The sequence below is a fragment of the Somniosus microcephalus genome, chromosome 2 (assembly GCF_052327205.1).
Source record: "Somniosus microcephalus isolate GS21.2 chromosome 2, FLI_Smic_1.0, whole genome shotgun sequence".
Taxonomy (NCBI): Eukaryota; Metazoa; Chordata; class Chondrichthyes; order Squaliformes; family Somniosidae; genus Somniosus; species Somniosus microcephalus.
In genome coordinates this window covers 19325003-19561829 of record NC_140988.1, presented here as the reverse complement: position 1 = coordinate 19561829, position 236827 = coordinate 19325003, and the positions used below count along the sequence as shown (strand labels likewise).

Here is a 236827-nt window from a genome sequence, read left to right as displayed (position 1 = left end):
TACCAGGATTGGTAATATCTGCTGAACATTGTGAAACGCGACATGGAGAATTTGAAGCCACCAGAGGGTTTGAAACTCACAGGGAATGTCAACTGCAATTGGCGGACTTTCAAACAACAATTCAAACTATATATTGCTGCCATCAGATTTGGTACGATGCCAGATGCAAGGAAAATAGCGTTAATGCTCATGGTTGCAGGCCTGCAGGCGATAGAGGTATTTAATATGTTTGTATATGATCAAGAGGAGGACAGAGGAAAAATGGACGATGTGCTAAAGAAGTTTGATAGACATTGTTCTCCCAAAAAGAACGAGACCTATGAGAGGTACGTGTTCCGTTCACGGACACAGCAGCAAAATGAGACTTTTGATAGCTTTGTGACCGATCTGAAACTGAAAGCACAGACATGTAATTTCTCTGAACTGAAATCATCCATGATTCGTGACCAGATTGTGTTTGGTATTCATGATAAAAAAAGTCAGGGAACGTTTGTTGAGAGAAACCGAACTAACATTGGAGGATGCTGTGAAAATATGCCATGCCAGTGAGCTAGCTCAACAGCACGCAAAGACTTTCAGTGAAATTAATAATAATGCGACTGTAGTGAGTGACTGTGCTGCTGTCGGTGCTGTGTCCTACAAGGCGAAGAAACATGGGCAGAACAGAAATGCAAAGCAATAGGAGGATGGAATTTTTAATTGCAAACGCTATGGTTACCAGCACCAGTCAAGACAATGCCCAGCGTTTGGCAAAATGTGCACAAAATGTAATGGAAAGAATCACTTTGCCAAACAATGCTTTTCAAAAGTAAAAACAAAGAAAGGGCAACAAGTCAATGTGATTGAGGACACTGATTTAAGTGAGACATTTTTTGTAGGAATGGTGTCATGTGACAATATCGAAAAGAATACAGAAAATGTGCAGCCCTCAGGAATGGACAATGCTGAACATAAAGTTAATGCAATAAAAGAGGACAAATGGATAATGCCACTGCAGGTAAATGGAGCATTACTTACATTGAAACTAGACACTGGAGCAAAAGCAAACTTAATCAGTATGAGTGACATTAAAAATATGAAAGAAAAGCCCAAAATACAGAAAAAGTCAGTACTACTGAAGAACTATAATGGACAGAAAATAGATAGCTGAGGTGTATGCAGACTTAAAGTGACAGTCAAAGGCAAAGTGCATCATCTCATGTTTTCTGTTGTGGCTGAAGGACTTGATTCACTACTAGGTGACAAAGCTTGTGAGGACTTAGAACTGGTCAAGAGAGTCTACCGTATAAACTGTGCCATAAGCAGACCAGATGACTCGGTGGATTCTGTAGTGAGTAATTTCCAGGATGTGTTCAAAGGATTTGAAGTTCTACCATTCACTTACAAGATCCAGCTAAAGGAGGATGCTCAGCCAGTGGTACATGCTCCACGGAGAGTTCCAGCACCCGTGCATGACCAGCTCAAGAAAGAACTGAACAGAATGACCACACCAGGAGTCATCAGGAAAGTCAAAGAGCCAACAGACTGGGTTAACTCCATGGTATGTGTAAAGAAAAAGAACAATGATCTAAGAGTATGCATGGATCCAAAGGACTTAAATGCAAACATAAAACATGAACACTACCAGATTCCCAAGCGAGAAGACATCACCAGTGAAATGTCAGGTGCCAGATACTTCACAAAGTTCAATGCCTCACAAGGATTTTGGCAACTAAAACTGGATGAAGAGAGCACCAAATACTGTACCTTCAACACACCATTTGGCAGGTATTGTTTCCTCAGAATGCCTTTCGGGATAATATCTGCATCTGAAATCTTTCATAGAGCGATGGAACACATAATTGAAGGTCTGGAAGGAGTTCAGGTCTATGCTGATGACATCATCATCTGGGGCTCCACACTGAAAGAACACAATGAGAGACTGACTAAAGTGCTACAGAGCATACGCCGGAATGGACTGAAGCTCAACAAAGCCAAGTGTCAGTTTGGCATCCAGGAAGTCGCTTTCCTAGGAGATAATCTGTCTGGTAAAGGAATAGAGCCAGATATGGAAAAAGTAAACGCCATACTCAACATGCCCCGACCCACTGACAAAAAAGGCATGCTACGCATCATGGGGATGATAAACTTCATTGGAAAGTTCATTCCTAACTTGTCAGCCAAGACAGCCTGTCTGCAATAAAACAAATGAGTTCGCATGGACAGAAAGACATGAACAAGAGTGGATGAACCTCAAAACAGTGCTGACAACCACACCTGTACTCACCTTCTTTGACCCAACAAAGAGAATCAAAGTGTCAACGGATGCATCAAAAGATGGCCTAGGCGCGGTCTTGCTACAAGCAGAGGGTGAAGATTGGAAGCCTGTTGCCTATGCCTCCAGGTCTATGACTGACTCTGAATGTCGATACGCCCAGATTGAAAAGGAATGTCTAGGCTTGGTAGTTGGACTAGAAAAGTTCCATGGCTACATATATGGACTTCCCACCTTCACAGTTGAGACAGACCACTGCCCACTGGTTGCCATCATAAAAAAAATCTGAATGAGATGTCTCCAAGGATTCAACGACTCATGATGAAGCTGCAAAGATATGACTTTGAACTGATCTACACACCAGGCAAATACATAGTGTTAGCAGATGCACTATCCCGAGCACCCACAACGAGTCATGTGAGCTCTACCGAGGAAGACGTGGATGTTCATGTGAGTATGGTCACTGCTGCGCTGCCCGTGTCAGACACAAAATCAAAGCAAATAGCAGAAGAAACAGTAAAAGATACAGTGTTACAAACAGTAATAGAGAACATTCATCATGGTTGGCCAAAAGGTTCCTGTCCAAAGTACTATCACATCAGGTCAGAGTTAAGTGTCGCAAGTGGACTATTACTAAAACAGAACAGAATAGTCATTCCACAGGTTCTACGTCAAGACATGCTCAAAAGGATTCATGAGAGACACCTCGGAATTGAAAAATGCAAAAGGAGAGCAGGAGACACTGTTTATTGGCCTGGCATAAATAAGGACATTGAGAACATGATAGGCAAATGTGAGACATGTCAGAAACACCAAAACAAACAAGCAAAGGAACCAACGATAGTAGCTGACTTACCAACAGCACCATGGCAAAAGGTTGGTATGGACCTCTTTCATTTGAATGGTAAAGACTATCTAATAGTGATTGACTACTATTCTAACTATTCTGAGATGGCGCTGCTCTCAAGCACATCAGCAAGCAGTGTCATAATGCATGTTAAATCCATCTTCGCCAGACATGGAATTCCCAGGATTGCCGTTAGCGACAATGGTCCATGCTTCAACTGTAAGGAGTGGCAACAGTTTGCAGCACACTATGACTTTCAACACATCACATCCAGTCCTCTGTATGCTCAGTCGAATGGTAAGGCAGAGAAAGGTGTTCAAGTTCTCAAACAGCTACTGAAGAAAGCAACAGAAAACAAGTCTGATCCTTATCTCGCCCTGCTGAGCTACCGAGCCTCCCCTTTAGACTGTGGTTCTTCACCTGCTGAACTCCTAATGGGTCGCAAGTTGTGCACCACACTACCCTGCTGTGCAAAAGAAAAGCAGAGTAAGGAACTAAGACAGAGACTTCAACTGGTAAAGCTGAAACAGAAATCACACTTTGACAAGTCATCCAAAACTCTGAAACCATTGACAAGGGATGATGTTGTCAGGATTGAGGATCCAAATGCATGGAACAGGAAAGCTACAGTTCTTGAGGAAGTAGGACCAAGGTCATACACTGTTAGAACTGAGGAAGGACAGATTCTCAGGAGGAACCGCCGTTCCCTCCTGAAAACACAAGAAACTAGCCAAGAGCAAATCGATGACAATGCCGCAACTGAATCTTGTCACTCACCACCAGAACAATCTAACACAAACGCACATACAGGCTCTCATGAAAACACATCAGGCTTACCTGTGCTGAGAAGATCTGTAAGGGGTTTTCGATCAACGAGGTCTCTCTCTCTCTCTAGAGGCCTCTCTCTCTTGCACAGTAATTTACCGAGTGGTTCGACCCACTCACCCCTTAGGTTCTATACACTGGACTTTGAGGCAGGAACCACAATGCAGAGAATACTCTATAGACCAAGTTTAATGAAACGAAATGAAATTTTATTGCATGAAGGAAAAATTGAATGTAAGCCAAAATAAGGTACATGGGAGGGAAAAACAAATCATAATATAGTACTAACCAACATATCTACAGGCATATTACACTTTACAAGGTTCATCATGAAATAGGGAAGCACACGGAACATCGAGGGACAACAACTCATTGTTAATTATCCCCTAAAATGCCCACCCCCTAAACCTAGCTAGATTAGATTATGAGGGGCCAGAAACATGCTCACCAATCCCAGTTAGAAAAATAGAGGTTCTGAAGTCTGCGTTTTGGTCCTCTCAGGCGTCCTGTCTCCACGTGGTCAGTGGAATGCAGCGGGCTGCGACACACTCTTCTCTCCCTCGAGGTGATGGACTCGGACAGGCTGGATGTTAGCAGGCCTGGACGTCGGCGTGGCGAGAGACCGACTGTTTGACCATTTTCATATAGGTTTCTTCTTGTCTCGTCAACGTCCCGGGGTTGGTCGATGATCTCCCGACAGTTACCCCGGGGCTGGATGCTGACTTGATCTCCCCTCTCGAACCCTCTCTCCCTCTTGAGCTTCTCTCTGAACTCGAATCTCGATCCTCCAAACCCGATCCTCTCCTCGGTCGTCTCCACTCGAACTCGGCACCAATGAAGCTGATGCTCCTCAATGGCTACCGAAAACCCGATGGTCTCCGATCCCAATTTTCTTTTAACGCTACCCCAGGACTCCAGTTATACTTTTCATGGAGGCCCTTATCTCCCGCCAAATCAAGGTTAGTCTTTGTTTAACTTTTGGCGGGCTTGTAGCACAGCGGGGTAGTCTTTGTTTTTAAAGTATCTTCGGGATGGCTGGTAACTGCCATCTCTGGTCTGGAATGACCTTGTATTGTCTTTAATGTCCCTCTTTGAACTTGAATCTGTTCCCCTTTGTCTGGGTAATCATGTAGATGGCCTTTATCTACAGGCTGATCTGATCAGATCTGCATCCAATCTGTATGTATGGGGCTCTGTCTGGTTTCGTTTTCTCCGAAACTGCCTTCCAGAACTTACTGTGGGCTGAATCCACAAAAGCTGCCTGGGGACTGCAGGAACCATTTTAAAATGTCCCAAAAAGCTGGTCACGGGGTATGGCGGCCATTTTGTCTGTCCCTTTTTCTGGGCTTCTTTTAAAAACAGTCTTTTAAAATTAAGGCTTTTTCTGCCAATAGACCCTTATAGGACAATTCAATTTTGCGAATTCTACAGATCCACATGTGAAGTAAAAAAGCCTGATAGACTTAATCTTTGAGTACAAAGAAAAAACTATAATAAAAGAATGAAAAGCTTAGAGTTCATAAACATAAGAACATAAGAACATAAGAAATAGGAGCAGGAGTAGGCCAATCGGCCCCTCGAGCCTGCTCCGCCATTCAATAAGATCATGGCTGATCTGATCCTAACCGCCAATCCACTATCACAGAACCATCTCCTGAATCTAACAGAATTAGACACACGAAATAGGAGCAGGATCAGGCTACACGGCCCCTGGGCCCGCTCCGCTACCCACAGGGCCATGACCGATCCGAACCTAGACTCATGTCCAAATTCCTGCCCGCTCCCCGTAACCCTTAATTCCCTTTACTTCTAGGAAACTGTCTATTTCTGTTTTAAATTTATGTAATGATGTAGCTTCTACAGCTTTTTGGGGCAGCATATTCCATGGACCTACCACCCTCTGAGTGAAGTAATTCCTCCTCATCTCAGTTTTGAAAGAGCAGCCCCTTATTCTAAGACTATGCCCCCTAGTTCTAGTTTCACCCATCATCGGGAACATCTTCCCCGCATCCACCCGATCCAACCCCTTCACAATCTTATATGTTTCAATAAGATCGCCTCTCATTCTTCTGAACTCCAATGAGTAGAGTCCCAATCTACTCAACCTCTCCTCATATGTCCATCCCCTCATCCCCGGGATTAACTGAGTGAACCTTCTTTGTACTGACTCGAGAGCAAGTATGTCCTTTCTTAAGTATGGACACCAAAACTGTACGCAGTATTCCAGGTGCAGCCTCACCAATACCTTGTACAACTGAAGCAATACCTCCCTATTTTTATATTCTATCCCCCTAGCAATGAAAGCCAACATTCCATTGGCCTTCTTAATCACTTGCTGCACCTGCACACTAACCTTTTGAGCTTTGTGCAGCAGGACCCCCAGATCCCTTTGTACTTCAGTACTTTCCAGTTTCTTGCCATTAAGATAATAACTTGTTCTACGATTTTTCCTGCCAAAGTGCATAACCTCACACTTTCCAGTATTGTATTCCATCTGCCAAATCTCTGCCCACTTACTTAGCCTCTCGATGTCCCCTTGCAGGTTTTTTATGTCCTCCTCACTCACTACTTTCCCTCCCATCTTAGTATCATCTGCAAACTTTGATATGTTACACTCGGTCCCCTCCTCCAAATCGTTAATATAGATTGTAAAGAGTTGGGGACCCAGCACTGACCCCTGCAGAACACCACTAGTTACTGATTGCCAGTCTGAGAATGAACCATTTATCCCAACTCTCTGCCTTCTGTTAGATAGCCAATCCTCTATCCATGCCAGAATATTACCCCCAATCCCGTGATTTTTTATCTTAAGCAATAATCTTTTGTGTGGCACCTTGTCAAATGCCTTTTGGAAGTCTAAATACACTACGTCCACTGGTTCACCTTTATCCACCCTATACGTTACTTCCTCAAAGAACTCCAGCAAATTTGTCAAACATGACTTCCCCTTCATAAAACCATGCTGACTTTGTCCTATTAAATTATGATTATCCAAATGTCCTGTTACTGTCTCCTTAATAATGGACTCCAAAATTTTACCTACCACAGATGTTAGGCTAACCGGTCTATAGTTTCCAGCCTTCTGTCTACTGCCCTTTTTAAATAAGGGTGTTACATTAGCAGTTTTCCAGTCTGCCGGGACCTTTGCCGAGTCCAGGGAGTTTTGGAAAATTATTACCAATGCATCCACAATCCCTACCGCCACTTCCCTCAAGACCCTAGGATGTAAGCCATCAGGTCCAGGTGATTTATCCGCCTTGAGTCCCATTATTTTACCGAGTACCACTTCCTTAGTGATTTTGATCGTGCTTAGCTCCTCCCCCCCTTTAGCCCCCTGTTTGTCCACTGTTGGGATATTCTTAGTGTCTTCTACTGTAAAGACTGATGTTAAATATTCATTCAGTGTTTTTGCCATCTCCATATTTCCCACCATTAATTTCCCGGTCTCATCCTCTAAGGGACCAACATTTACTTTAGCCACCCTTTTTCTTTTTATATAACTATAAAAACTCTTACTATCTGTTTTTATATTTTTTGCTAATTTACTTTCATAATCTATCTTCCCTTTCTTAATCAATCTTTTTGTTATTTTTTGCTGTCTTTTAAAGTTTTCCCAATCCTCCATCCTCCCATTAGATTTGGCTACCTTATATGCCCTTGTTTTTAGTCGAATACTATCCTTAATTTCTTTACTTAGCCACGGATGGCTGTCTTTTCTTTTACACCCTTTTCTTCTCAGTGGAATATATATTTTTTGGAAGTTGTAAAATAACTCCTTGAATGTACACCACTGATCATGTATCGTCTTACCCTTTAATCTATTTTCCCAATCCACTCAATTCCGCTCTCATACCTTCATAGTCTCCTTTATTCAAGCTTAGCATGCTTGTTTGAGGTCCAACCTTCTCACCCTCTAATTGAATATGGAATTCAACCATGTTATGGTCACTCATTCCAAGGGGATCCTTTACTAGGACATTTTTAATTAATCCCGTCTCGTTACACAGGACCAGATCTAAGGTTGCTTGCCCCCTGGTCGGTTCAGTTACATACTGCTCAAGAAACCCATCCCTAATACACTCAATGAACTCATCCTCAAGGCTGCTCTGCCCAATTTGATTTGTCCAATTAATATGATAGTTGAAATCCCCCATAATTATAGATGTTCCCTTATTACAAGCCTCAACTATTTCCTGATTGATACTCCGTCCAACAGAGTTGCCACTGTTCGGAGGCCTATAGACTACGCCCACTAGTGTTTTTTTCCCCTTATTATTCCTTACCTCCACCCAAACTGTTTCATTATCCTGATCTTTTGACCCAATATCATTTCTCTGTATTACAGTGATTCCTTCCTTTATTAACATAGCCACCCCACCTCCCCTTCCTTCCTGCCTGTCCTTCCTGATCATTAAATAACCTGGTATGTTTACTTCCCAGGCATTGTCACCCTGCAGCCATGTTTCTGTAATGGCCACAAGATCATACCCATATGTAGTTATTTGTGCCATTAACTCATCTATTTTGTTACGAATGCTACGTGCATTCAGATAGAGAACTTTCAAAGATGTTTTGTGACACTTAGTTCCTGCTTTTGCCCTTTTTATTACTTTACCTTTTACTCCATACCTTCTGCCCCTTCCTGACACGCTCTGGTTTTTAATTTCCCCCCTGCTACCTAAATCTATTACCTTCTCTGTTGTCATTTTTATTATTTGCTCTCTAGGAACCTCCCCCCCCACTAGTTAGTTTAAAGCCCTCTCTACAGCCCTAGTTATATGATCCGCCAGGACTCTAGTCCCAGCACTGGCCAAGTGAAGCCCATCCCAACGGAACAGCTCCCTCCTGCCCCAGTACTGGTGCCAGTGTCCCAGGAAGCAAAACCCATTTCTCCCACACCAGTCTTTGAGCCACGCATTTAACTCTCTAATTTTATTTGTCCTAGCCAAATTCGCTCGTGGCTCAGGTAATAATCCAGAGATTATTACCCTTGTGGTTCTGCTTTTTAATTTGGCCCCTAGCTGCTCAAACTCCCTCAGCAGAACCTCCTTCCTTGTCCTATCTATGTCGTTGGTACCAACATGGACCACGACAACTGGATCCTCCCCCTCCCACTCCAAGTTTCTCTCCAGTCCAGAGGAGATGTCCTTAACCCTGGCACCGGGCAGGCAACACAGCCTTCGGGACTCTCGCTCTCGGCTGCACAGAACTCTATCTATCCCCCTAACGATACTATCCCCTACCACTACAACATTTCTTTTAACTCCCCCCACTTGAATGGCCCCCTGCTCCACGGTGCTGTGGCCAGGTTGCTCATCCTCCCTGCAGTCCCTGCTCCTGTCCCCACAGGGAGTAAGAGCCTCGAACCTGTTGGGCAAGTGCAAGGGCTGCGGCTCCTCCAACACTACCTCCTGGATCCCCGTACCTGCCTCACTTCTAGTCACACCATCCTGACCCTGGCCATGGACTACATCTGAATTAATTAATCTAATTGGTGTGACTACCTTGTGATACACAGAGTCCAGGTGACTCTCCCCCTCCCTGATGTGTCTCAGTGTTTGAAGCTCGGTCTCCAGCTCTTCAACACGGAGCCGGAGTTCCTCGAGCAGCCAACACTTACTGCAAATGTGATCACCGTGAGCATCAATGGTGTTCACCAGCTCCCACATATTGCAGCAGCAACACATCGCCTGATCTCCCATTCTATATAATTAATTAAATTTATTAATATTATTCTTAAATATCCTCTGCCCCGATTCTAGATGGTGTATATCACACCTTAGAAACTATAAACCAAAGAGATTTAAGCTTAAAAGGGAGAAATACTCACCAACCAATCACTTACCCGCTTTCTGGTGACGTCACACTTGGATTACTTTTTACCTCTCTCCTTCCCTCCGAGTTCAGAGACTGGAGATTGGTAAACCTTACCTGGTCTCTGGGGACTTTTATACCCCGTTCTGCCGCTCAGGTTTCCCGCCGACGCTGTGAGGCCTTACCTGGTCTCTGGGACTTTTATACCCCGCTCTGCCGCTCAGGTTTCCCGCCGACGCTGTGAGGCCTTACCTGGTCTCTGGGACTTTTATACCCCGCTCTGCCGCTCAGGTTTCCCACCGACGCTGTGAGGCCTTACCTGGTCTCTGGGGACTTTTATACCCCGCTCTGCCGCTCAGGTTTCCCACCGACGCTGTGAGGCCTTACCTGGTCTCTGGGGACTTTTATACCCCGCTCTGCCGCTCAGGTTTCCCGCCGATGCTGGGAGGCCTTACCTGGTCTCTGGGGACTTTTATACCCCGCTCTGCCGCTCAGGTTTCCCGCTGATGCTGTGAGGCCTTACCTGGTCTCTGGGGACTTTTATACCCCGCTCTGCTGCTCAGGTTTCCCACCGACGCTGTGAGGCCTTACCTGGTCTCTGGGGACTTTTATACCCCGCTCTGCCGCTCAGGTTTCCCGCCGACGCTGTGAGGCCTTACCTGGTCTCTGGGGACTTTTATACCCCGCTCTGCCGCTCAGGTTTCCCGCCGACGCTGTGAGGCCTTACCTGGTCTCTGGGGACTTTTATACCCCGCTCTGCCGCTCAGGTTTCCCGCCGACGCTGTGAGGCCTTACCTGGTCTCTGGGGACTTTTATACCCCGCTCTGCCGCTCAGGTTTTCCGCTGATGCTGTGAGGCCTTACCTGGTCTCTGGGGACTTTTATACCCCGCTCTGCCGCTCAGGTTTCCCGCCGACGCTGTGAGGCCTTACCTGGTCTCTGGGGACTTTTATACCCCGCTCTGCCGCTCAGGTTTCCCGCCGACACTGTGAGGCCTTACCTGGTCTCTGGGGACTTTTATACCCCGCTCTGCCGCTCAGGTTTCCCGCCGACGCTGTGAGGCCTTACCTGGTCTCTGGGGACTTTTATACCCCGCTCTGCCGCTCAGGTTTCCCGCCGACGCTGTGAGGCCTTACCTGGTCTCTGGGGACTTTTATACCCCGCTCTGCCGCTCAGGTTTCCCGCCGACACTGTGAGGCCTTACCTGGTCTCTGGGGACTTTTATAGCCCCGCTCTGCCGCTCAGGATTCCCGCCGACGCTGTGAGGCCTTACCTGGTCTCTGGGGACTTTTATACCCCGCTCTGCCGCTCAGGTTTCCCGCCGATGCTGTGAGGCCTTACCTGGTCTCTGGGGACTTTTATACCCCGCTCTGCCGCTCAGGTTTCCCACCGATGCTGTGAGGCCTTACCTGGTCTCTGGGGACTTTTATACCCCGCTCTGCCGCTCAGGTTTCCCGCCGACGCTGTGAGGCCTTACCTGGGCTCTGGGGCCTTTTATAGCCCCGCTCTGCCGCTCGAGATTCCCGCCAACGCTGTGAGACCTTACCTGGTCTCTGGGGACTTTTATACCCCGCTCTGCCGCTCAGGTTTCCCGCCGACACTGTGAGGCCTTACCTGGTCTCTGGGGACTTTTATACCCCGCTCTGCCGCTCAGGTTTCCCGCCGACGCTGTGAGGCCTTACCTGGTCTCTGGGGACTTTTATACCCCGCTCTGCCGCTCAGGTTTCCCGCCGACACTGTGAGGCCTTACCTGGTCTCTGGGGACTTTTATACCCCGCTCTGACACTCAGGTTTCCCGCCGACACTGTGAGGCCTTACCTGGTCTCTGGGGACTTTTATACCCCGCTCTGCCGCTCAGGTTTCCCGCCGACACTGTGAGGCCTTACCTGGTCTCTGGGGACTTTTATACCCCGCTCTGCCGCTCAGGTTTCCCGCCGACACTGTGAGGCCTTACCTGGTCTCTGGGGACTTTTATACCCCGCTCTGCTGCTCAGGTTTCCCGCCGACGCTGTGAGGCCTTACCTGGTCTCTGGGGACTTTTATACCCCGCTCTGCCGCTCAGGTTTCCCGCCGACGCTGTGAGGCCTTACCTGGTCTCTGGGGACTTTTATACCCCGCTCTGCCACTCAGGTTTCCCGCCGACGCTTTGAAAATGTGTTGACTGTTGTGAAGATGTTTATGTCGTTATGATTGATTGATATTGATTTTGTTTAACCTCTAAGGAAGGGGGATGTAATGATCAGTAACATGTCATTCTAGAATGGTACACTAGGTGGAGCTGTATGTTTAGTAGCGGGGCTACCCATAAAGCAGTAGTCAAGATGGATGCCTGTACACTAGTCCACATGGCTGAATAAATGACTAGCTCAAGCTAGCTGTTCATAATGAAAACGTCTATTTATTTATGAATAACAATTGTCACATTGCTATTTGTGGGGCCTTGCTGTGTGCAAATTGGCTGCTGCATTTCCTACATTACAACAGTGACTACGCTTCAAAAGTACTTAACTGGCTGTAAAGCACTTTGGGACATCCTGAGGTTGTGAAAGGCGCTATATAAATGCAAGTTTTTTCCTTCTTGCCTGATATGTGCAATAATGGAGCTCTCCGCCAACGAAAGTTAAGGGACGACTGATGTTTATGTGGCCTCACCATGTAAGTGCTTCCTGGGACTAGTGATGGAGCAGTGCAAAAAATGGCCATGGAGAAGGCTAGAGCCTGGATCACCTTGCCCTCCAGTGAGAGGTGCTGTAATGACAAGAACCTGAGGCCTCATGGCTCAATAGTGAGAGCAACAACAACAAAATCAGGCATCAAACTTATTTGAGAACTTTACATCAGTTGAAAGAAAGGATTTTGACCAGACAATGAGAAAGATGACAGGGCATTCTGGAGGGGGAGGGTGAACAGCCAGTTGTGGTGGTGCATATAGGTACCAACGATATAGGTAAAAAATAGGGATGAGGTCCTAAAAGCTGAATATAGGGAGTTAGGAGGCAAATAAAAAAATAGGACCTCAAAAGGTAGTAATCTCAGGATTGCTACCAGTGCCACATGCTAGTCAGAGTAGAAATAGAAGGATATTTCAGATGAATATGTGGCTAGAGGAATGGTGCAAGGGGGAGGGATTCAAATTCCTGGGACATTGGAACTGGTTCTGGGGGAGGTGGGACCAGTACAAACTGGACGGTTTGCACCTGAGCGGGACCGGAACCGATGTCCTAGGGGGAGTGTTTGCTAATGCTGTTGGGGAGGGTTTAAACGAAAATGGCAGGGGGTTGGGAACCTGTGCAGGGAGACAGAGGAAAGGGAAGCAAGGATAGAAACAAAAGACAGGAAGGAGAAAAGCAAAAGTGGAAGGCAGAGAAATCAAGGGTGTAAATCAAACAGGGCCACAGTATATAAGAATTCTAAAAGGACTAAGAGTGTTAAAAAATCAAGCCTGAAGGCTTTAGGGGAAAAATTCAGTTGGTTGCGCCACCTGTTAGTGCCTTAAGAGGGCGCTAAGTGAGGTGCAAACCAACTAGCGCCCGGACGCGGCACAGCCCACGCCTCTCGCCAAATTCAGCGGGAGGTTAGTGGTGGCACTAACCGTTAGCGCTGCGCCGCTGGCGATGATGTCATCGGTGTGCGCAGTGCCCCGGTCACGCCCCGGCCGCGATCTTCAGGAGCGCCCCCTGATTTACCACCAGACGCTATGTCCGACAGGGTCAGGGTGGCGTACCTGCAGCCGGGGAGGTGCAAATTAAAGGCGAGGTGCGGGGCAGCCATTTTTGTTGTTGGCCGCCTGCCAGCAGCTGCCTGCGCTCCCGTCCCCGGCCTCCGGAACACCCCCCCCCTGCAGAGTGCCAGATGCACTCCAAGAGCCCGGCACTTCTCTTGGGTGCCGGGCTCTTTTGCCTGCACTCCCGATGCCCAGGGGCCCAGCTGGGCCCGAGATCGCGCTACACAAGGCACCTCCCCTTTAAGAAGGGGAGGAAGGCCTGCAATACCGCAGCACGACGTGCTGCAGCGTGTGGCGCTGCGGCACATAGCGCCACAATTTTCACTCGCAGTGCCCCAAGAGGGAGGCGGGGTGTCTCCAGTAGCGCCCCACTTCCCTTTGGGGCGCAACTGACCAAATTCCGGCGCAGGGACGCTAATTTTTCCAGGGCACTACTTTTAGTGCCCCGACGAAGTTAGCGCCCCAAACGGGGCTATACTGAATTTCTCCCCCTTTGTGTCTTAATGCAAGGAGCATTCATAATAAGGTGGATGAATTAGCTGCGCCAATAGACGTAAACGGATATGGTATAATTGGGATTACGGAGACATGGCTCCAGGGTGACCAAGACTGGGAATTCAACATCCAGGGGTATTCAATATTCAGAAAAGACAGGCAAAAATGAAAAGGAGGTGGGGTAGCATTGCTGGTTAAAGAGGAGATTAACACAATAGTAAGGAAGGATATTGATGTGAGAGCTGAGAAATACCAAGGGGCAGAAAACGTTAGTGGGAGTTGTATACAGACCCCCAAACAGTAATGCTGAGGTTGGGGATGGCATTAAACGGGAAATTAGAGATGCGTGCAATAAGGGCACAGCAGTTGTCATGGGTGACTTTAATCTACATATAGATTGGGCTAACCAAATTAGTAACAATACTGTGGAGGAGGAATTCCTACAGTGTATCCGGGATGGTTTCCTGGACCAATATGTCGAGGAGCCAACTAGAGATCAGGCCATCTTAGACTGGGTACTATGTAATGAGAAAGGATTAGTTAGCAATCTTGTTGTGCGAGGCCCCTTGGGGCGGAGCGATCATAATATGATAGAATTCTTCATTAAAATGGAGAGTGAAGTAGTTGACTCAGAGACTAGGGTCCTGGATTTAAATAAAGGAAACTATGATGGTATGAGGCACGAGTTGGCTAGGATGGATTGGGGAACGTTACTTAAAGGGTTGACGGTGGATAGGCAATGGCAAACATTTAAAGATCGCATGGATGAACTACAGAATTTGTTCATCCCTGTTTGGCATAAAAATAAAACAAAAAAGGTGACTCAACCGTGGCTAACAAGGGAAATTAGGGATAGCATAAGATCCAAGGAGAGGACATATAATTTGGCCAGAAAAAGCAGCAAACCTGAGGATTGAGAGCAGTTTAGGATTCAGCAAACGAGGACAAAGGGATTAATTAAGAGGGGGGAAATAGATTATGAGAGTAAGCTTTCAGGGAACATAAAAACTGACTGTAAAAGCTTCTATAGATATGTGAAGAGAAAAAGATTGGTGAAGTCAAGCATAGGTCCCTTGCAGTCAGAATCAGGGGAATTTATAATGGGGAACAAAGAAATGGCAGACCAATTAAATACATACTTTGGTTCTGTCTTCATAAAGGAGGACACAAATAACCTCCCAGAGATGTCAGGGAACATAGGGTCTAATGAGAGGGAGGAATTGAATGAAATCAGTATTTGTAGGGAAATGGTGTTAGGGAAATTGACGGGATTGAAGGCCGATAAATCCCCAGGGCCTGATAATCTACATCCTAGGGTGCTTAAGGAAGTGGCCCTAGAAGTAGTAGATGCATTGCTGGTCATCATCCAAAATTCTATAGACTCTGGAACAGTTCCCATGGATTGGAGGATAGCTAATGTAACCCCACTATTTAAAAAGGGTGGTAGAGAGAAAACACGGAATTATAGACCAGTAAGCCTGCCATCGGAAGTGGGGAAAATGCTAAAGTCCATTATAAAAGATGTAATAGCAGAGCACTTGGAAAACAGTGACAGGATCGGACAAAGTCAACATGGATTTACAAAAGGTAAATCATGCTTGACTAACCTACTGGAATTTTTTGAGGATGTAACTGGTAGAATAGATAAGGGAGAACCCGTGGATGTGGTGTATTTGGACTTTCAGAAGGCTTTCGATAAAGTCCTGCATAAGAGATCAGCGTGTAAAGTTAAAGCACATGGGATTGGGGGTAAGGCACTGTCTTGGATAGGGAACTGGTTGGCAGACAGGAAGCAAAGAGTTGGCATAAATGGGTCTTTTTCCAAGTGGCAGGCAATGACTAGTGGGGTATCGCAGGGATCGGTGCTAGGACCCCAGCTATTCACAATATATATAAATGATCTAGACGAGGGAACTAGATGTAATATCTCCAAGTTTGCAGATGACACAAAGTTGGGTGGGCGTGTGTGCTGTGAGGAGGATGCAGAGAAACTCCAGTACGATTTGGACAGGTTGGATGATTGGGCAGATGCATGGCAAATGCAGTGTAATGTGGATAAATGCGAGGTTATCCACTTCGGTGGCAAAAACAGGAAGACAGGTTATTATCTGAACGGCAATAGATTGGGAAAAGGGGAAGTGCAACAAGACCTGGGTGTCCTTGTGCACCAGTCGCTGAAGGTAAGGATGCAGGTGCAGCAGGCGGTTAAGAAGGCAAATGGTATGTTGGCCTTCATAGCGAGAGGATTTGAGTATAGGAGCAAGGATGTCTTGCTGCAGTTGTACAGGGCCTTGGTGAGACCACACCTTGAGTAGTGTGTGCAGTTTTGGTCGCCTTATCTGAGGAAGGATGTTCTTGTTATGGAGGGAGTGCAGCGAAGATTCACCAGACTGATGCCTGGGATGGCAGGAATGACATATGAGGAGAGAGTGGGTCGAGTAGGCTTATATTCGCTAGAGTTTAGAAGAATGAGAGGGGATCTCATTGAAACTTATAAAATTCTAACAGGATTAGACAGACTATATGCAGGATGTTCCCGATGGCAGGGGAGTCCAGAACCAGGGGTCACAGTCTAAGGATAAGGGGTAAGCCATTTAGGACTGAGATGTGGAGGAATTTCTTCACCCAGAGAGTGGTCAACCTGTGGAATTCTCTGCCACACAGGGCAGTTGAGGCCAATTCATTAAATATATTCAAGAAGGAGTTGGATATATTTCTTAAGGCTAAAGGGATCAAGAGATATGGGGAGAAAGCAGGGACAGGGTACTGAATTTGGATGATCAGCCATGATCTCATTAAATGGCGGTGCGGGCTCGAGGGGCCGAATGGCCTACTCCTGCGCCTATTTTCTATGTTAAGTGGAGCAGTGATTCTAGCTTTAGGGCGAAATTACAGTAAAGAAAGATGGAGCAAAATTTATACTAGTATGAAAGATCATTTAAAATGTTAAATAACTCAAAGGAAAGATAACAGAGATTTTAAACTATGAAATTGAAGGTGAAAAAAAATTAATATTGTACTGCAACCAAGAGCAACTTATGTAGAATCTAAGAAAAATGCCTCAATATTCCATTGGTTTGGAGGAAAAATGATTGAAGTAATGGCCAGCCTTCAGTCAGATGGTTTATATCAATTGTCAGAAGGTTTTACAAAAATAAATGGAAGCTACAAAGCCTCCAAATTCCAAGTGAGGTTTTGTTTATTGTTTTCCACCTCTTCTATCCTTCCCATTCCCGTCCTCCCTCTATCCTTTCCCCTCCCATTCCCCCTTCCCCCTCTCTCTCGTCTATCCTTTCCCCTTCCCTCTCAGTTCCCCTCTCCCTCCTCTATCTTACCCCTCCCTTCTCATTCACCATTTCCCGCCCCCTCCAGCTCCCCCTTCTCCCTCTATCATTCCCATTCACTTCCTCCCTCTAGCCTTTCACCTCCCTTCCCCACACATTCCCTCTCCTCTCTCTTTCTCTCTCCTATCTTCCCCCTCCCTTCTCCTTCCCCATTCCTCTCCACCTCCCCTTCCCCTCCCCCCTTCCATGATTGTTATCCATAGATCATTCTCCGTTAATGAACACTCCTTTTTGGCATCCATATTGAAATGCAATAGAGATGCTAGCTTGACAAACTGCTCTTGTTCTGTGAAGTAAATCATGCTGAAGGAATAGTTATTTTATGTGCTGGGAGTCTCTTGCAGAAGTGCATCGTTTAAAACATTCACATCAATCAAATTTAAATAGAGCATTAAAGTAGTTACAAATGTAATGTGGGTGCCAAAAAAGTCAGCCTGTAGTGGCACTTGGACAGCAGCCATCACATCAATTTCTCCTCCTTTTTTATTCTTCATTACTTTGTTTTACAGATGATGCACAATATAAATCAGAGAAGTAAACAGAGAGAGAAGCTGGTAATAATCCCAATTTTAACAGTGCAAACAATTAGGAGCTGGTTCTCAAAACATTTGCAGTCTCTTAGTTTCAACGTGTCCTGTGTTTTTGGCAACCAATCCTATCAGTGCCGTCTTTTGTGACATTCCGGAAGTTCTGTTTGGTGCAAATCTCGTCAGCTTGCAGGACTACTAGTTGCGTTCATGTCCTGAACTAACTTTAGATCAAGGGGTGTGAGGGCTTATGATGTCTCCTATTCACAGCCTACTCAAGTTTTCCTTCTGTCCAGTTTGTGATGTCTTACAAGTACCATGTGAAAGAATGAACAAGTGTAAACACGTCTCCCTTTCTCCCCTCCTCAGTGAGGAATCCAACTTTTGGATACATTTTGGTTGTGATAAGCTAAATTGTAGTTACCAACAAGTCAAAATACATGACCCCCCCCACAAAAAAATTGGAAAAATTGTAAGGGTTTTTTAGATCGCAGAGGTTTCTCTCTCTAGAGGCCTCTCTCTCTTGTACAGTAAAACCTTGAGTGGTTCGACCCACTCGCCCCTTAGGTTCTATACACTGGACTTTGAGGCAGGAACTACAATGCAGAGAATACTCTATAGACCAAGTTTAATGAAAACGAAATGAAATTTTATTGCATAAAGGAACAATATTGAATGTAAGCCAATAAGGTACATGGGAGGGAAAAACAAATCATAATACAGGACTAACCAACATATATACAGGCATGTTATATTTTACAAAAGTCATCTCGAAATGGGGAAACACACGGAACATCGAGGGACAACAACTCATAATTAATTATACCCAAAATGCCCACCCCCTAAGCCGAGCTAGATCAGATTATGAGGGGCCAGAAACATGCTCACCAATCCAATGAGAAAGTATAAGATTTTGAAAGGTCTGCGTTTTGATCCTCTCAGGCGTCCTGTCTCCACGTGGTCAGTGCTGCGGGCTGCGACTCTCTCTCTTCTTCGAGGTGAAGGTCATGGACAGGCTGGATGCTGGCGGGCCTGGACGGCGGCGTGGACGGAGACCACCTATTTGATCATGGTCAAATAGGTTTCTTCGCAGAGCCCAGCTGGTTTACCATTTTCAGATAGGTTTCTTCTGAAGGGCTGCTGTCCTTTGTCTCGTCAACGGCCCGGGGTTTGTCGATGATCTCCCGATGGTTACCCCGGGGCGGGACGCAGACTCGAATCACCTTCTTGGCTGGTCTCCGGATCGACGTTCCTCCACGGCTCTCAAAAAAAAAAACAAGCTAGCTCAAAAGCTACCAGCTACAGGCTCTAGGCTGCAGAAGCTACCGATAGCTACCCCGGGACTCCAGTTATACTTTTCCGTGGAGGCCCTTATCTCCCGCCAAATCAAGGTTAGTCTTTGTTTAACTTTTGGCGGGCTTGTAGCACAGCGGGGTAGTCTTTGTTTTTTAAAATATCTTCGAATGGCCGGTAACGGCCATCTCTGGTCTGGAACAACCCGGTATTGTCTTTAATGTCCTTCTGATGTCTTAAACGGTTCTTGATGTTCCCCCTATGAATATGAAACTGTTTCCCTTTGTCTGGGTAAACATATAGATGGCCTTTATCTACAGGCTGATCTGATCGGATCTGCATCCAATCTATATGTATGGGGCTCTGTCTGGTTTCGTTTTCCCTGAAACTGCCTTCCAGAACCTACTGTGGGCTGAATCCACAAAAGCTGTCTGGGGACTGCAGGAACCATTTTAAAGTGTCCCAAAAGCTGGTCACGGGGTCTGGTGGCCATTTTGTGTGTCCCTTTTTCTGGGCTTCTTTTAAAACAGTCTTTAAAAGTTAAGGCCTTTTCTGCCAATAGACCCTTATAGGACAATGTTCAATTTTGCGAATTCTACAAAGTTCTACAAGGGAAGGGGAACGGCCAGAAGTCGTGGTTCATATGGGAGCCAATGACATAGGAAGGAAAGGGGTTGAGGTTCCTGCAGTCAGAGTTTCAGGAGCGAGGGGAGGAAGTTAAAAAGTAGGACCTCAAAAGGTAGTAATCACTGGATTACTCCCAGTGCCACATGCTAGTGAGTATAGGAATAGGCTAATGTGTGGCTGGAGAAATGGTGCAGGAGGGAGGGCCTCAGGTTCATGGGGCTTTAGGACCAGCTGCGGGCAGGAGGGATCTGCTCAAGATGAACTGGTTGTATCTCAACAGGACTGGGACCAATGTCCTCACGGGGAGGATAACTAGTCCTCTGGCACCACCCTCATATCTAAGTAGGATTAAAAGATTGTGGCCAGAGCCTCTGCCATTTCCGCCCTTACTTCCCTCAGGTAGCTCAGATGCATCCCATCCGGATATGGGTGAGTTTTTTACTTTGAGTACTGCCAAACTTACAATTACCTCATCTTTATCGATTTTATCCTTTCCTTTATCACTACTACCTCCTGCTTTACTGCTACATTGGCATCATCTTTTTCTTTAGTGAAGTACAAAGTATTCATTTAGTACCTCAGCCATGTCCTCTGCCTCCACAAGATCACCTTTTTGGTCCCTAACCGGCCCACCCTTCCTTTGACTACTCTTTTACTATTTGCTATATAGACCGGTTGAGTGATTGGGCAAAAAGCTGGCAGATGGAATATAATGTGGGAAAATGTGAAGTTGTCCACTTTGGTAGGAAGAATAGAAAAGCAGAGTATTTTTTAAATGGTGAGAGATTGGGAAATGTTGGTGTTCAGAGGGACCTGGGTGTCCTTGTACATGAATCACTGAAAGTTAACATGCAGATACAGCAAGCAATTAGGAAAACAAGTGATATGTTGGCCTTTGTTACAAAAGGATTGGAATATAAGAGTAAAAAAGTCATATTGCAATTCTATAGGGCCTTTGTGAAACCACACCTGTGCACAGTCTTGGTCTCCTTACCTAAGGAAGGATATACTTGTCCTAGGGGGAGTGCAATGAAGGTTCACCAGACTGATTCCTGGGACAGGGGGATTGTCCTATGAGGAGAGATTGAGGAGATTGAGGAGCCTCGGCCTAAATTCCCTAGAATTTAGAAGAATGCGAGGTGATCTCATTAAAACATTAAAAAATTCTTACAGGGCTTGACAGGGCAGATGCTGGGAGGATGTTTCCCCTGGCTGGGGAGTCTAGAACCAGGGGTCACAGTCTCTGAATAAGGGGTCGGCCATTCAGGACTGAGGTGAGAAGAAAATTCTTCACTCAGAGGGTTGTGAATCTTTGGAATTCTCTACCCCAGAGGGCTGTGAATGATCAGTCGTTGAGTATATTCAAGATGGAGATCGATAGATTTTTGGATATTAAGAGAATCAAGGGATATGGGGATAGTGCAGGATGGTGGAGTTGAGGTAGAAGATCAGCCATGATCTTATTGAATGGCCTACTCCTGCTCCTATTTCTTATGTTCTTAAAGTATACGGGATCCTGGGCTTTATAAATAGAGGCATAGAGTACAAAAGCCAGGAAGTTATGCTAAACCGATATAAAACACTAGTTCTGCCCCATCTGGAGTATTGTGTCCAATTCTGGGTACCACACTTTAGAAAGGACGTGAAGGCTTTGGAGAGGGTACAGAAGTGATTTACTAGAATGGTTCCAGGGATGATGGATTACAGTTACTTGGATAGATTGGAGAAGCTGGGGTTCTTCTCCTTCGAGCAGAGAAGGCTAAGAGGAGATATGACAGAGGTTTTTAAAATCATGACGCGTTTAGATAGAGTAAATAAAGAGAAACCGTTTCCAATGGCTGAAGGATCGATAACCAGAGGGCACAGATTTAAGGTGATTGGCAAAAGAACCAGAGGCGACATGAGGAAATGCGTTTTTAATGCAACGAGTGGTTAGGATTTGGAATGCACTGCCTGATAGGGTGGTGGATACAGATTCAATAGTAGCCTTCAAAAGGGAATTGGATAAATACTTGAAGGAGAAAAAATTGCAGGGAATATGGGGAAAGAGCGGGAGAGTGCGACTAACTGGATTGCTCTTCGAAAGAGACTTGATGGGCTGAATGGCCTCCCTCTGTGCTGTACTATTCTATGATTCTATGATTGAGTTCTTTGATGAAATAACGGAAAGGATTGATGCGTGTAGTGCGGTTGATATGTATATGGACTTTCAAAAGGCGTTTGATAAAGTACAACTTATTTGCAAAATTAAAGCCCAGGGGATTAAAGGGGCAGTGGCAGCATGGACACGAAATTGGTTAAGGGACAGATAGCAGAGAGTAGTGGTGAACGGTTGTTTTTCAGACTGGAGGGAAGTATACAGTGGTGTTCCCCAGGGAGTGGTATTAGGACTGCTGCTCTTTTTGATATATATTAATGACCCGGACTTGGGTATACAGGCCATAATTTCAAACTTTCCCTGGACAGCGCCACCAGCAGGCCGCCCAGTATATTTCATGAGTCATTTCTACATAAATGGCACGATTTATGTCAGTGGGTATGGTATTGGACGAGTAATCTAAAGACCATATGGGGCTAGAAATTCGGCTGCTTTGCGCCTCCCGTTAGCACCTGCGGGGGGCGGTAACGGGGCGCTAAGGGGTTACCGACCGGGCGCGGCGAAATTAGCGACGCCCACGAACTTCTCTGGTGGTTTTGCATTGGCACTAACACTTACCGCCTCAGTCTCTAGCACCCCGTAGATCATGACATCATCAAGTGCGCAACATCCCATGACCGCCCCGGATGTGAAATTGAATTTCGCCCCCTGCATTATCGCCTCACACTGACAACGCCAGCAAGAGGAGGCGATCAGAAGTCGGATGGCTGCTTCGAGAGCAGTAATTAAAGGGCATGCTTTTCAGATTGCTGAACCGTTCTTATTTGCACCAGTCTGGTGCCTGCGCAAAGGTTTCACTCTTTCATTGTTGCAGGATGTCCAAGCCCTCCACTTGGTGACAGTGTTTGGGGCTGTATTGGCAGTCACCTTGCAAGTTTGCAGATGGCACGAAACGCGGAAATGTAGTAAACAATGTGGAGGATAGTAACAGGCTTCAAGAGGACATAGACAGGCTGGTAAAATGGGCAGACACATGGCAGATGAAATTTAAGGCAGAGAAGTGTGAAGTGATACATTTTGGTTGGAATAATGAGGAGAGACCAAATGGTACAATTTTAAAGGGGGTGCAAGAACACGGAGACCTGGGGGTGTATGTACAGAAATGTTTGAAGGTGGCAGGACAAGTTGAGAAGGCTGTTAAAAAGACATATGGGATCCTTGGCTTTATTAATAGAGGCATAGAGTACAAAAACAAGGAAGTTATGCTAAATCTTTATAAAACACTGGTTAGGCCTCAGCTGGGGTATTGTGTTCAATTCTGGGCACCACACTTTAGGAAGGATGTCAAGGTCTTGGAGAGGGTGCAGAAGAGATTTACTAGAATGGCACCAGGGATGAGGGACTTCAGATGTGGAGAAACTGGAGAAGCTGGGGTGGTTCTCCTTAGAGCAGAGAAGGAGATTTGATGCAAGAGTTCCAAAATGTGAATGGTTTTGATAGAGTGGCAGTGGCAGAAGGATCGCTAACCAGAGGACACAGATTTAAAGTGATTGGCAAAAGAACTAAAGGCGACATGAGGAAAATAAAATTCATGCAGCGAGCGGTTATGACCTGGAATGCGCTGCCTGCAAGGGTGGTGGAAGCAGGCACAATAGTAACTTTCAAAAGGGAATTGGATAAATACTTGAAGGGAAAAAATGTACAGGGCTATGGGGAAGGATCAGGGGAGTGGGACTAATTGGATAGCGCTACCAAAGAGGCCAGATGGGCCGAATGGCCTCCTTTTGTGCTGTATCATCATATGATTCTACGAGGACTAAGCCAAACGAGAAGCAATTCTTAAAAAATACAAGCATCCAACTGGAGAATGATCACTACAGGAGAACTAATTTATGAAGATATAAGTAATGGAACTCACCTTTAAGAATGCACTCACCAAATGGTTGGCCTAGCTTTCTCTTCAGCAGCCAATTTGAATGGCCACTGAGAAACTTCAACACACTCATGGTGAAAAACCTGGGTAATGGTAATGGGTATACTGGGTACTTTGCATCCACTCGCAGGATTTTTGAGACTTTGGTGAGGGCATTGCATGAAATAATTGCACACAATCAGGACTCGGCCTTGTAGTCTATGATTTCAGCATTCATGACTTGCCAGTATATGACCTCTCTGTCTTTGTGCAGACATCTTTAAATCCCAATATAACCGCAGTAGATTTTATGCATTATCTCTGCCCTCTTGTCTCGAGGGATGATCGCTCTGCTTTCTTAGAATGAAGGTCTCTTCTTTAACAGACGTCTCATCTTGGAAATGTTATTGCTTTTTAGTCTCAAGAGGAACATCATTTTGGCCATCTGCTCAGAATGATCTGTTTCAACGTTTGTAGGGTGTGATTTTTCTGCTGGATTTCAGCTATAAGTCATTGTACAACAGGCCGATGTTCCAGTACGCTGGTTTTCTCGATCTTTCCAATTAACTCATCCTTGATCAGGAGTGCTTCATCGTCTCTGCCTTTTGTTGGCATCATCGGTCTGGACAAGTCAGATCTACTCATAGTATCACCATTGAAAATAACCAATTGTTGTGCATACTTTGCCTTCAAAGTGCGTTTCCGCAAATGTAACCACATTCTTTGCAAGTGTTTGAGGTAGGAGAGGTTTCTTGATAATACGCTTACGGTCTGACTCAATCGGAACTCTTCTTCCGTACCCATGTTGTCCAAATCACTCAAACAGTGCTTGGGGCTGTATTGGCAGTCGCCTTGCAAGGCTGCAGTGCCGACAAATAGTGGTAAACATTTAACCACTGTACAATACAGCTCAATCAGTTTCTTGAATTGAAAACATATCTTTTCTCTTCCACTTTGGTTGGCAAAAATCCTTTAAAAATATATACTTTTATCACATACTGTATTCCATGTAAACAGATTCAGCACAGCAACAGTTTCATCACTAGTCACAGTGAGGCATACTCTGCCCTTTAATTTGCTATGGTAGTTTAGTGGGCGACGTAAGAAAACTACTAGGCACTTGGTCAGAGTATTAAACAAGGCTTTAATCGACTGTTTCACAACAAGGAAGTCTAGTTATCCTTCACTAGTTCCTGTTTACAAAATGTCCCTGAGCAAGCTGGGCCCGTGCCCGAGTATTTATACTTTCCCTGGACAGCGCCACCAGCAGGCCGCCCAGTATATTTCATAAGTCATTTCTACATAAATGGCACGATTTATGTCAGTGGGTATGGTATTGGACGAGTAATCTAAAGACCATATGGGGCTAGAAATTCGGCTGCTTTGCGCCTCCCGTTAGCACCTGCGGGGGGCGGTAACGGGGCGCTAAGGGGTTACCGACCGGGCACGGCGAAATTAGCGACGCCCACGAACTTCTCTGGCGGTTTTGCATTGGCACTAACACTTACCGCCTCAGTCTCTAGCAGCCCGTAGATCATGACATCATCAAGTGCACAACATCCCATGACCGCCCCGGATGTGAAATTGAATTTCACCCCCTGCATTATCGCCTCACGCTGACAACACCAGCAAGAGGAGGCGATCAGAAGTCGGATGGCTGCTTCGAGAGCAGTAATTAAAGGGAATGCTTTTCAGATCGCTGAACCGTTCTTATTTGCACCAGTCTGGTGCCTGCGCAAAGGTTTCACTCTTTCATTGTTGCAGGATGTCCAAGCCCTCCACTTGGTGACAGTGTTTGGGGCTGTATCGGCAGTCGCCTTGCAAGACTGCAGTGCCGACAAATAGCTTCTGGTGCAGTATTGTCCCTTCCCTTTAAGCAAGGGAAGTAGCCTCGGTGATTGTCTGGAACGTGCTGCCAATTGTCTCGCACTCTGCCGGTACCGCCACGCTCTCCGACTTTAGCGTCCTAAGAGAAGTGGCTAGCACTTGATTTAGCGCTCCACTTCCCTCTTGGAGCGCTACAACTGAATTTCGCAGGAGCCTATCATCATTAGCGCCTGGCGCTAATTTTTCAGCTTTCGAAGGTTTAGCGCCCCAAACGGGGCTATATTGAATTTCTCCCCCCGTAAGTTTACATGGAAACTTATTCAACTAAATTCATTAAATCTATAATTTGTTGGCTAGGATTAGAGAACAGTGACCATGACAGCTATTGATTGTCAACAATACAAACACTCAACTGGTTCATTACTGTCCTTCAGAGAGGGAGGCTGCCATACTAACACGCAACTCCAGCCCCTCAATATGTGTTCGACTCTTAATGCCCTCTGAAATTGTAACAGCAATCATGAAGAAAGTAGGGATTTGCAATAAACGTGGCCTTGCCAGTATCATAAAAACATAAGAAATAGGAGGAGTCGGCCATACAGCCCTTCGAACTTATTCCACCATTCAATAAGATCGTGGCTGATCTTTGACCTCAACTCCACTTTCCCGCCCGATCTCCATATCCCTTGATTCCCCTAGAGTCCAAAAATCTATCAATCTCAGTCTTGAATATACTCAACTATTCAGCATCCACAGCCCTGTGGGGCAGAGAATTCCAAAGATTCACCACCCTCTGAGTGAAGAAATTCCTCCTCATCTCAGTCTTAAATGGCTGACCCCTTATCCTGAGACTATGCCCCCTAGTTCTAGACTCTCCAGCCAGGGGAAACAATCTCTCAGCAGCTACCCTGTCAATTCCCCTCAGAATCTTACATGTTTCAATTAGATCACCTCTTTCATCTAAACGCAAGAGTATAGGCCCAATCTACCCAATCTAGGACAACCCTCTCATCCCAGGAATCAATGGAGTAGACAAAGGGGATTTTCAGAAGGCCTTCGATAAGGTCCCACACAAGAGGTTGGTAAACAAAATTAGGGCACATGGAATTGGGGGTAATATACTAGCATGGATTGAGAATTGGTTAACAAACAGAAAACAAAGAGTAGGGATAAACGGGTCTTTTTCAGGATGGCAGGATGTGACTAGTGGGGTACCGCAAGGATCGGTGCTTGGGCCCCAGCTATTCACAATCTATATCAAGGATTTGGATGAGGGGACTAAATGTAACATTTCCAAATTTGCTGATGATACAAAGCTAGGTGGCAGCGTCAGATGTGAAGAGGCTTCAAGGGGATCTCGGCAGGCTCAGTGAGTGGGCGAGAACATGGCAGATGGAATGTAATGTGGATAAATGTGAAGTTATCCATTTGGTAGAAAAAACAGAAAGGCAGAGTACTTCCTAAATGCTGAAAGATTGGGGAATGCAGATGCTCAAAGGGACCTGGGTGTCCTTGTACATGCGTCACAAAGTGAATGTGCAGGTGCAGAAAGCCATTAGGAAGGCTGGTATGCTGGCCTTCATTACAAGAGGATTTGAGTACAGGAGTAAAGAAGCCTTACTCCAATTATATAGGGCCTTGGTGAGACCACACCTGGAGTAGTGTGTACAATTTTGGTCTCCTTACCTAAGGAAGGGTATACTTGCCATAGAGGGTGACGTAAGAAAACTACTAGGCACTTGGTCTAAGCGTTAAACAAAGCTTTAATCAACTCTTTTACATGGAGGTCTAGTTGTGTCCTTCACTAGTTCCTGTTAAGACTGTCTTGCGCAAGCTGGGCCCGTGCCCGAGTATTTATACTCTCCCTGGACAGCGCCACCCGTAGGCCACTCAGTATTATTTCATAAGTCTTTCTTTCATGAATGACTGATTCATGTCAGAGGGAGTGCAACGAAGGTTCATGAGATTGATTTCTGGGATGGTGGGACTGTCGTATGAGAAGAGATTGAGTAAACTAGGCCTGTATTTTCTTGAATTCAGAAGAATGAGAGGGGATCTCATTGAAGCAAACACAATTATTACAGGGCTTGATAGGGTGGATGCTGGGAGAATGTTTCCCTTGGCTGGGGAGTCTAGAACCAAGGGCCACATCCTCAGGACAAAGGGTAGGCCATTCAGGACTGAGATGAGAAGAAACTTCTTTATACAGAGGTGGTGAATCTTTGGAATTCTCTACCCCAGAGGGCTGTGGAGGTTCAGTCATTGGGTATATTCAAAACAGAAGTTGATAGATTTCTGACTAGTAAGGGCATCAAGGGATATGGCGAATGGAGTTGAGGTAGAAGATCAGCCATGATCTCATTGAATGGCGGAGCAGGCTCGAAGGGCCGAATGGCCTACTCCTGCTCCTATTCCTTATGTTCTTATAATCTAGTGGACCTTCGTTGCACCGCCTCTAAGGCAAGTATATCCTTCCTCAGATAAGGAGACCAAAACTGTGCACAGTGCTCCAGGTGTGGTTTCACCAAAGCCTGTACAAATTTAACAAGACTTCCTCACTCTTTTACTCCATCCCCCTTGCAATAAAGGCCAACATGCCAGTTGCCTTCCTAATTGCTTGCTGTATCTGCATGCTAACACTTTGTGGGCTAGATTTTCAGTCGCTTGCGCCAGCAGTTAGCGCCTTAAGAGAAGTGATTTTCGGGCGCTATGCGTGTAGCGCCCGGGCGCAGCGCAGTTTGCGCCCCACCCCAAATTAAGTTGCCCGTTAGCGCCGGCGCAAAGTTTAGCGCCCGCCCGGATGCGCGCGCAGAAAATGACGTCACATCCTCGTGCAACGCCCTTTGTGCGCCCCGATTCCAAAATTCAGTCGGACCGCCCCATTGTGCGGCTGGCGGCCGGAGCGTTTGGAAAAAGGAACGCAACACAACCAGCGCGGGCCCCGGGGGGCGCAAATTAAAGGGGACGTACTCTCCAGTATAAAGGCCAGCCTTTTTTCAGAAAACACTCTTGTGCAACGCATTTCTGGAGACACAACAAGGAGGATAGCTAACTGGTTTCAAGCAGCAAGAGCCAGGTATTTTTGGACTCAGGCCAGAGCGCTGCAAGTGGCCTTTTGGAAATTAGCGTGTTTGCCAGGATTTGATGGGGGTTGCATGGGGTGCCAACGCGGAGCTGCAGCTCCATGTCCGTAGGGCTCGCAGACGCATTGTGAGAGGGGCAGCCCTGGCTAGAGGCAGAGGGGGCTACAGGTGTCGGCCACGTAGGCCTTACCCAGTCAGGCTATACCGCCAGCAGCGCTCCTACCTAAACATGAGTGCCGCGCGATGTGTTAGAAGGCTCCGATTCCGAAAGGAGGTGATTGCAGAGATCTGCCACCTGCTTCGCCGAGATCTGCGGCCAAAGCTCAGGTGCAGGACGTCTCTGTCGGTGGAAGTGAAGGTGACGGTGGCATTGAACTTTTATGCCACCGGCTCCTTCCAATACGCTGCTGGGGACATAGCAAACATCTCCCAGTACGGCGCGCATCGCTGCATCCGCCAGGTGACCGAAGCACTGTTCAGAAGGAGAAGCCAATTCATCTCCTTCCCCATGGCCCTGGAGAGCCAGCATCAGCGCGCATTGGGATTTTCCAGACTCGGGGAATTCCCCTTGGTGCAGGGCACCATTGACTGTATGCATGTGGCTTTGCGGGCCCCTCTGGAGCATGGCGAGCAGTATCGCAACAGGAAGGGCTACCATTCTCTGAATGTGCAGCTGGTCTGTGACCACAAGCAGCGCATCATGGCAGTCAATGCCAGCTTCCCAGGCAGCAGCCACGATGCCTTTATCCTGCGGCAGAGTACTGTGCATGACATGTTCCAGGCACAGCCTCCCCCAAGAGGATGGCTACTCGGGGACAAAGGCTATCCTTTGTGCACCTGGCTCATGACCCCGCTCCGCGCGCCCAGGACCGCTACTGAAGAGGCCTACAACGAGAGCCATCAAACCACCCGCAACATCATCGAGCTAACTATTGGGGTCCTCAAGCAGCGGTTCCGCTGCCTTGATCGCTCCGGAGGAGCTCTCCAGTATTCGCCGGACCGGGTCTCCCAATTTGTGGTGGTTTGCTGCATGCTACACAACCTGGCTATCCGCAGGACTCAGGCACTGCCACCTGACGTTGGACCAGCACCTCAGGAGGAGGAGCAGGAGGAGCATGAGGAGGAGGAGGAGGAGGAGCAGGAGTACGTTCCCAGGAGGGAGCGACCAGGGCCAAGGGCCGCACGACGCCACCTTATTACACGGTACTTCTAAGCCCCCTGTCAGGGAATGGCCAGGGGCCATGAGGGAAGATGAATGCAGCCGCTCCGCAAGCCCTCAGCCGGCGAAGCCAACAAACACTAAGAAGAACAACCATGGAGACTGCATGAATAAAGATAATTTTTTATTACACAAAAATGAAAAGCCCTTCCCACATGAATCCCCAAAAACAATAAACGGGCCCCACAAAAAGCCCAACAAACGACTCACTCCCACAAACTGGGGAGGAGTCACTCCACCTTTCTTCAAACCGGGCCTCAACGTCGGCCTAACGCAAAAAATAAGCCCTCCAACAACACAACCATGGGCAAAATAAAGATGGCCACCGCCATATAAAAGGAAAGCTGCCCACACCCTCTACTGAGTGGCCTGCGAGGGCGAGACCTTGCCCAGCCTTTTGCCTCCCCTGCCCGGCCTGCTGCTCCTTCGCAAGCTCTGCCCAGTGGCTGCTGCGAGGCTGGGGGAAGGCGCCTGAGGCTCAGATGCCCTTCCGCCAGATGCCGCTGGAGGGCGGCCTACACGGCGTTTGGGCCTCGAGGGGCCGTCTGCTGAGTGGCGCACCTGAGCCTGGCCACCATCAGCTGCAACCGCTTGCCCTTGACGCCCCAGTGGGGAAATGGCGGCGACGGATGGCGCAATGTGGGCCAGCTGGCGTCTGGGATGCGCTGGCTGGTGCTGTGGCGCGGTGGCACTCGGCCGGGCCCGCACTGCAGGATCCGCAACAATCAGCCGAGGGGCGGCTTGCTGGGATGGTCCAGCGTGGCGGCTGCCCTGGCGATGCCTGCCTGAGACAGCGCGTGTGGCAGCAGTGAGTGCCCCTGTGGTCCTGCTGTGCGCGCGCATCACAGTCGCCAGGGTCTTGACGGCATCAGTCAGCATGCGGCCACTCGCGGCAGTTGCTGCCCTGAACTCGCGCACACTGGTCGCCAGCGACTCGATGGCCTCAGGCATGCGCCCCACCACGCTCATGAGCTCCGTGTGGCGCCGGTCCGAATCCTCGGCCATCTTATCCAGCTTCCGCACCTCCTCCGAGGTGAAGGTGTCCGGACTGGAGTCGCGACTCTCCCGCTGGGGAGGAGGGGGCCGAACTAGGGGACCCTTGCCGCGTTGGTGGCGGCGAGTGTGCCGAACAGCAGCACTCCCCTCTGATCCTTCCCCCCTTTGGGGGGAAGGCCGCGGGCCACGCGCACGGCTCCTGGGTGGCTGGACGCCACTGGTCCCAGAAGCTGCATTGCCCTGCGACAGTTCCTCCAGGCACTCGTCCAGTGAGGAGGTGTCAAGCATTTCCTCCTCTCCTGCGGGACGTGACTGTTCCCCCGAAGGTCCGGCTTGCTCCTCCTCCTCCTCCTGGTCGGAGGTGCTGTCACTGGCAGCTTCAGGGTCCTGGTCGTCACCAGCTGAAAGCAGGAATGCACAAGAGTAGCTTCAGAGTGAGGAGACGGCGTCAGCGAGGGAGTTAGGACTGGTGGCATTCAGCGCATTGGTGGGACAGTGGCAAAGGAGGTAGCTCGGATGGGCCAGTGCGACGCGAGAGGGCCAAAAGGCGAGGTCCTTACCATTGCCGGGCAGTGGAGGGTCGGATACTCCGCACGCTGTGGGGACAATCACACGGGCTCCCATGAGCACACACACGCGCTCCTCCAGCCGAGTGAGCTTCTGCAGCTTGGCGCGGCCACCCCTGGCACGCGCCTGGCGATTAAACGCTACTTTAGCCTGCAAGAGAAAGGACGGGCTGTAAGTGCGCAGTGAAGCCCTGATGTGGTGTGCACTGCCTCCCATGGTGGAATAGCATGGACAGAGTGAAGCCCTGATGTAGTGTGCACTGCCTCCCATGGTGGAATAGCGTGGACAGAGTGAAGCCCTGATGTAGTGTGCACTGCCTCCCATGGTGGAATAGCGTGGACAGAGTGAAGCCCTGATGTAGTGTGCACTGCCTCCCATGGTGGAATAGCGTGGACAGAGTGAAGCCCTGATGTAGTGTGCACTGCCTCCCACGGTGGAATAGCGTGGACAGAGTGAAGCCCTGTTGTAGTGTGCACTGCCTCCCATGGTGGAATAGCTTGGACAAAGTGTAGAGTGCCGAATGGCCATGTGATGCTCATGACTGTCCCAATGCTGCTGGCTGAGGGCTGGCCAATAGGACTTTCAGCTCCCTTTGCCCATCATGTCAGGTGTACATGCAAGAATGAGGAGGAGACTGGAAAGGCTACTCACCTTCACAATCCTGGTCAGATCGTTGTATTTTTTACGACATTGTTTGTGGGTCCTGGGGGCATCGCCGGTGAACGTCACCCTCTGGGCGATCTGCTTCCAGGCTTTGGTGTAGTCGTGGTGGGTTGGCTTCCTCCCACTCTCTGGGAACAAGATCTTGCGCCTCACCTCCAGAGCTGTGACCATTATGTCCAGATCACCCTCTGAGAAGCGCAGGGCACGCTGACGGGCCTTCTCTGGCGTTGCCATGACTCCCTGGGGCTGAGCAGCAGTGTTGAGGCCTCTTTGCAAGGCTGCAGTGTGCAGGGCGTGGCAGCAGACCAATTCGTCCCTTCCCCCTTTAAGAGCTGGTCGGCGCCACGGGGTCTGCTGTCAGTCCAAAAATGACCGCACCCACGCTGCGCCCCGCCTGGGCGCTATCCCTCTGGACCGCCGGCTTAGCGCCTAAAGATAGGAGTGGAACGCCTCTTTTAGCGCTCCACCAATCTCTTAGGGCGAAGCCACTGAATTTCCAGCAACGGGGCGCTACTTTGGGGCGGGCGCTAACTTCGGGCGGGTGCTAAGGTTAGCGCCCCAAAACTGGCTATACTGAAAATCTAGCCCTGTATTTCCTGTACGATGACACCTAAATCTCTCTGAACATCAGCATTTAATACTTATTCAACATTTTAAAATATTCTGTTTTTCTATTCTTCCTACCATTACACTCCATCTGTCACCTTATTGTCCACTCACTTAACCTGTCTATATCCCTTTGCAGGCTCTTTGCGTCCTCCTCACAGCTTATTTTCCCACCTAGCTTTGTGTCATCAGCAAACTTGGATATATTACACTCAGGCCTAGAAATTCACTATGGCCCCGCCAGCTGCCTAGCGCCCAAAAGTTAGCGCTGGGCGGGAAAGCCTATAGCGATCGTCAGATATTCATTGTTAGCGCCCCAATTCGGAAGCGGGCGCTATACCAGGGTGTGCCCGCCTCCGCTTGGTGCGCTGACACTGAATATCAGCGCTCTTGGCGCCGCTGCGCTAGCCGCCGCGGAGCGGCAGGCTGCGGTACTGCAGGCCTCCCCCTTCTCTTAAGGGGGAGCTGCCTGCAACGGGGAGTTCGCCGCTGGATAGTGCCGGCAAATGAGCCCGGCACCATGGAGAAGTGCCGGGCTCGCGGAAAGCAGCCGGCAATGCCGCGGGGGGGGGGGGGTGGAGGAGGCCGGGGAAGGAGGTGCGGGCAGGCGGCCGCCCCTTCCGCTTTAAAGCGCCCCACTAAGGCAGCAGGACGGCCCGGTTTTCTGGTCGCTGTTTGCGGCCGCTTCGGAGGAGGCGGCCGCAACTAAATATGGGGATTGGCGCGGTTTCGGGGCGGAACCGGGGCACTGCGCACACCGATGACGTCATCGGTGCCGGCGCAGCGCTAATGGCTACCGCCGCCAATACCGCTGCGCTGAATATCTGCGCAAACTCATTTTTGGCACAAATCACCCTTTAGGCGTTAACTGGGCGCAAAGCTGGCAGCGCCTTAATGAATTTCTAGGCCTCAGTCCCTTCATCTAAGTCATTAATATAGATTGTAAATAGCTGAGGCCCAAGCACTGATCCTTGCAGCACCCCACTAGTTACAGTCTGCCATCAGAAAATGACCAGTTTATCCCTACTCTCGGTTTTCTGTCTGTTAACCAATCCTCCATACATGCTAATAAAAGACCCCCAACCCCATGAGCCGTTATCTTGTGTAGCAAACTTTTATGTGGCACCTTATCAAATGACTTTTGGAAATCCAAATATACTACATCCACTGGTTCTCCTTTATCTACCCTGCTAGATACAAACTCTAATCAATTTGTTAAACGTGATTTCCGTTTCATGAAACCATGTTGACTCCGCCTAGTAATATTATGATTTTCTAAGTGCCCTGTTACTACTTCCTTAATAATGGATTCCAGCATTTTCCCAATGCCTGATATCAGGCTAACTGGCCTGTGTTCCCCGTTTTCTCTCTCCTTCCTTTCTTGAATAGTGGGGTTACATTGGCTACCTTCCAATCCGCTGGGACCGTTGTAGAATCGAGGGAATTTTGGAAGATTGCCACCAATGGATCCATTATATTTGCAGCCACCTCTTTTAGAACTCTAGGATGTAGGTCATCAGATCCAGGGGATTTGTCGACTTTTAATCCCATTAGTTTCTCAAGTACATTTTCTCTACTGATATCAATTACTTTAAGTTCCTCACTCTCATTAACACATTGGTTCCCCATTATAGTTGCTATACTTTTTGAGTCTTCTATTGTGAAGACAGATACAAAATATTTGTTTAACGTCTCAGCCATTTCCTTATTCCCCATTATAATTTCTTCTGCCTCAGCCTCTAAGGGACCAACACTTACTTTTGCTATTCGCTTCCTTTTTACATACTTGTAGAAGCTCTTACAATCTGTTTTTATTTTTTTTAGTTTATTCTCATATTCTATTTTCTCCCTTTTTATCAATGTTTTGGTCATCCTTTGCTGGTTTCTAAAGCTCTCCCAATCTTCAGGCTTACTACTATTCTTCGCAACATTATAAGCCTTTTCTTTTAATCTAATCCTATCCTCAACTTTTCCTTTTCACTATGGACATCCAATCCCGCTACACCTCCATCCCCCACCAGGACGGCCTGAGGGCGCTCCGCTTCTTCCTTGAACAGAGGCCCAAGCAGTCCCCTTCCACCACCACCCCCCTCCACCTGGCTGAACTTGTTCTCACATTGAACAACTTCTCCTTTTACTCCACTCACTTCTTCCAAATTAAAGGTGTTGCTATGGGAACCCACATGGGCCCTACCTTTACCTGCCTTTTTGTGGGATATGTGAAACATTCTTTGTTCCAGTCCTACTCAGGTCCCCTCCCTCACCTCTTTTTCTGGTACATTGATGAGTGTATTGGTGCCATTTCCTGCTCTCGCCCTGAACTAGAAAATTTCATTCACTTTGCTTCCAATTTCCACCCTTCCCTCACCTTCATATGGTCCATCTCTGACTCTTCCCTTCCCTTCCTCGACTTCTCTGTCTCCATCTCTGGGGATAGGCTATCGACAAACATCCACTATAAGCCAACTGACTCCCACAACTACCTGGACTATATTTCCTCCCACCCCGCTTCCTGTAAGGACTCTATTCTATTCACCCAGTTTCTCCGTCTTTGCTGCATCTGTTCTGACGATGCCACCTTCCACACCAGTGCTTCTGACATGTCTTCCTTTTTCCTAAACCGAGGATTCCCGTCTACTGTGGTTGACACGGCCCTTGACCGTGTCCATTCCATTTCCTGCACTTCTGCTCTCACCCCTTCCCCTCCCTCCCAGAACCACTATAAGGTTCCCCTTGTCCTCACCTTTCACCCCACCAGCCTCCACATTCAACTGATCATCCTGCACCATTTCCGCCACCTCCAGCGTGATCCCACCACCAAACACATCTTCCCCTCACCTCCCCTTTCAGCATTTTGAAGTGACTGCTCCCTCCACAACACTCTGGTCCACTCCTCAATCACTCCCAACAGCCCCTCCCCTTCCCACGGCACCTTCCCATGCAAGTGCAGGAGCTGCAACACCTGCCCTTATACCTCCCCCCTTCCCACTGTCCAGGGCCCCAAACACCCCTTCCAGGTGAAACAACGATTTACTTGTACTTCTTGCAATTTAGTATACTGTATTCGCTGCTCACGATGCGGTCTCCTCTACAATGGGGAGACCAAATGCAGATTGGGTGATCACTTTGTGGAACACCTCCGTTCAATCCGTAAGAGTGACCCCGAGCCTCCGGTCACCTGTCACTTTAATTCTCCGCTCCACTCCCACTCTGATCTCTCTGTCCTCGGTCTCTTACACTTTTCCAATGAAGCTCAACGTAAGCTCGAGGAACAGCACCTCATCTTTCGATTAGGCACTTTACAGCCTTCTGGACTCAACATTGAGTTGAACAATTTCAGACTCTAACCCCTGCCCCTATTTTTTCAGGCGGCAGCTGTTGATGATTCTGCCATCCCTATTTGCAACATTTAACTACTCCTGCCTTCCACCCCATCACAGACCCTCCCTTTTGTTTGTTCCTCCCCTCCCCCCTTTCCCTGCCTCTGCACCTGCTTAAAACTTGTTACATCTCTAACTTTTTGCAGTCCTGACGAAGGGTCATCGCGACCTGAAATGTTAACTCGGTTTCATTCTCCACAGATGCTGCCTGACTTGCTGAGTGTTTCCAGCATTTTCTGTTGATTATTTCAGATTTCTAGCATCCACAGTATTTTACTATCCTATCCTTTGCTTCTTTAGTTAGCCATGGATTTTCCCATGGAGTTTTTATTTCTCAGTGGTATATATATTCGTTGAGTTAGAATATTTCTTTAAATGTTTGCCATTGATTATCTACCATCATAACTTTTAATCTAATTTCCCAATCTACCTTAGCCAACTTGCCCCTCATACCTATGAAATTGGCTTTATTTAAGTTTAAGACTCTCATTTCAGACTTAAGTATTTCACTCTCAAACTAAATGTGAAATTCTATCATATTATGATCACTCTTCCCCAGAGGGTCCCTTACTATGAGATCACTAATTAACCCTGTCTCATTACACAATACAAGATCTAAAATAGCCTGTTCACTGGTTGGTTCCACGACGTATTGTTCTAGGTAACTGTCTCGAATGCATTCCATAAACTCGTCTTTCAGACTACCTTTGCCAATTTGATTTGCCCAGTCTATATGAAGATTAAAGCATCCCAAGATTATTGCATTACCTTTGTTACAAGCTCCTATTATTTGTCGATTAATACTCTCTCCAATGGTATAGCTACTTTTAGGGGACCTATAAACTACTCCCACCAGTGTTGTCTGCCCCTTGTTATTCTTATCTCCACCCATACCAATTCTACACGGTGGCATAGTGGTTAGCACTGTTGCCTCACAGCGCCAGGGACCCGAGTTCGAATCCGGCCTCGGGTGACTGTCTGTGTGGAGTTTGCACATTCTCCCCGTGTTTGCGTGGGTTTTCTCCGGGTGCTCCGGTTTCCTCCCAAAGTCCAAAGATGTGCGGGTTAGGTTGATTGGCTATGATAAATTGACCCTTAGTGTTAGGGGGATTAAATACGTGGGGTAGGGTGGGATATGTGTTGGTGAAGCGGTTACGGGGATCGGGTGGGATATGTGTCGGTGCAGGCTCGATGGGCCGAAATGGCCTCTATCTGCACTGTGGGGTTTCTGCAAAAAAAAAAAAATTCTGCAATTCTGCAATACTTCCTGATCTTCCAATCCAAGATCCTTTCTCACTACTGTCCTTACTTCATCTTTTATTATCAGGGCTACCCTCCACTGACCCACCCCCCACCCATTCCTTTTCCATTCTGCCCGGATTTTCAAAGCATCAAGTACCCTGGAATATTTAATTTTCAACCTTGGTCACCTTTCAAGCATGTCCCTGTAATGGCTATTAGATCAAAGCCATTTAGCTCTATTTGTGCCACTACTTCATCTATCTTAAGAACATAAGAACATAAGAAATAGGAGCAGGAGTAGGCAATTCGGCCCCTTGAGCCTGCTCCGCCATTCAGTAAGTTCATGGCTGATCTGATCTTGGCCTCAACTCCACTTTCCTACCCACTCCCCATAACCCTTGACTCCCCTGTTTTTCAAAAATCTGTCTATCTCCGCCTTGAATATATTAAATGGCTCCGCCTCCACAGCTCTCTGGGGTAGAGAATTCCAAAGATTCACAACCTTCTGAGAGAAGAAATTCCTCCTCATCTCCGTTTTAAATGGGCGACTCCTTATTCTGAAACTATGCCCCCTAGTTCTAGGTTCCCCCACGAGGGGAAACATCCTCCCTGCATCTACCCTGTCGAGTCCCCTCAGAATCTTATATGTTTCAATAAGATCCCCTCTCATTCTTCTAAACTCCAGTGAGTATAGGCCCAACCTGCTCAACCTTTCCTCATAAGACAACCCCCTCATCTCAGGAATTAACCTAGTGAACCATCTCTAAACTTTCTCCAATGCAAGTATATCATACCTTAAATAAGGAGACCAAAACTGTATGCAGTACTTCACATGTGGTCCCACCAACACCCTGTACAGTTGCAGCAAAACTTCCCTACTTTTATACTCCATCCCCCTTGCAATAGAGGCCAATATTCCATTTGCCTTCCTAATTACTTGCTGTACCTGCATGCTAATTTTTGTGTTTCATGTTCATAGAATCGTAGAAAGTTACAGCACGGAAGGAGGCCATTTCAGCCCATCGCGTCCGCGCCGGCCAACAAAGAGCTATCCAGCCTAATCCCACTTCCCAGCTCTTGGTCCGTAGCCCTGCAGGTTAGAACATCCCAAGTGCACATCCAAGTAATTTTTAAATGTGGTTAGGGTTCCTGCCTCTACCACCCTTTCAGGCAGTGAGTTCCAGACCCCCACAACCCTCTGGGTGAAGAACTTTCCCTTCAAATCCCCTCTAAACCTTCCACCAATTACTTTAAATCTGTGCCCCCTGGTTTTTGACCCCTCTGCTAAGGGAAATAGGTCACAGAAACATAGAAGATAGGAGCAGGAGTAGGCCATTCGGCCCCTCGAGCCTGTTCCGCCATTTAATGAGATCCTGGCTGATCATCCAAATTCAGTACCCTGTCCCTGCTTTCTCCCCATATCCCTTGATCCCTTTAGCCTTAAGAAATATATCTAACTCCTTCTTGAATATATTTAATGAATTGGCCTCAACTGCCTTCTGTGGTAGAGAATTCCACAGGTTCACCACTCTCTGGGTGAAGAAATTCCTCCTCATCTCAGTTCTAAATGGTTTACCCCTTATCCTTAGACTGTGACCCCTGGTTCTGGACTCCCCTGCCATCGGGAACATCCTTCCTGCATCTAGTCTGTCTAGTCCTGTTAGAATTTTATAAGTTTCAATGAGATCCCCTCTCATTCTTCTAAACTCTAGTGAATATAAGCCTAATCGACCCAATCTCTCCTCATACATCATTCCTGCCATCCCAGGTATCAGTCTGGTGAATCTTCGCTGCACTCTCTCCATGGCAAGAACATCCTTCCTCAGTTAAGGTGACCAAACTGCACACAATACTCAAGGTGTGGTCTCACCAAGGCCCTGTACAACTGCAGCAAGACATCCTTGCTCCTGTACTCGAATGCTCTCGCTATGAAGGCCAACATACCATTTGCCTTCTTAACCGCCTGCTGCACCTGCATGCTTACCTTCAGCGACTGGTGCACAATAACACCCAGGTCTCTTTGCACTTCCCCTTCTCACAATCTATTGCCATTCAAATAATAATCTGCCTTCCTGTTTTTGCCACCGAAGTGGATAACCTCGCATTTATCCACATTATATTGCATTTTCCATGCATCTGCCCAATCACCCAACCTGTCCAAATCGTACTGGAGTTTCTCTGCATCCTCCTCACAGCACACATGCCCACCCAGCTTTGTGTTGACTGCAAACTTGGAGATATTACATCCAGTTCCCTCGTCTAGATCATTTATATATATTGTGAATAACGGGGGTCCTAGCACCGATCCCTGCGGTACCCCACGAGTCACTGCCTTCCACTCGGAAAAAGACCTGTTTATTCCAACTCTTTGCTTCCTGTCTGCCAACCAGTTCTCTATGCAAGACAGTACCTTACCCCCAATCCCGTGTGCTTTAACTTTGCACGCTAATCTCTTATGCGAGACCTTATCGAAAGCCTTTCTATCCACTTTATCTATGCCCCTCATAATTTTATACACCTCAATAAGGTCTCCCCTCAGCCTCCTCTGTTCCAAGGAAAACAGACCCAGCCTATCCAGTCTTTCCTCATAGCTAAGATTCTCTACTCCCAGCAACATCCTTGTAAATCTCCTCTGTACCCTCTCTAATGCAATCACATCTTTCCTGTAATGTGGTGACCAGAACTGCACGCAGTACTCTAGCTGAGGCCTAACTAGTGTTTTATACAGTTGAAGCATAACCCCCTGCTCTTGTATTCTATGCCACGGATAATAAAGGCAAGCATTCCGTATGCCTTCTTAACCACCTTATCTACCTAGCCTGCTACCTTCAGGGACCTGTGGACATGCACTCCAAGGTCCCTTTGTTCCTCTGCACTACTCAGTGCCCCACCATTTAATGTGTATTCCCTTTCCTTGTTAGCCCTCCCCAAATGCATTACCTCACATATCTCTGGATTGAATTCCATTTGCCACTGTTCTGCCCACCTGACCAATTTATTGATATCTTCCTGCAGTCTACAGCTTCCTTCTTCAGTATCAACCACACAGCCGATTTTAGTATCATCTGCAAACTTCTTAATCATACCCCCTATATTCAAGTCTAGATCATCATTGATATATACCACAAAAAGCAAGGGAACTAGTACTGAGCCCTGCGGAACCCCACTGGAAACAGCCTTCCAGTCACAAAAACACCCATCAACCATTACCCTCTGCTTCCTGTCTCCGAGCCAATTTTGAATCCAACTTGACACTTTCCCCGGGATCCCATGGGCTTTTAACTTCGCAATCAGTCTGCCATGTGGAACCTTATCAAAAGCCTTGCTAAAGTCCATATACACTACATCAAACACACTACCTTCATCTACCCTCCTTGTTACCTCCTCAAAAAATTCAATCAAGTTTATCAGACACGACCTTCCCTTAACAAATCCATGTTAACTATCCTTGATTAATCTGTGTCTTTCTAAATGAAGATTTATCCTGTCCTTCAGAATTATGTCCAATAATTTTCCCACCACCGAGGTTAGGCTGACTGGCTGTAATTACTCGGTCTATCCTTTTCTCCCTTTTTAAACAAGGGTACCACATTAGCAGTCCTCCAGTCCTCCGGCACCACACCTGAAGCCAGAGAGGATTGAAAAGTGATGGTCAGGGCCTCTGCTATTTCCTCTTTTGCTTCGCTTTACAGCCTCGGATACATTTCATCCGGGCCTGGGGATTTATCCACTTTTAAAGCTGTTAAACCCCTTAATACTTCCTCTCTCACTATGTTTATTTCATCTAATATTTCATACTCCTCCCCACTATTACAGAGACGTGGCTGAAAGAGGGGCAGGTGTGGCAGCTCAACAATCCTGGTTACAGGATTTTCAGACGGGATAGAGAGGGAGGTAAAAAGGGAGGGGGGTCTGGTATTGATTAAAGAAACTATTACAGCTGCGAGGAGGGATGATATGTTAGAGGGATCATCAAACGAGGCCATATGGGTCGAATTGAAAACAAAAAAGGGGCGATCACACTACCGACGTCTCCCGCCTCCACACACAGATTACCCTCATGATCTCTCATAGGCCCTACACTTTTCTTTAGTTATCCTCTTACTCTTAATATATTTATAAAACATCTTTGGGTTTTCCTTGATTTTACTTGCCAACATTTTTCATGCTCTCTCGTTGCTTTCCTAATATCCTTTTTAATTGCACCCCTGCACTTTCTGTACTCCTCTAAAGATTCTGGCGTATTTAGCCCTCGGTATCTGTCATACGCCTCCCTTTTTTTCTTTATCCTACCCTGTATGTCCCGAGACATCCAGGGGGGTCTAGACTTGTTAGTCCCACCTTTTTTCTTCAAGGGCACATACTTGCTCTGAACCCTCCGGATCTCCTCCTTGAATGCCTCCCACTGCTCTGACACTGATTTACCTTCAAGTAGCTGTTTCCAGTCCACTATGGCTAAATCCCCCCTGAGCTTAGCAAAATTTGCTTTTCCCCAATTTAGAATTTTTATTCCTGGTCTATCCTTGTCCTTTTCCATAACTACCTTAAATCTAACAGAATTATGGTCACTAGCACCAAAATGCTAGTGATACGATATTTGTATACGATACACTGATACGCCTTCTACCTGCCCAGCTTCATTCCCTAAAACTAAGTCCAGAACCGCCCCCTCCCTTGTTGGGCTTGCTACATACTGGCTAAAACGTTCTCCTGGATGCATTTTAGGAATTCCGTGCCCTCTATACCCTTCACGTTAATTTTATCCCAGTTAATATTGGGGTAGTTGAAATCCCCTACTATTACTGCCCTATAGCTTTTGCACTTCTCAGAAATTTGTCTGCATATTTGTTCTTCTATCTCCCTCTCACTGTTTGGGGGTCTATAGTACACTCCCAGCAGTGTGATCGCCCCTTTTTTGTTTTCAATTCGACCCATATGGCCTTGTTTGACGATCCCTCTAACATATCATCCGTCCTCACAGCTGTAACAGTTTCTTTAATCAATACCGTGACCCCCCTCTCCCTTTTTACCTCCCTCTCTATCCTGTCTGAAAATCCTGTAACCAGGAACGTTGAGCTGCCATACCTGCCCCTCTTTCAGCCACGTCTCTGTAATAGCTATAATATCATAGCCCCAAATATCTACCTGTGCCCTCAGCTCATCTGCCTTGTTCGCTATACTCCTTGCATTGAAGTATATACCATTTAGTACAGGCAAACCTCCTTGTTGACTACTATCTGGCCCTTGATTCCTCTGTCCTTCCAATTTACTTTCTATGTTTTTGTTTTCCAATTCCAGTTTTTCATCCCTCCCTATTGATTCTATACTTAGGTTCCTATCCCCCTGCCAAGCTAGTTTAAACCCTCCCGCGAGGATATTGGTCCCGTTCCCGTTGAGGTGCAACCCATCTGGCTTGTAGAGGTCCCACCTCCCCCAGAAACGATTCAAATTCCTCAGGAATCTAAACCCCCACCTCCTGCACCATCTCTCCAGCCATGCATTCATCTGCTCTATCTTCCTATTTCTGTACTCACTAGCACATGGCACTGGTAGTAATCCGGAGATTACTACCTTTGAGGTCCTGCTTTCCTAGCTCCCTAAACTCTGCCTGCAGGACCTCATCCCTCTTCCTACCTATGTCGTTGGTACCTATATGGACCACAACCTCTGGCTGTTCACCCTCCCCCCTCAGAATGCCCTGCAGCCATTCAGTGACATCCTTGACCCTGGAAGCAGGGAACCAGGGAGGCAACATACCATCCTGGAGTCACATCTGTGGCCGCATAAATGCCTGTCTGCTCCCCTAACTATTGAATCCCCTATCACTATTGCTCTCCCTCTCTTCTTCACCCCCATCTGTGCAGCTGGGCCTTCCATGGCGTTGTGGACTTGGCTCTGGCTGCACTCCCCAGAGGAACCATTGCCCTCACCAGTACTCAGCACCGAATACTGGTTGGTGAGCAAGTTGGGCTCAGGGGACTCCTGCACTGCCTGCCTGGTCCTCCTCTTCTGTCTGACAGTCACCCATTCCCTCTCTGCCTGCACACTCTTAAGCTGCGGGGTGACCACCACATGTTCCGAATACTTTGTGCATTCAGATAAAAGAGCCTTTAATTTTAACTTTTTACCATTATTCCCTGCTTTCACCTTATTCTCTGATGCACTATTACCATTAAACACTCTGGTCTAAAAATTCAGGGGCTTTACACCATCCATTACCGTCAAAAAAATGGCGAAAGAGCAGTGACTGCCACTCTTTCTCCAGCTGATGGCAGGTCTTGCAGCATCCTCTATTTTGGTCCTTCCCATAGCGCCGTCGGTAAGTATTAACGCCCTGCAAAAAAAATGGTGGACTGGTGACGTCTGTCGGCGTGCAATGCCGACTTAACGTCACCATGGCCAACTTTGACCCTAGTGCTGAGTTCAGTACTGGGTCATAACCACGCCAGGGAAACCCAGCATGTAAAGAGACTGAATGAGGCACGGTCAGCACCTCTTAATGGGACACACACATTTTTCAGGTAAGTTTGCATTTAAGCTTTTGGACTGGGTTTTTATTTTATTTTATTGAAGTAGTGGCTTGCTGCAATAGATGTTAAAAGTTTTTTAAGTGTGTAGGGAGTGCTGCTGGGTGCTTTCAAGGCCTCGGATGATAAAGGAAGGCCTCTGACAAAACAGAAAATGCTGCAAATACGCAACAAGTCAGGCAATATCTGTGGAGAGAGAAAAACAGAGTTCATGGCTCAGGCCGAGATGCTGCCTGAGGTGCTGAGTATTTCCAGCATTTTATGCTTGCATTCCAGATTCACAACATCCGCTCGCAGAGGAAAGAGGAAGAAACAGAAGAGGAGGAAGCCAAAGAGGAGGAAGCAAATGGAAGGATGCATCCCAGACAGCCCTGTTGTGGCCGGGATGTCTGGGATGGAATCATCCACCTGCATCCCAGTGACCCCAACTCCAATTCCCCTTTCAACATTAGGCCCACACCTTCCCTTCACTCTGTACTGACCATCACAGCGTCCTCTTGGTCACAATGCTGAAATAAAAGCCACCACAAAGCAAACTTTCCAATCCAACTTTATACACCTATCCATCCAATATGACATCAAGAAATCAACTCATCAACCTTATGCATTCTCTTAGTGACTGTCTTGTGTGTGCCTTTGCCTATCCTACTGATGTCACGCAGTGCTACCCCAGTGGCTGCAACATGGCTGGTGGAAGGCTGCTGACTTTCAGTAGGGGACACTGCAGATGGCCTTCCTGGTCGACTTTGAGGAGCTGGTGGCTGGGAGTGTCAAATCAATCTTTTTCTTCTTCTTCTTCTTCACTCTCCTCTCCCTCTTCTTGGTCACCCACTGGCTGAGCAGGCTGCATTTCTGGGTATGTGAAATGAGGAAGGGATTGGTACATATTATTGGTAGGAGAATGATGGTGGGGGGTGGGGGGGGAAGAGTCATGCATTGAGCAGTGTGTGAGGCTAGTGGTGCTGTTGGTAGGAGACAGCTTTTGAAGAAGCATTCACTGATCTTGACCAGTGGTCTGAGGTCATGAAGCTTCTTTGGGCACTGGAGCCAGGTAGTGGGGATGACACTGCTGAAAAATGCATTTTTTCACTTGATTTAAATTTTTATTAGTTTTGAATGCATAGCCCCTTTAATTGCCCACAATGCCTTGTGAAGTCCACAGCCGCGCTGCCAGAGGCTGTAAGAAGCTGCAACGCTGACTGTGGATGGGAACTTCGGGTTGGAGGCTTCCATTAACGCCACCAGGAAAGTTAGCGCTGCACTCCACATCGCCAACCCCCGAGCCAATTTTTCAATGGTAGCGCTGCGGCCATTTTCAGCGGCCGTTAACTCAAGTTGCCGGCGATACCGGCAATTCTCATGGCGCACACAAATTTTTCCCCCTCTGTCCCTTCCTGTCCATAATCTGCTTGCCTTTACCCAAAGCACTACACTGCTAAATTGCCTTGACTTTTCTCTTTAGATTCTAAATTTCCCCTCATCCCCTTTTAGTTTAAAGCCCGATCTATAGCCCTAGTTATTCGATTCGCCACGACACTGTTCCCAGCCCGGTTTAAGTGGAGCCTGTCCCAACGGAACAGCTCCCTCTTTTCCCAGTACTGGTGCGAGTGCTCCATGAATCGAAGCCCCTTCCTCCCACACCACTCTTTGAGGCACACATTTAACTCTCTGATCTGCTTGTCTCTAGGCCAATTTGCACGTAGCTCAGGTAATATTACTGTTGAGCTTCTGTATATTAATTTGGACCATAACTGCACAAACTCTCTCAGCAGAACTTCATTCCTAGTTCTACCTATGTCATTGGTTCCTACGTGGACCACGACAACTGGATCCTCCCCCTCCCACAAGGAGATATCCTTAACCCTGGCACTGGGCAGGCAACACAGCCTTTGGAACTCCCGGTCGCACCTGCAGTGAACAGTATCTATCCCCCCGTCTATACTGTCCCCAACCACTACAACATTATTTTTCACTCCCCCCACTTGAATGGCCTCCTGTACCATGGTCAGTTTGCTCATCCACCCTGCAGACTTTGCCCTCATCCACACAGGCAGCAAGAACCTCATACCTGTTGGATAAGGGCAAAGGCTGAGGCTCCTCCAGCACTGCACCTGGGGTCCCCTTACCTGCCTGAGATGCAGTCACACCCTCCTGTCCCTGACCACTAACCAGACCTGTACCACTACCTAACCTAAGGACTGCCTCCTGGATCAAAGTGCCCAGGTAACTCTCCCCCTCCCTGATGCCCCGCAATGTCTGCACCTCGGACTCCAGCTCAACAACTCTCAGCTGAAGTTCCTCAAGATGTAGGCACTTACTGCAGACGTGGTCGTCTGGGATCGCGATGCTCTCCACAAAATCTCACATGCTGCAGTTGTGGCACACTACCTGCACTGCCATCCCTATATAACCTTGTTTCATTTAATAATTAATTAAAGTTTATGCATTTAATTAACTTGGCTTATAGTTTAGTTTTTAACTAATTACTAGTTCTAGTTTAAGTTATAGGTAGATGAAATGAAATATTTACCTGTAACACAAAGTACTACAAGTATTGGAGGCAAAAAGCACCACCTCCTTCCCCCTCTGCTCCGAATTCCCACTCTCTCTCCAAAATCCCAATTTTAACACTCAGTTTAGAAGCACTCCATTTAAGACCACACTGTGCAGACCACTCAGACCAATCATCCCATACCCAGTACAAAGTTTCTTTAAGGCTGGGTTGAATAAGGGTAGAGCTCCCCTTAGTGTCAGTCCAGAGGGTAGTGCAGCAGTGGTTAGAGTAGGTTTGATTCATGTGTCTGCCAAACTGTGGGAGTTTGATACAGATCTAACAGATTACATCTGGTATAATGGCTGGTTAAAAGGTCAATTCGAAAGAAAGAACTTGCATTTATATGGAGCCTTTCACATCCTCAGGACGTCTCAAAGTGCTTCTCAGCCAATGAAGTACTTCTGAAGTGTAGTCACTATTGTTATGTAGGCAGATGCAGCAGCCAATTTGTTCACAACAAGCTCCCACAAACAGCAGTAAAATAAATGACCAGATCATTTGTTTTTAAGTAATGCTGTTTGAGGGATAAATATTGGCCAGGACACCGGGAGAACTCCCCATCTCTTCTTTGAAGAGCGCCCTGGAATCCTTCACATCCACCGGAACAGGCGGACAAAGAGTCAGTCAAATGACAGCACCTCTGACAGTGCAGCATTCCCTCAGTACTGTAGTGTCAGCCTAGGTTATACGCCGAAACGTCTGGACTAGAACTTGAACAAATGACAATCTGACTCAGAGATGAGTGTGATACCACTGACGCTATATAATAGTGGGAGGATAGAAAGAACACTTGAATAAGATTTAAATCAAGCACAACCCGTATGAGACTAATCAAATGTCTCATAAGGCAAATATTTTAATTGCCATTAAAGACATCAGGACTAACAATAGGGGGACATTTATGCAGCAAAATTTGTGTCTCCTACACTTTCCTTTCTCTTTCAATTTGAGAGCCTAATATATTAGTGTTTTGGCAAGTGGAGATGAGAGTTCGGAATACTGGGTTGAGATCCAGTGGGGTACTTGCATCCAATGAGAGGGGAGTGGTGACGAAAGGTCTTCGACCTGAAACGTTAACTCTGTTTCTCTCTCCACGGATGCTGCCCGGCCTGCTGAGTTTTTCCAGCATTTTCTGTTGTTATTTCACATAATAAGGGTCTTCATTACAGGAACAACCCAGAGAACGAACTGCTGGATGTAAAGCAGTGGAAGAAAAAGGTTACCTCGTGTGCTAATAGGCATGGAAGAGAAGAAGAGGAAGACTATATTAGAGCTTATTGGCCTCCATGCTAAATACCCAGGCCTACCTATTCCTAGGGTCTGACCAGTGCTGTTTGGCAACTGCGGCAGGTCAGTGTAAATAAACATCTGTACCTACCAGCGATGATCTGAACGACAAATACCAGCAATTCACCCATTATATTCAGTTCAACTCATTTCTGTCATATTCGGACCCAGAGATTCATAGATTCCAAATACTTTCAAAGCTGTTAAGTAAGTCTTTAGTTCTGAGAGACACTCTGTCATTTTTTGATTAAGTCCACAGCCAGGCCAGTGCTTTACATCTAGATATTTTGCTAATGTCTTCTGATACCATCAGTTTGGCTTTAGCCTAACACAAGTAACCTTTGATGGTCAATGGGTTAAAAAAAGACAACGCACTATTTCAGCTGTTCAAATAACTTGAGCCTGCAGTGTAGTTACTGATTCTTGTATTACCTTGTCTCCATAATCTCAAAGGTTTTGGCACCAGCACAGGACATGAATCAACATATCCTTTACCAATTTACACTTCCGATACTTTGAGAATTCTGACAGACCCACCTTAGACAACCTCCACTGTAATATCTACATAAATTCACCTCTATATACTCCCCTTCACCATTGTGGCGTAACTCTAATTATGAATCCCTCTTGTACTGATCTCAGTCTTTGATGGAAATCTAGGGTGTAGTTCATAAGAACATGAACGGCACATAACCAAGGTGCAACGTGGTTTTCAACTAAATCCAGGCTCCAACTTAATGAGGGACTGGCAGCTGAATACAGTTTTTTATTTTACTGGTCTTAACCGGGTTTTGTAGGGTGTTAATGAAAGGGGGATAGATTGTTGAAGCATTTCTTTTGGCAGATCAATTAAAGAATGCCAAAGATTGCATTCAAGTCTGCTTTGTTTACTGACCATAGAGGATTATACACGTGATGGCCTGCCTTGGAATGGAGTGGGAAAAAGAACCGTAGATGTTGGAGAGTTAAATCTTTTCTCTTACAAGTATTTAATTATTTTACTTTCCTTCCTTCTGCCACACAATATAATGGCCAAGAGGCTGAGCAACCGTCTGCTCTCAGTGCCACTCTTGGCAGCTGGGAGGTCCACGAGAAATGTTCCAAGGTGACTCGCCGCCCCGTGTTCTCCTCTTCCCTGTGGGAAAGTGGCCAACCTCCACCATTTAATCCCCCCCTCCCCCCAGGACAGCTCAGTCAGGTTTGATAACCATTTACTTGGGGGAAGTGGGGGGGGGATCCCAGATACCAGCCCCAAGTCTTCACACTTGGTGGTACAGCATGTTGAGCACCAGCGTAATAAACAATGCCTATATCGTGAGAACCACGTTGTACTTGGTAAAGAAAGAAAGATTTGCATTTATATAGCACCTTTCACATCCTCAGTACGTCCCAAAGCTCTTCACAGCCAATCATTTCCTTTTGAAGTTTAGTCACTTTTGTAATGTAGGCAAACACGGCAACCAATTTGCACACAGCGAGCTCCCACAAACAGCAAATGAGGCAAATGATCAGATAATCTGTTTTAGGTGCTGATTGTGGGATAAATATTGGCCAAGGCACCAGGGAGAACTCCCCTGCTGCTCTTCAAATTGTGCCATGGGATTTTTTTACGTTCACCTAAACAGGGCCTCCGATTAATTTATCATCAGAAAGAGTAGATTATTATTTAATGACTTCATCAGAATTTAGAGGGGAAAAAATTAAGTGAATTTATCTTCGGTACAATCTACACAGATACACAACAGAAAAAAAATCTCTGTAAAATAAATAGTGAGAGCCAGCACAGCTCTACGTCTGGCAATCTAATTGGTCATTTTCATTAATGTATACGTATTGCAAAACCTGTTCTTTAAAATGCCCAGTGTGTTACTGAACCAATAGCAGCACCTAGTGGTAGAAGGAAAGCTGTGATTCTGAGCTTGTCAAAGAATGATATGTATTTAGCAATGATTTAAAAACTTAGCTCTGGTACAATATCGGATTCTATTTTCTTCGAGTAATGCTGTGTTCAAGAGGCAAAAGGCACTGAGGGGAATAGGGCAAGGAAACATTGGGCAGAGACTCCGATACCGAGACAGGCTGTCGGGAATTGGGCAGAGTCTCCTACACCGAGACCGCCTGTCGGGAATTGGGCAGAGACTCCTACACCGAGACCGCCTGTCAGGAATTGGGCAGAGACTCCTACACTGAGACAGGCTGTCGGGAATTGGGCAGAGACTCCTACACCGAGACCGCCTGTCGGGAATTGGGCAGAGTCTCCTACACCGAGACAGGCTGTCGGGAATTGGGCAGAGACTCCTACACCGAGACCGCCTGTCAGGAATTGGGCAGAGACTCCTACACTGAGACTGCCTGTCAGGAATTGGGCAGAGACTCCTACACCGAGACAGGCTGTCGGGAATTGGGCAGAGACTCCTACATTGGGACCGCCTGTCGGGAATTGGGCAGAGACTCCTACATTGGGGCCGCCTGTCGGGAATTGGGCAGAGACTCTTACATTGGGACCGCCTGTCGGGAATTGGGCAGAGACTCCTACATTGGGGCCGCCTGTCGGGAATTGGGCAGAGACTCCTACATTGGGGCCGCCTGTCGGGAATTGGGCAGAGACTCTTACATTGGGACCGCCTGTTGGGAATTGGGCAGAGACTCCTACATTGGGGCCGCCTGTCGGGAATTGGGCAGAGACTCCTACATTGGGACCGCCTGTCGGGAATTGGGCAGAGACTCTTACATTGGGACCGCCTGTCGGGAATTGGGCAGAGACTCCTACACCAAGACCGCCTGTCGGGAATTGGGCAGAGACTCCTACATTGGGGCCGCCTGTCGGGAATTGGGCAGAGACTCCTACACCGAGACCGCCTGTCGGGAATTGGGCAGAGACTCCTACACCGAGACCGCCTGTCGGGAATTGGGCAGAGACTCCTACATTGGGACCTCCTGTCGGGAATTGGGCAGAGACTCCTACACCGAGACCGCCTGTCGGGAATTGGGCAGAGACTCCTACACCGAGACCGCCTGTCGGGAATTGGGCAGAGACTCCTACACCGAGACCACCTGTCGGGAATTGGGCAGAGACTCCTACACCGAGACCGCCTGTCGGGAATTGGGCAGAGACTCCTACATTGGGGCCGCCTGTCGGGAATTGGGCAGAGACTCCTACATTGGGACTGCCTGTCGGGAATTGGGCAGAGACTCCTACACCAAGATCGCCTGTCGGGAATTGGGCAGAGGATCCTACATTGGGACCACCTGTCGGGAATTGGGCAGAGACTCCTACATTGGGACCGCCTGTCGGGAATTGGGCAGAGACTCCTACATTGGGACCGCCTGTCGGGAATTGGGCAGAGACTCCTACACCGAGACAGCCCGTCGGGAATTGGGCAGAGACTCCTACATTGGGACCTCCTGTCGGGAATTGGGCAGAGACTCCTACATTGGGACTGCCTGTCGGGAATTGGGCAGAGACTCCTACACCGAGACAGCCCGTCAGGAATTGGGCAGAGACTCCTACATTGGGACCGCCTGTCGGGAATTGGGCAGAGACTCCTACATTGGGACCGCCTGTCGGGAATTGAGCAGAGACTCCTACATTGGGACTGCCTGTCGGGAATTGGGCAGAGACTCCTACATTGGGACTGCCTGTCGGGAATTGGGCAGAGACTCCTACATTGGGACCTCCTGTCGGGAATTGGGCAGAGACTCCTACATTGGGACCTCCTGTCGGGAATTGGGCAGAGACTCCTACATTGGGACTGCCTGTCGGGAATTGGGCAGAGACTCCTACACCGAGACAGCCCGTCAGGAATTGGGCAGAGACTCCTACATTGGGACCGCCTGTCGGGAATTGAGCAGAGACTCCTACATTGGGACAGCCCGTCGGGAATTGGGCAGAGACTCCTACATTGGGACTGCCTGTCGGGAATTGGGCAGAGACTCCTACATTGGGACCGCCTGTCGGGAATTGGGCAGAGACTCCTACATTGGGACCACCTGTTGGGAATTGGGCAGAGACTCCTACATTGGGACCGCCTGTCGGGAATTGGGCAGAGACTCCTACACTGAGACCACCTGTCGGGAATTGGGCAGAGACTCCTACACTGAGACCACCTGTCGGGAATTGGGCAGAGACTCCTACACCGAGACCACCTGTCGGGAATTGAGCAGAGACTCCTACATTGGGACCGCCTGTCGGGAATTGGGCAGAGACTCCTACACTGAGACCACCTGTCGGGAATTGGGCAGAGACTCCTACATTGGGACCACCTGTTGGGAATTGGGCAGAGACTCCTACATTGGGACCGCCTGTCGGGAATTGGGCAGAGACTCCTACACTGAGACCACCTGTCGGGAATTGGGCAGAGACTCCTACATTGGGACCGCCTGTCGGGAATTGGGCAGAGACTCCTACACTGAGACCACCTGTCGGGAATTGGGCAGAGACTCCTACACCGAGACCACCTGTCGGGAATTGGGCAGAGACTCCTACACCGAGACCGCCTGTCGGGAATTGGGCAGAGACTCCTACACCGAGACCGCCTGTTGGGAATTGGGCAGAGACTCCGACACTGAGACAGCCTGTCGGGAATTGGGCAGAGACTCCTACACCGAGACCGCCTGTCGGGAATTGAACAGCTTCTCTTATATTCAGACAATCTGTTGGGAATTGAGCAGAGTCTCTTACATCGGGGATCACCTGTCGGGAATTGAGCAGAGCTTTCTGCTGAGACCCTGGAATCCTCATGCCGAGGAAATAATTGTTCAAGGACGTAGAATGTAGCAGGTTGGCTGCAGCCCCAATTAATTGACTGTTATGTAGTTGTTCTCTGATTCAATTCTCTTCTGTCAGCCTGCCTATCTGACATTAAGTCATGGTTGAGTCAGATTTTTCTCCAATTCAAGATTGAGGCAGCTGATGTCACTCTGCTCAGCCAAATATTCCGTACCCTTGTCCCTGACTCTGACCCTCCCTGGCTGCTAAGTCAGACTGAACCAAACAATGCGCAACCCGTTCAACCCCGAATTTCAAACCCCGTCTCCATTCTATCCCCGACGCTGCTTAATTCCACCTCCACATCACTCACCTCCACCCCAACCTCCGCACTGTTGGTAGGAGCCATCTTTCAGATGAGATGTTAAACTGAGGCCTCATCTGCCCTCTCGGGTGGATGTAAAAGATCCCATGTCACTGTATAAATAATAGGGGAGTTCTCTCGGTGTCCTGGCCAATATTTATCCTTCAACCAATATCACTAAAACAGATGATCTGGTCATTTATTTCATTGCTTGTCGTGGGACCTTGCTGTGTGCAAATTGGCTGCCACTTTCAGGCCTTTCAGGTGTGAAATCAGGAAGCACTTTCTCACACAAAGGGTAACAGAAATCTGGAACTCTTGCGTCCAAATGGCTGTGGATGCTAGATCAGTTGAAATTTTCAAGACTGGGATCAATAGATTGTTGCTAGATAAGGGTATATGGGGATATGGGGAAAAGGCAGGTAAATGGAGTGGAAGTAGCTATGATCTAATAGAATGGTGGAACAGGCTCGAGGGGACGAATGGCCTACTCCTGTTCCTATCTGCCATCTTTCAGATGTGACATTAAACCAAGTCCCTGTCTGTCTGATTAGGTGGAACTAAAAGATTCCATATAACTATTTGAAGAAAATCAAAACCACCAAAACAGATTATGTGGTCATTTTTCACATTGCTCTTTGCGCGATCTTGCTGTTTTCAAATTGGCTGTCATGTTCGCCTACTTAACAACAGTGCCTGCACTTCAAAAGTAATTAATTGGCTGTAAAGCGCTTTGGGACCTCCTGAGGATGTGAAAGGTGCTATATAAATGCGAGTTCTTTCTTTCTTCTGAGTGAAAGAAATGGGGCTATTTTTATGAAAAGTATCCAGGGCTCTATATTGTTTGAGGTAATTAAGAGCCAATGAGCTTATTCGGACTCATTCACTTTACATTTATACTAACAAGAATCATCTTATATGATAACTGATCTGACATTTGTGATACTTAACTTAAACATGTAATTCTTGCTTTCATAACTTAGTTTGACAATAAATAAAACTTAAAAAGTCTTTCTAAATGAATATTGATATTTGCAGTCCTTCCAATTGTTCAAAGTCATGACCTGCAGCCCACAACATAAAATTACTCAAAGATAAACTTGTTTTCTGTTCCATTTGATGACACATTCAGGAATAATCCCTTGTTTAACTCTCCATAGTGTCTAATAACATTCCATGCATGCAGAATAGGTTTTAACATGCTAAGGAATTCTTGGAACAGATTCTCATGGGAAGGGCCAGGCAAGTCCCACAAAACGTATGCGTTATCCTGTACGGGTGTGCGAATCCCACAAAAGCACCATTGGTGGGAAGCTGAGTCACTGCTGCACCCTCTAGGTGTGTGTAGGAGGTCAGCGGGTCCATGCAGAGGCTGGCCTTCACCAAACATATCAAAAGGAATTTAATTAGCTAATCGCGAGTGAATCAATGAGCATGATGAATAATCCGTGAATGGAGCGTGCGGTTTTGACTTAAGTGGAGGTGTGTTCTTGAGAAAGTGAATGAAATGGACTGTGATTCCAGTCCTTTAGTTACTGAGTCTGGAATTGGCAATCTGAAGTAGTCCGATTTTTTAAGTATCTGCAGCATTTGCTATTAGTTCTTAAAGTGCACTTTTACACTTCTGCTCCCCCACCCCCATTGACAGGCACAGTTTCCCAGTCGGTAGGACCACTCGGTAACTGCTTTCCAGATCACTGCTACTTTTACTCTGTAAAAGAAAGAACTTGCATTTCTATAACGCCTCTCATGGCCTCAGAATATCCCAAAGCACTTTACAGCCAATGAAGTTTAGTCGCTGTTGCAATGTAGGAAATGCGGCAGTCAATTTGCGCACAGCAAGCTCCCACAAACAGCAAAGAGGTAATGACTGCATCATCTGTTTTTCCAGTGATATTGGTTGAGGGATAAATATTGGCCAGAGCATTAGGAGAACATGCCTCCCTGCTCTTCTTCAAAAAATGCCATAGGATCTTTTATGTCCGCCTGAGAGAGCAGACGGGGCCTCGGCTTAATGTCTAATTTCAAGGGCAACACCTCCTAACACTGCAGTGTTAGCCTAGATTATGTGCTCAAAGAAAACAAATAATAGATTCATCGAAACTTACAGCACAGAAGGAGGCCATTCGGCCCGTTGTGCCTGTGCTGGCTCTTTGAAAGAGCAGTCGTGCTCAGTCCCACGCCCCCGCTTTTTGTCCGTAACCCTGTACGTTCCTCATCCTCAAGAACCTGTCCAATTTGTTGAATCCGTGATTCTTAAAGTATGGTGTTTTCCAATAACTAGACGGAGGCTGTGAATTAACAATCAACAGGTGTTTACTGGAGGAGGGTAGTCTAAAGACTAACAGAACAGATGCCTGCTCAAGGCTTATATACAGGTGTGGTCACTGCCGGTACTACAGTATACAGGAGCTGTAAAAGTAGATCTCTCGTAAAGGTACATACACTACAATTCCTCCCCTTTTAGATTAGCAGTACCCATAACATTCAAATAACAGTTAACACTTTAACATGCACATTTAACTGAAATAGTCCATTTATAGATTCAGTCTTTGGGGCGGCTTCCTGATCCTTTCTGGATAGCGCCTTTCCTGAGTGTCTTGTTCTTGGTGCGGAGGCGATTCTGACCACCTTTCGTCGGTTAGTTCATCAGTTTCCGCTGCTACTGTTTCTGGGGTAGATGCTACCGGTATGTCGGGTTCATCCCCAGGTACGCGAGACATTGGGTTGACTCGTTCCTGTAACACTAGGATCTGGTTGACGTGGCGTCTCACAATGTTCTCCCCGACATCCACTGTGTACATTAGTGGCCCCTGCCATGTGCATATCGTTCCGGGTTGCCATTTCTCTGTTCGGTAGTCGCGGGCCAAGACTGGTTGTCCTACACTGAAGCTCCTTGTCGGCTTCTCATTGATGTGCTGGAATTGCTTATCCTCAACATTTCTTCGCACTTTCGGTCTGAGCAAATCCAGACGAGATCTCAACCTTCGGTTAAAGAACATCATGGCCGGGGTCTGGTTGGTAACTGCATGTGTCGCATTTCTGTAGGCTAACAGGAAGTTGTCCACCTTATGCTGTAGTGGAATGTCATAATCGCACATGGCCCTTATCGCCTTCTTAAAGGTTTGTACGAACCTCTCAGCCAATCCATTTGTGGCTGGATGATACGGGGCGGATGTGTAATGCCTTACCCCATTCCTTCTCATAAATTTCCGAAACTCTTCGGACACAAACTGTGGTCCGTTATCAGAGCAAATCTGCTCTGGCAAGCCGTTCCTGGCAAATATGGTCCGTAGGACTGCAATCGTTTTCTCTGTAGTGGTGGAGGACATTTTGATCACCTCAGGCCATTTCGAGTGCGCATCCACTGCTATTAGGCCTTAAAAAAACTTTGGGCTTGCATTTTCCTCTATTTTAATCATCGCTGTTATGCCTTTTAGTGTTCCGAGTCCCTCCTGGAACACTTCTTGTGCGTCAGTTAGCATTTTTGACAGTCATCCAGGTGTGACGTCGTCATCCTTTTTGGTTTCAACCTTCAGTGCCTGTTTGGAATGCCAATCTAATTGTATCTTCCGGATCCATTCACGTCCTAGTAGTGGTGGTCCTCCATCTGGCAATACATATAGGTCAATTTTTGGTATTTCCTGGCCTTTGTATATCACGTTCACCCTTATTTTTCCTTTGGGGTAGACTTTTTGCCCCGTGTACGTCTTCAAGACAATCTCTGTAGCTTTCAAGGGTATATGTGAGAATAGCCGCTTGTAGTCCCTTTTGTTTATGACTGTTAGGGCTGATCCTGTGTCCAATTCCATTTTCACTTGGACTCCATCTATCTTGAGCGTGACCCAGATAGTCTGGTGATCCTCCATTTTGATTACCTTATGTAGTTTCAGACAACCCAGCTCCTTGCTTCCAGAGTCTGTATCACTTTTCTGTTTGTCTGAACTACTGTCCATCACCTTATGTACGTTTTTGTACTTCTCCTGTGGAGATTTCTTGCTGCTGGTTTTCTTCCCTGACCTGCAGACTCTTGCTATGTGTCCTGTTTTTCCACACTGTCTGCACACTTGGTCCTTGAACCAACAATCCTTCTGGTCGTGTGTTGTTCTGCCGCAGCAATAACACTTCCCTGCTCCATATGACATTTCATTGGTGCCATATTCTTGCGGTCTCCGTTGTATCTCTGCAGCGCCCCGTGCAGCTGCTTCGTGTGATACTGCCATGCTGAAAGCCTTGTCCAGCGTAAGATCCTTTTCTGATAGAAGCCGTTTCTGGGTTCCTTCACTTTGAAGCCCACACACAAACTTGTCCCTTAACGTATCTGCTAGTCCCATTCCAAACTGGCAGTGTTTCGATAGCTTGCGCAGTTCCGTTAAATACTCAGCATTACTTTCGCCTTTATGCTGGTTCCTTTTGTGGAACTTAAATCTTTCTGCTATCAGCAGTGGTGTGGGGTTTAAGTGGTCCTGTAAGATTTCCACTATGCTTTTGAAATCCTTATCCACTGGCTTCTCTGGGGTTATTAGGTTTCGCAGTAACTCATAAGTTTTTGCACCCATGGAATTCAACAAAACCAGTGCTTTCCTAGCATCTGGCACTTCATTCGCCTTGCAGTACACCTCAATGCGTTCCACATATGTCGCCCAATCTTCGACTTCATTGTCGAATGCAGTGACACTGCCACTCTTCGGCATCCCTGGGTGTGGTTAAACTGTCTAAAATGGCGTCTCCCGCGCTCTCCCTTCTTCTCCGCTGGCTCAGAATGGCGTCTCCCACGCTTTCCTTTCTTCCCGCGCTCGCCCTTCTTCTCCGCTGCGGCTTCTAAAATGGCGTCTCCCGCGCTCTCCCTTCTTCTCCGCGGCTCAAATGGCGTCTCCCGCACTTCCTTTCTTCCCCCGCGGACGCTGCTCAGCTCTTGAGCCCTGGCTGCGCTCTGCGCGTTCTCCTGTGCGCCTCTCTCGTTGCCGTCGCTTGGTCCTGAACCTCGGCTGTGCTTTACCCTCTCTCTCTGTTTGTTTTCCGTCGACGCCACTCGGTCTTCAACCACCGGCTGCGCCCTGTGCGCTTTACCCTCTCTCTTACCCCGTCGACGCTGCTCGGCCTTTTCTGTGCCGTCAGTCGGCTCCAGCCGCCGCTGTCCGGGAAGGGTCTGCGCTGTACCTGTTGCTGGATCGTCGTGGCTGGAGAACCAAGCCCCGCTCTCAACAGCCTCCCCTGCGATGTTCACTCTCTGCCGGATGACTGGGCGGTTGCTCGTGGTCAACGCCCGTGCTTCTGGCCTCGACTTTCTTCCACCGTCCTCCCGGAGCGAATCCTTGAAAGGAAATGCAGAGTTGCAGGTAGATTCGAATCGACCTCGTCGCCACTGTTGAATCTGTGATTCTTAAAGTATGGTGTTTTCCAATAACTAGACGGAGGCTGTGAATTAACAATCAACAGGTGTTTACTGGAGGAGGGTGCTCTAAAGACTAAGGCCTAGAAATTCAGTTGCGTTCGCCAGCTGTTAACGCCATAAGAGGGGTATATTTCCAACGCTAGGCACTTAGCGCCCGGGCGCAGGCTGATCTGCGCCTACGCCCAAATTCAGTAGACATTTAGCGCCGGCGCAAAGTGTTTGCGCCCGCTCAGCTGCGCGCGCAGCTTATGACGTCATTTCGTCGTGCAACGCTGTTTGTGCGCCCCAAACCGGAAATTCAGTGGCGCCCGCCCAATGTGGGCGTGGCGCTGTTAAGAACTGTGAAGTGGAACGCAACAGAGGCCCTGTGGGCCTCGGGGAGCGCTAATTAAAGGGCACTTACACTGACCTATAAAGCCCAGCCATTTTGCTGCAATGACTTTACTGCTTTGGATTTCTGGACAGAGACCAAGGAACAGAGCTTACTGATTTGGGACAACATAGGAGAGGTATTTTTGGCTTCTGGCCAGAGCTTTGACATTTGAATCATTGTGATTTCACTGTTTGCAAGTTTATTATGGGGGCTGTATAGGGTTCCAACCCTCAGTTGCAGCATTATGTGCGAAGGGCTCGCAGACGCTGTGTGAGAGGGCCAGCCATGCCTAGACGCAGAGCGGCCATCAGGCGTCGGCAACGTAGGCCTTACCCACTCAGGCAATACCGGCAGCAGGTGTCCTATCTCACCATGACTGCGGCGCATTGTGTTAAGAGGCTGCGCTTCAGAAGGGAGGTGGTTGCAGAGATCTGCCAGCTGCTTCACAGAGATCTGCGTCCACAGCTGATGTGCAGGACGTCTCTCTCAGTGGAAGTGAAGGTCACGGTGACTCTGAACTTTTATGCAAGCGGCTCCTTCCAAGCCGCTGCTGGGGACATAGCGAACATCTCCCAGTTCGCCGCGCATCGCTGCATCCGGCAGGTCACCGATGCACTTTTCGCGAGGAGACACCAATTCATCTCCTTCCCCATGACCCTAGAGAGGCAGGAGCAGCGTGCAGTCGGATTTGGCAGGATCGCGGACTTCCCCATGGTGCAGGGCGCCATTGACTGCACGCATGTGGCTATGCGGGCACCTATCGACAATGCCGAGGATTACCGCAACCGGAAGGGCTACCATTCCCTCAATGTACAGCTGGTGTGTGACCACAGGCAGCGCACCCTAGCTGTCAATGCCCGCTTTCCAGGAAGCAGCCACGATGCATTTATCCTGCGCCAGACTACTGTGGCTGACATGTTCGAGGCACAGCCTCCACCAAGGGGATGGCTTATTGGGGACAAGGGCTACCCTTTGTGTACATGGCTCATGACCCCGCTCCGCGCGCCCAGGACCCCAGCGGAGGAGGCATACAACGAAAGCCATCAAGCCACAAGGAACATCATAGAGCAAACGATTGGCGTCCTCAAGCAACGGTTCCGCTGCCTGGATCGTTCCGGCGGATCTCTACAGTATTCGCCGGATAGAGTCTCCCAGTTCGTCGTCGTGTGCTGCATGCTGCACAACCTGGCTATCCGCAGGACTCAGGCACTGCCACCTGACGTTGCACCACCACCTCAGGAGGACGAGCAGGAGGACCATGAGGAGGAGGAGGAGGAGGAGGAGGAGTACCAGCCCAGGAGGGAGCCACAAGGTCCAAGGGCCGTCCGCCGGCGGCTTATTGAATGACACTTCTAGGCCCCCTGTCAGGGAATGGCCTGTGGCAATGAACGCACCTGAATGCAGCCGCTCCGCAAGCCCTCAGCCGGTTAATGCAACAACCACTTGAAACATGACACCTGGACATGCTGAATAAATAAAAAGCTTTATTTTACAAACTCAGGGCCCTTCCCACATGAAACAGAAAAACAGACGAGACCCCCAAAAAACAGTCAAAAACATCTGTCACTCCCACAACCTGGGGAGGAATAACAAAACTTGCCCATCCAATTGGCCTTCATCATCGGCCTTACAAAAATAAGCCCCCCCCTCCACAACACAAACACCCCCATAAAAACAAAAAATGCCTTCATCTTCGGCCTTACCAAAATAAGCCCCCCCCAGAACACAAATACCCCCATATAAAAAAAACCGCTATCACCACACTCTACTGGGTGTGCCGAGAGGGCGAGTCCTTATGCAGGCTTCTCCGGCCCCTGCCCGACCTGCTGCTCCACCTCAACCTGGGCCCTGTGGGTGTGGCAAGGCTGGGGGAAGGCTCATGAGGGCCACAATGCGTGACGGCAGATGCCCTTGGGGGTCGGCCTAGACGAGGCCCAGCCTGGGAGGGGCCGGCTGCTGACTGCTGCAGCTGTGGCTGGCCAGCATCAGTCTCAGCAGCAGCTCGTCGCACCTTGGCTGAGGGAGTGGCAGTGTCGGCTGCACCAATGGGGGCAAGCTGGCTGATGCTAGGCGCGCGCTGTTCGCCAGAGACACTGGCACTCGGCCGGGCTGGCAGTGCAGCAAGCGCAGCAATCTGGTGGAGGCCAGACCACTGTGCTGCAGCAGGGCGGCGGGTGCCCTGGTGATGCCTCCGCGCCACAGCGAGTGTGGCAGAAGTGAGTGCCCGAACTGCCCTGGTATGTGCCCGCATCAGATCTGCCAGTGTCTGGACGGCACCACTCATGGACTCGCGACTCGCGTCCTGCGCTGCCGCGAGTTGCTGGACACCCCTGTCCTGCGCTGCCGCGAGTTGCTGGACACCCCTGCCCTGCGCTGCCGCGAGTTGCTGGACACCCCTGTCCTGCGCTGCCGCGAGTTGCTGGACACCCCTGTCCTGCGCTGCCGCGAGTTGCTGGACACCCCTGTCGTGTGCTGCCGCGAGTTGCTGGACACCCCTGTCCTGCGCTGCCGCGAGTTGCTGGACACCCCTGTCCTGCGCTGCCGTGAGTTGCTGGACACCCCTGTCGTGTGCTGCCGCGAGTTGCTCGACCCCCCTGGCCTGTGATTCCCCGAAAGCGACCACACTATGAGCCAGGGACTCAATGGCCTGAGGCAACTGTCCCACAACCCCCATGAACTCCTTGTGGCGCCGCTCCGATGCCGCGGACATCTCATCAAGGAGGCGCACCTCCTGGGCGAGGACCGTCTCCGGACTGGAGGGTGGACTCTCCCTCTGGGGAGAAGGCCGCCGAGCTGCCCGACCCTTCCCGCGTGCCTCGACCCCACTGGGCCCAGGAACTGCCCTCCCCTGCAACACTTCCCCCCCTCTGGGGAGAAGGCCGCCGTGCTGCCCGACCCTTCCCGCGTGCCTCGACCCCACTGGGCCCAGGAGCTACACCCCCCTGCAACACTTCCCCCTGCCTCTCCTCCAGGCCAGACGTCTCCCCTCCATTGCCATCCCCTGGCGCGGATGAGGGTTCCCCCGATGTGTCGCCTTCCTCCTGGTCCTCGTCGTCCTCCTCCTCCAAGGGCCTGGCACTCTGAGCTTCAGGGACCACCTCCTCCTCACCAGCTGAAAGCAGGAAGGCACAAGAGTAGCTTTAGAGTGAGGACAGGGCGTCAGCGAGGGAGGCATGAGTGGTGGCATTATGCGCATTGGTCGGACAGTGGGAAAGGATGTAGATCTGAAGCGCAAGGGCAACGAGAGAGGTCCAACCGGTCATGTCCTTACCAGTGGGTCCCAGTACAGGGTCCGCATCTCCAATGGCAACAGGGCCAGTCACCCGGCCACGCATGAGTCGAGCCACGCTCTCCTCCAGCTCACTGAGCGCCTGGTACTGGGGACGGCCTCCCCCGGTGGCAGACTGGCTCCTCAAATTCCGCGCCAGCTTGGCCTGCAAGAGAAAGGACGGCCTCTAAGTACAGTGTGGTGCCCTGTTGCTGTGTGCACTGCCTCCCATGGTCGAATAGCTTGGCCAGTGTGGTGCCCTGTTGCTGTGTGCACTGCCTCCCATGGTCGAATAGCTTGGCCAGTGTGGTGCCCTGTTGCTGTGTGCACTGCCTCCCATGGTCAAATAGCTTGGCCAGTGTGTTAAGTGCAGAAAGTGCTATTGATGATCATGCCAGTGCCATAGCTGCGGGAGGAGGGCTGGCCATTAGGCCTTTGAGGTCCCTTTGCCCATAATGTGAGGTGCACATGCAAGGATGAGGAGGACACTGGAAAGGGTACTCACCTTCACCATCCGAGTGAGGTCGTTGTACTTCTTGCGGCATTGGTCCGCACTCCTGGGGACATCGCTGGTGGATGACACCCTGTGGACGATTTTCTTCCAGGCTCTCCTGTACTGCCTCCTGGGAGCCTTCTTGCCACTGTCCGGGCACAAGATCTCTCTTTTCTTTTCCACACCATTAACCAGCACCCTCAAAGCATGCTCTGAGAAGCGCTGCGCTCGTTCACGGGCCTTCTCCATGGCTTCAGGCGCTATTTGGGTCCACCAGCAGTGTTGAGGCCTAGCTGCAGGGCTCCACTATGCAGGGCGTGGCAGCAGTCAAAGTCGACCCTTCCCCCTTTAAGAGCTGGCCGGCGTCAGGGTGTCTGCTGTCAATCAAAACATGACCGCACCTGCGCTGCGCCCGGCCTCGGCGTTATCAGTCCGCATCGCCGGCTTAGCGCCTGAAGATAGCAGTGCAACGCCAGTTTCAGCGCTCGCCCAAACTCTTGGCCAAATCTACTGAATTTCGGCGAAGTGGCCTACGCTTTCCGGCGGGCGCTAACTTTAGCGACCGCCCGACTTTACCGCCCCAAAAGTGGCCAGACTGAATTTCTAGGCCTAACAGTACAGATCACTACTCAGGGTTTATATACAGGTGTGGTCACTGCCGGTACTACAGAATACAGGAGCTGTAAAAGTAGTTCTCTCTTAAAGGTACATACACTACACAATTCCCTTTTCAAATTATTTATGGAATCAGCTTCCACCACCTTTTCAGGTAGAGCGTTCCAGATCCTGACAGCTCTTTGAGTAAAAACATTTCTCCTCATCTCCCCTCTAGATCTTTTGCCAATGATTTTAAATCTATGACCTCTGGTTAGTGACCCACTCACCAGAGGGAATAGTTTTTCTCTCTTTACTTTATCAAAACCTCTCATCGTCTTGAAAAACTCCATTAGGTCACTTCTTAACCTTCTCTGTTCCAAGGAGAACAGTCCGAACATTTCCAACCTCTCCTCATAACTGTCCCTCATCCCTGGTAACATCCTGGTAAACCTCCTCTGTACCCTTACTAAGGCCTTTACATCTTTTCTTAAGTGTGGTGCCACGAATTGCCCACAATACTCCAACTGAGGCCCAACCAGTGATTTATAAAGTTCTAACATGATCTCTTTGCTTTATATTCTATTCCTTCATTTATAAATCCAAGTAACCTATATGCTTTTTTAATCACCTTGTCAACTTGCCCTGCCACCTTTAAGGATTTGTGTATCTGGACACCAAGGTCTCTCTGCTCATCTACACTTTTCAAAATCGTGCCATTTATAGTACACTGTCTTTCTATATTAGTCCTCCCAAAGTACATCACTTCACACTTCACCGCATTGAACGCCATCTGCCATGCTTCTGTCCATTTCACCATCCTGTCAATATCATCCTGAAGCTTACAACTATCCTCATTACTATCTACTACTTTGCCAAGTTTCGTATCATATGAAAACTTTATAATGCTGCTTCCTACACCCGAGTCTAGGTCATTTGTAAAAATTGAAAAGAGTAATGGACCCAAAACTGACCCTTGGGGACACCACTGCAAACCATCTTCCAGTCTGAAAAACATTAATCGTTCACTAGCCTTTGCTTCCTGTCACTGAGCCAATTTTGTATCCATACCGCCACTCTCCCCTTAATTCCATGGCCTTCCATCTTCTTAACAAGCCTCCTGTAATCTGCTGTATTACCTTGATCAACCTTCCCTGTTACTCCATCAAAGAATTCAATCAAGTTAATCAGACGAGATTTGCCTTTAATTAATCCATGCTGGCTGTCCCTGATTAACTCATGCCTTTCTAAATGATAATTTATTTTGTCCTTGATAATGGACACTAACTTCCCCACCATCGATGTTAGGCTGACTGGCCTGTAGTTTCCTGGTTTATCACTCTCCCCTTTCCTGAATAGCGATATAACATTAGCAACCTTCCAGTCCTCCGGCACTACTCCTGTATCCAATGAGGATTGAAAGATTGTGACCAGTGACTTAAGATAGAAACATAGAAGATAGGAGTAGGCCATTCGGCCCTTCGAGCCTGCTCCGCCATTTAATGAGATCATGGCTGATCATCCAAATTCAGTACCCTGTCCCTGCCTTCTCCCCATATCCCTTGATCCCTTTAGCCTTAAGAAATATATCCAACTCTTTCTTGAATATATTTCATGAACTGGCCTCCACCGCCCTCTGTGGCAGAGAATTCCACAGGTTCACCACTCTCTGGGTGAAGAAATTCCTCCTCATTTCAGTCCTAAATGTCCTACCCCTTATCCTTAGACTGTGACCCCTGGTTCTGGACTCCCTGACCATCGGGAACATCCTTCCAGCATCTAGTCTGTCCAGGCCTGACAGAATTTTATAGGTTTCGATGAGATCCCCTCTCAATCTTCTAAACTCCAGTGAGTATAAGCCCAATCGACACAATCTCTCCTCATACGTCATTCCTGCCATCCCTGGTATCAGCCTGGTGAATCTTCGCTGCACTCCTTCCATGGCAAGAACGTCCTTCCTCAGGTAAGGCGACCAAAACTGCACACAATACTCAAGGTGCGGTCTCACCAAGGCCCTGTACAACTGTAGCAAGACATCCTTGTTCCTGTACTCGAACCCTCTTGCTACGAAGGCCAACATACCATTTGCCTTCTTAACCGCCTGCTGCACCTGCATGCTTACCTTCAGCGACTGGTGCACAAGAACACCCAGGTCTCTTTGCACTTCCCCTTCTCCCAATCTATTGCCGTTCAAATAATAATCTGTGCCATTCAAATAATATCTGGACCAGGTGACTTACCAACTTGCAGTAATGCTAACCTTTTTAGTACGCCTTCTCTATCTATTAACATCCTGTCCATAACTTCCCTCTCCTAAAATTAATAGTGTTTTTCACTGTATGAGATTCATACAACCAATGTTTACAGCACACAAGGAGGCCTTACAACCCATTGTGTCTGTGCTGGCTCTTTGGTAGAAGAATCAAAAACGAATCCCACTGCCCTGCTCTCTGCCCATAGTCCTATATTGTCCTCGGTTTCAAATATTTAACCAATTTCCCTTAAAAGATGCAATGGTGCGTGCCTCAACCACTCCCTGTGGCAAAGCATTCTGTGAGCCAACAACCCTCGGCACGAAGCTCCTTACCCTCTCAGCGACAATTTTAAATGAAATATATTTATATGTCTCCAGCCTATAGCCCGCAAACCATTAATGCATAAACAAAGGAATGACACAATTCAACGTAGCTATGGCCTGTTTAGCAACACCAGCCCAACCATATTGTTGAGTATTATCTTGTTGCCAGAAGAGTGCTTTTTAATCAGCAGTGGTAGAAGACACTCCCTTAAGGTAAAGATAAATTGCAGTCCTTTGGTCTGTGACTCAGCCATGTAATATGACAAGTGAAAAACAGCTTTTGATATAATTTATCGCTTTGGTATGAAAAACGCCTCCAGCTTTATTACCCGTCACATTTGGGGTTAGTTTGGTTTTGTCAGATGGTTCTCACTGCCAAGAAAATGAATTCCCTCCTCAGTTTCAACAAAGCAAGAACTTCATGTCAAAGACATTTTATACATACGTTACTTCAGATTACATATTTTATATAACATGTTTATATAACATGTTAAAAATAGTTGTCAGTCTCATCATTAATGCAGATTTTTTTCTCTCATTGTATTTTAATGCAAATACAGGTTCTAATTTGACATATAATGAAGAACTTACTAGGGAATCTGAACATGCCTTTTACAGGGACACTGGTAGCTCTGAATTCCCTTGGGTTTCTAGAGGACGCTGCCACAACAAGAAGTGGAACGCGTCGGAAAACAGTAGGGACCCCATTGTGTCAGGGCTTCGCCGATTCCAGGATTTCCAGGTTGGGCTTGGAAGAGGCAGGAACCTTCATCCAGTCCTTACAAGACCAGCGACGTTGGGAGCAGACCCAGGGTAGAGGGGCACTCGTTACCAGATTTCCTGCTTCGCCAGTTCATGCGGGACCTGGCATGTTACTGGAGGCAAAGGTTCTTGATGTGATTGGCAGGTCAAGTTGCAATGAATAATGGGGGTTATTGTTGAAGCACCCCAAATACCGTACTTCATAATAACAGCAGAAAATGCTGGAAAAACTCAGCAAGCCAGGCAACATCCGTAGAGAGAAAATAGAGTCAACGTTTCGGGTCAAACCCTTTGTCAAGACTGGAAAAGCACAGGAAATGAAATAGATTAAAAGGCCAAGCTGGGAGAGAACAAAAGAGAAGTGAAGTCTTTTGTCTCCACTAGTCCTATCACCATCTCGTCTCGTTTTGAATACCTCATAATGTCTCTTCACTTCTCATTTGTTCTCTCCCAGCCTGGCCTTTTAATCTGTTTCATTTCCTGTGCTTTTTCAGTCTTGTTTGACCCGAAACATTGACTCTATTTTCTCTCCACGGATGTTGCCTGGCCTGCTGAGTTTTTCCAGCATTTTCTGTTGTTATTTCGGATTTCCAGCATCTGCAGTATTTTGCTATCATACCGTACTTCATAGTTGAAGTGGTACAAGATGAAAGAAGGCATGCCAAGGAGATCAGCCGGCACCAGAACTGGACTGTCTGCAACCACTATTATGCAACCAACGATATCTGCTGGCCCTGGAACACCTACTGGACAGTGATCATGATGAACTGGCTTTTCAGGCTCCACGTTAGCACAGAGCCAGTTGAAAATCTGTGGCAATAGCTGTAAGGACATCTACAGTCAACCTGTCCCATAGGGTCAGCTCTGCAAGTAGCAGTCACGACCACTGCTTTCCTCAACCATTTTTCTTCTGCCTTTACCAGTCTAGAATATCAACTGCAGGCTTAACCAATGTGCTGCCCCACACACGCTTCAAACAGTGGACTGGTACATAGGTCAACGTGGACAGCTCTTCCATCTCCATTCCTCACTGAGTAGCAACAGCAGCATGACACAGCTGCCCATTTCCCAATGTGGTGGGGTTTTTAATGGCAGCCATCTGGCCCTCCTGCAGCCATTTATTCACCACTAGCTGGAGTGCCCGGTGGTGCCGAGGGTTTTTTGAGGGCATGTTGTTATGAAAAAAGTAGAAATAATTTTTATATATATAAATGAGTTTGTCTGTCTGTCTGTCTGTGTGGGAAGGAGAGAGAGAGGGAGAAAGAGAGAGAGAGAGAGGGAAAGAGAGAGGGGGAGAGAGAGAGAGAGGGGAAGGAGAGAGAGAGAGAGAGACTGGGGGGGAGAGAGAGACTGGGGGGGAGAGAGAGAGACAGGGGGAAGGATATATATAAATGAGTTTGTCTGTCTGTCTGTCTGTGTGGGAAGGAGAGAGAGAGAGAGGGAAAGAGAGAGGGGAAGGAGAGAGAGAGAGAGAGAAAGGGGGAAGGAGAGAGAGAGAGGGAAGGAGAGAGAGACAGAGAGAGAGAGGGAAGGAGAGAGAGAGAGGGAAGGAGAGAGAGAGAGGGGGAATGAGAGAGAGAGGGGGAAGGAAAGAGAGAGAGAGAGGGGGAAGGAGAGTGGGAGAGAGAGGGGGGAAGGAGAGAGGGAGAGAGAAGGGGGAAGGAGAGAGAGAGAGTGGGAAGGAGAGAGAGAGAGAGAGAGGACAGGAGAGAGAGAGAGAGAGAGGGAAGGAGAGAGAGAGGGAGAGAGGGAAGGAGAGAGAGAGAGAAAGAGAGGGAAGGAGAGAGAGAGACAGAGAGAGGGAAGGAGAGAGAGAACGAAGGAGAGAGGGACAGAGAGAGAGAGGGAAGGGGAGAGAGAGAGAGCGAGAGAGGGAAGGAGAGAGAGACAGAGAGGCCTTGGTGACCTGGAGCCCCCGTGCGCCGCCACTCACCTGCTCGCTTCCCTCTCCCCTGGGCTCTCGGGCCGCGCGGTTGATACCACGGGGAAGGGGTAGGCAGTTTATCTTGCGCTCACCTGCTCCCTTCCCTCTCCCCCGGGATCTCGGGTGTTTGATGGGACAGTAGAGGGAGCTTTACTCGGTATCTAACCCATGCTGTCGCTGCCCTGGGAGTGTTTGATGGGGCAATGCAGAGGGAGCTTTACTCTGTATCTAACCCAGGCCCCACCCACACACGCCATGAAACGCCCCCCGTGACGCACCGCGCTTCCCCCGTAGGATTGGTCAACCATCACGTCACTCAACGCTAATGAGCGGTAGGATTGGTCAACCGCTAATGAGCGGATTTAGTCCATTTTTTGAACGTTTTTTAAAAGTAAATACACCTATGACACTCCCCTGATTGGTCAACCGCTAATGAGGTTGGCAATTCACCTCACTGTTTCTCTCAACAACAACAAAACCCCCCCTACCACTCTTACCAGTCATCTGAGATGCCAATGTTTGTGTCAAAGGCTACCAGATTTGGAAATTGAACAAATGTGGATGAAACTTCAAATGAAAGGGGGGGAAAAAAACACCCTGGGCTTGTTTCAGACACTACTTCAGATTTTTGAAGGAGAAAGCCATTAAAAAAAAAGTGCATTATTATTGCTGGAGAAGAAAAGTGACAGTTAATTCCAAAAATAAAAATGCAAAGCGGAGAGAGCTTCAATGAGCTGCCACAGGAAAGATGGCGGTGGTTTGCCAACGGCCGGCCATTGGGGCGGGAAAAAGCAAGAGCACGAGTGGGCGGCGCGCGAGAAACAGGGAGCGAGAAACAGGGAACGCGCCAGAGTTTGAAATCAAACAAAACCGTTGGAGAAAGCATGTGATCGCTTTCGCTCGCCCGCTCCCTCCCTCCCCGGGCTGGGACACTGAGAGCGGACCGAGTAGGGTGAACCCCATGGGCGGGGTGTCACGTGATTCTCGGAGCCGGGTTTGCCAGACTCCCTCCGGCAGTTGCTGGGCTGGGACACTGAGGGCGGACCGAGTAGGGTGAACCCCATGGGCGGGGTGTCACGTGGTTCTCGGAGCCGGGTTTGCCAGACTCCCTCCGGCAGTTGCTGGGCTGGGACACTGAGGGCGGACCGAGTAGGGTGAACCCCATGGGCGGGGTGTCACGTGGTTCTCGGAGCCGGGTTTGCCAGACTCCCTCCGGCAGTTGCTGGGCTGGGACACTGAGGGCGGACCGAGTAGGGTGAACCCCATGGGCGGGGTGTCACGTGGTTCTCGGAGCCGGGTTTGCCAGACTCCCTCCGGCAGTTGCTGGGCTGGGACACTGAGGGCGGGCCGAGTAGGGTGAACCCCGTGGGTGGGGTGGGGTGTCACGTGGTTCTCGGCGCTGGGACACTGAGAGCAGACCGAGTAGGGTGATACCCGGGCGGGGGTGTCACGTGGTTATCGGTGCTGGGACACTGAGCTGAGCCCCGGGACCAGGCCGAGGGGGGGAAAGGCCGAGTCCCCGGCCCCCGGCCGCAAACGGAGCCGAGCCCCGGGACCGGGCCGAGGGGGGGAAAGCCCAAGTCCCCGGCCCGCGGCCGCAAACAGAGCCGAGGACCGGGCTGAGGGGGGGAAAGCCCGAGTCCCCGGCTGGGGCCTCCAGCTCCACAAGGTGGGGAGACCTTCCCTGGAAGACAACTGAGTTCCTTCATACTTGAAATGGATCACTTCATTTCTAACTGTTCCTAAATACTATTTAAAACTGAATTAATTTGTTCTTTTCCTTAGTTCCCTGTATTAAAGTTCAGGTTTTTAAGCACCCCATAGCTAAGAAGACAACTGCACTACATGATCTGGCATTAAGCCATATAGAACAGGAAGGTGGCAGCTGTTAAAATGTGAATAAAACTAAAAGCTGAGGTAAAGATGGCCGAATTAACGGCAGTTTGAAAGATTAGGCCCCACCCACACACGCCATGAAAGGACCCCCGTGATGCAGCGCGCTCCCCCCGTAGAATTGGTCAACCTTCACATCACTCAACGCTAATGAGCGGTAGGATTGGTCAACCGCTAATGAGCGGAATTTTGCCGTTTTTTAAAAGTTTTTTGTATACTGTCCGAACAATTTTTGTCTGACCAAAAAGTAAATATGCCTATAACGCTCCCCTAATCATAAGCTTTCTTTTGATATAACATATGTGTAGGTACGCTCTATAACTTTTGAGTGATGCCCGGACATACACACAGACAGACAGGTCAATCCTTTTATATATATAGATAGAAGAAGATAGATAGATGCATCATACAGGCAGGTTGTATTACAACGTTTTTCATGTGTAAAGCCCTTGGAAGATGCCAGACTGGTTCCTGGGATGGGGGGGTTGTCCTATGAGGAGAGATTCAGTAGGCTAAGCCTATATTCTCTAGAGTTTAGAAGAATGAGAGGTGATCTCATTGAAACATGCAAAATTCTTACAGGGCTTGACAGGGTAGATGCAGGGAGGATGTTTCCCCTGGCTGGGGAGTCTAGAACCAGGGATCACATCTCAGAATAAGGGGTCAGCCATTTAGGACTGAGCTGGGGAGACATTTCTTCACTCAAAGGGTAGTGAATCTTTGGAATTCTCTACCCCAGAGGGCTGTGGAGGCTCAATTGTTGAGTATATTCAAGACAGAGTTCGATCGATTTTTGAATATTAAGGGAATCAAGGGATATGGGTATAGTTCAGGAAGGTGGAGATGAGGTAGAAGATCAGCCATGATCTTATTGAATGGTGGAGCAGGCTCGAGGGGCCAAATGGCCGACTCCAGCTCCTATTTCTTATGTTCTTACGTTAAGTCTCCCAAGGGTGTTAGTTGTAAGTTGCAGTTTGAATACATGCCTTGCGGGAGTATAATAAACAACCAAAGAGCTATATGATTGTGTGAGGGCTTGGCATGGGCTAGAATTAAAGTGAAACAAGTTGACAGGCAACACTTTGTAGCATGCGTGTTCAAGGTGCCTACCTGATAAATAGCACTGTTGGGGGGATCTTACCTCAGCAGCTTCCTTTAGGTGTTGAATCCTCTTCCATATTGTTCCCAGTTAATGCAGCACTGACCCTGGCTGCCATCTTCTGACCGACATGCTGCTGTGCCGTTGTCAGCAGAGATACTCTGGAGTGTCGGCCCTTGAACTCTGCTAGCCATTTCTTTTGCCTTCATACATCCTGTGGTGAGGCTGAAAAATACCGTTAAAATATTTGTTTGTCATTGGAAATGGTAAATGCAGCCCCCTGTCCAGTGACTTACCTTTAAGTGGGTGTGTCCCTTTAAGCTCTGGGTGGAGCCGTTTAAAGCAGTGGTTCGCTAACTTTTTTGGTTGAAGGACCCTTTACAAATCGATTAGTAACCTTGGACCCACCATCTAAATTATAAAACTATATAATACTCATAATATGAAAGTACTGCATGTAAAGAGTGTTTTAATAATGCTTTTAAGAAAACAGGTATTTACTTACAGATGTTAGTGAGCTGGGTGTGCCTGCTGCTCACCCCAATTCTAGGCACTCCGCAGCAACAGACGGCCAATATTGGCCACTTAGTGCGGGACAATGTTTAAAGCCGTCAGCAGGCTGGCCAAGGTGAGTGAGGGCACGAGCGCTCCTGCACACCTGCTGGGATGCTGCTGGAAGCCTGACTCACCGCCACACTGCCCCGCCAGCACGTCCTGTAAAAGCTGCACTGTGTGGGATTGTACGGGTTTGCGTGAACACTTTGTCGCGTGTCGGGAGGCCGGCGCTGGGTCGCGGGGCGGCGCCAGGGAGAGGAATCGGCTCGGCCGGCAGGGATCGCTCGTTGTTGCAAAGCGGTTGAGAGGTGTGGGCCTCTGTGAGGAGGCGGGCCCAGCCGTTGTGAATAATTCGCAAGAACTGAATCAGCGTCGGTTCTATAAAGAGGAGCGGGCTTGAAATGACCTCCGGCCGCGGACCCCCTGCAAAGTCTCTATGGACCCCCAGGGATCCGTGGACCCCAGTTTGAGAAACAGTGGTTTAAAGGACTGATGACTGCAGCTTTTTTCCCTTCCAGCACCGTGCCTAATATGGGTCGGGAATTCACTATGGATAGGTAAAACGGACCAATCTCAGGACATCCCATTGGGATATCAGTGCAGGGCCTGGAAAATATATCCTCTGATCCTCTTTTTGCTCAGGCAGTCCCTGGAGGGAGATGCTGTAAATAGGAACATGCTGAGGTCATTTTGAGGTTAATTGTTGCAACTCAGGGAAATTGGTTTGTGAAAGTCTGATTTTTTTTTTAAGATGCTAATTGCCCAGTGATCGGTTCCTACCTATTTTCTTATGTTTTATGAATATAATATTTGAAGCACAGGAGCAAGTTAATTTAGAAGTTTTGATTCAATAACAGAGCTCAGCATTAATATTTACTATCAACATTTAATGTGTACAAGCTCTGCTATTCCCTTATTATATTTATAATGAAATCTCTACAGCCGGTTGAAGTCACTGGAAATAAAAATGGGGAGAGATGTAAAACAGGCTGCTGACTCGTTATCGCACAAAGTCAAGATCTACTCCATTCAGTAAGACAACGTTGTATGGTACAGTGACAGAAAACCCTAGGAGAAAATAACTTACAAAATGGGAAAGATGTTTTGAAAAAATATGTACCATGTAAAAAAAAGACTATTGCGGTTGTCTACTTTCAGTTTGATTTAGAGTCAGCCATGGCTCAGTGGTAGCACTCTTGACTCCAAATCAGACGATGATGGGTTCATGCCCCACTTCAGAGGCTTGAGCACATAATCTCGGCCAAGTGCCGTCCAATGTACATCAGTCACTAGTCACATGTGGGAATCCAGATGTGGCTAATTGCAGGTCTGATTGTAAATTAAAAAATTGAGTAATAGACGCCATTGTTGGGCATGTGCGCTCAATGCTCGTATTCACACAACGTATGCATGTGTAGTTATACCCTTATTGTGCATTTGTTCGTAAAATGGTGAGACAAAAAACAGAGTGTGCAAGTGTTTTTTTGATCGTTTTGTGAGTGCTTCACTTCCTTGGCTACTGACTGGTGGTAGATGTTTGTTAAAAAAATATACACACGTGAAGTACAATTACCGGTATTGTGTGAGTATACGTAAGGGTTTTTTTTTTAACTAAAATTAGTGCGCGTGGCTAAAACAGTGTCACTGTATCCACACTTGTGGATAGTCAGCAATTTCTATTGGACGACACTGATCTAGGCTCACACTTCAGTGCAGTACTGAGGGAGTCCTGCATTGTCGAAGGTACAGACAAGACGTTAAACTGAGATGTTGTCTGCTCTCTCAGGTGGATGCTAAAGATCCCATAGCGTTATTTTAAAAAGGGCAGAGAGTTTCCCCAGTGTCTTGGCCAACATCTATCTCTCAACCAACAATAGTAAAACAGATTATCTGGCCATTTCTCTCATTGCTGTTGGGACCTTGCTTTATGCAAATTGGCTGCTGACTTTCTCTACATTATAATAGTAACTGCACTTTAAAAGTACTTCATTGGCAAAGAAATACAGTGAAAGGTATGATATAAATGCAAGTTCTTTCTTCCTTGTCCTTTGAGAACAATAAGCATATTTTTGCCATTCAAACCACCAACAGACTGGGAACATATGGGGTATCTGGTTTCTGATACCCATTCTATAATTGCAGTAGCAACTTATTGGAGAACCAGCTGCACACTCGAAAACAAATCCATTAACAAAATAGCTGTTGTGTGAAGTCAAAGCAGAATTAAATCAAACGCTCACATGAATGCAACACCCCTTTGGGTGCTTCTTTGAAGATAACAACAGATAAAGATATCTTTAACCAGATACCAGGAAAAAAAGCTGCTTTAAAAAGACTTGGCAATTTGATTCCCTCATTAATTGCATTAGCACTGAGATGATGACTGCGTGACTGCTACTAAAAAAAAAACTCCCTAAAATCCATCAAACTACACCCACATTTACACAACGGCCTCTTTAGGTTACATGCTCTCAGTCAATCTCTTCCGTTTAATGCTTGTTCCCACTGCATTGCTAGAACACCTGTGCGAAACATTATAGTTACTGGTACAGATTATTACTTCCATTCAAGGCCGCACTTCATGGGTGTTAGGGTTAAGCGACCCACATACAAAAGGAAAGAGCAAAAAAAAAAAATCGACAGCTGCATTCTTGGTTAAAGCTCGCTGAATCAGAGGATCGAGTTTGTGGATGGCTGCCATAAGGGTTAGTCTAAGTCTTGCGCAGGCATATGTGGTAGAATACATATAAAATAAAAAAAAATTTAATTGAGAGATTATTGGCCAAGATGGAGTTTTGAAATGGCAGGGTCTTGGCCCCCCCCATCTCTGTAACTTTCTCTAGCCCTACAGCCCACCCACTGAACTCTAGATCCCGCTATCTGTAGTTCGCGCTGTAAACCCAATGGTAGCATAGTGGTAATGTTACCGGACTCGTAATCTGGTGACAAAATTTCAAATCCCACCATGGCAGCTGGGGAATTTATAATTCAGTTAATTGAATAAATCTGGAATAAAAAGCTAGTGTCAGTAATGGTGACCATGAAACACTACCAGATTGTTGTAAAAACCCATCTGGTTCACTAATTGTCCTTTAGGGAAGGAAATCTGCTGTCCTTACCCGGGCTGGCCTAATGTGACTCATGGTTGACTCTTAACTGCCCTCTGAAATGGCCTAGCAAACCACACAGGGCAATTAGGGATGGGCAATAAATGCTCGCCTTGCCAGTGACGCCCACATCCCAAGAACAAATAATTAAAAAAGAAACACTCAGCCTCTCCCTACCCTCTTTCAAATCTCACCACTTCGACCAAGGTTTTGATCATCCCTCCTAATCTCACATTTTTGAAGAGCATGGGGAGGTTTCTGCATCACAGGTGCTACATAAATCGTCAGATTACCTGCGATGGGTATGGTTTTTTTTCTCATTCTTTTAAAGAGGTTTAACCTCCATGTACGAATAGGAAATAAAAACAGAAAATGTTGGAAATTCACAGTAGGCCCATCAGCATTCAGGAGATAAAGGATAAAAGAACTTGTATTGATACGGCAAATTTCAAGACCTCAGGATGTCCCGAAACAGTTCACAGCTAATGAATTACTTTTTGAAGTGCAGTCACTGCTGTAATGTAGGGAAATGTGGCAGCCAATTTGCACAGCAAGGTCCCACCAATAGCAATGCAATTAAAAGACCAAAAAATGTTTGTGATGTTGGTTGAGGGATAAATGTTGGACATGACATTGCAAGAACTCCCCTGCTCTTCTTTGAAATAGTGCCATTGGAATCTTTTATGTCCACCTGAGAGGGCAGGTAGGGCCTCGCTTAAACGTTTCATCTGAAAGACGTCACCTCCGACAGTGCAACACTCCTCTGGTACTGCACTGAAATGTCAGCCTAGATTGTCTGCTCATATTTCTGAACTGGGGCTTGAACGAATGACCTTTTGACTCGAGGGGAAATTTCAAGAAATCTCCATTCTACCTGATCAAGACTAATAACTGTAAGGAACGGATAAACAGCGTTAAACTTCTCCTGGTGAGAGATGCAACAAAGTGACTTGCTAACAGGAAAAACGATGACAAAAGGGAACTGCCCAGAATGAGCCTTTAAAGACAGCAGAGTGGGAAAAGATCACCTGAATGCATAGCCTGCTATCCTATTAAAAGTACACTTTCCCTGGTATTTTTAGCCTGTGGGTTGTGGCAACACCCTCGTGGTATGTGGAGGTTGAACAAATGAGGATGAGGTGACTTTCTAATACAAGTACACAGTTCCTTTGTATCGCAAGTACTGACATTTAGTGAATGTTACAAAACATTAACCAAAGAGTTAAATTATGAGAACAGATTGCACAGATTAAGTTTGTATTCCCTTGATTATAGAAGATTAAGGGCTGATCTAATTGAGGCGGTTAAGATGATCATAGGATAGATAGAGAGAAACTATTTCCTCTGGCGGAGGTGTCCAGAACAAAGGGGACATGGCCTTTAAATTAGAGCTGGGCCATTCAGGGGTGAAGTCAGGAAGCACTTCTTCACACAAAGGGTAGTGGAAATCTGGAACTCTCTCCCTCAAAAAGCTATGGAGGCTGGGGGTCAATTAAAAATTTCAAAACGGAGATTGATAGGTTTTTGTTAGTATTAGGGTATTAATGTAAGAAGTCACACAACACCAGGTTATAGTCCAACAGTTTTATTTGAAATCACAAGCTTTCGGAGCGCTGCTCCTTCGTCAGGTGAAGTGGAGAGATGCATAAAGACACAACTTATATAGTCAGAGAATAATGCCAGATGTTTACAGGTAATCTTTCTAACTGCCATTTATCACACCTCGGCAGAGAGATAATCACAGCGATCAAAGGTGTGAATGGTGTCCAAACAGGTTAGTCAGGAAAACATTACATCGAAGAACAATGAGGTGGAGTCACAAGGGGTCAAATGTTGCAGATGCTGGGGTCTGTATGAAAAACAGACCGAAAAACATTTTTTTTTTTTTGCTGGACATCACAGCAGGTCCGGCCGCATCTGTGTAGAGAGAACAAGCCAATGACGACTCGAGTCTGGGTGACCCTATGTCAGGTGGGGTTACATGTAGCGTGACATGAAGCCAAGATCGCGGTTGAGGCCATCCTCATGAGTGCGGAACTTGGCTATCAGTTTCTGCTCGACAATTTTGCGTTGTCGTGTGTCTCGAAGGCTGCCTTGGAGAATGCTTACCCGAAGATCGGAGGCTGAATGTCCTTGACTGCTGAAGTGTTCCCCGACAACCCCGCAAGCCCACGGACAACCTCAGGATGCTCCACTTCTCCAGCTTCCGCCCTAATAACGTTAAAGAAGCCATCCCCTATGGACAAGCCCTGCGAATACACAGGATCTGCTCAGACGAGGAGGAACGCGATGGACACCTACAGACGCTGAAAGACGCCCTCGTAAGAACGGGATATGACGCTCGACTCGTCGATCGACAGTTCAGACGGGCCACAGCAAAAAATCGCATAGACCTCCTCAGAAGACAAACACGGGACACAACCAAGAGAGTACCCTTCGTCGTCCAGTACTTCCCCGGAGCGGAGAAACTACGCCATGTTCTTCGCAGCCTTCAACATGTCATCGACGACGACGAACACCTTGCTAAGGCCATCCCCACGCGTCCACTACTCACCTTCAAACAGCTGCCTAACCTCAAACAGACCATCGTTCGCAGCAAATTACCCAGCTTTCAGGAGAACAGCGACCACGACACCACACAACCCTGCCACGGCAACCTCTGCAAGACATGCCAGATCATCAACACAGATACCATCATCACACGTGAGGACACCACCCACCAGGTACATGGTACATACTCATGTGACTCGGCCAATGTTGTCTACCTCATACGTTGCAGGAAAGGATGCCCCGGAGCATGGTACATCGGCGAGACCATGCAGACACTGCGACAACGGATGAACGGACGCCGCGCAACAATCACCAGGCAGGAGTGTTCCCTCCCAGTCGGGGAACACTTCAGCAGTCAAGGACATTCAGCCTCCGATCTTTGGGTAAGCATTCTCCAAGGCGGCCTTCGAGACACACGACAACGCAAAATCATCGAGCAGAAACTGATAGCCAAGTTCCGCACTCATGAGGATGGCCTCAACCGCGATCTTGGGTTCATGTCACGCTACATGTAACCCCACCTGACATAGGGTCACCCAGACTCGAGTCGTCATTAGCTTGTTCACTCTACACAGATGCGGCCGGACCTGCTGTGATTTCCAGCAAAAAAAAAAATGTTTTTCGGTCTGTTTTTTGTTTTTCATACAGACCCCAGCATCTGCAACATTTGACCCCTTGTGACCCCACCTCATTGTTCTTCGATGTAATGTTTTCCTGACTAAACTGTTTGGACACCATTCACACCTTTGATTGCTGTGATTATCTCTCTGCCGAGGTGCGACAAATGGCAGTTAGAAAGATTACCTGTAATCATCTGGCATTATTCTCTGACTATATAAGCTGTGTCTTTATGCATCTCTCCACTTCACCTGCCGAAGGAGCAGCGCTCCGAAAGCTTGTGATTTCAAATAAAACTGTTGGACTATAACCTGGTGTTGTGTGACTTCTTACATTTGTCCACCCCAGTCCAACTCCGGCATCTCCACACTTAGGGTATTAAGGGTTACTAATCGGACCTAATCGGCGGCAGCAGTAAGGAGGCGACAGCACTTAAAGCGAACAGGAGGCTGAGACCAGTGCAGACCTGAGCAGCGGCAGCAGCGGAGGAGGAGGCAACACTTAAACTAAACGGGAGGCCGAGACCAGTGCGGACCTGAGCATCGGCAGCAGCGGAGGAGGAGGCAACACTTAAACTGAACGGGAGGTTGACACCAGTGCGGACCTGAGCAGCGGAGGAGGAGGCAACACTTAAACTGAACGGGAGGCTGAGACCAGTGTGGACCAGAGCAGCGGCGGCAGCAGCGGCGGAGGCGGCAGCTCCGAAGACTTCAACAACAAAAACCAAGGAGTGACGTCACAGGACAGCAGGTAGGCGATTGGCGGGCGAGTATGAACGTATTTTCTCTCTAACCTAGGACAGTGGTTTAAACTAGGAGCGGGAAACTATTAACGTACTTTATTACATTTATAACTTAACTAGTTAAGCTAATTAATATAACTATAAATAGTCATTGAATAAAGAATTTAACTAATTAAAATTAAACAGCGAGAGGAGCTATAGGCCAGTTAGCCTGACATCAGTAGTAGGCAAAATGCTAGAATCTATTATTAGGGATGTGGTAGCAGGGCACTTAGAAAATAATAATATGATTAGGCAGAGTCAATATGGTTTTATGAAAGGGAAATCGTGTTTGACAAACCTGTTCGTTTTTTAAAGATGTAACTGGATAAGGGGGAACCAGTGGATGTGGTGTATTTGAATTTTCTAAAAGCATTTGATAAGGTGCCACACAAGAGGTTATTACACAAAATTAGGACTCATGGTATTGGGGGCAATATATTAGCATGGATTGAGGACTGGTTAATGGACAGAAAACAAAGAGTAGGAATAAACGGGACTTTTTCAGGTTGGTAGGCTGTAACTAGTGGGGTCCTGCAAGGATCAGTGCTTGGGCCTCAGCTATTTACAATCTATATTAATGACTTAGATGAAGGGACTGAGTGTAACATATCCAATTTTGGTGATGATACAAAGTTAGGTGGGAAAGTAAGCTGTAAGGAGGAGGCAAAGAGGCTGCAGAGAGATATAGGCAGGTTGACTGAATGGGCAAGAACATGACAAATGGAATATAATGTGGGGAAGTGTGAAGTTATCCACTTTGGTAGGAAAAACAAAAAAGCAGAATATTTTTTGAATGGTGAGACTGGGAAATGTTTGCATTCAGAAGGACCTGGGTGTCCTTGTACATGAATCACAGAAAGTTAACATGCAGGTACAGCAAGCAATTAGGAAAGCAAATGGTATGTTAGCTTTTGTTACAAAGGGATTAGAGTATAAGAGTAAAGACATCTTACTACAATTATACAGGGCATTGGTGAGGCCACACCTGGAGTACTGTGTACAGTTCTGGTCTCCTTACCCAAGACATACTTGCCTTAGAGGGAGGGCAGCAAAGTTTCACGAGACTGGATCCTGGGATGAGGGGATTGCCCTATGAGGAGAGATTAAGTAGACTAGACCTATATTCCTTAAAGTTTAGAAGAATGAGAGATGATCTAATTGAAACACATAAAGTTCTTAAGCGGCTTGACAGGGTTAATGCTGGGAAAATGTTTCCCCTGGCTGGGGAATCTAGAATACGAGGTCACAGTCACAGAATAAGGGGTCGGCCATTTAGGACTGAGATTAGGAGACATTTTTTGCACTCAAAGGGTTGTGAATCTTTGGAATTCTCTACCCGAGAGAGCTGTGGATGCTCAGTTGTTGATTATATTCCAGACAGAGGTTGATACATTTTTGGGAATTAAGGAATATGGGGATAGTGCAGGAAGGTGGAGTTGAGGTAGAAGATCAGCCATGATCCAGTTGAATGGCGGAGCAGGCTCGAAGGGCCAAATGGCCGACTCCTGCTCCTGCTTCTTAGGTTCTTGTGTTACGGTATCAACGCTGGCAGATGGAGTTAAGATACAGATCAGCCGTAATCCAATTGAATGGCGGAATGGTTGTTATCCTTAGAGCAGAGAAGGTTAAGGAGAGATTTAGTAGAGGCGTTCAAAAATCATGAAGGGTTGTGATAAGAGTAAATAAGGAGAAACTATTTCCAGTGGCAGAAGGGTCGGTAACCAGAGGACACCGATTTAAGGTAATTGGCAGAAGAACCAGAGGCGAGATGAGGAGAAATCTTTTAACGCAGCGAGTTATAATGATTTGGAATGCACTTGCTGAAATGGTGGTGGAAGCAGATTCAATAATAACTTTCAAAAAGGAATTGGATAAGTACTTGGAAAGGGAAAAAATTTGCAGGGCTATGGGGAAAGGGTAAAGAAATGGGACTAATTGGATTGCTCTTTCAAAGAGCCGGCACAAGCAGGATTTAACTCTTTCTGTGCTGTATCATTCTACGACTCTAACAAGTCCGAGAGGCTGAATGGCCGTCTCCTGTTCCTAACATCTTACTTACAAAGCGATTGTAAAATTCATTTCCCCCCCCAATTGCTAACATATTAAATAAGGGTGAGGGGGGGGGGTAGAATCCTTGCAGTGCTGGGTGATTAGGTGTGATGCTCATCCAACGTCCTCCTTAGAAGAGGACGCGAGATTTGAGTCTGCAGAGTATCCACTTCCCATTATCTTAAAGGGGCTCCAATACAAAAGTGAGGAAGTGCCGCTTCAGTTGTATAGAGCCTTGGACTGGAGCAGTGCGTTCAGTTTTGGGCACCGCACCTCAGGAAGGATATACTGACTTTGGAGGGGGTACAGCACAAATTCACCAGAATGATACCGGGACTTAAAGGATTAAATTATGAGGACAGGCTGTATAACCTTGGCTTGGATTCCCCCCGAGTGTAGAAGGATGAGGGGTGATGTAATTGAAGTGCTTTAAAATGCTAAAGAGATTCAACAGGGTAGATACAGAAAACCTATTTGCTCTGGTAGGGGACCCCACCCCCCACCATATCTGAGGGATTGCAGGCAGCATTTACACAGACTGAAAGTCTCCACATATTTAAATGAGTGGACTCCAAAACTGACAGCGTGGGTCAGTGTCTGAAGGTAGGTGGAAGTTCTAACAGCGCCATTGGAATTCCAGGCCGTCTTATGATCAAGCATCGGAACTTCCAAAATTGATTTGGACCCAACAGCAAGAGTCAAACCTTGTAGCACCAGAGATAGGTAGAAACTTATTTATTGCCAATTAACATTGTTCTGACAAGGCACTGACTTTACTTGTTCCAAAATATACAAACAGAACAGAGTATGATACGGTCTGCCACCGTGCAGACCTACTGAAGTGGTGACAATTACCTCATGTTGCGTTTCATCTTCCTACCTGTAAAATTTGAAAGTGACTTTTTTTTTTAAATGGTAGTCATTTTGCTCAACACATATTTTAATAAAGGCAGTAAACACAGCATAAGTCTCTGGAGATATTTCTCCAATACTGTTTAGCTACATCCTGTAGAAAATAAGAGAGTGGAAACTGTGCCCCTTTAATATAGTTCAATTATACGTGGACTTAAAACTATCACTATTTAGAAGCAGTCTTCTTTTCCAATCAACATCTCTCCGTATGCCTCATGGGGACATTCAAATACCTCAGTTCAAAAAAGTGGGCAGATGCCCTGTTCGAAGATGTCTGAAAAAAGTCGCAGCTGAGGACTACTTCCAGATTTTCCCCTCATGTGGGGAAGTGCCTGAGTACTGCTCGACATGGTCCTTGATTGCATGACTGAGTCTGGGAAACTCTCCACACTGGAAAGCAAAGATGAAAATGCACACATTCCAACAGCTTGTGGCACAGTGCGTCACTGCTCCAAAACATGATGCCACTTTCGTAAACTTACAAAAATTAAGTTCGGAAATCCAAAGAAACATTGTGTCATAAACAGAATAGCTAACATCTTCATCTTCCGATTCCTACAGTCATAAGAGATCAACTAGCAATCAACTGTGGAATTTAATAAAAATCACAAAAAATATATTTTGCATGAAGATATCACGCATCTTCTGGCACCAGTTAATGTGTAGTATTCCTTTTTAATTTATCTAGAAGAGTTAACAGCACCATCCTCAATACATGTTGTACAAGGGTGCAGTTCCGATAGACTTTCTACCAGTGCGAGTCCTTCCAGGATTGCAAAGCGACAATGGCCATCAGGTAGCACAAGGATATGTTCTCACAACTTTTGTTGCAACAGAATATCTTACTGTATAATACAGGCAGACAGTTTCAAAACAAATGAGAAACGAGCCATCGTCAAAACGTCCCATTTGTTGCTCACGTTACTGCAGAAATGATCCCACTTACACTGCATTTCCAAAAACACAAACCATGGAGAATAGTCTTCTGTTGCAGGATTTAGCATTATACAGGAAACTTTCTGATATCCGGCACTGACTGGACCGAGCTGGTGCCGTACCATCAAAAGTGCCGGACTTACCAGCGTTAATGTGGAGAGATGCAGAACTGAAAAGCTCCGTGTGAATCAACAAACCCTGTTGCTTAGCAACAGCTTCAAAATAGTCGGCTGCAGCTGCAAGCATCTCTAGCTGAAGCTGTTGCTACAGCTACAGACCTTGCAGTGCCTGACTGGGGGGAAAAAAAGCAACGAGAACTAAAAAAACTTATAGAAAACGGCTCCTGATTTTTGCTGTTAGATCGAGTATTCCGGACATATAACCTCCGGATAAGCCAAAGTCTCCTGTATGTTAACAGCAAGAAATTTTCACATTGCATAAAGAATGTCATTAAAAACTTAACAGTGAATTCTGATACATTCAAGATTTTGTTTTAAAAATACAAGGACTTTAGTACAACAAAATTATCATCTTGCCATCTTCTGCTGCTTTCCTCCTGCCTAGCCGAATGTTCCTCTCCAGGGTGTCTCTGGCAGAATTAGGGCGTGTGCAATACAATCGGAGCCCTGGGCCTGGCCTGAATGGCTCGCTTTTAGTCACCAGGAGTTCTGTAGTGGTGTGGAGAGGTTTGTCTGAAAACCAATGGTAGCGGAATAGGTTCAATTGAAGAGTCCTTTCTCCTTTTTCACTTTCTTCTTGGTCGCACAGGAGCTTTTCTGTGGGTTTGAAGAGCCAAACCACTCTGGGAGCTTCCTTTTTATCGACTGACTGCAGCCCTGGAAGACAATAAAAACATGCAGTCAGCGTGTAGTGTTAAATCCCAATGGCACAGTTTTGATGTCCCACAAGGGCCCAGTCTGAATTACAGTCATACCTGTTCTACAGTCACCTGCATAACAAAGCCACTCATCCATAGTACCCAAACATCTTGGTCCCAGCCAAAATCTGCTACATTTCAATCCAATTATCCTCTGTACACTCCATTCACCTTTATATTCTTTATCACAGGCACTGAATCCAGCCAATTCATGGATTTTCTTTAGTAATTCCATCTGCAAATAACAGTCAACCATCAAGGGCTTCCATGATTCGGGGACTCCAGTTCAAGTCAAGGTCAACAGTGCCCTCACTGTAGCAGATGACAATCAGGAATTGTCAAAATTAGTGAGCAAAACTGCCAGTGTTATCAGTTAGTGAACCTTTGTCAGCAGATTTGTATACTAGTGACTGGATACATATATTGTTAAATACTTCTGTGCACAGAATTGATACTGGTACATTAATATGGAAAAAATAATACACAGGATTTGCAATATGATTCATATTTCTCTCAAACTGCCTGGGAGGCACATCTCCAGAGCCCTTTAGTGACTGGACTTCTCCCTTCTGAACCTATGCTACCAGAAATACACAAGTCTCACAGGTTTAAGAGTTACACACAATCCCTCATTAATTGTCATAATCAGCCTGCATTTCCACTCAATGATTTAATTTGCAGGTAAGGCAGCATTGATAGATATAGCTCACTTCTCATGAAGAGGTGCATCTCAAAGAGCGTGGCCTACCAATGCAAAGTGAAGAGCTAATATCTGAAACATTCTTAAGCACATTATTATCCCAAAGGTGACGTGACCTACAAGCATAAACCCATCACCCGGTAATGCTTAATAACAGCAAGGAATGAGAGTGCCTTGTTAGCCAACACATCAAAACATAGCATCAAGGTTCTTCTAAGTAATGTCCTCAGTGAATTAGTTATTCACAACAGTCTGGCAATTTTTTTAAAACTTTAAATACCGTTTCAATACATTAGTGTCTTATGCTTTCTTTTGGAGGTGATGAGATTAACAAAGAAACACTGAATTTTGAGAGGCAGTATTTATTTTAACTAGTACTTCTATCACTAACTTATTTGCCTCTGCTGTTCAGTTGTATGTCAGATGTGTATTGCACGTGCAAGTTAATGAGCCCCTTGTTTTTAAAGAGTATGTTATTCAAATAATCATTTGCTTCTGAAGGTTATGGAAGGAATCGGAGAGGAATTTTCCATGATTTTTTCCCTCCTAATTGACCGTGGATTTTAAAAAAAAATTTCAGCTCTCCCAGAAGATTACATTTCTCCTGGTGGGTAGGGAGTGTCTTAATTGTGATGCCCAAGGCATCACAACTATATGGGACAGGCAAGGTGGCCCTTTCTGGGTCAGCCGTGGCTCACTGGTAGCCTAAGTCAGAAGGCTGTGGGTTCAAGTTCAGCCACAGAGACTGGAGCACAAAAACTAGGCTGAAATTTGGGTGTGGCACTCTCAGAGGAGCCCATCTTTTGGGTGAAACAATAAACCATGTTTGCCCTCTCAGATGGATGTAAACGATCCCATAGCACTAAGGGGAGTTCTCCCAGTGTCCTGGCCAATCTTCTCTTCTCTCTTAGGCAGTCCCTCGGAACCGAGGATGACTTGCTTCCACATTAAAAATTAGTTCTCAGGTGACTGATGAGTTCAATGCGGGACCTACAGTCTCTGTCACAGGTGGGGCAGACGGTGGTTGAAGGGGCGGGTGGGGTGCTTGGGTTGACGTGCGCTCCTTCCGCTGTTTGCGCTTGGCTTCCGCTTGCTCCCGGCGAAGAGACTCGAGGTGTTCGGCACCTTCCCGGATGCTTCTCCTCCACTTTGAGCGGTCTTGGGCCAGGGATTCCCAGGTGTCGATGGGGATGTTGCACTTTTTCAAGGAGGTTTTGAGGGTGTCCTTGAAGAGTTAGAGTTTCCTCTGCCTACCTGGGGCTCTCTTGCCGTGTCGGAGCTCCGAGTAGAGCGCTTGTTTTGGGAGTCTCGTATAGGGCATGCGGACGATGTGACCCGTCCATCGGAGCTGATCGAGCGTGGTCAAAGCTTTGATGCTGGGGATGTTGGCCTGAGTGGTGCGTCTATCCTGCCAATGGATTTGCAGGATCTTGCGGTATTTTGCAATATTTGTCTCTCAACCAACAACTAAAATAAAAGATCTGTGCTGTGCACAAGTTAGCTGCCACTATTTCCCTACACAACAGTGACTACACTTCATTGGCTGCAAAGCGCTTTGGGAAGTCTTGAAGTTGTGAAAGATGCGATATAAATGCAAGTTCTTTCTTTTAAATAATTGTAGCCCAGGCTACTAATTTCTAAATTCAAGTAGAAAAATGCAATTATCCTTAACCAGCATAGACGGCTGGTAGGTGTATCTCTATCCCTTCTGCCTCTTCCTCACATATTTTTCCTTTCTCTTTCAGCGTGCAGAAGTGCATAATTGCATCAAAAGATTACAGATATGAACATGGAAGAAAAGTGTAGAAGGATTACTTTTCTGTTAAAAGTTCTTCCCCAATTGTACATTGAAAAGTCAAAAATATTGGATTAACTTTTTTTAAATATCAAACTCTTTATCCCAGTGTGGTGTGCATATTTTGTCTTCCTGCCTCTACACTTTTCTAATGATGTCAGTGGTGGGGAAGAGCTCCACCAAAGACATCATTAGCGAAGTGTAGAGGCAAGGTATGTTAGCTTGGCTCATGAGGTAGTACTCTTGCTACATTGTCAGAGAAGCGGTCTTTCAGATAAGATGTTAAAACGAGCACTAAAACCTGGCACTGAAGAGGAGCGGGGAGTTCTGCCGGTGTCCCAGCCAACATTTATTCCTCAAACAACACCACCAAAACAGATTATATCTGGTCAATTATTTCATTGCTATTCGTGGGACCTTGCTTTGTGCAAATTGGCTGCTACGTTAGCCTACATATCTACAGTGCCTACACTTAAAGGGCGATTCATTGGATGTGATATGTTTTGGGATATCCTGACATGAAAGGCAATATATATGCAAATTCATTCTTCCTTTCATGCATCCTGGTGTAGCTCCACTGATTGCAATGGGGGCATGACTTTGACTGGCCTGCGTGCTGACTTCAACTGTCTTGTCCTTGGAAGCATCGTTCTGGGTATGCAGGGTATTCAGGCGGTAGAGCATTTTCTCAGGGGTAAACAACCCAAAATTGGCTCTGAGGCTAATTCAAAGCCACGGCTCCCTCTGCAATCAATGCAGCTGCAATGCCTCCCAGTCAGTGATGGCACTGGACTGTCATGGGAGCAAGTAGACCTGGCATGGTGGGTTAAAGAAGGCAATGCTTTTTTTTTTTAAATCAGAATTTTGATGCAAACATTTTTGTTTTCAATATGCAAAAAAAGCATGCTAGACTTTCCTGCGAAGCTTCTAAAGCAGTGGTACAGATGAAAAGAAATCTCAGTTGCTGCTTGAGCGGTGGTGACAATTTCTGCGACGTTGATTAGCAAAATGCACATCTCCCGTGGCACTACTCATAGTAAGTGAGATGCATTGCTTATGGCAAGTCAAATAGTACACTGCTTTATTACAACAGGAGGGTTGCCCCTTGCAACATGAAATGTTATTGTGCTACCAACGCAGAGTTGTGTTTAATTTCGCCCGTCCTTTTAAGGATTATGGTCATGGTCAATCTGTAAGTGCCGAGGTCGACTGGGGGTTAATTGCTGTTGGTGAAGGAAGCTTGCAGATTTTAATTGTCTGCTAGGAGGACTGAAGGGGAAGTTTAGTTGATCTTCAGGTTGCAAACAGGAGGAAATACCAGTTTTTTTTCCCCACCTAAAAAAATTGCTAGTTATTTTTTTTAAGTCCGTCTACAGACATTCCGATTCCTGTGTTACTAACGCATTTTCTGCTTTTTGGGGAGGAGCTGGTTTCTCTATATATTTTAAATTACGGCCTTAAAAAAAAAGATAGTTTGTAAGAAATTTGCAAGAAATGTGCTTAGAATCCCTTCAAAAAAATGTATTCGTTCCTGGGATGTGGGCGTCCGCTGGCAAGGCCAGCATTTATTGCCCATCCCCAATTGCCCTCGAGAAGGTGGTGGTGAGCCGCCTTCTTGAACCGCTGCAGTCCGTGCGGTGAAGGTGCTCCCACAGTGCTGTTAGGGAGGGCGTTCCAGGATTTTGGCCCAGCGACGATGAAGGAACGGTGATATACTTCCATGTCAGGATGTTGTGCGACTTGGAGGGGAACTTGGAGGTGGTGTTGCTCCCATGCGCCTGCTGCCCTTGTCCTTCTAGGTGGCAGAGGTCGTGGGTTTGGGAGGTGCTACCAAAGAAGCCTTGGCGAGTTGCTGCAGTGCATCTTGTAGATGGTACACATTGCAGCCACGGTACGCCGGTGGTGGAGGGAGTGACTGTTTAAAGTGGTGGGTGGGGTGGCAATCAAGCGGGCTGCTTTGTCTTGGATGGTGTCGAGCTTCTTGAGTGTTGTTGGAGCTGCACTCATCCAGGCAAGTGGAGAGTATTTCATCACACTACTTACTTGTGCCTTGTAGATGGTGAAAAGGCTTTGGGGAATCAGGAGGTGAGACACTTGCTGCAGAATACCCAGCCTCTGACCTGCTCTTGTTGCCACAGTATTTATGTGACTGGTCCAGTTAAGTTTCTGGTCAATGATGAGCCCCAGGATGATGTTGGTTGGTGGGGGATTCGGCGATGGTAATGCCGTTGAATGTCACGGGGTAGTGGTTAGACTCTCACTTGTTGGAGATAGTCATTGCCTGGCACTTGTGTGGCGCGAATGTTACCTGCTCAAGCCTGAATGTCATCCAGGTCTTGTTGCATGCGGGCATGGACTGCTTCATTATCTGAGGAGTTGTGAATGGCACTGAACACTGTGCAGTCATCAGCGAACATCCTCATTTCTGACCTTATGATGGAGGGAAGATCTTTGATGAAGCAGCTGAAGATGGTTGGGTCGAGGACACTGCCCTGAGGAACACCTGCAGCGATGTCCTGGGGCTGTGATGCTTGACCTCCAACCACCACAACCATCTTCCTTTGTGCTAGGTATGACTCCAGCCAGTGGAGAGTTTTCCCCCAGATTCCCTGATTTTACTAGGGTTCCTTGATGCCACACTCGGTCAAATGCTGCCTTGATGTCAAAGGCAGTCCCTCTCACCTCACCTCTGGAATTCAGTTCCTTTATCCATGTTTGGGCCAAGGCTGTAATGAGGTCTGGAGCCAAGTGGTCCTGGCAGAACCCAAACTGGGTATCAGTTTATTGGTGAATAAGTGCCTCTTAATAGCACTGTCGACAACACCTTTCATCACTTTGCTGATGATTGAGAGTAGACCGATGGGGCAGTAATTGGCCAGATTGGATTTGTTCTGCTTTTTGTGGACAGGACATACCTGGGCAGTTTTTCACATTGTCGGATAGATGCCAGTGTTGTAGCTGTACTGGAACAGCTTGGTTAGAGGCGCGACTAATTCTGGAGCACAAGTCTTCAGCACAACAGCTGGGATGTTGTCGGGGCCCACAGCCTTTGCTGTATTCAGTGCGCTCAGCCGTTTCTTGATATCACGTGGAGTGAATCGAATTGGCTGAAGACTGGCTTCTGTGATGTGGGGACCCCAGGAGGAGGCCAATATGGATCATCCACTCGGCACTTCTGGCTGAAGATGGTTACAAACGCTTCAGCCTTGTCTTTTGCACTCATGTGCTGGGCTCCACCATCATTGAGGATGGGGATATTCATGGAGCCTCCTCCTCCCGTTAGTTGTTTAATGGTCCACCACCATTCACGACTGGATGTGGCAGGACTGCAGAGCTTTGATCTGATCCGTTGATTGTGGGATCTCTTCGCCCTGTCTATAGCATGCTGCTTCTGCTTTTTAGCATGCATGTAGTCCTGTATTGCAGCTTCTCCAGGTTGGCACCTCATTTTTAGGTACGCCTGGTGTTGCTCCTGGCATGCTCTTCTGCACTCCTTATTGAACCAGGTTGGCCCCTGGCTTGATGGTAATGGTAGCGTGAGGGATATGCCAGACCATGAGGTTATAGATTGTGGTGGAATACAATTCTGCTGCTGATGATGGCCCACAGTGCCTCATGGATGCCCAATTTTGAGCTGCTAGATATGTTCTGAATCTATCCCATTTAGCACGGTGGTAGTGCCACACAACACGATGGAGGGTGTCCTCAGTGTGAAGACAGGACTTTGTCTCCACAATGACTGTGCGGTGGTCACTGCTACCAATGCTGTCATGGACAGATGCATCTGCCACAGGTAGACTGGCGAGGACGAGGTCAAGTAGGTTTTTCCCTCATGTTGGTTCTCTCACCACCTGCCGTAGACCCAGACTGGCAGCTATGTCCTTCAGGACTTGGCCAGCTCGGTCAGTAGTGGTGCTACCGAGCCACTGTTGGGGATGGACATTGAAGTCCCCCACCCAGAGTACATTGTGCCCTTGCTACTCTCAGTGCTTCTCCCAAGTGGTGTTCAACATGGAGGAGTACCGATTCATCAGCTGAGGGAGGGTGGTAGGTGGTAATCAGCAGATATCTTGCCCATGAGACTTCTTGGGGTCCAGAGTCAATGTTGAGGAGTCCCAGGGCCACTCCTTCCCGACTGTATGCCATTGCGCCGCAACCCCTGATGGGTCTGTCCTGCTGGTGGGACAGGACATACCCAGGGATGGCGATGGAGGAGTTTGGGACATTGGCTGAAAGGTATGATTCTGTGAGTATGACTGTCAGGCTGTTGCTTGACTAGTCTGTGGGACAGCTCTCCAAATTTTGGCACAAGTCCCCAGATGTTGGCGAGGAGGACTTTGCAGGGTTGACTGGGCTGCCATTGTCATGTCTGGAGCCGGTGCAGAAGTCGATGCCGGGTGGTCCATCCGGTTTTATTATTGTTTTTCATAGCGGTTTGTTACAACCGAGTGGCTTGCTGGGCCATTTCAGAGGACAATTAAGAGTCAACCACATTGTTCTGGGTCTGGAGTCACATATAGGCCAGACCGGGTAAGGACGGCAGATTTCCGTCCCTAAAAGACATTAGTGAACCAGATGGGTTTTTACGACAATCAGATAGTTTTATGGTCACCATTACCAGATTTATTTAATTAACTGAGTTTAAATTCTCCAGTTGCCGTGGTAGGTTTTGAACTCGCGTCTCTGGATTACTAGTCCAGTAACATAACCACTATGCTACCGTTCCTGGCCCAGTAAACTAGGCCCAGTGGTATAACAATTTAAAATGGTTTTGGTTACTGCTTGCTGAAAGGGGTTCAGTCAGTCGTCATGTGTGGGTGGGGGCTTAATCTGGTTTGAGACTTCGGGAAACAGTGATTTTCTCTTTGGCAACATTAATTTCCGAGGGGAGAATACACAAGCATCAGTCTGGAGTCTGACTCCAATTAAACCAAATCTTGTTTGACCTGATTACACTCCTTGACTCACTTTTGGTCTCTTGTCTTTCTTTACGCTACCGTGAACATCAAAGCATATTGGGATATGTAACAAGGTGGTGCCCCACATTCTTTAGCTTCTGACCTCTGTGCTACTATGAGTCAGGATTAATGAGGTTTATTACTCATGTAAAGTTTTTCTTCATGGCCTCGTGTTCAAAAGCTACTGAAGAAACCGGCTAAGACTTCAGAACATTTGTTTTGGATCAGATGAAGTAAAGCCAAGTACAATGTTTGTTGTATTTATCTGCCAATTTACTTTTGCTTCTGTATAACTTTACCTTTCAAATAACACGATTTGTAGTTTTAGCCTGAGCTGTATGATCTGCCAGCATAATGTTTTCTGTGGCTGGGTGCAATCTGGAGTACACAATGAGTAGGTTGTATTATTTCTGATGCATACAATGCAACAGTCCAGCTCTGTGGCACCACTCCTATTTGCTTCCACTCTCAACTGTTGCAACAGTCAGCAGGTCTACTACAATGATTTCTTCTTCCGTCTCTGCACGCTCACCTCTGGAGTGATCTGAAGTTCTATCCTTGGTCCTCTTCCACATGATGCCTTTCAGTGAAATCATCTGTAGGCATGAGGTCAGCTGCTACACACATGACAACATCCAGCTCAACTCTCCAAACCAACCGAGACTCCATAGTCACCACAGTGCTGTCTGACTGCTTGTGCAACATCAAGTCATCAATGAGCAAGAACCTTCTTCAACTTATCAGCAAGATGACATTACTCTCAGAAGCCATATGAAAATAGTACCAAATTAGGAGGGTGCCCCCAATCCTTGCTGCCAAAACAGCCCCAACAAAAATATTGCCTCAGGTGTAGACCAAATTTCGACAGTAAATCCTGGTAAAAGTATGAGGGTACTCCACTTAGCTATCTTACAGACATTGTCAATGGAAACCTAAGGGTAGAGTAGAATAGGCCTCTGGGATGACTAAATGGTACAGGGGAGCATATACTGGCTAACCAATTTACCACTAAGTCACCCAAGGTCTTTTTTTTCCACTTGGCATAAATAACTGCTGGGGCTTCCGAAAGCCCGAGTCTGGTGAACACAATCTGCACAGCAGCGCCTATGATACTCATCTGATTGTTGTACCCTCGTTAGCTACCTCCCCAAACAAACTCCTGACCCAAATTAAACTGAGAGCGCACCTTGGGAAGAAACTCAATGATTCCAAGCACCTTCATGCCAAATAATGCTGAACTACAGCCTGTAGCGCATGAACTCAAGAGGGCTGAAACCAACATTAACTAAGCTATCTTCCAAGTCAGAAACTTGAAACAGTTTCAAATGGCACATTCACCAGCTTATTCAAGACTACATCACAATCCCAGTTAGGAACTAGGGGAAGAACTACCTGGATGCAACGTCCCTACAGCTCACATAAAGCAAGGCAAGAAGGGATGAGAAACTACAGAGTAACATGACTGGCCCGGATAGCAGCCACATATACTCAACTGGAAAGGCCTCAAGCAGATATTGTAGAATATAATGAACCTTATGTGTGTAAGGAGGATAGACCTAACTGCACACCATTCTACAAATTCCATCGCTGGACATTATAAGCCTGCTTAGTGAAAGTTTTCCGTGAACTTATCAGTGTCTCAACCACAGACAAGAGAAGAACTTGGATTAGAAATCAATGGCATTCAATAAACATGCCATCAGTTGAAAATATTTCAGCTCTGGGTGGTAAATCTGATTCCCCTTTTGTGGCAGCAGAGCCCATCTGTGAGGTAGAAGAATGCTGGCTTGGCTTACTGCCAAGGCCACTAGGAACCGTATCGAACGGGGCCGGTACAGGATGATCACAGTGAGTTGCACCTAGTCCACGCGGACCTTCTGCAGCAAGCCCTGGAGCAGTGGAAAAAGAGGAAACGTGTGCAGCAACTGCACCATAATCCTCCTGATGACTCACGCATGGTGTAGGCCATTCAGTGCCTCGAGCCATGAACTGATAAGTACTTTAGAAGGCATTAAAAACTCCCCATCTACAGTAAGAAAAAAATCAGTTTTGTCCCCTCTCTATGTTTTTCTCTCTCTTATGGTAAATTTTATTCACCCTTCAAAACCACACAGATTAACCTAACTAAAAATGACAGGCGTGAATTGGAGAACGTTGAGGGATGAATGGTGGCCAGGACACTGGGAGAACTCCTTCCATTTTGGGGGGAAAATCTCATTAACAAGTTTTGAATCTCACGTTGCACCTTTATGAACTTCCAACCCAGCTGAATCAAGTGACATTGGGTTTGAAAAAATCAATCACAAAAACTCATGAAATGCTGCTTTTTGCAGCTTTCCCTACCTGTGCCAATCAGGAGGATGACAATCTTCACCCTGTTCAAGAATTAATTTTTTTTCCCCCAGAGGATGCTATGATTTTCTACACATTCATCCCATAATTTATCAAGATTATAATTGCACAATATTATAGAAGATGTACCTCAATTTCAGTTCGGTATAGTTCATTGCAGAAACACAGCAATGATAAAATATACTTGCCCATTACAAAGTGCAAGAAATCTGAATACATGGATGATTTCATGAGACCCCAGTAACTATGCTATATGCACTAACCTTGGACTGACATCTCAAGAGCTGGCCCTTTTGTCATTGTGACTGACTGCTCTGTGCCTCTTCCAATCACTCAGTGTCACAGCTGTTGGCTTTGGCTGGTGACTGAATGTTGATTAATGTTACCAGCTCCGTTGTAGCTGTCACCGGGGCCTGCTCAATTTTGAGATTCTTGAAACAGTAAATTGATGAGCAATGCATGGAGGATGTAGTGATAACTTATTCTGAAAAATTACTAAACTGGTTTTCTCAATCTTTTGCATGAATTCAATGCAAAAAAAACTGACAGTGGGCTACATTAATCTTCAGTACTTCATACTAAATTGCTCTGTAGCTTTGGATCATTTCCTGATGGAAATTGATGGAGTTAATATTCATTTTGCTTTTCCTTCATTCATTTCATTTGGTAATATCAAGAGCAACCGCATCTCCATCGTTGCAGTGGCATGCGCATTTAAATAGTGCCACTAACTAACAAAGAATAAGCCCAATTTAATGGAAGGCAAAACCCTGGGGATTATAAAATATTCCACAGTGGTTATGTTACTGACCAGCAACCCAGAGGTCATGTGTTCACATCTCACTGTGGCGAGTTGTGACTCTGAATGCAATAAATCTGGTCATTTACGAGCTGGCACCAGGAAAAGATGACTATGAAAGATGGCGGACTGTGGTTATAAGCAATTTTCCCTTTAATTTTATTTTTGGGTGCGCTCCCTGTTCAAAATACGGCGCACACACGGTTTTTCCTGTTTAAAAGCCGGTGAAGCTGGCTGCGCGGCCGCTTAAAGGGAGCACGGTTTATAAGCCCAACTGGTTCACGAGTGTCATTCAGGGAAAGGGACCTGCCAGCACTACCCGGTCAATCCACACTATTTAACTTAAACAATTAAAGTTAAATAGCTTTTTTTTTTAAAGGATATAAGCCAATATGAAGCTGATTGACATGAATCAGTCATTCATGAAAGAAAGACTTATGAAATAATACTGAGTGGCCTGCGGGTGGCGCTGTCCAGGGAGAGTATAAATACTCGGACACGGGCCCAGCTTGCGCAGGACATTCTTAACAGGAACTGGTGAAGGACACAACTCGACCTCCATGTTGTAAAACAGTTGATTAAAGCTTTGTTTAACGCTTAGACCAAGTGCCTAGTAGTTTTCTTAAGTCACTGATATTGCTGTTATTGCACTTGGGTGTACTGGATATCGTGGACACCATTTTCTTGTATATAGAATCTAAGAAATGTGGGCACACTTAAAAAAAAAATGAAAGAATTGCACGGGGCTGAATCACTCAGCATAGGTTAGCTTTACTGACAAAGTGTCACATAAATGGTCATCAAATGAACTGTCTCACCTCTGTCTGTGAATCATCAAATAAATCTTCTACAGAAGCATCAATCAACGGCTGGTTCCATGATGCTAAACTAATAGAGGATACACTTCTCTGAACGCTATGACTGCTACCAGCAGCCTGACTGGAAGATATCACTGCAGGTTTTTCTGCGCCTACATGTTTCCCCTAGAGAGAGCAAAATGCAAATTTTTAGTTGGAGTAATTTCTGAATCAGGAGCAAGCTCGCTAGACAGCTACTAATGCTTGCACGTATACAGCACCTTTGATGTGGAAAAACATCCCAAGTGTTTCACAGGGGCATAATCAAAACACTGGATGCCAAGCCAAAAGAGGAGATATGAGGAGAGGTGACCACAAGCTTGGTCAGAGGTGGAAATTAAGGAGGATCTTAAAGGAGGAGAGGGAGATGGAGAGGCAGAGAGATTTAGGAAGGAAATTACAGAGTGTGGGTCCTAGGTGGCTGAAGGCACAGCCATCAATGGTGGAGCCAAGAATATCTACCCAAAGCATCCTTTTAATTTTGCGCACTACTACAATTAAAAAAAGTAATTATTTGAGATTCTAACTGTATTTTGTAAAAGTCAGTATTATTTTATATTTGATCAACCAAGCCTTGTTTTGCCATGGTTCACATCTGTGCAATGGTAAGAAACAGGTTACTGAGCACAGATGTAGTGGCGATGTACAATGGAAGCTTTCATCAATGTGATAGAAGCACATTAGAAGCACCCGTCACTTTAGCATCAAAGTGTGTGCTTCCAACATGTGATTGGCACCTTCACTGTAACCCAATGAAGAGTCGAGGACAATCAAACCAATTTACTGATTAAACAACAAGGGCAATGGTAGCCCATGGGCACAAAGCACTGTTGTTCCAATATATTGCACCACAAAATCATAAGATGCAGATTCATGCCAATAATTCCTCCCTACAGCAACTGCCTAATCTTAGCCAAGCTGTCAGATCAACGCGCTTCACTCCAGGAAGGCAGAGAAAAATCAGAAGACGGGTCAACTCAGACTGTTCTTAGAAACCTCGTTGGTTACACAGAAACACCAGCAGAAGTCTCAGAGATCACCTGGCCACTCTCTTGAGGATTGATGCACATCACAGGGAAGCTACGAGACGACAAACAAAACAAAACGTGTGCATACATGCAGTGAGAAGAGAATGAATGAAAAACAAAAACATGATATACTGCATCACAGTAAAATATAATGTAGAGGCATACGTAAACATACTCAACAGAAACAGAGAACTGACAAACACAGACACAAAATGAGAGAGAGAGAGAGAGAGAGAGAGAGAGGGAGAAAGAGGGGGGAAAGTGAGGGGAGGGAAAGAAAGAGGGAGGGGAAGAGAAAGAGAGAAAGGGGAGAGAGAGTGAGAGAAAGGGGAGAGAGAGTGAGAGAAAGAGAGAGGGGGAGAGAAAAGGAGAGGGAGAAAGAGAAAAGAATGAGGGAGAAAGCGTGCAAAGGAGAGAGTGAGCGCAAGAGAGAGAGAGAAAGAGAGGAAAGGAGAAAGAGAGAGGGAGAAGACGAGGGAGAAAGAGAAGGGAGAAAGAGCAGGAGAGAGAGAGAGAGAGAGAGAGAGAGAGAGAGAGAGAGAGAGAGAGAGAGAGAGAGAGTCCTGACAGATTATACAGGTAAATTCTAAATACTCCAAATAAATTATTAGTAAGGAAGAAAAGTAGTAAAATTGCATTTGGAGAATAAACACTTTTAACAAGCTAGGCAGGCCATGCCAAAGGTACACAGCCCAGGACATGCTTGATGTTTACACTATACAAGATATCCTGCATTCATGCCTAAAGGCTTACAGCTCACTCATGGATCAAACCCAAACTACAATGCAAATGCACCCTAAATCAAGGTCAAGTCCTGAATGAAACCAACAAGCAGAGGGTTGAGTTTTCAAACCGCTTTTTTTTGATAAGAGGACGGGTTTAACACGGTCAAGTCATAAAATTCCACCGTGGTGTCAGAATCTAACACCCCCCCCACCATCCAAGGGCCCCCCCCACCCACCCCCACGACACCAGGCAGGAGGGGGTCGGGGGTAAATTGTCAAATTCGCAAAACCTAACCCCAACCAGCTGTGCACGCGACAGTTTCTGTTTTAACCGCAGTGAATAGCAGGGCGTCCAAGTAACCTGCCCTGGAGAGGCGGTTCCGTAATTATAGTATTTAAATGAGGCTGCCATAGTGCAGTTGGGAGCCCGATTTAAATTCAACGGCTACGGGTTGGGTTTTCCAGGGCTCGGGAAACACGGCAACTAAAGGGAGGCGGAGCAGTCTAAGCAAATCTTCTGTTGTGATCGGCCAACCCCCACTTGTGTCCCACGATCACTCCCGGTCTCCCCTCCCTCCCGATTGCCTGTTCAACCCCTTCCTTCTGCCCTACAATCTCTTACGCCCCCCGAACCCCACCCCCCCCAACAACCCCGATTGTTGGTCTGACCAACCGCCCACCCTCCTGCCCCCACCAACCCCCCGATCTTTACCGGTTGCCGGGGACAGCCCCCAACGGTCCCTGGCTGCAGCCTTCTACCACTGGCTTTTCCACATGGCAGCCGGCCAGCCTGTCAATCCGGTCAGCTGCCAGGCAGCAAACGCGAGTCAAAAAAAAGTGTTAAGGAGATCCTGCTGTTAAATTCGTCAGGACCTCCACGTTCCTGGAATTTCCGGGTTTCCCCCATGCAACTGCTATCCCCGCTCCCTCCCCACCTCGTCGTAAATATCGGGGCCCATGAATCCATTCAGATGTGATATGAATTTGAGACTGAATCACTTGATACAAATTCATTTCTGAATTTTCCAAAAGTCCAATGCTGGCTCGAAGGAGTTGAAGTGGACATAACGTTGGTCTACGGCCCTTGTTTGCTTCCTCGACATCCTTAACATGCTTTGTAAATATGTATTTGCCAAAATCTGCTGGATACATTTAATTACAGATCATCAAGACTGCAAGAACATTGATTTTTATGACAGACTGTCCAATCTGTGTACCTCTCATTGTTTCTACAGTATGTTGTTGTTTCTATGTTGTTCAACTAGACTGTCAACGGTCCACTGGACATTCAGTTACAACCATAACTTGCATTAATAGAGTGTCTTCAATGTAGCAGAACATCCCAGAAGTGTAATCAGAAATAAATGGATGCAGAGACAAAAGGAGGGAATATTAGATGGGGTGGCCAAAAACTTGGTCAAAAAGGTGGGTTTTAAGGGGGGGGGGGTGGGGGGGTGGTCGGAAAAGATGCCGAGTTTGCGAACAGTTGAATTCAGCCTGAGACAATTGCCGAGGAGGGAGATGGAATCGGTGGCAAAGGTGGAGAGTTTGTGGCAGGGGCCGAAGACAATGGCTTCAGTCTTACTATTGTTTAACTGGAGGAAATTGTGGCTCATCCAAGACTGGACGCCAGACAAGCAGCGGAGGGGGCCAAGAGAGGAGCTGGAGCTGGGTGACAGATTGATCCAACAGTCACACAGATTCACTCTGGAGTCCATATGGAATCACTCTAACATAAATTGTGCCGTTTAAATTATTAAAAAAATAAGTATGCAATTTAGGGATGTTGGCTATGATAACTTACCAAAAAGCATAAAAAAGCCCCAATAGTTTCCACCTCCTAAAAATCTTTCTTTAACCATTTTAAACAAACGAAAATTTCAGTTAGACATTATATCCATTTTTGCTGTACAGTAAGTATTTGCGTACTTGCTGTATATAGTGTCTAAGAAACACGCGAGTATGTGGTCACGCTTCAAAAGATTATACAAGCACGAAAGAATTGTGCATGAGGCCGAATCAATTAGCAGAGGCTCATTTCTCCCAAACAATATCGTAAGCGGTGATCAATGGAACCGACAGCTGTCGGTGAATCATCAAACAAATCTTTTGTGCTGGCAGCAGGCTGTCTCCAGTGGTAAACTAACAAGAGGATGTGCTGGTCTGAACTTCTTGACAGTTGCCTGTGCGCTTCCCTTGAAGGGCAAAACCTGAATTTATTCCAAATAAAAATGAGCATGAATCACGAAGAGGCGCTTTCTACAAAAGAGCAAATTTCCCTGACAAGGCATTTAAGAGGAGCAGCTTGTATTTGCATAATGTGTTTCATGTCCATCCCAAAGTGCAACACAAGAAAGGAATTACTTTTGAAATGTAGTTACTGTTGCAATGTAGGCAAACGTGGCAGCAAGATTTCACAAACAGCAATGTGATAATTGCCCAGTTAACCTGTTTTTGGTGGTGTTGATGGAGAGCATCTTTTCCATATTATAAGTCATAAAATTAGTTAATCAGAACATTTATTTGCTGGATCTGAAGCTTCAGACAACTCTCATATATACTGAACAATCAAAACATAAGGTATAAAATATATATCAGAACCAAGCAGACGGCCGGAGTTACCCAGAGATATAAATAATTATACCTAAAATGACATTAATCCAGAGTATAATAACTTGGCTAATTCTAAGCACTACTTTGCATTTGTATTTCTTTTCATAGTTTTGTCATTTTTAAATAAACTTTGTACATTAATTCTCAAAAACCTTTTCATCGTTAATACCCAAAAACTATCATTTCCCTTCCGGATCCTTGGGTGAATCTAGCTCAGACCAATAGAATGATAGACTTTTCCCTCTACCGATTACTGAAGTCCAATATGTGGTAGAATGAGCGCACTCGGTGCCTGATGAACTTAGGCACAGAACGCAAATCCGGATTAAATTGGAAGTCTCACCATAAAGCTGGCAGGAGTGCAAAGTGGAAAAATGAACACTGGTGCATGTTGGGGGTGTTCTTTGGAGATTGGAGATCAGGCATGCTGTAGGGGCACAGGTAGAGGAACCGTCAGCTTGCAGATACCCATGCTATACCTGGCCTGCAACAGTTTACTGCTGACTCAAGGGGCCCCAGTTGGAAAAAGAAACTGTTCCATTGCCCTAGTCTGATATTGATCACCTTGATGAGCACGAGAACAAGTCTGAAAAGTAGATGTCACTTGTCTAATATGACAGATTGACCTAAAATTATCTGCATGTTTTAGAAAACATACAAGTTACAGGAAACTTTCGATTAACCGGCCCCTAAATAACCGGAATGCTCTATCCACCGGCAAAATTCAGGAGTCGGTTCAGGTAACTTTTTTTACTTTTAGTTACTTTTTTTAATTGATTTGTTGCTGTGCAAGGGTGTAGCTGAAGCTGTTGCTAAGCTACAAAGACGCTTGCAACTTGTGCCGATTGTTTTGAAGCTGAAGCAACAGGGTTTGTTGCTTTTTACGGAGCTCTGAGCTCCGTATCTTTTACTATAGTGTTCGGTTATCCGGAATTGATGATGAACCGGCACCACGTCGGTCCTGTCCGTGCCGGATACCAGAAAGTTTCCTGTATAGCAAATGCTTGTTTCTCCTCCATCCCCATTATGGAACACATTTTTTTGGTCACTTATTAAAATGCAAGAAAACAAATAATCTTAGTAATCCATGTCGCACAGCAAATTACACGTATAAATAAGGAGCAGGAGGAGGATGTCAAAGTAAAACAACTGTGGGATTCTACTGCCACCTACCGGTACAATATCCCGAACAAATATTTAACTCAATACAAGAATCTCAAACAGGAAAAAGCTAAAATGGAGTCACGTCATGAACACGCATGCAAAGAACAACTGCATTTCATACTGCTACGAAGCAATTCTTATTTCATGTCAGTTACTTCTGGCTTAATATAGCTGCTGCGATTGGATACGTTTCTCTGGCTATTAAGGTGCTGATCTCCCCCGGCAATTACAGGAGTGACCTGGCGTTTACAATGATTACTCAACCTTTAAAGGTTTAGTTTAATTTGGATTTATACATTATATCTCAATGTCGCACTGAGAAAATCAGATTGCAACTTGTCGTTATCGCTAAGTTAAGTAAAGAGTCTTCAGATTACCTTATGTTTTCTATCAATTAGCCCTTAATTTTGATTTTGTCAAAAATACAGACACATGATCACGTCAATACGACAGCTGAGGGGTTTCGTTCATTTTTAGGAAAAAGAAAAACCAGTGTCTTAAATAAAATACTCACTGCTGTTTCAATCCAGGTTAGTTCTTCCTCTTTGATACAAGGTGTGGCAGTTCTGGATGGTGGAGACTTTTCTTGGGGAGATTTTATTTCAACACAAGAACTTTGTGGCTGTTCTATGTGCTCGCCACCATGCTGTCTCTCCACAGATGCCAAATGGTTGAAGTCTACAGACACAATAAGAGACCAGGGTTCATTTAGAAGTATACAATGATTCAGGGACAACATTAGTAAAGAAAAGCATGTGACTTGTTTGTTTTCTTCCCCTTTCTCTAGATCTTTTCTAGTCCAGAGAGTAGATAGTTGCCTTGCTCTCAAGCCTTTGACGATGCCCTACTTGTTGCCACGAGGTGGTGTATAGGATTAACCCTGCCCACCTGTCCTTCGGAAAGCACTTAACCTCCACTCTGCCACTCCGTGAGCATCACAGCCGAGATCAGGAATTTGGGGAAATGTGGTCACAAACTCTTCACCTACCGTTGCAGTAGCTTGGGAGCACCGATACAACTTTACACTGCTCCATTCTGCATGAGAGTTTAAATTTCTGCTTTCTCAAATTTAGAACTACATTTGCATTAGGGGATTTACATTAATCTGTTAGGAAAGAGTGGTTTAAAAAGGTTACATGCCATTAAACAGTCACCTGTATGGTGTGGTATGGCTCCACAAGAAACTGTGACTGGACAACTCATGAGCAACAAAGTCATATTGCCTGTCTACGTAGATATTTAGAAGTTCGTGCTGTTGGCCCTGGGTCTTTTCTAACACTGTTATATGATTTCAACAACAACAGCCTTTTAAAGCCCAGCAAAGCATATACGGACAATCTTAGAGACACAGAGAGCGAACAAATATATTGTGATTGTTACTGCACTATTAATCCAGAGGCCTGGCCTAATAATCCCGAGAACGCAAGTTTAAATGTCACCATGGCAGATTGAGAATTTGAATTCAGTTATAAAAATATATGGAAATAAAAAGTTGGTATCAGTAAAAGTGACTATGAAGCTGACCGACTGTCGTAAAAACCCATCTGGTTCACTAATGTCATTTCTGGATGGAAACGCACCCTCCTTACCTGGTCTGGCCTATATGTGACTCCAATCCCACGTTAACTGCCCTCTGAAGTGTCCTTGTATCAAAATTTGGGGCAATTAGGGATGTGCAACAAATGCTGGTCTTGCCAGTGACACTCACACCCCACAAATTAATTTTTTTTACATGCACGCTGAAAAACCAAGGCACAGATATGTACCCAAGCAAGACGCGTGGCAGATGAAATTTAATGCAGAAAAGTGCGAAGTAATACATTTTGGTAGGAAGAACGAGGAGAGGCAATATAAACTAAAGGGTACAATTCTAAAGGGGGGTGCATGAACAGAGAGACCTGAGGGTATATGTGCACAAATCGTTGAAAGTGGCAGGACAGGTTGAGAAAGTGGTTAAAAAAGCATATGGGATTCTGGGCTTCATAAATACAGGCATAGAGTACAAAAGCAAGGAAGTTATGATGAACCTTTATAAAACACTGGTTCGGCCTCAACTGGAGTACTATGTCCAATTCTGGGCACCACAATTTAGGAAGGATGTGAAGGCCTTCAAGAGGATGCAGAAAAGATTTATGAGAATGGTTCCAGGGATGAGGGACTTCAGTTATGTGGATAGACTGGAGAAGCTGGGTTTGTTCTCCTCGGATCAGAGAAGGTTGAGAGGAGATTTGATAGAGGTGTTCAAAATCATGATGGGTCTAGACAGAGAGAAACTGTTCCCGTTGACGGAAGGGTTGAGAACCAGAGGACACAGATTTAAGGCGATTGGCAAAAGAACCAAAGGCGGCATGAGGAAAAACCTTTTTACGCAGCGAGTGGTTAGGATCTGGAATGCACTGCCTGAAAGGGTGGTGGAGGCAGATTCAATTGTAGCTTTCAAAAGGGAATTGGATAAGTACCTGAAGGAAAAAAATTTGCAGGGGTATGGGGAAAGGGCGGGGGAGTGGGACTAGCTGAAGTGACCTTGCAGAGCCGGCACGGGCTCGACGGGCCGAATGGCCTCCTTCTGTGCTGTAACCATTCTATGATTCTAAATAGAGTCACAAGAACTAGATACACAAAGAGTAAAGAAAGAAAGAAAAAGCCAGCTTGACATATACCCAAATGTCATCGGGGAAGACAGATCCCCATCAGAGAGGAAAAATATAGAACACAACAAAAGACTCCTACACTGACTTATTTATAAGTTATGATTTTCATGCCTGCAACTGTAGCCCAGCTATGCTGCAACATGCTTTATGGATATGCATTGGGTTCAGAAATATTTGTTTTTGTTGAAGGCATTTACTCGCTTCAATGATGTGTGTGCATTGCGATTCTGCCTGGTCCCTTGCTTCTGATTCTGAGATGACAGACGGGCAGTTGGCTTCTAGACATTTGCCAGCTGCTTCTTTGACCAGCAGCTGGGATACCGGCGACAATGACTAGTGACCCAGCAACAGCAGTCCCATCCAAAATCTCTAGTCTCTGCAGGGCGATACCATGGTCAATGGAGAGAACATTTCTATTTTCCCCAATATTTTATTTCCCTTGGCTTTTTGCCACCTACGAGAATGCACCACTTCCCAATCCTCATTTAAGCAAATTCAACAACCAGGTCCAAGTGTGCAAGAGCAGCTCAGTGTGACTTGCCCATCAATTTGCTCTCTGCCTATGACGAACTGCCTGGCCTCCCTTACATACCATCTCATCCCAACCTGGTTGAGATTAAGAGCTCACAGGCGCAAATCTATAATCTACCAATGTGGCACTGTGTAGAGAATTTTTCCTTCAATTTTGTATGCTTACAAAAGTAAGTTGCTCTCCAGTAACTTAACCAAATGATCTTCCTTCCTGTGTGTCCCTGGACAATATGTATGTGGACAATTTGACAACTAGACTGATCATGTTATATATATACATCAGGCATGACTGGATAGTGATGGGAACTTGGAATTGGCTGATATTTTTTCTTCCCTAGCCTATGGACTCAATACCAAGTGCAGTGTCCCCAATGCCACACAAGATGAGATGGCAAGGATCAACTACTGAAGCTGGCACTTTTCTGGTCTCGGTACCAAACCACACATTTATCGATTGAAGAACACTTTCAATTACTAAGATCTATATAATTTTATTTCTAAATTTCAAACTAGATCCGACCTACTTATTTAGCTTATTTTGTAGATTGGGTAAAAATAGATATATAATATCTCTTAGGAATGTTGGAATAATTGAACAAAAAGACTAAATTCTTTTCACCTGAGTTAACCAGAGGATTCTGAATGGTGCTGACGCTCAGTTCCTGATCTGGATGACCAAGTCCAGCTTGATTAACATCCATATAGCAACCAGATTTCAGTGCATTAGGTAAATGGTGACCAACTACAGGAATAGCCATGTTGCTTGAATCTCTGATCCTCATCTGAAACTAAAAAGTTAGCATATAAAATCACCAGAATGTAGCATACAAAATGGCCAGAATGATTTCCAGAATTAAGTCCATGGTACCTCATCAGTGATTTCTCAACAACGTGTGTGTGTGTGTGTGTGTATGTGTGTGTGTGTGTGTGTGTGTATACACACCACACACACACAATAAATATACAGTATATGTATTTTTTATATCTTTATATATTTACTGGCGAGTGCTTCTCGTGCTCCTTTCACCTCAAGTATACAGTTAACCTTTCATTATTCAAGAATAATATAGCATCATACGTCACGGTTAGCCAACTTTTAAACTCAGGTGACAATGGTGGAGTACCAATACGTGAATCTATATACAGGTAGATCAGTCTCACTCTTAAGAATCTGATCTAAGGTGTGCTACTGATGGGGAATAATGATCAGAAGCCAAGCAACTCCTACAAGGGAGCCAAAGAAAATCAGTCAGCGAGGCTCTCACAGTTGGTTCTGTGCTCCTACTTGCAGCAGATCAACAGAGGCTTGGAAGCCAGTATCCCCCCCACTCTATTAATACAGGTGATGCATGGCAGTAGGACCAGCAAAAAGATTGAGGGCTCAGATCTTAGCAAAGTAAAAACTCTTAAAATTAAAAAAAAACTTAAGACAAGCGTTTTGCCTCCTTGGAAGTAAGATTTGGACGGTCAATTTAACAGCAACAACTTGCATTTATATGGTGCCTTTAACGTAGAAAAACACCCCAAGGCGCTTCATGGAGGTGTATTCAAGAATAAAATGGACACAGCCAAATCAGGAGATACTGGGAAAAGGAGAGATTTAAGGAGGGTCTTAAAGGAGGTGGAGAGGCAGAGGAGTTTTGGGAGGGAGTTTAAGAGCATGAGGCCAAGGCAGCTAAAAGCACGGCCGCCAATAGTGGGCCAAAGAGGGGGTGGTTGCACAAGAAACAAGAGTTAGAGGAATGGAGACTTCACTGAAGGGGACGGAGGGCGGGGGAGGTTTCTAGGGCTGGAGGTGGTTACAAAGATTGGGAGGGGCGAGACCGTGAAAGGCTTTAACCACGAAGAGGAGAATTTTAAATTGGAGGCGTTGGGGGAGCGGGAGACAATGTAGGTCAATAAGGGCAGGGGTGATGGGTGGAACAGGGTTTCAAACAGTCTGGTTCAGCTTGAGACAATGGTTGGGGAGGGAAATGGAATTGGTAGCAGGGGCGGAAGACCCCATGTCGGTGGATAATCTCACTGCGGGGCAGCGTGTAGAGGAGGAAGAGGTGGGAGTCAAGGGTAGATCCTTGGAGGACTCCAGAGATAATGGTGCGAATGCACAAAGAGAAGCCATTGCTGGAAATGATGAGGCCACACCTGGAGTACTGTGTGCAGTTTTGGTCTCCTTACCTAAGAAAGGATATACTTGCCGTAGAGGGAGTGCAGCGAAGGTTCACCAGACTGATTCCTGGGATAGCAGGACTGTCGTATGAGGAGAGATTGGGTCGACTAGGCCTGTATTCACTAGAGTTTAGAAGAATGAGAGGGGATCTCATTGAAACGTATAAAATTCTGACAGGGCTAGACAGACTGGATGCAGGGAGGATGTTTTCCCTGGCTGGGGGGGTCTAGAACGAGGGGTCACATTCTCAGGATACGGGATAGGACATTTAGGACTGAGATGAGGAGAAATTTCTTCACTCAGAGGGCGGTGAACCTGTGGAATTCTCCACCACAGAAGGCTGTGGAGGCCAAGTCACAAATGTATTTAAGGCGGCGATAAATAGATTTAGAGTCATAGAGTTATACAGCACAGAAAGAGGCCCTTCGGCCCATCGTGTCTGCGCCGACCATCAATCCCTGTCCAGTCTAATCCCATTTTCCAGCATTTGGTCCATAGCCTTGTATGCAATGGCATTTCAAGTGCTCATCCAAATGCTTCTTGAATGTTGTGAGGGTTTCTTCCTCTACCACCCTTTCAGGCAGTGAGTTCCAGATTCCAACCACCCTCTGGGTGAAAAAGTTCCTCCTCAAATCCCCTCCAAACCTCCTGCCCCTTACCTTGAATCTATGCCCCCTTGTTATTGACCCCCCTACTAAGGGGAAAAGTTCCTCTTTATCTACCCTATCTATGCCCCTCATCATTTTGTACACCTCAATCAGGTCCCCCCTCAGCCTTCTTTGCTCCAAGGAAAACAACCCCAGCCTGTTTAGTCTTTCTTCATAGCTGAGGCGCTCCAGCCCAGGTAACATCCTGGTGAATCTTCTCTGCACCCTCTCCAAAGCAATCACATCCTTTCCAGACACAAAAGGCATCAAGGGGTATGGGGAGAGAGTGGGAATATGGTATTGAGATAGAGGATCAGCAATGATCTTATTGAACGGCGGAGCAGGCTCGAAGGGCCGAATGGCCTACTCCTGCTCCTATTTTTCTATGTTTCTATGAAATGCTCTGGCTATGATCAGAGAGTTAAAAGTGGAACCAAGCGAGGGCAGTCCCTCTAAACTAGACAACTGAGCAGAGGAGTTGGAGGAGGAGCGTATGGTCAACCATGTCAAACACTGCAGAGAAGTCGAGGAGGGGTAATGCAACACAGGCACAGGGAATATCATTTGTGACTCTGGTTTGGACAGATTAGGTGCTGTGGCAGGGGTGGAAACCTGATTGGAGAGATACAAACATGGAGTTGCAGGAAAGATGGGCACAGGTTTGGGAAGTGGCAACCAGTGTTCCCTATAAGGTGCGCAGCTGCGCACTGCTCCAGGGAACCCGTGCAGCCGGCTTGCCGGATTTTCAAAGTAAAAACCGCGTATGCGCGATAATTTGAATGGCCCATGCAGCCCCTTACAGGGGCCGCGCAGGGCCAAAAAATATTACAGGGAACATAGGTGGCAACATGTTCAAGGACTGTGGGGAGAGAGAAAAGAGAGATTGGAGATGTGGCGGTAGTTTGAAAGGGCAGAATGGACGAGAGTGGGGTCCATAATGGCAGTATCTGAGAAGCGGGAACCATTTATAATGTCAGCTAGCATGGAGACCAAGAAGAGATGTTGGATGGTCAGCAATTTAGTGGGAATGGGATCAAGAAAGCAGGAGGTGGGTCTCATGGATATCATGAGCTTGAAGGTGGCGTGTTGGGAGAGAGGAGAGAAACTAGAGAAAGGCACAGATTTGGGGTTTAGGGCAGGGAGTGCCCATGGGGAAGGTTTGGCTTGATGGGGAAGGGGAGGGGGGAGGGAATGTAACAGAGGAATCTAAATGGATGGTCTTAATCTTAGCAACAAAGAATTTCATGAGCTTCTCATACTTGTTTTGGAGGTGGTGGAGGGGGAAAGGGAGTGGAATTTGTTGGTAGTGGAGAAAAGAAGCCGATATATCTTTGCTCTAAATATTAAACCAAGGGTTTTGGCAGAGGAGAGTGAGGCCCGAAAACACGTGGCGTTCAAATCTGCACCTCTTATCGTAAGAGAGCAAAGATGGGAGCCATGGGGGGCGTGGGGGGAACAAGCAGGTTGGGAGAGAGTTAAGATATTGCTATGGACTAAGAAGGGCTTCAATGGGGGAGGAGTGAAAATGATTAATCAACAGTTGCAGAAGTATTGTGGTGAATGTAAGACCAAAGACAAGACAGTTTAAAAAAAACTAAATACGTGAAGGCTATGCATAGAACACCTCAGAATTTAAGAGCAGCAGCGATCATTGTTAGTACGTTACATTTACTAAATGGTCAAATACTGGGCCTTATACAAACTGATCAGTTTGCAGGATAAATATGTTAACAATGCAAAAGAGATGGGTAAAATGAGAGTTCTTTCGAATGATTTCTTACCAATGTTGAATGTGCGACATCTGACAGGGGGCCAAAGGCAGAGCTCGGTTGGACTACTGGCTTTTGCTCTACATCGCGAGTCAAAACAGAAAACTTGTCCATCTGGTGAAAAAATATAGCATATGTTTAATACAGCTCTGAATTTGGCACAAACCTGCTTTAAAAGTGAATAGAATGAATCGAATTTCCCAAAATTGGTTAGTAAATGAATTCTGAAATAAGTCCGATGAAATTAGATCCGATAAGCATCAGAACTTATTTTTGGTCAGTTAATAATATTAGATGAAGTAACAACAGAAAATGCTGGAAAAACTCAGCAAGCCAGGCAACATCCGTGGAGAGAAATTAGAGTCGACGTTTCGGGTCGAACCCTTTTTCAAAACTGGAAAGGAAATAAAATAGATCGAAGGCAAGACTGCGATAGAACAAAAGAGACATTAAGAGGTATTCAAAACCAGACGAGATGGCAATGGGACAAGTGGAGACAAAAGACGGCTCGGATTAGGTGTGAAGTGTACTGGCAGGATGAGAGACACTGGCCTGTGGGAGAGAGAAAAAAAAAGGAAAGGGGGGGGTGGGGGGGAAAAAGAGAAAACCCAAAACAAAGGGGTGGAAAAAATATATAAGTAAAAATGTAATAGGGGCTGAGGTTATGATCTGAAATTGTTGAACTCGATATCGAGTCCGGAAGGCTGCAAAGTGCCTAATCGGAAGATGAGGTGCTGTTCCTCGAGTTTACGTTGAGCTTCCGTGGAACAATGCAAGAGGCCAAGGACGATGAGGTCCGAGTAGGAATGGAGACCTTGTTTTAATTAACGAGACGGTTTTTTTATATCTCAGCCTGAAAGAAATTAACTTCTCATGAACTTAACTTATTTACTGCAAAGACCAGAAAGGTATTTTATGGTGAAAAAGATAGTGGAATTTTTTTTTAAACTGAAAAGGCAGCTTTAAATAGTCACCAGCTTATGTTGGTCTATCTACATAACTCTGCAATTAACTGTGATTAGTTGAAAGAAACAACACGCTCTCTTACCTCTGTAGTACCGTTAACAAAACCTGAAAATGCTAAACGTGGATGAAATACAGCAACACTTGCCAGCTCTTCTTCAAAAAGTATCATGTGATCTTATGTCCACCTGAGGGGGCAGATGGGGCCTCGGTGTAACATCTCATCCAAAGGATGGCACCTCCAATGGTGCAGCAGTCCCTCAGTAGTGCACTGAAGTGTAAGCACTAAATGGTTCTTTTTCAGTTTCATCCCTGGTGCTGGAACCGCAGTATTTGATGTGTTCCAATTTATCCTTACTGGAATATACTTCATTCCATCTCCAGGTTAAATATTCTCCATTGCTGATCTATGGTTCTATTTGCCAATTTCTCCTATTTACACTGAGCAAGGTCCCTTGTCCTTGACTTTTCATTTTCTGTTCTTTTACTTAATCTAATTGTGTTACGGTCGCTGCTTCCCAAATGATTCTCTACTGTTGGATCACCTCGCCGCTCAGAACCAGAACAAGCCGAGATATTGGAGCGCCTCGTCAGCCTCCCTGAAATTTGGTTTTAATGCACATGTGCTGCTGCTGCTAATTCTCTGACAGAAGTTTGATGCCACTCGCCAGCTATCCAATCTGGTGGCGAGACTTCTTGATTTACAAACTTGCATGTTTTGGATTGCTTATTTCCAATTGTGCGCGGTTAACTGGCAATGAATATACCTGTTCCAGACATTTGACAGACAAGACGTTCCATGTACACTTAGGGGAAGTGCCTCAGCAATGGCGCTATCTGATGCCTGGTGTCTAACTAAGAGCAGTCAAATGCTTAATCCTGGGAGATTAGGATCTAACAGCACAGAGTTTATACATCAAAGAGATCTGGAGTGATTCAAAGTGGATAGGGATGGAGGTGGAGACAGGGAAAACAACAAGGAGACAGAAGCAGAAAACAAGAATGCAAAGTCATACCACAATTCTTCTCTCCCTCTCCCAATCGGAGGCACTGGGTCTAAGTGCACCTCAGTGTTAGCTTCCCTGCCCCCAATGTTTTGTACAAGTCTGTGTCTATGCCTCCTACACTTAAGAGTAGATGAGGGAGCAAAAAAAGTGTCTTTTTGCAACATACCTCCAATTCATTGGCGTGACAAAACTCCTTGATAGTATTCAGGAGGGGAGCCAACACAGCAGATTTAGCTTCAGATACACCATCAATTCTTTTCAGGTTCTCAGCAGTTGTTGGCCTGTGGTTAGAAAAAGGGAAAATAATCCAGATAGGTATTTGTATTTTAATATACAACTCGTGTGAAGTCTGATCAACAAAGGTGGATGTGGCAGCAACAGTTGTAGGCATCCAGCCAAAAGTTACAGTGCTAAGCTTGATGCAGGCAATCCAACACGTTTGACCACTTAATTCCTGCAAAACCAGGACCCAGCTTAAATCACTTACACACGAGCCACAAGGCCACTATTTCACATAGTGCTAATTAGAGTAAAACTTGTCAACTGGCTGAAATCAGTTTATAAAAAGGTAAATCAAACTGACAAGTACAGGACAATACTACATCAGTGTACCCTTCCAATTTAGGAGTAGAATTAATTAAAAATTTTAAATGAAAAGGTTAAAACCAGCAAAGTTCAAGAAACGAAAACACCTAGAAACATCATAATACTGGCAAAGTACACATCCCATAGTTATCATAAGGCTCGCTACTTTAGCACTGTCAGTCATAGAATGGAACATTGCTCCCAATCTTTTAATGTTCCATCTTTACTGTTGTAGATACAGGAAACTCTCTTTTATCCGGCACCGACAGGACCGGCGTGGTGCCGGTTGATCAAAAAGTCCGGATTACAGAGAGGTATACTTACCAAGGTACGAGAGACCCGTACACGGCCACAGGTGCAGGAGCCCCGGTTACACGGCCACAGATCCAGGAGTCCCTGTTGCACGGCCACAGATCCAGGAGCCCCGGTTACACTGCACTTGTGCAGGAGTCCCGGTTACACGGCCACAGATCCAGGAGTCCCTGTTGCACGGCCACAGGTGCAGGAGCCCCGGTTACACGGCATTTGTGCAGGAGTCCCGGTTACACGGTCACAGATCCAGGAACCCCGGTTACACGGTCACAGATCCAGGAACCCCGGTTACACGGCCACTAATATATAGTAAAACTTACCTGAACCTACTCCTGAATTTTGCCGGTTAAGAGAGAGTTCCGGTTATTTAGGTGCCGGTTAAAAGAGAGCTTCCTGTACCTTATATGTGCAAAATGACTGGTTCCCAAATTCAATAATGTAGAATGTGTGCCATTAACAAAACATGGGAGCGAGAAGCTGATGATTTGAATACTTTGTGTGAAATTATTAACAATGGGCTTGAGCATTCGAGCTCGGAGCGCTGTCAGGAGCAGGTATGGCATTCCCTGTGGGCACTTATTCTTGTGCTTCTTTTAGGTACCACCTGCGGGCTGGGAAAGCAGCAGCTGTTTTTCTGCTCATGCTCTGCAGATGGCTCATGTCACTGAAGTGGCCCACGTCTCAGGTCAGCTCACTCCTTGGCAGCTTGGTGTCACCTCATTGATGTAGAGCTACGAGGGGGGGTGGCTGGAGGTCTGGCACGTGCTGCTGTCCTGAGAGTCAGCAGTTTCAGACAGCTGCGACGCCTGGGTATCTTGGTCCTCATCGTTCTCTTCACCTTCATCATCTTCTTCCTCCTCCTGTGCCGCTTGCTGCTATGGTAGATTTGGAGTAAGCGAGGGTAGGAGCCAAGACTGAGCGAGCATCATCTCCTTGAGGTTAAGGAGACAGTAAAGAGAGTGGAAGGTGTGGTGTTTCACAGGGTTATCAGGGTGACAGTGTAGATGCTCAGTCAGTAACCTGGGGTGAGGGGTTTAAGGGTGGGGATGCCTCACCAGTGGCCTGTCTTTGGCAGGCATTGTGTGCCAATCTGTCCTGCAAGTAGAGCGAATGAGGATAAGGCTAGCAGTTGACGATTGCATGCGCCAAATGGCATAGGAGAGGTGAAGTTAAGAGATTGAAACATAAAAGGCTCTGAGGGGGATTGACAGGATAAATGCTGAGAGGTTGTTTCCCCTGGCTGGAGAGTCTAGAACTAGGGGGCATAGTCTCAGGATAAAAGGTCGGCCTTTTAAGACTGAGATGAGGAGGAATTTCTTCACTCGAGGGTGGAGAATGTTTGGAATTCTCTACCCCAGAGGGCTGTAGATTCAAGGCTGAGATTGATAGATTTTTGGACTCTAGAGGAATCAAGGGATATGGAGATAGGGCAGGAAAGTGGAATTGAGGTCAAAGATCAGCCATGATCTTATTGAATGGCGGAGCAGGCTCGAGGAGCCGTATTGCCTACTCCTGCTCCTAATTCTTATGTTCTTAGATGTGGGGGTAGGAGGCTGTTAAAGTGGAGCAAGGGGTTTTAAGGTTGTGCATGCAAGGATTGGCAGTGAAGGGTGCTGGGTAGTCATAGCGCAAGATGTCAAGTTGGAGCCCCGTTTAACCAGAGATCATTGTGAAGGGTTAGTAAAGCAAGTGTTGCTTTAAGAGTGAAGATTGTGTGGGTGCCCGGGGCGGGCAAGGAAGAAATGTGCAGTTTTGTTATCTTGCCTGCCCTGCTGAGGATGTGGAACTTTTTACGACACTGTTCCGCAGTCCTGGAGTGAAAGATCTGACATTCAGAGCCAGTGCCACCCCCCCCCACCCCCCCAAGGTGGCATGGGTGATAATTCCAGGTGACTTGATGGCACCCATACCCAGGAGTCTGTTCGCCATGTCTCCAATGGTCCAACAGAAGGGCTTGGAGATGTGAGTGAGTGAAGCTGTGCGCTCTTTTCTGGCTTGGTGCCATGCCTCACTGGGCACAGATGTTGCTCAAATGTTCACTGCTCTGTACAAGTGCCATAGAAATGCTGCTAAGACATGCAAGAAAGTTATTAGTGTGAAGTGAAAGGGTGTGAAGTGTTTGTCCCCCGTTCTGCTGAAGAATGCAGGTCAAACGCTTTTTAAAGGCTGCACAGGAGTTTCCAGGTAGTTCAGCTGCTTGCACTGGTTTTACATCAATGGAAATGCAAATGAGCAGACCCAGGAAACTCATGTACAATCTTCCTCTAGAGGCTACAGGTAGATACAACACTTCAAAAAAAAAATGTGCAACAGCAGTGCAAGTCATTTTGAGGAAATTCTAGGTCTAAGATTCTGCACAGAGTGAAGCAACAGAGACATTTAGGGGTACAAGTACATAGACCTTTAAAGATGAAAAAGCATATAGAATCCTAGGTTTTATACATGGGGCATTGGATATAAAAGCAAAGGAGTGATTGGCCCAGAAATTCGGGTCGGGGGCTTCCCGCGGGTGCAAGCCCCCGACCTGCACTTACCTTGCGCGCCGGCAGTTGAGCTCTGGCCTCCCGTGGAATTCCGCTCCGGGGCCTGCTCCAACTCCCGGCGCGCTGTGCTTGCGTGTCCCAGGGGCGTAGTTAGTGCGATGCGTCCCCTGGGATCACGTGAGCCATGGGCAGCCAATCAGAGGAGGGAAAAGCCCATTCATAAGATTGACAGGAAGACCTGTCTAAACTTATGAATATACGGGCCCCAAAATAACAGTAAACCTTTAAATTTATTTGAAAAAAAAAAATCACACTTTTTAAATAAACTATAAATTACATGAAATAACTATTTTAAACAATAATTTTAATTTTTGAAAAAAATAATTTTATTAAAAAACGGGGCTAAAAATAAACTTACCTTGCTTTAAAGTATTAAAAAATAATAAACCTGTGGAAAAAATGTTTTAATTTTAATTAATTGACCACTTACCTTTTAAAATGCAGGCCTTACGCCTGGTTTTTACATTTCTAAAATCTAAAGACTTACGCTCACGGAAAAACCTGTAAAAAAAAACGTAAGTTCAAAGCGCACGGGCAGACTCCCGCGCGCACGCGTTCGACCTCTGAACCCCTTCGTTCAGAGGAACGGAAGTGCCGGTTTCCCGCGCATGCGCAGTGCATGCAGGAAACTGGCACTTCCATCGGGTCCACGCGTGAGTTCCCCGTGCGTACTCACGCGTTGGGACCCGAGTTTCTGGTTAGGCCCCACTGTGTGCAGTTCTGGGCATCCCATTGTAGGAAGCCATGGAAACTAAGAAAAAAATATATATAAACAATGCGAATGTATATTTATACACTGTATGAATAGAACTGCGTTTATGTGCTAAACCATAAATGTATTTTGATGCTTTGGCAACATAAGATGTAACTTATCATGCCAATAAAGCGATTTGAATTGTGAATTGTGAAAGGATACAGCAAAGCTTCACTGTAATACCAACAGAAACGAAAGGCTGTAAGTTATGAAAAAAGCTTTGAAATATTGTTTTTGTTTCCCTACAGTGCAAAGAAGGTTAAGGAGGATTTAAAGAGTTGTTCAAAATTATGAGAGATTTTGAGAGGGTGAATAGTGAATGACTGTTTCCACTGGTTAGCCAATCGGTGACAGGGGAACATACACTCTGAACTATCACTGGCAGAGCAAAGGAGGAAATTAGAACAAATCTTTCCACAAAAGGGGTTATTAGAACAAGAAAATGCTTTACAACAAAGGGATATTGAGGCAGAGAGTATATAATTTAAAAGGCAAAATATAAAAGACAGGGAAATGAGATTAGAATAGATAGCTTCAGTTGATCAGTGAGCACTGCCACAGGCATGGTGTTCTGAATGGCCTCCTTCTGTGCTGTACTTTATTTGATTCTATGAAGCAAATAATTTCCTTAATTGCAGATTTGGTCCGAGACATTTTCTAGTTCCAGCGGCTGCCTACAAGACAATCTCCAGCTGTGCCAATGAAAAGTGTTAACTTTATTTTGATGCAGTGTTTCTTTAAGAGTGCGTACATCCCTGACATAGTACCAATTTATCCAGGCAGAATCCAACTCAATGCCCCCACAACTTTGATCATGTTTAAAATAGTGGGCCCGATTTTGTGGATTGTGTGGGAAATGGTCGGATTCCCCGAATGTGGGGTTCTGACACACAAAAAAATGGGTCAGCCAGCTGCACGCAATTTTCCCTCAAGTGGCCAATTAATTTCCAGCGTGTGGGCAGCCTTGCTAATTGTCCATTTCCAGTCAGGAAGCCCCACAGTATGACGTCATAATTCGTGGTGCTTTCAAGGTCCACAGCCAGCATTGCTTCCTCTGTTGGCTTCCAAACGAACCATACAGGATGGCAGAAGAGCCTGCAGCAGCTGTGGCCAGTGCCAGACCCCGAGCTGCCTTCAAATTCGACGAAACTTCACTGCAGGCATTATTGGATGGGGTTAGGGCCCACAGGGAGGTCCTCTTCCCTAGGTCAGGCAGGAAGAGGCCTCCCACTGAGACCAAGGCTGCATGGATGCAGGTGTCAGCAGATGTCAACTCGAATGTGCATGTAACCTTGGCATCACATCTCTAACTCCTTCCTCTACTCCCCCACAGTACCATCCAAAGCCCCCGTCCCCACTGTGGAGGAGGAAGAGGCTGTGCAGCCAGACTCCTCAGAGGAAGCTCCAACCTCTGAGGGCGCAGCGTCAGCAGAAGTAAGCGCACCCAGCACCAGCGCAGATACTCACACTTCAGGGGGACCTTCGGGACATAGAGTAGTGTTGTCACCTGGTGTTTCACAGCTCACAAGTGAGCCTCAGCAGATTCTGGAGACAGGGACAGCAGTGGAGAGTCCTCATCGACCCTCTGCCTCTGGGTCCATCCGCAAGAGAAGAGGTGATGGATCTCCATGCACAGATGCAGGAGTCTCTGGCAGGTTTTGTCTCCAGGGTCGCTGCGAGTGTGGAGCGAATGGAGGAGTCCATAGCGACCATGAGCAAAGCCTTTGTGGAGTCTTGGCGCAGGAACGCATCACCATGGAAAGGTTGGCAACCTCCATGGAGGAGATAAGTCGCCAGGGTAGGGAAAACATGGTGAGTGCTCATAAGAGAATGACATCTCTTGAGGAGCGTTGGCCATCTATTGAACAGAGAAACCAGACCTTCATGGAAGTCCTTCTGAGTAGGACTGCCAGTGCAGATACGGGTCCCCATGGCCCCCTAAAGCACAGCAAGGTGCTCTCAAGCCACTTCCAAGCGCTGGCCCCTTCTGGCCTGTGCAGCTTCAGGTGAGTGAGCAGCAGCCTGGTGCTCCTGTTGCTGATCCTGCTGTTCCTGGTTCTGCTGCTGCCGCCTCTGCTGCTGGAGATCCTTTAATGGCATGAAGGGAAGGAAAAAAAGGCGTCCCATGCTTCTGGTAGATGCCTCTGCTGAGGAAGCGCTGAGTGAGGATGGCAAGAGGGGCTTCCCAGGAGATCACATTGGAGAAGTGTGTGAGGCTCCAACCTTCCACAGCTGTGCCTAAGCCTTGAAGAAGTAGCCCCAAGCCTGCAACAAGGTCCTTCAACATACAAATGCTCTCCGATTAAATCGCAGCTTTCCCGAATGACCTGCAGCTGAGAGCAAGCAAGCCTCACACCAGGTTTCATCAGCGGGGTTCCCCGCAGGCGTGTTTAGTGTGGGGAACCCTTGAAAATAGCAAGGGCCCCTTAAAATGGCATTAAACATGCCAATAATTGGTGATTAGGGTCCCGACGGCCAGCGGGACTGAATCGGCTCGCGGAGAAACGGCGGTCCGAAAGTCGGACGGGGCGGGGTATCAGGCGGGGTGGGGGGGGGGGGGGTGGTCACGACCCCTTATTTTGGCGATTTTCGGCCCCCGCCCGCCTGAAAACCCGCCCGACGGCTGGCAGAAAATCGGGGCCAGTGTGCTTAGAGAGTTCTGAAACAGGAAGGAGAAGTTGCTGAGGAGCTTGGGAGAAGGAACTTATCTCGGGTAAATGTCTACATGTCAAAGATCTGTTACCTATTCAGCCAAACTTCTAATCTATCATACCGCAAGTAACAGTCACGCCACACAAGTGCCAGGCAATGACGATCTCCAATAAGAGAGTGTCTAACCACTCCCCACAAGACATTCAACGGCATTACCATCGCCGAATCCGCCACCATCAACATCCTGGGGGTCACCATTGACCAGAAACTTAACTGGACCAGCCACATAAATACTGTGGCAACAAGAGCAGGTCAGAGGCTGGGTATTCTGCGGCGAGTGTCTCACCTCCTGACTCCCCAAAGCCTTTCCACCATCTACAAGGCACAAGTAAGGAGTGTGATGGAATACTCTCCACTTGCCTGGATGAGTGCAGCTCCAAGAACACTCAAGAAGCTCGACACCATTCAGGATAAAGCAGCCCGCTTGATTAGCACCCCATCCACCACCTTAAACCCCATCCACCACCTTAAACCTTCACTCCCTCCACCACCGGCATACCGTGGCTGCAGTGTGTACTATCTACAACATGCACTGCAGCAACTCGCCAAGGCTTCTTTGACAGCACCTTCCAAATCTGCAACCTCTACCACCTAGAAGGACAAGGGCAGCAGGCGCATGGGAACACCATCACCTCCAAGTTCCCCTCCAAGTCACACACCATCCTGACTTGGAAATATAGCGCCATTCCTTAACTGTCACTGGGTCAAAATCCTGGAATTCCCTCCATAACAGTACTGTGGGAGTACCTTCACCAGACGGGCTGCAGCGGTTCAAGGCGGTAGCTCACCACCACCTTCTCAAGAGCAATTACGGATGGGCAATAAATGCTGGCCTTGCCAGCGACGCCCACATCCCATGAACAAATAAAAGAAAAATTAAAAACAGTGAGTGGGCTCAAGGCGCTCAAAGTACTGAACTTGTAGATGGAGCCATAACATGTTATGTGAAGCCACCAAACGAACACACAGGAATCAGAACTATCGGCCTCTAATTTGAAATTCCACCCCCCTACTAAGCAAGTTTTTGAAGTTGAGCCCCTTCCCCCGATTCCATTTTCCATCCACAGCACCCTTGTTCCAACAGGCTGTATTTCTCCTACCCCAACAGTGGACTGTTACATACCCAAATCCCCATATCCCTGCTGATGTGTATTTCCTTTCCTTCCTTCTTCTCCACCTCCCCTCAACCCTTCTCCCCTCCCACTGTCTTCCACTTCTCTTCCCCCTCCACTCCGTTTCCTCTCCTTTCCCCCCTCCCTCACAATGGTTCATTATCCCATACACGCTGCACCTGTACGACCTAAAAGATTCAAACTGGTTTTGACTACCCACATGCAACACAATGGGAGATCGACTGGCTCAATTGAATTATTCAATTATACACAATCGACAGAGCTGTCTTACTCCTGTGGCACTGTTGCCTCGTGTCAGAATTTTTAATGCGGTATCACAGATCTTCTTTCTTTCCACTTGTCAAACCCATAAATGCTGTTATCAAGCTCTTGAAGCCTACAGATCCCAAGACACCTTAATAAGTGATTTCAAATGGGAGTAGGATTATAAAATACCAACTAAAAAAACAAACCGACCTATAAGCATCTATCACGTTTACCAATTTAGACAGAGAAAGTTTCAAATATGCATCACTTTTTTTTAAAGTCAGTAAACTGAAAAAAAGTTTACTGACTTTAAAAAAATGATACATATGTGAAACTTTGTCTAAATTAGTAAATGTGATAGATGCTTATAGGTCGGTTTGTTTTTTTAGTTGGTATTTGATGATTGATCAGTTGTATTAGGTGAGTTGCACTCAGTTCTCCAGACCAGATTCAAATGTGCGTTTTATATACCTTATCTTGGCAAACTCTAGTAGTATCTTGTTTGTAGCCAAAATAGCTGGAGGAACATCCTTCTCGTTGGCAATTTTCTGCCTTGCTGCCAACAATTTGCCATATAATTTCCCCTGTTGACAAAACGAGACAATGTAAGAACGTAATATGATGCAAAGAAAACAAACTATAATCGGAGTGCTTAATATTTTTGTTAAACTCTTCATAAAACAAAGAATCTTTTATTCACAAAAGGATTAAGAAACCACAATGATCAATCAAGATGCAAATCCTGAATAAAAGTGTGGGGGGGAATTAACAGCTAAATCTTGAGGTAAACAATACTGATACAACATACATTTATACAGTGCATTCAAACATCCCAAGGCTCTTCGCAGAGGCGCAAGGAATTTAAAAAACAGATGCTGAGGCAAGAGAGATATCAGGAGGGGTGACCAAAAGCTTGATCAAAGTGGTAGGTTGGAAAGAGGGTGTCAAAGGAGGAGAGGGAGGTGGAGAGACAGGGGGGTTTAAGTAGGGCCTAGGTGGCTGAAGGCACGGCCACCAATAGTGGGGTGGAGGGGGAGGAGAAGGTGCCAGAGACAGAGGAATGTAGAGTTCGTAGAAGAGGAAGGTTACAGAGAAAAGGAGAAGTGAGGCAGCAGAGGGATTAAACAGAAGGATGGAAATTTTAAATCTGAGGCAGTGGGAGGCCGGGAGCCAATGTTGGTCAGTGAAGACGGGGTGATGGGAAAGTGGGGCTTGATGCAGGAAAGGGTACAGGCAGTAGTGGTTTGGATGAGCTGAAGTTTACAGAGGGTGAAGGACACGAAGTCAGATAGGAGAGTATTGGAGTAATCGAGAATGAAACATATAACAGATGCTAGTATAAGCTCAAGTAAGCTACACTGCCTAGCATGAAAATGTATTTCGGCCACAATAGTTTTTTTCCACAACACCTGTCATGTTAAACATTAATGCAGTAAGCGTTGTTAAGCTTTTTTAAAAACACATTTGTTTGTACTATGAGTTCATGATATTGTCGGGACTTTCCCCTCTCCCCAACAAACAGACTTGGAACAAACGACTAACTTATTTGCATAAAGTCTTGTTGCTTGTCCAAAAACATATTTGACAATTCAATTACTGAACTGATGCTGCGGTCATATAATGTTACTTTCATAGTCCCAGCATGTTAGCTTTTCACAAGCTAAAATGATACACACTGCACATGTGAAAATATAAGCTACCAGACAAAGTGTCCCAGTGACAATGGATCAGCACAGCTTCGCACCATATTGTCCACAAGAACCAGAGACTGGCCATCTCCTTTAGTAAAAATTTAGTGTTTTGAAAATATTAGCTTCTTTATGAACATCCATAGTGTAGAATATTATATACAAGTGATGCATTACATAGGTTCAAGATCTTGAAATTCAATTGCACCTGGACTGCTCATCTCGCATGTAAAATCATTACCAGTGTACTGTTGGTATTCCATGTAGATTTACCTTCTATTCAAACCATAGGACAGCTGGAAACTTATAAAACACATATTGATGATGTGCAGGTTACTGTCTGCAGATGTTCAGTAGCCTCTGTGATACATCTACACCCAGGAATGCTCTCTGATGATGCTTGGAGCATCACAACGTTAAGATCCCAAGTAGGAATCATGTTTCTTTTTGTAGTGAAGAGGGTTTTTTGCCCATTTCATGAATCTGGAAATTCATGAATATATTCCTAAATTATAGAGTGGAAATATTTTTTGTATGCACGCGAATGAAAATCAGTTCAAGATCTGATTGCCAAACTTGATACAACAGCTAAAAGGAATAAAACAGTTAAGTGAATAAATTTACTTGGCAAAATCATTATTCATTGAACAGTTTTCCTCTGTCTTGGCTAAGCAATAATGATTGGCAAAGACACTGGGAGAACTCCCTGCTCTGCTTTGACGCACACTATTGGAGCTTTTACATCCACCTCCACCCAAGCAGACAGATGGGATCTCAGTTTAAAGCCTCACTGAAAGAAGGCACATCCAACAATACAGCACCCCTCAGGAACACACCGAAGTATCAGCCTAGATTATGTGCTTAAATCCTGGAGTTGGAATGAACTCGTCTTCTGACACAGATGGGAGAGTGCAACCACTGAGCCAAGCTGACGCACGATATCAGCTAATTCCGCAGAAACTGAGAATCTAGCCTCCTACAGAATTGGCTTAATAGTACACCTGGCTATACTTTTCCCTACTGAGACACAGAAGGAGCTTCTTGGAAATAGTCTAGTTTCCTAATACAGGATAGCGTTTAAAGTCTCTATTGATCCAGAGTTAGTGATTGAACCAAAGATCACGTCAACATTTAAGAATAATGTGGTTAATGGAAAGGGGCATAGATATGGGAACAGGGCAGGCACATGGGATTAGGGTTACTGCTTATGTGGAGGATAAATACCTACACGGATTGGATATAATTTCTATGTCATTCTGTGTAGAAAGCAACAAGAGATAAATGTGCACTTCTTGTGACCTCAAGACAGATTCTCAGAGACATAAGAATGAAAGAGCTATCTCAACTCTAAAAGCACATCACAAGAACAAAAGCACTGGCAAAATGTTACTTAGGGTCCCATGCGCTGAATTTCAGATATGCCTCTTCAAAATAAAGCCAGTCTCTCGGACGCAGGCGCTTGTGTTACATTTTTCTAAGTGGAGGAGAATGCCTGGGCCCGCTTGTTATTATCCATAGAGCTTCAACATCGATCTGATGATACGTCAGATTGTGTTGCTGGTCAACTATCATGTTGAGGAAGAGGAGATTGTTGGGACTGGCTTTGTACACCGATCACCAATTTAAAAAATATCTTTCTCTTGCTTAATTTTCTGTTCTATCCTTCTTTTGCCTCCTAAAGTCGCGGACTCCAGGCTAGGCTGCCCTGGCTGAGATGATCTAATTCAGCACAAACCAGGAATCAAACGTTGGGCCTTCTTGTCTATATAGTTTAGCTAAATCACACGATAAACTCACTGATCCATGAAGGAGCTGCCCATTAAACCATTTCAAATGCTACTCAAAATGAGTAATTTGAACACTTTGGCCAAAAAAGATGTAATTTAAGTTTGACCAAGATGTAGTATTATTGACCACAATAGTTGAAGATAAAGAACTAAGCAGATCCACCTGAAGGAGCACTTTTATAATGCAGGAAGAGGAAACAGTTTGACTAACAGGGCTGCTCTATTGGTGGAGCCAATGAGCCATTTAAAGAGAAAAACCCACAAGTCTGACTCTGATTCTTTCAGTGACTTTATCTCTATCTTTTTCTCTTCAACCTGAAAACCAGCGCAAAGTTTACACTTAGTGGGATTCCGTTCAAGAAGTAAAGTGGTTGGCTGTTGCAAAAGGGGAAGGGGGGGGGGGGGGGCAGGGTGGAATTTCATATTGGGGGGCGGGGGTCAATTATAGAAAGCCAACAATTTCAAAGAGTACACCGATTGAACAACTGAGCATTAAGGCAGGGGCAGTTTAGCAATTAGTAACATCAGCAGAACAGAAACAACTGGACAAGTCCACCTGGGAACCCTTGGATGGGGTTAAATTCACAAAGAATCGGGCAATCAACAGAATGATGTGGTAGACTTAGAGGCCCACCGTGATGTGTGTTCTATGCAAATGAAGAAATAAAGGTGTTAAAACATTGTTGGCACACTGAACACATCGCACCAACATGCTCTGCCACAAGCAAGTTGAGTTACCTTAGATTCTCCAAAAGGTGCATTCAAGCTCTTCACTGAGCTGTCAAGGAAGAATCAACTGAAGACTGGATGGTCCCCCACACCACAAATAAAAAGGCAAGTAAATCGGAAGGGAAGTTATTCCAGTTCTCTGGTACTCCTAACATCCGTTAAAGAGGCACTGGGTGAAACCTTGGAATGGGTAGTAAGCCAGCACTCTTGTCAAGGATATACTGCGCAGTGTGTGAGGATTGTGAGAGAGAGTATTATTTGGTGTACCCTACGGTTACTCTGTTGATGGTGTGAAAGTAAATAAATAAAAAATAAACGTCTTGGGGGTTTTCCCCGTATGCCTACAGAAATGTCATTACTGAAAAGCACACAGTAATTTGAGACGATGAACCAACAAAACCAACATTCTGCAAAGCTAAAATGCTTACCTGCAGCTCCAGTACCCTGGGTGATATGACTGGTTCGGAGGGAATGGGTTTTATCGAAGAGCCAGATGAAGGTGGAACAAAGAAGTGACTAAGGAGAAGAACATAAAGATGTTAATATTTTGCATTCAGTAAGATGCACAATATCCCATTCATAATATTTATTTCACATGGATCAAAATACTGCGCTTTTTATAAATCTAAGATAATCACAGCTGGACTGAAACTTGATTTGTTGGCCAGTGGAACTGCTCAATGATATCATTAAATAGATGGCAGGGCCATGTAGCACACTGCCAAAATGGAACACCATGGAGTTGAATGGTTGAGAAAACAGAATGGATTTACTGGAATATATGAGAGGAAGAACACACAAGTGAACGTGGGAGAGAGGCAGGTGAGAGTGAGAGCACGCTGCGCGCAAATGAGTATGGCTTGAATCAATGTATGACGGAGCAAGTGAGCCAAATTAGAGAACATATATCACAAGAAATTAGGGATGAGTTATCAGGTCACATTGTGGATGGGTCAAAATCTAAAATATAGTTCTCCGTAATGGTTGCAGAATGTAAATACATCAAATACGTTTGTGGTACACAAAGTTAGAAAAAGACGTTTTCACTCGGTGCCCTGTATTCTGGCCTCCCCGAGACCCCCATCTGTGTTTCAAAGAGCTGGGAGCCAACCAGATGCCAGCCCTCTGACAATACAGCCCTGAAGTTAGCCTGTGAGAGATGCACGGTTTGGGAGGGACTCTCCCACCCACCGTGGGGAAGCACGCAGTCTTATGTTCTGCAATGCTCTCCAGCGGCAGTCAAGAACGTGTGGGCTTAAACCCATGTTCCGTTACTGTATTGTCGTATCAGTGCAAGTTATTGGCAAGAAGAGATTGCGTTCACAGATAAAACCAAAGAGCAACACCACAACATTAAAAAGAAAATAATATTCTTGGTTTTTGCACTGGTGCAGAAATGATCCTGTAGCATAGTTAAATAATGATACATCATTAAAATCACCATAATCGCTGTAAGTTTATGTTTGCCCACGCAGGATACAACACCATGTGTCATGATTTAAAGAAACATAAACAACGCCTAGTCACCGCTAATGTGCTATTTAACTGAGGATTCCTTTTATGGTTTTAAGCTTGCAGAAGAGCAGCCCTCATGGACCCGACTCATCACTCTGCAGTGTGGTTTTAAACCTCTCACTGTTGTGTACTATCACATTACTGCTCGGTGATATTACCATTCACAGCCATAGAAACCTTAAACATCTTGCCATCATTTTTAGGATTTATTAATATCCCACATCCAACTGGAACAGGTGTCTCTTAATAATCTACAAACAAAAATGCAAACAGCCTAAAGCATAAAGGGCACATCAACATCTTCTGGCATGTATAAAGTTTGAAAAGATATACATGCAAAGTTATGGGGTACTGCTGTTACGGCTGAAATATTAATGAATGGAGTCGGTGAAAGAGGCCTTTTTTCAGACATGATTCACTGAATCGTCAGTTTATTAAACATGAAATTAAAATCGCTCGCTATGGATCCCACTTCCCAGAAGCAGACAGTTGCTGTTTCTCTAGCTTTAGTTAGGAGTTCGTCTTGTTGAGCAATGCCCGAATTTTTCAGAAGCTACTAATTCTGTAATTTGTCAGTGTATGAATTATGGTGGCAAAAGGGAGTCTCGTCATAGCTTCCAGGTCATACTGATTCAGTCTTTCCACCAGCAGAAACATCAGCTGCTCATCTCAGCCTGCTAGCTAAAGCAGCAGGAGCCAGCCCTTCCACCAACTATAATTGGGCAGAATATCTAGCCTCACATGCCAACATCACGCACCCATCAGAAATACCACAAGCATTTATACCTTTTAACTACGGAGGCGGCAAACAGCTGTTCATTCTCTTTTCCCTTCTCTCGTCCAAACCGGTCACGCAATGACTTTTTCTGAAAAAAAAGTTGAAAAATAGTAGAATTGGTTTAGCGAGCAAAAAAGTTATGAATTAAGGAAGTCAACAACACTGAACATTTTTCAAATCGACCGCCAGTGTAGTTATCCAAAATACAAAGAGATAAAAGAGGAATGGGGTGGGAAGAACCAAGCTGAATGAGGAAATGAATCCCATTGTCTAAACCGGGCTGACTGAGGCGTGAATCCGGCAAAAAGTGATTAAATCCTGACCACGTGTCTGTCATTCCCCATCACGAAAACCATCGTCCCAAATTCCGATTCAACATTTGGTGACTTCTTGACTCCTTCCTGCCACCGCTCCTGTGTTCAGCTACCCAACTCTGCTGCACGCTCTAGGGATAAATTTCTAATCTCATTCTGTTTTTTTACAGAATGAGTAATTCACGTACACAGAGCGAACGCTGACTCGCAGCCCCCAAGTAAAGCAGAAGTGGCAGGAAGGAGCTGGTAAGAGTCGCGGGTGTGGTGAACTGTGGGGGGGGGGGGAGGAAGGAATGCCTCCATGAGCGGTGGCGAGGGGTGAAAGAAGAGCGATTCTGTTAACTGGGTGGGTGATAAGTTGGCAGGGAGGAGAATGGGCCTCCGTGAATTGGCAGGAGGGAGAAAAGCGAGGAAGGCGGGATTCACTAAGCGAGTAGGGAGGCACCCGGGAACGGCTGGGAAAGAACGTTCTTTCCATTGTGCAAAGCACTTACCCTTCGGGCAAGTTGTAGTTCAAAGTAAATTAGTAACTAATTATAGCAAACCAACATTATTTATTGCTTTCAATCTCCTGAGCCTTGTAAAACTTCAGCGCTGCTTGGCTCTGACATTTGAAATCGTGCTATTCAATGTTACTAACAAACTGTTTAACGCATTATTGCTAATACTGCCCAGCGCCATTTTAACCCACTTGTATTTATTTAAGAACTCTGGGCCCCCAAAGATCATTATTATTCTTGGTCAGTGGACATCCCATAAAACTAATTGAGTACCCCGATCGATACAATGTGCTAAAAAGAAAGTCACCATTTTCATATTGTTAAAAAGGCTTTTGTTGCTAAAAATTAAAGAGGAATTTTTGCTGTAAGAACCTCTTTTAAAATAAAGTTATTAAAGATCATCTTTAAAGGGTTTTCGTTTGCATTGTCTTATTTGCTATTTGGATTTTTTAAAATCTGAGTAACATTTCTTGCCCAGATTTTCCTTGCATAAAACACAAATGGATTTATCGTACAAATAGGATCAGCCCACAATTATTGTACCATAAGTATTAGTGAATCACAATGCAAACCTGCTGACGCAACTTTTTTTTAATTCATTCACGGGACGTGGGCATCGCTGGCATTTATTGCCCATCCCTAATTGCCCTTGAGAAGGTGGTAGTGAGCCGCCTTCTTAAACCGCTGCAGTCCGTGTGGTGAAGGTGCTCCCACAGTGTTGTTAGGGAGGGAGTTCCAGGATTTTGACCCAGCGACGATGAAGGAACGGCTGATATATTTCCAAGTCAGAATGGTGTGTGACTTGGAAGGGAACTTGGATTTGGTGGTGTTCCCTTGCACCTGCTGCCCTTGTCCTTCTAGGTGGTAGAGGCTGCAGGTTTGGGAGGTGCTGTCGAAGAAGCCTTGGCAAGTTGCTGCAATGCATCTTGTAGGTGGTACACACTGCAGCCACGGTACGCCGGTGGTGGAGGGAGTGGATGTTTAAGGTGGTGGATGGGGTGCCAATCAAGCGAGTTGTTTTGTTCTGGATTTTATCGAGCTTCTTGAGTGTTGCTGGAGCTGCACTCATCTAGGCAAGTGGAGAGTGTTCCATCACACTCCAGAACTGTGCCTTGTAGATGGCAGAAAGGCTTTTTCTATTTATTCGGTGGGCTTTACTGTCTTACCAAAGATTATTAAAAGAATAAGTAACTAAATAGCACAGTAGATCAAATCACCATCCGGGTGCACATTCAACCCAAACCAATGGGATGAAAATCTGTCGCTCACATCTGTAAGGGTCCCAAATTAAATTTGTTTGGGCAGTCAACACCGTTACTAGTGAGGCTAGAGGACACAGCACAAAACTGAAAGTAGCACATATTGGTACTAAATTTTTATTCTCACTTAAGAGAGCAATTAGAATAGAATAATACATTGACGCAGTAGGTGGCGCTCATCTGTGGTTGAGATTAAGGTGCGTTGCTGAGTTTAGGCCTCTTATCTCAGTCACTTAATTCAAATTATCTGACGAGTCAATCAAATTCCGAATGTGCTGGGTTGCTTGTGTTGCCCAGTTCAAATTATAGGAAAGATCTCATTTAAAAAAAATAAATAGTGCAAAAAAGTCGGAGCAAACTGTAAAAGAAGCTTTCACGCTGCATCTGGTTCCTCCTACATCTAATTTAGGAGTGCTCGGTGCTGACACTTGGTGTCCAAGGGTAAATGTTTCAATCCCCAGCATGGATGTCTTTCACTCTGATGAGCACAAGTGTAGCAAACTTTGAATTACTGGTTTCATTTACTTACAGATCAAAATGGTTTTGTTTCCTTGATGTAAGTAGAAGCCTTGTTCCTTTCATCCAAATTAACTAGGCTTGTTCTATTTTATAATTTTGTATGATCAATACAGCCATGCAAAGTGATCACATCTCCCAGGATATGCACCACTATCTTTGTTTTTTAATTGTTCGGGTGTTTGAATTTATATCGCTATTTAATTGTAAATAAAGCCATCAGTTATTTAAGTTTGTAACCCGCTGGTCTGTCTGGTAATTGTTAACTTTTCGGGCATGCAACGCTGAGGACAAGAGTATAAAAAGGAAATAACTTGGCGATTCTCGGAGATAAGATTTGTTCTCAAAAGGCAGCGTTAAACCACTGCTCGAGAAGACAAGTCTAAATCAAATAAGAAAATATTTAAATGAACAAAAATCAGAATTTTTTTTAAAGTTTAAACTTGGACAAATTTCTTTGTTGGAATATACTTGCAATGGCGTGTCCAATAAATAACGCAATGCCTGAATTTATTGTCTGTCAATTATCCTCAGTATCACTGTGGAAGGCTATATACTCAAGTGATCATTATTCATATTTTCACAAGTGTCTAATACCCACTGGTATGAAACAAGCTCTACGGGACTGGAAAAATTAGAACGAGAGCTACAGAATATAGATTTGTACCACAGGTGCAATAATATAAAAAGTAAAAATTCTGTCAACAATGTTCAATTAAGATCTGGGAACTTATTAATTACATCTCAGGCATGCAAATTCTACAACAGGAGATCAGACAGAGATAATTTATGTTGATTACTTTCCAAGAAGCAAATTAAATAAAATGTGAATAATAAAGACCTGAAGCTCCGACTGGCTGGCCAATGAAGAAGACTGTTGAGAGGATATTGAAGATGAGGTTGGAGAGTGAACCTGACTGTAAAGAAATAAAGTACATGTGAAATCATCAAGGACATTGGTGCAGCTTTAAAATGAAGTAGGTACTCGGGGAGGTACCATTAAATGCAATGGAACAGGTACACAATACATACGCTTTCGGTGGAACATGTGGACACAGCTCTTCAGTGGCCTGAAGCAAAAGAGTACGGCAGGACGCATTAGCGGCCTTATTCAGCCAAGTTCTTCCCTGGGAAAATGAAAATTTTCATGGGATAATTTAATATGGTATGCAGATTTCGGCTACTGTTTGTGGGAACTCACACATTTGCATGCATACTGTTTAATACATTGTGCAAAAACTTTTCAGCAACTTTGTACACAATAATTTTCCATATTTCATACCAAATGATTCTTCTACTGACCTAGCGTGGGCCAGAACTTCGGGTCCCCACGGGTGAGTACGCGCTGGGTACTCACGCGTAGGCCCAACGAAAGTGCCGGTTTCGTGCATGCACTGCGCATGCGTGGGAAACCGGAACTTCCGTTCCCTTAAAGGAAGGGGTTCACAGGTCGAACGTGTGCGCCGGAGAGGCAGCGCGTACGCCTGGAACTTCCGGGTTTTTTTGCAGGTTTCTCCGGGAGGGTAAGTCTCCAGGAGCTACGCTTGTAAAAAGCAGTCGCAAGGCCTGCTTTTAACAAGGTAAGTGGTGAATTAAGTTAAATTAAAACATTTTTTCCACAGGTTTATTATTTTTAAATACTTTAAAGAAAGGTAAGTTTATTTTTAGCCCCGTTAGAAACTGTAATTAATTTTTTCAAAAATTTAAATTAGTTTAAAATAGTTATTTTATGTAATTTATAGTTATTTTAAAAATGTGATTTAAAAAAAATTTTTATTTGAAGTTTTAGTGATGTTTTGGGGCTGAATTGTATTCATAGATTTGACAGGTCTTCATGTCAAATCTATGAATAGAGATTCCCTGCTACCATTGGCTCTCCATGGCCCACGTGATCCCAGGGGACGCATCGAACTAACTGCGCCCCTGGGATACGCAAGCACTGCGCGCCGGCAGTTGGAGGAGGCCCAGGATCGGAATCCCACGCAGGCCCACAGCACAACGGCCGGCGCGCTAGGTAAGTGCAGGTCGGGGGTTTGCACCCGCGGGAAACCTCCGACCCGAATTTCTGGGCCTATTTATCTCTTAGGCATATAGGTTATCATTCATTCCAATTTAACTTCCATCATTATATTTGAAATACATTTAAAAAAAGACAATAGAACTGTACTCAAGGGATTTGTAATTAAGAAAATACATTGCGACTGCGGAGTTTTAATGGCAAATTTTACTTACGTGCATTATTGGCAGGGAGTCTCACCCACCAGTCCTGCATGTTGGGAAATCACGAGCACTGTCCGCGATTAATAGACGGTATGCACAGGCAGCAGGGGAGGCTCCTCACCTGGAGCACGTATTGATCAAATCGGCCTTTTCATTTTTTGGGAGCCCATCACAGTGACAGCCGATGGTCAACACTTTTCCAAGTTGTCACCCAGTGTCAGCATCAAGCCCTCCAATGTAAGGCAGCAGGGGCCAGAAGTAGAATCCACTTCCCTCTACTTTGTACCAACAGCATTAACCCCAGTGTCATAACTATAAAACTAAAAATCCGCACGACACTTACCATCACCAATTGTGAATGAGGGTTAATTCGCCAAATACGATACTTTCTTTGCATTGCTAGAGTAGGTCAGGTTTTATAGGCACAGCATTGGGGGGGGGGTGGGGGGAAACTACAGGAAACTCTCTTTACCGGCACCTAAATAACCGGAAATCTCTCTACCGGCAAAATTCAGGAGTAGGTTCAGCTAAGTTTTATTTCATATTAGTGGCCGTGTAACCGGGTTTCCTGGATCTGTGGCTGTGTAACCGGGGTTCCTGCACCTGTTGCCATGCAACAGGGACGCCTGGATCTGTGGCCGTGTACGGGCTCTCGTACCTTAGTAAGTATACCTCTCTGTAATCTGGACTTTTTGATCAACCGGCACCAAGCCGGTGCCGGATAAAAAAAAAAAGAGTTTCCTGTATTTTGAACATAGGAACAGGAATAGGCCATTCAGCCCCTTAAGCCTGTTACGCCATTTTTGAGATCATGGCTGATCTGTATCCTAAATCCATCCACCCGCCTTGGCTCCAGATCCCTCGATACTCTTGGCAAGCAAAAATCTAGCCATCTCTGCTTTAAAGTTATTAGCCCGTATTTTCCGATTGCAGGCCTCCCGCGGGCGGAGGCCTGCAACCTGGAAAAATCTGCGCCCTTACCGGAGGGTTCCCGGGACGCACACGTTTCCGCTCCTGGGCCTCACCAAACTTGGAGTGTGCAGGGCCCACGTATCCCAGGGGCGCAGGTGGTTCGCAGCGTCCCTGGTATCACGTGGGCCGTGGGGAGCCAATCACAGAAGGGAATCTCCCTTCATACACTTGACAGGAAGACCTGTCAAATATATGAATGGAGATCAATGAAAAAACATAGTAAACCTTTAAATACATTTTTTTTTTTTTAAATCACATTTTTAAAATGACTTGAAATTACAATAAATTAAGTATTTTAAACAAAAATTGAATTTTTTGAAAAAAAATTAAAGTTTTTTACGGGACTAAAAATAAACGTACTTTTTTAAAAGTATTTTTAAATGATAAATCAGTGAAAAAAAGTTTTTTTTTTTTTTTACTTTTTTTCAACTTTTCCTTACGCTTTTACCAGGTGTAAGAATTGTAAGTGTTTTCTGCGAGCGGAGGGTCTCCAAAAAGCGGAACTCTCTGCCCGCAGAGGCCCTTCTCCAGAGCAGCCGGAGGATCAGTCAAGACCATTCTTGACAAATCGGAAATGCCGGTTTTCAGCGCATGAGCTGTGCATGCCTGACACCGGCAATTCCGATGTCCCTACGGGTGTGTACACAGCGTGTACTCACCCGTGGGGATCGGAATATCTGGGCCACTAATTGAGCTAGCTCTACTGCATTTTGTGGAAGAAAGTTCCACACTTCTATCACCCTTTGTGTGAAGGAGTGTTTCATAACTTCTCTCCTGAATGACCTGGCTCTGATTTTAAGGTTATGTCCCCTTGTCCTAGATCCCCCCCACCCCGCCCACCAGCGGAAAAAGTTTCTATCTACCCTATCAATTCATTTTAAAATCTTAAAAACCTCAATCAAATCACCCCCATAACCGTCTATATTCCAGAAGATACAAGCCTACTTTAAGTAATCTCTCCTGATAATTTAACCCTTGGAGTCCTGGTAACCTGCGCCTGTTGAGGAAGTTTTTGATGCGAGTTTACCAAGTGACAGCCGTGGCTCACTGGTAGCACTCTCACCCGAGTCAAAAGGTTGTGGGTTCAAGTCCCGCTCCAGAGACTTGAGCACAAAATATAGGCTGACACTCCAGTGTAGTGCTGCACTGTCGGAGGTGTCGTCCTTCGGATGAGACGTTACAATCTGAGGCCCTTTCGGGTGGATGGAAAAGATCCCGCGGCACTATTTTGAAGTGGTGCAGTGGAGTTCTCCCCGGTGTCCTGGGGCCAATATTTATCCCTCAATCAACATCACTAAAACAGATTATCTGGTCATTATCACGTTGTGCTTATGGGATATGGATAGGTGAAAATTGATTGCTGAGTTTCCTACATTACAACAGTGACTACACTTCAAAAGTACTTCATTGGTTGTAAAGGGCTTTGGGACGTCTCGAGGTCGTGCAATGCGCTATAGAAATATAAGTCTTTCTTTCTTTCTTTTTGTACTTTGCTCAGCGAAATTTGACACTTAAGCTTCAATGAAATTATTCTTTTGGGAGTGTACTTTTGGTATAAACCAGAAGTTATTGAGTGCAGAAGGAAAGAGCAGTAATAGTCATATGAAGAATAGCAGAAAGCTGATTTCAGCAACAAACAAAAATGTTACTGATATTTCAAGTTAAATGTTTCCATTGGGAGAGATATGGGACAGTTCTCTTTGGAAAAAGAGAGATGGTCCCCTTACATCATCTACTTGTAATGGAGCAAAGAGGGAGAGGGTTTAACAAAATCTAAAGGAAAAGGAATCCAAGAACTCTTTTTGGAAAAAAAAAGCAACTTTTTGATAGGGATTGAGAACTGAAGTACAAATCCCAGTTGCCAGGAAACTAAATACAAAATACTTACAAATACAGACGTTGGTTTATCTCTGTAGAATGGGCATAGTTAATCAATTTGGCTTCAGCATATGCGGTCACATCCATTTCTTCCATAAACACTAGCTTTGTGAAATTTACATAACCCCATTCTAAAAGTATTGCATTTCTCTTTTTCACCACCAGATTGAACACAGAATCTCTAGCGCTTGCACACTGAATGTATTTGAAGAATTTATAACCACCCAGTTTGCTTTGCAGTACCCCAGTACAAACACAAAATAAACTAAGCTGACCTTCACAGTCAAAGTGGTCTTGACGGCAAATCTGCTGAAGCTGGAATTTTCCTGCAGGAAGCCCTCAGTGATGAGCTGTCGGCCCAAGGCCTTCCACCAATTTTCAGGATGGTTCTTTCCACTGCCAAACAGATGGTGATTACAATGCCATTCTGGCAAACGCTGAGAGTGCTGCGAACATAAGGAAAATATGTTCAACATTCAAAGAAGCCAAGCACTCAGTATCCCAATTACTCCTACATGCATGGCATATTTAGTTATCTCATTATCAGGATCCTTGGCTTTCTAAATAGAGACAGAGTGCAAAAGCAAGGGAGTTATGCTAAACCTTTATAAATCCTTGGTTAGGCCTCAGCTGGAGTATTGCGTCCAATTCTGGGCATCACACTTTAGGAAGGATGTCAAGGCCTTGGAGAGGCTGCAGAGGAGACTTACTAGAATGGTACCAGGGATGAGGTGACTTCAGTTATGTGGAGAGATGGGGGTTGTTCTCCTGAATGCAGAAAAGGTTAAGGGGAGATTTAATAGAGGTGTTTAAAATTATGAAGGGTTTTGATAGATTAAATAGGGAGAGAAACTGTTTCCACTGGCAGGAAGGTCGGTAACCAGAGGAGACCGATTTAAGATAACTGGCAAAAGAACCAGAGGGGATATGAGGAGATTTTTTTTCTACACAATGAATTGTGATGATCTGGAATGCACTGCCAGAAAGGGTGGTGGAAGCAGATTCAATAGTAACTTTCAAAATGGAATTGGAAATATACTTGAAAAGAAAACATTTGCAGAGCTCTAGGGAAAGAGCAGAGGACTGGGACTAATTGGATAGCTCTTTCAAAGAGCCGGCACAGGCACGATGGGCCTCCTTCTGTGCTGTACGATATTATGATTCTATGTCCAGTCGCAAGACAGCTAAAAATGTATACAACAACACTGGTGAAAAATACATTTTGAGAATGTTTTACTTGAATTCAATTTGAAACAGTAGATACATTCATATAAAGTGTTCCTATAGATAACATGGAATCTCACTTCCAAAGTACAGGATTTTCCACTCATGCTCTAATAACTTACGCTTATGTTGCTGGAGTTAAGGTTATTTTCAATTATTGAGGGTCAGTCCAAAAAGATACCTCCTCTTAGTAGCAACATACTGTAATAGGTCAAAGTAACTGCACCTATCTATATGTATTCTAAATTATTAAAGTTTTGGCTGTGTAGTGCCACAAAAAATTAGGACACTGCCAAATTGTGTCACAGCAATCAGAGATGCAAGTTCACCCACATCTTTGTGCTTCCATGTCATGTAATGCTGCTGAGGGAACGCATCCAATAGGGAAAGGAAGTAAAATTAGAAAGAAGATAGCGATCCCTGGGTTTTCATCACACACTTGTAGCTGCCATTACTGAAGGCTTGGGAGCAAGCCATCCATCTGCCATCCTGCCCACAAGTTGTACATGACCCAGAAACAGCAGAGGAACTGTGGAGGAAACAGAAGATGGTCGTGAACGGAAAACCTGCGTAAAGTTAAAATATGCAGCACGGAGCTACGGTCCTGTAACAATGGACCTGTACCTGCAATCCCTGTCTCACAATGAGAGGAGTATCACTGGTACATACAGCTGCTAACTAGTATAAATGATGTACAGAATCTAAGAAAAGAAATTCTAACACCTGTGCCAAAGTTGGGAGTGATTTCTAGCTGCAGTAAAATCCTTTATTTTTCTTCTTTCCCAGTAACGTTACATGACATATACATATTAAAAATTTGACACCTGCACACACTTCTCTGTCAATTTTCCTCATACGAAATTCCTATATTGACATTTATAATAGAATATGCCCATGTAAACTTGTCACGCTGTAATTATACTCCCCTGCCATTGGAGGCGCTGCACAAGTAGGAGGGTGTAGTTACAGCATGACAAGTTCACTTAGGTAGTTTCCATCATAAATATGACATAGGAATTTATAATGGAAAACTAAAAATAAGGACAAAATGTATGACCGGGGACTGAATTACAACTGTGCGCCCTGGTCCAGTTATACCCTCTCCTCTAACCTCGCTTCAACTGACTTGGTCTTGACTCCCGAAGTGCAATGCTACAGGAAATCAAGGTGTAGAAATAACCAGTGGTGCTCTGGATCTGATGCAACAGTAGCTAGTCATAGGTTGGGAAACGAGTTAATTGGAGCCAAATACTAAAACTCACCCCCAAATTTGACAGAGACCAAATTTCTTTTGCATATTTGATTTTAACAGCAATAGACTTACAGATCCTCGCAAGAACAAAACAGGGACTCCAAGACCAAATTTTTCTCCTAAGACACAGACTGCAGACAGCAGCTGATGCGCATCTTTTCCAAAATCTTGCATCTCATTTTCTGGGCCATCTGCAGAACTGCAGCTATCAACTCTACAGCAGGAAACAGGAAGAAAAATAAACTATTTAACTCCTCTAGAAGGTAAAGTAAACCAAAAAAATCACAAATGCAATCTTTCTTGCACCTCCGCATTGGGTAGGGGTTGTTTGACCCCCCCAACTGCTCTTATACTTATGAATTCCCTTTGCAAAAAAGAACAAACTTATATTTACATCGCACCTATCATGTTCTTGAGACATCCTAAAATGCTCCGAGCTAATTAATCACTTTTGATGTGCAGTCACAGTTATTTCGGCAGATGCAGGAGCCAATCTGTGGTAAGCTGGATCTGGCAAGCAGCAAGTAAGATGAATGGCTAGTTAATCTGTTTTTGGTGGTATGGGTTGGGGGGGGGGGGGGGGGGGGGGATGAATAATGGCCAAGACACCAGGAGAAGTCCTCGTTCTTCTTTGACTAGTGACACGGAATCTTTTACACTCACCTGAACCACTGTCACTTACATAAATAAGGGAGGCCTAGACCTAAGCATCCATCATGACCTCTAGAACTGGATCGCTGCCTAAAATTCAGACAAGCCATCCAACTATATGAAGTTAGAATTTTAGATCACTGAGTTTTTAAAAAAAATATCCTTAATGTTGCGTTTTCTGTGTTTACAGCATTGATGGCATAAGGTTCCAGCAGTGTCTCGAATGTAGAAACAAAGAAAAATAGGAGCAGGAGTAGGCCATTCGGCCCTTCGAGTCTGCTCCGCCATTCAATATGATCATGGCTGATCCTCTATCTCAATACCATATTCCCGCTCTCTCCCCGTATCCCTTGATGCCTTTTGTACCTAGAAATCTATCTATCTCCTTCTTAAATATATCCAGTGACTTGGCCTCCACAGCCTTCTGTGGTAGAGAATTCCACAGGTTCACCACCCTCTGAGTGAAGACGTTTCATCTCAGTCCTGAATGTCCTACCCCGTATCCTGAGACTGTGACCCCTCATTCTAGACTCCCCAGCCAGGGGAAACATCCTCCCTGCATCCAGTCTGTCCAGCCCTGTCAGAAAGTTTATGCATTTCAATGAGATGCCCTATCATTCTTCTAAGCTCTAGTGAATACAGGCCCAGTCGACCCAATCTCTCCCCATCCCAGGAATCAGTCTGGTGAACCTTCGCTGCACTCCCCAGTAATGTAAAAGTGTAGCAGCTGCTGTAGGACCTTATAAAATAGATTTATTTTGGGTGGTGAATTGCACAAGATTGTACTGCGTTGTATATTATAGCTTAGTTCTTCTCTTCTCTTCTCTCCCATTTAAATATTTCAAAACATTGTGCAAATTGTACATTTTCCTTATATTTTCAGTTAAACAATTTAATATAAATGGTCGCAGCAGTCATATAACACATTGTTGAGTATCTTCTTGTTAAAGTTACAATAATAAAGGGAATTATTTTTTAAAAATGCTTGTTCTGTGTTTTATTATGTATACATAGAATTTCACAAACCATTTATCTGTACAAGACACTCAACAGGATGAATTATAAAGCACGACTACAATGAGAAATACATTTTTGATCTCCAGGAAGCCTGCACAGCTCACAAGTCATCTTTATTCCCCAAACGACACCTCGATCATTAATCTTCTAACTATGTCTGTGATTCCCAGATAGATCACTTACCTTAATCTACAATTGTCACAGCATCTATCGGTTCCAATGATCCCAAGGGTGGCCTTCCTGAGCTGTTCATCTTCAAAATGGGACAAGATAATACTGTAGGAATGGAAAAAATGTAATCACTTACACAGCATCAGATGAACTTATTTAGATTGAAGCTCTGTAACCTAACCGTTCAGCTGTCAAATATTTTTCAGTTCAACATTGCAGATGAGGTAAGATAGGGAAGAAACTGGCTGTGAGGTAGCATATGAAAGGGGAAAGAATGAAACAATGAGCAAACGGTAGCATTTATATAACGCCTTTCAATTACTCAGCAGGTAGCCAACGAGTTACTTTTTTTTTTGAAGTGTAGTCATGTGATGCAGGGAGGATGTTTCCCCTGGCTGGGGAGTCTAGAACCAGGGGTCACAGTCTCAGAATAAGGGGTCGACCATTTAGGACTGAGATGAGGAGAAATTTCTTCACTCAGAGGGCGGTGAATCTTTGGAATTCTCTACCCCAGAGGGCTGTGGAGGCTCAGTCGTTGAGTATATGGATCAGCCATGATCTCATTAAATGGCAGATCAGGCTTGAGGGGCCGAATGGCCTGCTCCTGCTCCTATTTCTTATGTTCTTATATTCAAGACAGAGGGCGATAGATTTTTGGATATTAAGGGAATCAAGGGATTTGGGGATAGTGCAGGAAAGTGGAGATGAGGTAGATCAGCCATGATCCTATTGAATGGTGGAGCAGGCTCGAAGGGCCAAATGGCCTACTCCTGCTCCTAGTTTTTAAGTTCTTATGATGTGGGTAAACAATGTGTGCACAGCAAGGTCCCACAAACCACTACAATTTGCATTTATATAGTGCCTTTAACGTAGGAAAATGTCTCAAGGTGTTTCACAGGAGCATAATCCGACAACAATTGACACTGAGCCAAAGAAGGAGATATTAGGATGGGTGACTAAAAGCTTGCCCAAAGAGGTAGGTTTTAAGGAGCACCTTAAAGGAGGAAAGGTGGAGATGTGGAGAGGTTTAGGGAGGGAAATCCAGAGCTTAAGGCCGAGATGGCTGAAGGCACGGCCGCCAATGGTGGGCGAAGGAAGTGGTGATGCACAAGAGGGCAGAGTTGGAGGAACCAAGAGTTCTTGGAGGGTAATGGGGCTGAAGGAGGTTACAGAGATAGGGAGCGGTGAAGCCATGGAGGGATCTGAGCACAAGGATGATAACTTAAAAGAGGCATTGGTGGACCGGGAACCAACAAGCACAAGGGTGATGGATGAGCAGAACTTGGTGCAGGTTAAGGTACAGGCAGCAGGGTTTCGGATTAGCTCAGATTTATGGAGTGTTAAAAAATGAGAGAGCATTGGAATAGTCAAGTCTAGAGGTAACAAAAGCAGGAATGAGGGTTTCAGCAGCAGATAAGCTGAGGCAGGCAGAGACTGGCAATGTTTCGGAGGTGGAAATAGGCAATCTTTGCGATGGAGCGGATACGAGGTAGGAAGCTCAGCTCAGGATCAAATAGGATTCCGAGGTTGTGAACAGTCTAGTTCAGCCTGAGACAGTGGCCAGGGAGGGGAATGGAATCAGTGGTGAGGGAACAGAGTTTGTGGCAGGGACCGAAGACAATGGCTTCGGTCTCATCAATGTTTAATTGGAGGAAATTTCGGCTCATCTAGGACTGGATTTCGGACAAGCAATCTGACAACAAAGGCAGCAGTGGTCGAGAGGGGTGGTAGTGAGGTAGAAGCTGGGTGTTGTCAGCGTAGACGTGGAAGCTTACGTCACGTCTTCGGATGATGTCAGCTAGGGGCAACATGTAGGAGGGGCCCCAAGGATCGATCCTTGGGGAACTTGAACGAACTGTTACGGGGGCGGGTCCACTGAGCTGGACAATGGAGGAGAGGTGTTGAAGGAGGATGGTGTGGTTGACCGTGACAAAGGCTACAGAGAGGTTGAGAAGGATGAGGAGGGCTAGTGTACCACGGAAACAGTGGATGTAATTTCTGATTTTGATTAGGGTCGTTTCAGTGTCGTGGTAGGGGCAGAAACCAGATTGGAGAGGTTCAAACATGGAATTGTGGGAAAGATGGGCAAGGACAGATGGGCACAAGCAGCAATGAGATAAGTGACTGGTTAGTTGGGGGTGTTGGTTGAAGAATAAATGTTGTCCAGACCACCAGGAGAGCTCCCTGCTCTTCTTCTAATAGTTCCATGGGGTCTTTTATGCCCATTTAAGCAGGCAGACTGGGCCTCAGCTCAATGCTGCGTTTGAAAGACCGCATTTCCAACAATACAGCCCCTCCCCCTCAGTACTACACTGAAATTTCAGCCTTGATTATGCGCTCAAGTCCTGACATGGAGCTTGAACACATGACACTCTGACTCAGAGAGACGAGAGTGCTGTCAACTGAGCCAAGCTGGCACTGACTGCCATAGAAAATGGATAAAACAGTGTGTAATTATAACAAAACGCTTACTTTCTTCTGCACTTGGATGACGTGAGGTATTTCTTTATTTTTTCCATCATCTTAATTTTGTAGTCACGGAACTTTGGACTTTTAATCTCACTCAGCAGCCGCCTGCAGAAGAACACTGACTGCATCAATTACAACATAAACACTTGTTGCGTTCTCAACAGACATGCATGTTTTCGTTCATATTCTTATAAACTATTTCACGCCCTGCCTTCAACCCACTTCGATCTTCCCTGGGCTGCACACCATTCCCTGAGAGTGAGCCTGCCATGCCAGTACGCTAGTGATGTCACTCTTGAGCTAACCGTTAGAAGGTGTACAACAGTACACTTAGCATGACTTGCTTTCTGAATTTGTCTCCCTCCTTATATAGGTAAGCACTTGGCCTTTGGCTTGGTCAATTCATCCCAACAGTGCAGTTAAGAATGGAAACTTATAGTCACAACCCATTGCTTCCAAGCAGTGTGTGCTGGGCTCCATTGTGTTATGCCACCTCGTGCCCACACACCGGTAAGCTTCTGCTAGGACTTGCAGCGTTTTTCTATTCTCTTGGAAAAACTGCTTCATATACAATATACACTTGTACAGGTTTCCAGTGCATGATATTTTTCGTATGTCCACGCTAGTTTTGCATCACGATATATATTAACTTTAATATCTAAAAATCCCTCGTGGGATGTAATACTAAGCCAGAAAGTCCCAAGCTTACTAATCTTTGTTATGTTTGCTGATCTTAGCCATTGTATCAGTGGGGCACACGTGTTTAGCAGGTTTCTGGGATGGGGAGGGAGGGAAATAATCACCCAGGGTTCCTAATCCTGATTCCACACAATCACCCTACTGGAAAGGGTATGTGGATGGACATTGAGGCAGGATTGAGCTCAGCTGTGATGTCTTCCAATAACCTGGCAACACTCCCTGTCTAAGTTCACTGAAGAAGAATGGTCAGTTTGCGTGGTACCAGAAGGCTGCTGGTGCCTGTGGAGCCACACACGGAACAAGAGTCAGTGCCTTCCGAAATTACGTAAATCCTACAGTAAAACATCAAAATATGGACAGTGTTTATGATTTAAGTAATAAATTTAAGAATTACTTCACTTGTCCTTTTGTATAGACAAGTACGCCAGCTAGTCTTCGACTGTGGCTTTAGAGATTACACCTTGAACTAAAGTCTATGTTACAAAATCGCACTAACCAGTTTAGAGAGATTATAAGTTAGGACACCATTCTGAGGCTGGAGTTAGAAATGTATTGACACAGCAACATGTGTGGAGAAGGTGGGGAGTGGAGGAGAGGATAATTGATTAGAATTCCATACTGTCACTAAATCTTACCATTTTTGACCAAGAAAGTCAAAGCCGAGTGCTTGAGAGCAGAAACTATTTAATTTCACTGGAATGCCAGTCCTCAATAACTGTGCCTATCCCATTGGAAAAGTGAGAAAAATACTAAGTTCTTTATGTCATTAATAATTGCCTCATTAAGCAAAAATGCAGCTATAGTAAAGGCATTCCCTCCTACTATGTACAGAGCAGATCCCATTCTGCCAATAAACAAACACCCCCCCCATTCATCCGAATGAATGCAGAGGGACGGTAGACTTCTGTACCTGTTTAACATCATGTCAGCAGGAGACCACAAGACATGACAAGCACTGGGCAAACCATCTCGCCCAGCCCTCCCAATTTCTTGATAGTACGATTCCATTTCTTTAGGTGCTCCATAGTGAATGACTTTACGAATATCAGGCTTGTTAATCCCCATGCCAAAAGCGACGGTAGCTACCACACACTGGCAGAAAAAGAGGTCTGGTTGAAAATGTGAACCACTAAATTAGAGCTAAATGTGACCTATATAAATAATTGTACCGATTTACTAGAACAGAAAGACACGTCTTATAACAATAATGGCCCATAAGTTGCTGTCAAAATAACGGTGAGGATAATAGCGCTCGCCGCTATTTATGCTCAAATGCTACAGCAACATCAGGCGAGGGCAGATGCGAGATTAAACGCGGAAATTGAAAAGTTGCTGTCTGAGATGTGTCGCAGTCTAGCTCACCACTGAAATGCATTGAACGGCGTGAAGTTGCTGTATTTGCTCAGTAGATACAAACTAAACTTGCCACAGAAAGTTGAGTCTTGCCCATTTCAGTCTAAGTACCCTTTTAATGACATATAAGTGTTAATTACAGCCAGTCAACCGCTCCGGCACTGAAAATTAACTATTACAAGTATGGAGTCTCATTCATGCAGGTTTTAATTTTTTGGGGGAGATTTTAAAAATGTTAAATTTAACATTTAATTTTTTTTTTAACTTTTCCTTTCTGCCTCTCTTTTCTCTCTCTCTCTCAATCCAATGTTTCTTTCCCTCTCTATTTCTCTTTCTGTACCTGATTTGACATTGAATTCACCCACTCTTACACTTCCTTCTCAGTCCTTGCTCTATTAATTTCACAATCCTTCAATCTGTTTAAGGAGATACACAGTTGCTTGCCCTGTTCCCCTCGCTTTGGCGTTATCAGCTCGCACTTTCAGCAACTGGCCACGCCAAAAATTTAAAAACCTATACTTGCGGACGCGTTTAGATGCCCTGCCACAGCAAATTATGGCCCATTATAGCAGTTTCTACAGTAGGAACAAAAAATAATTCAATTGTGAACACTTCAAATTTGTGAAGTTGAAGGTAAATGGGTGGTACATTGGGTCAAGAGTAATCTTCTCCCGTCTTTGGCACCTTTCTCATGCAGTCATGTAGCTACTTGCAGCAGTACTTTTGGAGCAGACACAGACACACTGGGGGTTAAAAATAAATAAAACGGGAAACGTGGCCCCAACCTGCCCACTTCCGGTTTTAACCGAGGCAGGTCGAGGGGCGAGCAACTAGTCCGCTCTCAGGAAGCAGATCGGTCACAAATATTTTAAGGAGGCTGCGTACCTCCACTTTAACAAATGTTTTATTTTTGACTGCTGCAGGTTGCCTTTCCTGGGATTCAGGAAACCCGGCAGATGAAAGGAAGCGAGATGGGCCAGATCCATGCGGTAGGTGCCTTTATTGCACTGCTTGTGGGCCAGGAGGAGCAGGAGAGCTTCCTCCCCCCACTACCAACCCCCAGCCCACCGAGCTTACCGTTTAAACCTCCCTCTCAATGTCGGCCGACCCCCATCAACCACCCCCTCCCCCCGATGTTCCATTCCGCCTCCCACCCTACCCCACTCCCCTGTGAATCTGGCTGGCTGTTGGGCAGGAATTCTGTCGAGATAATTTAAAAAACAGATTGTGCCGTTAAATTCGGCAGGACCTACAGGAAACCCTTACTTCCAGGATTCCCATCTGCAAATTCTGTCCCCCCCCCCCCCCCTCCCCGACTCCGAGTTATTATTGGGCCCACTGAAGCAGTAAAGGACAAAGGAAATCCCTCGCAGCGCATCAGCTGCAAAGCATTGGGGTCAATATTTACAGCATCTTTAAAGACTAACCGTTAGTGGCAAAGAAAAGAAGCCCCCATGAACTTGTGATTATTGTCTCTCCTGGCTTTGATGTCCATGCCTGCATGTGGGTCCACTGTTGGGCATGTCTGCAATAGCCCCCAAAAAAGACATGCAGCAGCCCTGTAAATGGAGCTTCTTCAAATAATAATGACAATAATTAGGGAGGCGCTGTATGAATAAAGAATAACCAATCATAGTGGTTCTCCAGAGTCATACCGATCAGAAAGACACTCAGGATTAATTGCTGGTCTGCATTGCGTTAGCTGATCTCAGATAAGATGCGGGGACGGCTTTACAACCGTTTGCTGCCTCGTATTGCTTTTGAAGGGGGGAAAAAGGTGGAACAGCTGAGAAACACCACCCTGGATACTCATTTTTTCCCCCCCTTCTTCCGTCTTTCGGATGAGATGCTAAACCGAGGCCCCGTCTGCTCTTTCAGGTGGCACTACTTCGAAGAGGAGCAGGGGCGTTCTCCCCAGTGTCCTGGCCAATATTTATTCCTCAATCAACATCACTAAAACAGATTACCTGGTTGGCTGTTGCGTTTCCCACATTACCACAGTGACTACACTTCAAAATTACTTAATTGGCTGTAAAGCACTTTGAGACGTCCGGTGGTTGTGAAAGGCGCTCTATAAATGCAAGTCTTTCTTTCTCTGAATTTGTTTTTCTTTTGCTGATATTTTTAGCATTCAAGGTGTAGATAGCTGCTGGGCAACACTTCCATTTTGGGAACTCGGTGTAAGCATCAAATACGGCCAGAGAGTAAAGCTCTCCCTACTCTGCAGCTCAGCCAAGAGTAAAGCAGTCCCTACTCTGCAGTCCAGCCAAGGGCAGAGCTCCCTCTACTCGACAACAACGTGCCTTAACCTGATCCTCGGCAGAGCACCATTCCCTACACCAACCCATTATTTTTAGCAATCTCACTCAGGTCTTTTGTTTATTTAACGCTAGCGCTTAAAACTCCAGTAATTTATATAATAAATTATAAAATAACCAATACAGATAAACTGAAAATACAGTATTGACCGATATTCAGCAGTAATGCAGTGCAGCACGAGCACCTGGTAATTTGTACAAAAAGTGATGAAACTGTTTCAGACCTGAATTTCATCCCTCATGAACATGTGATGCACGTCTCTCCTGGCTTTGATGCCCATGCCTGCATGGTATGTGCCACAAACAACATTCATCCGTGACAACTCTGCAGCCACCAGTTCTGTGGCTTTCCTGGAGGGGCAGTAAACTATAGTAGGACCTTCAAACTCAAAGGTGAACCTACCATTCAAGACAAAACATATGTTCAGAAAGTTATAAACCGTATTGTTCGATGTGTGTGTGTGTGTGTAATTTTCTACAATCTGACCAACTTAAGTCAATACATACTTGTCCCTTTTAATTAAGAATGGCTTTAAATCTCGTTGAATGTCTGTAGATTTACAGCCAACTTCTAAATACAAGTTTGGTCGATCAAAAGTAGTGCAGACAACCCGAGGATTCTTCAGCTTCAGACTCTCTATGATGTCACATCTGATTGAAGGGCTGGCAGTGGCAGTCAAGGCAACAAATGGAATCTAGTACCATAAATGATCACGTTAACAAAGTAAAACAGTCCCATTTAAATACTAACATTTATTTTTCATTCTTAGGATGTGGGTGACACAGTCAAAGCAGCATTTATTGTTAATTCCTAGTGGCCCCGAGTGCATTAAAAGGCAACCATATAGTGTGGGGCTGAGCCACATGTAGGCCAGACCGGGTAGGGGTGACGGGCCCCTCTCCTGAAGGACATTAGTGAATTAGTTGTATTTTGCCGATAATCTGACAGCTTGCTTGGTCATTTTTTATGCTGCCAGCCCACGGTTTTACAACTTGCCATGGTAGAATTTGAACTCAACTGCTTGGCCACTGGTATAGTCCCATGACCATGAGCCTAGTGTATCCAATAATTATAACAAAGTCAAAGTCCAATTGTAGAGTGTAAAATGATTTTTTTTTAAACTGAAATGAAGAAATTATGTGCTACTGAAGTTTCCAAATTATTAAATAAACATCAACCTAAACGTTCCTTCAATGAACCCCAAAGATCTAATCCACTCTTCCTGGGACTGACAACTCATTGGCAAACGGTGAACACTATAAACTTGAAATGCAAAACTGTAATAATTAAGCACATTTTAAGACTCTATTCTTTCTCCCATTAATGCCACTTTGATGTGCACTGTACAAGATGAAAATTGGGGAACAAAGTTTTAATCAGTAAAGAACATTGAGCCCTAATCAGCGAACGCTGCAATGTCTTCCTCCACATAGCCTCTGTAAATCTCACATACACACTCATACTCCCATGTCCTTCTAGCCCTAAATGTGTAACTGGAAGTGACACAAATTGCTTACTTTATGCGATTGTGTCATAAGCATTTCCAAACCTAGTGCACTAATCTATCATTCCAGCTCGGACATGAATGGCCGTTCAGCGCACAATATAGTGTGTTAAATTACATTTTAAAAAACAGTTGTACTATATATCTAACCAATAGCTTGTGTTACTATTGACTCACTATTATCATTTATTTTCTTAAGGGAAAAAAAGCTTTGAAAACTTTTTTTTGGCAAAGACGCTCATCAGTTCACCTGCGGCAGAAAACTTTTTAAAGCTCCAAGCTTTCTGTATGAATTTCTGAAATCATGCCCCCATTCGGAGATACAGTGAGCCTCATCCACAGCAACAAGGGTGATACCTGGCAGCAAATCAAAAAGACAAAAAAAGTGTATTGAACTGCTTGCGCGTGTGCAACATTTAGTTAATAACTTTCACCACAGAGCAACTCTGCAAATTAGTTACTGGTCAAAAAGACAGATTGCCTCTGTTCCCACACCATGGGGGAAAAATTCAGTTGGTTGTGCCACCCTTAAGAGGGCGCTAAGTGGGGCGCAAACCAACTAGCGCCCGGGCGCGGCCCTGCCCATGCCTCCCGCCAAATTCAGAGAGAGGTTAGTGGTGGCGCTAACCATAAGCGCCACCGGCGATGACGTCATCGGTGAGCGCAGCATCCCACTCACGCCCCGGCTGCGATCTTCGGGAGCGCCCCCCTGATTTACCGCCGGACGCTATGTCCGACAGGGTCAGGGTGGCGTACCTGCGGCCGGGGAGGCGCCAATTAAAGGCGAGGTGCGGGGCGGCCATTTTTGTTGTTGGCCGCCTGCCAGCACCTGCCTGTGCTCCCGTCCCTGGCCTCCGGAACCCCCCCCGCGGAGTGCCGGCTGTGCTCCAAGAGCCCGGCACTTCTCTTGGGTGCCGGGCTCTTTTGCCTGCACTCTCGATCCCCGGGGGCCCAGCTGGGCCCCAGATCGCGCTGCAAAAGGCCCCTCCCCTTTAAGAAGGGGTAGGAAGGCCTGCAATACCGCAGCGCGACGTGCTGCAGCGTGTGGTGCTGCGGCATGTCACGCCACGATATTCACTCGCAGCGCCCCAAGAGGGAGGCGGGGCGCCTCCAGTAGCGCCCCGCTTCCCTTTGGGGCGCAACCGACCAATTTCCGGCACGGGGGCGCTAATTTTTCCGGGGCGCTAAAGAAGTTAGCGCCCCAAACGGGGCTATACTGAATTTCTCCCCCCATGTGCCTTCCCTGGATGAGAGGACAGGTGGAGAAATGCTCCCAGTCCTTTAGCAATTCCACCCTTTTGAAAGCCAACAGGAAGTTCACAAAATTGGGTTGGGATGGCTGATCCTTTAATTAACCCTCTTCCCATCCCCATGGGAGAGCTGCTCAATGGCTCTCTATGGTAATACTGTTAAAGATCAGAATTCATCACATGGGAAACATTGCATGTCCTAGTGTTCTGTAGACCTCCTAACGTTGTGCACCAATGCACCACACTGGGATGCCACTAATCCTCATCGCTCTGACCTTACAGGAAAAAAATACTCACCGCCATTTATTTATGTTAACTGAATCTTGGGAATCTAAAATTGTGTTGGCTTTTCCAACATTGGCCCTTCTCACTCAGTACCTACTAATGCAGCATACCATTCTGGAGTATATGCACTGGAAACATTCAGTGCACTAAAAAAGCAGCAGCACTGAAAAGGTGTATTTTAGATCACCGGGCAGCGGACACTGAAGTCATTCTCATACCAGTTCCAATAGAGAGTCAAAGATGTTATTGGGAAGAAACATACATTCTTACTCTCAGTAATGTTATCCCTTTAGGTTGGTCAAGAGATGAGCATTTCCTAGCATAGTGTGTTAACAAGTGCTGTTACATCAGAGCTGTAAGAAATAAAACTGATCGATCCAGGGAAGGGTCAGTCAGACCATGATTACTACAGACTAATATCTCTACTGGTGACTGCATTAAACTTCGTGAAAATTATTGTGAAAAGAATCTAATGCAAAATCTTGATCACAACAGCCTGTTTGTCAATTTAGCACAAGTACAACCCAATCCATTTTTGATGCCCTCAATTGCGTGGTCTAGTAATGAAGTGGTTATGTTGATCCATAGCACAATCAGAAGAGTAGCCTTTGACATTTCTAGGGTCAATTGGGTATAGACATCCCAAGCTCAATAAGAATCTGGCACCTCACATTGAAGCTGATGAGCTGTTGAAGTGGGTCATGATAATGTGGCATCCATCCAAGGATATATAGTTTGAAAAGGAACATTTTGCAGGGCTATGGAGAAAGAGCAGAGGAGTGAGACTAACTGGATACCCCTTTCAAAGAGCTGGCACAGACACTATGGGGTAAATGGCCTCCTTCTATGATGTATGATTCCATGATCTTATTTAACACCTTCACTGGGTTCTTCATTACACTTGGGTGCAACACATAGTTTTTCACCACTGACTACAGTCAGGGGCTATAGAACTATCAATAATACATGAAAAATCTTACATCTTTTCAAGTTTTCAAGATATTAAGGGGAACAAATAGGGTAGAGAGAGAGAAACTATTTCCGCGGGTTGAGGAGTCTAGGTCGAGGGGGCATAGTCTAAAAATTAGAGCCAGACCTTTCAGGAGTGAAATTAGGAAACACTTCTACACACACAAAGGGTGGTAGAAGTTTGGAACTCTCTTCCGCAAACGGCAATTGATGCTAGATCAATTGTTAATTTTAAATCTGAGATTGATAGATTTTTGTTAACTAAAGGTATTAAGGGATATGAAATTAGGTCACAGATCAGCCATGATCTCTCTGAATGGTGGAACAGGCGCAAGGGGCTAAATGGCCCACTCCTGTTCCCATGTTCCTATCTGCATGCACTTCCTGTTGCCATGTTCCTGTCATGCTTTGTCCATTAATTTCTTTGTTCCCATTTCCAGAAACTGCCAACATAAACATGACACAATGTAATTACACCCTCTTGTTATCGGTGGCGTTGTAGTGATGCATGTTTGAGTCCCTCATCGCTCAGCCTGTACTGCAGAAAAACTCCTATGATCCAACTAACGCTACCTCCCTGCTTCCCAAACTGCCATAATCTTTTCTATTTAACTACAAATAATAATATAATATCAAAGTACATAAAAATAAGGACCGAATGTATGACTTTAAAATGGGAAGCAAATTATGTCTGGGCGACTTGGTATGATTATCCTCCATCCTCCCAACCTACATCACTTGAAGTCAACACTTGGTCTTGACTCCCCACTTACAGCAGAAGATTGACTGATATTTATTATAATACTACCCAAGGGAGTGTGATGTCAGGTGCTACTCTTACAGGCTAGCAATGCTAACTTAGTTCTGAACTGCTTCTGGAAGCAATTGTCATGAAAAGCCCATCAGAAAACACACAGTGCTCTCAGCTTAGCACATCCTGACTGCACGCCACAGCTCAATGTCGTTGAGTTTATGACCTTTATCCTGTTACAAGTAAGAAATAGGGAAAAACGTGCCAACACAGATGCCTAAAATCAAAATTCTAGCTTTAATCCATGCTTGATGTGGAGGGGGGCATCAGTCACTCCTGACAACAGTCGGCAATAGGAACATCTGAAGCCGAGTCACAACATACCTTTACTGAATATGATTAAAGTTTCCGAACTACAGTACGTGCAATGAAACAACCATCAGATCCCAAAAATTAGATTTTTCTGTTTTTGTTGTGTACTTTGAAAACTCATTAAAGGAATTATGTTGTACGTACCAACGCTGTCATCGAGTTTCTTGAGTAACGAAATAGATCCTGAACAGAATTCAGGAGTCATGTAAACAACTTTGAAATGACCCCTGAAGATTAAAACAGAATATAAAGTCATTTAAAAACAAACTTTCCCCACAATATGCTTTGCCCCAAAATAGTTACTATTCACATCAAGTCCATTTCAATCAACCTATAAACCCTTTCTGTAATTTCTACTGGTGTTTCTTAATTTGGTAACAAACTGAGCATGTTTCAGCATGATGCAGTGCTCTTCCACCTTATTCTTATTTTATATAATGATGTGGTCCATTTGGTCCTAGAATGTTTATAGTGTTACGAGTGTACAGCGTTTCCTTTTTGTCTTGTTTTGGTTTATCATTCCTTCTTGCTCTCTTTTTTTTTTATTATTTCACTGTAGTGTTAACATAATACTAAAAATAAAGCACTCAGAATATCTTGCCATTTTCTTTTCTATCTGGCAGAAGAACCAGGAGAGAGATGAGAACATTTTTTTTTAAAACGCAGAGAGTTATGATGATCTGGAATGCACTGCCTGAAAGGGTAGTGAAAGCAGATTCAATAGTAACTTTCAAAAGTTGAAAAGGAAAAAAAATTCAGGGCTATAGGGAAAGAGCAGGGGAGTGGGCCGAATTGGACAGCTCTTTCAAAGAGCACGATGGAACGAATAGCCTCCATCTGTGATGTAAGATTCAATGTTTCTACAAAAGGAAAGAGGCTAATCTTTCTTGCAAATGTTGTACAAAGCTCAGCTCACACTGATCAGTGCAAAACAATGGAAATGACAACCGAGAAATGCATACATCATACATGCCAGAGAGGCCTTGGTTATTGCTTAATTAAAATCACAGCTGTAAGTGGTTTTGTTTCCTCACTACAGTAAGGCAGCCACCTTATATGGATCCCAAGCATGTACTGACACTAGTACTACAAGTTGACTGAGTGCTGGTCAAAGTAGGAAATTCAAAATGTGTGGCTTCCTAGAACAAGTGCGGCAAGTGTTGATGTCGTTTAAAAAAAAATGGAACATGGTTATTTGATTCTTTTTCTCAAGTTAAATTACGAGGAGTTGATGCAGAACTAATTTTAAAGCAACAAGTAACATGCACCTAACTGCAGATGTTTTTCAAAGACAAAACCAGCCACGGCAACATCGCATTTCAAACATGAAAAAAAGCCAAAAAATGTACATTGCGGTGACTTCCTGCATCAGCTCACCATTCCTTTGATATTGCTATTATCTGCACAAATATCGTAACATACACAAATTTACATATAGAGATAGGAGCCATTTTTAAACATTTTAATATCTTCAAAAGATAGATGCCAATTTACCAATAAACAATTAGACTTGCCAATAATTTTAGTTTTTCATCAATGTAGAATTCTCGTACAAAATTTAATTTTTCCAAAAACAAAGGGCTGAACAACTTTTGAGTTTTTTTAAAACTTTGTTCCAATCTCTACATATCCTCCAAGGATTAAAGAAAAAGTAACTGGTGTTGTTTTCTCTTCAGCTTAACTTCACAAGGAGAGTGTATAAGAATTCACTGGCAGCATACTTACTTTGTCAGTTCATGGGAAAGATTTTTCGACTGGGAAGAGCCAAGGAAACAAGCTGTTATGTTGGACATGCTACAAAAGATCAGATACGGGGATAGTGAGCCATTTTGTTGCATTAATTCAGTTTATTTAATTAGCTACATCGTCAAGCAGAAGCAATGACTGTGGATGACAAATGCTGACAACTGGTGTCGCTAATGCCTCCATTATACTGCAGCGTTGCCTCTGATGGCTTAAACCATTAGCACGCCCTTTAAAAAGGAATAACAGCTCTCATTCTAGACATGGTTTCTCTATTCAGTCCTCCATCCTCAACTTCAGAGTCCCCCCAAAGATCCAACTGTAGCCCCCTCCTCTTACCCATCAATATGCTGTCCTTTGGCAACATTATCTGCAGGCATAAGATCGGCTTCCATAGGTATGCTGACACACATACAGCCCTACCTCTGTGCAACCTCTCTTGGACCCATGACTACCTTCGTGCTGCCTGTCTGACATCAAGTCATGGCCCACTCTCAACTTCCTCCTGATTACCAATTAAAATGAAGCCATGGTTTTTCGGCCCCTGGTATGAACTCTGCTCCCTTGCCACGGACTGCAGGCCCCTCCCCATCTACTCACTCAGGCTGTGTGAAACCTGCAGCTCTGTTCAACCCAGAGTGGAGATTCAAACCCCTCAGTCTATCCATCACCAAGACCAACTTATTTTATCCTATAGCGTTGCCTCCTACCTCAGTCCCTCTGCCACTGAAATCTTTCACCATGCTTCTGTCACCCCTCGACTTAATTCTTCTCATTGGCAGTCTCCTATCCTCCACAAAACTCCATCTTTCAAAACTCTGCTGCCCATGTCCTGACCCCACACCAGTCCCCTAATCCTTGCTAACTTGTACTGGCTCCCTGTCCCCAAACTTCCTAAATATAAAGTCCTTGTCCTCATCTTCAAATCTCTCCATTACCTCACCCATCCTACCTCTGTAACCTCCCCAAACTTACAATCTCACTCCCCACTCCTCGGATTCTAACCTTTTCTGCACTCCCCTCCCTTTGCCTCACCATTGTAATTATACTCAAGAATAATTATACTCTGAATGGAAATCGGCTCGGTACCGTGAAAGAGCCACAGGACATTAAAGGCAGCACCTCACTTTGATAAGGCCATTAAAAAAAGTCAGAGGAATTTTGGTTTTATCACAAGAAGTAAAGAATATGAAAGCAAGTAAGTAACAACGAGCCTGTATAAAACCTTAACAAGACCTCAGTTGCAGCACTGCGTGCGGTATTGGACTCCAAACAATAGGAAGGATATTGAAGCTTTAGAGAGGATTCACTAGGTTCACGTAGATTCACTAGGATGCTGCCTGGTTTGAAGAAATACAAATACAAAGCCAGATTTCAAAAATTGGGGCTTCTCTTTAGAACAATGCAGATTATGAGGTGATGTCTTTAAAATTATGAAAAGTTGGAACATGGTGGATGGAAGCAGACCTTTTCCAGTTGTCGAGAGGTCTAGAATCAGGGGCCATAAATACAAGATTAAATGTAAGAGATTTAGAATAGAGGGCAGGAGAAACCTCTTTACAGAGCTGTGAGGCTGTGGAATTCACTTCCAGGGTTAGTGGTTGAGGTAGAAACTAGGTCAACAACCAAGATGAAATTGGATAGTTGGATGAAGGAAAAGGGGATAAAGGGATATGGGAACGGGGTGGATAAATGTGATCAGTCCTAATTGCTTGCGTGGATGGTAAACGCCGACATAGTCTGTTAGAAGTTACAACATGGAAACAGGCCTAAGTATTTCTATGTGCCCGAGTTTCTGGGGCAGAACTTCAACCCACAATCACCTGGCTCAGAGGCGAGAGTGCTACCACTGAACCAAAACTGACACTTACAGTGGTGTGTTGGTAGCATGTGTTTTCCTGCTTTGCAATTGATTTCAATCATATCCCACAAAATAAATGACCAATCACATTGTCAAAAAACACACTTTTCGTTCTGAATTACTGACCATATTCTACAGAAGAAAAGTGAGAAACCACATTCTGCAAAATCAAGACTGACTGAGTAGCTGAGTCCTGCAGACTGTCATTATACAAATCACTTGTTAGACTGCATCGAGACAACTGCTTCCAGTTCTGGTCCCCTCACATGGTGGGTGGCCTTAGAAAGGGTTCAGAGGAGAGCTGCGAGAATGATTCCTAGCTTAAAGAGCCTTAGTTAGTCAGATAGGCTTAAGGCACTGGGTTTATTCACTTTAGAGCAACGTAAACTTAGAGGCGACCTGATAGAGGCTTATAAAATAATGAAAGGGCTGGATACCATTCCGACTGATCGAGATTGGGGAGGACCAGGGAACACGCGTTTAAACAATGCAAAAATAGGAATAGACTGGCTGTTCTTTTCCCAGAGCAGTGAGCCTTTGGAATATGTTTCCAGCTGGTGCAGTATGTGCTGACTCTGCCTGCCTTCAAAAGGGAGCTGGACCGGTTCTTGACTAGGACAGAGATCGCATCATATTTATAGATAATACATGGTCCATGTAATCTCCTGGACTGGTTTCGAACATCTGAGGGGGGGGGGGGTCAGAGAGGAATTTTCCAGAGTATCTCTTCCCTTAATGTCCCTGGGATTTTCTGTTTTTTTGCCTCTCCCGGGAGATTACATGGCTGCGAAGTGTAGGAAGTGTCTAGCCATGTTGCTCTTGCCATTAGGAGTGTGGGGCAGGCTTGATGGACCAGCTGGTCTTTTCCTGCCTGTCATTTTCATATGTTTGTATGTTGTAAAGTCCTCTGTTCGACCACTAGTCTGTATTGTTAGCTGATGTGTACTGGGGCAGAAGTAGCAGCACTACAATGGGAGTCAGTACCCTGGATTTGGGAGGGGAATAATTGGCCAGGGTTCCTACTGATCATTATCAGCAACCCTGGAAGTGCATGTATGCGGACATCGGGCGAACACAGGCTTGGCTGTGATGTACCTTGTAGTCAAATAATCTACTAATATTTGCTGTCTGGTCTCAGACATGAAGAATTGGCCAGAGAGCAACTGCAGATATGGAATTTCACCCCAGCAAGAAGTCCTTCAGCAGAGGAGAAAGGGAAAAGAAAGAAATAAACAAGGAGGGAACAAAGTTAAATAAACTTACTTCAGTTGCAATACTTGGTCCTCCATCAAAGAGATGAGAGGCGAAATCACGACTGCAACACCTCCTGTGTAAACAGCTGGGAACTGGTAACATAAGCTCTTACCATAACCTGTTCAGTTAAAAAAAAAGAGAAAGTAATGGGTTTCTCAAACCACACCACAGAAGACAGGTTGTAAGCGATCTGTACAGTGCATTGGCATTGTGATGCATTCTTTCTTCCCCTTTTCTCCTTCAGGTGTTAACTTATGCTGAGGTAGAGTTCTACGGGCAGCGGGAGACGTCTGGCGCCTTTCACAATTGCTCTTTATTCATGAGTGAGCCAGAACTGTGCATGTCAGGAGCCCATTGGGGACATTCATAGAAACACAGAAAAATACAGGAGTAGGCCATTCGGCCCTTCGAGCCTGCTCCGCCATTCAATATGATCATGGCTGATCCTCTATCTCAATACCATATTCCTGCTCTCTCCCCATACCCCTTGACGCCTTTTGTGTCTAGAAATCTATCTATCTCCTTAAATATATTCAGTGACTTGGCCTCCACAGCCTTCTGTGGTAGAGAATTCCACAGGTTCACCACCCTCTGAGTGAAGAAATTTCTCCTCATCTCAGTCCTAAATGTCCTACCCTGTATCCTGAGACCCCTCGATCTAGACCCCCCCAGCCAGGGGAAACATCCTCCCTGCATCCAGTCTGTCTAGCCCTGTCAGGATTTTATACATTTCAATGAGATCCCCTCTCATTCTTCTAAACGCTAGTGAATACAGGCCCAGTCGACCCAATCTCTCCTCATGCGACATTCAAGCGGGGAGGGGAGCTGGTGGAAATCACAGATGAAATTAAAATTAAAATAAGTAAACAGTCACTTTCCCACCCCACTGTTAGATTTCAGTATTGCATGCACTGCTGTCAAGTGAGGGGAGATGGAGGAGGAAAAAAACAAGAAAAAAATGAAAAGAAAGCTCTAATTCTACTCTTAACTGTCATAGCTCCCAGCCAGCTACACGAGATGGTATCTTTGGAGGATTCTGTCACTGTATCACTCAAAAGAGGTCATCCAGCAAACCATTCCTGCAGTGGAGAAGTGCAGTTACTGTCTGCTATTGTATATAACTGCATTCTTTGTACACCAAAAGATTTGAAACTAGCATATTGTAGTTAAACTGCCTCTCTTCCATACACTCAGTATGGAGCAGGTCAGAGGCTGGGTATTGTGCGGCGAGTGGCTCATCTTCTGACTCCCGTGAGCCTCTCCACCAACTACAAGGCACAAATCAGGAGTGTGCTGGAATACTTTACACCTGCCTGCAATGGGTGCAGCTGCAACAACACTCAAAGAAGCTCAACACCTTCCAGGACAAAGCAGTCCGCTTGATTGGCACCCCATTCACTGGCTTAAGCATCCGCTCCCTCCACCACCGGCTGTACCGTGGCTGCAGTGTGTGCTATCTACAGAGTGCACTACATCACGTCACCAAGGCTTGTTCTGCAGCACCTCTCAAACCCCAACCTTCACAATCTAGAAGGACAAGGGAAGCAGGTGCATGGGAACACCAAGTTATCCTCCAAGTCACATACCATCATATATTGCCGTTCCTTCATTGTTGCTGAGTAAAAAAACTTGGAACTCCCTACCGATGAGCACTGTGGGAGCACCTTCACCACACGGACTGCAGTGGTTCAAAAAGGCCCACCACCACCTACTCAAGGGCAACTACGGATGGACAATAAATACTGGCCTTGCTAGCGACGCACACATCCCGAAGAATTAAAAAAATTCTCTGTATTGCAGCACTCTTATTCTTCCAATACTCACCAGTTGCCATAACAACTAGATTATCTCTTCTCTCCTGAAGTACTGAATAGATAACCTTCCACTGAACCCTATAATTAAAGAACAGAAAAATCAGTTCAATTGACATTGCAAAAAGTAATTTAGAACCTCACAGTTGATGCACTAACAAGTTTCACCTTTTCAAATACTACAACAGCTTGCAGTTATATAGGATCAATGTACAAAATGTCCCAAGGCACTTCACAGAGGCGTAAGCAAAAGAAAATGAACGTTAAGCCAAAGAAGGAGCTATTAGGAGGCTCAGTCAAAGTACTGTAATGAGTTTTAAGGAGGGTCTTAAAGGAGGAGAGGAAAGTGAAGAGGCTGAGGTGTTTATGGAGGTAATTTCAGGGCACAGAGCCTAGGTGGCTCAAAGCACACGCCGCCAATGGAAGGCAAAAAGGGGGGGTGGGGGGAGGAGATGCACAAAAGGCCAACATCAGAGAAACGGAGAGTTTGTGGCTGGAGTTATAGGGCTGGAAGAGGCTACAGACATAGGGAGGGACAAAGCCATGAAGAGATTTAAACATAAGGATGAGATTTTTTAACTCTGAGGAGTTTGAGGACCAGAAGCCAGTCCAGGTCAGCAAGGACCAGGTCGATAGGTGAGCAGGATCTGATAGGAGCAGAGCTTTGCGTGAGAAGATGGGAGGCCGGCCAGGAGAGCCCTGGAATAAGGCAGTCTGGAGTGACGGAGGGTTTCAGAGGTAGAGGAGTTGAGGTAGAACAGAGGCGGGTGATGTTACAGAAGTGAATGGAGGCAGTCTTTATGAAGGAGAGGATATGGGAAAAGAATCAATGACAACGGCATGGGGTTTGGGGCAGGAATTGAAAGCAATGGCTTCGGCCTTCCTAGGGTTTAACTGAAGAAAATTGCGGTTCATCCAAGACTGGATGTCAGACAACACAATAGCATTGGAAAAGTCAAAAGTGGTGGCGGAGAGGTAGAGCTAGGTGTAGTATGTGGAAGCTGACCCCATGTCTGCGGATGATATCGCTAAGGGGCAACATGAAGGTGAGGAAGAGGAGGAGGCCAAGAGTAGATCCTTGGGGGACTCTGGAAGTAATGCTGTGGGGGCCTTTGCTGGAGATCTTCTGGAGGTCAGATAGGTAAGAGTGGAACCAAGTGAGGGCAGTCTCAGCAAGCTGGACAATAGAGGAAAGGCATTGGATGAGAATGATGTGGTTAACCGTGTCAAAGCCTGCAGAGACGTGCAGGAGGGGGAGGAAGGATAGGAGGACGGAAACCCAATTGGAGTGATTCAAACATGGAGTTGCGGGGAAAATGAGCACACATTTGAGTGGCAACTATATGTTCAAAGAGTTGAGAGGAAAGGGAGGTTGGAGATGGAATGATAGTTTGCAAGGACAATGGGGTCGAGGGTGATTTTTGAGGAGGATGATGTTGACAAATTTAAAATGGAAGAGGGCACTGCTTGAGGAGAGGGAACCATTTACAATGTCGGCTAGCATGAGGGCCGAGAAGGAAAGTGGGGTGATCAGCAGTTTAGTGGGAATAGGGTCAAGGGAGGAGGTGGTAGGGCTCATGGGTAAAATAAGCTTAGCAACAGCAGGAGGGGAGACAGGAGAGAAAGTAGAAAAATACACAAGTTCAGGGCAAGGGTAGGGAAGCAGCAGGGGCAGCTGAACAGATGGTATCACTCTCAATCTTAATGACAAAGAAGTCCATGAGCTCCTTTCACTTTTGTTGGGAGGCGAGGATGGAGGGGGGAAAAGCGAAGGGTATTAAGAGACGGTTGTTTTTTTTTATTAATTGATGGGATGTGGGCGTCGCTGGCTAGGCCTGCATTTAGTGCCCATCCCTAATTGCCCTCGAGAAAATGGTGGTGAGCCGCCTTCTTGAACCGCTGCAGTCCATATGGTGTAGGTACACCCACAATGCTGTTAGGAAGGGAGTTCCAGGATTTTGGCCCAGCGACAGTGAAGGAACGGCGATACAGGTCCAAGTCAGGATGGTGTGTGGCTTGGAGGGGAACTTGTAGGTGGTGATGTTCCCATGCGTCTGCTACCCTTGTCCTTCTAAGTGGTAGAGGTCGCGGGTTTGGAAGGTGCTGTTGAAGGAGCTTTGGCGAGTTGCTGCAGTGCATCTTGTAGATGGTACACACTGCAGCCACAGTGCGCCGGTGGTGGAGTGAGTGAATGTTGAAGGTGGTGGATGGAGTGCCAATCAAGCGGGCTGCTTTATCCTGAATGGTGTCGAGCTTCTTGAGTGTTGTTGGAGCTGTACTCATCCAGGCAAGTGGAGAGTATTCCATCACACTCCTGACTTGTGCCTTGTAGATGGTGGAAAGGCTTTGGGGAGTCAGGAGGTGAGACACTCGCCACAGAATTCCCAGCCTCTGGCCTGCTCTTGTAGCCACAGTATTTATATGGAGAAAAGAAGCCAGGTGGCTTTGGCAGAGGAGAGCGAGGCCTGATTGCACCAGATCTGATGATGGCTGGCTAAATCAGCTGTGAACCAGATAGATTCAAGACTGCACCTCTTACACTTGAGGGAGAAAAGATGGGGGCCATACTAGGGGGAAATACCGGGTGGGAGAGTGAAGTTTTTGCCGAGGACAAAGACATCAAAGGTGACAGTGAACGGAGGGGGGCCATTTAGCAGAAATAGTTCTGCATATTATTCTTATAAGTAGCTCTGGAAGGTCAAGGTTCAAATCCCAGCCTTACATGGTGGGGAACTGAGGGACATTATAACTTATAAATGAAATATTAGTCTCCACTCAGCTACAGCTCACAGTGCCCTAGTCTTGTTTGTTTAGGTTGCCTATTTTCCGGACAGCAAAGAACTCCTAGAAACATGCGTCACTTTTATTTGAAACTTGTATGCCTCAAAGAGAAGTATTGCATTGGTTAATCAGTGTTGATATAATAATGTAAACATTTGGGTATTAAAACTTTTTTTTTAAATTATTTGTCATCTTTCATGCATTCCAGATGCAACTTCTGTCTGGTTTAAGCAGTAACATTTTATTCACAAACTCAGAAGATTCTTAGCAAACGTATAAAGTACTTCTCAGTAATTGGCCGGAGTTCGGTCTATATTAGATGTTTCAGCAGAATCACAACTGGTTCAAGTTCCAAAATTTTCCTTAAATGCATGAGCCAAAGCAACTAATTTTGCCATTTGGTAGTATACTGCACGTTTGTTCCGAATGTAATACTGAAACCTGAAAATGTACCATTAAAATAATAGTACACATGTGCAAATTTTGAAACTACGGTGAATTTGTCCTGTTTGTACGCACTTTTGGGTTCAGTTCAGTGCCTGAGATGGCATGACACCAGTACCAAGGGTGCAGTAGAAATAAATTAAAGCAGGTTAGAAATGCACTCTCAATAATTAACAACATTGTAGGATAAGGAGTGCAACTGGGAAATGGGAAAGGAGAGTGTTGCCTTGATGTGCAGCTGAACAGGATGCCAGTGTAAAGAAAGTTATACAGAGCATCAAAACAATTTGAAGCACTCTGAAATTAAGTTAACCCCAGATATCACTTCCCTTACATCAAAAAAGAGGATTATTGTACCTTGTTTTCATGGCGTCTTAGTGTTCTATTCCAAGTATTAAAACCTGCAGTGCCAGACTGAATGGTGCCACTATGGTTTAAAATTTGAGTATCAACATGTCCATTACACCCCATCTATATCTCTCTCTTTCTCTCTATGGGTCGGATTTTACCAACCTCGGCGGGTCCGTGGCAGGCGACGTCGGTGGTGGGTCCCGGCCTCGCTGCCAGCTCCAGCCCACTGTGTAGAATGATTTTCCCCTGATTGGGCTTGTTAAGCCCGCCCAGCAAGTTTGCCGGCCAACTGAAGGAAGCTGGTCTGATGACGCGTCATCAGCCTGTTTCCTTAAAGGGACCATGGCCAAATTTATTTTGACATTTGTTCTGTGAGTGTTCTATAGCATTGAGGTGCTGCAAACACTTGACAATCACCGCACAGAAGTGCACGGCTGCACCCAGGCTCTCCCATGACTCCCTCCATATGCTTATGGAGGGAGTAACAGCACGCAGGGAGGTTCTCTTCCCTTCCAAGGGCAGAAGAGACCTCCCCAGGAGACCAACGCAGCCTGGTTGCGCATTGCACAGGAGGACACAAGCAGGGATGTCATCAGGACGATCAGGCTGCAGTGGCACAAACGTGTCAATGATCTCAGTAGACATGAAATGTTACTGCAAAGCCACACTCAACCTCATCCTGCTGTGTCACTCATCACATCCCCATCACTCTGCCTTACCTACCCTACTCCTGCACATCCTTACTCACACCAACTTACCTTGCACCTCCACCCATCCCTCTCTAACTACATCGTCACTTCCCCATCTCACTAGCCACCCCTCACATTCACCCTCATCCTAGTCCAATCATACCAACTAACAACACACAAGGGTAGACACTTGTGTGTTTTAGCCAATGTTCATGCGACGTTTCTGTTGGCGTGCTGTCAAACATTGAAATCTTTAATTTCAACACTTTGCGTTCTTGGACAGATTTGTGTGCATCTTTGGAAGTGGCTTAGTGAGTTGCAGCGAGACATAACGGTAACCCCCGCAATGCTGATGAGTGTGAAAGGAATGGCTTGGGCATTGTAGAGTTGCTTTATGGTGTTGGGTGGTGCTAACCTGGCGCATTATGTAGCAGCCAGGGTGTACAGCATCAAGTGAAGTAAGTCTGGCCCTGGTGAGGCCATCCCTGGCATCCCGGGCAGCAATGTGGTCGGGTGCTGATGCCCACTGTCCTGTGCAGCATCAGTTGATTGCGGAAAAGGTTGGTGTTCGGGCTGATTGTGGTGGGATTCTGAGGGCCAAGGTGAGAGATTTTCAAGGGCACCGATGCTGATGGAATAGATGGCAGGTGAAGTAGAGATGACAAAAGCAATCTGTCAATGGTGAGAGAGGTAATGAGGTCAGACTAGATGGAGACTTGTGTAAAGACTTGCGTAAAGACTTGCAGCATTCTGAGTCTGTAGTGGAAATGCAGTTTAGAGAAGCTAGTGGCTAAGGGAAGATATCTGAAACAGCTGGAAGCTTTGACTTGACATTTGAAGTGGTCAACTCAACAGCTGAAACAATGGCAAGTGACCTCCCACCTCAGCTTCGCTGACAAGGTCTAGGCACAGCAGGAAACTGGTGGGCGACCTGCCAAAATCAAAAAGCTGAGAAAAAAGCATTGTTAAGTGGCTGTAAACAAGCCACTAATGATTTCAACTGATTCCCCAGTCGCTGCGTTTCGGGTCTGCTCAGCGCTGGCAGACCCGACATTTGGTAAAGGCGCATGGCGGCAGGTTGACAGCGGCTGTCAAAAAAACACATTTTCCCACCCGACCCACCACCGATCGCACCCACTGACCCCCCGGAAAATTTCCCCCATCTCTCTCTCGGACACTGCATAATACATGCAGGCAGAATCCCCCCATTCCTCCCATCCGGTTTATTATGAGAAGAACACAGCAGATGTAGCATCATAATTAACAAAGCCACAAATCTAACTATTATTTGGACTAGGCTGCCTCTGGAATTGGTCCTGTTTACACTGGCAGACCTTGAATCCACTCTACTGACTGCCTATCTGAAAAGAATACCGGACGTCAAGCAGGCAGGTCTCACAGACTAATTGTTTGGTGAGCTTTGGCAGGTGCAAAGTGTTAAATCAATATGCGCGATTTAAAATTTGTATTTTATCTTGACTGAAAAATTATCCTACTGTAATATAGATTTTGCATAAAACAAAAAAAATTATAAACAGTTCTATTATGTAGTTAGCATCTCATGACTATTGGTAGAGAAAGTGACAAAAATAGTACATCGGACAGCAGGAAGATATTCCTAGACTGTAATCTAATCTGTGGGTTCAGATGGTGATGATAAGGATGTCGAGTTCCTCCATTTGATATTGTCTTGCAATCACAATTTGCTTTTTTTTTTTAAAAATCATTTGGACTGGCCATAGAAAAATTATTTTCCCTGGTATTGGGGGAAGCTAGTACCACTTTCATTTTCCATAAATGGAGTTTAAGTTTATAATTCCAATTAGTTCAAGCCATTTTGGTGGGAATTTCTTTTTAGTATCCACTTTATCAAGAAAACTGAAAGACCATAACTTGTAGATTGTATGCGGCTTGTAGTATTAATTCAAGTGACCCAAATGTTTTGTAAAAATAAAACTTACGGTTTAAAATTAGAATGTCCAAAATAAGTCTTCAGGCACTTGATCTGTTTTGCATTTGGTTCAGGTATTGAAGGATCTAGATCAAAAATAACCAAATGCATAGGTATATAACAGCAACGCACCCTGAAATATTTTGATTATTACAGAAGAGTGCAAATTATACATTTATTACACACATGGATATAATGGAAATTACTTGATTGGACTCATTCTATGATGAGAGAGGAAAGATTTAGGGAGGGTTGTTAGGGGAAATACACCATGGAAAGTTGACAATACAAAAGAATGATACCTATTAGATACTTTTAATATGAAAATATACCTCTACAAATTATGCTAAATTCTATCAACATTTAGTTCCAACCATCTTTCTAAGCCAATTTACCCCACTTGTCCTCCTCTTCCTTGATCCTTTCGTCTTCCTCATCCTCCACCCCACAAAATTCCTCTGACTCAGTCTTGTCAGGTAAATTCCTAAGAAATTCTTCAGTCCCAACTCCAGAACAGTTGTCCAGATCCTGCAGTGCCTGGAGGGTGAGCAGGCCAGAGGGAAAATTAACAGAAAACGCATGCTTTATTAATTTAATGATTTTTGTTTTCACATAATGAGGTGTCCTTTAAACACCACCACCTAAACAGATTAACTGGTAATTCAGCTCATTGCTACTTGTGAGGGTTTCTTTCAACAAATATTTCCAGATTTTTTCTTTTAATGGGGTTTTCTCTTATCTTTTAGCATATTCTGAAGGTCCCCAGGTAAAGGACTCACGAGTAACTGAAACCAAGACACAACCCCATTAAAGCAAATATGTTTGCATTCGAAATACATCTCATCTAAAATAATTTTAGGCTTATATGTGATACCAGTTCTTGAAAGTTCACGTACAATAAATTTGTTTTTGAAAGACACTAGATAAGGAAAGAATCCCATTTATATAAGATCATAATTTCTCTCAGAAACCTCCCAAAGTGCTTCACATACAATGAATAGCTTCCAAGCTCAGTTACAATTGTTATGCAGATGAACGAGGCAGCTACTTGGCATGATGTTGATTAAGATAAGAATGTCAGGCAGGACAAAGGTCATCGACCTGAAGCGTCAACTCTGTTTCTCTCTGAACAGATGCTGCCTGACCGGCTGTGTATCTCCAGCATTTTCTGTTTTTACAACAGAAGAACTTCCTGCTCTTTGGAAAAATGTGTCATTGGATCTTTAGCATTCATCTGAACTCCCAGAACAGATAGGGCTTCAGTTTAGCGCCTTATCCGAAGGACAGTCGTAACCCTCCCCACTGAAGAATAGTCACCACTGTAGCAATTTCCACAATAGGGATCAAGCAGTAATTTCATGGTGTCATCATTTCATAAACAGTACAAATTATAGCAGTGAGCTAGGATGAAAGTAAAGTATTTTCCCCCATTAAGATCAGAGTACAGTTAGCATAGGTAGATAGGTTGGTAAAACCAAAAATGCAACCCTGCATTACTCATATCCCCTCCCATTGAATTCTACAATACACAGGAATACAGTTGTACATCTGATGTCCCCTAATGAAACAGACACCTTCCTATTATTTTAATTTGACCTATGGTGCATCCACAACTTCAGGAGACCAAAATTATACTATTTAGGCAGCAGTATATAATTTGGTTGTCATTGATGCTTATATGTGCTACCAGGTCTTAAAGTTCACATACAGTAAATCTGTTTTTGAAAGACCCTAGATAAGGAAAGAATCCACTTCCATTGATATATCATAATTTTTCTCACAAATGTCCCAAAGTGCTTCATCGATAATGAATTGCAGTCATCAGAACATCTGAAAAGTAAAATGTTAGAGTTTTGGGCACTCCATACAGAAGGGACATTAAATCCACAGGGGGAAAAATTGGGTCGCAACCCCTTTAGGGCGCTAACTTCGCTGGGGAGCTACTTTAAACATCCCGGCGCCCGAAATTCACTGGTAGTACCCCAAGAGGGAGGTGGGGTGCTACTGGAAGCGCCCCGCCTCCCTCTTGGGGCGCTGCAAGTGAATATCATGGCGCTACCTGCTGCAGCGCCACGCTCTGCGGTACTGCAGGCCTTCCTTCCCCTTATTAAAGGGGCGAGGCCCAGCGCAGCGCAACCCGGGGCCCAGCTGGGCCACCAGGGATCGGAGTGCCGGCAAAAGAGCCCGGCACTCAAGAGAAATGCCAGGCTCACGGAGCGCAGCTGGCACACCCCACCGGGGGGGGGGGGGGGGGGGAGCTGCACAGGAGGCCGGGGACAGTAACGGGGACAGGTGATGGCAGGCAGCCAGTAACAAAAATGGCCGCCCAGCATCTCCTCTTTAATTTGCGCCGCTCCGACCGCAGGTAGGCCCCCCTGACCCTGTTGGACATAGCGACCGGCGGTAAGTCAGGGGGCGCTACCGAAGATCTTGGCCCGGGCGCTGCGCATGGCAATGACATCAGCGCCACAAGGCGCTAACAGTTACCACCGCCGCTAACCTCCCGCTGAATTTCGCGGGAGGCGTTGGCAGCGCCGCGCCCAGGCGCTAGTTGCTTTTCGCCCCATTAACGCCATCTTAGGGCGCTCACAGCAGGCACAAATCAAGCAAATTTTTCCTCCATAGAGATTGCACAGCATAAAAAATAAATTCACTCGAGTCTGTCTTAAAGTAAAAGTACACAGTTTATTAACAGAACGTTCTGGGAGAAGATCATAGACCCCGCGGTCTAGTGATACCCTTCTCGTTCTCTCTTGGTTGGTACAGCTTTTTATTCTATTTTCATCCAATCACATTGTATTACAATAATCACCTGATCACATATGGCTTATTTATTCTTTTCAGTATTAGTAAAGGTTAGTTACATCTTACTATGCCTTTGGTCACAGGTCAAATTCCCAGGACCCCTATATTCTGCTGTGTCTACAATTTTTAGCTAAAGCAGCACATTTCTTATCGCTTACTCAGAACACACATTCTGTCTTGTCCCACAGCTGCGTCTTATCTTTGTTTTGCAAAGCTTCTCTACACACTGTCCTTTGTGCAAGACTAGCGAGAGTAGCACGTTTCCAGTCTGTACTGTCTTATCTTTGTTTTTTCACATAAGAAAGTTGTTAGTATGAGACTTCTTATCGCCACCTGGTTCCTTTTAGCTCTTGTTCATCTTCACATGACCCCACTCCTTTGTTCTGATTTTAATTCTGCTGGCACCACTTAATTAGTGGTTACCTCGGCTGTCTGAATTCTGAGAGGGTTCATTTTAACCCCTTCAATAGACTCACCAGAATGATAGTAGGGATGGTAAGTTATAGTTATGAGGAGAGACTTGAGACACTGAAACCATTTCTACTGGACCAGAAAAAGCCGAGAAATAATTTCATAGAGATATCAGGCTCGATTTTGTCAATGGGGAGCTTTTGGAGGCGGGACTCCCACGCTTTGGGTTTTAGTCCCGCCTCCATCGACTTGTGGCCAACCCATGCTACTTTCCCTTGATTGACCTTGTTAAGCCCGCCCAGCGGGCTCAGCAGGCCAATTAAGGTACACCTGGTTACTGGTGGCGTCAGCGATTGACATTTCATCTGTCAATAGCTTGTGACAGATGAAAAATCAGCGTTTGACAGATCTGTGAAGCTGTCAAACACTGACAATCTGTCTTCTAACTTGAGTCCTTCTACTCAGACTCAGTTAGCGAGCTCTCCAGACCAGAAAGCAGAGGCTGCAGCTTTTAACAGTTCAGCGGCCATTCTACTTTCTGTGCCGGTGAGCTGAGGGACTCCCGAGAACTGAAGGAAGGAAGCCTGCATGAAGAAGTAAAGGTAAGTAAAACTTAATAAAACACTTTACACTTACCTCTGCACACACGCACCCATCACTCATCTCGACCCCTCCAACCCCTGCAGACCGACGGTCCGCCTCGCTAACTTGGAGTGGTTCGGAGCAGTCGGACAGCCCACACTTCAGGGCTAAAAATAGGGATTAGGCAAAAAACTAATTGGCACTAATCCCCTTCCCGCCTCAGGGAGGCGGCACCCAGCACAGGTCGGGTACCCGCCTCCTGTGACATTGGCACAGAGGCGGGTTGGGGGCGGGATGGGTTCCTGCCCCCCGATTCTGCAATTTTCCCACCACTCCCGCCTCCAAACCCGCCTCCTCGGGGCTTGGAAAATCGAGCCCATAATATTTTAGATATTTTCTTGTATTGTCTGAACTGAATTTTATGAACTTAGAATAGTTCTGCAATATTCAATTTAGCTAGTTGTCTTAACATTAAGACAGCAGACATGAATTCAGACTGGTTACCGTAGTGTTTGGAATACTAATGAGTAAACAAAGGAGTGCTCATGGTGTACAATCTCAAGCATTTGAAACAAGGAGTGTCGGAAATGTTGGGCCAGAAATTAGGTTCGGGGGCTTGCCGCGCGTGCAAGCCCCCGATGTGCACTTACCCGGCGCGCTGACATTTCAATCCTGGCCCGCATTGCATTTCCTGTCACTGGCCCGCTTCAGGTCCTGCCGCGCTGTGCGTGCGTGACCCAGCGGCTTACTTAGTGCGATGAACCGGCTGGGATCACGTGAGCACTGGGCAACCAATGGGAGGTTGCAAAAGTTCATTCATGAGTTTGATAGTAAGAACTGTCAAACTCATGAAAACTCCTGGCCCCAAAACACTACTTAAACTTGAAAGAAAATTTTAAAAAACATCACACTACTTAAATAAACTATAAATAACTGTAAAAAAACTATTTTAAACAATAATTTTAAATTTTGAAAAAAATTATATAAAAAAAAAATCGGGGCTAAAAATAGACTTACCTTACTGTAAAGTCTTCAAAAAAAAATGAACCTGTGGAAAATTTTTCTAATTTTACTTAATAGACCACTTACCTGTTAAAAGTAAGTACTTACAGCTGCTTTTTCCACGCGTAAAAACCGGAGTCTTTTCCCCACGGGCAACTCTAATAAAAAAAGGGAAGTTCAGCGCGCACGCGCTACCTGAAACATCGCACGCGTTCCGCCTCTTAACCCCTTGGGTCAGAGGAGAGGAAATGCCAGTTTTCCCCGCATGCTGAAAACCGGCAATTCCTCTGGGCCCACACGTGAGTACCCTGTCCGTACTCACGCGTTGGGACAGGAATTACTGGCCCATTAGATCTCACTGTATTCTGTTTACTTCTATACATTATGTGAAACAAACCAGCTTGTTGGTCTGCTGCTGCCTCATCTTGAATGTGCTTTTGGCTTTGCCTTCCATGCCCTCCAACCCTCTTGAGATCTCTGCACTCCTCTAATTCTGGCCTCTTGCGCATCCCCGATTTTCATCGCTCCACCATTGCTGGCCATGCCTTCAGCAGCCTAGACTCGAAGCTCTGGAATTCCCACCAGAAACCACTCCGCCTCGCTACTTTTCTCTCCCTTCCTTTAAGACGCTCCATAAAAAATACCTCTTTGACCAAGCTTTTGGTCACCTGTCCTAATATGTGGCTCGGTGTCGATTTTTGTTTGGTAACGCTCCTGTGAAGTGCCTTAGAGCGTTTTACTACTTTAAAGGCACTATATAAATGCAAGTTGTTGTTGTTGATCCTTGGGTTACGTTATTATTTAACCAGATATCATAGAATGGTTACAGCACAGGAGGCCATTCAGCAAGATCACTTCAGCTAGTCCCACTCCCCCGCCCTTTCCCCGTAGCCCTGCAAAATTTTTTCCTTCAGGTACTTATTCAATTCCCTTTTGAAAGCCATGATTGAATCTGCCTCCACCACCTTTTCAGGCAGTGCATTCCAGAACCTAACCACTCGCTGCGTAAAATTTTATTTCCTCATGTCGCCTTTGGTTCTTCTGCCAATCACCTTAAATCTGTGTCCTCTGGTTCTCGACCCTTCTGCCAATGGGAGCAGTTTCTCTCTATCTACTCTGTCTAGACCCCTCATGTTTTTGAACACCTCTATCAAATTTCCTCTCAACCTTCTCTGCTCTAAGGAGAACAACCCCAGCTTCTCCTGTCTATCCATGTAACTGAAGTCCCTCATCCCTGGGACCATTCTTGTAAATCTTTTCTGCACCCTCTCGAAGGCCTTCACATCCTTCCTAAAGTGTGGTGCCCAGAATTTGACACAATACTCCAGTTGGGGCCGAACCAGTGTTTTATAAAGGTTCATCATAACTTCCTTGCTTTTGTACTCTATGCCTCTATTTATAAAGCTCAGTATCCTGTATGCTTTTTTAACTGCTTTCTCAACCTGCCCTGCCACTTTCAATGATTTGTGAACATATACCCCCAGGTCTCTCTGTTCATGCACCCCCTTTAGAATTGCACCCTTTAGTTTATATTGCCTCTCCTCGTTCTTCCTACCAAAATGTATCACTTCGCACTTTTCTGCGTTAAATTTCATCACCAAGCGTCCGCCCATTCCAACCAGCCTGTCTATGTCCTCTTGAAGTCTATCACTATCCTCCTCATTGTTCACTACACTTCCAAGATTTGTGTCATCTGCAAATTTTGAAATTGTGCCCTGTACTCCCAAGTCCCTATTGGGCAGGAAAAGATGTACTTAGGATCGGAGGAGGGGCAAGGTTCGCTTACAGAACTGACTAAGAAAATAATGTGCAAAACCTCAAAACTCTAAACAGATTTTTAAAATTTTGAAGGGCGTCGATAGAGTGGAGAGAGAAACAATCTTTCCACTGGTCGGAATGGGAAGGGAGTCAATCATTTAAAATTGTCACTAAGAAAGAGAGGAAAGAGGTTAGAAGAAATGTTTTAATGCAGAGAACTGTGGGAGCATGAAACGCTTTCCCACAGAGACTAATTGAGGCAAAGACTATTACATTTCTTAAGGGAACAATGGATAAATATTTGCAGTAAAGGAACATAGAGAGAGTGTAATGGTATTAGTTTTGGATTGCTCTTGCAAAGAACTACCATATACACGATGGGCCGAATAGCGTCCTTCTATGCTGTAAATTTCTATGGCTCTTTGTACAAGCTGAGCTTCCCCGCCCCTCCCCAAATAGCTGTGTACAGCTGATTAGCTCAATTAACAGTCTGATTCAACTGCAACTTGTTTTCAATTGCCTGTGTTCAGCTGGGAAATGTGGAAGGGAACAGTCTGTAGGGAGACTGCAGTTAACACCCTTCCTTGAAGAGCAGTTGTCTACATGCCCTTCCAGTGGGCCATCTGTGCCAATGGCCAGGTGAAAGCAGGCTAAGTCAAGTTTCCACATTCTGGTGGGAATCCCTCATTGTATCCAAAAGCACACGACATGGGAAAATTTGGCTGCCAGTTCAGCTAAAACACCACTGCATGAACGCCCAAGGGAAAATCCCTTCTGCATTGCAGTTCTGTTCCTTTGCATAGCTATTACTGGGGTGCCATCTAGTGGCTCTGAATCGCAATGCTCTTACCCACAACATCCTTTCCCTCCAATATACTGAAAAGACCTACCAAAAGTCAACTGAAATCTCCGATTACTGGGCTACCCCAAGTCGAAAACGTTTGATCGTATAAGCTACCCATTACCATGGCTCAACAGGCAGGCAAGGACAGGCTTTAGAGACACCACCAATACTGCAAAACTGGAAGATGCAGCAAAGTTGTATCAGGCTTGTGCATCCATTCAAACTTAACAGACAGCACAGCGTCTCAGTTTTTTTGCATTCTCTGAGCCCATACCAGTACAGCAGTACCCTTAATACACTGGTGCGAAGAGATTATACAAGTTATATTACTCGTTCAAATTGTAATGGATTGGAGAGTAGGGGCACACTCGGGTAAATTCACCGCTTGTGCTCTACAAGTGTTTTCTGGACAGTCAGCTCTTTTCAGTAACTAGGAAATAGCAATGGAGCCTCCTATAATCCAAACTTTAAGAAATAATATTAAAATGTTAGGCTTCACTACAAACTGATAAAAGATTACCTTTTCCTTAAATTGACTGGAACCAACAATATTAACTCCTGGCGCAGTAGCAGGATTAAAACTGCAGTATAATGACATCAGAAAGCACAGGATGCAAACAAATGACCTATTTTTATTGCCTTTCAAAGCAGAAAAAAACCTACGTCTTTATTGATGACCCAGTATTTGACAGTCACAGCTAAGCAAGATGTTTTAAAGAGTGACTTTCTCATTGAGAAGATTTTAATTGGATTGCTCTTTCAAAGAGTCAGCACAGGCACGAAGGGCCGAATGGCCTCTTTCTGCGCTGTACAGTTCTATGATTGTCTCTTGTGTTACGATAACTCAGTTGATCCAGCATTATGTTTCCTCATATTTCAACGATGACAAGGTAAGTTTTCCAAATGTGCCACTGGGTACTAAATGAAGCTGGTCAAGCCCACAGACTTTCTACGACTGTTAATGCCATTGTTACTGGCCAGTATGAGGTGTGACTTAGGTGGAGCAAGTTGGACAATGTCAAGGTTTCTTCCCCTTAAACAAACACTTCACTGCTTCACTGTGTTCCCATGGGAGTTCCAGTGAAGAACTAACCTTACTCAAATGAGGCAAGAAAGTTTAGCTGACAGGTGGGTGTTGGGGATCCAAGTACCTGAGCTACTGTGCCATCTTTGCCAAAATCAAATCAAACCGAGAGGCTGCAGTGGATACATACAGTTGAGTCGGCTGGTCAAGTTATATTTTGCAGTTACTGTTGCTGTGCTTCATTCTACATTTCAAAGCAACGTGCCGCAATCCTCCACTTTTCGATCTTACCTTGAGCATCTCATTCTCCAGCTCCTCATCACTTTCAATCACACAAGAGAGGTCTGCTTCTTCATCAGCATGAGGTGCCTGCAGAATTACAAAACAGACAAACACAAACCATCAACATCTGCCCCAGCAACAACACATTGGGGTCACCGCTGACCAGTTATATAACAAACCATGGCAATAACAGCAGGGCAGAAGCTGGGTATTCTGCAAAAATTAGCCTGTTCTCAAAGCTTTTCCATCATCTACAAGGCCCAAGTCACAAATGGGATGAAATGCTCACCACTCGCTTGGATGGATGCATTCACAATAACACTCAAGAAGCTGGACATTACCCAGGATAAAGCAGTTCTCTTGATTGGTGCCCCTACCACTTCCATCACTGGCGCACTGTGGTTGCAGGACGGACAATCTACTGGACACAGCAACTCCCCAAGGTTACTTCACCCTGTGACCTCACCCACTGACAAGGACAAGAACAGTACTGTTGTGGAAACACCATCAGCTCCAAATCATACACCATCCTGACTTGGCCATATATCGGCATTCCCACACTGTCACGGTCAATATCCTGAAATTCCCTTGCTAACACCATTGTGGAAGCACCGTCAGTACAAGGAGAAGTCCCACCACCACCTTCGCAGGGCAACTCGGATTAGGCAATAAATGCCGGCCTTTTCAACATCGCCATATCTCAAGAACAAATAAAATGGGTACTCAAGTGGCTGCTGTGTTAAGATGATTTGAAAAAGTTGAAGTGGAAATTTTTTGCTGCAAAATTAACAATTTCTGTTGACAATTATTGGGCAAAGCAGCATGAATCCCCAGTGCTAAATCTGGGAAACCAGTGAGGGATTTTCCTAATCTTCTGTCCTGGTGTTAACCATTAAAATACATCTCTCGGCTGCTATATATGCAATGTAAATTGTTAACAGGTCAATATTAGAGTGACTAATGTTCATCGGAAATCAGACTCGCTCTTTAGTACTGTCTTAGAAACGGGGCTCAGCATAAAACCCATTACTGTAGATGCTGGAAATCTAAAGCAAAATCAGAAAAAGTTGGAAACACTCAGTAGGTCAGTCAGCATCTGTGGAGATAACAGACAAGTTAACGGTATGGTTGTGGACCCTTCATAGATGCTACAACATGGAAACAGGCCTGAAATAAAGAATAGATTTGCCTTCCAAAGCTAACCTTGGTGAAATTCCTTGCCCTCCCACACCAGAAGGCACAGAAGTATCTTCAGCAGGAAGGCTATCCATATCCCGATTTTCAACGGTTTCCGGATTAGAAATCCCATCAGAAGGTAAACTGGGACGGTCATAAACATCCATCAAGGGCTGACTAATAGAAGTATAATTATCTGCAATCGGATTGGAGACATTCGTAGTATCTGTAACAGCATCCACATTATCTAAATCATGACTATTGTTAATATCCTCAGAAGAGGGCTGGCCACCACAAGGAGCCAAGTCTTTAATTGAAACGGTACTTTCTTTCCTATCTTGGAATCGAATATGAGCATATTGGGAATTTGCCTCCAACAGCTCCACCTCCTCCACTAAAGGATCATATTTTGACAATCTAACATGGCGTCGAAGCAGCACAGGTCCCTGCATAGTAAGCCATGAAGGTACCGAATATCCCGTAGTAGATCTCCGCGGATAATTAAAGAGCCTTTCATGGGGGGTCACATTAGTAGCCGTTGAAAGCAATGATCTAATGGAATGCAGGGCATCAGGCAGTACCATTTCCCACTGTGTATTCTTAAGGTTCCGGGATGTCAAAGCCAACATAACTGCCTTCCAGATCACCCCATTGTATCGTTCGCACTGTCCATTACCCTGGGGATTATACGGGGTAGTTCTACTAGTAGAAATTCCCCGACTCTGAAGGTATTCCTTCAGCTGGGAAGACATAAAAGAACTTCCCTGATCCGAATGGATATACGCAGGCATCCCAAAGATGACAAAAAGTTGAGTCAGACATTTGATAACTGTAGCAGCTGATACATCTGCACAAGGAAAAGCAAAAGGGAACCTTGAAAACTCATCCACAACAGTAAAAATATATCGGTTTTGAGTAGTTGAAGGAAGAGGCCCCTTAAAATCGACGCTCAAACGTTCAAAAGGAGAAGTAGCCTTTATAAGATGAGCTCGTTGAGGCTTAAAGAAATTCGGTTTACACCGAGCGCAGATAGAACATGATGAAGTCATCCGCTTGACGTCTTCAACTGAAAAGGGCAAATTCTTACTGCGTACGAAGTGTATCATCCTCGTAACCCCAGGATGACATAAGGCATTGTGAAGATTAATAAGCGTATCTCCGTGAATCACAGAACAATAAGCCCTCGACAGTGCATCAGCAGCAACATTATCCTTCCCCGGACGATAAACTATGTCAAAATGGTAACATGCCAACTCAATCCTCCATCTCATTATTTTATCATTTTTAATCTTTCCAAAATGTTTAACATCAAACATAAAGGACACAGATTTTTGATCAGTTACCAACGTGAAATGTCGGCCCGATAAATAATGTCCCCATTTACGCAATGCTTCTACTATTGCGTATGCCTCTTTCTCTATTGAAGAATGTCTTTTTTCACTATTGTTCAAAGTACGTGAGAAAAAGGCCACAGGTCTTCCATTTTGGTTCAGAGTAGCCCCAATTGCAAAATCAGAAGCATCCGTCTCGATCACAAAAGGAACCTGCTCATCAATAGAATGCACAACTGCTCCTAAAATATCCTTTTTAAAATTCTCAAAACATGTCCTGGCCTCCCATGATAGAGGATATGTCGTAACCCGAATAAGAGGCCGGATCGTCCGTGAAAAATTTGCAATCCAATTAGAATAATAAGAAAACAGTCCAACAACTCGTTGCAAAGCCTTAGAATTAGTAGGACAAGGTAAATCAATCAATGGTCGCAGACGTTCTGGATCTGGTTTAATCTTGTTTCCCGAGATAATATACCCCAATAGATTTACCTCAGTAGTCGAAAAGATACATTTCTCTTTATTAAAAGTTAAACCAACTTTTTCCGCAGCTTGAAGGAATCTTTTTAAATTAGAATCATGCTCCACCCTTGATTTGCCACACACTGTGATGTCATCTAAGTATGAAAAGGTGTCAGAGAGGGAGTTATCACTTATAAAAGCATCCATTGCCCGTTGAAAACAAGCAACACCATTAGTAACACCAAATGGTATTCGGTAAAACTGATACAGCTTTCCACCAGCCTCAAAGGCCGTATATGGTTGATCCTTCTTAACAATAGGAATCTGATGATAAGCATTCTTTAGGTCAATAGTGCTAAAAACCTTATACCGAGATACTTTATTGATAAGCTCATCAATCTTAGGCAAAGGGTACGCATCTAATTGAGTATACCTATTAATAGTTTGGGAATAGTCTATCACCATTCGTTTCTTGTGTCTCTCGTTAGTCGTGACAACTACCTCTGCTCGCCAAGGCGAACTACTAGGTTCAATGATTCCTTCCAATAAGAGACGTTGAACTTCAGAATTAATAAATTCTCTATCCTGACTACTATATCTTCTTGACTTGGTAGCAATTGGCTTACAATCCGGCATCAAATTGGAAAAAAGTGATAATGGAGAAATGGATAAAGAGGTTAATCCACAAATAGATAAAGGTGGCTTAGTCCCTCCAAATGAAAGACTAAGAGACTCGTGTAACTGAAGCACATCATGTCCAATCAAAATATCCACACAGAGATTAGGCAAAACAGATAGGCGTATATCAGTATACGTATTACCTAGAAGAATCATTTTCACAAAGCAACAACCAGCTATTTGTGAAGTAAGGGTCGTCTGAGCCATACACACCTGATACGTAACAGGCGAAATTTTCAAATGCTTCTCCTTCGCAAACTGAAGACTTATAAAACTCTCAGTACTGCCCGTATCTATAAGGGCCTTCACTTCCAACCCATTAACTTGAGCCGTAACTATAGCTTTGTTTAGGCCATGAGCAAATGCAGCAGAAATTGATGCAATAAACGCCCTATCTAAAGGCTGAATAGCCACAGAGGAGGAGGTGGTAGAGGAGGGCCCTCCCACACCAGGAGGAGGAGGTAATTGAACCTGATGATTTGCACACGCGTGCATAATGACCTCTCTTGCCGCATTTACTACACACAGCCTCCCGAGCAGGACACTTCAGACGAGGGTGCCGGATATTCCCACAAAAATAACACTTCTGAATCCTAGAGGCAACAGCCGCCGAAGTAGAAACTGTTTCAGAATCTAGTAAACCACTCCCATTAAGTCCACATAATTCCTTTTCATCCGAAACTGCCGAAACCATAGTCGCAGGCCGATTAAAAAGAGCATAAGAATCCGAACTTCTCTGAGCCACATCCAATGTAGAAGCTTGCTCAAAAGCACTTTTAAGATCCAAAGTCTTATTTTCTAACAACCGCTGACGAATTGATCTAGACAGTAATCCATTAATAAAAGCATCCCGTACCGATTCTTCCTTATATTCTTCAGCCGTCACGGCCTTATAATTACAGTTAACACTAAGACACCGAAGTGCTTGTAAATAAGTATCCAAAGATTCTCCCACCTGCTGCCTACGGGCAGATAGAAGGTGACGTGCAAATACCTCATTCTTTGGTTTAACAAAAATCTTTTCCAATGTAGAAATAGCCACTTCATAAGTTTTACAGTCCAAAATATATTTATATACATCCGGAGCAATGTAATTGGTCAGCATATTCAGCTTATTTAGAGACTCTTGATCCAACACACCCAAAAAGTTTTTAAATGTACAATACCAATGTTTCCATTTATCATCCACTCCAGCAGAATTGGGGTCAGCCTTGAATCGTTCTGGTTGAAGATATCGCTCCATTCTAACATAAAGTTAATAAATTGAAATAAAGAATAGATTTGCCTTCCAAAGCTAGGCTTTATTAACTTTAAAATCTGCAGCACATCTTTCCACATCCAGTCCCAACCAAAGCTGGAAAAGAACTGAATTTAAGGTGACCACCACACATCATGTGACATCAACTACCAATGAGATTACAACATATATCCCAAAGCAGTTAACAAGCAACCAATCACAATACTTTTACTAAACAAGGAATAATCACAAGGCCATTCGTCCCAACAAGTCTGTATCAGCGTTTACCTTCCATGTAAGCAACTCGACCCAATCAGATTTACCCACCCTGTTCACATAACCCTTTATTCCCTTTTCCTTCATCCACCTACCCAATCTAATCTTAAATGTTGACACAGTTTCTGTCTCAACCACTAACTTCGGAAGTGAATTCCAGTCTCACAACTCGTTGTGTAAAGAAGTTTCTCTTGCTCTCTGTTCTAAATCTCTTCTATTTAATCTGCTATTTATGGCCCCTCGCTCTACACTAATCAGCCTTTCTTTACCTGAATCATTGGCTCCCACATGGACCACAATGACTGGTTACTCTCCCTCTCCTTGCAAAATCTTTCCAGTCTATGCGATATGTTCCTTCTCCTAGTACCAGGGAGCCAACAGAGCTTCCGGGACTGGCAGTCTGAACTGCAAACAGTCAAGTCAGCCCTTCTAACTATTGAATCCCCATCACTACAGCATTTCTCGGAGGTTTTGCTAACCTCTTCCTCCCTGGACCATCTGTTGGTGCCACTGATATTTATTTGATGGCCCTATCCAGAATTCTCATATTCGCCACAGGAAGCTAGAGCTTCAAATCTGTTTGAGAGCATAAGTTGCTCTGGGCTCTCCCTTTCTAACCTCTCCTTCCCACCCTTCAGTCAGTCACCCACCTTTCCTCCTCCACTGCCTGCTCCCTCTCTGTCATCCGTGTGGCTATACTCTCAAACTAAATTTGCAGATGGCACCATACTGGGGGAGGGATAGCCCATACTGAGGAAGACTGCAACAAATTACATGACGACATTAATAAACTTGCAGAATGGGGATATAATTGGCAAATGAATTTCAACACAGATAAATGTGAGGTATTACATTTTGGTAAGAAAAATAAGGTGGTCACATATTGGAAAATAAAAATCTAAATGGGGTAAAAGAGCAAAGGGATCTCAGAGTACAAATACACAAATCACTTAAAGTAGTGACGCAGGTTAATAAGGCCATTAAAAAAAAGCAAACCAAGCACTCGGGTTTATTTCTAGAGGAATAGAATTGAAAAGTAGAGAAGTTATGCTAAACTTGGATCCAACCTTGGTTAGAACACACTTGGAGGACTGTGTACAATTCTGGCCACCATATTGGGCCTGAATTTGCAGTCGGAGGCTTCCAGCGGGTAAATGCCTCCAATCTGCAAATAAAATCCGCGCCTAGCTGATGCCTCGAGATGGCCTGTTTCTGTACTGTATATCCTATATAGTCCTATGTAAAAACTCTCGCTCCTTAAAATGCTCTCCCACCCTGACATGTCGAATTGTCTCCATCTCCTTCTCGCTTGAGCAATGCGAGTTGGTGGTTCTTCCCACAGATGTGTTTGCCGAAGTCAACTCCTGGTGCTTGAAAACTCCCACATCTTGCAGGAATGCCGTTACCTGTTCACTCCACGATGTGCTCAAACTAGAACTCTCGCAATTACCTCCTTTTTTAGGGGCAAACCAGTTCTAACTGGTCAATCAGCCCCTAATTACATACTACCTTCTTCTTCTTAGGCAGTCCCTCGGAACCGAGGATGACTTGCTTCCACTAAAAATGAGTTCTCAGGTGACTGATGAGTCCAATGCAGGACCTACAGTCTCTGTCACAGGTGGGGCAGACGGTGGTTGAAGGGGTGCTTGGGTTGACGTGCGCTCCTTCCGCTGTTTGCGCTTGGCTTCCGCTTGCTCCCGGCGAAGAGACTCAAGGTGTTCGGCGCCTTCCCAGATGCTTCCCCTCCACTTTGTGCGGTCTTGGGCCAGGGATTCCCAGGTGTCGGCGGGGATGTTGCACTTTTTCAAGGAGGCTTTGAGGGTGTCCTTGAAGTGTTTCCTCTGCCTAGCTGGGGCTCTCTTGCCGTGTCGGAGCTCCGAGTAGAGCGCTTGTTTTGAGAGTTTCGTATACCTAATTAACACCTGGCCGGTCAACCACTTTCAGTTGACTGGCAGTTAACTGCCAACTGACTTGCAGCTACACAAGTTAAAAATTCTAAGCTTGCATTTCAGGTCAATAAAAAGCACAATTTCTGTTCTACGTACCCACAGTGTATCCCTTACTTCCAACTGAATTTCCACTCTCACCAAATTTCCAGTTTTAGAAGTCCTCACTCTCACTCTCTTCCCAACTCACTCCCGTTACCAGCTCACTCTGTGATGTACTCCCAGCTTGAGTCAACATTTTCTATTTTTTGCTCCATTATAAATCGGGTCGTTGTCAGGAGAATTTTATTGTACTAGAACCAATGCAATTAGTTTTTACAGATTACATGGCAGCTTGATATTTTACCTTGCTTGGCAAAGAAGAAATAGTATTTTCCACTGCATCTTCCTCTTGGGCTTCACGCTCTAACATCTGAAGCTCATATTCAGTTATGGCCAAAGACATCAGGTAATCCTCGTGCTTGTTTTGATTGAGTTCTGTACAAACATCGCCATCATTTTGGTCACTTCCCTGGGGTTCCGAGTGTGGCGCATGAGCTACACCGCTGTTCTGTGGATCCGATGGCAAGTCGGTCAAGTTACTTTCTTGGTCTACTCCTTGGCAACTCCCACTTGTCTTTTGGATAGCTTCGAAGCCATTTTCTGAATGATCATTTGCAGCTCGGCTGTCTGCATGCGATTCAGCTTTCGGTTCATTCCCTGGTTCTGCGCCAGTCCCACATGTTGACTCAAGCAAAACGTTCCGCAAAGCAGAAACATTTTCAGAAATGACCCTCAAGATATCTGCAGCTCTGTTACAAAAAAGACAAGTGTTAGTATATGGCACGCTAATGTCAAATGTAGATGCTAACAAGTGTCTGTAATCTATATCGCTTCCACACACCAGACAACTGTATCCATGCATATGCATTCTGATGTAGGAAAAATGCCCTGTTCCTTCCAATGGACTGTGGACAATTATCAGTCTAATGGACTATCCCCAGGTTATCTAATCTCTTGAGGGAGTTGAATATCTGGCAGTAAAATATCAAAAATATATACAGGAAACTCTTTTTTATCCAGCACCAACGGGACCGGCGTGGTGCCAGTTTATCAAAAAGTCTAGATTACAGAGAGGTATAGTAAAAGGTACAAGAGCTCCATACACAGCAGCAAATCCAGGCTTCCCTGTTGCTTAGCAACAGGTGCAGGAACCCCGGTTACACAGCCACAGATCCAGGAACGGCCACTAATATGAAGTAAAACTTACCTGAACCTACTCCTGAATTTTGCCGGTTAACAGAGATTTCCGGTTATTTAGGTGCCGGTAAATCGAGAGTTTCCTGTATATATTTATAGAATTTAACTCTGAAATGATTTCTTGTCACCCCAAAATAACTTCATAAATGCAAATTGCACATGCACTGTTTAAAAGTTGCAGTTGCGACTTCTGGTTTCTGATCACAGACCTCCACAAATGGCTCATGTATGTGGCCATTTGTGTGTGAGCCTACAGTGAGTATGGGCAGGCTACACAATTTGATGTGGGAAACAAAACATGAGAAAGTGTTGGCTTTTGGCATTTATGGAGGTAAAAGCAGCAGCTTTGAGACAGTCCTTCTGAAAGCTATAGATTTTTAATTAGTCTTCTCCAAAATGATTGGAGATAAATGGAATTTGCAGTGCAAAAACTTAGTCAAACTGAGAGCAAATTTGAACTACATCTGAAAGCAGCTTCGCTGAGGATAATTAACCCAATACAGATATTCTCTTTATACTTACGTTAAATATGTATTGTACTTTGCTGTTGGTTATGCGTCACATTGCTATTTGTTTCTAAGTAAACTTATTATTAGTGATGTTTGTCTGTAGACCTTAGGTTGCTGTGATAATATTCACCATTTAGATGATGAGTAGATAACCCAGTACAAAGCTACATGAAATCTATGAAGATTACTGTTAGTGGGGTAATTGAAGAGGTAAATACTTGAGTATAGAAAAGGCACAGCTTCCCCAGATTGTACGACCAAAAGTTTACTTGCAGGAACAGCCATTACACTGTTTAAAGAGAAGACAATCGTAGGAAACTCTGAAACCCTAACAAGCCCAATCTGAAAAACTGATTAAAGCAGGCATTTGTTTTTGTTTAGATGCAGAGGCAACAACGCTATGACGAGCAGATCATCGTATGCTGTCTCCCATCAGCTGCTCATCACTAACCTCTGCACACCACTAATGTCGGAATCAGGAACCATCTCTGCTAGTTTCTGCATCTCACATGCAACAGAGGTCAGGTTAGACCTTAAAAAAAGGGAAGGGAGCAGTTTCTGGTCTGAAACACACAAAGTATAAAATTATCAGTTGGCAGGTATTTATTTCATCCATATGTACAGCATGAAGTAGAGCTCATTTTTGTTCCCATCAACAGTAGGTACAGTGATCATTTTAACCTAATACTCTCATTCCTGGGGGAGGAAGTGGGAACCACAAAGCGACAGGAATTAACTGCTTTCTTTCCCTGATCTTTGATATGGCACTGTAGGACAGAGTGCTTGTTTCAACAAAACGTGGCAGCTGAAGGCACGGCCACCAATGGTGGAGTGATTAAAATCGGGGATGCTCAAGAGGCCAGAATTAGAGGAGCGCACATATCTCGGAGGGTTGCGGGGCTGGAGGAGATTACAGAGATAGGGAGGGGCGAGGCCATGAAGGGATTTGAAAACAAGGATGAGAATTTTAAAATCGAGGCGTTGCTTAACTGGGAACCAATGAAGGTCAGCGAGCACTGGGGTGATGGGTGAACGGGACTTGGCGCGAGTTAGGACACAGGCAACAGAGTTTTGGATGGCCTCAAGTTTACGGAGGGTAGAACGTGGGAGGCCAGCCAGGAGTGCGTTGGAATAGTCAAGTCTAGAGGTAACAAAAAGCATGGATGAGGGTTTCAGCAGCAGATGAGCTGAGGCAAGGGCAGAGACGGGCGATGTTACAGAGGTAGAAATAGGCAGTCTTAGTGATACCACGGATGTGTGGTCGGAAGCTCATTTCAGGGTCAAATATAACACCGAGGTTGCGAACAGTCTGGTTCAGCCTTAGACAGATGCCAAATGCCAAAATATTTCTGTGCAGGGCTCCCTGTATGATCTGAATGAAACTTCTGTTGACTTTTGGGAATTCCAACTCTAAAGAGGGTTAGTCCCACTGCTGAGCAAACAACTGTTGTGATGCCTCATTAATCCATAAAAATAGCAGTTCTTTCCACTTAGAACCCCACTATAGATGTGGAATACAGTCACTACTGAGTACCTGAAACAGGATCGCCAGTGGGTAGGTAGGTAGATGAACACAAAATTAATGAATCAACTTATTGTACATGCATTGTGGGCTCAAAGTTTAATGGTATTTTAGATCTCTTTCCCTTTTCTAATTATCTTCTACACTAGGCACTATCCTGGCCATCGGGGCCTCTAAATGCCACTCTGAAGCTGACTGCTAAAAGGTGTGCAAGACCAGTTCAGTTGATGCCTGCCATTATCTAGTGCTCCAAGGGAAATGCACGACCTCCATTCGCTGACTCCCCATGGGAACTCAGCAGTAACAAGTATTGCCGTAGACCCACTTCCTACTACTCTGTGGCACAGTGATCTGGTCCTCCAACACCTTGCACCACCACGTGACTTTCCTATTTTTAAAAAAGGAACTGTACCCCCTTTGAGAGGGAGCAATAGAATCACCCACTGGCATGCCAAAATACTGCTAGATTGATAAGTTGTGTGTTTGTGCCTCGGAATTCTCCAAATAAGCAACACTATTGTGGGGGTAACAACAGAAAATGCTGGAAAAACTCAGCAGGCCAGGCAACATCCGTGGAGAGAAATTAAGAGTCGACGTTTCGGGTCGAAACCCTTTTTCAAAACTGGAAAGGAAATGAAATAGATCGAAGGCAGGGCTGCGATAGAACAAAAGAAGTAAAGAGACATTAAGAGGTATTCAAAACCAGACGAGATGGTGATAGGACAGTGGAGACAAAAGACGGCTCGGATTAGGTGTGAAGTGTACTGGCAGGATGGGAGACAGCTGCCATGTGGGAGAGAGGAAAAAAAGGAAAGGGGGGGGGGTGGGAAGGGAAAACCCAAAACAAAGGGGTGGGAAAAAAATAAGTAAAAATGTAATAGGGGCCGAGGTTATGATCTGAAATTGTTGAACTCGATATTGAGTCCGGAAGGCTGTAAAGTGCCTAATCGGAAGATGAGGTGCTGTTCCTTGAGTTTACGTTGAACAATGCAAGAGGCCAAGGACGGTGAGGTCCAAGTGGGAATGGAGCTTGGCCTCTTGCATTGTTCCACGGAAGCTCAACGTAAACTCGAGAAACAGCACCTCATCTTCCGATTAGGCACTTTGCAGCCTTCCGGACTCAATATCGAGTTCAACAATTTCAGATCATAACCTCGGCCCCTATTACATTTTTACTTATATTTTTTTCCCAACCCTTTGTTTTGGGTTTTCCCTCCCCCCACCCCCCTTTCCTTTTTTTTCTCTCTCCCACATGGCAGCTGTCTCTCATTCTGCCAGTACACTTCACACCTAATCTCAGCCGTCTTTTGTCTCCACTAGTCCTATTACCATCTCGCCTGGTTTTGAATACCTCTTAATGTCGCTTTACTTCTTTTGTTCTATCGCAGCCCTGACTTCGATCTATTTCATTTCCTTTCCAGTTTTGAAAAAGGGTTCACCCGAAACGTCGACTCTAATTTCTCTCCACAGATGTTGCCTGGCCTGCTGAGTTTTTCCAGCATTTTCTGTTGTTATTTCGGATTTCCAGCATCTGCGGTATTTTGCCATCGTACTATTGTGGGGGTAGTGTTTCCACGTGAGCAGCACCTTCGGCACATACAGAGTGGAGGCCAGATGGTTTTCCACTGACAGGAGCAATCGCCCAAGCTGTTCTCACGCACTTATCAGCCAGTGAAACAGCAGCACGGACAGAGGCTGGGGAACAGGTTGCCCGTCTTTTAAATCTACTGGAGCATGAACAGAAATACTGATCCAGTCAGAGGATCGTCTCAATTCTACTAAGACAACATATCTTCAAAATTAGATTAAATAAATTACCTTGTGGCAGCCTGGTGGGGTAAGGTGTTGATGCACAAATTTGCTTTGGAATGGAGTAGCACAACACACAACCTACCAATCTGACACAGTAATATACCCTGCAGGCGCCTCCTAATCTGTGACCAAACGACAAGCAAATATATATATATATATATATATATAGAAAAAATCTTGTTAAATTTATAACAAATAAAATTTTTAGAGTTTTTGTCAAAAATGAAACATTTCCATTTAAAGTACACATAAGACAATAACAATCTAACAAACATACAAAAGGTGAGGTGAGAAAAGAGCATCACGCCCAGCAAAGCTTGCTGGAGTGTGCAACTGCAGCTGCTAGCGATGAGAACTCGTAAGGGAGCCAAAAACAAAAGTCGAAAAAACCTGAGCCAACTTCAGGAAAAACTCGAGAAATTCCTTCCCGATGTTATAATGGAATCGAGCAAGCTTAAGCAGACTTTGGTTACCAAGACGCATCATTTGGGGAACTTCTCCAACCTGCACACAACTTACCATCTTTATAAGGAAACAATTTTTCTCCACTAACATCCAAACTATTTAATTTTTGGTAAATTAGAAGACCGGCCTACAGAAAGAGAAAGGAACACAAATGAGAGCTATCTTAGTCAATTATAAAATATCACCACAGTGGACCTCCTGATAGCAACAAACTCAGCCTTATCTTACCTTCCCGACATGTCATGATATCCTGTTGAGCAACAGGTCCAAATCAGCAAAACATACCACTGGGAATGGAGTGCATGAACCCAAGTGGCAATACATGACACAAGTTTTTAAAAAAAAAACATACAACGTAATTAATAGCTGGCACATAGAGTGCTTGTTACAGGGTTCCAAAAAAACTCTCAGGAATCAGATAACTTTTTTTTATTCTTCTGAGTTTCATTGTTGATATTTGAACCCTATGTCATGAATCCTACCATTCATGTAGAAATGACTCATGAGGTAACACTGGGCGGCCAACTGGTGGCGCCGTCCAAGGAAAGTATAAATACTCGGGCGTGGGCCCAGCTTGCTCAGGACGTTTTTGTAACCAGGAACTAGTGATGTAACTAGAACTCATGGTTGTGAAACAGTTGATTAAAGCCTTGTTTTATACTCAGATCAAGTGCTTAATAGTTTTCTTACATCACCCTAGCTCTGTGCGATGAGTATGCTATACCATGGCCATGATGGCACTTACTCAACTAGGTCCCAATCCGCCGCCAATGTGACTCTGAAACCAGCTGTTTGAAAGCATGCAGGGGAAGCCTGGTCCGATTCCCTGCTCTCCGTTCTCGACTTTCTTTCCCTATCTCTGGTGATGTGCATGGCTTGCTATCTGGCCCACAACACAATGGACATCGAAGCCTCAACACATGGGCAATTTTGGCCACAACTTACTAAGGTGCAGTAGCACAATAGGGTTATTGCCTGTAACTTCAGGGTACCATCTTGGCTTGTTAAAAACATTCCTTCCCCTCATTTCTTTTCCAAAGTTCTCCCACATTACATACCAATCCCTGCAAATAGGGCACTCAGATAAACCAGCTCTCGGTAATGGCACTCTCTATCCCACATCCTGAAGGTGTGCAGGAACACCAAATGGTAATTTAGACTCAAACCTTACCATGCTAGAAGAAAGTGCCCAGTTTCTCCACAGTGCCTCCCTGTCAAGCCACCAGAGATCAGGAGCATGTTGAGTGAGTGCAAAGTAAAATTCTACAAATCTGGAACTCTCGCCCCCCAAAAGTTGTTGAGGCTAGGGGTCAACTGAAAATTTAAAAACTGAGATTGATAGATTTTTGTTGGGCAAAGGTATTAAGGGCTACGGAACCAAGACGGGTAAATGGAGTTAAGATACAGATCAGCCACGATCTAACGGAATAGGGCTCGAAGAGCTGAATGCCCTTCTCGTGTCCCTAAGTACCAATTAGTAGCATAGCATCGCCATTAAGCTTCTTGTTGCTTGCTATTTTAGTTTTTTTTTAAAAAGGGAATTAAAACCCAATTAAAAATGTTGTCCCACAGTACATAAAAGATATATGAATTAACGTCTAATTGCCTATTGGTGCAAACTATATCGATAAAACAAAAGCACTTGAATCAAAGAGCTTTTCAATTACATAATAAAGAACTGGAATAACAGTATTATAGGACAGGGTATTTATAACTGAAGTAGACATGTACATACATAGGCATCGGTTGCCGCATACCGCTGCTGCTCGTCACTGAGTGGAAATGTATCCCAGTCACTGCAGCGGACAGATGCATCCTTCCACAGCTGTTTCCCGCAGAGGTGTTTCACCAACCCATTCAGACTCCATTTCTCTGCACATTTCAACTACGGCGTATCACAGGAAAACAAGTTTTTAGAACCAGAACAAACCACTGCAAAGTAATTTCTATTCAGTTTAGTATTGTGAAAAAAAATCTGAACTCCCACTTCAAAAAAAAAAGTGGCGCAGGCTTCTAGAACGGAAGTATACCAGACTTGTACATTAAAAGGTTATGGTAACAGAGGTAATCACCTCTCAACTGGCTAAGCCAAGTTCAGAAACTGACCTTGAAAGGAACTGGAGATGTTAGATTTTATCCCGGGGCTTTCAAGTGGATACCCAATTACATTATTACATCTTGTTGACATTTAAAACTCAATTAGAATCTCCAGGCAGATGGGATTGTAAAAAGCTGTTTGCAAGGAAGGGCCCTTTGATATTTGGTTCGGATCCAGTCAAAGGAAAGAGCAAGAAAGTCTCCTCTTAATCACAACTGTGAAGTGCAGCTCATCAATGTTAGTTATACTGTAATGAGCTATCAGATGGGAACATGATGGGCATGGAGGTCACAAAGATCCCACAACCGCCCAACACTGTTCATTAATTAGTTTTACCAACTTATGGTTTGTCAGAGCCTTGGAATTTCCGCTGAAGAGCAGCTTTACTGGAAATAATGCAAGTTAAACATTTATTTATCGGATTCTTCCAACCCAGTTCGCATTAAAAATTGCCATTGCAGCGATTCTACTTATAGAACACAAATCAAATTTTTAATTTTCCTATTTTTCCACCTCCTCAAAAAGGAAATGTTAACAGATTTTTCACGAAAAGTATAAAACAGAGTTCCAGTTCTCTGTGAGCCCTGGCATTTTAGCTCACCCTCAGCTTAAGGACATTGCTCGCGTGGAGGGCAACAGAACATAATATTTGGACAAATCAAACATCTTTTGCTCACTGCAAATGATTTATAAAAAGAGATGCAGATTAGGGTCAGGTCAAATGCCAATTTGTGCTAATATCCCAGATAACAAACTGTGTGGCTGTATCAAACATTGTATAAAAAAAGATGATTTTTCAATTCAATTTTGTCAAACAAAATATAGTATTTGATGATCACCCGTCCTAATATCTCCTTGTTTGGCTCATCATCCATTTTATTTTCTTACTCCTCTGAAGCGTCTTGGGACGTTTTTCTATGTTAACCGTACCCTATCTCACACCAAATCCTGCTTCCCCATCAAGCCTGTCCTCGCTGACCTACATTGGCTCCCTGTCCAAGGATTTAAACTTAAAATCCTCATCAAATCTCCGGTTCTGCCCTACCTTGCATCTGCAATCGCCTCCAGCTTTATATCCCCTTCCACACCCTTCGACTATGGCCTTTTGTGCATTCCCCACCACTGGTGGCAAGGCCTTCAACCACCTTAGCTCTTCTCCCTGTGAACACCATCCGTAAAACCATGCACCTCTCCCCCTCTTTTATAAACCGTCTCAAAACCCATCTTTTTGACCAAACTTTTGGTTGCCTATCCTAATCTGTCACTCCACAGCATAGCAGCCATTCCCACAAATATTTCCATTTGCCTTCGGACATTTTTGTTCATGTTTTAGTTTAAAAAATTGTAGCACGGTGGCATAGTGGTTAGCACTGTTGCCTCACAGCGCCAGGGACCCGGGTTCGAATCTGGCCTCGGGTGACTGTCTGTGTGGAGTTTGCACATTCTCCCCGTGTTCGCGTGGGTTTCCTCCGGGTGCTCCGGTTTCCTCCCACAGTCCAAAGATGTGCAGGTTAGGTTGATTGGCTATGATAAATTGACCCTTAGTGTTAGGGGGATTAAATACGTGGGGTTACGGGGATAGGGTGGGATATGTGTTGGTGCAGGGGTTACGGGGATCGGGTGGGATATGTGTCGGTGCAGGCTCGATGGGCCGAAATGGCCTCTATCTGCACTGTTGTGATTCTGTGATATCAGGAAACTCTCGATTTACCGGCACCTAAATAACCAGAAATCTCTGTTAACCGGCAAAGTTCAGGAGTAGGTTCAGGTAAGTTTTACTTCATATTAGTGGCCGTTCCTGGATCTGTGGCTGTGTAACCGGGGTTCCTGCACCTGTTGCTATGCAACAGGGATGCCTGGATCTGTGGCCGGGGTTCCTGCACCTGTTGCTATGCAACAGGGACACCTGGATCTGTGGCCGGGGTTCCTGCACCTGTTGCTATGCAACAGGGACACCTGGATCTGTGGCCGGGGTTCCTGCACCTGTTGCTATGCAACAGGGACGCCTGGATCTGTGGCCGTGTACGGGGCTCTCGTACCTTTTACTATACCTCTGTAATCTGGACTTTTTGATAAACCAGCACCACGCCAGTCCCGTCGGTGCCGGATAAAAAAAAGAGTTTCCTGTACTTATTTCTCATCCTCTTGAACTCTCCAAACCCACGTGATTACTCGGTTGATACAGCAGGCAGGCACAACCTGCAGCCAAGCCTTTGACAATGCTGCACTTGAGTTAGGATGTGCCCGTTTGGTGATCTGGATCTGTTATTGTTACCTTGTGACTAAATCTATCGGATGTATCAAATATCATTGGATTCTATTGTACATGTTGAAAGGTGCTATATAAATGTCAGAAATAACAACAGAAAATGCTGGAAATACTCAGCAGGCCAGGCAGCATCCGTGGAGAGAGAAACATAACGTTTCAGGTCTGGGACCCTTCAGACCTGAATGAAACGTTAACTCTGTTTCTCTCTCACGGATGCTGCCTGGCCTGCTGAGTATTTCCAGAATTTTCTGTTGTTATTTCAGATTTCCAGCGTCCGCAGTATTTTGCTATTATATAAATGTCAGCTTTGGTTCGGTGGTAGCACTCTCACTTCTGAGTTAGAAGGTCATGGGATCAAGCCCCACCCTCCAGGACTTGAACACATAATTTAAGATAACATTTCAGTATACTGAGGAAGTGTTACCTTGGCGAAGGTGGTTGTTAGATCGGGTAATTAATTTCAGTGGACCACACTGATCTGAGGTCAACACACTAAAATAAAAGTTTGCGAGTCCGGTGGTAAGTTTTAAATAGTCGATTTATTGCATCACCTGATTTACACCGTTTGACTTCCTTCATCCGACTCACATCATATTCAAAATGGCTGGTTTTTATACAGCAGCAGATGTACCCACCCCCTTTATTACCATTGGCTCAGCAGCATGCATGCAGAGCTATGGTTGGTTCAACTACATCACACTGATTGGATCTCTGATACATCAATCATTCCTTTGTTCTCTAGTTAAGCAGAATCATCACTTTCAGTTTTAAGCTAAGATCAGCACTTTCACAGTTTAAGCTAAATCAGCATTTTCACTGTTCTCAGTTTCTAAGTCAGCCGATGTGACGTTACCAGCTGTGATTGGATCTGATACATCACACCATCCTTTGGCATGTGGTCAGCTTAAGCATAATCTGATTTCTTTAAATCATTAGATTTTAATCATGATATCTAATGATTTAAAATATATATATTTATATATTCCCTAACAGTGGCGTTGCTCAGATGAAATGTTAAACCGTCTGCCTGTTCAAGTGCATGTAAAAGATCCCATGGCACAATTAGAACAGGAGCAGTAGAGTTTTCCTGGTGTACTCCTGACCAACATGTATCCCTCAACCAACACCACAATATATATAAATGATCTAGACGAGGGAACTAGATGTAATATCTCCAAGTTTGCAGGCGACATAAAGCTGGGTGGGCGTGTGTGCTGTGAGGAGGATGCCGAGAAACTCCAGTATGATTTGGACAGGTTGGAGGATTGGGCAGATGCAATATAATGTGGATAAATGTGAGGTTATCCACTTTGGTGGCAAAAACAGGAAGGCAGATTATTATCTGAACGGCAATAGATTGGGAGAAGGGGAAGTGCAACGAGACCTGGGTGTCCTTGTGCACCAGTCGCTGAAGGTAAGCATGCAGGTGCAACAGGCGGTTAAGAAGGCAAATGGTATGTTGGCCTTCATAGTGAGAGGATTCGAGTACAGGAGCAAGGATGTCTTGCTGCAGTTGTACAGGGCCTTGGTGAGACCACACCTTGAGTATTGTGTGCAGTTTTGGTCGCCTTATCTGAGGAAGGATGTTCTTGCCATGGAGGGAGTGCAGCGAAGATTCACCAGACTGATACCTGGGATGGCAGGAATGACGTATGAGGAGAGATTGGGTCGATTGGGCTTATATTCGCTGAAGTTTAGAAGAATGAGAGGGGATCTCATTGAAACTTATAAAATTCTAACAGGACTAGACAGACTAGATGCAGGATGTTCCCGATGGCAGGGGAGTCCAGAACCAGGGGTCACAGTCTAAAGATAAGGGGTAAGCCATTTAGGACAGAGCGGAGGAGGAATTTCTTCACCCAGAGAGTGGTGAACCTGTGGAATTCTCTACCACAAAAGGCAGTTGAGGCCAATTCATTAAATATATTCAAGAAGGAGTTAGATATATTTCTTAAGGCTAAAGGGATCAAGGGATATGGGGAGAAAGCAGGGACAGGGTACTGAATTTGGATGATCAGCCATGATCACATTACAGTAAATGGCGGAGCAGGCTCGAGGAGCCAAATGGCCTACTCCTGCTCCTATCTTCTATGTTTCACACAAAAAAATTAACTGATGATTTATCTCATTGCTGTTTGTGGGATCTTTGCTGTGTGCAAAATTGGCTGCCTCATTTGCCTACGCAACAATGACTGCACTTCAAAAGTAAGTCATTGGCTTTGAAGCACTTTGGGGATGTCCTAAAGATACGAAAGACACGACGGGCTAAAATTTACGGTCTCCGTGACGGCTACTGCTCCTGCTCTAATTGTGCCATGGGATCATTTACATGCACTTGAACAGGCAGACGGTTTAACATTTCATCTGAGCAATGCCACCTTCACCAAGCTGCGCATGCGCGAAAACCCGGAACTTGCGATCAGTCATGGTACGCCCTGGCAGATCTACCGAACGACTGGAAAATCACTTTCGCTGGTGCAGAGTTGGCCTATTTGCCCAACTACTGCTCAGCAATTGCCCACGAAACACTTATGGCTGGTAAAAGCAGGCGTGGAGCCTGCTTTCACCAGCATAAAGGGTTATTATAAATATTAAATAAAAAAATAAAAAATGATGCACACTTAAAATTAGTTCATGCAAATATTGGCCCAGATTAAAATGTTTGAAATTATTGTTCAAAAAATTTAATTTTTATTGCATTTGCTGTGATGAAGGGACTTTTAATTAAATTTGAAAACTAGAACATTATTTATTACAGTTGTCTAAATTGTTTAATTATTTGGGGATTCCAGTAGGGTTTATAGAGGATGCTGTTCGGAAATGGAATCCTCTGCTCATTGGAGGACCTGGCCCATGTGATCCCAGGGACGCTTCCGAACCACCTGCGTCCCTGGAATCCGTGGGCCTTTACACTGCCGTACGGCTGCAGGCCCAGGCCCCGAACTCTCCGTAGCTTTGGAGCCGGGAGGCAAGTTCGTAGATCTTTCGCGGGTCGGAGGCGTACTCCGAAGGTACGCCTCCGACCGCAAATTCAGGGTCAATATAAATGCAAGGTTCCTTTTTTTTTTTTTTTTTTTAAGTTGTTGTTGCAATGATGGCACAAATGAGAGGAAGCATTTTAGCTGAATTCAGCGCAGTAAAGCCCCCAAGATTAAAGATAGGCTGGAATTGCAAGCAGTGATATATGAAGAAGTCAGCAAAGGAAGTGAAAGGAGGAAACCAGGGTTAACCTGGAAGAAACAGGACATTATGGAGGGAGATGAGTATTGGAGTACTTAACACAGGCCCATCAGAATACACGTGAAGTGTCCGTTTGGTGATCTGGATCCGTTATTTGTTACCTTGTGAGTAAATCTATTGGGCGTATCAAGTATCATTGGATTCTACTGTAAAATCTCAAAAAGGTCTGCCTGGCTTACAACTGATTCAAATAACTATCGCTGCTCTCAGAAGGTTTTAGGTCCCAGACCTTAGATCAGTGACATTTTAACCCACATTAAAATCCAAAAATTAATAAAGTTTTACCTTTTGATTAGCCACATCGGTTAGTTCCACAACGCTTTTGAGTTTAATGTCATAGTCCTTCATTAATTTCCAATGGTCTCCGTCAATTCCAACTCCAACTTTTTTAATTGCTTCATCTTCCAGTAACCTTCTGAGTCCACTTGGAAATCCTAAAACAAAATTCACTTCATCAATACAGATTCAGCCCCTTTGGTAAATGGCAAATTATTGCCAAGGAAACGCTTCAGTTTCCAAATCTTTTGTCATTTATTATTCATTGCGACTTTTTAAGTTTAAAAAATTGTACGTACTTCCTCTTGAATTCTCCAAACCCACGTGAATACCAGGTTGATGCAGCAGGCAGGCAACCTGCAACCAAGCCTTTGGCAATGCTAGGTTGCGTGAAGGATGAGTTCAGGTTATGAGTTCATACCTCTGATCAGCACCTCAGTTAACAGCACAGCCAACATCATGAACTCACCGTATGGGGAATCACGGTAGTTGGAGGGAACAAGAGTCTGTGCTTTGTGTTTTTCTAAATGTGGAAGGGAACACTAAGAAGTGTGTAGTGCTCAACTTAAATGCTGGCTGCATGACCCGTCAAATAGAATGAAGGCCACATTTACTTATTAACATTGAATTTACCGCTGTGGCCGTTTACTGTCTCTAACAGTTAGAACAGGACCACAAGAATAATATTGTAACCGGACATGGAAAGGAAGACAAATAAAGAGGTCAGTACATTCTGACTGCTAGTCAGGTTACAACAACTTACACTTATACAGCATTTTTAGCGTCCCAAATTGCTTCACAAGGACATTAAAAAAAACAAAATGGACGCTGAGCCAAAGGAGGAGATAGTAGGGGAGGAATCCAAAGCTTGGTCAAAGAGGAGGGTTTTAAAGGAGAGGGAGGTGGAGGGGTTTAGGGAGGGAATTCCAGAGCATAGGGCCTAGACAACCAAAGGCACGGCTACCAATAATGGTGCCAAGGGAAAGGGGGATACACAAGACGTCAGCACAAGAGAAACAGAGTTCCAGGGAATTGGGAGAGGAGTTGCAGAGAGAGAGAGAGAGAGAGAGAGAGGGAGAGGGAGAGGGAGAGGGAGAGAGATTACAGAAATAGGGAGGTGTGAGACCACAAATCGATTTAAACACAAGGATGAAAATTTTACATCTGAAACTTTTGGAGCCAATGTAGATCAGCGAGGACATGGGTGTTGTGTGAGCGGGACTTGTTAGAAACATAGAAGAGAGGAGCAGGAGTAGGCCATTCGGCCCCTCGAGCCCGCTCCGCCATTTAATAAGATCATGGCTGATCATCCAAATTCAGTACCCTGTCCCTGCTTTCTCCCCATATCCCTTGATCCCTTTAGCCTCAAGAAATATATCCAACTCCTTCTTGAATATATTTAATGAATTGGCCTCAACTGCACTGTGTGGCAGAGAATTCCACAGGTTCACCACTCTCTGGGTGAAGAAATTCCTCCTCATCTCTGTCCTAAATGGCTTACCCCTTATCCTTAGACTGTGACCCCTGGTTCTGGACTCCCCCGCCATCGGGAACATCCTTCCTGCATCTAGTCTGTCTAGTCCTGTTAGAATTTTATACGTTTCAATGAGGTCCCCTCTCATTCTTCTAAACTCCAGCGAATATAAGCCCAATCGACCCAATCTCTCCTCATACGTCATTCCTGCCATCCCAGGTATCAGTCTGGTGCATCTTCGCTGCACTCTCTCCATGGCAAGAACATCCTTCCTCAGATAAGGGGGATAGGATTTGACAGGAGCAGAGTTTTGCATGAGCTAAAGATTATCGAGGGTAGAGGATCAGAGGCTGGCCAGGGAGCACTGGAATAGCCGAGTCAGAATGTCGAAGTGGTGGGGACTGCATATGGGCTCTGGATGGATTAGATCTGATGGGCCGAAAGACCTGTTCTTACACCTGGGCTTTCTTATGAACCTCCTCCCTCCAGCGAGCCGTGCTGGAACGCCCAAGTGTGTGGATGTCAGATGAAGACTGGGATTGGGTTCAGCCGTCAAGTAGCCTGCTGAGATTCATTGCCTAATGTACACATGAAGAGCAGTTACTTCTGTGAGGTATCAAAGGGCTGCCAGGACCCACCCACCTGCCTTCAGGAGAGGAAGGGAGAAAATTGGAGAGATCAAAATACATCAAGCTCTAACCTGACATGGAAGAGATGTGGAACAGGTAGCACTTGTTCTCGGAGGCACACAGCTGAATAAGTGCTACTTTTCCCATCTTTCCTTTTACGTATGCTGGAGGCCACTCTATGTCAAACCCAATGGCTGATTCCTTTGGAATAGAAGACCTGAAACAAGAAAAGAAATTACACTTTATTCCAAAAAGAGTGGGTGACATTTACAATCTGTAAATATTAAAAATCTGAAAATAAAATCTACAGTTCTAAGAGAGAAACTCACCCCTAGGATCTCCTCTTTGAAAATAAAAACTGTTACAAAGAATAACTAATGAACATTCATCTATATATTTCCATTTTATTACTACTTTTTAACAAATAGCATTAGAGGACTGATTGACCAATTCTGACAGAGCAAGACGCTTGAATTAATATTAATACCCAGGGCTTCTTCTCATAGATAAACGAATGGGATTGTGGGGGGGGGGGGGAAAGAGAGGAAAGAGCGTGTTATGCAATTATTTCACCCACTCACCTGTTATTTGTCCTTTTCTGGTCCCCCCAGATTACACCCAGCTGAGAGGACAAGAGGCAAATGACCTGCTCCCAGACCTGCACCAATTCCACTCAAGCTAGCTCCTAAGAGGAAGTGGGCCTGCGTGGGAGCGGCAGCAGGACCCGAGAGAAGGAGGAGCGGCCATAAAAGAGCGCTGCAGAGGAGGCCCGACACCGGAGGAGACGGACCTGTGTGGGAGTGGCAGCGGGACCTGAGAGAAGGCGGAGCGGCCATAAAAGATCGCTGCAGAGGAGGCCCGACACCGGAGTGCTGCGAGTTGGGAAAGAGTCCGAGAGCAGGAGCAGTCAAACAACAACAACTGCAAAACCGCTAAAGTGACGTCACAACCAGGGAAGGAGCTAATTGGCAAGTAGGACCTGGTGAGTATTTCTACAGTCCAGTCGCTAAAGTAAAAGTAAGGTCTCTAGTTTAGAGTAAGTAGTGTTTAAAGGGAAGTAGGGTCCCTAGTGCATTTAATATTCTTTAATTTAAAGGAAGTAAAGGGAGTAAATTAAGGGTAGGACATGGCAGGGCAGCTCAGCAGCGTGGAGTGCTCCTCCTGTGCTATGTGGGAAGTCAGGGACACTTTCGGTGTCCAGGGCGAACACGTGCAGGAAGTGTCTTCAGCTACAGCTACTCGAAATCCGCGTTTCAGAGCTGGAGCTGCGGCTGGAGTCACTGCGGAGCATCCGCGAAGCTGAGATCTTCGTGGATAGCATGTTTAACGAGGTTGGTCACACTGCAGGTAAAGAGTGCACAGGCAGACAGGGAATGGGTGACCGCCAGACAGAGTAAAAGAACTTGGAAGGTAGTGCAGGAGTCCCCCGAGTCCATCGCCCTCGTCAACAGATTTTCCATTTTGGATACTGATGGGGGAGATGGTTTCTCAGGGGAATGCAGCAAGAGCCAAGTCCGCGGCGCTATGAGTGGCTCAGCTGCACAGGAGGGGAGGAAAAAGAGTGAGAAAGCAATAGTGATAGGGGATTCTATCGTAAGGGGAACAGATAGACGTTTCTGTGGATGGTATGTTGCCTCCCTGGTGCCAGGGTCAAGGATGTCACTGAACAGCTGCAGGGCATTCTGAAGTTGGAGGGCGAACAGTCAGAGGTTGTGGTTCACATTGGTACCAACGACATAGGTAGAAAGAGGGATGAGGTCCTGCAACAAGAATTTAGGGAGCTAGGTAGCAGATTAAAAAGCAGGACCTCAAAGGTTGTAATCTCTGGATCACTGCCGGTACCACGTGCTTGTGAGTATAGGAATAGGAGGATAGAGCAGATGAATGTGTGGCTAAAGAGTTGGTGCAGGAGGGAGGGCTTTAGTTTCCTGGATCACTGGGTCTGCTTTTGGGGAAGGTGGGACTTGTACAAGTCAGACGGGTTGCACCTGAACCGGAACGGGACCAACATTCTTGCGGGGAGGTTTGCTAGTATTGTTGGAGGGGGTTTAAACTAACTTGGCAGGGGGATGGGATACAGAGTGGAGCTATAGTAGGGAGTGATGCACAGCCAAATATAGAGGAAAAAACAAGTCAGCCTGGAAGGCAGAGCAAATATGTAACGGCACAAGGGAGTATGGCAAGGCTGGATGGCATTTATTTTAATGCAAGGAGTCTTGCGAGTAAGGCAGATGAATTGAAGGTGTTGATGAACACATGGGAGTATGATATTGTTGCTATCACAGAGACATGGTTGAGGGAGGGGCAGGACTGGCATCTCAATATTCCGGGGTATAGAATCTTCAGGCGAGACAGAGGGGGGTGTCACAATATTAATCAAGGAGTCAATTACTGCTGTAAGGAGGGATGATATCTTAGCAGGTTCCTCTAATGAGGCCATATGGGTAGAACTTAACAAAAAGGGGCCAAGCACTTTGGGGGTCTATAGTACACTCCCAGCAAACAGTCAGGGGGAGATAGTGGAACAGATATGTAGGCAAATCTCAGAGAAGTGTAGAAATAATAGGGTAATAATAGTAGGGGATTTCAACTTCCCCAATATTAACTGGGATAGTCAGAGTGTGAAAGGCTTAGAGGGTGCGGAATTCTTAAAGTGCATACAGGAGAGCTTTTTGAGCCAGCATGTAGAAAGTCCAACAAGAGAGGGGGCAGTACTGGACCTAATTCTAGGGAATATAGCCGGGCAAGTGGTAGAAATGTCAGTAGGAGAGCATTTTGGTGGCAGTGACCATAATTCAGTGAGATTTAAGGTAGTCATGGAAAAGGACAAAGATGGACCGGAAATAAAGGTTCTAAATTGGGGGGAAGACGGATTTTAATATGATAAGGCAGGATCTGACCAAAGTGGATTGGGATCAGCTACTTGTAGGAAGATCCACATCAGAGCAGTGGGAGTCTTTCAGAAAGGAAATAGAGAGAATAAAACACCAACATGTTCCCGTAAAGGTCAAGGGTGGGACCAACAAGCCCTGGATGTCAAGGGATATACAAGAATGGATTAGGGGAAAAAAGGGGAGCTTTTGGCAGATACAAAGGACTAAAAACAGTGGAAGTCCTAGAGGAGTATAGTAAGTGCAGGAGGGGTACTTAAAAAAGAAATTAGGAGAGCGAAGAGGGGGCATGAAAAAACACTGGCAGGCAAAATAAAGGAAAATCCCAAGGTGTTTTATTATAAGTATATTAAGGGCAAGAGGATAACCAGGGAAAGAGTAGGGCCCATTAGGGACCAAAGTGGCAATCTGTGTGTAGAGCCAGAAGATGTGGGTGAGGTTTTAAATGAATATTTTGCATCTGTGTTCACTATGCAGAAGGACAATGTAGGCATAGAAATCAGGCAGGGGGATTGTGATATACGTGAAATAATTAGTATTGAGAGGGAGGAGGTACTAGCAGTTTTAGCGGGCTTAAAAGTGGATAAATCCCCAGGACCAGACGAGATGTATCCCAGGCTGCTGTGTGAGGCAAGGGAGGAGATTGCAGGGGCTCTGACACAAATTTCAGAACCTCTCTGGCCACAGGGGAGGTGCCAGAGGACTGGAAAACAACTAACTTAGTACCATTATTCAAGAAGGGTAGTAGGGATAAACCAGGGAATTACAGGCCAGTGAGCCTAACATCAGTGGTAGGGAAATTATTGGAAAAAATTCTGAGACACAGAATTAGTCTCCATGGTTTTGTCAGGGGGAGATCATGTCTAACCAATTTGATTGAATTTTTCGAGGGGGTGACTAGGTGTGTGGATGAGGGTAGTGCAGTTGATGTAGTCTACATGGACTTCAGTAAGGCTTTTGACAAAGTCCCACATGGGAGACTGGTCAAGAAGGTAAGAGCCCATGGGATCCAGGGCAATTTGGCACATTGGATACAAAACTGGCTTAGTGGCAGGAGGCAGAGGGTGATGGTCAACGGTTGCTTTTGTGACTGGAAGCCTGTGTCCAGTGGTGTACTGCAGGGATCGGTGCTGGGTCCTTTGCTGTTTGTAGTGTACATTAATGATTTAGATATGAATGTAGGAGGTATGATCAGCAAGTTCGCAGATGACACGAAAATTGGTGGAGTGGTAAATAGCGAGGAGGGAAGCCTCAGGCTACAGGGCGATATAGACGGGATGGTTAGATGGGCAGAACAGTGGCAAATGGAATTTAACCCTGAAAAGTGTGAGGTGATGCATTTTGGGAGGGACTAACAAGGCAAGGGAATACACAATGAATGGTAGGACCCTAGGAAGGACAGAGGATCAGAGGGACCTTGGTGTGCATGTACATAGATCCCTGAAGGCAGCAGGACAGATAGATAAGGTGGTTAAAAAGGCATATGGGATACTTATATTCTATGCCTCGGCTAATGAAGGCAAGAGCAGGGAGGTTATGATGGAGCTGTACAAAACGCTAGTTAGGCCACAGCTGGAATACTGTGTGCAGTTCTGGTCGCCACACTATAGGAAGGATGTAATTGCATTGGAGAAGGTGCAGAGGAGATTCACTAGGATGTTACCTGGGCTGGAGCGCTTCAGCTATGAAGAAAGGCTGGACAGGCTGGGGTTGTTTTCCTTAGAGCAGAGAAGGCTGAGGGGGGACCTGATTGAGGTGTACAAAATTATGAGGGGCATAGATAGGGTAGATAGAAAGGAACTTTTCCCCTTAGTAGAGGGGTCAATAACCAGGGGGCATAGTTTCAAGGTAAGGGGCAGGAGGTTTAGAGGGGATTTGAGGAAAAACTTTTTCACCCAGAGGGTGGTTGGAATCTGGAACTCACTGCCTGAAAGGGTGGTAGAGCCAGGAACCCTTGCAACGTTCAAGAAGCATTTAGATGAGCACTTGAAATGCTATAGCATACAAGGCTACGGACCAAGTGCTGGAACATGGGATTAGAATAGACAGGGCTTGATGGCCGGCATGGACACGATGGGCCGAAGGGCTTCTTTCTGTGCTGTATAACTCTATGGGGGAGAAATTGGGTATGTAGCGCCACCTATTAGCGCCTAAAGAGGGCAGTCAGTGGCTGTAGCGCCACTGGCCGCGCCTCCCGTGATATTCAGCGGGAGCACTAATGGTGGCGTTAGCCTGTTGCGCTGCGCCGCCACCGATGACGTCATCGGGGTGCGCAGCGCCCCATTAGCGCCTCGATCGCGATATTTGGTAGCGAACGCCGCTGTAGCGCCGTTCGCTACCCGCGCCCGGTTCACGGGGCCTTGCTGTGCCGGCAGTGGCGCAAGTTAAGGTGGAGGTGCGGGGCGGCCGCCTGCCAGCACCTCCGTCCCCGGCCTCCTGACCACCCCCTGTGGCATTGCCGGCTGTTCCCCGAGAGCCCGGCACTTCTCCTCGGTGCCGGGCTCTTTTGCCGGCACTTGCGATCGGGGATCGTGCTGTTGCAGGCCCCTCCCCCTTAACAATGGGAGGAAGGCCTGCAGAACCGCAGCGTGCCGTGCCGCAGCGTGGTGCTGCGGCATGTTGCGCTGCGATATTCACTTTCAGCGCCCTAAGAGGGATGCGGAACGCCTCGAGCCTCACCCCGTCTCCCTCTAGGGGCGCTGAAACTGAATTTCTGACGTTCGCTAATGCGCCAAACGCTGCGCAAAAATCAGTGCCCAGGCGAACTTGGCGCCTCAACCCAATTTCTCCCCCTATGACTCTAAGAGAACACTTGCAGCAACCAAATGATGACTGCACCTATGATTTTATTTCACTTTTGGTGAGAAAACAGTCCACTTTTGCTTGATACCTCTCTGCAGGGTAGCGATTTATATCACTAACTCAGGAGTGGGGGATTCTTGGTCAACCAAGCCTAGAAAACAGAAACTAGGAAACAACCTCGGCACCAAAGAGTGTGCCTCATCTAAACCAATACACAAGAAACAGAGCATTTCAATTTAGGTATCAGAGGCAAAATATAGCTCACTTTCAGAAATCTTACCTTAAATCTTCTGATAGAAAGGAACAGTCATTTCCTTCATAACTGCAAATAATGGACCCAGGAAACTCCAAGAAGGGAAGTTTGTCCTCCAGAACATTTTTCTTGATACAAGAAACCTTGAAAACAAGAAAACCTCTTTTTTACCCCCTCTCTTTTAAATGGACACCTGTTGAAACCTGCCTGCCATGCACTCCAATAAAAAGGTACCTGGTAGCGTGGGGTTATATTAAACCGCTGTCCCACAGAGCTAGCTCCCTGCTGCGATTCCCTACAGAGTGAGTTCTACTCTGAGCTGCCTAAACTGGGGTAGTAAGTTGCCAAAAGGAGAGAGTAAGTTGATTTGAGTTAACCCAGGCAACTTTTTCTTCTCCTCCCAAATAGCAGCTCAAACAAACAGCAATAGCAAATGCCTGGAAAAAGGATGTCTGGTCCCTCTAGTTGATGGAGAATAATTCGTGGTTGAGAAGTGATCTGGTCCAGCGTAAACTGCAAAAGTCACAGCGCAGTCGTTACGGAATTGGCTACAACCATGGACAGTCGCAGAGATCATTTTCTTCTGGTTCCACTCAGTTTCTCCCCTCAACAACACTTCAATTTTCATCAGCAGCGTGCTTTCAAGTACTGGGGCTCTACTTCTTTCAACCCACCCAAGTGTGAAGTAAGTTTCCACCATTCATAGGAATGTTAATTAGAGCTGTGGGGGGGGGGGGGGGAGGAGTAAAGTAAAAGAGTAGAGCAGACAGATTGGAAGGGACAGTGAGCTCAAGGTTTACAGTAATGAGATAGGACAGGACAAGATAATAAAAATGAATCAAATTGCCAAACCAATATATATACATAATAATATACACAGAGTTTACCAAACAGAATTGGTGAACTAGAATCCTGGATTCAAATGAAAATGTAGCTGCAGCTAGGTCAGGATTAGCAATTAAATATTCTCAGGCATAAAACTTTCAGACGGGATAGGGAAGGAAGAGAGGGAGGGGGTAGCATACTAATTAGATGCAATATCATAGCACTAGCACGTAAGGAACTAAACAGACAAGTGGTCCAAACAAAATCCCTCTGCATTGAGCTGAGGAGTAAGAAGAAGTGAATCACATTACTGGGAGTTTATTATAAACTATATTACATCACACGTGCGTTACTGGACTGATCAAAAGCTTGGTCAAAGAGGTGGATTTTATTGAGGTCCAGAGTTAAAATTCCACCATGTGAAACTTAATTCCTGGGCTAACACCAAAAAGTGACCATGAAATCTTCTGGATTGTCATTAAAAACCCAACTGGTTCACTAATGCCTTTCGGGGAAGGGAACCTGCCACCCCTACTCAGTCTGGCCTAGATGTGACTCCAGTCCCGCACTACGTGGTTGACTGTCCATGTCTTCTGAAGTTAGACAAACAATAGCTTCAAGAAGGGTCAACTAGGAACAGGCAATAATTACTGCCTCGCCTACATCCCAAAAACATTTTTTTTAAAACAGCAAATAGTGGAAAGATGTTAACAGCAAGAGTCATAGGGAGAAATCTTAATTATACAAAAAGAGACTGGGATTGGGAAAATGTCTGTGACAAAGGGGAGTTTTAAAAAACAAGTGAGTCTGATCGGGACTGTTTTCTAATTCAATGTGTTGCCCCTCCAAGCAGCACTATTTGACTTGGCTCTCGGTAATGAAGCAGAGCATGCAGGTGACCTAAATGTGGGAGAACATTTTGAGTAAGAGAGATCAAAACAGAGATAGATGCAGTCCAAGAATAGCAAAGGAAAAATCGATGTAATGGAAAAGGGCACGTGATTAAAAATGGTGACCTTTAAAGACCTTAATTGGGCTGCAACTGGAGTATTGTGCACAGTTGTGAGGAACTCCATTAAAGGGTGGATATAAAGCCAAAGGAAAAGGTGTAGAATACATTCACTGGGATGATTACAGTTATGGGCTTGAGAAGTTAGGGCCATATTTGGGAGCATTCAGACGGGTTCAATTCCTGGAGCAAACAATGATCTGCAGGGCCAACCTTTTTACAATGCCGTGTTATTTTCTGTGCTGTAGTGTGCTGCAGCAGAAACTTTTTCAGCGTTGTTCCTATTAAAACTAAGATAAAGGTAGTATTAGTAGCACGGATGCAATGGTATCTTTCTCTTACTGATCACATCAATGCACCTTCTCAGTGTAAATGCATGGTAAAGTTTGACACCCTCTATTTCCACCTTTTGCGTGTTACTATCAAGGTTTAAAAAAAAACACACTTAGAAAGTAAACGCAACAGCTGATTAATGTTTGCCCAAAAAAAAATGAAAAACAATTAAGTCAATAATACATCTTTCAGTGTAGTAATCCAAAAACTGGTAGAAAAATTGTCAGTCATTCCTGTGTACCTTCTGTCGCTTTTCAACTTCTTTTATTTCTTCCGATGCCATCCATTCAGGAAGGTTACGCTGCTGATAGGTCATCTTTTCGCCATCTAATGCATCCTCTCAAGGTTTTCTGCCCGAGTACAAAGACATTTTTTTGTTACACGCTGATAGCTATCAGATCTCAGGAGTAAAATTTAGGGAAAGATTCTGTCTGTCAAACACGTACTGGTTAATAATCTCACGCCCTTCACTGATCATAAGAGAATGGATGTCAGATTTCCAAACATGCAAGAGGTCAAATGCTTGCTTTCTCAAATCATGATGGAGCTACCACTTCAATTTTGACCACATATTTTACAGTATAATCTCACAAACATGTCCCAGAGACAAGTGAATATTAATTTGTACTTGTTCTATATATTTTTATGCACTACCAAAAAGGTGGTTACTTCTGACAGCGCCCAGTGTTCAAAGCTTAGACCTTTAGTGGGTTACTGGTACAAGCCTTCCAACACACGCTAATTTACTAAACAATAGGAACATAGGAATTGGTCGACGAAAAAAGATCACAGTCCATCTAGTTTGCCTTCTACCATCCTTGTCGTCGCAGGATACAACGATAATGGAGCTGTTGACTGCTCATGGCGATCAATCTCTATCAATTAGTCTACAACAGACCCAAACATGTGGCAAGGAAAGCCCCAGTGGTGGAGAGCTTTGGGAACCATAGGCCCAAAGTCACCTATTCCTCCCCAGCATTTTTACACTTGCCGCACGTCGTGTCTCAAATTACTCATATACTGTATCCCAAACTATTAATTGCTGAAATAAATGTATCTAACTTGCATTTGAATGAATTAACACTAATTGTTTCCACTGTCTCCTTAAGGAGCCATAAACCATTACATAATAAGACATATTTTGAATTAATCAGAGTAAATGAAAGTTTGTGGCAACTGAAAGCTTGAGGCCCTAAAGCAGCTCCAGAATCTCCACTTGACTGTGTCTTCACCCTCAAAACATTTCCTAGATTGGAAGCTCTACTAGTTCAGTCAATACATTTTCATTTCCCTCTATTTGGTTGATCCACTGCACTAAGTTCTATGCAGTGATTATAGTTGTTAGAAAAAAATAAACAAAAAGTAGGATGTGACAAGGGATTCATTCCAAGAATATGTTTTGTTCCCAAGGAGAAACATGAACGGTGAATTATTTTCCAATAAAATGTCACCTTCACTTGTAACTACGACTTCAGTTTTCAGGCGATTTCGGTTGTATTACTTGTTGGGAAGTGATGATTGCATGTGATTGACATATTGACATATAGAGAGCATCCTGACGAACTGTATCACAGTATGGTATGGCAGCTGTAGCTACTATGACCGGAAAGCCCTGCAGCGGGTAGTCAAAACTGCCCAACGCATTACCGGCACCCGGCTACCGACCATAGAGCACATATACCAGAAACGCTGTCTACGGAGGTCACGGTCCATCATCAAAGACCCTACCCACCCCAGCCACAGTCTGTTCGCCCTCCTGCCATCTGGGAGACGCTACAGATGCATTCACACCCGTACGACCAGATTTAGGAACAGCTTCTTTCCCAGGGCCGTCATCCTACTGAACTCCACAAATAAACTCTAAAGCCTGCACATCTGCCAATGCACTTTATTATGGTTATGTTTATGTTAATGTATTACAAGCCAAATGTATGTTGAATGTTTAAATGTCTTAATCTAAATGTACACTCTCGGGAGCCGCAAGCCTACATTTCGTTGTACTGCACTTGTGCACTAACAATGACAATAAAAGTTGATTTGATTTGATTTGATTGCATGTTTCTAAAAGTATGTGACAGCTGGAAATGAGAACTGGCTCAGGTTTTTTTTTTTTTTTTAAGTTGTACTGTATTTTTATTTTAAAAATTGTGACACAACAAATGAAGTGTAATACAAGAAACAACTAAAGCGAAGAGACAACTAAAACTAAGTGTAAGCCTTGGCTGAGTGGTTGCACTTTTGACTCCGAGTCAGAAGGTTGTGGGTTCAAGTCCCACTACAGAGACGAGAGCATATAAACTAGGCTGACACTTCAGTGCTGCGCTGTCAGAGGTGCCGTCTTTCAGATGAAACGCTAAACCGAGGCCCTGTCATCTGCCCTGTCAGGAGGACGGTACAATTCAAAGAACAGGGGAGCTCTCCCAGTGTTCTGGCCAACATTTATCCCTCTGCCAACAGTAGTGCAATGCAATCTTTTACGTCCACCTGAGGGCATCGACGGGGCCTGTTTAAAGGCTCGTCTGAAAGACGGCACACCTCCCAGTGCAGCACACCCTCGGTACTGCACCAAAGAGTCAGTCTGGGCGGGGAGTCTTTGTGACTCGAGATGGGAGTGCAACCCACTGATCACTCGTTATCTCTGGTGACTCGGAGTTATAAAATTACATTAACGGTGTGTATATAAATGCAAGTTGTGTTCAGGAGGCATGCTGGCTGCAGAAAGAGCTTAGCAGTGAAAGAAAAAAGACCTGCATTTTGATAGCGCCTTTCACGACCCCCGGACGTCCCAAAGCGCTTTACAGCCAATGACGTTTTTGAAGTGGAGTCACTGTTGCAATGTAGGAAACGCGGCAGCCAATTTGGACATAACAAGCTCCCACAAAGAGCAATGTGATCATGACCAGAAAATCTGCTTTAGATGTTGATAAACATTGGCCAGGATACCAAGGATAACTCCCCTGCTCTTCTTCAAAATAATGCCACGGGATCTTTTACATCCACCTGAGAGCAGACTGGGGTCTCAGTTTAACATCACATCGGAAAGACACTGCAGCACTCCCTCAGCACTACACTGGCGTGTCAGCCTAGATTTTTTGCGCTCAAGTCTCTGGAGTGGGACTGGAACCCTCCGCCCCGTGACCAATTTTAACTGTGTGCGTGCTGTGCGCCAGCAAGACGGCGGTAAAGGATGGATGCACCCGAGACACAGGAACAACGGTGGACATGTCGCGCAATTACCGGGTTGCAGAGTGGTGGCGGCGGCGGCTGCTGCTGCCGGGGCCGGGGCTCCAACCAAAGCCCTCGGGGGGGCGCTCTCTCTCTCCCTCCCTCACAGGCCCAAGGCCTCCCGGCGGCATCAGCTGTCGGGCGAATAACGTGGAAAAGCCGCTTTTCCCCCGAGCGGACACGGCGGCCCTGACGCGCTTCCTCGCTCCCAATGAGAATCGGTGGGACCGCCACTCGCGCGCCACGTTACCTTGGCCGCCGAACCGAAACGCGCAGGCGCGCCGCTACCCCTTTCCACCACCCCTCCCCGCGCGCGTGCGCGTTTGCCTCGCTCGATTGACGCGGTCTGGCGTCGGGATTTTTTTTTCTCCTTTGCTTCAAACCGGCATTCCGATCGACCTCTCGGCGCACGATTAAACAGATCTTCTTTAACCCCGCCCCCTTCCCATATCTCAGCCCAACTAGATTGACAAAGGCGCCCCTTGGTTGTCATAGTGACGGGCGATCCTTTTTTTCCCCCCTGGCTCACCTTTACCCCTGCGTCTATTTGCAACACCTGATTTCTGATTGGGGTCCCCCCTCGGGAGCAACATAGCAATATAGGAGCAGGAGTAGGCCCTTCGAGCCTGCTCCGCCATTCAATATGATCATGGCTGTACCCCTGCCCTGTAGGCATGAGGGCTTGTGACTTTGTACAAAGAGCTGAGACTTGAGCTCTGTAAATGTGATTTACTGTAAAATGTTAAAATTTTAAATAAAATTTCAAAAAAGATTTTTTTAAATGATCATGGCTGATCCTCTGCCTCAGTACCATATTCCCACTCTCTCCCCATAAGCCTTGATGCCTTTTGTGTCTGGAAATCTATCTCATTCTTAAATATATTCAGTGATTGGCCTCCACAGCCTTCTGTGGTAGAGAATTCCACAGGTTCACCACCCTCTGAGTGAAAAAAATTCTCCTCATCTCAGTCCTAAATGTCCTACCCCGTATCCTGAGATTGTGACCCCTCGTTCTAGACCCCCCAGCCAGGGAGACATCCTCCCTGCATCCAGTCTGTCTAGCCCTGTCAGAATTTTATACATTTCAATGAGATCCCCTCTCATTCTTCTAAACTCTAGTGAAAACAGGCCTAGTTGACCCAATCTCTCCTCATACAACAGTCCTGCCATCCCAGGAATCAGTCTGGTGAATCTTCGCTGCACTCCCTCTATGGCAAGTATATCTTTTCTTGGGTAAGGAGATCAAAACTGCACACAGTACTCCAGGTGTGGTCTCACCAAGGCCCTGTATAACTGTAGTAAGACATCCTTGTTCCTGTACTCAAATCCTCTTGCAATGAAGGTCAACATACCATTTGTCTTCCTAACTGCTTGCTGCACCTGCATGTTTGCTTTCAGTGACTGGTGTACAAGGACACCCAGGTCGCTCTGTACATCAACATTTCCCAATCTATCACCATTTAAATAATACTCTGCCTTTCTGTTTTTTCCTACCAAAGTGGGTAACTTCACATTTATCCACATTATACTGCATCTGTCATGTACTTGCCCACTCACTCAACTTGTCTAAATCGCCTTGAAGCCTCTTTGCCGCTTTCTCACAACTCGCAATCCCACCTAGTTTCGTGTCATCAGCAAACTTGGAAATATTACATTTGGTTCCCTCATCCAAATCATTGATATATATTGTGAATAGCTGGGGCCCAAGCTCTGATCCCTGCGGTACCCCACTAGTCACCGCCTGCCACCCCTATGCTCTGTTTCCTGTCTGTTAACCAATTTTCAATCCATGCCAGCATATTACCCTCAATCCCATGTGCTTTAATTTTGCACACTAACCTCTTATATGGGACTTTATCAAAGGCCTTCTGAAAACCAAATACACCACATCCACTGGTTCTCCCTTATCTATTCTACCAGTTACATCCTCAAAAAACTCCAGTAGGTTTGTCAAACACGATTTCCCTTTCATAAATCCATGTTGACTTTGTCTAATCCCGTTGATATTTTCTTAGTGTCCTGTTAACACATCCTTTGTAATAGACTCTAGCATTTTCCCTACGACTGATGTTAGGCTAACCGGTCTGTAGTTCCCTGCTTTCTCTCTCCTTCCTTTTTTAAATAGTGGGGTTACATTTGCCACCCTCCAATCTGCAGGAACTGTTCCATAATCTGTAGAATTTTGGAAGATGACAACCAATGCATCCACTATTTCCATGACTACCACTTTTAGTACTCTGGGATGCAGATTATCAGGCCCTGGGGATTTATTGGGACAAGACCAGATTTCTGATTGGGTCCCCCTTGGAAGAGGGACTAGACCAGACTGGATTTCTGTTTCCTTGGGAGCGGGACAAGACCAGAGCAGATTTCTATCTTGACAAAGGGTTTGACCCAAAACGTTGACTCTATTTTCTCTCCACGGATGTTGCCTGGCCTGCTGAGTTTTTCCAGCATTTTCTGTTGTTATAGCAGATTTCTGATTGGGTCCCCCTTGGAGCGGGACAAGAGACCAGAGCAGATATCTGATTGGGTCCCCCTTGGGAGCGGGGACAAGACCAGAGCAGATTTCTAATTGGGTCCCCCTTGGGAGCGGGACAAGAGCAGATTTCTGATTGGGTCCCTCTTGGGAGCAGGACAAGACCAGGTTTCTGATTGGTCTGATAGCAAAATACTGCAGATGCTGGAAATCCAAAATAACAACAGAAAATGCTGGAAAAACTCAGCAGGCCAGGCAACATCCGTGGAGATAAATTAGAGTCGACGTTTCGGGTGAACCCTTTTTCAAAACTGGAAAGGAAATGCAATAGATCGAAGGCAGGGCTGCAATAGAACAAAAGAAGTAAAGAGACATTAAGAGGTATTCAAAACCAGACGAGATGGTAATAGGAACAGCACCTCATCTTCCGATTAGGCACTTTGCAGCATTCCGGACTCAATATCGAGTTCAACAATTTCAGATCATAACCTCGGCCCCTATTACATTTTTACTTTTTTTTCTCTCTCCCACATGGCAGCTGTCTCTCATCCTGCCAGTACACTTCACACCTAATCTGAGCCATCTTTTGTCTCCTACTAGTCCTATTACCATCTCGTCTGGTTTTGAATACCTCTTAATGTCTCTTTACTTCTTTTGTTCTATCGCAGCCCTGCCTTCGATCTATTTCATTTTCTTTCCAGCTTTGAAAAAGGGTTCACCCGAAACGTCGACTCTAATTTCTCTCCACGGATGTTGCCTGGCCTGCTGAGTTTTTCCAGCATTTTCTGTTGTTATTTAAGACCAGATTTCTGATTGGGTCCCCTTGGGAGCGGGACAATAGCAGGTTTCTGATTGGTCTGGTTATGCGCGTGCGGGCGCGGGAGTCTGCGCGCGCGCGCACTAGCGAGCGAGGGCAAAGCGCGCGCTGTGTCCGGAGACCCGGATCGTCCCTCAATGGCGAACAGAGACGACGACGACGATGGCGGCGGAGGACCGGGACCGACACCGGCCGACGCCAGCACCGTAACCGCACCTCTGGACACCCGTCCGTCTCCGTTACCTCCCGAAGAGGCAGTTGTGGAGGAGGAAGAGGAGGCAGTTGTGGAGGAGGAAGAGGAGGAAGAAGAAGAAGAAGAAGAAGCAGCAGCAGCAACAGCAGCAGAAGAAGCAGCAGCAGAAGAAGAAGATGGTGGTGATGATGAGGCGGTGCCGGAGCCGGAGCCGCCACCGCCACCGCCCGACGCCAGGGAAGCCAGCCCGGTCCGGTCCCGGTCCCCGCTGCAGCTCCCGCTCCGCCGCTGCTGCTGATGCTGGAGACCCAGGAGCTGGCCTCCAAGCGGCTGGACATCCAGAACAAGCGCTTCTACCTGGACGTCAAGCAGAACGCCAAGGGCCGCTTCCTGAAGATCGCCGAGGTGGGCTCGGGCGGCCACAAGAGCCGCCTCACCGTCTCCATGGGGTGGCGGCCGAGATGCGCGGCTACCTGGGCGACTTCATCGAACACTACGCGCAGCTGGGGCCCAGCGGAGGAGGTTTGGGCGGCGGCGGCGAGGCCAGCTCCCGGCGGCGGCCTCCACAGCCTCCAGGCCGGCGGGACCAGGAGCCGGAGCTGCCGCAACCGCCGCCGCAGCGGGTGCTGAAGAGCGAGTACCTGGTGCGGGAGAACCGCAAATACTACCTGGACCTGAAAGAGAATCAGCGAGGCCGCTTCCTGCGCATCCGCCAGACCATGAGCCGGGGCCCGGGCTGGGGTTACTCGGGCCAGCCGGGCCCGCAAGGCCAGACCATCGCCCTGCCCGCTCAGGGCCTGATCGAGTTCCGGGACGCTTTGGCCCGGCTGCTGGAGGATTACGGGACTGGGGCTGAAGCCGGGGCCTCGGGCCCGGCAGGGGACCAGTCCGCGCCTCTCTCCTCGCTCGAGTTGCCCGAGGGCACCTCGGTGCCGGTCGACAACAAGCGCTTCTTCTTCGACGTCGGCTCCAACCGCTACGGGGTGTTCCTGCGGGTCAGCGAGGTGAAGCCGTCCTACCGCCACTCCATCACCGTGCCGTACAAAGCCTGGGCCCGCTTCGGCGACAACTTCCTCAGATACGCCGAGGAGATGAGGGTGATCCAGGAGAGACGCCGGGACAGGAGGGCCGAGCTGAGCAGAGACCCCGCCGCGGACAGTGAAGCGGAGGAGGAGGAGGAAGATTGACAAACAATGTCTGTTCCTTTGATATCATTTTCCCCTTGATATTAACACCCCCTCCACCGGCACCGTCACCATCTCCCCACCCCTCCCCCGTCACCATCTCTTCCTCCCCCGTCACCATCTCTCCCCGGCACCGTCACCATTTCCCCCCCCTGCCCCGGCACTGTCACCATCCCCCCCCTCACACCGTCACCATCTCTCTTTTCTCCCCCCCCCGCCCTCCCTTGGCACCGTCACCATCTCTCCCCGGCACCGTCACCAACTCTCCCCGGCACCGTCACCATCTCCCCCGGCACCATCTTCCACCCCACCCCCCCCAAACCCCCCGGCACTGTCACCATCTCTTTCTCCCCCCCCCCCCGGCACCGTCACCATCACCATCTCCCCCTCCCTCCCCCGGCACCGTCACCATCCCCCCCCCCCCCCCCGCCCCGGCACTGTCACCATCCCCCCCTCACACCGTCACCATCTCTCTTTTCCCCCCCCCCCCCCCGTCACCATCTCTTTTCCCCCCCCCTCTCCCTTGGCACCGTCATCATCTCCCTCCCCCGGCACCGTCACCATCTCCCCCTCCCTCCCCCGGCACCGTAACCATCCCGCCCCAGCATCATTATCATCTCTTCCCCCCCCCCCCCCCCCAACACCGTCATTATTTCCCCCATCACCAGCATCTCTCTCTTCCCCCCCCCTCGCCAGTATCTCCTCCCCCCATCGCCAGTATCTCCTCCCCCCATCGCCAGTATCTCCTCCCCCCATCGCCAGTATCTCCTCCCCCCATCGCCAGCATCTCCTCCCCCCCATCGCCAGCATCTCCTCCCCCCCATCGCCAGCATCTCCTCCCCCCGTCGCCAGCATCATCTCCTCCCCCCGTCGCCAGCATCATCTCCTCCCCCCGTCGCCAACATCATCTCCTCCCCCCGTCGCCGGCCTCTCCTCCCCCCGTCGCCGGCCTCTCCTCCCCCCGTCGCCGGCCTCTCCTCCCCCCGTCGCCGGCCTCTCCTCCCCCCGTCGCCGGCCTCTCCTCCCCCCGTCGCCGGCCTCTCCTCCCCCCGTCGCCGGCCTCTCCTCCCCCCCCCCCCCGTCGCCGGCCTCTCCTCCCCCCCGTCGCCGGCCTCTCCTCCCCCCCGTCGCCGGCGCCTCCTCCCCCCGCCCGCCGGCGCCCCCCCCCCCGCCGGCGCCTCCTCTCCCCCCCCCCCCCCCGCCGGCGCCTCCTCTCTTCCCCCCCCCCCCCCCACCGCCGGCGCCTCCTCCCCCCCCCCCACCGCCGGCGCCTCCTCCCCCCCACCGCCGGCGCCTCCTCTCCCCCCCCCCCCCCCCCCCCCCCCCCATCGCCAGCGTCGTCCGCATCCCGCCCGCCCCCGTCGTCCGCAAAAGACCACAGCCACTGGTCACGTGCAATGCAAAAATTTATCTGGCCCCATTTTATTTTTTTGTTCCAGCCCTTGGAGAAGCGAATTGGTAGAGCTGGGTTTGTGTGTTCGGTTTAGCCTCTAAGGAGTTAGTTTTCTGTGGTTAACATTGCATTTTTAAAAACCCTCCAGACAAACTTTCGTATACCTTTTTAATTATACAAACGAGAAGCATTTTTAATATAAAAATGCAGTTGCTTTATCTTTTTCAGTACAAACCTACCAACAGAAATAAGACTGGCAACTCGAGTTGTAAAACCGTCCACAGAAAAAAATACGCACCTATTCTCCACGTGAACAGTTACAGCCTGCCTGCTGTAAGTAAAGTTGTAGCAACTTATTTCACGGCATATGAGCCATGTGCCCATTCTTTTCCTGAAAGAATCAAGTTTTTTACAGCTTTTAAGCTATCAGTCTGTGTAGTTGTCATGATATGGCAATTTAAAATTCAAGACATCTAAAAATTCAAATCGGCTCAAAATGTGATGTACGTTTTGCATGTACTGTATATTTGTGATTTTTAGTTTACCAAAATTTGAACAGTACTTTCTAGAGTATTCAGTACTGACTCTGTACAATGTTTACCACATCCAGTGTATGTCTTTCCCCGCCCACCCACTCCCCCCATTGGATATAAATGGGGTTCAAAAGCAGGCAATAACTCCCTAGATAGCTCACTTCAGCTTGTCTGATGCACTTTAATCAATTTATAAGCAACAAGAATAAGTGCATTATAAACATTTTATCCCATACTTATATTGAATAACCATGGGAAATAAACCACAGACCAGTGTGCCATAGGATTGTCCCCAGACAAGAAAGAACTGTCCACTCTGAATTGTAAGAATGCATAAAATTCTTCTTCCTTTTTGTTAGGACACGGTTGGGGGGCAACGAAAGAGGACTCGCCACATTATCTGACACATATAACTGTGACAGGTATTTAATAGCCTTTTAATATTGTTTTTGCACTGCTTTTAAAGAATAGAAATTGGGTGCTGCTCTACTTTCCCTGTATTACCTGGGGACAACCCTTCGCCAATATTAGTTTTTGTTCTGGACCAAGGCAGACCACTCCAGTGCAGTGCCTGTTACTTGTCGAAACAAAATGGCAAACTAGCAATCACTTCACTTGGGTACAGGGATATTGTACCAACAACATTCAACAATAAACCACCGTAATTGTTATAACGTGAGTATGGAATAACTATGCTACTTCATGCTGCAGTTACTTTTATAATAATGTAGGCCATGGATTAAGAGTTCTGCTTCCAGTACTGGGTGTACGACATTAATCCTCTGCATCGTCAAAGAGAAGTATAGGACTTTTGATAAACATAATTACTGGCATATCTGGGGATTTTTTTTGATTGTGGATGCACATTGTTATGACCTTGGTACCCCCCCCGCCAACGCAGGTTATTCTGTGTTTTTAGGACAGCTTTTCGCACTGTGACCTATTATCAAAGGCACGTGATGTTACCTTATAGCATCAGTCGGAATTAATTGCAACCTAGTGTATTTGCCAAGTTCCATTGTTGTGTTCTGTAAAACTAACTGCATTACAAGGCATCAGCGACCATTTCTGTAATGTGCAGAAAGGGATATTTTGGAAATGAGTACCTTTTTTAACTTGCAGAGTTGTCAAGTAACCTGCAAATTAGCCCTAATTTTGCTGTCAAAGCCCTTAATCCAATGTAACTCAAACTTTGCATGAGACAATCAAGTAGATATCCAGGCAAAACACCATGGCTGTTGTAAATTGTCATGCAAATTCATAGGCCGACAATCAAAATCATTTTGTTGTAAACTTTACAATGGTACTCTACATATTGCACGTTTCTCCCTATCGGAGAGGGAGAAAAGATGGTTTACAAGGAATGTCACCCTTTAGCTCCTGTTAGAAAGTTGCCATTAAACTGGTGTTATAAAGTTATACATTTATTTTCTTTTGGGGGGGGGGGGGGGAAGGAAAGTGTTTCAAGAAGCAACAGATTTGTAAAGTTTAGTGTTTAACCTGTTGACATTTTGAAAAGTTTACTGCCACTTTCCCCAGAAGGGATTGTTCCAGTTGCCTGGACGTGTGTGGTGTGTTTCATTATGTCCACACATCTATATAATAATGTCAAGTTTAAGTTCAGTCTCTTCTGATTTAGAGTGGTGTAATGATTTCTAATCCACAGTAATACAGCAGTAAAGTCCTTATTGCAATAAGGAGTGCTCCCCTTACCTGTTTACATCATGTAGAATGTATTGCACATGGGCACTGTGCAGGTACATAACAAAGAAATGCTTATTTGAAACTTCAGTAGTATCCTGATGCAATCAAAATCAGGGTAGGTAAGCTATCTAGATTAAAAAGGATTTAAAAGTTTTATAGAGCGCTTGGTTTATAAAATAATAATCCGTACAAAGATTCCTTACAATGAAGGCTATTGTGAATGATTGCAGTACAATCATAAGTACAAGAGTAGACTGGAAATGTGTATAAACTGTATGAATCATTTTTACATGCAGTGTGGAATTTACTAAAGATCATTAGCAATAGATCTCATAAATGCAAGTTCCTTCCTTTTTCTTTTTTTGCAAAATCAGAGTTGTCATTAAACTGATAATTCCTTGTAATTTAGTTAAGTAATAATAGACTAGCTGGAGTAGAGTGGGTCATAATTGAGTGGTTTTGATGGTACAACCCAACCATCAGTCAAGCTTCCTGACTACCAACAGCACAGTAATTTTCCATTTCTGGTTAGTCAGCACTTTAAAAGATTTTCATGCGATCCACATTATTTTCTTTCGATTCATCTTCCTTATCTACTATAGATATTGTTAAGCCTCATCAATCTGTTGAAATTAAGACCTAGTAACCATTCAAATTTTACTCATTGCCGAATTACGTTATTTTAAATTTATTTTGCCCTGGTTCTCTCATATTTTTGTTGCTCTTACTATTTCCATGCTGTCCTGTTTTAGTTGTGGATTGCTTTATAACTTTCATTAATGCCATTCTCAGTAAGTAAATGATGTAACTTTTTAGGAAGAGGTTTTACATCTGGTATTTTTCTTCTATTGAGTTAGACCAAGGTGCTTCATGTAACAAATCAGCCGAATTCATTTAATAGAGGGCAGTGAAGTTCAAAGACTCCCAGTAGCAACTGGGTCATGCAGGATGTTAGCACACTCTCCGTTCTCTGACTTGCGTTTGAAGGCATCCCAGATTAGTCAAATGAAAGTCCCCGTTTTGCTGGCCGTAAAGGCTCAATATAAAATTAGTTTGACTTGATCTAGTGCCTAGTTAGTATGTTGGCAGTGCAAAACTGCCACTTTCCCTTGGAGAAGTATGACGTGGGAATGGAAATGTCACATTTTGTAATAGGTAATGTTATTCTGAGGTTGGTTAAAGCACATCTTTGAGGCAGAGCAGGATATTTACTCTGCATCAAATCTGTGCTAGAGCTAGAAGGGTGACAGGATTGCAAGGGTGTCTATTCCCCTGAATTTATATCACTAGTCTTCATATAACACTTTTTTAGTGCCTACACCCCCCCCCCCCCCCCCCCAAAACAGTTACGGGTAGGATATCGTGATGGTCCAGCACTGGAGCTGCTAAATTCTCCAACTGCTTCCAATTTGTTTTGATTTCCAAGCATACAACACTTCTAATATTAACCCAGTTTGTGTAGCATTTATTGGATTTCTTTTCTATTTGCTTTCTAGATTTTCTTTTGGTTTATAGTCTCTTGGATTTAATAATTGGTTTTAAAATATAACCACGTTGGGTTTTTCTTTAAAATGGAAAGTCAAAGAAGCAAATTTTCAGTTTTTAATTGGCATACACTGTGCTAACATCACGGCAGATGAGTGGCATGTAGGTGTTCTGCAGTGCAGATTGACTTACAATAGACGACATTAGACCCAAATGATGTGTATTGGCAAGTTACTATTGCTATGAACTTTAAATACAATGTAAAGTCTACTCTACTGACTGCTTGCACCCTTACCACTGTCATAATTCAGTCTTTTTACTTTTAAAGCAGTTCCAAATATGTGGAGATTTTTGTACATTTTGAATCTGAAGCATCATAAGTATAGTGCAATAGGCAAATAGTTAACCATTTGTCAAGAGTTTTGTTTGCACCTTGTGCTGCAGTATTCTGTGGTGTGTGTATGGTCAGTCTATTGTATAAAGTGTAATAGAATTTGTGTACATGCTACAATTTAGAAACTCTCAGTTTTGCTTTCCTTTTTGGGCTGGCCTATCTTTTTGTCTTTCAGAACGTTAATCCTTTTGATAGTTCAATTTATTAAATTACAACTAAATATTCCCATAATTATTGTTTCAATTTGTGATGTTTGTGTTTTGAGAGAGAAAAAAGTTAATCTTTATGTGCATGCTTCTATGTAATGTACACACGTACTAGATCAAGATTACATAAATAATCAAAAGTCCAACACAGTTAAACAGAGTAGATAGTTCTGTAGTAAGAGTACCTACTATGATCAAAATGAAGGAAGAGTTGGAATACAATGCAAACATCTTAACTACCATAATATTTATTGTAATCTTGGTATACAATATAAATATAAGCACGGCCACTGAAAAAGACACTGGTAATCCTGTAAATGCTACAGTATTTTACAGCCACGTCTTGGTTAGAGCCGTTGAAACTATTTGACAATATGAAAAGGATGCTGTTATGGAGGCAGATGGAAGGTGATGTTGAGGTCATCTATTGATTTCAAAAGATTGAGTCTTCTGGCAGATTTTATTAGAATTGAAAGTTGTAAGGATACTATGTTTTGACATTGGTAGTCAGATGCTGTGGGACATGACGGTTCCTGTGCTTTTGGGGCATTGTTGAAAACAAGTGTTTGAGATTGAACAATGAAAGTTGCAAGGTTAGATTATATCCTAGAGTTAATTAACTTCAGGTCTTGAAATGTTGCTTCACCTTCCTGGAAGTTTTATCTGTGTTTGCATCTCAGGTGTGCTAGAAATGTTGAATAGAGTACATGATGAAGGTAAATTGTTTTGTACATGGTCTATGGAAGGAATGGATTTGATGGGAGTAATGGCCCTTTCTTATTTCATCATGCTTATATTTTTATTCATCCCAAAAGCAGCAAGTTGTGGGAACACTGTCACCTCCAAGTTACACACCCTCCTGACTTGGAAATATATTGCCGTTCCTTCATCGTCGCCGGGTCAGTATCCTGGATTTCCCCACCTAACGCCATTATGGAAGTACCATCACCACAAGGACTGCAGCAGTTCAAAGGCCCACCAGCACCTTCTCAGGGCAAGTAGGGATGATCAATAAAGGCAGCCTTGCCATCGACGCCCATGTCCCAAGAACAAAAATAAAATCCCATTCAGAGCTGCAAGATTATCGTTAATAGCTTAAAGAAAATGTATTGCAGGGCTAAAATTTTGAGATCTGTTAAATTTAAATACAAACAAACATTTGCAGCACAAAATAGTAACAGAAGTGATAAATACAAGGATGGAATATTCCAGTCCTGTTAGTCCAGCATTCATATTGAGTAATTTCAGCTCTTTTGGCTAAACTGAAAAAATTGGCAATTGAGTTTTTAAAAGATGTATAGATGAGCACTTTGCAACATAATTTCAAACATTTAACAAAGAATGATTGGTCATGATCCATACCAACAGAAATGGAATGCAAACAAATCATTGCATGTATACTTTTAAACACTGCCATTTCAGAGATAATGCAGCACATTAATTCCACCCTCTTTAAATGCAGCTGCCTCCAACAGTTTGTATCGGAATACCCAGAAAGCACGTGTAGAATACCCAGTTGTGGGGTTTGGCTTGAAAGACCGGGTTTACTAACGTAAATTTTAGCCCTGCAGTGAATGCATTGTTATAAAAATGCTGCTTTTTTCTTTGTAAATTTATCAACTTGGTTTTTACATTCTTCTAAACCAGCCGCTGTAGTATATGTTGGCTACCTTGGAGATTTAGAAGGGAGTCCATTTCACAAGGTCATTGCACATTTTTTCCATCCCTGTTAATAATGTGGACAGTTTGATATGTACTTTGTGAAGAGTGAGAAAGCAGATGATGTAGCTTAATGTGCACACTTAATGTTGTCTGTTTCTTGTTTAACCTTTTTAGTAACTACATTTTCTCTTGTGGCTTCTAAACTGGCTGAATCAATGTGCAATCCTAAGTATCTTAATGTAGAATTAAAGACCTATCAAATAATGCAAAATTTTTGTTGGCATTTGAAGGACAAATTGAATGTTTTTGATGCGCAAGTGCTGCTGCAGCACAAGATTGAAATTGCAATTATGCTTTGCCTGGGCCATCGACAGGTCGTCACTGGACTCTTATTTGAAGTTTTAGAGCTACCTTCTCTTCTGTTTCATTCTTGGGGCATTGTCTTGAGTATTTTAGGGTGGGGGAAAGATGAGAGAGAAACAGTAAGAAAATAAGTTGTAGCTTTCTTAAAAGCCCTTCTCTGAAATACTGAGAGAAGTGATACTGCAGCTTGAGTTTACTGTAATGTCAGATTCAAAGGAAAAGTATGGAGAGAGGTCCTGAAAATCAATTTTGTTACTGGGGTGGAAAATTGCTAATAGGCTAGTAAATCAGTTGCCAGTGACTGAAGATTTGTTCATGAAGCCTAATAGTTCTAGAATTTCCCTTTTCATCATTATTTTGAAATTTTTCTTTGCCACCTGTATGCTGTGAATTGTATTCAAATGCATGAAATTGTTAGTTGATATGTTGAGTGTCTGTATATTTAACTGTTAGTTTGCCTGACCAGTGCATAAAAATGCACCATAAGTTTCATTCAATTGCATTATTTTTGTGTATTTTGCTATACTTCTCAACAGTTGTGCATTAAACAACTCAACACGATTGTTGCAGTAAGCAGTACCTGTTCTTTTAGCCCATGTAAGATTGAGAAAGCATCATAAATCAAACTTAATGTTTTTTACATGTGCTCCCATGAAACTAATGCGCGTTTTAAATATATACTGTAATAAATCTGGAGAGAGCAATTCAATAGTTAGGTTTTTGTATTTTAAGTAGATATGTATGTATGTGCTGTATGTAAATAATGGTATGATTTTGACCAAGCACATGGCAAACATTTGGAAGTGTTGATCGTAGGAAGCTACAGCTCAAAATATCCTTTAATTTCCATAAATAGAGAAGCAATTTTCATAAATGGAGAAGCAATTAATATATTAGGAAGCAGCCATATGTGTGCTTGAGTCCCCTTCCCTCTTTTCCTTCTCTTTCCCCCCGCCCCCGACCAAAACAGCTACGTCTTCCTCTAAAATGCATTTGAAAAATTATGATTAGTCTTTATTATATCACTATAATAATCAGCTGCAGTTAATTCCAGGTTAAGTCTGATCTTTGACATTTTTTCAAAAAATTATTCAGAGGGTGATGAACCGCATACAAGCACTGTTTCTGGCAGTACAGAAATTGAACCTTCTGAGTTTTGCTTTACTTAATTGGCATTTAAAATGTTGCTACATTATATCCAGTTTATGATATCAGTGCGGCAATATTTGCTATCTTAATTGGAATTATTTGCTATGTATGGTTTTTGTTTCCCTGCCGTCCTGACTGTTGCGCTAGCCAACCCAAGCTTGCAAGCATCAGCTACAGATTTTTTCTATAAATCAGAACTATTTTTAATGGTAAACTTTTTTTCATTTAGAATTTTTGTTTCCTCTAACATTGCAAAATTTTAATTGAGTGTTGAGAAGAAATATTAACATAAGAAACAGGAGCAGGAGTAGACCATTCAGCCCTTCGCGCCTGCTCCGCCATTCAATAAGATAATGGCTGATCTTCTACCTCAACTCCACCTTCCCACATTATCCTCATATCCCTTGATTCCCTTAGTATCCCAGAATCTATCGCTCTGTCTTGAATATACTCAACGACTGAGCATCCACGGCTCTCTGGTGTAGAGAATTCCAAAGATTCACAATCCTTTGAGTGAAGAAATTTCTCCTCAGTCCTAAATGGCCAACCCCTTATTCTGAAACTGTGATTCCCTAGTTCTGGACTCCCCAGCCAGGGGAAACATCTGCCCAGCATCTAGCCTATCAAGCCCCTTAAGAATTTTATATATTTCAATGAGATCACCTCTCATTCTTCTAAACTATAGTGAATAAAGGCCTAGTGTACTCAATATTGCCTTGAATGTCTATATTAAAAATCATGTGTCTGCTCACACACACTCATTTTCCTTTATAAATTCCTCTGTCCACATTATGGGAACAGCCTGTGCAAACTTGTCGCATGGATTGTACCCTCTTCCCAGTGAAGGTGCTGCAGTGCCACCAGTGCCATGAAGGTGTAATTAGTGACAATTTTACATTGGCCGTTTCCATTTATAAAGATGGACAGAGGAATTAATGATGGAAATTTAAAAATAAGGACAGAATGTATGACTTGAAAATTGGGACTAAATTACGACTGTACACTGTCCCCCTACTCCTAAACCAACTTTAGTCTGAAGGCTACAATTGGCCAGGAAAGCAACTAGTATAGTACAGTAATAAATGTGTTACATGGTGAGGATCTAGAAAAAAATCCAAATTTAGCATGTGAAGTGTAATAAAGGATTATGTTAACATCTAGGAATTTATAAATTTTCCAAAAAGATTCTTCATTTTATATTCGATTTCTAGGGACATATTTCATGCCACTTGCAGCATTTACTTGGGCCATTCGTTAACTAAAATAATGGCTGAGTATAATCTGAGCTGCTTTTATTTTGTGATGAGCTTTATTCTGAAGTAAATAATTTTCCTTTTATATTAAAAGCACAAATCATTCAAAATATCAAACTACAATACAAGCATAGAATTTTCACTTAATCATGAAGTTCACAATTAAAAGATGTAATTCTATTTTCAATTTAAATTTGGTTCAAACTATTGTTTTTTATCTCCCCTATCTCTGCAATCTCTTCCCCTTCAAATAGCTGTAGCCGGTTGGTGAGATGGCTTTTAATCGCTCTTAATTCACCAAATTCTCAATGGAATTAATAGAAACTTCTTAAACATTCTTGCATAACTAACAATTTATACAGAACAGCAGCAACACAAACCACCAGACGATTTGAATAATGTATCAGTTTCAATCGTCGAGGCTGCATAAAATGAGTAGAATTCTTCGAAGAAGCTTTTTTATTAATCTCATTAAATCATAAATCTGTTGAATAGGTTAAAACCATCCTTTTAAATTTAAATGCTAAAGGAAGTTCCTTTTGAGTCCATCATGTGCAACACAGTCTTACAATTTGTACTGTTAGTTGCTGTAACTATCTCGGGAGAACAAAATGCTTTTCCATATCTAGTCGGAAATAATTTTGACTCTTGTTTTCGATTCGATCACTAACAAAAAATTCTGGAATATGCAGTGGCTTGATCAGTGTCTGAAAAGATAAGTCAAAGGGTCTCTACCCGAAACATTAACTTGTCTTATCTCTTCAGATGCCAATACAACTGTTGTGTATTTGCAGCATTTGTTAGAAATTATTTGGGGATCATTTTCTTTCAAAATATTATTGTGGGAATTATCCCAAAAGAGTGATCTAAAATTTAGGCAATTTTCATTTGAAGAGTTTGAGTTGTTTACTAAAGTCAAAAACTCTCATATTTACTTCAATCATGTATATTTTCCCTTGTTTCATCTACATAATGTGACAATTTCAGTGTTGGATTGTTGTGCAATATATTATGTGCTCTGCGATTTTATCTTGCTACCCAGTCACAGCACACAAAGCTTTGAAGTGTTAAATAGCCAGATACTGGTAATTGCATCTGCATCTATCAAATAACTTCATCATCTTTTCACTTCTCCATTGAATATAAATCTATATAGATTTAACCAATACATTGTTTCAGGATAGCACATGTATATTTAGTTTGCACTGCTATTTGATAACTTTGGGGGATGTGCTTCATTGTGAAAATTGGGAGAATAGCTGTTCTCAATAATTAATGAGCTGCATTCTCTTTACTGCTGTTCAAAGCCATGAGTCATTTTGAGCAAGTTTATTTTGGAGAAAAATGTGCACTTTTTGTAAAAAGGATTTTCGCCCTCTGTGTCTGAAGCAAGTAACCCTTTGCAACTTTGTGGTTTCTACAAATGCTGTGCCTATGATGGATGTAACTACCCAAAGGCAATCCGTTTTTAATTTTAATATCACAAGAGAACAAAATCTAATAGCAACTGGAACAACAGGCACAATAATGAGGGCTTTTGAATAAATATGGTAAGTTTACAGAGATTTAAAAAAAAAACAATTATCAGGCTGAACGGATTGCAGAAATTATGGCAAAATATACTTTTATTCCATACCCATTTGACGAATAGCTTATGCATTTGTCTAGTGTAACATTTTGTTTCGTGCATCGATCTAAGCTTCTGGTATTTATCGTTCGATTTGTCTGAAAGTCCACAAGTCAAACTAATTAGTTAGTTCATTCCAGCCTTTTAAAACACAATCTTGCACTATTTTAAGAAACCTATTCAGAGCTCAACAAGTCTGCATTAAATGTTAAATTACTGTATTTGGTTTCGCTGCTAGCCATGTAAGTGGAGGCTATTAAATTATACAATTAACTTTGGGCATTAAAAACATCTAGGGAAGGAGTGCTTCAACCGTAAGGCAGAGTTTTGATTAGGTGTCTTGTTTTTCTGAAGGTTGCCTTTGTCTTCCATTTTGGTGAAATATCAATGGTTTAAATGTTTCATGGGTAGAATAACAATTGAGGTCAAAAAATACAGTAAAATTGATTAATACAAGTTATGTTTTGACCACTTTTTTTAAAGTATCGGCATTTTTGCTTTGAGCGTTTTCCATGGTAAAAAGGCTGAAATCTGCAAACAGCTACAGCATTGGAGACATCGCAGCCCAACTCTTGTTAATTCATACATTTTAACATTCAGAGTAGATGAGAGAGACAGTAACAACTGAATTTTTGAGGCTTTTTGATTTTTTTTTTAGTATTGCATTCGTTTTGAAAAAGAATACATGCATCTCTATTAGTGAACAAGATATACTACAGAGTTCACCTTTATATAATAGCTTTTGATACACTGTTGGGTTTAAATGTTTGCCAACAATGGAAGCCATTTCCTGCAGCACTGACTGCTTTTTACACCGATAGTAGCTGTGATGTACCTGAAAGCTCACTGGGGAAGAAAAAGTTATGGTTTTGTTGTGGGTAGAATTCCTTGTCCACTCTGTTAGTTCTCTTAATATATTAAGAGGTTAAATAGTGAATTAAAGTCTTGAGATTACAGGGGCACTTTAAACATTTCATTCAAGAACTAGCATTTTGCTTTGTATAGATAGCGATTGAGTTTGTGTTGTGGGGTGGGTTTGAAACAAACTTTAATTTTACAGACACATTTACAGCATGTACCTAGCTTTGGATCCCTGTGGATATTTTGGTGTATTAATAAGATGGGACATTGGCTCCTCAGAATAAAAAGAAACTACTTAATGCATGGGTATCTACAGTAGTATTCATGGCCACAGACATGTTTGTTGTCATCTCTCCACTAACTGATATTTGCTTGAACAGCATCCTCTATTTGAGAGAGGGGAATTACATAGAATATACACAAAGAAAAAGGCCATTCAGCCCAACCTGTCCATGTCGGTGACGCTGTTCCATCCTTCCTCCTCTAACTCTTAATCAGCATAATCCTCTATTTCCTTCTCCCTCGTGTTTATCTAGCTTCCCCTTAAATGCATCTATACTATTTGCCTTAACTACTCCCTGTGGTAGTACGCTCCACTCTCTGGGTAAAGAGGTTTCTTCTGAATTCCCCATTTAATTTCTTGCTGATTATCTTCTATTGATGACCTCTAGTTTTACTCTTCCCCACACTCTCTCTGGGTCTTATCAAAATCTTTCATAATTTTAAAGACCACAATTAAGTCACCCCTCAGTCTTCTCTTTTCAAGAGAAAAAAGACCTAGCTTGTTCGTCCTTTCCTGATGGGTATAACCTCGCAGGTCTGGTATGCCTCCTTGTAAATCTTTTTTGTACCGTCTCCAGTGCCTCTATATCCTTTTTATAATATGGCGACCAGAACTGCGCGCACTACTCCGAGTATGGTCTAACCAAGATTTGGTACAAATTTAGCATAACCTCTACTTTTCAATCCTATCCCTTTTAGAAATAAACCCCTGGTGTTTGGTTTGTTTTTGTTGTGGCCTTAACGACCTGCGTCGCAACCTTTAGTGATTTGTGTATTTATACTCCCAGGTCCCTTTACCCCATTTAGATTTTTTTTTTCCCAAGTAATATGTGGCCTTATTTTTCTTCCCAAAATGTAATAGCTCTCACTTATGTTGAAAGTCATTTGCCAATAATATGCCTATTCTGCAAGTTTATTAATGTTTTCTTGTAATTTGTTGCAGTCCTCCGTGTTGATTATCCCTCCTAATTTGGTGTCAACTCAAATTTAGAAATTTTGTTTTTGATTCCAATGTCTAAATAATTAATATAAATTGTGAACAACAGTGGTCCCAGCACTGATCCTTGTGGGACCCCACTTCCCACCTTCTGCCACTGAATAGCTGCCCTTTACCCCTACTCTCTGCTTTCTGTCTTTCAGCCAGCTGTCCATTCTGCTACTTGTCCCCTGACTCCGCATGCTCTAACCTTATTAGTCATTCATGTGGTACCTTATTGAAGGCCTTTTGGAAATCTCGATACAGTATATTACATATACTGCATTATCCTTGTCTACTCTCCATTACCTCTTCAAGGAATTCAATGAGGTTGGTCAAGCAAAACTCCCTTTTGGAATCCATGTTGACTATTCATTTTTATATTTTTTGTTTCTAGATGTTTTCCTATTTTCTCCTTTAGCAGAGATTCCATTATTTTTCCAACTACCAATGTTCAGCTGACTGGTCTATAATTCCCTAAACATGTTTATCTCCCTTCTTAAATATAGGTATAATAATGTTAGCTATCCGCCAATCCTCTGGCACTACACCTTTTTCTAATGAATTACTAAATATGTATAATAGTGCCTCTGCTATCTTGAGGCTTCAAATATAATTTTTTTTTAATGAACTTTGAATGACTTGGTAGCAGAGCTAGAAGCAGGGTAGCACCAGGCATTTTATTTTGGGAATAAATATGAAATGATCTACTTAACTAAACCAATTTGAGAATTAATTTTCCTGCTTCAAAAGGGGGTTACACAAACCATTAACTTTCAGTCAGGATGGGCAATAAATGCTGGCCTTGCCAACGACGCCCACATCCCATAAACAATTTTTTTTTTAAGTTGAAAAGTAGGTTGGTGTAGGGTTTTCTTTCTGTAATTTTTATCTTGGAGGTTATAGTTAAAAACAAAACTGAAAGAAGCATCAAATGCATGTACTACAGAACATAGCGCAGAAATGCACCGTTGCTCAAGGAGTATTAAAATGATGAGCAAAATATTGGAGAGCAGTGCTGCAAGTCAACAACTACAGGCTGTTTGCCATAAAACTCCCCTGAATTTCTGTTTTAAGAACTGATCAGAAAGACGTTATAACCTTTGTGGTAGTTTTTCAACTTTCTGGCCAGGTGTGAAACTATATAAACGTCTGATTTTCATTTCCATTGAAATCGATGCTTTCTAAAACAAGCAGCTGATGTGTGATACTATCTTAATGTCCTGTGAGGTGCACCCTGCCTCTTTAATTATTTATGATTTGGTCAGACATAGTTTTGGTTCGTGAAAACAGTCTGATCATAGATGCTTTGGTAATGCATAATGAATGTGATCAATTTATACTCCTCACTAATTATGGACTTGACGTTGTCACTGTTGGTATAACTAGAAAATGATTGAAGAAATAGGCACTTCATGTACATTCCTTCATTTATTTTGCAAAATGGACCATGCTGGTCTTGCAGATTTTATTATCCAAACATATCTACACTGTATAATACTTTTGGAAGCATATAAATGGGCCTAACTTTCTCAGATGATCAACTTGAGGCCTTCAATAAGGTATCAAGAAATTCCATTTTCACACTGTTAATATTGCACTCATGTCTCGCCAACGGATGTTTGCAACAGTTTTTGCCCAGCAATTAAAAAAAAAACTAAGACCCTGCTTTGGAGAGACAAAGATTAATACCTTTTTTATATTGGCACCTTTTATAGCGATGCTATATGCCTTTTACCATAGTCTGTCCCTTCCTCCATCGCTTACAACTTGTGTGATGTAAACAATGTAGTCTAATAGCAAAAAGTTAGTTTTATTCATTATCTTCCCTCATACTGTGCTTAACAAAGATCCATGTAAAATGTGAATTTATGAAATAATCTGGTTTTATTCAAGGAGTTGTGTATCTACTAAAATCACTGCTACCTTAACAATAGTCTGACGATTAATTTTGACAGTGTCATCATACATTGGGTTGCTCAGCATTTTATAAAATGTCAAAAATGTTTTGATGTATAAAATTTGAAGTAGTTTTTACCGGGAAACAACAAAGTAAAGCAACATTTTGAAAATTTACAACTTCGAAACCACACCCTAATTATTGTTTTGTTAAATTATTACCTTTTTTGGCTGAGGAGAAATCTAATTTAGCTTTGGAGTCTCACTTGTTATTGGGTGTACTTTAAACAGGTTAGAACCTCAGTTTTTACAAAAAAACAAACAAAGGAATTTCAGACAGGTCCATTAATGTATTTGTATGCCGATATGGACAATGTAATTTCATCCCATAAAAGCCATTCTTTGTATAAGCCTGGACAGTGAGTGTTTGCGGACAATTCAACGCACAGGGGCATCACAGCCCAGTCCCCGCCTGCAACCTACTGTCCAGATCCAGCACGGGTAGTAATCAGGAGTGGAATTCCTGGCTATTTCTTTTGCCCCTAACCCTTTCTAACAAGACGCTACAGTTAGTTATTGCCTCTAAGCCTGCTCCAGCAGCTGAATTCTACAGAACAAAATACTCTAGAGGGTTTCTCTGTTTATAATGCCCTCTAAAGAAAGAACTGTAATCTTGTTTTTGCCACTTCACCATCATAAGGTTATTCTGCCATTATAAATATTTTCAATCTTTTACACCTAGACTTTTCAATGAAAGTTGTGCTGATGTAGTTCTAATACAGGATAATGTACCAATACAGGATAATTTACTGTATTCAAATACAACCAAAGATGCTAAATTAGATTTTGTAATTTGCAGATATACAAAATTAACTAACTGCCTCCCTCAGACTGGATCCAGTAAATTCAATTCCGGCATACTTCAAATGTTTTTGGTCCATCTCTAATTTTTATATTTACGAACATATAGTAAGTTTGAATACTGATATTCCTGTCTACCTTACAGTAGAGAAATCCTTCAATAATGCAAGGGGTTACTTATTGAATCCATCCGGACCCCTTGCAGGTTTACAGCCGTGTGTGTGTGTATATATATTTTTTTTAAATAGATCCTTCTGTCACATGCACTTTAAAAAAAAATTTAAAAAATAAAAGTAAACAACTTGTTTGCAGTGACCCGGGTGTGACTAATAAAACTGGATTTGTAACATTAACACTCATAGTTAACAGACACTTGTACAAGTTTGCATGGTGATCTGAACTACCTTGTACAGGAAACTTCACGATATCCGACACCGACGGGACCGAGCTGGTGCCGTTCGATCAAAACTTCCGGATAGACCAGCGCTAATGTTGAAGGATACGGAGGTTTTCATCTCCGTATCTGACAACAAACACTCTTGCTTAGCAACAGCTTGTAAACACTCGGCCCGTACCTTGGAAGCGTCTCTGAAGCTGTTGCTAAGCTACAGACGTTTTCCATAGCCTGACTTTTTAAAAAAAATAAAATAAAATAAAAAAAATGCTAGGGGAAAAAAACCTAACAAAAGGCTGCTGATTTCTGCCGTTAGATTGAGGTTTCCGGACATACAACCTCCGGATAAACCAAAGTTTCCTGTTGTAGTTCTTACAACCTTGCTGTCACAATAATTATGTTGTACAATGAACAGAATGAGAGTACTGCATCAAGGTTTAACAGTATCTGTTTGCTTGTATGCTGAAACAACCAGTGTAAGGACTGAGCGGTCAGTAGTTAGTCATCTCGGTGCCAAATGCTGTTTCTGGAGTGTTTCCATCTACAGCACGATCAGCAGAAAGCATGGTATTTTCTCAGCTATAACTGATATAAAAGAGAAATTTTTGAATAACCTTTATAGTAATTATGTAGATAAGTTTAGTTTGAAACCCTGCTGCTTCCTGTAAACTGCGATGTCTTGAGTAGAACTTAGTGGTTTCATTACAGTTGAAACCTGTTAGTGAGTACACCTAGACTATAACATTCCCTTTAGTTCAGTTGTTACCATTGAGTGAATTGTACAAAACATGAAGGGTTGAATTGGTGTCTGAGTAAATGCTCCCTTTAAACAAACATTCATATTCACAGCATGCCTAGAACTAGTGTGTTGTGAAATACAAAAGCATTTAGTGATTTTGCTCTGGCTAGTTGGCAGTAAGTTTACTATTTAAACTATTGCACGACTATACTGTTTCAGAATCTCTTGGTGCTTAACTGATTGACCAAAATTCTGCAACTTTGCACATTGAGTAGTTTTACCCTCGAACGTTTGCACTGACTTTTTTTTAGCCTGGCTAAATAAGGCAATGTAACTTTTTAGTGGCCCGTTCAAAGACTATATATTCTACTAGTTTTTAGTTTAAGTATTGATGTTTGTGTAATTTTTAGGTCTTGCTGCTGTAAATACAATATTTAGCTGCTTGAAAATAATTATACAATATGCAATTTTGTTAAATTCTGCAGTTCTTTGTCACTGGAAGACTTATTTAACAATCCTGTTAATTGGTAAATTAATAATGTAATTTCTTCAGTGTTGCCATTAGGCTTGAGTATTGGTACCAAAACTCATTAGAAAAAAAAATCACAGTTGAAGTCAACATGCTTTAATGTTGTGCCAATATATTGCTTTAGTGATGCTTTTATTTCATCATCTCAAATCACTACTATGACCAGTGACAGACCTGTAACCAACAATACTTCATCCCAGTTTTGTATTGCTCAAAATGCTCTCCCCAGGCACAACACAAGTTTGGAGGGGTAAAATATATGATCATCACTGGAAAGTTTTTCCAGTGTTGAAATATTACCAAAAAAATCACATGACCACAATTGCCCTTTACAGCAATCCTAGTAATGACCCTCCTGCACTTTAAATACTGAAACCTTATTGATTGGTTTGGAATATTTCAACTAAAAGTTACTCCCAAAAAGGCCCATTTTACATACTTGTCTTTTAAATGTAATAGTGAAAATAAAACCAGTGTTGTAAAATTTATACAGATTTGATTCACCAAATAGACCTCCTTGAGGGGAAGGTGTGTAGATTTAATTTTCATAGTGGAAGATGTGTATGAATCCTTGTATTTGGGAGTCATTTTCCATATTAAATTACCTCTCAAATTCCTTGCTTAACTTTTTCAAAATTTCTATTTTCTAATAGTGTAATCCCCTTTATTATTGTATTTAATGCAATGCTGTGGCATCTACTTATACTCAACAAGAAGCATTGCATTTCAAATCTTGTACACTTGATAAATTGCACTAATTGTGTATCAACCTACACTTTGTGTGTGAGGTTTGTACACTTGAGAAAGCTCTTGCTGGTCACTGTACAAATCAGTTTATATTTCTGCATGAATATCTGCACAGTACACGATAACAGCATGAGTTAGTCACAAAAAGACCCAAGCACTTTATTATTTCCTCAATATTTCAAAACCTTGCTCTGGTAAACTCTCAAGTCTTGGCCTAAATGTTATGTGCTTATTCATCTATTCAAAAGTAAAAGTTTATTTCTCAGGTTAACATTCTCTAACTTTTTTTAAAAAAAAGCCTTGTTAATTATGTAAAATATAATTATATAAAACATAAGCTCTGTCTATTTAATAAGATAAGCTCTACGTTCTCCCAAACCCCTCTGCCCTATTATTCTTGATCGGTAATGTACAACTTTTAGTTTAGCTTATAAAGTGGAGCTGTCCATAATGTCTGTATGTATCCATATATTCGTATATATCTTACTTGGTTCACGTGCATTAATGTTAAAACTCTTATTTTTATGTGGGGTTCCTGAGTAACACAAAGGTAACTTGGTAGCACAGTAACACTTTATTACATTTAATTTGTATTTTGTTTCCACCAATCTTTCTATATGACTAAATACATAACATATTCAGAGAAATGCAAGTGTGCTTTTTGGCAAAATATACTGTTGTATTTGAGAATTTTTAGACCTTTTTCATGTTCAGAAAAATGCTGTGTTGAAGCACACAAAACTGCCTTTTTATTTGTGTGATAGCATGATATGTCAGAGACAAACGGTTAAGGCTTGATGCTGATGTTTTGCCTGTATGACTTGTGGGAGCGATTTAAATCCACAAGAGTAAGACGTGCAAGTAGCTGATCCTGCCAGTAAAAATACTGGGACCAGGTCGTTGCTGCGTAACGTCAAGCCTTGATTACTGTACAATATGTGTTTCTTTTTTGCTATAAGATGTCATCTCACGGTAGCTGAGCATCAAGCCCTTGTTAAGGAAGAGATCATTTTTCGGGGAAGAAACAAATGCTGTAATTGCTATTTGAAATGGTGGTCAGGTAGGGGTTAATGGTTATAGAACGTCAAAAGTTTTAGGCCCATAAACGCACAAATACATACACAACTCGGTCCTAGTTTTAAGCATAATGCAGTTTGTTAGTCCCTTAAGATAATGTTGGAAAAACGAATCTCCTGTTGGAAATGGGTACTTTCTGCTTCTGGTATATGAGCTGCCAAAGTGCACACAGCATTTCCTACTTATGGTGCTTCTGCAGACCCTAACTGTGCATATGTGCTAATAAACCTTGGAGTTCAAAATTTAAAATAAAATATGCTGTTGTATTTGTACTATAAAATGTTCATAAATTAAATCACATACCTCTTTGAAAATGATCTTTGCCATATGTTCATTTGTAACAGTCACTGACAATCCATGAAACAAAATTATTTTATTAAACTTAAAAAAAATATTTTTATATGGAAAATGATCTCTTCCCCTGAAGTCTTCAAATTCAAAAGTGGTATGTTGCTATGAAGTATGTATTTCTATATACATGTAATAAAATTGCTTTACTGTATTTGTAATCTGTGAGGTCTAGTGCAGCTGGTATGTTTGTAATGCATTTGATACTGTATGTAAAAACTAATAAATATGGTAGTCTTGTGAAACTAATGACCATTTGTTTGATTCTTACTGAAGTGGAGTGTTTGAAATAAACACTCAACACCAGGTCTGCGTTCGAAGGTTCAAGCAGTCTTTATTCGCACCAGTGGGGAGACAACCTGCTATCAGTCTAGCCAGGCTTCTCTCTGCTGATAAGAGTTTTAAGCAGTCTTTTATACAACATAGAGCAGAATTTACATCAATGCCACCAGCAATCCTGTGACATTAAGGTACCACCTTCATTACCGGAAAAGCATATGACAGTTATCACCACAAGCTGTTGCTGCAACTATGACTTTTGCTTATGCTAGGTGGGGTTTCACCATCATTGTACTTCTGACTCATTGTTCTGCTTTATCTGCCCCTCTAGGCCTCTTTTAGTTCAACGGTTCAGCTATCTGATTGCTAAAGTAAACATTGGTCCCTTAGAGGATGAGACTGGAAAATTAATAATGGGGAACGGGGAAATAGCAGAGACTCTGAACAAATATTTTGCATCTATCTTCACGGTAGAAGACACTAACAACATCCCAATAATGGATACTCAAGGGGCCACAGGGAATGGGGAACTAAAGACTATCACTAAGGAAATAGTACTTGGTGTAATAATGGGACTAAAAGATGACAAGTCCCCTGGACCAGATGGCCTGCATCCCAGGGTCTTAAAAGAAGTGGCTGCAGAGATGGTGGATGCATTGCTTGCAATATACCAAAATTCCCTGGACTCTGGCGAGGTCCCAGCGGATTGGAAAACCGCTAATGTAACACCCCTATTAAAGAAAGGAGGGAGACAGAAAGCAGGAAACTATAGACCAGTTAGCCTAACATCTGTCGTTGGGGAAAATGCTGGAGTCCTTCATTAAGGGAGCAGTAGCCGGGCATTTAGAAAAACATACTGCAGTCAAACAGTCAGCATGGTTTTAGGAAAGGGAAATCATGTTTAACAAATTTGCTGGAGTTCTTTGAGGATGTAACAAGCAGGGTGGACAAGGGTGAGCCAGTGGATGTGGTGTATTTGGATTTCCAGAAGGCATTCGATAAGGTGCCACATAAAAGGTTACTGCATAAGGTAAGAGCTCACGGAGTTGGGAGTAATATATTAACATGGATAGAGAATTGGCTAACTAACAGAAAGCAGAGCGTTGGGATAAATGGGTCATTTTCTGGTTGGCAAACGGTAACCAGTGGGGTGCCACAGGGATCGGTGCTGGGGCCTCAACTATTTACAATCTACATTAATGACTTGGATGAAGGGACCGAGTGTAATGTAGCCAAGTTTGCGGATGATACAAAGATGGGTGGGAAAGCAAGTTGTGCAGAGGACTCAAAGAACCTGCAAAGGGATATAGACAGGCTAAGTGAGTGGGCAGACATTTGGAAGATGGAGTATAATGTGAGAAACTGTGAGGTTATACACTTTGGCAGGAAAAATAAAAAAGCGAACTATTATTTAAATGGAGAGATTACAAAATGCTACAGTTAAGAGGGACCTGGGGGTCCTTGTGCATGAAACACAAGTTAGCATGCAGGTACAGCAAGTAATCAAAAAGGCAAATGGAATGTTGGCATTTATTTCAAAGGGGTTGGAGTATCAAAGCAGGGAAGTCTTGCTACAACTGTACAAGGTATTGGTGAGACCACACCTGGCGTACTGCCTACAGTTTTGGTCTCCTTATTTAAGGAAGGATATACTTGCATTGAAGGCAATTCAGAGACGATTCACTAGGTTAATTCCAGAGATGAGGGGGTTGACTTATGAGGAAAGGTTGAGCAGGCTGGGCCTATACTCATTGGAATTTAGAAGAATGAGAGGTGATCTTATGGAAACATATAAGATACTGAGGGGGCTCGACAAGGTAGATGCAGAGAGGATGTTTCCCCTCATGGGGAGGCCAGTGTCGGGAGGAACAGAGCGGCGGTACAGTGAGTACTTAAACTCACTTTCGCGGGCTTTTTTTACAGAGGCTTACCAATCTCACAGACCGGCAGCGGCGTTCCGGAGCCACGTCATGATTTAAAAAGTGACACGGGCAAGAGAAAGCAGCTGATTGGGTGAGTCCTGCCAGGTGAGTATTTATACTACTCTCTAGTTTGACAGTTAAGATTAATTTATAAAATTTAGAAGGTCTTAATTTTTGTGGTTATAGTTTCTACGGTCTCTGTGTATCGGGGAGTGCTAGTAACCAAGGGCCCTTGAGTATATCATTTAATTGTAGTGTAATTAGTGGTATTGATTTAACTTAAATTGATTAAAGGGTAAGTCATGGCAGGACAGCTCAGCCCCGTGTCATGCTCCTCCTGCTCTGTGGGAAATCACGGATACTTCCTGTGTCCCTGACGACCATGTGTGCGGGAAGTGTATCCAGCTGCAGCTACTGACAGACCGCATTGCGGTGCTGGAGCTGCGAATGGATACATACTGGAGCATTCGCAATGCTGCGGACATCGTGGATAGCACGTTTAGGGAGTTGGTCACACTGCAGGTAAAGGCTGCGCAGGAAGGAAATGGGTGACCACCAGGCAGAGTAGTAGGCGCAGGCAGGTAGTGCAGGGGACCCCTGTGGCCATCCCCCTCTCAAACAGATATAACACTTCGGATATTGTTGAGGGAGATGGCTTATCGGGGGAAGGCAGCAGCAGCCAACTTCCTGGCACCATGGGGGGTGGTTCTGCTGCACAGGACGGGAGGAAAAGAGTGGGATAGCTATAGTAAGATAGGGGAATAGATAGGCGTTTCTGCGGCCGCAAACGAGACTCTAGGATGGTATGTTTCCTCCCTGGTGCAAGGATCAAGTATTTTTGGTTTTAATTAATAGCTGGGCAATTGGTATACTGCATATGGTGGTTGAATAATGTAGTCTAAACATGCTGGAGTTTATTCAACATTTTACCATAAAATATTTCAGGAATTTCTATATATAGTTATGATGTCTTGATCATCAAAATGAAAGATACTCGTGCTGGGAAATGGTAGTGTTTTCTGTTGCCTCCCTGTATCTGCACCAAGCACATTCTAGTCAGTTGTAGCATAGCTAGATAGAGAGAATGACTCCCTCCTCTAGCCCTGCTCTGTGCCTTAGCCCCAACTTCCATGCAGCACTTCTTGCCACGCCAGTATGATATTTCCCACACCAGCCGCCTTATGGCCTCTCAGACTTGCGATTTTGTTTAAATGCTCAGCAGTTTGTAATGTGAATTCTCAAGCCTACTAGTAATTGGGTTGAGAGTGCAGAAGTTTATTTCATACAAGATCATTCTATAGAGGAGGCTTTCATCTAAATCATTCTGGGCTGTATTTAAACCCACATTCCAGAGGTAAAAAGGACACAACCCACTGAACCTACTTTTCTATTCAAATCTATCTGATTATGCAACACTTTAGTACACTTACTTGCTGATTCATGGAATGGTCGAATACAGGCATGTGCACAATTGCCGAATGTCAAGTCCTTTCTATTTGATGTGCTAAGCAGGAGCTGGATGAATTTCTAGCAGAAGCAAGATAACCCGATCGTGTGTACTTCTTAGGTGACTGGAATGAAATTGTCAAAGACTTGTCCACAGGTTAACCAGCTGTAGAACCATATCACAGAGCCCTAAAGGAAAAGGTCACAAATAAGGATCCAGAAAATGAATAATCAAGAACAATCCCGATGTTTAAGCCAACATTTTTGTGCACAGCGGATGGTGTCATGGGATAGTGGCATCTTGGTATGTTGACCCAATTTGTGAACTGGCTAGATAACTAATTTGGAATGATGGATACTGGAATTGTAAGTAGGAGTTTGGTGTCTTTACCCATAAAACTGTCCAAGTTCTGTTAGAAGTCCAACCCATAAGTTTTGCACTTCCGAGGCATCCTTTTTTGGGGCTGCAATTTTGCTCCTTTTCTGGATCTTTGTGTTCCACTGTGGTCACCCACTGGCTGCCATACTGCCCTTTTGGTGTGGCTTACGCTGCCACTGATGCTCTTCATTGCTCCCTTGCTGTTCCAGTGTGCTCTGCTCCAAACTGCGCTCTAACTCCAGCACTGTCAAACCCCTGATCTTCCTCCTGCACACCCTCCCCCCCCCCCCCCCCCCCCCCCCCCTCCCTCCACCCCAGGTCAGTGTGTCCACTCCCAGTGCTCACAAAGCAGAGATCACAGCCCAGCCTCCTCTACTACTGGGGGCGTGTTCCACGGAAACTGCCCAGGTCTGTGAACCAAGACGGTTAGCACCAACAGGCTATTTGATTGTGGAGGCTTTGCGGTCAAGTCTGATCCAGTCTCCTTGCCCAATATTTTCCAGCAGAAGTCACCGGATAAGAAATCAAGAGCAAGAGTCGTGCCTAATTTCTACTCCAGCCCGCCAACCCCCCACCCCCATGAGCCCAGAGGGAGTGAGGTCAAGTGTAGTGCCCCTATTTACATCCCAACAGAGATCAGCTGACTGCACAGACTAGGGGGTAGAAATTTGTTTCAAGGCAAATTTGACGCAAATCAAGTGGTATCCGATCCACCGCCCGTTATACACAGCGCCTGAATTTTAATTTCATTGACTGACTGCAACGGAAGTGAATATCAGGTGCTGCATATAATGGGCGGCTGATCCGATACTGCCTGCTTTCTGCAACCGCCTGAGACGGTTTTCTACGCCCAGGTATTTAACCTGGGTCCTTCCTGGTTGGCCCAGAACTTCGGGTCCCCACAGGTGAGTACGTGCTGGGTACTCGCCCGTCGGCCCAACGAAAGTGCCGGTTTCGTGCATGCACTGCGCATTCGCGGGAAACCGGAACTTCCGTTCCCCTGAAGGAAGGGGTTCACAGGTTGAACGCGTGTGCTGGAGAGGCAGCGCGTGCGCCTGGAACTTCCGTTTTTTTTCCAGGTTTCTCCGGGAGAGTAAGTCTCCAGGAGTTACACATGTAAAAAGCAGTCGCAAGGCCTGCTTTTAACAAGGTAAGTGGTGAATTAATTAAAATTACAGCATTTTTCCCACAGGTTTATTATTTCTAAATACTTTAAAGAAAGGTAAGTTTATTTTTAGCCCTGTTAGAAAATGTAATTAATTTTTTCAAAAATTTAAATTATTGTTTAAAATAGTTATTGTAATTTATAGTTATTTTAAATGTGATTTTTTAAAATTTATTTGAAGTTTTAGTGATTTTTTTTTGGGGGCTTATAGTATTTATAGGTTTGACAGCTCTTCCTGTCAATTTTATGAATGGGCATTCCCTGCTACCATTGGCTCTCCATGGCCCACGTGATCCCAGGGGACACTTCGAACTAACCGCCCCTGGGATACGCAAGCACTGCGCGCCGGCAGTTGGGGGAGGCCCAGGATCGGAATCCTACGCGGGCCCACAGCTCAACAGCCGACGCACTAGGTAAGTGCAGGTCGGAGGCTTACACCCACGGGAAGCCCCCGACCCGAATTTCTGGGCTCCTTTAACAACTGAGACATTGGGGAAGTGGGCTCTACTTTCCTGGAAATTTACAAAAAGAACCCAGTGTTACTACCTCTTTTATTGGTAGCACGATTAGTGCTGTAAAGTTACTCGCTGACACATTGAATTTTAAACATCCTAGGAATGAGCAGTGTGATAGTCACATATAAGTATGCTTGTACAAAATTATTTTGATGGAGGTGTTTGCTCTTTTATTTAAAAAAAAAAAATGAAAAGTTAATACCAATGTCAAACTACTAGACAAAGTATTTTAATAAAAACCAGTTGAACTAATATCACACAGTGATAGTTCTAGGCCCCTTTCGCCTTTGTTAAATTATGATGTGGATCTTTGGCAGAAATCATTTTGGGAGTATAAAAATCAGAGATAAATAGGTATCTTGGAAACCTCTCTCTCTCTCTCTCTCTCTCTCTCCACCCCTTGCAGTAGCAACCTTGGTCTCTGCACTTTTTTTTAAGTTATGAATATGGTTTGGTGCCCCTTAATCAGTGAGCTGTAGCTACATGGGGAGCCACTGGATGTCACTGTTTTGAATCAGAGATCCAGTAAGCTTGAAGTAGTCTCCGAACCATAGCATTTGTAGCAGGCAGGCTGTTAATGTCTGTATCGCCCATTGACTGGTGGTGGGTTAATCTAGCCCCCTATAAGAAATAGATAAAATAATTTACTGAATGCTGCATCGAGATGCAAAATAAAATAGTTCTTGTATTGGGAGGGGGTGGGGCTTGTTGATGGGTCTTCACAGGAATGTAACATGCCCTTTGTTACTACAGCAATCCATTTCATTTCTTTTAAAGGAGCTCCGTACATAAGGGCCAATTTTACAAGTGTCTTCCCACTTGGGTCACCCATTCATAAAGTCAGCCCTATAATCTAGGATGAAACTTCAGTACTGAGGGAATATGGCACCGTGTAAAGAGTTGCCTTTCAGATGACACGCTCAATCGAGGCCCTGTTCAGGTGGACATAATGGGTCCCATCACCATGTCTATTTGAAGAAGAGCATGGAGGCTCCCCCAGTGTTCTGACCAACACTGTCCTTTCAACACACAGCACTCCACACAGATGAACTGGTCATTAATTTAATTTGCTGTTTGTGGGATCTTGCTGTATGCAACTTGGCTGGACTGTTTCCCTCCATAACAGTGACCTCACTTCAAAAGCACTTTGGGAAAGCCTGAAGGCACAGCCAAGCATTTTTTTAAATGTTCTTTAAAAGAAAGCCATATCTTTAATGCAGAATATTTATAATCCTGCACCAATGATGCCAGATACTGTAAGCATTTGAAAATTGCACTCTGACGTTGATAAGGAAACCGAAGTTTGAATCATTGATCAAAAGCTTTTAAGCCTTTTTATTATCATACGGAAACTTTATTTCAGCCATCACTTCAGACTGTTAGACTGAAGCTGG

The 236827-nt window shown here is 44.9% G+C and overlaps 1 protein-coding gene and 1 pseudogene across 2 annotated transcripts; one reads left to right on the top strand and one right to left on the bottom strand.

The window, feature by feature from the left end:
* Positions 1-81544: 81544 nt before the first annotated feature.
* wrn (WRN RecQ like helicase) lies at positions 81545-204874 on the bottom strand. 2 transcript variants are annotated; one of them, XM_086007219.1, is made up of 35 exons: positions 204585-204873; positions 201589-201697; positions 199208-199323; positions 193306-193451; positions 191141-191289; positions 184984-185133; positions 183303-183375; positions 179901-180012; positions 178048-178492; positions 170605-170682; positions 162283-162424; positions 161898-161973; positions 155685-155752; positions 153870-153978; positions 150728-150796; positions 149147-149229; positions 145626-145732; positions 144378-144565; positions 144095-144269; positions 141110-141291; positions 139504-139605; positions 137044-137136; positions 135265-135406; positions 132992-133162; positions 128679-128773; positions 128488-128563; positions 125066-125145; positions 123193-123280; positions 119032-119144; positions 110442-110556; positions 108318-108419; positions 104342-104510; positions 101055-101218; positions 94972-95136; positions 81545-83508 (listed from the first exon to the last, which is right to left on the bottom strand). In XM_086007219.1, exons 2-35 carry the CDS (start codon positions 201661-201663, stop codon positions 83392-83394), a joined length of 4335 nt encoding a protein of 1444 aa, XP_085863345.1. In that variant the 5' UTR covers positions 201664-201697; positions 204585-204873; the 3' UTR covers positions 81545-83391. The 2 variants fall into 2 exon arrangements, with proteins under 2 accessions (XP_085863345.1, XP_085863354.1); XM_086007228.1 differs by lacking the exon at positions 94972-95136 and having other exon boundaries at positions 204585-204874.
* A 3070-nt stretch (positions 204875-207944) lies between these two features.
* On the top strand, positions 207945-229976 carry LOC147122581 (transcriptional regulator protein Pur-beta-like; annotated as a pseudogene).
* Positions 229977-236827: the final 6851 nt, after the last annotated feature.

Coding starts and splice junctions, on each gene's coding strand:
- wrn (XM_086007219.1), bottom strand. CDS start 201,663: ATGACCTATCAGCAGCGTAACCTTCCTGAATGGATGGCATCGGAAGAA. Junction 144,566..145,625: donor TAAAAAGTTTTCTGCCGCAG/GTGAACTGATGA, acceptor TTATGGTACTAG/ATTCCATTTGTTGCCTTGAC. Junction 128,564..128,678: donor CCACATGTTCCACCGAAAGC/GTATGTATTGTG, acceptor ATTTCTTTACAG/TCAGGTTCACTCTCCAACCT.